We start from the raw sequence: 212467 nt of genomic DNA on the forward strand, positions 1-212467 counted from the left end.
AGTTTTGTCATCAGGACAATCCGTAACAACCCTCAAACAGGGACTGGAACAACTCAATGTTGTCCCCACTTGGGACTGTACCAATGCCTTTGTCAAGCAGAGTGCCATTTCTAGGGAATCCTTGATCAGTGCAAACCCTTACAGAGCATTCCTGTTGCAGTAGAGCCCCAGGACCTTCAGAGGAAGGAGGAGGGAGTGTGTGGGTATTCTGATAATTGGTGTTTCGAGCTGGCCACTGAGCACCCAGCATGTTGATGTGCAAATGGCCTGTGGCTGGAATCTGAAAGGTAGCTTCTGTGGGATCAGTCTGTATGTCTTTTCCTGTTTGAACCCTTCCACTGTTGACACTGCATTTAGGAGACAACTGGAATTGGCACAGCTCTCCAAATGGAGCAGTGAAAGAGCTTGCTTACAGCCATGGCTATAGCCCCTGCTTCCAGGCAAGGATGTAAATTAGATTTAAAACTGTTTCCCAGAGTTAAGGGGCTGAGCAAGTGAAAAGTGTTACATAAACACATTTATATGGGTCCATGTGGTTGTACAGTGTCTTAATGGAAGTCGGCAGCACAGGATTGGTGCAGATTAGCTCAGGCTATACAGTTACTGGATGTAAAAAGTGACACAAACCCCCCAGAACTTTATTGCTAATACAGCATAAAGTAAAAAAAAAGTGTTGCTTTGGCAGGCATACCTTGCTGCAGTCCCAAACCTACCTGGGACTCCCTTATGAGCCTCTCTCACTTCTTTTCATTTGTTCTGCTCTTTCTGTTTACACCTGGAGCTGTTTCTTTTGTTGTTGTTTTCAGGTTTTCTATTTGCTGCTAAAATATTTAACTGGAACTGAGAAATATTTTAAAGTAAGAAAAACCTGTTTTTAGTTAAATAGAAAACTAAACCTCCAATATTTACCAGTAAACAAGTCCAGATTAGTTTGGTAATATCTCATGTCTGAAAAGATTTATCTGCTTCCTTTAGGGCCAAGAATTGACTGCAAGGGACTTTGTACCAACACGTGATGGGGAAAGGTTGTGTTGTCTTCGGTGCTCTGATACCTCATGCTTTTTTGGTACATCCTCCAAATTGCCTGGGGGAGGTTAAAAAATGGTCATTTGTGCACAATTTGGTTGTCCTGCTTTTCAGGAGGTCCACGTTAATGGATCTGGGTATTTCTGGCTCCTCTATCCCCCTGGCTGGTAACTTCAGTTTGAAGTTACACAGTAGATGTTCCACAAACACGGACCAAAGGGGACAGCCAGCAATCCCTGAGGGGAAAAGTCCTTTGAGCCTGCACAGGTGAATGTCACATCCAACCCCCCCCCATTTCAGAAAATGCCTCCACTTGTCCCTCCTTGTTCACAATATCCTTGTTCCTCAGCAGCGTTCCCAACTCCCGCTCAGGCTTTGCAATTAAGGAAAACTCAGACCGAACTATGACATGGTCCCATTTTAGACACCATGAAGTAATTAGTTCAGTAGTCCCAGATAAAAAAATTTAATCTTTCTCTAGAAACAGTGCACTGTTTTACAAAGGTGTTCATTTGGTTTCCAGTACAGCAAGTGTTACACAGAGCCCCCCCCGCCCCGCCCTGGGCCTTTTGTCCGCAACGTAAGAACTGAAACACAAAAGGCACCAAGCAAGAACTTACTCTAACAGAACTTCAGTATGACAAGACAGATCAGAAATGATTACAATGTTAAATATCACCCTAACAATCTGAACCATTATTTAAAATAATTAATTTCTTAAAAAACAAATTTGGTGTTTGACTTCTCAGTAGTTATAAATCTGTAAAGGTTGAAATCAGCACTGCACCTTGAGTTCATTTACAAGGGTTTGAAAAAACCTGCAGCCTTTTGCACGTGGTTTGTATAGGTTTGTTTGTGTGTACATGTTCTTAAAAAAGTATCAAAACTGTAGAACTTTCAAATATATTTACATTCTTCTGTTAGTTACAGTGTTATCACATACAGCCTTTGCTCAGCTTTTTTCTGCATGCACACAGTGCATGGATTTGTAGAAAGAGAGCTTCATACCTTAAAACAGTAATGGATATCTCACTCATTTTTTCACTGCCTTAAAATCTAAAATTTTGAATAGAAGGATGCTTGATTACTTCTGTATTGTTGATGCAGGCCATGAAGCATTTAGAGAGTCTGTATTATGTTTGTAAGGGCTTTAGACACTTTCTTCCTGTTCTTAGTCAAGAACCAGCTTCCAGCTCAAATTACACTCTGAATTTATTCTAAAAAGGAAAAAAAACCCTCAAACCCATTCAGGATGAGTTTCTTCTACTCACTTGAATACAAAAGCTTGGACTGACCAAAAACCATGAGGAAGATTTCTCTAGGATTTGGTACAGTTCAGGGAGATACTAATCCATTATGCAACAATAGTAAGTGTATTCACTTCCCACAGAATTCCCTGGGAATCTTATGGAAGGAGATGAGAAAAAACAAGTGTTTTTTTTACAAGGTGCAGGATGACCCAGCCAAAGAGACTGGGAAGGCTGTGGGTTTTTACCCTGCGCTGGCCTCCTTGCCCAGTGCTCTGCAGTCTGGGATTCCTGCTGTGTCCACGGGCACTTGAAAGAATTCCACACCTGCCACAGCCCCTCCCAGAGCTGGACTCTCAGTCAGTACGAGCAGGGGACAAGGGCAAGCAGGGAAGGAAGGGACTTCAGTTACTGTGTTGTTTTCCTGATGATCCAAGGGGAGTGCTCACTTCAGCTGTGTGGAAGGATAAGGCTACATCTTTGTTTCTGCTAATTCTGAGCTGATTTGAGAGGTGCAAGATTCCCAGTGTGGAAAAGCATTCAGATATACACTTAGAAACAAACAAAAAACCTAAATCAGATTTGTACCCAGCTGTTTAAAAAGCAACAATACAACACAAACCCCCTGGGTGCTGTAGGAGTTTCTCCTGACTGGAATGCTGTAGGCAGTAGCTCTCCAGTTAAAAGCACTGCAGAGGATTCTTCATGGATAGCCTGGAAAATGCCAAAGCAACCCTTAAGAGCCAGGATGGAAATCCGGAGCTGTTTCTAATGGTGCTTCACTGGTCAGCTGTCTTACCCTGCAGCTCTTTCTTACTTAGTGTCTTTAGATTTCAAAGCAAACTTCTCAAACATCCTGTAAAAATTCAATTATCCCTAGTTTTCATAAATGTAGGCTAGTAGTTTTAAAATATATGTATATATTCTTATATATATGTATATATTTATATGCCTATATATCTATCTTGTCCAGATAGATATATACACAGATAATCTATGCACAGCAAGCCAAACATACAAAAAATAAATACTCTCACCCCTCTACTGTATTTACAGAACAGATCTTATAATCCAGATTTTGTTAATAAATATTTCTAAACTGCCTGTACAGAATTTATTTTACTTATGTTGATGGATAGCCACAAAGCATATTCAACATATTTACAAAATATCTATAAATATAGTCTTAAAATAAAGCAATAGCTACTGAGCCTTCAGCCTGGCTGGTTATGTACATTGAGTTAGTAGCTCAGCTGTCGCTTATTCACTATCACAAATGGGTAGTGCAACAAGTTAAAATGTGTATAAAAGATTATACATACAAAACTCTCACATCCTTTGGATGTTTGCAGTTCATTATAACTTTGTGGTTACCCTTCTGCAACATAAATAACGATCAAAAGGAAGGAGCAGGTTCTGTGATCCAAAGCAGGTTTGTTCGGTGTGTTTTTGGAGCAGCAACTTCATCCTCATGGCAACCCGTCATCTTCTAAGCTCAGTGCTACACGCTGGGGAGGAGAAGAGACACATTGAGAACCTCTGGGAATGGTGATACTGTTGCTAACTTGTATCAGTTGCTGGATCTCTCATTGTTGTCCCAAGGGCTTTGGTGACAAAGCTATTTTGGGGAGTGTTTTTTTTCCCCAAATGGGGTCACTTGCCCCAGTGTTACTGACGAGGCTTTGGAAAGGTTACTGCCCTGTGTACTGGATCAGGTTCCCTGTAAGGGATGACACCTTCTCTGGTGTGATCTGGTGCAGGACCTTTAGATGATAGGGGGCATTGCCTACACCCCTGCCTGCCTGTAGGAGCTGTGCTGCCTTCCCTCATTACTTAGGGATCCTTCTGCTCTCTGAACATACAGAGCAGTTACACCTGCCAGTGCGCATCTCCCAGGGCTGCCACTGGGACGGAGGCTCCTTTTCCTTCTTACAGAACTCACTCACTCCTCCTTGTGAGGAATGAGACTCTTTTACATTGTTATTGTAGAGAAAACAGTCTCCCTGGTTTGCAGAGAAACTCAGTTTATCCTTAAGATAGCTCAGACACTTGGTAGCAGTCTAAGCACAGATATACCAATCCAGTAGAGGGTAAGTAATCAACTGTCCCACACTGAGGTACCTTTACACTTATCAGCTTAGTTCCTTGATTAGCACAATTATTCTTCATGTGAGCAGAGTATCTTATACAGAGCACTGTATTCTAAGACAACTGCAGGAGCTGCCTGCAAGTTCGGGCTGCTGCCTGATCAATGATATTAAAGAAGTTCTGCTTTTGTTATTATATGGCAAACAACCTACAATAATTAAAATTCTGTATCCAAGCTCTCATCAAAATTCCCCTTGTCCCTCAGCCACTCACTGCTGGGTACACGTGTCCGATTTGGGCCGTCCGCCCAATGTGGATTTCATCTTCATCCTCCTCTTCTGTTGTCTTCCTGTAGACTGGATTATCAAAATTCATGCTTTTCGTGTTCTTCCGTTTCCAGTTCCTCCAGATGAGGTATCCCCCCATGCACAGCAGGCCGATGACCACTGAGGAGAGGGGAGAGACAGGGCCGTGAGCCAGGCACGGATCTGCTGGGATGTTCCCATGTTGGGAGCCATCCGTGGAGAATTTTCTCAAAGCTGAGCTCCTTATCCCCATTTCAGAAGTTCCTGTACTCTTTCCCACCCCAGTCCTGAAAATTGGCACTTGGGTGTGATCCTCAGAGGTTAAATCCAACCAGCTTACCCACAGGAATGACAATTCCAATCACAGCCGCTGTCACAGTTGAACCGAAGCCTTCGTCATCGTTTGCATCTGGAATTACAGAAGTTCTGATCATTTAACTTTAAACCATTAACACTAAACCATTTTCTGGTTCTAAAGAATGTTTTATGTTAGTGCCCATGTTGTTCCACCCATCAGAAAGCTTTTGTTGTCGAGAGTTTACCAAAAGCTTCACAATAAAATTGGTATGGCTTGTGTCTAATTTTCAAGCACAAAAAAGGAGGCCAGTTTTAAAAATGTCATGTAATGGAAATACCACGCACGGATCAGGGTATGGTGTGTAGTGCTCTTAAAAATCCACAGCAGAACACAAAATTAATGATTTATTGAGCTGTCAGAAAAAGAGTGTAGTTCAAAGCCATCTGCACAGCTTCTCTGTTTAATTTTTTCCTTCTTTTATTATTTACAGCTAAGGAGTCATTGCTGCAGCCTGCCCCGGCATGCAAGAATGGCCCCAAAACTCAATACTGTACTTACAGGAGAAAAAAACTATTACAGAAAAATACTTAAAAAAATAAATATACCGTTAGAGCTGTATACTTTGAAATGTTTGTTCTGAGCTCTTATATAGGCAATAGGCATAGAAAATTTACTTTTGCCAAAAATATCAGGAACTAAGAGAGGAGGAACTAACTGTAGCTTTTCCAATTCATGGAACTAAAAAGGTAATTTATCCTCTTCAATACTTCCCTGTGGCACACTGCTTCCAGCGTGGACAATAAAAGCACCTGGTTTCCATGGCTTATTAAAAAGGTAATTATTACATTTGAAAGAAACTTGCACAAAGAGAACTTAACAGAATGCATTTCAGACACTGGGCTGTGCTTCCCCCACGCTGCACGGCTGTTCTGCAGACAGGGATGGTTATTGCTGCTTCCCACATGCCATGGAATTTGGGGAAAAGGAGTATTTTACCGTTTGTAAAGCAATGTAGGTCTGTTCGGGGTCCTGCAGAGCAAAGTCTTCTCTCTGGACTAGAATTTTATGGGTTTTTTTGGGAAGCAGTTAGCCTTGGCAGCAGGATCTGGAGGGATTACCTGTTCTCTGAGATGCAGGCTGGTGTTCCATGGCTCGCTCATTATGGAGGGTGAGCTGGAGGAGCCTGTTAGTGCTCTCCACTGGGATGGCTTCCTGATAAATAATGCAAACCTTCAAACCTGTGTCAGGCCGAGGCCACATTAACATGCCAGGCACAGCCAGACAAACCACAGGCAGCTCGTCTTGGGCTTCAGGGCTTCCACATGTCCATCAGCACTAAAGCTGCACACGGGGCATTTTTAATAATTAAACAATTCAAACAGGTGAGGTGCCTCCAGAATCACCCATTCTACCGTCTGCAGCTGCAGACAGCACTGCTGCTGGGATGAAATAGTACTGTGCACAAGGCAAGGACCAGGGTGAACTCTTAGGGCTGTTTCATGGGATGAAAACCTGATGTAAGTTCCTAAACATCCTGAGAGACTGGAATCACAGCAGCCCTTGTGTCTGCAGAAAGAGCCCCTGGTGTCTCCTGCTGTGCACCAGGGTCTGTCTGCCTCTGATCTCACTGGAACTCACGTGTGAGGGGGGGTCTCCCACCAGTGCAGGGGGTGGTGTGACATGGTGCATATGGAAAAGGAGAAGAGGAATGTCATTCTCTTACAGTGCTGGGATAAGTTGCTGTTTCCAGTGGTCATCTCAGAGTCTATCAGGATGGATGTGGTGGAAGGTAAGTGAAGACTTGGGGTGGTAATTGTAGCCTCTGGTACAGCTTTGGGGATGCCCTCGGTGGTGTTCCTGGCACTGCCAGGCACAGCTGTGATGGGCGTGGTACCAGTAGAAGGGGCTGCTGTGGTTGTAGAAACCAGAACAGGAGCTGAAGTTGTTGGAAGGTCTGAAAACCCAGAGCAACAATGAAGTTTGGTTAAAGCAAGTACACAAAGCAAATCACAAACGGTGCTATAAATCTGAGGAGGACTGTTATGTTTAACGACCAGAAGCAGAAACCAAATTCCAATTCCATTTGTCAGGAATAGTGAAATGGAGACATGATTGTATTCACCTTTGTAGCATTTCTTCATGTCAGGACCCAGCCACATGTTGTCAGGACAGGCACAGGTGTACTTGGGAGAGTGGGCAGAGATCTGAGGTGCAGGCAGACACAAGTAGTCACAGCCTCCGTTTGGCTGGGGGCTGAGCTCGCAGGAGTCTGGAGCTGTTGGAGGATGGAAGAAAAGATAAGTTGTTTTTGTAATTATTATTTCTTGCTCTCTAAAAAGACCTTCTTCCACTCCCTACCTCAATTATTTGGGCTGCTTAAGCACCTTTACAGTTTGTACAGTGGAGTGGAACCTGACACAGTACTCTAAAAACTGTCCAAATACATAATGGATGGGAAGCATCACAGTGACAAGAGTAACTCGCTGTTATCAAAGATGCTAATTAAACAGCTATTAACAAATTGCAGACTTTCCAATAACTGCTGCTGCTGAATTAATTATGCAGGAACTTCAAACATTAAGCATTGATTTCCCATTATTACCTGTTCTTTCTCTCTCATCAAAAACCATCAGGAAGCATTTCATTTGCCAGCTCAAATAAACCTGATTCAGGGCCATGACACCCCGAGGACACATCTTACCTTTGGGCTGCTTTAATTCATGGAACACCACGATGTCATGAGGGTTGTTGAGGTTCTCTGCCAGAATGGAGATGTCCAAGCCATTGAGCCTGTTTGCACTGAAGATGGCTTCATTCTCCAGATCAGTCCAGAACACTCTGTCCTGCAGGGAATGCACAGGACTCCTCACCTGGCCTGCTCCAATCCAGCTCGAGCTGGACTGAACTCCAGCAGTCACAGAGTCAGTGCTCCGTGCTCCTGCCTTGGGGCACCTTTGGTTCATGCTACTTTTTATCCTTGGGCAATGCTCAAAGCCCAGCACTCCTGTGTGTTTATAAAGCGCTCAGTAATTTTGAGGAGGTCTGAAGCTGAGAGGAGGGAACAGAAATTTGGTTGGGTATGGATAAGTTTGCATCTGTGCCGTTTCTGAAATGTTTTTTTTAGAGTTGGGGTGGATCATGAGCAAAGGGCCATACTCCATACTAGAAACATTTGTTATCTCTGCTGATTTTTTTCTCCTTTTTAAAGAAAAGACCTGCATTAAACAGCTATCCATGAAGAGGCCAGTGCCTGGAGCACAGCTGGAAGCTGAGCTGGAATACTGCGATTGACGATGCAAAATTACTGGTCCAGCAGGTAGCCAGAAACTGCAGTTTTCAAAATGTATTTAGTTGCTCAGTTGGCTGTGTGTGCTGCTGCCTACTAGAAACCATGAGTATTTCCGTAAGGAAAGGCACACTGCTGGAGAACAAAGAAAACTTTGCAAAAGCAAACGGGTTGTCTGTTACTCTACCCAGGAAGGGTGCAGAGAGGGGAAATCACCCAAGGGATCCTTCCAAACACTGCTGATGGGATAACACTAAGGAGCAGCAATGCCTTGGGGAAACCTGTGCCTAGAGTTAGGTGCCCAGATTTCACACAGTGGATGGGAAGAATAAGGGATTTAAGGAAGAGGGTTTTGCTGAGTCAAAAGCCATCCAGACACCTTTCTCACCTACAGGAGGGCCAAAGCTGAAGCCTTGGTTCCCCTGATCCTTTAAAGCACTGCTGCTGCATTAGGTAAAAGCATGACACAACACATAGCCCCTGATTAAGGGCTTTAAAACCCAGTTCTCCCTGCTGAACCCACACCAGATAAGCTGGTTTCTATAGCAGCGACCGCCCTCGTGAGCTTTCTGTGCTGTGCAAGAGGCAGAGCTTTAATCAAGAGCAGCTCTGAGACCTCTCCCAGTCTCCAGTCTGTTCTGCAGCCGTTGTCAGCTCTTACCTCAAACACTGCCAAGCCAAAAGGATGGCTCAGATCATCCACAGAGGAGATCAGAACTTTTCTGTTGCTGCCATTGAAATCAATGCAGGACAGAGAATGCAACTTGGAGTCTACCCAGTACAGACGCTGATTCAGCAAATCTGAAAAGTAAAACACAATGAAGTAAAATCACACACGGCTCTTGCAATTCTTTTTCTCTTGCCCAGCATGTTTTTCCTGCTGGCAGCATGACTAATCTCTTTATTATTGGGCCTCTTTTTTTTTTAACACTAGTTCTGAATTTGAACCAGTGCCCAGATATGCTGGGATAAGACTCTATAAATAAGATTAAAAAGGAGGAACATTCTGCTGAATGTGTGTGTGGGGAATGCCTGACTGACAGCCTTGTACAGTGAGGTTCTTTTATTACCAGGAGCAGCAGGGCAGCAGCACTTTGGGCTTCCCAGAGTCACTCCCTCAGTGCCTGAGACAGAAGCTCCATCCCTCCCAAGGCTGTTTGGGCCTTGGCCTCTTGCTGGAGAACAACTCTTGTGATTCCAGGGAAAAGTCTCCCTGAAGGAGCTGTGAGATTCACATTTTCAGTGAAGAACCACCCTGGCTCCAGAAACCCTTGTGCTGCAGGCTGGGGAATGCTGCTGGTGCTACCACAACAAGGCAGGATTTGGGGAGGGTGCAGGTAAGAGTGAGAGGGAAGGATCCAACGTTATTTGGAATGGTAAGCAATGCATTTCTCTTTCTGGAGCAAATTCACTCATTTTGGATGAGATTCACTGAACAGAATGCAAGTGGATGAGGGCCAACACAAAACAAGTTATGTAATTAAACAAGTCATTAATTAGTTTCTTAATTACTAAATGATAAAATTATTTGTTCACAGCAGTAGCACTTCAGCCCTATGCAATGGCAGCAGCATTTTCTCCTACATCTTTGTCATGGCTAGAATTTTCAAATATAAAACCAAGCAGAGAACCTCACACGTGCACGGGTGTTAAACACATGGCTCTAACTCCAGAGCAGGATGTTCCTGCTGCTCCATGAAACCTCCTTTCCACTCCTGCAGCAGTGACAGTATTTAAGGATTTGTGTGTGTGCAGGTGCCTTTGCACATTTACAGTTTTGTTTTCCTATTTAGCAATCAAAGGCAGTTTTCTCCAGGCAGTGTGGATGCTGCAGCTCCCACTGGGCACTCACCAAGGGTGATGCCGTTCGGCCACTCGATGTTGTCCATCACCAGCACCTGCCGCCCCACACCATTCAGACCAGCTTTCTCGATCTTGGCTTTGTCTCCCCAGTCAGACCAGTACATGAACCTGAAAGACAGATGTGAGAACACAGTTAATTGGACTCTAGTTAGGAAAGCTGCACTGCTGCTGGCAGTAGGAGGTGCCCTGTTCTCTCCTTATTATAGCAAAGCCTTCGGCCGCTTCAGTTAATTCTGCTGTGCACCTGCTGGAGCCACATGCTGTTCTCCCACTGGGTATCCTGCCACAAAACTTGCACCAGAATGCAAAATCTCACCTTAGTAACTAAGCCCTGCAAACTCTCTCCTGGTGTGCCTGTTAGATACGTGGTGTTCCCTCATCCAAGCAGTCCAAATACAGGTCAGACAGATTCATTTTTCAGCACAGCTGATGTGCCCAGACCAGCTCAGGCCCATCAAACACATGACCTGGCCATGGATTTCAGAACTTTCTTTTACAGCAGGGCCTTGCCAGGAGTGAGTTGAACCATCTGAGCAGTCCCACTGATGTATCTTAAAGGGCACCTGAAGTCTTAATGAGATGAGAACCACCCCCAAGTTTGTCAGAGAGCCAGAAAGACGACTGGACTGTGTCTGCTGGCAAAGGGAGGTTTGTGGGGATCACACCTACCTCTGTGTGGGATCAACAGCAATGGCCCTTGGCTCACTGAGGTCAGTGTTGAAAAGTGTCCTCCTCCTGCTTCCATCTGCGGTGGCCACTGAGATGGTCTTGTTTCCAGAATCGGTCCAGTAGATGTTTTTATGGACCCAGTCAATGGCCAGCCCCTCGGGGGAGTTCAGCTGGCTGTCGATCAGGATCACCTGCTCAGCTGTGTCGCTCGCTTTGTCTATGTAGGCACTGCAGGGACAGGACAGGTCACGGGGCTGGCACAGCCTGAGCTTGGGCCTCACATGGCAGCTCAGCTGACACAGGAACCCTTCTGGCTACAAACTTCCACTTTCTCCTACAGCTGCTGCTTATTTCCCTGTGCCTGTACGGCATCACTTCCACAGCAGGGACCTCTCATTTCATTCTTCTGCCTGTGTCCTGCTATAACTGCACCATTCAGGAAAACATTGACTTCAGGCACGTTAACTTCTGATTCATGGGATTTATGGACACTAGAAATATAACCCCCTGAGCTCTGCTGAATACAGGTGCACTTACCATGCAATAAATGCGCTTAAGTGTACTGCAGAATTAGGACCTGTGTAGCTAATTATGATTCATCAAAGGAATTCATGAAGCTGTATTAATTTGGCAAGTGATTTCATTAGATACAAAGAATATGTTCACCAAATATTAGTGGCAGCCTCAAAATCTTTCAAAACACTAATGAAAGGCAGCAGACTCCACATGGATGTTTCATGAATAACTCAGTGTTGCTCCTACAAACACACAGGCTGATTCTGCTCTCAGTATCAACTGTGCTGAGTGAACTGAAATCGAGTTGTTCTGAGTTTGCATCAGTGTTTGTAAAAGCTTAGTCTGGCTCTTAGAATAACTCTGTAATCTTAAAAACATTATAAAACAGTAGAAAGTTTAGAAATGCTTGATATTAGTGACAGCAGCAATATTTTAAACAGGATGTTAATTTTTAAGAAGTTATAATTGCACCGCTTGCTCTGCAAAAAAGATGGGACAGCAGTCAGACCCAGTGAGAGCAGACAGCTTTCGTCTGGAGGCCTCCCTGTTTTCAGAGCCACACAGGCCCCTCAGGGTACCTGCCCAGCTGCACAAGTGCTCCATACTCAGCACAGCCTGGAAAAATTTCCCTGCCAGTGGCATGGGAGCTGCCACCGCCTGCAGGAACCCCAGCCTGCCTCCCGCACGCTGACACCAATCAGCCTCTGCCTGATCATTAGCTAAAACCCAGAACAAATCACTGCAACAGGGTGCAATGGCTGTGCAAATCAGAACACACCTGGGGGATTTTCAGCACACCATCTGAGTGCATTTTTGACTTAGGCACTCTCACAGGCCCCGGAACAGAATACTGTGATGGATGCCACAAAAGCAGCTGAAGGAGGAGCGAGGATGAGAATTACAGAATGTGCACTGTGGTCAAATGCTGTGAATTTAAATCCAGGCTGCCAGAGGCTACAGCGGGCAGCAGCTTGTGTCCATGGGGCTGCCTCCTTGCTCCCACCATTTGCCCCCTTTGTGCTTCCAGATGCCAGGTCCTTTGTGGCTTCCCGTACAACAGGCTCCCAGCCTCGGCCCTGCTTTGCAGTGTCATGTTCAGGAAACAAGAGTCTGTGTTTAATTGCCCAAGTGCAGCAGGATTTTGCACTGACAAAAAGTCACCCTGTATTATCAAACCAGGTAACTGCACAAGACCCTGATTTCTTTATGGATTCCTTAAACATCTTACAAAGTCTGAGCCACAACAGGTAATCCTGTAAGGGCAGAAAAGCCCTCCCTGTTCCCTGCATTGTTCCCTGCAGATTTCAGGGGTACAGACTGAACTGCAGCTTTGGGAAGGGACCAACACACACATGCTCTCTTGCCCTTACCTGTAAATTTTCCGGTAGAACAAATCACACCAGTATATTCTGTTTGTTGACACTTCCACGTCCAGCGCCACAACGTTCTTCAGCATGGGAATGATGCGGGAATAGTCCCTTTTCACCAGGTCTATCTTACGGACCTCGTGGCGGTTGGTGAAGATCAGGTACGGGCTCTTGCCTACCACAGGAAATCAGCACATTGTCACTTCAGCAGCTGTCCCGAGGGCTGGGTTCAGCTTTCGTTTCACAAACAACAATGGAACTGTCAGTCAGTGATGGTTCTGCTCTGTCACGCGTGGGCACAGAGGGCAGTGGCACCTCTCTGGTCCCTGGACACACCCTGGCTCTTGCAAAGCTTAGGGGAGTGTCCTCACTTTCAATTGCACATTTTAGATACAAAATCAAGGGCCAGATTTTGGTGACTCACAGCTGGGAGGGTGGAGGGGTGGCTAAGCTACCCTGCTGTAACTGGGATGTTTTCTGTCTTTCCACTACCACTAAATGTTTTTGCTGCACTGTTTTCAATAACACCTGTCAAGAGACTTTCTTTTCTGGTTTCAACTTCAAACAGCCAAGCAGTGACTGCAATCTTGCTCTGTACACTGTTAAAATATTCTGATCTGCACGATCAGTAGTTCTTGCCTAGAGACGCATCTGCCATCGCTGCAGCAGCTCTGTGCTGCTCAGAACGAGATGGTTTTGCTTGCTTTGCTTGTTTTCTTTTGTTTCTGTTCCCCTCAGCCCTGCGAGCGTGTTTTCTTATCGGAGCTGTGTTGTTGAGCAAGCAGAGTTGAAGTGCCTGTGGCGTTGTCTTACCTACAGCTTTGCAGTTCTTGGACAGGGTGTCCATCTCGTATCCTTCGTAGCACTCGCATTTGTAGTCTCCCTTGTAATTAATGCAGATCTGGCTACAAGCGTCTGGATTCTCACATTCATCTATGTCTGAAAGGAGTGTTTGAAACCCATCAATAACTTGAAATCAAACCATCTGTGATGGAGCAGTGCTCAAGTGAATATAATCACGTCTCTCTATGGTGAAACACAAGGGACTGCTGTTTGCATGTCAATTACCTCCACACGTTTTCTTATCCAGGAGCTTGTATCCGGGCGGGCACTCGCACTCGTAGCCGATCTTCAAGTCCTTGCATATGTGTGAGCAGCCGCCGTTGTTCATGGAGCACTCGTTAGTACCTGCAAGGGATCACAGATCATCTGGGACAAACCAGGGCTTTGATTGAGAGAGTGAATGAAATTAAGAGATGTCCTCAGAAATTTTCCCACATCTATCAGTTCTGGTAGCCAGGAGCTGGCCCCACAGAGCACTCGAGTGACTTCACAGATAGGAAGCCTCCACTGCATCACTTTCTTGCTCTTTATTATTCCAAAGCAGAGCTGTGGGATCCTATGGACTCAAAGCTAGAGGCTGAATGAACAGGGAGCCCTGGGGATACGGCATATGTGAGTCTTTGCATCTCATCCCATCAGGGAGCTGCTGCTTTGAGCATGTTCTGCCACATGTGAGAAACTTCCAGGGGACCTAAGGGCTCTCTCCAGGATACTCCTCCTTTCCCATGTGCTGGTTCATGTTGACTTTTCTGAACAGTCTCTCTGAGCTTTAATAATTCATGCTGGGGGACTCTCACCTCCCAGGGGCCAGCTATTTTGAAATACTGTACTATTTCCCCTTCCAGCTCCAAGGACTGGTCTGTGTGAACAATCCCAGGAAACACTGAAGAACAGTCTGTCAGAGATACGCCATGAGCACCAGGATACCGTCCTCCCACAAACCCGTCCCACACAACAGGCTCTGCTGGCAGCCCAAGTGTGCAATTTATGAAACAACAGCCCCCATCCTCTCCTGGGGCCCTGTCTAATCCAAGACCACCTCTCTGCTCCTGCTTTCAAGTGCTCGAATGAAAAACAAGCTAAATGGAGCCTTGTAACTAGAACCGCATGAGAGGTTGGGGAAAGCTGGTTTCCTGTCAAATAACATCTCTTCTTGTTGTAATTGACCTACACAAGGTGAAGGAAAGTCCTGTCCCTACAGAACCCTGCTGAACAGCAGCTGTGGGATTTCAGGGATAGTGAGCTCACTAGAACAAGCCAAACTGATTTGCTCCCATCTATAATGCAATTTAAAAGCAAATTTTTCATTTATCTTTTACTTCTTGGTTCCTTGCACACTGCAGGTGAGCAGCACAGCAGAGCCATTAAACCACTGCTCTTGGAAGGAAAGGGAAACAACCACAAGCCAATTAAGTCAGCAAGATTTGGAAAATACCATGCCAGAAGGAAGCCCAGCTCAGCTCTGGGAAGCTTCCACCTTCCTATCAGGCACACACATACAGATAACAATACATCATTAACAGAGCAGTTCAGCAGGCTCCGAGAAGGCACCCACAGCCACACTGTGTGTTGTCACCGTTCAGTGACATGTATGGACAGAAACCACCTATCCCTACCCTGGCATGGGCCTTTAGCAAATTGGGTCATAAACATGCACAGCTGCTGTCTGCAAAATACTACAAAGGCTGTTTTAACTAACAAGCAAACCCTCCCTCAGATGATTCCTGTGGTTTCAGAGGTGCTTGGTGGAATGGATTTAGAGGTTCTAAATCAAGTGCTGCACTTCTCAAGAGGAGCTGAGGAGGAGCTGGGCAGAGCCTGTTCTCTTCCTGCTGGGCAGCTGCTCCCTCGACCCAAACTCCAGCAGTACATTCCCTAAGGTAAGTGCTGTCCTGTCTCCTGCAGTGCTTTTGGGGGAACCCTGGAGGGCACTGCAGAGTCCAGCACAGCCAGACAGACACACTGAGGTGGGGAGTGTGTCCTGACCTCCTGCCTTCTGTGTGGATTAGCTGTGTGTGGGTGTTACATTCTCAGCACCCCACACCACTGCTCTCTTCAAGGAACACGTTCCTTTGGGGGCTCTGTCCTTCCTGACTCCCCCCACAGCCAGTCTGGGACTGCACCAAGGCAGCCATGAGCACCAAGCCCAGCTGTGCCACTGCCCAGTCTCCTCAGACAAACCGGGCTGCCAGCGGTGCTGGGAGACCTGCACAGACAGACAAGTTGCAACACCCGCTCAGAGAGACAGGGAGATGTGGGTTAGTGTGGAAGAAAGCAAGGGCACACTGAAAGCAGGAGGTAAGAGCATCCTCACTAGGCATGCACACACACTTCCTTCTCTGGTACAAGGACAAGGGAGAGACTGACACTTCCTGAGTTATTTAGGCGGCAGGTGCTGAGCTCCAGGATGTCATGGAAGGGGATGCCTCTTGGAGATATCTCTGCACTGGGTAAAAACCAAATGCGTTTGAGTGCCAACAATGCCCAGTTAGAAAGGGAGAGAGGGGCTGGAGAGGGGCACAGCCCTCTGGCCTGGGCTCTGTTCCCTGGCTCCAACAGCCCCAGGGCAGCCCCAGTGCAGGGCTGGCAGGACACTGCAGAGAGCAACCAGCTCATTGCTGAGGGGAGCAGCAACAACATGTGCAACCCAGCAATGGCTGAAGGCACCTCTCAGTGATTGCTGCCACCCCGCGTGTTTTCACCTTCAAAGCGTGTTCCCAACGCTATATTTTTATTGTGTTTTCATCATCTTACAATTCAAAGACAATTTAGGTGATGGGTCTAAATAAACTGGTCTGTGCTGTGGGGGACACTAGTGTTTGGGAATTCCTGGTTCCTAGTCCTGTGCTCAGTTCATACATCCCTCCAAGAATAAAAACTGACTGGAGAAGGGCACAGTTCAAACTTACAGATAATCAGATTAGGCTACTAATTATATTCACATGAAGGGTGATGAGAGAATAAAGGCAAGGAAAGAGGAGAAGAGTGAGAAATAGCATTAGCAGCTACATGTGGTTACACTCAAAGCTGTGAGCACCAGATGGAGAAGAGGGGAAGCAGTTACAACAGGAGCAACACATAGAAGGCAAGTACTGTACCACATTCTTTCAGAGGCTCGTCAGACCAGTCCCTGCAGTCTCTATGTGAATCGCACACTTTGCCTCCGTCAATGCACTCTCCACTCTTACACTGAAACTTGCTGGGACTTTCACATGCTGACTCTGTCAGGTTGGGCAAGAGAGGAAAGCAACTAAGTTAGACGAGGCCCATGACAACAAACAGGCTGACACAAAGCTCAAGAGGGGGTCATTAGAAGAAATGGGATGGGATTAAGTAAATGAACATTGAGCCTGAGCATCATGCAAAGAACTTTTCAAGCCATGCAGTCTGCCTGGTCAGCACAGTCATCTCTACCAAGCAACCCCACTGCCAGCACTCTGTACAGGAAGCAGCCTGCCATGGCCCAGAGAGCAGCACAGGCCTCTTCCCTTTCCCTGGCCAGGCAGGCGTGGCAGGCCTGGATCATGGAGCACGAGGAGCGCAGAGCCGTGGGCACCCACCTTGGACACAGCCGGCCTCGTCACTGTTGTCGGGGCAGTCGTGCACCTTGTCACACTGCTTCGCTCCGTGGATACAGGTCCCGTCCCCACACTGGAATTCATCCGGCCGGCACGTCACCAGAGCTGTAAGACAACACAGCAGGTGTTACCCACACAGAACAGAATCGTTTGTGGGGTGCCTTTATGGCCTCGTATCTCTGACCCTGCTGGAGCTTTGCACCTGTCAGCAAATGCCAGAGCACTGGCTGCTTCCACCAAAGCAACAGAGGCAGCAGCTGCCTCAGTCACTGTTCTGTGCCCCCCTGCTGTCCCAGATCACCCTCTCCAGCCTTGCAAAAAGAGCCCCAGAGCCTGTATGAGCAGATCAAGTCAAGGCAGAACCCACACAGGCAGGGAAGCCTCTCAGGTGAGACAGAAGAAAGCAAGCAGGCAGCACAGCTCTCGGCACTGGAGCAGCTCTGGAGCCTGCAGTCTGTGGGAGAGGCCAGGCTGCCTTCCAGTGGCACTGGGTAGGGAAAGGCAACTGCTCCTCAGCTCTCCTTCCTTCAGAAAACATTATGTTTAAGGGATATTACAAAACATGTTCAGGCTGAGGGCCCAGGCAAGAGACACGTATTGACTGACTGCCAGAGCCGTGTGGTCACGCTGGGGATGAAGCCAGCAACGAGACACGGTCATCAGGTTACGGAATGCCCCTGAGCCAACAGACCACTGGAAGGCAGAAGAGCTCCACGTCACTGGGCATGGTGTTTCTTGGGGTTTCCAGCCCAAAACACCTCCACCTGTCAGGCCAGGCTTCAAGCCTCAAGTTCATTTGCCCAGATCAGACTATTACAGACTCAAAACAGATCTGATGAACAGCACAGTTGGGGAAAAATATAACCCAGACAGCTGCACTGCCCATACTAAAGCAGTGACATTTCTCTCCCAAAGTTACACTGAGAGACCTCCCTGGCTGGGCCCAGACCTGTGCTCACACAGGGCACAGTGCTCTCTAGTAAAGGGCTGCAGCCTGCAGCTCCCTGGCAGAACAGGCCCCTTGTTCCTGGGACATGTTATGCAGTCTCCTTCCCAGGGGCCCATCTTACAGATGTGTTCTTAAAATCCTACCAAGGCATTGCACCCTGGAGAGCTCCTGATTCCAGCCTTTCCATCCTGTGATTGTGTCCTGGTATCCTCTGACAGAAAATCGCTGCCTCTGAGCAGCAAGGGGAAGTCACAGTGGTGTCACCACACAGGAGGGGAGAGCTGTGGGGACTCCCCTGGACAATTTGACAAATTGGTTCTAATACAAAAATTACTACTTTCAGATAACCCAGGAAGAGGCAAAGACATGCAGTGCATCGATATCACAAAAGTATGAGTTGCACAAAGACTCCACATTATTGGGGATTGCATCCCACAGGATGCAGGATCCAGGTTCATGACTGCTTCACTGGACTTAGTTCTGGTGCACCTTCAGCCAGTAAAGGTCACCAGAGACAGCAAAAGCCACAGCTTCAAGGCTGGTGGGGGAAGGGAGAAATCCTGCCTTTAGAACTACACAGTATTCCCAAGAGGAAAGTTTGGAAATAGCACTGCTCCTTGGAGAGGAAAGCCATATGCACTAAATTCATAAAAAAGCTGCAACGTGAGAAAAATATCCCAAGCAATAAGCCCAGTTATGGGGCCAGCTGTGTCACCACATTTCAGCTGACAAACCCAGGCACGGAAATGGGAAACCTCAGTGGGACACCTGGGACAGCAACTCCAAACTAAATATGTGGGATCTGCTGCTCCAAATGGAGAAGAGTGAAGGAGACAAAGAAACAAAGCTGTGGGCTGGGAGAGTCGCTGACCAGAAGTTCCTGCAGGGAGACAGAGCCACTTCTGCTTGAACTGTTCCTCCATTGACAGCCACCTGCCTGGAGAAGCCCCAGTGATGGAGAGACCACCTTTCCTGACAGGAAACCCTGACTTCTGGCAAACTAAACCTTGCCCCCTGCAAGGCTTTTCCTGCTGTCTCACTGAAAATTCCATTACCACAATTCTTTCTTGTCTTCACCCCCAACAAACCAGTTTGAGTCACCTTTTCTGTAGCAACTTCTGTATGTGGAGGCGGGAAAGGATGGTCCTCCATTCCTGACTATAAATGTTAACTCCCCACAAAAGTGTAACGTGTAATTAAAGCCAATGGGAGTCTTGTCTTGTCTGGAACAGGAACAGGTCTCCAGTTTGTCAAGTAAATCTGCATGACAACAGCCACACATTTGGAAGGCAGCTGTTACAAAACCCATAATTGTCCTCAATTGTAATCTTCAAAACTCTTCTAAAAAGCAATTATAGCTAGATGGTAAGAACTGAAAGGCTTCTAATCCTAAAACAAATTAAAATGAAGGAGAATTTTGTAGGAATTGCAAAGACAATGTTGCACAAGCACCACGAGACTGAGCAAAATGACAGCACAGCTCTTAACTTGATTGCTTCAGGGACTGCAGAACATGGATTGGGGGGCTGTACAGCAACCACTGCACAAAGCTTTGCTCAAGGGACAGAAGGTTGGAGACAGCCCTGGTGTCCTGGCTCAACTTCTCACTCCCCCAGACCTGTGGAAGTTCAGACCTCTGAGGTTCAGCCCCAGAGCCTCTTAACAGACATCCCAAAAGAGCAGATACAGTAACAACTCTCGCTGATGACAACGATACTAAAATGCAGGGATAGCATTTTGGTGCCTTTCTGAGGAGAGAGAATGCCATGTTTACACCTGGCCTGGAAAGCACAGCTTTGAAGGGAGAGGGCCAGGAATTTTGTTACCCTGAAGCTGAGACACTGATCCATCTCAGCCCCACTGGCAGAGTTGCCTGCAGGTTCCCATCAGGGCCATTCCCAAAGCAAAGCAATATCCCAAGGAGAGGGAAGAGCCGTGCTGTTTATTTGCACAAGATCTTTAGAAAATTGCTGTGCTATTTTGGAGGGTTTAAATCAGTGAAATCTCAGTAGTTTTACAGCCATCTCCTCTGCAAATCAAATACAAAACAAACTGCCAAAGCTCTGCTAATTTAACAGACACCGTCGAAGAGACACAGTTACCATTTACAAATCCCGGGCAGAAAGCTGTATCACTCAAATTCAGCAGGTATATTCCAGATTCCAGATCTCAGCCTGAGTGTCTTCTGTTTTTCAGGTTTTTTCTTTTCTCCCCCCCAAAATAAAATCCCAGCATCTGCAAAATCAATTCCATTTTATGGATGGGGAGACAGAGACAGGAAAATGTGAGGTCCAGTCTCAAGAGATCTGTTTTCTCTCTGTCAGTTGTAAGCATTATTTAATTCTCCCTCCTGGATGCCCTTAATGCAAGTTGCAAAGGACATTTTAAAATGTAACTATTCCAGATTTGGAGACTAATAAATCTAACTTAATGTTCATTTTATAAATATACATACATATTTGAATATATATGCTATGGAAAGAAACCCAGCCACTCAATGTTCTCACACAGCCTTCCTGAAATGACTCATTCCCTCCTATTTATTTGCTGTCTCACTGCCAAAAGCTGTTCACCAATTGTCACCCTTCATTTCTGCTCTACTCATTTACCACCCCAAAATGTTTATAACAAATGACTGGTGGTGGCCTCATGACTTTTGTTTTTGTTTTTTTTTCAGAAAATGTAGTGGTGGATCTGCAGTTTGAGTCAAGTCCAGCCTAGGGGTACCTGTGCCATCCCTGTTGCTCAGGGGATGGAGCAGTGTCACACACCTCCAACTCCCTGTGTGCCACGGGATACCGATCTCAAACACAGAATTGCTGGACAGGAAAAGAATCATAAAGGTCTCTAAACTTTTCAGTCCAACAGAGGAGCAGCGACACTGAGTTTCCAGAGCTCTCACTGCAGGCAGGTGCACCCCAGCAACAGCTGCATTTGGGATGGGGCAGCAGCATCAGTTTTGGCTCTGACCCAGTCAGTCCATCACCTACATGAGCACTGAGTGCTGCAAGTCCTGTCCTGGCTGTTACCTCAGAGTCCCCTCAGTGCAGGGTGAACAGCTGCAGGCTCAGCACCTCTGTGGCACTGGGGTGTCAAGGGCAGAGCCAGGGACTCGGTGCAGCAGCTAAAACAAGGGCTCTGAATCCCACTGTTTGCTGGCCCACAGGAGCAGAATCCCTCACATGCTCATTTCTCCAGGGTAGATCAGCTGCACACTGTGCTGTACTGGGACTATCTGGAAAACCCCCTGTGTGCTAAAGGCTACTCAGAGATAGAATTGTCTCAAGTCACTTGTGCCACATTTCCCCCTTTCTCCACTGGTTGTCAGCACCGTGCTGTGCTGCAGTCGTGTCCAGCAGCATCCTCTGCCCCCGGGAGCTGCCTCTGGAGTATCTGGAAGTGCTGCCTGGTGAAGCTGCTCTGCAGCTGAGGGAGGGTGTCAGAGCTGTGCTCCTTTCAGCAGTCTGAGCTCAGCTGGACTTTGCTGGTGCCTGTCAGATCAGGGGAGGGAGCTGGGGAACAGAGAGCTCCCTCTGCCTCAGGGAGGTACCCGGGCACAGTCCCACTCTCACCCAGCAGAATGTCCAGGTAAATGGGGCCTGTAAAAGACTTCATTCAAGTGGAACAACAGAGATTGAAATTTAAGAGGCATCCCAATTCAAAGTGCCATCTGTAAGCTGCTCCACTCTTTATCCACTTGGAAATAGGAGGGAACTCACCTTTGCATCTCCTGAGTTGTCTAAACTCAGCCATCCTGTCAGGCTGCTGTCACTGCAGGGAATGCATCCTGTGGGACAGGGATCAGTTCTGCTGGGAGTCCCCAGCACCAGACACCAGTTCTTCCCTGTGTTTGTAACATGGGCCGTGCCACTGCCTCCTGATTCGGAGGGGATACAAGTACAGGACTGCCCACAGGAAGTCTCAGAATGAAAACTGGCACCAAACCCCCCAGGCTGTCCCAGCAGTGCCCATCTCCACCAGACCTGCTCCTGCATGGCTTTCTTACAGTCCTGTCACACTGACGTGGGTGCCAGGAACCAACTGTGTCTCCTGCCCCACCCCGTCCCTGTGACCCTGCAGACCTGGGCACCTGCTGCCCAAGAGCTCTCTCATCTCCTGTATCACCCTCTCAGAGGTGAAGGAAAAGACATCCTACTAATCCATCCCTACTTGGGAAGGGCTGACAGTGATGATATCCTTGTACCCAGCAGTCAAAGCTGCTCTCTTCCAAAAAAACCATATTTGGTTTCTCCTGTTCTGCTCTCCTTGGCTATTTTAAAGGCATAACAGCTCCATGGTTACCTGTGGCTTATCCTTTGCTCTCCTGAAGAGTCAATAGTTGTGCCCAGGATTTCCTGCATACTCCTCTTGTTAAAGAAGGCACTGAATTCACATCTGCTTCTCTCTGCTGGGGAGAGTCTGATCCCCAGCCCCTTGAAGGACTCTCCCACACAGCTGCTCTGAGCCCACCAGCCTCCACTTGGTGTTGTCTTGGGTATGAAAAGATGGTGATGGCAAAAGTGGTACCTTTGCAAAAATCCCTGGTTTCTCCAGCTGGTTCCTGCCTTCCTCCCCAGAGGTGGCCCAATGTCATAGCTGCTACATATATACGGCTATATAAATGTTTTATTTCAATCTTATCATAATAAATATTTTAGGAAAGCATTTTGCTCTTATTTTCTTCTCTCTCCCTTCTCAGGTAAGTGACCAGCTTGAACAGTTTAGTGGCTAAAAATGGATGAAACATTCAAAATACCACACATACCAACACCAGCATGTGAAATGCATAGAGCCAGCTGAAAAAAAAATCCATTATTTATTAGCTCTGTGCCTTTTTCAAGCCAAGCTCAAAGTACATTTCAAACTGGATTCTTCAGAGGTATTGCTCTTGACTGCCTTGTTCAGTGTACTCCAACTTCAGAGGCAGAAAATGAATTATTTTTTTCTGCTGATCATATATTCCCTTTAGCATAGCAGCTTCTCACCTCCAGGCTGTGACCCCACCATGCAGCCTGAGGGCTTTGAACATTTTTCACATTTTTCATTCCTCGTCTTTCCAGTAAAAAAGATCTCTTCTGAGGCACAGTACCATGCAACAGCTCCCACACCTCCACTCTGAACCCTCAAGGGAAAAGCAGAAAGGAGCCTGCAATACCCCTGACCCTGCTGGGCCAGGCACCCAGCCACGCCGCTGGGGACAGCAGCGCTCCTTGTCAGGCACAGCGACATCACAGCCCTGCCTCCACCCAGCCCAGGGCAGCCTCCCTTGCCAGGCACACCCAGCCCAGGGCAGCCTCTCGGCCCTCGTGCCCCAGGGGAGCCCCCGCCCCACCCGCAGACACTCACGGCAGTCCTGCTCGTCGGACTTGTCCTTGCAGTCCTCGTCCCCGTCGCACTTCCAGTTGAGGTGGATGCACTCCCCGTTGCCGCACTGGAACTCGTGGGCCGCGCACGTGTTGAGGGCCTTGGCGTCGTGGCCACACTTCTCCACAGACTCGTCCGACTGGTCCTCGCAGTCGGGCTGGTTGTCGCACACCCACAGCTCCGGGATGCACACGCTGTTGTTGCACTGGAACTCGTTGGGGTTGCACGTCAGGGGGGAGCATTTCCTTTCATCGCTGCCGTCCCCGCAGTCGTTGTCCCCGTCGCACACGAAGATGATGGAGATGCACGACTTGTTACTGCACTGGAACTCGTTGGGAGAACAGGCTTGGGAATAAAAACAAACGGGTGAGATGGGAGGTCTCCAAACCGCCCCCAGCACTGCACCAGCCATTGCACATCAGGAGTGTCTGAGAGAGGGAGGGTGAAGGGTTCCTGGGCTGTCCTAACCCAGAGCACGTTTCCCAGTGGTAACACACATGGCAAGGAGCAGGTGCAGAGCCAGCGCTCACGTCCCCAGCTGTGCCACAGGATGATCCTCTACGGGCCTTGGGCAGCCCTGAAGGAGAAGGGGCAGCAGAGCTGTGGGAACGGCAGGTGGGAGAAGTGGGGGCAGCGCCACCCTGGGGTTGGGGCAGGAGCAGCCAGGTGAGCCCCTTCCACAGGGTGACAGCACGGGAAGAGCGGGAGATGGCAGGGGAGAGGCTGGGCTGTGCTTTGCTCCGTGCTGACATTGCCAGCTTCCTGACTTTCATCATTCACAATCAGGTTTCAGGATTTCACAGTATGCCTGGTTTTGGACATATTAAGTGGGATGTGTAGGGTAAATATTTAGTGAGTCGAGCATCAATTTAGCTGCAATCTGCCAGTAAGGCCCTCTACAACACACTGAATGCCTTCCCTGGAAATCACAACTCAACATTAACATACAAATGAGGCGCTTGTCAGATAGGAGCTGAGTGGAGAACTCTCCTCTGCAAGCCTAATGGACAGCTGAACCAGAGAAACCTGTGCAAATCAAACTTGCGGGTACTCCAACAACCTGCATTACAGTCACTTTAATTCATCAAAGCATGGGGGAACCAAAACCCTGGAAGACATTCTCCATTAGTACTTTGAGGTAGTTACTTCCAAAAGAATTTTGCTTCTGCAGTTTCAGTCATCTACAGGAATTATGGCTTTGATAAATCAAAGCACAATAAATACATACATATAAATTACAATAAGCCTTTTTTTTTTTTTTTACATTGCACTGAGGAATTTTTTTTTGTTTTACATTGGGAATCTTTTTGTTTTCAGAAGCAAAACCATTTACTGTTGTACCTACAGAGCCCCTACAGTGAACCCCAGTTTAGATAATTCCAATCACTGCAATGGCAAGTGCACCTGGAAAACACCTGTGAAGTTGTCGTATCCAACGACAGGAACCCAGTGGTATTCTCCTGAAATGTTATCTTTGTTTTATACCTGGGAATGAAGCTCTGTTTATCTAATAATTAAGAACATGTTCACTTGCACAGATGCTTATTTACACTGTAGCTTGCAAACTTACTGGGCTCTGTTAAGCTAAGCAGCCTGTCATTTACACCAACCATGACAACACACACCCCCCTCTCCCCTCCTGCCCTGTGCTCTGCCCCTTTTACTCCCAGGTTTTCCAGATGTTACAGAACAACAATCTGCCTAATTAGAAGAGAAGGAGGATTGCCTTCCTTGGTGCAGTTAACTACCATGCACTGGCCAGGACCCAGGCTCTCTCCAACAGGGAAAAGTGTTTAAGAGACTCAGCTGCCCAACTTGACATCAGGAATGAAATGCAGCAGAGAGAGTGACCAAAGGAGCACTCTGTTACACTCCACAGCATCAGCTGGTCCAGGTGGGATGCTCAGGCTCCTTCTCTACTTGGTATTTTGGGTACAGAGATGCCCCCAGCAGGCACCTGTCCCTTGGAGAAGACAGCATTTCTCCTCTTTAAAGAGAAGGAACTGAGATCACACAACTAATATTAGGACCCAGAAATACAAGCAGTCTGGTGGAGAAGCATCTAAACCCCCTCTCTTTTGCGTGGCAGAATTGAGACCATTAAAATGCTCTGATTTTCACCCGAATTCTGCTCTTTTCCTTCTTTGAACAAACTTTTCTATCCTTATGCCATAACTAGAAATAATCCCTCAGCCCTACTGATCTGTGCACAGCTGTATAACCTAACACTGTCTTCAGGTAATGCAAAATGCATCTGGAACTTTACTCCATGAAGTGCAAATCTAAGGGAAAAGCTACAATCTTACCAATCTACTCTAAAAAGGCAGTGGGAAAACAGGAATATTTCTAAGGCTATGTACAGCTTCTGTAACAGATCAAGGCTGAGAAGAAGAAATTGCTTTTCTGGCATTACTTTGATGAATCTCAGAAACAGATCAGAGAGCAAAATCCTGCATAGTCCTTTGATCCCTAATGTTTGGGCAAGGTTGTAATGATTTGCACACTCCAAATGTGCATAAATTTCCTTTCCACCAACTGTAATGAGCCTCTCTTTTTCCTCTCGTTGTTTTCGTGGTCCCACCTCCACCCCTCCTCCTGTCTGTACACATTTCCCTTCAGGAATCTGCTGCACTGGCAAATTAGCAACTGATAAACATCTGAGTGGGACACAGACAATGGAAGTTTGCACAAAAACTCCTCCTCTGCACCTACAAATCCCAGTACAGAGATAAAATTACTGATAATCACAGCCAGAAAATAGAAGCAGTTCAGCTTTTGTAACCTCTCCTGAGGACTTTCTCAGTGGAGCTTGAGAATTACTAGCTAGGAAAATTGCATGGTCATGATTATTTTATTTCTTCTTAAAAATTAAATTTAGTGTGATGACAGCACTAGAGACTACAAGTTCTCTCTCCACTGAACAAGCACAGCACTTTGGCTGTTGATAACTCCCCTTTCCACCGCAGTCCTTAGGTGGGGATCAACCTCTGCCAGCTCAAACGGGACAGCTCCTTCTGGATCACAGCAGAGCCCTCCATGTCCGTGTGCAGCTGGCTTTGCTGCTGCCACGGGAAGGCAGATAACGTCCCAGTTCCTCTCACCCTTCCATTATCCTCTCTGACAGCTAAAATCCACAGGGCATGCCAGGATAAAGCCGAGGCTGCAGCTCCCAGCCACTGGGGCACTTCTCTGGCACACACAGGCAAGAGCAGAAAAGCTGCTTATGATCCCTCTGCACCTGGGCAGGAGCCACCACGTGCTCCCGGGTTGCTGCTGCACAGATGGGAGCTGGCTGGAACAGCCTAAGGAAAAGCAGCACTACAAATTATCTTGCCCAGCACCTGGAGAGATGAGGATGGGGAAGTCAAGTCCCAGGGACAGTTCACATCTCCGTTCATGAATCTGCCAGGGTACCTGCACAGTGCCACCACTACAGCATTTCACTGCCTCCAGAGCATTCCAACAGAAAATGTGCAAATAGTAATGAAATGGTCACTGGGGTATTTTTTCTTTCACTTGAGCAATTTGTTTGCATTCCCTGAATTTGCTCCCTGTCCTATTGGAGGCTTATTCCCGCAAAACAAAGGAAACAAGAATTAGTTTGCTTTCTTGAGTGCCAGAGAAATTAATAAATGTACTCTAAGATGTAAAACCTCCTTCAAATATGAGGGATCCCAGCGGAAATCCTGGAAATGTTTGCAAGAGGAAGTGTTTAACCAACAGGCTTCACAGCAGTAAACAAGTGGAACTACGAAACCAGTTTTGTAGAGCACTGGAATGTGTTAAAGTTCTTCACAGTTTTAGGAAGTGAAATATCACATGTAAATAATTGTGTAGATGTGATCTGACCTATAGTCAATGTAAACCAGAGGTATTCTGCATTAACTTCTCTCTTATGCCAACATATAGAGCACAACTGTTGCAGTTTTTGCCTCACAGCTGCAGTCTCGTCACACCTCTGGAGGAGAGTGGAGCAGAAGCAGGATTTGGAAGGGCAAAATAATAAAATTAGAGATGATAAGCGAGACTGCAGCTGTGAGGTTAATGATTCAGTACTGGCTGGTTCTCTTTTGCCCAGAGCCAGGAGTGAAGCGAGGCTTTAGCAAGTAGTCTGGTGCAGCAGGGACAACCTGAGCTCAGGTATGGCACCAGAAAATTAAGATAATTCTACCACTTATAGGAAAAAAGTAAAATGTTCTAAAGAGGTAGAATTCTCTAAAGATACAGGGTGTTCATTGAAAACTGCAAATTAAAAAAATACACATTTGTACGTAACATTTCTACAATGGACCAAGTATGGATCCTCAAATCTGGGTAAAACTGAAAAAAAACCAACATGGTATAACCATCATTAACAGGAGCTGAGAATTATGTACAATGGGCTATAGCTGCTTTCACTGCTAATCTTTAATTAAAGATTTTATAGCTTTTCAGTAAGAGTCAGGTATTTAATTCATCTCTCTCCTCCAAGAGTCATTTCCACTTGAAATTACATGAATGGCTTAAAGAAAGATAATTATTTGGTAAAATTTGTGGTAAAGTGGGTAACAGCAATTATCCACTGATGCTGAAGACAAGGAAATAAGATGAATTATTACACTGTATTTTTCTGACACTGCCCCTAAAGTAACTTTAAAAAATGTGTCTCAAAATGTGTTTGCTGAAATCTGATAACGCATCTTCTAAAGAAGGCAAAGGATGATTTCACACACCAACATTCGCAGTGGGGAGGGAGAGATGTGCTCTTGACTCACTGCTGCTGCAGCTCTGGCAGGAGAGGCTGGTGGCCTTCAGAAACTGCTGAGCTCTGAGGCTGAGGGCTCTGAGTGGCTGCAGGAGGGCACTGGCTGAGCCCCACCTGCCCAGGTGTTCTGCACCACATGCGACCCAAACACACAGCCCACATCAACTAACCCTGAGCTGGACACGGGTAAGGGGGTCACAGCTCCCAGGGCCAGCTGCCAACGCTGTCATCGTGTTAGCTTTACTGCACTAGTTATAATTTTCAGCCTCAATTGCATCTAAATTGTTTATTTTGCCTGCAGACAATTGCTCACCAGACACCTGAACATTTCTTACACATCTTCGGTCAGGTGCCAGTCCTTAAAGCATGGATTCGTGCCTAGAAGGACAAGTTTCCCATGGAAAGCTGCCCTCCAGGAAGGACAGCAGAAGAGATGGAGGTAAATGAAGATGACCTTGAAGCACATTGCTCTGAAAAAAATGACAGGCCTCCCATGGAGGGAATAATGCAGCTGAATTGCAGCCTCACTCGGAGCAGTGGTTGTTGCCATGGTGATTGATACCGAAAAGCCCACATAGACACGACTGCAGGAGGAATTGTAATTCCTGATATTGTTCAAATCACTAATGTGGCTCAGGAGCCATCTCACATGCTCTCACAAATTAGTATTTGCATGTGCTCTTCTGCCTTTGTCACACTGCTCCCCTCCAACACAAATCAGTTATTTTTCCATTCTCTGCAGTGCTATTTGCATAGTATTAGTTAATTATAATGCAGCAACCTGATGCCAAAGCCCCTGCTGATAAATAATGGTTGGTTCAAAAATGTATTTACTGATTCAGAATCATCATATATTCATTCCAAGTGGTTTAATTTTCTGAAAATAGAATTAATTATGACCCCACAATTTAAAGAGAGAAGCAGTTTATGTACAAAGGTATGCACACTCTGCACTTTCCTGCCTTTAATCTTACTGCAACTAGGCTGCTAACTCAGGGTCTCCTCAATTTTACTTCAAACCAGGAAAGGGTCAGGAAGTTTATCAGCAGTTCTTCTGGCTAAATGACTGAAAATGACCTCAAAATATGAACAAGTGATCCAATGTGGAAGGTTTCATGGTAAAATAAAGCAGCTTTGAAGACAAAAAGGTTGGTCAGAATACCTAAGGTTAATACTGTACTGGTTTTCACAAAAATCCGAGACACCCCATGGGGATCTCATGGGATAAAGACATTATTATTACTCATCTATATTCTGATTGGAATATAATCAGATGAATCAGATTGGAGATGTTTGGTACTAGCCAAAAATTAAATGGAAAAAACCTATGCTGCGATGTGTTTAGTGAGTTTCCTTTCTGACTTTGGAAATTGGAACCTGTACAGGACAAGCTCACTGCTATTCCCTTAGACATGACTTGCTTATTAAAATGGCAATTTTACAAATTGCACCAATTTGGCAAATCCCTCAGAAACACCTGATAATATCCATTAAACTAACAGCTGCTCTAATATTATCCACAAAATTCTCTATTTCTGAGGGATATATAAACGTTCAGCAAGCAGAGCAGGGCATTACTGACCAGGGCCTCCATCCTGGGACAGGCACACAAACCCCACACCATGGCCTTCACAGAGCCCTGGGATCCAGCAGACTCCCCATGGGTATGAATTTTCTGCCTGACCAGGAGCTAGTTTAGCCATTCCAGAGTTTAAATCACAGACACTTTGCCAGGAAAAGCCTAATCCCATCCACTGGGCAGGCTCCCACCCTGTGCTCATCTGCTGATACAGACACAAGACCTGCCTGTTTGCTCCATTGCTTTCTAGTTCCTTATGTCCAGCTCAGGAAAGACTTCATCAGAATCCTAAAAGCTACACCCCAGTCACGTTGGCAAATGACAGCAAAATTTGTTTTATTCTCAGAAAATGTGGGAAAGGCAAGGAACTCAAGCCCATGTCTGTTGGTTCACCTCACTGGGCTGCCACTTCCTTCTTACCCACACATTCCTAAGCACAGGGATGGTACCAGTTGAACCAGCTGGAAAGCTGAGCCATTCCACCAGAACCAAGTCTTTTACACTGCCATAGCTACGATGGGAATCCTGAAGGTTTGTACCAATCTGCAATACTTACATTTACTGAACCAGGGAGCAGTGACTGACACTACAAAGCTGCGAGCACTGCTACTGGTTGTGCAGCCACTCTCACGTGGTGACACCTGTGCACTGCTCAAAAGCAGGAGCAGAGAGAGAAAAGCCTGGCTTTACCAGATCCTGCTGGTCTGGGAGCTACAGCAGCCGAGCTCACAGGTCTGGCCTCGGCTGAGCACTGAGGGACAAAGCAGTGCTCCCACTGCAAGCAATGACGTCAGTGCCCCATGGAATTTCCACTTCCACTAATTTACTTTGCTTGATGGGAATTCTCCGTTAGAGGAGATACTTCTTTTTATTGCAGTTTATTTCACTTTTAGACTTAATTATTCATTGCACTTAGAACATGGCACTATTAACTCTTGTGGAGCACAGACAAACAAGGGAACATTTAGAGCAGTCACATCTCCTCCCCCAGTTTTACCCAACTGTGTCTCACATTTCTCTAGGAACAGTGATCCAAAGAGGGTTTGAATGGAGGCTCGATAACAATTAAAAAGATGCTTTAGAAGTAGAACCGTTTGCAAGGCAACTGATCTTAAAAAGAATCACTGAGGACACAGTGAGGCAATTGGCAGATTCAAAGTCATGAGTGTAAGCACACCCTGTAATGACCAAGTCTACAAACACAAGACCCCTGTGGTGACTGTGGGAGGGAGAGACCCTGACAGACTTCTCAGGAGACAACCAGCCTCTGAGTACTTTCAGCTCTGTGATATCAGGGGGCACAGCTACTTTGTGATGTAGTCAACACACCTGCCTACGTACTCACGATTTCAGAAAAGAACAGCAATCAGTTTTTGAAAAAAAGTATTAGATTTTCTACTCAAATGGAAAATTTAATCACTGAGTGACACTCACTGCAATTAAAGCTGTTAAGGGTCGTGTGCTGACTGTGCTCACATTAATAGCAGTGAGATCTCTATGGCATTAGGATTTACCTTTCAGTTTCTATGGCTTTGAAATAGAAGGCAGCACTTTCCTGGATTTGGGCTGAGATGAAGACTCAGTAGTACAATGTCAGCAATTAGTTTAAACTTGTTGGATAGAAGCGGTGTAATGAAGTGGTTTTGATTGGGAGCTAAACCTTTTCTGTCATATTTTATCAAATAAATAAATTTCCTTGCAAAATATAAGCAAAGTTAATCTAAAAATTTTATCTGCCTCTATAGGAAAATACTGTATTTCAGCCACTAAGATAACTTTCAGATGTTGTTTTATTCATTAATATGACTCATAAACCAACTTTTTTTCTTCCTTTTGCATCAAACATGCCGTGGTCCCCTCCTGCGTGGGACTGCACAAGTCCAAGCTCAGTGAGTTTGATTTAGTCTCCAGATCATATGCTCAGGAAGCAGAGCTGTCAAGCGCTCATTAATTAGTGTAACACATATGTCCTGGTGGCCACTGCAGGATGGGACTCCTTCCCACGGATCTGCCATCGGAACACCATCACTGGCACTGCCAATACAGGAGATTTCCCTTAATAAAGCTAAACAGATTCTTGCTTTTTGCATTAATAGGTTCAAAATCACAGCTCCATTCTTATGAAGGAAACACTTCAGGGACATGAAATACAATCATATTTGGCAGTAAGTGATGTAATTTCTGGACTATTTCAACCCAAACTTTTCTGTTTGACTGACTGCCCAAGAGATAAACATAATTACAGGCTAATTTCTGCTCCTCTGACACCATGATGTGAGATTGGAAAGAAGAATCAGAGATGATGTCTCCAGCTAAAGTGCAGAAAGAGCAGCAGGACAAAGCTACTGTGGGTGTGCACAAGTATCGCAGTCCAGCAGTATTAAGCTTTTGCTTTAATTATCTGCAAATCTTTGTATAAAACCAGCTGTTCCATACCACTTTTCCACAGCTCTGTGAAAAACTGCCCCAGGGTGTGAAGGACTTGGATGTGTGTGGGGGTGTGAGCATGCTTGAACTGTGCTCTTTGCACCCACTCTTTTTTTCCTACAGCTCCTTCAGAGAGACACTGCAACAGTCCCACCTTCTGAAGTGTCTTGTTTTCATTCTGAAGTGTCTTGTTTTCATGCTGTGTTCTCATCTACTGTGCTTTCAATAATCAATTATTCATGGAACACTCTGACACAGGCGATTTATCTGTACCGGAGGGACCAGCACAGAGGTCACTACCAGAGGTGAGGGAGGTCCCTCTCCGTGCTGGGAAACTCCATCTGAGAATGTTCCACACCTGCTTTTTTCAAAGCCAAGCTCAAGAGACACCAGCAGGGAAAACAAACACATTTTGTCCTCACCTTCTGCAGGTAGAGCCATGGCTTTAGGGTTTAATTCTTGGTTTACACAATTAGTATTTTACCTTTAACCTAAGTTCATGCATTATTTTACATTACAAGGAGCATCCAGCATATTAAAAATGCAGCTGCCTTCACTTTTCCTGTCAGCATGCAATTAAAAGTCACTACCAATCTCATTTTTCTTGCTGTTTTGTTCTGGAGGAACTCAGGACAAATATGATTATGGGCTGAGATTTTTCCTAAATAACAATGGGGATTTTTCTGCAAATTACTCCTGCTTTTGAAGGACCTCTAATACTTTAAGCAGTGATAAAGTGGCAGCTGTACATGTTTAATTTCTGAGAGCCAGGGCATAATGCACAAGCATTAATCCCTCCAGCTGTCCAGTAATTAAACATCATGTAAAGCCCAGAGGATATCATTGCTCTGCTACCTTATTTATGAAGGACTTTCATTTGTTAAATCTAGTAATTCTTTTTTCCTTCTTGGAAATAACTGTAGATTCCCCTACCATGGCAAGTGTACTCAAGTTACAGCTGCCTCCTATAAAATGGCAGGAGTTTCAGCCATCTTTCTTTTCATCACATACTAAAATAGTCATGAGCAGTGACAGTAGATGAGTATTTCCTTTACAGGGATGAATGCAATACTAGGGGCTTGAACCCCTTAGAGTTGGTGGGTTCCTCAGGGAGAAAATATGGCAAAATCTGATCCTTTGGGCTTGATTTCCCTCTGATCTGACTGAGGGACAGTGCACATGACTGTGCACCTGGTTAATGAAGGGAATGAACAGAATTCCTAACTTTGACCAAAACAGATATTCATCAAACTGCAGTGGAAGATAAAATTAGTGCTACATTATCAGCAAGTTAAAAGCTCTCAGTAGGATCAGTGGAGAAGTGCAATGAACAGAATCAGCATGGTCAGATCCCCACTGGTAGCACTGGAATTGTGACTCAGATGCAAAACACAGCTGCCTTTTACTGCACCAAGAAAATGATGCTGAGATGACGTGATGCTCCTTATTGTTACAGGACCATGACAGAAGATGATAAAACAACTTAAATGTCAACAGAAAAGTCACTTCACGGGAGTGTAGGTGCAGGGTGGAGGAAGGTGGCTTTAAATCAGCTTTGTAATTTCCCCACTCAGCATTTCATCCCCAGGTGCATCTTCTGGAGGGATCAGAACAGCTTTAGCTGCTCGAAACTCTGCCTTCTGCCAGTGGCTCTCAGGTGGCCTCAGGTGAGGGTATTGAGCAGGACATGCAAAGAGCTGGCGAAGTTTTCTGTACTGGGACCTTCCAAGAAAAGAACCCCTCACTTGGAGGTCCTGCTGCTTTATATGGAGAATAACACATGTGCCTGGAGCTTTATCAGGAAAAAGAGGAAAGCTGAGGATTTTGTAAGTGACATATAAATATATATATATATACACACACATAGACATGTGAAGGCTGTGAGCTGCCACAGCAAGGACACACAGCTTACAGCTGAGCATGACTGTGCTTACTGTTGTTTCCCTGATTAATTTATAAAAACTTGATCCAGTTTGTCCCCTTCTATTCTGGCATACCATCATATCAAAAGGCTAAAAATCTAGACCTAATTCTGAGACACGTGGTCAGCACTGAAAAGCCAGAAGACCAGAGCCCAAAAGAAGATGCTCTCAGTAATGAGCCTGTCACTGTCACGAGACTCCTGCAGGAATTCCTGGCTCTCATCCTTGGCCAGCTGTCCAAGGTCAGTGCAAGTATGGCCATTACCTGCACAAGTTCCCTGGGTCTCTGTCTCTGTACCATTGCTTAACAGAATAAACCATGGTGTGGGTTAATAACTCATTATGCCACCAATAGATCAATGGGTACATCATTTCCCTGTATCTGACTACTGAGGAAGGGGAAAATTGTGTACTTCCAACTCCTCATCTGCAAGACACAATTTCCATATTGGGTGCAAGAAGTGGCCCAGGTGAGAACCAGTAACACAATCAGCAGAGATGGGGCCAGAGCCTGTGCTCTGTTGAGCACCCTAGGGAGTGTGTGAGGAGGAACAAGCAATATGTACATTAAAGGGGTTCAGTGCCCACTGCAGCCGTTACAGGATGGCAGCTCTTCAGTTCTCAAGTCACACCCAAGTGCTCTCCCCATTCCTGAGCAGCTGACAAAACACTGGTTACTATCTCTCTTAGCAAAGTCCAGACTGTGTGATGTTTTCTGTTGTGATGCTTTAATTACAGTCTCTCGTATTTAATTTCTCTTTTTGGCTCCTAAGTTTGTCCAATCAATTGTGACAAAGGCAAGGGGCACTGGGAGCAGAAAATCTTAACCAGAGAAATAAGAAAGAGGATGTCAGCACCTCCAAGCCAGCACATTCAAGACTGCTCTTACATTATTAACTGCTGATGTCTATGCCAGAGGACTAAACCTGACCTGTGACTACAACACACTTAGTATTGTACAGACACAAATTACTTCTGCTCCAAAACCTGAAAACTAATTTTTTTTCTTCTTTTTTTTATACTCTTACTTTAAAAAAGGCAGGTATTTGCATTTTCAGAAGTTGTTTGTGCACTGGAAGTTAGCAGTGCTCTTAAAGCCTACCTGCTGGAAGGAAATTGTTTAGGCAGACAGGCACTTACCTACCTACGTGCAAGGATTAATACCTGCAATTAATCCCTAGTGCAATCACAGCCTGTGCAGACAAATCTGGATCCCTAATCACTGCTGCTTCATCCACTGCAGGTAAAAGAATTTGCAGCTTCCATTGCTTCCTTGGAAAGTTCTTCCTCAGGGTGAAAACCACAGCAGTTTTATTCCTTGTTCACGGGTGAACACCACCAGTAAAGTGCCTTACTGTCCACTGGTAGTGGTTTCCCAGCACTAGGAAGGCCCAGTGCCCAGACTACTTATGAAAATAGTTGCTTTCCTAGTCCTGCTACCAGACCAGGCCTAAGAGGCCATCCAAGGCTGTTTTACACAACTCTGTGGAAGTTTTCATTTTAATAGATTTCACCTATTGAACTGCTGTTCATGGCAAACAGGACTCCTATTTCAGATGAATTCAGTCTGCTTGGCTTCCTCCTCAGCCAGCTTTTGATAGGGGTGGATTGTACAGGGGGACATGAGCAACTCAAAAGAAATATTTGACTTATTTGTTGTTTGAGATGATGCATTTTTTCCCAGCATGCCTGAGCTCAAGGAGGGCCAAGGCTTCCTAACTGCAGCTGAACCCTTTGCCTAAAGGGGGCTACAGGACAGCACAAAGGCTGTAAAATCTCTCCTCCTTTGAACAACGATGTTCTGAGCACTGCTGTGACAAACCCTTTTCAGATCACAGGGTGCTAATGGAAACAGCAAGTCTTCAACAGCGACCAAAAGCAAAGGAGAGGGATGCAGAGCACCACATTGTTTTCATTTATGCAAGACAATGCACCAAAAACGTGGCTGATACAAAGCACAAAGGAGAACCCAACCCAAACAGAGCATTCTCTTATTCAGATCCTACACTTTTATCCCCAAATTTCTGAACAGCTGCTTTCTCCCTCCAGCTGGCTGTGCCAGTGTTTACACTGGATAAATTTTACACTGATTCAAAAAGCAATTACATCATTCTGAGAAGAAAAATCCACCCAAAATTATCAAATCCAGAACAATATCTGAAAAGCAAACTACTGGAGGAGGAAGAACCATAATACACCTGCACTATTCTCAGTTTTGGATGATTGTACTACCATAATAATTTCCCTCTCCTGAAGTAGATCCTCCCTTAACTTGGACTGTGAACATTCTGACACAGGGACAGGCACCTGCACATCCTCAACCAAGCCTTGCTCCTGTATCTGTATAATATTTTCAGTGGTACAAATTACCAGTGCAGAAATGCAGGCTCAAGTAATGTTCATAAACTCTGCACTGAGTCCTTTTAAAGACTTATAATTCTAAGAGTCAATTCCTATCAAGAAAAAAAGGAGTATCCATAGATAAAATATGTTTCAAATGTCACATGAGGTTAAAGTAATAGCTTTATTACCATGGATTTAGAAAGAGCTTAGGGGTTTTCTTCTGGGTGCCCTCACACAATATCTTCAAGTCATCATCCACTTGATTATTGCACATGCAGGCTCTGACCACTGAAATTATTCTGAGCACAAATAAATTCCCTTCCAAGCATTTATCCAGCAGGATGTGTTATTTATAGACAGGTTGGTCAGCTCTGTGAGAGGTGCAGCCTCAGCTATGACAGGGTGCTCTGCTCCAAGGGGCTGGGGGTGACAGGGCTGAGGCTTCTTTTAAAATGAGAACAAAAACATGAGTGCAGAGATTAGAACAACAAAACAAAGCAAAAGAAGAGGTCTAAACTGGTCAGGATACTGTGTGCTGCTGAGATAAGGGAAAACAGAAAGGAGGATTCTGAACAGAGAAGAAATGGGAATGTTAACAGAGTATCAGTGGGTAGGCTTAGTGAGGTTTATCAGCTTTGGATAAAAGAGAGGATAGCTATCAATCCTCCACAAGCTCTCGAGTTTAAACTGCTCACACATTTGTTCTCATCCACGAGGAAGAGACCTTAATTTGACAAGCAAGCAACCTCCCTGAAATGCTCCCACTACAGCCATCCAGCAGTGAGTTCAACGCCTCTGAGGGTGCGGAGCTGAGATCTTAGCACTGAAAGCTTTGATGTTTGCACCCACCCGGGATGCTCCTGTTTGCCTGTTGGTGCTTTTCTGCCTGGTCCTCCTGCCAGAGAACAGCCCATCCCACACTGGGACTCGGCACAGATTCCCAAGGTGGTGGCCTATGTGGGGACAACACTCAGTGATTAGGAATTAATGAAAGCTACTAATTCATCTCTCTTGAGTTACCCAACAACCATCAGAAGACGGTAATTTGTCCTCGGATTAAACTTCCATTTTAAGAACCTGCACATGCACTAAAACTGTGGAAGATAAGACCAGAGATGCTGAAACATCCAGAACAGAAACACTCATGGATTTCTAAATTAATGAATTTCCAAATCCATTAATAGCATCATTATGCTGCAATTATGTGATGCTCAGAACATATTTCCATTCATTTTGGGAGTTACCTAAAGCCTCGAAAAAAAGAAGTTCAAAGCAATTTCTAGTAGGTTTTTATTATAAATAAAAAACTCCCTAAGACAACTCCTACTGGTGTGAGCAGCAGCAGCACCAAATTAGGGGAGGCAGCCACCAGTGTAAAAATTGTTCTGATTTCACCAACTCATATTGGGGAAAAAATGATTTTTTCAATAGCAGTTACAATTATCTTCTGAACTTGCCTCTAATTCAAGCCTCCCATTCAAAGAAAAAAAATCATACGCTATAGAGAGAACACTAAAGAGTTTCACACAGAAAGCAAGTAAAAGGAAAAAGCAGAAACAAGGACAAAGAAAAATATTTTTACAGTGAGTGCTAAACTGGGGAACAGAAAGTAAAAGAGTAAAAAACTGAAAGCTATTTTGTTATACAACTTCAACAACAAGATATAATGTGGATTATGAACTGAGTAGGTATTAGAGTGGAGCCCCTGCTGGTCTAGTGGTAAAGGCGCCGCGCTATCACCGCGGAGACCCGGGTTCGATTCCCGGTCAGGGCCACTCCCGGGCAGGTGGGGCTCGTTAGCCCTTAAAGGCAACCCACCTACGTCCTAAGGACCTCACTGCCACTGTCCAAGCTCGCTTGGCCCCGGCAGATGAACCTTAGGATTAAAGGGTGGGCTCAGTTCCGCGCACACTGTGTCTCACCTAAAAAATCCAATGCGCAGGCTGGAAGGTGGAAAGACCTTCCCCGGATCTTCGCTCGCGAAGACTGGCCATTATTTATATTAGGTATTAGAGTCCAAAATTCAGTTGTCAAATGAAGAAACATCAATGTGTGTTTGCATGTAATCATTCAACACTTTCTCCAGTAATCTGGAGAACACCAGAAATATTGATGGATGGATAAATATACAGAAAATCAGAGAGCTTCTTAACAGCCTGGGATCATTTGCATACAAGGAATTTAGTAAGAACAGAATTAAGAACAGTATTAGAGAGGCAATTTTACTTCTGCACAGACTGGTAGGACTGATATTCCCTAAATTCTGGAGGTCTGTATTAAAAGAAAGTTTGAAAATCAACTGGAATACCAAAGGAAGCCACGGAAACAAGTCAAGCATTCATTCAAAAGAAAATATTTGACAACAAGAAACATAAAGAACTAAATATGTTTAGTCTATCCAAGACAGTTTGAGAAATGGCTTGGTTACACAGTGCAGGAGTTTTCACAGAGTGCAGGGACTGTTACAGAGCTCTTTCATGCAGCAGAGAAAGGCCTAATGAAAGGCAGTGGCCATTTAGGGCCTGAATTTCAAACAGTTACAGTGCACAGCATATCATCCTCTCTGTCCAGGAGAACAAACAAGCCATCAACAAAGGAATATCCAGGCCTGTCTATTGTATCCCAGCAGAGGCCTCAGCCTGTAGGGCCACACTGCAGGCACAGGACACGGTGTCAAGCTGCTGGGCTGCCCCAGAGGAAGGTTTGAACACTGTATTGAAGTCCTTTCCACACCTTCTGGGTATTAACCCGGATAATCATGTTCCAAACTGATTAAATACATTCTGCCACTGCAGTGAAAGAATACCTAATTCTCAGTACTCAATATACTGAATACTTTATTCTCCACAGAGTTCACTCATTCTCCAGCCAGCTCCAACACGAGAATCCTTCTTTCTGCTCTTTTTCTAAAATTCACTACTTAGCACTGCAAGCGCAGAGAGAAAAAAACCTGTTGGCAGGAAAAGTCATCCCTTTACATTCAATTTGTAACAGCCACTACAGAACTTTTATGGTCCTAAATGGAGAAGTTGTATATATATTAAAGAATTCCTCTAACTCACCAGGAGTGCAGCCAGCCTCATCAATACCACTTTCACAATCCTTCTGCCCATCACATCTCCAGGACGATGGGATACACTTGTTGCTTAGGTCTCCACAGCTAATTTTTTCAGATGGACATACTTGCTTGGCTGGAAGGATTAAAAAAAAAAAAATTAACCCCCATATTTAAACATAATTCTAAACATTGCTAACATTGTATGAACACACCAGCACCCCGCACACAGCAGCAGCAGTACTGGATAAATGACTCTGAAAATATCACCTCAAATTAAGCCAGGAAAAATGAATTGCCTAATTTTGGTGTTAGGGTGTACTTATACGTTTGGTAGCACAAGGTACTTTCTAAATTTAATGATCTGGGCAGATTATGGTCAGTAAACCTGAAGAAAGAGTGGAAAGCACAAGTGTGAACCCACATGGTGAACAAACTTAGCTGCAATTGCGTAAATTAAAGACAACTCTGATCTAAGACATGGGGACATGGGAAGACCTGCAGAAGCAAAAACCCCAGCACATGTAAGAACACAACTATGAAAAAAAAATCTGCCAGATTTATCTGGAACTAAGTAAGCTGTGAATCTCATTCTCTTATAACTACTTTGCATTGCTAAAATTCTTTTTTTTTTTCCTTCATGCTAGTGTAAAGAGCAGCAGATCTACATTTATTGTGACAAGGCTGCTGAAATGAAAAATGTTTCATAGTTTAAACAATTGTTTAGCATTCCAGAATCATCATCCAGATTGGTAGGATTTGCTTATTAAACAACAAATTTTCTCTTAAAAAAATTACATGAGTTCTTCCAATGGTATTAATGATGGTAATGTTGCAGGTCTACTGAAAGCGGACGAACCTAAATTCTAAATTAAAACTTTCACATTACCCTGTAATACCATAAAGGTATTTATGCAAAGTCAATCAGCTTCCCAAGTGCTGTGTGAGAGAGGAGGAAAATTATACCTCTCCCTTTCCACCTGCACAAGAAGGCTGTGAAAGGGCATCTTACAGCCCCAAAGCATCAATCAGCCACTTGGAGAGCAGTGCCATTTAATCCCAGGATTTCTCTGTCTTAGCACCTTCAAGTGCTATCAGAAGCTGTTTCGAGGAGCTGTGGGCAACCCATACTTCAAGAAAAATTAGGTCCTGCCACAGACAGACAGTTAATAAGACACGTAATGAAGTTTTACAACCCTGAGGCACGACAGCATTTCTGTTGAAATTTGCTCGGTGCATACCCAAATAACATTTATGAATGTTGCATGATTACAGGGGGGAGGAAAAAAGGAATCCTGCTTAGGTTATTTATTCTGGTTATTTTTCCAGCGGGTCAGGAATAAAAACCATCTCACCAGGATCAGTGTATCTGCCAGCTCAGATCACTGCCCTGCTACAGGCCAGGACCCACATCCCACATTTTCCCCTCAGCCCCAGTCCCTTTAAGCTGCAGGTTTACAGTGCACAACTGCAGGGACACCTGGTGACACTGAGCCCTGTGTCCTTCCACAGAAGTCAGACAACACCTCTGAAAACCAGGTCACCTGCCTGCTGTGCCAAATGGTGCAAAGTGGGGTGTTTGCCCTCACCATCGAGGAGAGGCCTCCCAGCAGCAGAGCTCTCCCCAGATCTGTATGCCAGGGTGAGCCATCCTTGAATATGACCAAATAATTCATGGATAAGAAGGAAAAAGTTCTGTGGCAGCTGACTGGCAACCAGCAGCCTTCTTAAATGTGAAAAAATGGAGCTGAAATGGTCCATTTGGCCTAGGCATCCCACAGCCCCTCAGCATGATGGGATCACCCCAAAAACACCACTTCGGCCAGCCTTACCTGGCCCTCACACAACAGCTGTGAGCCTGCAGAATGCTGTGCTTAAAAACATAAACCTGCAGCCAAATCACTGTAATTTTATTTTTGTTAAGCCTCCATCCAGAGACACACAACAGACTGCACTCCAGCAGGGTGAGACCAGGGAGGGAAGGGCCGGAGGACTCACCTTGCTGCCATCGGCCCCTCTGAGGAGAGGGGGCAACTGTGAGGGGAAAGGGGGCAACTGTGAGGGAAAGGGACCAGGGTATGTATGTGCTGCCGTGTGTATGAGGCAGTGCAGGAGGCCTGGGGGGGTGAGAGGCACACGCTGCCTTGCTGTGGGGAGGAGAACCCAACCCCGTTGGCAAGGACTGCCTCGCTTTTCTGAGGTAGCATCAGTGAAAAAAGGGCCTTTTGCCACAAATATCGTACAGAGGGATAACGTGTCTAAGGCCTCCAAAAAGTCTGTCCCCTGACCGCATTCAGGAACAAGGTCTGTATTGGGCTGGCATACCAGCAAAGCTGGGAGACCAAAAAAGTCACGGAGACACTTGTTAAATAGGTTATTGGTTCACATCTCAAAAAAATTGTTCTAGTTCTTCTTGCTCAGGCTGTGGTGATGAAAAGGAAAGTTTGTTTCGATGCCAAGTAGGATCAGTTTTTCCATCCTTGTAATAAATCTCCATTCAGAACTAAGTGGGTCAAGACAGGTAAGAACACGTTCTACACACTCGATTTTGATAAAGGTGAAATATAATTATAAAATGGTATTATCACACAGTGGGATCATTAACCAGCAAAAAGGTTATTTATTGGTCACATAAATATGGGCATTACTTTTGCTTGGCTGCTTTGGGCAGATGCTTAATAGCTTTGGGAAGCTCAAAGGTTTGGAAAGGTATAGGCAGAAGACTCCTTTTTATGGAAAACAATCTCTGTGTTAATCATCTCCCTGACAGAGTAATTACAGACATTTAAGATATGTAAATCAAAGCCTGAACTTTCAGGGATGCAGCAACAGAAGCTGCTGTTGGTCACAGTTCATCAAATCTCTGCGTTCCAGTGGTTTCTGTACTCAAGCAATTGTTGCATGGAAGCCAACGACTCGTAAGCACAGGCAGGTAACAGATAAAGTACGTTCATAAAACTCAAAACATAATTTTGGTGAAAATACATCTATTTTTCAGTAAGTTGGGTTTTTTCCTCCCCTCTCCCCCGAGATGCTGCAGCAATGCAAGTGGAGTCAGTGTTGCTGTCCACACTACGAAAACAGGCTTTTAGCAACTACAGTCCAGACTCAACATTCCCGTTTCTGTGCTCTGCTCACACAAACCCAGGCCTTTGGGGCTGACGTGACCAAAATGTTTACTTCCTGCTGCCCTCTTCATCCTCCCAGGAAGGAAAGGGTTAGTGCTATGTGTGATGGTGAGTGCTCTTCCCCTGGATATATTCTGGACCAATGTTATAGCGAGATCTGCCTTTTCAGAAAAGCACCATTAAACAACTTGGTTGAAATGTCAGACACATCAAGACCAATTTATCACAATGAACTGCAAATGCCAAGGATGGACAACAATGGTTTATTTATAAGGAGACAAGAGCAAAGAAGACAAGAAGGTTCCATTTACTCACTACCACCAATAGCACATTCTTCTTTTTCTTTATAGGAGGCTACAAAGTCTTTCAGAGAACCATAGAGCCTAACTGGCGCCCCACTGTTTGCTTCCTCTTGTGCCACTGCTGTGCTTTTCAGGCTCCGGACATCATGTATATTCAAGAAAGCCCAAGAAAACAAAATTGATTTACTTTCAGAAGACCATTTGTCAGGTTCTCACCAAACAGGTACTCTAAGAGCATACACAAAATGCAATTAAGCAGCTTCTACTGGTGGGAAACCCAGAAGACTTTTCATCAGCAGACTGAAAAGAATGCCCTTTGTGGAAATACATCATCTTACAGGTCTGAACAGCTTCTCTATCTCTGTGAAATAACTCCCCATCCTCTCCAGACTGCCCCTTGTGTTTTTCCCAGGTTCTTCAGAAGAAAAATTCCAACCCAAAACTTTTTTGTACAACAGAGAAAATGCCAAAATAAAATGGTTTAATGAATTCCTGCCATGCCAATAAATCTTTCCTACAAAATTTCCACCTCTACTGTCGAACTCAAAATTCCTACCTCCCTCTTTCCTGCAGCAGTCAGCCTTTTTTTAAAGGAATGTTTTTTAACAAGGACCTCCCCTTCTCAAATATTGCTCTATCATGATTGGCAGTCCTATCTCAGACATGTACTGAGGACAAAGTAAGTGTTCATACCTGTCCAAGTACAGGACTAGACCCTCTATGTTTCCTGACAAAACAAGCAAAACTGTTAAAAGGGAGGGAGCTGACAGGCAGAGATTGCTTAAGGGAATTCAGAACTCAGAATTCCTAATTACTGAAGATTTTTGATTCAGAAAAACATCTCAGTCACAAGTTTGAATATACAGTTCTCTCTATATGTGTATGTGTGTGTATGAATGTATATCCCAGTCTACACTCATTACTGACTTACATCTCAACCTCTCCCACTGAAGTATTTCAGGTGCATAAGAAAAACATTTTAAAGTCCATCCTGTGATGTGGATTGCTATCACAGCAGGAGGTGTGTCTGCACCGGTATTTTCCTTCCCTTGCCTCTTCTCCCACCTCAGGGTGGGTGCTGGGAACACTGGGTTCTATGCTGTTCACCCACCAGTTCACTCTGCAGCTCTGGACAGGTTGTTGTTGTAGATTACTGCCCCCAACCCTTCAAGATACAGCAGATTTAGCAACACACATAGAGACAAAACACCATGGGGAATGCTAATCAAAGAACTGTTCCCACAGAGGTTTGGAGCTGCAGGGAACTCTCCCTTCTCTCATGTGAACCAACACACCACAAGCACCAGCCTGCTGGGGTGGCAAGACTTAGGTGAACTTGCAGCTTCTACTAAAGCCAGTGCAACTGCATCCATTTGGTTTGCTCACCATGTCTGTGTTACACACACACCTGAGATCAGAGAGAAAATAAAGGCAACTTCACATTTCCAGCTGAAGCCAGCCCAGGCCAAAACAAATGTCATGACTAGAGGCTTAAGTGAATTAAGATTACAGCATTTGGACTTGGAATGAGACCAAACCCCCACAAACGGTGCCTTTGTTGACAAGGGCAGTGACCTTGTGCTGAGCACAGGATGGTCTGTGCTGGTCAGAACTGGGGCATGCTGGCAGCCCTGATTCCCAGGGCATGGGAGCTTGGATTGCTGCTACCTGACTCTACATTTTTGAGTGTGTAAGTACACTCTTGCCATAACCCCTTGTGGAAGCATGCACAGGCAGAGAAATCATGAAAATCTATTCTTTCTGCATAAAAAGATAATTAACTTATGGGCACCACCTTTAAACTTTCAGCAAAAATTACTATAAACAATGCAAAAGACAGACCAGAAAAGGCTACTAAGAATCTGTCTATACTGTAAAAAGTCAGGAACAGTATTAACAGTTGATACACCTGATAAATAGTTATCTTCTATGGTGTGATTTGTTTGATGGTGACTTATGTCCAGAAGTTCCCAGGGGAACAGAAAAGGATTTACACAGATTTCACTCCACAGCACTGCACAGTACAGCCCTTATTAACTCTGTTCTTGTGTGCTTCTAAGAAAGGCTTCTTTACAACAGCCTGGGTTGGGAGTCTTTGATGAGTCTCCAACTCCTCTACCTAGAAACTAGAGGGAGAAAATAAGCTTAGTGTACAAAGGGTTCAGCGTGTCTAAGAGAGATAGCATGTACCCTGCTTTTGTGCAGATTATCACGTTGGTGATTATCACCTCTGACATCAGAGTGAAATCATCAGGAACTCAAAATCCCAGGATTAATTGTAATTACTGAAATACAGGCTCACTGACAGAGTAACAGTGAGGTAGCTTTCACAGGAAAAGCTGTGTTTCAAACAGAGACACCACAAACAACCTGAATAAAGAAAATGATCCTTGGGTATAACGCCAATAGGTTTAACAGGCAGTATAAACTGTATTGGGTACAGGGCAAGACATAAGACATCTCTACAGTAGGCTGGAAAGACAAATGGCATCAGGTTTTACATTCATGACTTGAGTCATCTGCATGGGTCAGGAAGGGATTCTTTACCCAAGTTCAGAGCCATCCTGGCACACTTACAGTTTGTTTGTAAACCTTCCCCAGAATACTGAATATTGGCACAGCCCAAGATAGCACGCTGGACACAAAGGACTTGTACTCTTGGGCTTCCAGTGCATCATTTTTCCTTAGATTTCTGACTGCTATGTCTTACTCATCCACTTCAAAAATCAAAACTGCCACCAAACTTGGCTATGAAAAGCATTTCCTTCCCTCAGTCTGACTGGCAGGACTTCAGCTGATTTTGTCTTCCTGTAAACATAGCAAATGCTCACTTGCTGCAATCATCTGAGCACGTCTCACCTAATTCATCTTCGAGTTTTGCAAGATGCAGTTTTGACGGCTCTTCTGTTCTCTTCCTGGTATGCCCAACAGGCCCTGATGCTGAGAAATAAAGTCCTTAAACTCAAGTCACTTGACTCATTTTGGGTAAATCCAAGTCTATGTTAACAGTCCTTGGTAAACGGGAGGTCATTGCTAACATACCAACAACTGTGACCACCACCCTGCTTGTGGTGACCTGCTGCAGAGCTGAAGGGCAAGACATGGCAGAAAAGGCAAACAACAGAAACTCCTCGATGGAAGAGGAAAATCTATTCTTTACCCTTAATATGGAGATGTGTTCAAAACCCTAACATGGTCCCTCATGAAATCACCAAACCTTCTCACCTCTCTTTCTGCTCCACCTCTAAGCCAGGGCAGAACTTTGTCTTCAAGAGGAGTTGTGACACTAAGACATAATTCTGGCTACTGAACACCTGAGTCTCCATATTAGGGTTCTTCAGATCATTCTGTACTACTTACAATTTTATTTTATCTTCACCAATGAACTTCTCTGATCTCAGACCCTTAGCCCAGCACAGAGGAAAGGAGAGAAGATACTGGTAATGAACACAGGGAAAAACTTAGACATCAAAGTAAGAAATGGGAACAGCTGAAGAAGATCCTGTTCTTGGCTTAACTAAAGCAGCAATGTGCACTGCTGATCTCAAACAGTTTAATAATAAACTGACAGTTGACTTTGCTAGTTAGCAAATACACAGGCCTGCCAGCAAAACCCAGGATGCAAAATTTTCTTTAGAGATAGTTTTTTAATAGCAAAGCTATTAAATATTCCCTTTTGTAAGAGGCATTTTTCATTCTCAACCACAAGCAAAGCTTTAAAACAATTCCAGCAATGACATGGCTTTGTTTAAGAAGGTCAGATAAAATACACCCCTTTTTTCTACCCTGAACATATTAGAGCTAATTTGAAAGTGAGTGATGTACAACATTGTCCTGTCAAACCTCCCATCCCACCACTGTCTCCATCAGCAATTACCCTGTCAGTCTGTGTACACATTGCCAGTTGTAAGGCAGTTCAGTCTCCCCTCCCTTCTGCACTAACAGCAATGGGGGAGGTCAGGGGAAAAAAAAACGAAAAAAGAAAACAAAGCAAAACAAAAGGGTTTTGTCTTTCCTATAGCCCAGAAATCAAACAGAACTCAACCTCTGGCATGGTTGAGAGCAGAGCTCTATTCCTCAACAGAGATCCTCTACCTCTGCTTGATCCAGGGATGCCTACTGGGAAAAACTAACTCTGGCTACAGACAGCCTTTAAAAATCTACCCTGATCCACAGTGTTCCCCTGATTAGTGATGCGTGACGCTTTCAAGGCAATTCTGATTCAGGCAAGCCTTAGGAGAATAAAACACTGCAGGGTAACAGCTGACCCAGCACAGACTGGTACAGTTTAGCTGGGAATCAGCGAAGTTCAAACACAGACATGCTCTGGGAAGAAAGAAGAGTGTCAAGGAAGAAATGAGAGTCGGGAGGTTAAGGCGGCACAAGCTGGGCATGAATGGAAGTCAGCTAATTAACCCCGGGAAATGCAACTTCTGAAAGGAAAACTTGTTCCCTGCCCCAGATCACTGATTCCCCAGCCTAGTGGGCAAACGGATTTTTGAACAACTTTCCAACTTTCTCATGCAGCCCCACAGCTGACAAATTGAAGTTTTTAGCTCTGAATGAAGCCTCAGGGCCCACGCTGGCCTGGTGAGCCGAGGGGCACAGCTGGGAACAGCCCCAGCCCTCCTCCACCCACGTGTGAATTACTACAGGTCTCTTGTCACCCGTTCAGGTATCAGCCATGTGCCTAAGCACAGCCTGAATCCATTACCTGGGCATCCCATGGGCACACCAGAGCACACTCTCAAGCCTTGACTTACAAAGCCTATCCCTCATGGTCTGACTTAGAGGAGACTGTGGCAGGAGCTGATCTCTGCAGAAACACAGGTAAATAACATTATTCTCCTCATCTGTATTGATGCAGTGATGCTTCCTTCTTTATTCCCAGGCTCTTGGTCTAAATACGTTGGAGCTTTAACAACATCAACTTTCTGCACTAAAGATTCAGTGATAAAATACTCCAGATTGCAGCACACAATAAATCAATCATCCCTCCTTGTGTGGATTTGTAACTCAGCAGTTTGAAAGCATCTTGGAACGATTTCTGCAGAGATACTTTTAGATAAGGGACAAATTTACTTTTTATTGAATCAAACGTTATTTGACTGGGTTTGATTTACAGATAAAAATGATGGAGTTTTCTAGACTCTCTTCAAATCTGTGGCATTGTGACCCTGAACTGTTAAAAATTAGTTTCTAAAAATAATTCATTCTTTTCACTAGCAGTATTTCACTTAGTACAAGCCTAACAGACAGAATCACCTTGGTCGCTTGTCAAATTCTTATACAAGCAGCTGAGCACAGCACCAGGACAGATTTATCTATTTTTCTTCCCATATATTAATTTCTAGAATTCCCCAAAATAGGCATACCAGAGTGCTTCCATTTCTATTACAGCAAATCCAGAAACAAATTCCAGATGGCAGCTTATTTCATACATATTCTGGCATATTTATGCTCTTGACTTCTCTACTTCTTTGGAAGTAAATTAATGCTCAACTCAAAACTAGGTTTTTAAGCACAGTATAAAAAAAAAAATTCACCTGAATATATCACACCATTAACAAAACTCAATTACCAGATGTAAGTCTGATCTTGAAGACTGGAAAAAACACAGTATTTTGAAAGTACTGAAAGTCATTATGAAAATCACTGCAAAGGTGGCTCTGTTTTACAGGGCCAGTACACAGGCTGGGTTTGAGAGTGCCAGACAGGGCAAAGCAAACATCCAGAACGATACTGGGATGAATCCCCCGGAATGATCCTCACAGTGTCCACACACTGTGCTCATTTAGCAACTACATAAACCAAGAAATATGTGGGGGTAACTTCCAACTCCAGTTCTTCAGAGCAAGGCAACAAGAGAGTACTTAGCCTGTAAATTGAGATGTAAAATTTATATATATATATATACACACATATAAACTAGCAGATAATAGAAAGTAAACTGTATTACACAAATTTTCTTGTGACAGTTCCTGTCTCTCACTCTTATCACTTAGGCAATAACTAGGAAATCGCCAGATATTCCAGTCCTATCCTGAAGATAAGCATAGTTTGCTATCTGATGAACTCCTAATGAACATACTGCTAATTGCATAACCTTCCTTCAGTACAGGAACTTTTCTGTTCATCAAGGGCACAGATTAAACAGCCTCTTTGCTTTGGAGCATCCTTGTAATTAATAATATATTCTTCCCACTTCTAAATATAACCTGTAATGAGATGCTTTTAAGAATCCAAGCTGCACCTTTCACCAAGTGCTTTTGATCAGCAGCACACGAGGCAGAGCTTGCTCAGACAACAGAGCCTGGTTTAACAGTGGCTGTCGCTTCCCAGATCCTGAAAGGCTGCAAACCCACTTCAAACAGGTCACAGCAGCAAAACATGCCAAGAGCAGCCAACACCTTCCTCCAGCTGAAACACGGCACCTCGCTAGCTCTGGGGATGTTCTGTGCACACCACAGATGAAAAGAAGTACATATATAAGATAGAGATAAATATATGATAGTGTATATAGAGATATATTAGATAACTTCTGCTCAGGAAAGCATAATTAACCCCATGAAAACTCTGCCATCAATCACCCATCAGGTGGTGAGCTACTACACTGTGCAAAATTATGTTTTCCATCCATGTGACGTGTCACCTCTCAGAGATTTCTCCTGATTTGCATTTGTTAAGGAAAGACAGATCTCCAAGGATCACAGAACAGAAAAAAAAGGTTTTGCGATACCTAGGACTGTCTTTTGAGACATTCTGAAGAACTGCTTCACACTGAGGGTGGTTGAGCACTGGAACAGGCTGCCCAGGGAGGTCATGGAGTCTCCCTCCTCTGGAGATATTCCAAAGCCACCTCGACGTGTTCTGTGTCACCTGCTCCAGGTGACCCTGCCTGGGCAGGCTGGACTGGATGATCTCCAGAGGTCCCATCCAACCCTAATAATTCTGTGATTCTGTCATCCTCGATACTCATTCATGTTTGGGGAGGAGGAGGGAGAGTGGCTCTCCCTGATCCATGGAGTTTCCTTAACCAGAAAATGCTATTTGTGCACTGAAAATTCCTTCCCAGTGATCCGGCTGCCCAACAAATTCCCAGACACAGTACCTCCCACTGCCAGAGCTGACTGGGACTTGCAGCAGCTGAGCCAAATGACTTCACCTATAAACTGTGCAGCTTCTCTCAAGTCTGTTTGCACCAGCTGAGAGAACTCCCCACGTTTAAAGCTACAGGACCCTTAAAGCAAAGGGCTGTCCTTCTACATCAACACTGCAGTTAAACAACAGTATATCTTTAAGACAGGTATCTATTTTGATTTAAAGACTTTACTTGTTAAGGGTTTCTAGACAAGGAGTTCACCTGTTTATTTACCACTACTGCTAAGAGTTGTATCTTATCTCTAGTTCTCTTATCTAGTTTTGGCTTCTGTTCACTGGATCACACTGATTCAGCTAAAGAAACAACTGTGTGATGAAAACTATTCTCCAAGGAGACAGGTGTAAATTGATAAAGGCAACTCTCAACCCTCTCTTCAATAAATCAAATACCCTTCTAATAAGGTATATTTTTCAACTCTATAAACATGTGAGCCTTGTAAGATTGTTCACAACCCCTTGTCTGTGTTGATTGTTCACAACCTTTTCACTTTATAGCAGCTGCCCATCATGTCTTTTACCACCTCTCAGCCACCTGTTCCTCAACTTGTTTAACGTGGCCTGTAATTATGTTGTAAACTACATTTTTGTAACCTTTAAGTCAAACCACATATCACAAAATACACACAGTAGCTTATTAACGCACACAGTATCTTATTAACAGGGTCATGATTCAATCAAGAAACATTGAAAAGTGAGACAACTCTTGTTTTCCCTAACATATTAACACAGATTTATTTATTTTTTCATCTTGATGCATTATGTTCTATTATCAGCCTGTCTGTGATTTTGTCCATAACTAACAGCAGCACGATCAGCATGCACAGCTCTCTGAGCTGAACTGTGTGTTGTTGTAGCAGTCAGGAACTTCAGGCTTAGACTGTAGCTCTTCTACAGCAGGCTCTGTACTGTGCTCTGTTTAGCCTTTTAAACTACCATGAAAATGAAGACTTTCTTTCTGACTCAGCATCACTAAAGGAGGTAGAGTAGATCACTGAGAGAAGTTCTGTCACCTGCATAGTAGGTAAGATTGCAGTTGGTCTAGATAAAGTAAATTTTATGACATTCAAGTTGAAAGTACACCTCATTTCCTATGCAGGTCAGCTATAGTTTCCTATGCAGCCACCTAAGACTTGAGGGAGTCTGATGTCAGAACTTTAAATAACTGCACTGGCAGTGTAACCTTTCCAAAACCTTCTCTGACAACGAGACAGAGTTGTCTTTATGTGGGTTTTTTCCACCTGCCAACTGCAGGAGTGAAGGCAGGTGGAGCTCAAGGGGAAAGGGTCTGGCAGACTGTAAGAGCTTTGCCTTAGGACTCAAAGCACCTACCCAGCCCTGCTTCACACTGAAGACAAGAGCAGCGAGAAGCCAGCATCCCTGTCTGGTGACATCAGGGATGTGGGATGAATGGCAAGCACAGGCACACCTCCATTAATCATCCTGTGCCTCACAGAAAGGTCAGCTCTGCCACTGTGAGTCAGCTCCTCTGCTCCGTGGGCATCTGTGCCATCTGCCCCAAAGAAAACAGATGCCAGGCTGCTAATCTGCTTTGAGGAGAGGGAAGGGATAGCCTGGCAGAGATTTTGATCCGTGTCACAATTACAGTCCAGTCCTGCAGCAACACACATTTCTCATGATCCCAAGCTGGAGTTAATACAAAAGCTGAGCTGAGCCAATATAACCTTCATGTGTGGAATGTGAAGGAAATAATCTCTTACACTCTCCCTAAAAAACAATTGGAAGTATGAAAAATGTCTGGATACCTTCAGAGTGCTTCACTCCGTTAGGTTAAAAACCACAAACCAAATAAAAACCACAAACCAAAACAAGAGTAGTCATGTGAAATCATCAAAATAAAATACTCTTTTCTTAATGTTTGAAATAACCCCAACACCCTGATTGCCTGTGTGTGGAGAAGTGTGCTCATAACAACGTTCAAAGGTATTACTGCAGATTACATTGGACTCTTCAATAAAGGTAACACTGTGAGGCCACAGGAAAGACCAAGACCAGCCTGCAAGTTACCCCAGCATCCAGACTGCAGCACCTTTAGGAAATAGTGCCCATCTCAACAACCCAGGTTATACAGAAAATCAGATGGAAATTGGTGGGCCTGTTCAAGAAGAGCACATGACATGGTCTTGCTGACTTTCAATCATCAGAACAACATGAGTTGGTCTGTCCAATCTCTTTGCTGTCCGTGTCCAGTTCATACCATGGTTTCTGCTGACAACACCTACACACTCCACGACCTGCTGGGGCTCCAGGTGTAGTAACTGCCTTCCAAAAGGCAGATTTGTGCACCCGTGTGTTGTGGGTGCTGACATGTGTCACCCACGGCTGCCATCGCTGGGCACTGAATCGTCACACTCGAGGCCTGCACGCTGCTGTTCCTCCTTCCCCTTTCAAACCTCCCTATTCCCAGCCAGTTGGCATCTCTGAAGATCTCTAAAGTTTGGGAAAGTGGTTAAGCAATTACAGTACAGAGGAAGTAAGTCAGCACATATGTGGGTTTGAACTACAAAAATTTTTCATTTGGCTCAGGAGAGAAAATGTGTATTGAAAGCCAGAAACATCAGTTCTCAAAATATTTGATGAGCAGACAGGGACACAAGCACTCCTTCTGGAACATACGTTACACAACAGCTTCCAGCGGCAGCTGCTTTACACTCTTTGGAAAAAAAGCCACCACTTTTTCCAAACCAGCACCATAGGAGATGAATGAAAAGAATTCAAGTGAAGGAGAATCTGATGCAGAATTGTTGTTAGGCTATGAAAAGGTAAGAACTCATCCTACAGTTGGGAATTTGCTTCCTGATTTCATCACATTTTTCTTGGGAATCTGAATCCCAGGCATATTTTTCTTTTAATTCTTTTACACAGTTTTAGAGATCTCTTCTTCATTTATTATGTATAACAGGGATAACATTTTTATTTAGTTTAAATTGGCCTTTTCTAAACATCATTATATAGCTTCAAGCTACTTCCCTTTGAAATGTTTTCACAGTGGTCGTCTCCCTGGTATTTAGAACTCACCATGACTAACTCCTCATAGCTTCTTAAATATGTGCAAAAAGAAAAGGACTTTGATTTATGTTGCTAAATGCAGTCATATCACAGACTGTCTCCTGAAGTCAACCTTTAAAAACATTAATAAATATTTTATACCATATGCTGAGAATATCATGGGCTCCCATCTCATAGGGAAAACAGGAACACATGGAAAGTCCTTGCTCACTACTCTGTGGAAAGAATCCGTAATGCAGAACTCAGACAGGAGGGTGGATAGAAGTTGTTATGCACAAGCACAATGCAGTGGCTGCTATTAAATAAACAGAAAACCTTGCACATTAGGACTCAAACTGTGCTCAGAATTCAGACCACCAGCAATCTGAGGCCACCAGCAGTTTAGCTCTGTTACTTCTCCTGTTTTTCATTCCAAGTGCTGCTTCAAAGGATAATTCTGCATTTCAAATAAAACAAGGTATATGTTTACACCAGCACAGTATCACAATAAAAGGAAAGAAAAACAATAATGAAAATTCACCTTTTTTTTCCATAATCCTGACATACAATTCTGCTTCAATATTTCTCTTTAAACCTTCTCAACCAAGATTACCAGCTCATGAAAACTAACAAGGAATAGCTCAAAACACACTAAACAATGGAGCATGGCTGGTACTGAGACAACATCAAACTGTCGTTCTGCAGTGATGAGCTGACTTCTAGACAACCTAAAAATCCTGCTCCCAGTCCAACAGCAGCTGGAAGTAGCAACAGTGACCTTTAGGTTTCAGGACAATAATTCCAAATACAGCATGCAGCAGAACAGCAAGAGGCAAAATCTGAGAGCACATATGGGAGAGATGATCTGTGCCTGAAGGCTACACAGACTCAAAGCTCCCACTTTATTTTTTTTTTTAAACTTTCACAGGGATGGTTTTGAAGAAGTTGCTTAAGCTTGGTTTTTGTCAGAGCCCGTGCACCTCACTGCCCTCCCTAAACTACTGATGCATGTACACATGCTATTACAGCACAGGCATGGCCAGATGCCCCCCTTCCCACTAGCACTACAGAGGGAAAGTCTGCAAAAGGAATTGCTTCCTAGAAACCATTAATTTAGAGCATTCAGCTTTGGAGAAACTGCCTGCACTAAAGCAGCCAAAAAAGGTGCATTTATTGGCAATCTTTTACAGCAGTATCAGCCTGCAGCCTATGCATCATTCCTTGTGCAGTTGTGAATGTCTAGGTTTTACTCTTTATCTACACTTCCTAGAAAACAGCAGCTTAAGAAAATGTCTTACTAAAGAGGTGTGGTTAAAAAATTTAAATAAAGGACTGTGAAAGAGCAACATTCAGTTTAAAATGTCCCCATGTGATCGACTTTTATGTAGTTAATAAAAAAAACTGGCAAGAAATTAGATCAAGAAGAGGACCACAGTTTAAAGCTTTTAACCCAGTGGTAAAATCTGATCACAATTTATAGCCCTTTTATTACCTGGTGTCTATCAAAGACAAACATACTCAACAGACATACTCCAATCACCTATCTGCAACATAGCAGCATCTCTGTGAGCAGTTTTGACAAGATGACACCACTTTTTTTTGCAGATGGTGACACTTTTAACCACCTCACTCACCTACTGTCCCACCATGAGGCAGCAGCAGAGCCAAAACAAACCCAGGGTTCTTGACTGCCAGACCTGCATCTCACAACGCCAGTGTGATGTCATGCAAGTCCCCTGAGAAACACACACCCCAATATCTTCATTTCCTACCATTACCTCAGCATGGAAAGCAGAAGCAGTTGTGCTCCGCCCTAGCACCAGATTCCTGTTTCTCCCACTCCTTCCATTCAGCCTCCAACCTGACCTGCTGCTCACCCTGCCCTTTGCACAGAGCATTCTCCCACACTTCTTACCCATGCTCTTTGTCTTCCTCAAATTCTCCCTCACAGGCTATTTTTGCCAAATCTGTAATAAGTACATGAATACAGTCATCTATCACCGATCTGTGTACATGAAGGGTAACACTCAAGCCATGCCTGGACCCCTCTGATGTTACTACGATCTCTGTTCCCTCCTCCTGCTGTTACTCAGTTTCCTTGATCTTCCTGCTTCTCTCAGTCAGTTCTGCTGCGAAATCCCCCTGCAAGGCCCCTGTAACCCCACCAGGGCCATAACTCTGCCAGAAGGCACCTGCACAGGTCTGGGCAGAACCCCCTGGCTTCAGCAATGCTCTGCTGCAAACACAATTACTGAGTTACAGAGGGAACTGTCAATGCTGTTACAGGACCCTCGTTGGAACTACTTTTCTCAAACACCTCACGCACCTCTTGGTGCTGAAATTACAAGCCATAATTAAACCTGGTAGTTATTGGGTAGAAGCACAGTTTAGAAGGGGGTTGAGTAGTTAAATGCAAAAAGGATTTAAAAATGTGATTTTAAGGGTGACAATGTTTCTTTAAGCCCTTAAAAGCAGTTTAGTTCCCTGTCTTGAATATAGTGAATTAGGAACTGTTTTTCCAAGTTTCACATCAGATAACATAGGTAATTATAGAAAGAGAATAGAACCTCAATTATGAGAAAAAACATAGATTGTTCTATTGTGATCTTCCACAGCATTGCTGCTTCTTATAACCGAACACATTGTGCAAGCTGGAAGGAGACCATTGAATAAAATAATCAAAAGCCCTCCTAGAAACTTAGACATGTTTTTCCTTTGTAAAAACACAACACATTGTATCCCACTGGTTGAGAGATTCGAATTACCTCTTCCAAAGCCCATCTCAATTTTTCTTCACAGATTAATTTAATTAAATCTACTATTACATGGTGTGCTTTTTTATTTTACATAGACTACATAAAAGCTTGGTGCACTCTGGGAAATCTGGGAGATGAGAAAATTTTACCAACAGCTTTTTATCTTGATTTCCTCCCAGTCATTTTCATCTGAAGCAACCTGTTTGATTAAGACATTGTTTCCAAGCACGCCAGCAATCAGGTATTTTTAAAAGTAAAGCATCAGTAGATGCACCTGATATGCAGGTCTGAATAAGCTGAAAAGCCGGAATATCATTGGCACATGGTCAGAGAGATCAGAGTCACAGGGAAGAGTCCAGAACTGGAATTCCCCACCATGCCAGGTTGATAATTGGATAGTCAGCACCTTTTCCCCTGTGTTTTGGCATCTCTGCAGTTGATGCCCGGGACAGACACACATGTTTCAATAAATAAACACCTCAGGGAGGATCAAGTCCAGCAGTGGCAGCTCCACCTCTCCAGGCACTCAAGTCCAAATGAGACCGGGAGGGTTCCAGTCACTCCTTCCCTTTCTTTCCCCGGATCATCAAGCAGCAATGCTTGTTCCCTGGGCACTGGGAAGGGGCAATGCTCACAGAGCACACGCTGGGCTGCATCAGGAGCCGGCTGGTTCCAACAGCCATGAACATACAGCCTCTTCACAAGCCTCTCAACTGCGTGGAGAGTCCAGCACACCCCAGGGGGGTCTCCGAGTCTCTGTATCCGCAGCTGCTCTTTCACTTTCCTCCCTCCTGGGCTCACTTTCTTTCTCTTGTTCACAGAGATTATTTCAATTCTAATCAAAACAGGGAGGAAAAAGCCCCACAGAACGCTAGGGGGACAAAATTATACAAAGGATAAAGGAGTGGAGCAGCATTGAGACCAGATCCGTTTGTAAAAGAGATTATGGTTGCAAAAGTGCTCCTTGTCAAGAGGGAAAATAAAGGCACAAAAGGGCCCTAGATGAGCAAACATAATGAAACCTGCCAAGATGAGTGATAAAATCATAGAAAGAAAAATTATACAGGTCTGCAGGAAACTGCCAGAATTCATTGTAAAACACTTTTCCCTGCTTCCTGAAATCTGCATCTTTTTTTTATTAAAAGGAGAAGATTGCCCAGTACAGTGCAACGTTGGTATCTGACCTTGTATCTGCCAGGACGGTATCTCTTCCCTGTTCTGTCAAAGGACTGAATATATCAAACAGCACCCAGGACCTGTCGAAAGTTCATACTATAAAGGAAAAATTGAGCACAGTGGCACGGCCCATCTCCAGCAGCTGCAACGTGGCCATTGCAGCCTCCCTGGCAACATCTGCCTGGCCAGAGAGGCCACCGCTGCATCAGGATCCCAGCTCACCCCCAGGGAAGATGCTGCTTTTTCCATGCTCAAGTGACAGCTCTTCTGAGGTGTTCAAGGTACCAATAAATGAATTGCTGCTCAAAGGGAGCGACAGGACATGAAGAACTCAGGGCAAAAAAAAGGCATTCAGTAGACAAGCATAGACTTAATAATTTCTTGTACGTCCTCGCTCTTTTATGTGCAAAAGAAAGTAAGTCTGAAAAGGCTCTGCTGCTATTAAATAATTGTGTTTCTTATCTCAGAGTGAACATTTCATCTTTTATATACACACAAAGAAACCCCCACCTGTTTTCTTTTTCAGAGGATGGAACAGGCAGCTTAGATGGCAATTTTAATTGTCTGTGTTCGGGCTGTTGCACAAGGATACTGGTGTGTAGACCTGTGGCTGATAAGAAAAGACTTTCCCTTCCCACCTACACCTTGACTTCATTACAAATATCCCTGCTGGTTCTCACAACTCAGTTCCAAGTTTGACACTTGCAACATGTCTAGAGGCAGGTATTCAAGCAGAAACAGAAGTTCTAGCAAAATTCAGTACGTTAATTGCTGTTTCTCATTCCCATTCCACACGGGGCTGACATACCTGCTGAAATACTTGCATGACTTGTGCGTGTGTTTGTGCATTTCTCGACACACGTGTATCATTTTACCCACATAAACGCACACACAATGGCTAGAAATGAAAGTATTGATTATCAAACACGCCAGACATGTTAATCCCTGAAAAAAAACAGGAGAGAAGTGTGGTTATGTTTGCACTAAAACGACTGGTGTTTGCAACCTCTATGCCAAAACAGAGAATTCAGTGTTCCTACAATAACTTGAGTCTCACACAACTCAGAGAGCTCAAGTGACATGGTAGGATGACTACCTAGCAGCCTAAGCCAGAAAAACAGTGCAGTACCTGGCACGAGTGCATTCCCATGGGAATGTGTAAAAGGGGAGGTCTAACAAAGATACCGAGTCCTCCATATTTTAATGCCAAGGATTCTTCAGATGTTTAGTGTGTGAAAATACAAGACAAAAAGGGTGACCTGAAATGTGTCACTCCAAATACAGCCACTGAATACAGTGCCCCTAGAAAGGAGGCTGGAGCTACTGCTAAAGCAAAGCCCTGACTGAGGCTCCCACTGCATCCCCCAGAGGCCCAGGGGAAGATCCACACTCCCCTCCCACGTGCTCAGTGCAGGCAGTGACCCTCACCCCTCACCCCAGAGCACAGTCTCACTGAAAGCATTTCAGAGCATTAAAAATCTCCCATGCAAAGTTTAAATTACATAAATTATCTACCAAAGCATGCAGAGACTGCATATTAAACCAGTCTTAATCATGATCCTAATCCTCAAGGAAGTAGGATGGAGTATCATGAGACCCTTATTAAAACTGCAAAAGATTTCAGTGGGAGTTTGTCCTGAATGAAAACATGATCCTACAACTGTAGGAATGGAGAGAGAGAGGAAAAATACCCATCAAGGAAAAGGTGGTAGAACAAGGAATCACAGCTTCAACATATGATTCATTATGATACTAAAATGGAGAAGCTATTTTAATGGTAACAGTGTTAAAATAAAGTAATTTGATATTCACTTATTTCCCTCACACTGTAATTTACCCATTTAAGAAAGAAAAGGTTTGCTGTCTCATGCACTGCCTCATTCTGCCTCATTCAATTAAAACATTGCAAATTTCAAATTATGTTTTGCCTTTGATTCCCAGAAATTATTTCCCTTTCACATCAGCCATAATAATTAAACAAACCAACAAACAAAAATATAAATATAAAAATCAGGGAATCTGAATTTCAGAAAGCAAGCAGCAAGAGAATGGAAAAAACAAAAGCGCTAAGCAATGAAAAGCTACTTGAGATTTCTGAAAACCTTTTAAGTTTTAATACTTCAATATTTATAGCCTGTTAAATAATTACACATACAAGAGCTTCACACACTCAACTTTCATTTTCCTGCTATTCTCTCCTATTGAAATAACTGCAAGATTAATTATAGCCATAAAAGGGTAGTATCAAACTCTTTTATGACCATTGCTGTTTATGAACTGCATGAACACATTAGACCAATAGGAAAAATTGGTCTGCTACAAATCTTTGTAGCAGCCAAAGAGCAAAAGCTCCGAGCTGATCTGAGCTATGGGAGCGCTGCAGATGTCAGAGCTGGCAATGCTACACGAAAAAGTGACTCGCTCACAAGGTACCACTGCTTAAGAACAGAACAATACAAACATCAGGAAAGACCCAGTAGGTATTTTCTGTTGGTTTTCCTATGGAACTCGGTCAGCTCTCTGCAAAGGTCACTTCTGACATGAGCTCTGAACACCCTCCCTTCAAGGAAAAACACATTTTTTTTTTTTAATAGGTATTACTGAAAACTCTTCAGCACTGGTGGAATTGGAGCACGATCACTGCAAATCCTAAATTCATTTACATCTCTAGGTAAGTAAAATGCTGAGATCACCAAAGCCATGTAATCATCAAAAAGGAGATGTAATTCTCTGCCCATGAGCCACAGACAAAGTTATCCCACTATGAGGGATAAACTGGCAGGCTTTGAGTTCGCCGAATTTCCTTTGATGTAAAAAGAATAATTTCACGCTTCAAGAAAAGGAACAGGATGCAAGAAAAAACTGGATTTGATTCCTTACCCTGTCAAAGACTTCTTGTGCTATTCTCTATAGTTTTGTGTCCTTTGGGATACTGAGGTTGACTCGGGGTTGCTCAACCAGGACACAGCTGGAGGGACTGGAGGCAGCTGCAGTGGATAAGGAACCAGGGGTGCTTGGGAAGCAAGTGAACACTGGCTGGGATGGGATGAGTCAGCGAGGAGTGAAGGTACATTTGTGAGAATGTGAAGAGTTTTAATACACTTGGGATAAAAAGGACTTTTAAAAATCTGCCACCATCCCATCCCTAGGGAACTACTAGTCTGCCAACAGGCCTTGTCCACTAGTCTTGTCCATCCCTAGTGTATTGTTAAACACTTCCATGGAAAAGGAGTTTTCAAGAGTCTGGAACCTTCTGTGAAGCAGGCCTGGAAGCTGAGGAGCATACTAGAGACAGAGAGGTGAATTAATTTTTAAGTTATATTTTGGATGTGATAAAGCTTTGACAGAGGTGAGTGAACAATGCAAAAACTGCATCCTGATGGAAGAACTGTGTCATTGCCAATTATCTGACAAAATACTCTGAAATGAGGGACTACATGCAAGTAGAGGTTGAGGGAACAGCATTTGTTAGGACATCATAAGAGAAGGCTAAAAGAAGGTATTATTGCTGCCTTTAACTCCCAAATGGGAGGGACTAGAGAAGATGGAGCCAGACTGTTCTCAGATGTGCACAGTGACAGGATGGGAGGTGACAAACACGTTCTGCAACAAAGGAAAGCCTGTTGAGATAAAGGGATTTTTTTTTTCATTAATAAGGGTGGTCAAACATGAGGACAGGGGTCTACTTTGAGCAGGGAATTGGACTAGATGACTCCCAGGGGTCACTTCTGTCTTAAATTATTCCATGACTTCATGGAGAGAGGATCATGGCTCTTTTCCTTTTATTCTGTCTCAATAAATTTGATCACATTGACAACTCAAAGCTTTCATCATTAGCCCTACAAACCAGCCTGGGCACCTGGAAAATGAGACTGCCACTTTTGTGCCTTGTCGCTGGGAGGACTCTGTGGCTCTCGAAGCATTTTCACACCCTGTACCTTGTCCTGATGTGTTTTACAGCTGGGCCCTCAGCTGCTGTAGTTCAGCAGTGCTCCCACCAGCCCAGCGAGGACAGGGACAGGGGGACAGGGACAGGGGGACAGTGACAGGACCACTGAAGCTGCTGTATTTTATGTTGGCCACTTCAGTGTAGTGAGTGTTGTTAAAATGCACACCTGTACATCACCGCATTCAATTCCCAGAACGATCTCTAGCAAATTAATCCAACAGAATAGTCCTTCATTTACACGTTTCACTGCATTTGCAACCCCCCACCATCTTATCATATATATACAAACAGATCTGCTCTTAACCTTAGGGGAAAAAAAGGGAAAAAAATGCGCTCTCTGTGACTGCCCCAGGTCCTAAAACCTGATATCTGGCTGTGCCTGGCTGATTTGGCCTAGTTTTTGTTTTCTTTTGCTACTTGAATTCAATGGCCCAGTGTACGTGATGCCCTGAAAGAGACAGTCCACCCTTCCTCAGGAAAAATTCTCCAAGGGCAAGGAACAGTTTATTAAGTCCCTTTCCACAAAAGCACAGTAGTGTCACCAAGCTCACTCAGTCATGCAGGAGATCCACATCAAAGGAGAATAAAAGAGAGGTAATAGTAACACTCTTTGGGGTGGAGGGAGAGCTGGGAGAGGACTGTGCATTTGGGGGCAAATGGAACCATCAACACTACCCACAACTACAGGATTTTGCATTTGGGCAACTTAACAGAACATGAGGGCAGAACTGACCACCACTGTGAGAGATCAGCATACACAGCAGCAGCACACAGAGTGCCTGGGACCATGGAAAATACCCATTAAAAATATAACTGTCAGGTTTGGATACATCTCCCTGAACAGCTCGTGACATGTACTTCAAAATAAGAAAGGACTGCATGAATTGGTGCTGTATTTCAAACCAACATTCAGGGTTTGATTTTGTATTTCATTTCCATTTTAAGATCTATTTCCAGGACTGCTGCTTATTAAACCTGCCCTATTAAATCATTCCCCTATTAAATGCAATGTGAATTAAGGTTTTCCCTTCTCTTTCTTTTCCTTGTAACACCCTACAGTACCCTTCTGTACAATAATTTCTGCTCTTAACTAGGAGAATGTCACATATCTGAAAAAGAAATAAATGGTGAGTTTATGGCTGCCTGCATTCCTCGATCTCATTATATATACAATGTCCTAAGGCAAGAGTTTGCCAGCTTAGATTTTCACTTGCTCTATCCCTTTAATTGGTGTTCCCGTCAGTGCTGTTACTGTTTGTTAGCATTTGTTTTTATTTTTCTCTAGAGATTTTTTTGGGGGGGCTTAAGTCATTGATTAAATAATCAAAATACTTCAGAGGGAGATTTAAAATTTCCTTTTTGTATAAAGAGCAGAATGATTCAGTACCTGCACTGGAACAGCATTAGGTGGGTAATATTCCTTGTGCTGGAAGTCTCTGTTAGCTCAGCCAGAAGGATGACTTCCCTTCCCCCTTCCTCAGCTTCAAGAAACTGGATGAGGGGAAGGTGAGGAATCTTTCCATATGCATAAGCAAAGCCTCTGCAAATCAGCAGTGACTGCACCACAGCCCCAGGGTGATCACTGAGCCACACTGGGCTGCTTTCAGTGAGAGCAGTGAAAAATAGGTCCAGGGCTCTGGAGCAATGGAAGAGTACATGTAGGGTACCAAAAACCTCCTGCAGTTGCCAGAGGCAGGCTGCTGTTGAACCTTGCAGCAAACAGTTATAAGATCCTCATCATTCAAGCCTCCTCTGAGGTCAAAAATATTTTCCTTATCTCAAAACAGCTGCTGCTGAGGTGTGTGGGAGTTGAAGGTGCCAGGTTGACAGCAGCACTAGCTCTCCTCCCACCCCTTCCAGATACTTTGCTCCTCTGGTTAATGGTTTCTGGGGAGCTCTGTGCATACCAGCAGGCTGGCACGATGAACATGAAAGCCCTTTCCATTTCAGAGCACCTTCCAGCAGTGGCAGCTCTGCATCACCCCAGGCTCTCCCTGCCACAGGCAGGAAGCAGCAACAATGGCTGATGTCAGACAGGACACGCTGCTCCTCTCCTGCCCATTTCCTTGGGGTGCATCCTGGGCAAGGACAAAGTGGTTCACCTGCTTTACATCCAAACAGTCAACCTCTCCTGAGCAGAAGTAGTTCAGGCAAGTGCTGTCTCTAAAAAGGCATTGTTGAGGAAGAGGAGGCTTGAAGTTGGCATGTCCAAGAACTACCTCTTCCCCTTCCCCACCAGGAACACCATGGCATCAACAGCTAAGTGGTGCTTCTTTGTTCTCTCTCACCCACTGCCCCATTTGTTTTCATTTAATAAGCATGTTTCTCAGAGTAGCTTTCTTCTCCCTCAATATTAAATTCCTCCTCCTTCTCCCAGTCTCAATCAACACAACTTTTTAAATGTGAATTTGGCCTTTTCTTCCCCTTGTGGACAGCATTAATTTCTGAGCTCACATGGCTTAGCTTCTCTTGATTTTGGGGCTCACTCTGTTCCACACAGAAACAGAAAATGTAATAAAACACACCTCCTCCCAAACTGACGGTTATTTCCAATGAGGATTTCAGAAACAACAGATCCAGCCCACAAGATGCCTCTGAATATATCAGCTTGGAGAAAAGGGGGACACATTCCTCTGAAACCTTAATATAAATTAAAAGAGACAAAATACATTCAGCAGCCAGATAATAGCACTGAAAAACTGACAGATGGCAGAACACTGAGGTTTAGTGGTGGCACTCACACGTTACATGAATAATTCACTTGGACAAATGTATGGATGTGAGAGCATGTTTAGGTTAAGGATCTGGCTCAAAGGAAAATGAAGATAGATAAGCAGAGTTTCTTCTTCACAATGACCCATTTCAAACCAACAGCCTGGAGAACCATCCCCTCCAAAAATCAGTCCATGCTAGAAACTAATCAAGCCAAAGCCCATACCAGGGAGAAGAGCTCATCAGTTGAGAATTCAATGGGGTTCATGAGATACCCTTACAGCCACTGCTCCCAGACACGTTCAGGGGCTTGAAGAAAACACAGTTAAAAAAATAATTGCATGAATAGCACAAAAGACCCCAGACATCACAGGTCCAGCAGGAGTGAGGCCAGATGTGGTGCCATCTCACCTATCCCACAGAAGACAGGTCATGCTGTCCTGAGCAGCTGGGGATGGGTAACAAAGCTGAGCAACTCCAGCGATTTGGGAAACAGAGAAAGCAAAGGACTGTTTTGGTTTTGTTAAAAACAAACCAAAACCAAACCCCACAAAGTGTTACCTTTAACTGAGCATTAGAGCTGGGGACACAACATCCCTAACTGCCAGTAAGAGAGCACAAACTGCATTTAAATCCATATCACAAAAGCATTCAGAAAATAAAGAGCCATTTAGCAGGTGGCTAGGTGCTGAGAGAAACTGCCTTGTTTTCATCTCACTGTAAGCTGGAAGTACTCCTAAAATGCAACAGTCAGCACTATCAATGCTCTTAAACCCCCTGGCTCAAATGGGCTATGGACAATGTTCCAGTACTGCATTAATTGAGGAGCAGCCCCAGATCCTGGCAGAGGTGCTGGCAATTACGTGGCCTGTCTGAAAGCAATTGATTTTATAAAGCAGTTTGATCTTGCCAGAGGTGAGAAATCTCTATTTCCCAACCTACCCCTTTCCCTAGGGAAGCTCTGCAGTGCAGGCTCCTCCACAGGACTGTGCTGCATTTCTAAGCAGGAAAATCTGAACAGGGATCTGAAGTCATTCCCCAACCACAGAGAGAAAGATCAGTCTTGATTTCATCAGAGAGAAAGGAAATGGGACTAGAGGAGGGACTATGCAGGAATGTCCAACTATGCATTTTGCCTCTCACTGCATCGTCTGTCTGTCATTGCAGCCTCTTCTTTGCCCTTAAATAACATTTACACACACGAGGAGCCAGGTCTTTTCCATTAAGGCTTCAAACTGCAAGCAAAGCCCAACACTTGCTTGTTTAATGGCCTGCCAGGTTTATAACTCGCTGCTGTCTTGACCAGCAGTGGCAGGAAGTCCTGCAAACATGTTTGAAGTTACCCCACAACCAGCACTGGGATGAGATGTTACCAAGGTGACTCTGTGTCCTCATGCAGCAGATCAGCCTTTGAGATGACACATATTTTGACAAGGACACAAAACATCTGGAAAGAACGTCTCTACTGTGCAAATTAAAGCCTATTGCTACCAACAGCCATAAGATTAAAACTACTTGATCATCATCTGATTAAGTGTGAACTTCAGATTTGAATAATCCCAGAAAACAAGTAGAAGTTTCAAAATTCCAGCTGCAGACATTTTTAGGACTCAAAGGTGAGCTTTTAATGGGTACAGACAGAACCATTAGTTTCTCTTGTGAGCTGGCCACAGGTCAGACACAGGTCTGCATTCAAGTACCCTGTGAATGTTGAGACTCAGGTCCACGTATCCATCATAAAAAACTGATCTATTTTGGCTAAAACTCCTACAACCTAAATACCTTACTTTGAGGCAAAGCACAGTAAATCTGCCTGGTACAGTTAGACAGTAAGGCACAGCTACATGCCACAGTCTTTTAAGCTGGTCTCAAAGTCCTTGTAGTGAAAAAAACCCAAACAAATTAAGACTTGATCCCTACAGGTACTGCAGCTTTCACTAGGAATTCCTGAGTTATCTGAGTCATACATGTGCTACAGAATGGGAACAAATTTCCTGTGTCCAGGTGACACTGGCCTGCTCCCATTACCAGCACAGAGTTATTTCAAGGGCCATCTATTTTTCAGAACAAAAGAACCTCCACAGAAATGCAGACTTCAGTGGTCTTAGAAGCTTTCAAGCATGGAAAGAAAAAAAAATAAAATAAGATAACCCCCCACACACAAAACTCAGAACAAATTACTTTGCTCTGTGGATGGCAATCCTGTATGGTAATGATCAGAGGCTCAGGTCAAGTTTCTTTTGTGATAGCTGGGATTTGAGGCTGATTTCCCCACAGGATGAAATAAGTGGAGGAAAAAATGGAAAATGAAAAGGCTAGAAAAGGAATGGAAGATGATAACCAAGAACTGGCAGGGATCTTAGCACTGCATGGCTATCCACAGTTGTGCTATTTGCAGACAGAGACTGCAGTGAGTGGAGTTGCTTAGTTATTCAGCCCCCCTGCAGACAATCACATAGTGGAAGTGGGATTAATGAGACACCCTTTAACTAAGGAGGGTGTAGGGTGAAAGACCAACAAATACAGTACATAAATATGTTAATGTATTTATCCAAGTGATTTCTTTTTCCTGTAGCCTGTACACGGCTGCAAAAATGATTCAGTTCATTTTATGCAAGAAAAGTGCATTCATCTCCCTTAATTAGGGAGAAAGTAGGACTGGTACTAGGCTTAAAAATAAAAGTATGGTTAATTTTGAAGTGCCGTGTGCCCCATTCTGGTGAAATCTGATAAAATACTTCCTCCAACACTGCTTCTGACTCATGGGAATATTTGTGAAGTACATGACTGGAAATTCAATGGAACGGCTTGTACTAATTTCTTGGTCTGCCCAAGAACAATCTGCAGACATAAGTAAGCACACAAACAGAAGCCTATATATTAGTGCTCTTGTTAAAATATCCCTGGAATTCCCTTCAACTCAACATCAGACAACCCTTCAAAGTTCTAGAACAATGGAGCACAAATGGGCCCCTCAGAGAGTCAAAAGAATGAGATGAAACGTGCTATATGAAAATCAAGCATGTTCTTTTTACTTACTGGGTTTTTTAAAGGTTCTTACTTGCAGTTAACATCTGTCACGCTTATCTCAGCTTTAGTTATTTTACATTGCTCATCTTTCATCTGCTACCTTTTCCCTTCATTTGTTCTCCAAGGAGAAATAAGAAATGAAAAGATTGAGCAATGTTCTAACATTGCCAAGCTCCTCTGTAATGACAGAAGTGCTGTCTGCAGTGGTGATAAATCCCAACATGGTACCCATGCAAAACACTGCAAATCTGAGTTTCCCAAAAGCCTGATCCCAGGTGTGACTCTTCATGCATTGCTGCTAATCAGTGCTAAGATGTTTGTAATTCCCTTACAGACAGAAATCCACACCAGACAGTGCTGTCTGCATCATAGTCTGGGAAACTGGCACACTTGAAAGTTTGTAAACCATGTGATGTGAACGACCTGAATCTTTTGTGTCTGTAATTTTTGTTCTGACGAGCATAAGTTGACAGATCATCCTGAGAGTGCTGGGAATAACAGCTTCGGTTTGTTATCTGTGTTTTGATAAGACAAGATGTCTGAGAAACACCCCCCCTTTTCCGTGCTACTCACTGCATGCTGCTTCTGACTCGTCTGACCCGTCCGAACACTCTTCTTCCCCATCACACTTCCACCTGGCTGGGATGCAGTGGCCGTTGTCACAGGTGAAATCTGACTCAGCACAAGTTTTCTTCGCTGCAATAGAAGAAAAAAGTACTTGGCATGAATACAAGCAATGCAGAAGATCCACTAAGGATGACACTGCTGCCCAGCATTGAGAGGATTCACTTCACATTCAACATTGCTTCTTCATGACAGAGTCAAACATATCACAGATGGGTGTTTCTTCTCATTAGAACTCTTATCCCTCCATTAGTTAACAAGGAGTCACCCTTCTATGTCTTTTTCCAACCACTCAAAACCTGGCAATGTTCTTTTTCAAAATAATTTTTTAAGGCTTTTACTATAAAAAGCTGCTGCCTTCATGGAACTGAAAAAAATGCTCATGATTTATGGACAGGTAAGACAAACAAGTCTCACCTTTGGAGTGCTATAATCTAAATAATAATGTTTCTATTTATGCAATCTGTACTTGGCTTTTTAGTACCTCTGTCGCTGTAGTAGATGGTCATAAAGCACTCCCTCAAATACTAAAATTCATTTCATTAAATGCCAACCACTCCACGCTCTTTGCTTTGCTTGCATTAATCTCGGGCTTGAAAAAGAGACAAGACATGAACTCGAGCAATTAATTGGTCTGTTCCTCAGTGCCAGTGGCACAGCCCCACCAGTGCTCTGCAATACTAGTCAGCATCTTGCCACTGCAGCAGAAAGAGAGAATTCTATATATACTTGGCCGCTTCAGTCCACGGACTCAGTGTCCGTGTGACCACCAGTCACTCACAGCTTGGCTGGACTGGGTGACTTCAGTGGCTTCTCTGCCATGAACTGGAGTGAACAGCCGTGCCATGAGAGTCCTGAGCGAGGAGGGCGAGGGCTCAGTGTTACCACCCTGGAAGTGAAATAATCTCTGGATAACTGGTATCTACCTTCATCAGTATCAATTGACACAGGAAGTGGTGGCGGGGAGATTTGTTTCTGCCCCCTGCAAAGCTGCTCACAGCATAATAGGATCACAGGAAAATTCAGGTAGTGAAGGACCTCAGGAGGTCACCACGTCCAGCCTCCTGCTCAAGACAGGCTCAGCTCTGAGGTCAGACCAGGCTGCTCTGTTTTATCCAGTCTGGTCTGGAACACCCAAGATGGAGACAGCACAACCACCCTGGACAACCTGTTCCGTGCCTTCGCTGCCCTCACAGTGGGACTTGGGCTCGACAGCCATTCCCTCACCCAAGTCATGTGCACACACCATTGAAAAATCAATGTTCATTCCAGCAAACATTTTCAAAGCATTACACACAACAAATAAGCCCCTGGGGTTTGATCTTTTATTTTCCTTTCTTGTTTTCTTACATGAGCCTCTGTCAGGAAGGGAGCCACGTTAAATATCGCTCGTGTGCCCACACAGGAAACAAGGAGCATTGCTCTGTGAGCTACTGAGAGATCTTCAGGGCTGAAATCAAGTACTCATTTTCTAGCACATAAAACGTGTGGCTTCCCTGAGTAGGCATCCAGCAGGAAAACACTGCAAAGCATCACTAAGCAGCTGTACAACCTCTGAGGATCCAGTTTATAAAGAGAGCATACATTTACTCCCCTTCTGCTGCTAAATGAGCCAGATTCTAGCAAGGGATGGGGGGGGAAAGACAATTTTCAATTTTCTCTTCAGTCATTCAGAAACACATATTATGAACTAATAGAGGATAAAAACCAATCTCATACAAACCAAGAGTTTTAAAAGAAACCAGTCATACTAAGAATCCAAAGACATAGCACATCTGTTATCAGAGGCAAAAGACTTTCTCCTGAACATCTCCTCTTAAAAATCCCAAACTTGTGAAACTGGCTATTGCACATCACTTCTGGTGTAGTTAATGCAAGTGTTAATGAACCTGATGTATTAATGGTCAGAAAGGCTGACCAATTCTGACAGGATACATAAGCATAATGAAGGCAAAGCACTCTCCTGCTCGCTGTGAAGCTGACTGGGTAAAATGCTGGTATCTGCTCTTAGGGGAAGGTTGTGGCATCTACAAATGAAACAATCACAACCTCATCCACAAAGCAGAGCCCAGTGTAATACTGGAGACATTAGAAGCTTAATTTTTAGAATGTATTAATTTTACGCTAGTTCTCTCAATGTCTTAGTGTCTTGTTTTCCATAAGAAAACTGCACTTTCACTTGTTTTCTAGAGATCTGAACAGCAACAAAACTAATATTTCACCCCCAAATAAACCTCTCCTTTTGCCATCAGTCTCACACTCTATATATTTCCAGGACACAGGATCAGCCCCAGAGAGGGGTGTGAGAGGCCACTGCTGTGAGCGTGGCTCCCAGCAGATGGTGGCCCCGATTGCTTTGTTCCCTGACACTGCTCCCCCACCGCACCACCAGCAGATTGCCTGGACTCACAAAAGGGGAGCAAAGCATTACTGACAGTCCCAGGGGGTCCCTTGGAGGTGTTGCTGTGCTCCCACAGGGCAGCTCCCCTTTGGAGAATGAAGCCGGGCACAACCACTCACCAGCAGTGGCTGAGCCAAATGTGCCATTGTGTCCCCACACCCACCCAAAGGTCCAACAGTCCTGTGACCCATGAATCTGCAGGATACAGATGTGTTTGGTCCTTTGTTTGAATCTAAGCTCTCTGAATTTAATCTCTTAAAGGAGCAGAACTAAGTAAGAGGGAGCTAAAACCTTCCTACGATTATATTTATTTCTATGATACTTTTTAAAATTTTGTGCTTTTTATTATTTATTTTTCAATACTATCTTTGATGTGTTATTATTTTTTACTACTATAACTCTCCAACACTGGGTCACAGCTCTGGAAGACAGTCTCAACTCCAATAAGCTCCTCTTTCTGCTGCAAACAGCAACCCAGATTATTCGAACTATGAGAATACTGAAGCACCGTCTCATTTCTCACCTCTAATACAAGACTGGAATCACTTTATTTCCAACCAGATTCACCTTCTGGCACTCAATCGTCATGTCTCTGGGATCACAAGGCAGGCAGGGAGCAGTTAATTAAAATATCAGCTCTCTGTCTTTCCCTTCCTTCTTCTTTTTGAAGTCTGATAACCCTTTCTATTAATCTCCCATGTTATACACCTTTCTTCTATCAATAATTCATTGAGGCTCACACCGTGAATTGTCAGTGGTGCATTAAATTGTAAAATAAATAAATACATCCCTTTTAGACAACGGGAGGACACAAGTCCATTCCGTGGTTTCACCTGGCTCACAAATAATCAAGCAAAATTAACCGTCCCCCTGAGATCCATTTCCTTTGCCGTAAGCAGCCCAGGCAGCTCTGCTCACGTGGCTCTTCCAAATGAACATAAACAAACAAGAGTAAGCAGTCACAGCATCCCTGTGCCTCCGCTCCTCGGGGGGCAAACTGATACCTGGAACAAGAAAAGAGAAGGATACCGAGCGGAGGCAGAGCCTTTCATCTTCCCCCCTGCTCGGATGCACAGTGACACCACAGGACGGCCTTGCTTGTGACTCTTGCCTCATCTGCCTTTAGTCCCTGCTTTTCCTTTCTCAATCTGCAGCTGGACAGACCTGTCAGACACTCCTCCAGCACCTGTGTGACCACGGGACTCAGCTCCCACAGGGAAAGAGCCTTGGCTTGGGCAGCTCTCCAAAGCAAGCCTTAGTTACAGGCACTCATTCCTGCTTCTCTTCTCCCACAAAGGCAGGCAAGCAGGGAGGGACAGAAGGTTTCAACTTTATGCAGAAATGACAGAAAAATACCCTCAAACATGTTGAATTTTAAACAAAACTGCATCAAAACCAAATGGTCTCTTATTTTGCAAAGCGTTCTTTTTCGTTCCATTGTTCACATCTGTTACCCTGAACTGCAAGTCAGGATTCAGGGGTCATCCCTGCAGCAAATCAGAAGCAGAGAACCCAGGGAGAGTGGTTTAGAATATGAACATTTATAGAGGGAATTCATAAAAAAGCAATCACTGGGGACATGTATAATTAGATTGGAGGAAATAAATATACACTGAAAGGAGCAAGCCTTGTACTGGCTAGGAGCAGGGACAGGATGATATAAATGCGACTTCTGACTTCCAAAAATACCTCCTTCTGAAAGGCCAAATCCCTGACCCTAAGCCAAACAGGTATCTGAATCTAATGCAAAGGCCCAGGATTTATTCTTTCTTCCTCCCACTGCCCTCAGCCACCTCATTTAACCTCACTTAACTTCTGCCTCAGTTCTAGAAGCTTTACAGGGCAGGTACATCTTTGCAGTTACTCTGTATAAGACACCAGGCCCCCTGTGATCCAATTTCCAATTCATGCCTCGTTTATTCCTATTTTGCACATCTGTACCACTAAGCAATTTCCAACTGCACAATAGTTTCATTTCTTACTACTCCCGATTTCCCCAAGCCAACAGCTGAAAAGCACAAAGAACATATTTCCTCTGTCATCATTAACAGTTCTATGTAGTTGTTCAGCAGCAGCAATAACGTAAAAGCACATACAAAAGCACAATGTCTTATTACAATTTGCCTATAAAGGACACTTTAAAATATTTTTTTTTCCCATCAGGGAATTAACCCCTACATTGTAACAACAGACTCTAAACACAGGATTTTTAGATTAAGGGTTTTGTTCAAACTCTGGGTTGTGTATCCAGACAGAAAACCAGGCTAATGAGAGCATTTGAGTGTTAACTCAAAAAGACCCTGAAAACTGTGCTCTCTCCCCGTTATCTCCCTTCACTAACTGCTGGACAATTTCCACCACTTCTAAAAGAGGAGAAAGATGTGGAAAATAAGTCTACTCCTATGAGTTTCATAAAATTGGCAGCTCAGTAGAGAACAATCACAATCACAGCTCCACAGAGGGAGATGAGGGGAGGAAGCGGCCACAGTGCTGCCCGTCAGCCCAGATTCTGCACCTCATCCCAAGCTGGGTTTACTGCAGAGGGAAGGTGGCTATCAGGGATTTAAAAATCCCAGACACCAAACCCATTGAAAAAACTAGTTTGATTTGTTCCACTACCCTCATTCCTTTACACAGATCCTGCTCCTATTTTAACTTCTCAATCAGCACCAGACATCCCGTCAAACTGTGTATCTGCTCTCATTTGCAGCCAATATTCAGTCTTCTTGCAGAACACAGTCTCACCCAAGCTGCTGTAAAACCACAACAAAATAAAGTAAGAAACCATACAATGAAACTTTTGCTGCCATCCTTCTGGAGTTGGAAAAAGCACGACCCTGTAGGATGTGATAATGGGGAGATGATGGTAGGCCAGAAAAGAGGCATTGAAATTCATAAAACAGGGTTTCGTTTCATGCTGGGAAACTTCAATGGCAACTTTGATCAGCGATTTATCAGAGCCCTGACAAGAGGAGAAGAAAAGCAGCATCCCACGAGTTCAGGAGCTTAAACACAGACCATGGGCCCCACTCAGTCCCGAGAGGTGCCACCGGCAGCTCGGTGTGTACCAGGACAGGATCCAGCTCCTTCCAGAACAAAATGCATTGTTACTACGGGTCACTCTGCTCCTCTTAAGGACCTCCATTAATCCAGTCTCACAGAGAACAAAACATACCCCAGTGGAATTGCTCATTGGCCCAATGGGGTTTTCTGCTTACAAGAGAAAGGAAAGGACTGGCTCATGATTCAGCTCTTGAGAGAGTTTCTGGGCTATACACAACTTGACAACAAACAGCTGTTTCCAGTTTGTAACCTCAGTCAGCTCCTGGTCATTGCAAATGTCACCCCCAAATAGAAATTCTCAGCAACAGAAGAAAGCAATTTTTTTTTTTTTTTAAATTTAATTCAAAGTTATGTTCATCACAAATTTGATACATCCTACCAAATCCAGAAAACTCTTACAGCAGGAGACTGAGCCCTAACCACGCACTTTGTCGGCATCCCTGCCCTTCAGGAAAAGTCTGTGGTATTGAACCCAAACCCTTTGACTGGGTTATATACCCAAAGGATCTTAAGGAGACCTGGAAATCCTAACCTACACGTGCAGCCCGAGTACTCTCCATTCCTGCTGTTGATTTTGCAAAGGAGGAAGTGTCACAGGAAATGTGGGACAGCCAGCCCCGCTGTGGTTTCCTGCCCCCAGCAGGTGGGCACACCATGCTCCCTGCCCAGCCCTGCCCTCTGCCAGGGCAACCCATCGCTGCCAAATCCCTGGCGCAGGAAATCCCAGGACCGTGTTGTTTTGCAGCTACAAAACAGCAACAGGGAAGATCCGAGAGTCGAAATAGCAGGAAACCCTAATGCATGTGCACCATCAAGGCCTTTTTTATTTTCAGACAACTAAGGACACCTCGAAGCAATGAAAGGGAATATTTAACCACTCTCTCAATCTGGCCACTTTTTTTGACGCTGCCATCCCAGCAGGCAATTGCATTTATAAAGCAAGATTAATCAGATCCCCTCAAACAGCCAGTGCTCAGACACAGACCACAGTCCCTTTGATACTCCACATGAAACACATTCTAAAGAAACTTCTCCCCAAGACCCTCAAACCAGCCCCAGAAAACAACGCCCCATTGACAAAAGCCCAGTCAGAGGCTCTGGGGCTGCCCAAAACATGCAGCTGCTGAGCCTGAAGCCCCTCTGATCAATCAAAGCAAACCAATGACACTAAAAGAAGAAAAAGAGATGTCACCTGTGATTTTTCATTAGTATCAAAGGTGCATTTTAAATGGTAATATGGGTAAGCCTCCTCATTAGAATTATTTAAATACATTTTCACATTTAATGGTGAATTTAATGCAAGGAACATGGTAGCACCCAATTGAAAGTTATGAAAAGCAGAATACTGAAACAGCGTTCTGTTTTCATGTATGAAATTAACGGGACTTAAACTAACGAATACATACCTTCATTCCTAAATTCCCTCATGTAAATCAAGGTAAAATTGAACAATATTTTTCCCCAACCTGTCCTCATGTTGCTGTTGCCATTTCAGACTTTAGGAAGGGGCTGTACGCTCAAAGGTTGCTCTGTTTTTTGACAAATACACAAATTGGTGTAATGAATGCAGTAATTCCCTTTACAAACCACGCTTCACCAGTGGGAAAAGCAGGAAACCCAGAGGAGAATTCAAGGACAAAAATATCCCCTTGGACTGGTGTGCTCCTTCGAAGGCACTGGAGGTCTGTAAAACACACTACTTGGGCATTCAAAACAAGTTCTCCTTGGAAGTTTTGTCAGAGCTCAGGGGTTTGTCTTGGAGAGCTCCACAGCTGGGAACAGCCCAGGCTGAAAGCTCAAGTGCTGCCTCATTCACTTCAGAGGAATGTGCCCCACGCTCCTTCAGGCAAGGCTCCCTCCAACATCTGCTCCCTCCATTTTTCCTTCAGCTTTCTCCATTTTTTAAAAATCCACTCATAAAAGATCAGTGATCTTTTAAGCTGGATAAAACCAGGTTTTGTGACAATTTCCTCATTGCTATTCTCCAGGAACCCACATCACCTCAATGATCAAGTCTCTGGAATTTAAAAAAACAACAAACCCACAAGAAAACCAACCAACTTCCCCCCCATTCTACATGTAAATTGGAAATCATGTCCTTCTACAGAGGAAGACAAAACAGATTATCTTAAATACACCCCAGTTTTGCTCAGAAATAGGCTCACAATCCTGTCCAACCTGAGTCACCTCTGGATGCTAGTGATCAACCTCTCTGCAATGTGACACTGCATGGGAGGGGTGAGAAACTACCTGCCAGTGACTGTCAAAACATGCCACTGACAAAATCTCTCAGAGCTCTTTCTCATACAGCAGCAACAGTGTCAAGAAGGTTGGCACGACTGGGCTTCAGAAAATAGAATTTTTCTTACAGCAAAGATTACCCAAGGTAGCACTGTATGAAAGGGGTATCAGAAAACTTGCTCCCTACAGAGACCCGAGAACTGAAAATGCACAATCATTCTCAGCCTCACTTGCAGATACACAGACACAGACACATTGAATGACACGCCACAGCAAATCTGTGGCACAGCCAAGGACCTGACCCACATCTTTCAGCCACATCTGATGCTGGGGCTGCAGTCTCTTATGCTCAAGTCAAGATTTCCTCTGTATGGAAAAGAGCAGCCATCGCTCTGCCGGGGAAGCTGAACGTGTTTCCAGAACTCCATATTGCTGCAGTCACGACCTTTTCAAAGGATTTGGTATGTTCGAGTTTCCAGTTTGTTTCTAAATATTTCTTTGACTGAAGCTCATCCACGGTGACTTTTGCTGACAGAATTGCCAGCTCTGTCTGTCTCTCTGGGTTTTGTTTTGCTTTCTTTTAACAAGCAAGACATTGTTGCAAGACAGAAGCTCTTGGGGTGGCACCTCCATGTATGTCATTTCACAATGAAGGACGTCTGCAGATTCCTCAAGAGGCACTTGACATTACTCTGTCTATCTGTTTCTGGGAATTAAACACCAGGGGCCATATTCTACCCTGATGAAACATCACCAAACTCCATGAATGATAATCACTGGCCTCAGTGATCTCTGGGCAAAATTGGTCACAGATGTTTTTATGACACCCTGTGAGGTCTGTTTTCAATACAGGTTTTATAACCCTTAGACAAAGTCAAACCTCCTGATGACAAAAGCCAGGTTTCCTGAGGACAAAACAGACTGAAAGTTCTTTCTGATAGCAAATACATTAAGGCAGAAAAGTTGAAGTGGTTAATTTAAGTTGATGGAGCAATTTTGGTTTCCACCTACACACATGCCCATAGCTTGTCAGACAGGTACCAGGGAAACAGAACAGCCATACTTTATGGATAAAATTGCCTTCATTTGTTCAGGAAATGAGAGAAAAGAGACTAAGACATGCAAAGGCAGATCCTTTCACCAAGTGGGATATAAGGAGAGCCTCCCTATATAGCTGCTATTTCCTGCTCTGTTTGAAGTTTCTAAGTATTACCTTTTTCATAGGTGGTGGAAAGAAAACCTCCAAGACCAGTGGAAATAGCAAAAAACATCCCCAAAGCCTCAAGTGTCACTATTTCTCACCTGGGTTATGCTGTCACATCAAAACATTACAACCCTGGAGCTTACAGGTGCAGAAACTGCCTTTCACAGCCTGGACACAGCATTTAAGTTCTCATTGCCTGCATTTAGCGTACACACTGTGAGGTTAAAATGCACCAAACCAAAACATGGCACCATCAGCACAATTTCACGCCAAGTTTGTGCACAGGAGGTAAATCCAGAGGCCCTAAACTCTGTGCAGACCCAGGTAGGATGAGTTCCCTGTCACACTTCCACAGCAGCTGCTTGATCTACAGCCTTTGGGGTTAAAATCAGCATAAGGCATTCCTGGCAGCCCTCAAGCCTCGCTGCACGTTGTTTGGCTCACTCGGCCGGCACGGGCTGTGGGAGCACAAAGCACGTGCGGGGAAGCAGCAGCGATTCCACCGTCACCTCTGCCACGGAGAGCAGAGCAGCGCCACGGCACACCGCGGGTCCCCAGAATCACAGCTAAAGTCACTTCCCCTGCAAAGCAGCCTTGAGGCAGACAAAGAGAAACGTGCACCGTTTAGAGCCTGTTTTGCAGGACTTGGCGTGGGCCCAGGCCCCATACTGGTACCTGCAGCTGTGTGGAGAAACAGGAGCCTGGTATTTACACCTGCGAGCTCCGTGTTTAAAACACACGCTCACCACATTGCTGTGCATGAGTATTATACGTTTCCAAAACTGTGTTAATTGCTAACAGCACAGGTATCCCTGAGCTGTGATATAAATTACCCACATCTAATGACACGCTGGAAACCCAGCAGAACTCTATGCAAAATTCCCAATCCCTAACAAAACAAAGGGAAAAAAAGGAAGAAAGTAAAGTCTTGTCACGAGTTGGAATCAATGACCTAAATCACAGACTTGAAGACTCAACTCTCCCAGTGGCCAAAGGATGCCTTCTGTTGCTGGGAAGTGAGAGGGGACATGAGAAGCGTAACAGTCTGGGAGGTATTGCCAGTTCTGCGCACAGATCCATGGACGGGGGCCAGTAGGGAAAGGCAACAGGGATCTGTGCTCCCAATTAGGGAATTAACATGTGCAGGAACACACCTGAGCACTCCGTTTGGCAGCCAACAGTAGAGGAAATGAAGCTGTTACTTTGCTTGCTTCTGCTGCATTTATGTATTTCTTTATTAGAAGCAAGACTGCATTTTATGTCAATTTATACGTGGTCCAGTTGCTTCATGTTGGATCAGTGTTTGCTCTTTTTCTCCTGTTCCTACTTTAATCGATGAGTTGCAGAGTAAAAAATGCAAGAAATGCTCTGTACAGTTAAGGGAAAAAACCCACATGCCAAGGTTTACTTTCTGTAAAACTAAAATACTACAATTAAAATACCCATTGCTTTGTCTTGGAAGAATGAAGAGTCGATAACAATTGACAAAAGGAGCAGGGATTTTTCTAAAGACTTAAATATAGTGGTTTCAACTTTATCCTCTTTTTCCATTTGCCTGTTTTTAGTAAAATTATGGCACTTTTTCTGTAAAATTTTTTTCTAGGATTATTTTTAAAAGTTCCTCTTTCTGACCCCACATTCACAGTCCTGAATTATTTCACTGCTTCAGACACCACAAATAGAAATGGAAATGGAAATTAATAACTGGAATACCACACAAGAAAAAATACACACAGAGCCACCCTGTGCCATAACAAACATTACTGAAAGTATTCTTATGTCATACCAAGAGGTATAGTGTAGGAACCCAAAGTGAATTAACTGCAGCAACACATCAGGAATAAGATAATAAAAAAATATTTAGACCCTGGTTGTTAATGATCTTCAGCCAGAGCAGGGCCACAGATGTCCCTGTGCTCACACCTTTCCTACAGCCCTGTAAAGAAGACATTAATTGCATCCAATGACTAATTTGCCAGGAATCTTGCTTTTTAAGACCACTGAATCAGAGCCCTGGGAATTGTAAGGGATCGCACACAAAAGCATTTCCCAAACTGTCTCCAAAGCCAGCATCGTTTCAGACTGAACAGCAGGTTCATCCTCTGATCCAAGTCTGTTACGGCGGAACAGCGCCAAACAAATGTCTGTTAATATTCTGCCAGGAAGCACGAGCGGATGGGCTCCTGCATCCCATTAAGAGGAGTGGCCAGGTTAAGAGTTGGGCATCGGTCACACAGCTCCTCCATTCAGGCACAGACCCCTTCACCCATCAGAGCGTGTTGTCAAAGGCTTTTGTGCATCGCGACATTAAATACGAGTACCCTGGGGGTGGGAACTGAATAGGCACAACATGGAAATTATGATGCATGCAGCAATACCCTTTAACCTATTAACAAGTATGACCAGGCTTACTCATTCTGAGTGCTCTAATCATCAAGGCAAGAAGACATCAACAGTTACTGTGTCGCACTGACAGGGCCTTCAATGGCAAGTGTGGTTCAGAGGTCCACAGGAAACACAAAGAGGTTTTGTCTTTTGATGTAAAGAACAAAGCTACCATGTGGCACAGCATCACACATGCAATTAGTCAGGAAAGTTAATACAGTAGAAGCAGATGGTGGAACCATGTCAACATTTTTAGTGGGCACGTTTCCCCTTACTCTCCAGTTGCCGTGATCCGAGGTCGGGGGAGCAGCAGGCAGATTGTTGGTAAGCTGGACCACACTAGGGATTGACAAAACCCTTCTATCTATCCATCTGAGGTACCTCTGTGCTCCCACTTCTACTGGCACAGCTCCCAGGTTTCAGACACCTCCTCTCCATCACACCCCTCTGCCCCAGGGTAGCACCATGTGGAGAGAAACTGAGGCAGAGAGAGTCGGTCTCTAATCGTGGGTGTGCTGGGAGATGCTGACAGGAAAAGGCATTAAGAACAAATCTTTGGTGGCCCTTACACTGCTCATTCTGCTCATTTCTGCAGCCCAAGGAGTCACCAAATGCTACATGAATCACTCATACAGCACAGCTACAACACACGTCACTCTGTGGGACTTCACACGTTTGCAGAGAGCAACTGCTCCCCAGCCCCTTCTCCCTGCCAGTCCTAGAGCTCAACTGACACAGGACACGAAAGGCTTCTTGGTCACCACCCATCACACTGGATGTGCAGAAGGTGTAAAACCCGAACCACAAGGATGGGACAAAGACCCACAATGCAGGAAACGCTGCGATCTGCATGACTTTGAAGTTCACAGCCCTCAGACAGTCTCCTGTGCTGTTACTGACAATCAATTCCACCCAATTCCCCAGCTCTCTACCTCATGGATTTCAACACTACCCAGGTGAGGATGGCAGGAGCTTTCAGCTCTGCAAGTCATTTAATTAAAATAAAATGAATAACCAGCATTTAGTCAAACTACTGGTATGCTCCAGCCACTACAGTTGCTGAATTCTGCAGCCCTCGGTCCAATCTGATTTCCTCTAAAGCTCCTGGCAACCCATTAATTAAAACACATTATTTACAGCTTCCAGGGGCTTGAAACCATGGGATGCACTTGGTGGAATTTATGCAATTACGTACAGTCAGCCCTGGTGACAGGCTCCATTCTGGCTCTGCCCTGCTCCCACACTCGGCTGTTTCCTCCCCTCAGCTGTCCACGTGGTGACGTTTGGCCTGGCCTGCCATGGTGGGATCAGCTGCCATGGAAATGGGCAGGAGCAAACAAAGGGACTGGGAGTCTCTCGCTGGAGATGGAGGAGTTGCAAGGCAATAGCACAGGAAGGGCAAGACAAAGAGAAACCAATTTGCCTCCTGCCTCTAAACACAAACAACCCTCCCCGTTTGTGAAAGGAGGTGTTGATGAATAGAGGTTTCCCCTGATTTAAGAAACCAAGCTCCTTCCAGCCAAACCCAACCAGGCCGGTTTGGATGGAGCATCCTGCCTTTAGTTCTATGCAGCAGTCCATCCATTAGTGCTCTGTGGTGAAACAATCCCAAAGTAAACCCAGGCAATGTGTAGTTTAATAAGCAATCCCCATGTCACTTGTACTGCAGCAGCAGCTGCAGACAGATCTTCTCTGCTTTCAGAAGTTTCTCTTTTTACTCCATTATTAGCAGTCACCCTCATCAGCAATTCCTGTGACTTCATAAGAAAAAGGCATCTTAAAACATACATTAGAAAGTATGACTGACAAGCATAACAAGGTTTGTGTCTTTGAACTGATTTCCAAAGGTGTTTGAGAAGGATTGAGAGCAGCCTTGCTGAGGACTTGGGGGTGCTGGTGGTGAGAGGCTGGACATGAGCCATCAATGTGCCCTCTCTGTCCAGCAAGTCAGTCCTATCCTGGGCTGCATCCGGAGCAGGGTAGGTAGCAGGTGAAGGAAGGGATTCTGCCCCTCTGCAATCATGAGACCCCACTGGAGCACTGCATCCATCTCTGGAACCCTCGGCACAGGAAAGACAGGGACCTGTTGGAGAGTGTGCAGAGGAGGCCACCAAAATGACTGGAGGGCTGGAGCTCCTCTCCCACGAGGCCAGGCTGAGAGAGTTGGGGTTGTTCAGCCTGGAGAAGAGAAGGTTCCTGGGACACTTTATTGAGGCCTTTCAGTGCTTAAATGTGGCTCATGAGGAAGATGAGGACAGGACATCTTAGCAGGGCCTGTTGCGATAGGAGGGGCGATGGTTTTAAACTGAAAAAGGGTACACTTAGATAAGAAATTCTTATGATCTATTATAGATATAAGAAATATAGAAGGTTATAAGGAAGTTGTTTCTTACATCACTGTAAAACAGTGGCACTGGTTGCCCAGAGAAGTTGTGGATGTGGATGCCTCATCCCTGGAAACATTAAAGGTCAGGTTAGAGAAGGCTCTGAGCAAGCTGATCTAGTTGAAGAAGTCCCTGCCCATGGCAGGGGGGTTGGACCAGATGACCTTTAAAGGTCTCTTCCAACCCCAACTATTCTGTGACTATATGTGTTTTACGAGAATAAAGGGAACATAAATTTTTATGGAACCACGAACTTTTTACTGCTTAAGGAGTCCCACATGAACATTGCTGAAAGATCAAATACCATAAGCCCAAGACATCCATCCATATAATCCTCCCAATGATTATTACCTTTTCTCCCCTTTCTTACTTTTTTTTTCCATGAGGCCAGTGACCAAGCTATGTAAAACCTATAGAAACCATCTTTACTGAGACATAAAAAGGAGAAAACTGTGAAAACAAGCCACTATCAAAGCCTAATAACTCCTTTCAGCAATACAAAAGTAGATTTTGGCCTTATTCTCCTGTGCCTCATTCACAAAATGAAAGAAAGCAAAAAGAGGAGAAAACATTTCTTGCACGATGCAGAAACAGCTCTGCAGATTTTGGTCTGTAATTCCAAATACCCAACCTGTCTGCACCATGCCCTCAGCTGGTGTGAGAAATTGCTTGTCTGCTCTGAAGTTATTGTAGCTACTCCAATCCAGATCAGCTCTAAAAGCCTCTTTCTCTGAGATGTATTGCAGTGATGCATTGACATTATTTAAGTTCAGATTTAAATTTACTACAGAAGAGGTATTTTTTCCACAAGAAACTCAGAACACTGTATCAATATTTGGCTCCTGATTAAGCCTTTTGTCACTGTGATTTTCATAAGGACATCTATGAATGGATTTATAGGAGACAGTGACCGTGAAAAAGTCTCTCAGGTGACTGTTTTATTATGCTTTCTCTTTTCCATTCTGTCTGTTTGGACCCTTTCTGTTCTGGGTCCTTGTAGGTGATGAAGTACCAATGCTTTCTATCCAGGGCAGCCAGAATGAAATCCCAGACACCTTTTATAACAAGAAAGTCAGCAATGTGGTTTTAGACCATTCAAAAGAGGAGTTTGTAAAGGCCTGACCGTTCGAGTACGGAAACTAAACTTGCAATATTTCAGTAATTTCTGGGTCCCCAGCATTTACATGCACTAAAAACATTAATCTGTCTGCACAATTTTAACACAATGCGATTAGTTTTTTTTAAGGTATCTTTTTTTATCTTGAAGTCTGTTCCATATTGTCAATACTGCCTGGCTACCACAACAGTCCAGGGACTCGTAGCCCCCTGCTAATCAGTACCCACTAAATACTGACAAGAAGCATCAGAACCAAAAAGTGAGTTTCAAAGGTAAGAATTCTGCCTCCAGCAGGAGGAACAGCATCCTCAAGCTCAGCATGTCAGAAATGAAGGACCAAGGAGAGGAATGATTGTCATGTGTTCCTCCCAAGTCTCCTCTAAACAGCAGCATAGGTAAGACCCCATGCAGACTATGGCCACCAGGTAAAGCTGGAAGGTTTTGTGAGTACCAAAGAGTGTCCAGCCTGTCACCACCAGAGCTGGGACCGGTGAGCAATCTCAGAATTAAACTTCCCCTCTGCAAATGGTTTCCAGTCACCTAAGTGTTACCAAGACAACTCCAGCGACCAGAATACAAATTACCTTTGGGGTAGCACCGTGAGCTCTGAGCACTTCCCAACGCTGCATGCAAATTTAAATCACAACAATTTAAGTGACAACTGTGTAAACAGCAGAAACTATTAAACTATCACAGAAGTCAATGGTACTGTAGTCAGGAAAAATGTTACTGGAGGCAGCAACAAAACTGAGCAAAAGGAGGAGGAGAGACACGTTAAGAAGTTCAGCCTTGTAATTCATGAGTGCCAGACAAGGGCTTCTCATTCCCTAGGAAACATCACTTTTTCTTTGACTTCTTCTTGTCCTGGATATCAACTATAAATTAGACCTGATGTTGGGGCAAAACTTTACACATAGGAAAGTCAGGCAGCTTTAGATGCCAAGAGTTGCCCGGTTATAAACAACCCTGGAGCTGTGCATTGCAACTGCTTGGTTTCCAACAACTGCAAAAAAAAGGGGAAAAGAAGAAATTAAAAAAAAAAAGAAATACACCTTCTTTTGCCTTTGGCAACTGATGTGTGAGGCACTTTTAAAACTCTGAGTGCTGAAGAAATGCTCTTGATGCACAAGCTGTTTTGAAAAAAATGCTGATAAACTGAGCACAAGGGTAGTTATGTTACTGCCCTGAAAAATTATGTTAGTAAATACCTTCAGCAACTGTAACCATAAGGATTTAGGCAACATAACCAAGAATTTTAAGATGAATGACAAGCTCAGGAACTGGAACTTAAGAACAAGGGAGGGGTAGGGAGCACCAAAAGCTGAGTAACAGACAGTAATTTTTCTATCCTTTCAGAACACTTTAAGTCCCAAACCAGGACACTCAGAGCCAAGTTTTCACGAGGAAAACAGTGGTGCCCTCAATTTTATGCTTCCATCAGGAGGTAACTTCACCTGGGCAAGAGCCAGGAGCGTTCCAGTCGAACTCCCTCCTCTCCCTGCTGTCTCACCATCATGCAGACTGTAACAAAACACCACAACAAAAATCCCAAAGTCCCAAATTTTGCTGGGAGCATGCTGAACCAGATCCCTCAAAAGCAAGCAATGAGGCAACAAGAATGAGAAAGACAGAAAGATAAACCACTCAGCCACCAGAGCATTAACAGCCACTTAAGTTATTGCTTGTTATGTTAGATATAGGAATAAATAAAAATTTATTATTAGGCTCCATATTCCTCCAGCAAGACTCTTGAAATATTCCTGACAGGAAGTCTGGACCCTCTGGCAGCTTTGCAGATGTCCCCCACAAATGAAACCAGCAGGGCAGTCCTGCTGTCCACAGCTCACATGGCTGCCTGGCTGTTGCTGAAGTGTTCACACACCTTTATTTTTCCTCTTACAGCGACACTCGATAAAGTGCTTGGCTACAGGAGGATTTACTGATTAAAGTATCAAGTGCAATAGCTGAACGGCACAGCCAAGAGCATGACAATGTGAGCCTGACCACTTTGTTCTTCTTTTCCTTTTGCTAAGGTGAAGTCCTTCCTGCCAGATTCATAAGGAGCAGCTTTTAAGTAAATTCATTCTCTGGCCAGGTAAAATTACTGCTGTACAGGCTGTATGACCAGGCAGGAGCCTCTGGTAGAACATGCCAATTTGCCCAGCGGGACTCTCTGTGCACCTGCAGTCACTTCAGACATTGATCATTCCACAGAAGATGATGTGGGATACAACCTCCTGTCCTTAGGCCCTTCCTTGCCCAGCTGGGGGCAATTGTTTAAATCCCAGAAGAGTTTATTTCAAAAATCAAGAGAACCCTATTCATGCCTGTGCATTAAGAAAACCCTCCCTGCTCACCAGCCACTCCCTAAAGGCCACAGCCTCCTCTGATTGTTTTGAGAGGGGAGAGGGAAGGATTTTTGCAGGACATCCTGCTTCACACCATGGGATGCTGTTCTTGCACATGCACAAACCAAAGGCACTTCTAACCCCCTGGGAGTCAGACAGGGCTATGACATGGTGTGATACATTAACCTGGCCCTGCTCTTAAGCCAGAGGAAAGAATGTGACCAATTTTGGTACCAGCTGATGTACAAAAGCACCAACTTCAATCTCAGTGGGTGAATTCTCCTTTTTCAGTCTATGTGCACATTTTTCCATTAGTTGCCTCTGGGGAAGGAAAGGGAACTGCTAAAGGAACACAGAGCCAACAGTCCACCTGCACGGGGTGGGGGAATCACCACACACAGACTTTGGTGCTTTCACTTCTCACACATTTCTTTGGCTGTTACAGGCAGAAAAATAAGCAAAATAATGAGTATTAAGTTAAACACATTGCCAAGTCAATAGCAGCTCAATCCCAGGTCAGATAATCACTTAACAGGTAACCCTGGACATCCATGTGGCAATTTAGCATTAAATTAATTATTAAGTACAGATGTCTAAAAACAACCACCACCACCCCAAAACGCAAACAAAAAAACCTTCCAACAGGAAACATGGAGCAAATGCAGCTGTAAAATTTAGAAGGCAGAAGTTTCTCCAAATGGCCATATGTTTACAGTCCTATTCCTTGGGACAACAGCCACTGGCCAGCACTTCCCTTCTGATGGACAGAAGCAGTAACACAGACTGACCATCCACCCTCCTCTGCCTTCAGCTCTTCACTGGGAGAGAGGTGGAAAGGAGGAGTGGGCTGGCAGAATATTCATTAGAGATGGGAAGGAGCCTGTGCATGAACATACACCCACTTAAAAGCTTCCTTTCTCATGGAAGAACAAATGCTTCAAGGACATGAAGCTGCTAACAGATAACAGAGCAAACCCAGTTACAATATTTGAGTAAGAAAGCTAGAAATCTCTTATTCCCTGCCCTGTGAAAGAAAGTTTTGTTTCTTTTAGAGTTAGCTCTATTCCTTTTTTTTTTTTCTTCTGAGCTCCCAGTCCGTGGCAGTTCATTATAAGATATGAACATTTATTTCCCTTTGTTCCTGGGTCAACCAGGTCCTGTCATACAATTCAATTGGCAGGTGAATTTTAAATGGGTCAGAACTGACAGTAAGCTCTTAAAATGAGAATAAGCTGATTGTCCCTGGAAATAGAAAAGAACAGAGGGGACTTTCAGAGTATCTGTGTCTCCAGATAACCTTTGTTATGTAATGGAGCTGCCCTTACACTGACTTTTTTTTCTTCTCCCACCCACAGAACCAACTATGTCAAGGCCTGCTAACATTGTTGTCAAGGAGGAACTTGGCAAATGCACATGAAGTGGAAACACTGCAGGACTCTCAGACTGAGAGAATCACAGCCTCTGGGTCCTGCACCCAAGTCAGAGCCCTCAGGGCTTGTCCTCCTTGCACTTACAGCACAGGGGTTTCTCAGTCCCTCCCAGGCTGCTCACAATAAGCAAGGGCAAATCACAGGTCCAAGGCTACAACACGTACAAGTGCCCAAACCCAAACTAAGGACTGCTAACAGTGACCTGTCCTGCGTAGCAAAGGTGAACTGCTTTGCTGGCAGTCTCCTGAAGACTGAATTTGACTGTCCCCTAAGGCCAGGTGCACTATGTACAAGGCTACAAAGCTACTTTGGAGACAGATGAATTTATAAATAGTTGCTACGAAGCCTTCAGGCTTAAGCCAGTTTTGTGTGCAAACACCAAGTCCTCTGCTAACTCAGATCAATCACAGGCTCATGATTTAGATCAAACCCTCATCATCCTCTCCACAAGTCCTCCAAGGCCAAATGAAGACCAGTCACTAATGCTTAAAACATAACTCAGGATGGCTACTGGCTGCTTAGATGCCACTGTTCGAAATTACATCCTCTCAAGAAATCCCCACTGATCAAAATCCAAGTGAGAAGCCAAAAATCTCCTGCTTCCCTAAAATGCTTAAACACAGCCTGACAAGCTTTCCTCATGGGTTAATCTGACAAAATCTGGTCTCTTCTGTGTTTTAGCTGCAGTAAAACAAGAAGAAATTGTAAAACTTGCTGTGGTTCTTGTAGGCACAGTCTGTTTTTCTCTGGACCAGCATTCCTGCTTGGAGATCAGAACGGTTAACAAGTTTTTAAATAGCAGAGCAACAAAAAATCTGCAATTATTCCAGCTTCAAGCCTGTCCTTAGAGATTTGATATTATCTAAAAACTAATAAAACCATTCAGAACAAACGCATGCAACAAAATTACAATTTGAAATAGTTTTTCCACAGTCAGCAATAGGAGACTACTTAAACTTGATTTATGTGAACATAAAATTACAGAACATATACAGCCTGCCGTGATATTTCCATCCCCTTCCCCGTCACCACCTTGAAAATTACGTCTTTTCTGCTCTATTTGAATTCATTCTTAAAACTGGATTTTTATGTCAGTTTTTATTAGCTGTTTTCACTGCTACAGTGGGATTTTACTGTACAACTTGCCACATGAAGAATCTTTATTCATGCAGCCAATAGACTACCAGGAGGAAGCTTTAGTTCGTAGTTTAGTCCTTTTATTTTTAGCCTAAATTTTTGTGACCTTCTTTTATAAAAATCAATAAAATGTTTTATAACAATGAAAACAAAAAAAAAGGAAACAAAAAACCCAAAAATCACCCTATAACCTTGCAAGGGTACAGCAGAGCCTTAAATCAGCTGAGGTAAATCCCATTCATCCGAACCCCCATGCTGTGCCTGTATTGTCCCATGGTTTCCTTCCTTCTCTGGATCCCAAGTGTTCCCAAAAAGAAATCCCAGCACAAGGTAGAGCGAGTGTGTGAGCACACACAGGGCAGCCACAACCTCTGTTCTTCTGGAGCCACATGTTGTCACCCCAAAGCAAGCTGGGAGTGGTGAAAAAGAAAGGCATTTAAGCCAGTTTCCACATTCCCACCACCACCACCACTCCTTGCCAGGATGCACATGTAACCTGTGGGTTATAAAATCCGTTCTCTGCAGGGACAAACCTCAAACCTCTGGAACGGCTACATCCCAGATGTCTCCATGCTGTCTCCCTCTGACAAAAGCCACAGCCACTGTCAGCAGCCCTCAGGTCCCAACCAGAGGCTCTGTGGTGACAGACAGGGGCAGGGCCAGATGCCATTCCCACACCGTGGGGCTTTCCAATCCATGTTGTGACAAGGCAATAAGTCAAGAGCGTCGTAACATCCCACTCACCCAGTGACAGCGCTCTCTCCCTGCCCCCAGGGCACCTATATATCAAACCCCCTCTTCCAGAATGCATCTGTCTATAATTTCACAGATTCAGAAGGTCACAATTTTACCTGCACTTATATTTCGTTCATTATTAAAAGCTTTTAGGAATCTCCTGCTTGCCCCAGGCCCTCCCATGGAGCTGGGCAGCAAGGCCATGCCAGCTCGGGAATTATTCTATATTCCATGTCAAGGACAACAGCTCAAAGTCAAGCACGGACAAGAAAGATGCTAAATACAGTAAGGTCTTAATATTTCTAATTTAGCTCTAAAATAACCATTTTTATTTAAGTATGTGTGCATTACACAACTAACACTGGAATCTCATTTGAACACATACAGCCCTTCATCCAAAAATAGTAGGATGCCCTACAAACCTCTCCACACCAATTGTTCAGAGAAAGCAAAAAAAAAAAATCAATCTACCTGCACAAGAAATCAGCTGCTTCTAATCTACTTATGAGAGGCCAAAGAACCAAACAGCCTACGGATATGGAACAATATCACATTCACCTAAAACTCTGAGAAATGATCAATCCTGAATAGTCAATCCTCTTTCCTTCTCCATCTGTATGTACTGGAGAGCCAACACCTGCTGTAGCTTTACAGCCCCTTCCCAGTATGAAGGAACAATGATTTTCGTCCAGGGGAAAAGATGAGAAAATAGAGACACACAAAAATTGTTTAACTGCATTTCGTAAAGCAATTCTTTTTTATTTTTGAAGACTGCCTTTGAAGATTAGCAACTAATTAATTCCTGGTAAGTTTAAAAGATTTAATGCAAAACACAGCAGAAGGCAACATGGCAAATCAGATGTTGAGCTTAACAAAACCAAACCAAACAAACAAACATGATGACAACTTTTCAAGCAATGAATTACCAAAACGTGGTCACTGTCCATAACACTCAAGTACCTGTTACTGCTTATTGATTCAAACACTGAGCGGACAGAAGTGCAGCCTTACAACCAAAGGGTGCCCATGCACTCTGCAGGAGCCTCCCCGCCATCCCACAGCTCCCATGCCTTGGAATACCCTCCCAGCCACTTCTACAGTGTGATTCCCTGAAGGATGGAAGCCTGTGCTCCACCTGGGAGTTTCCAAAGCTCACTCAAGCAGCAGCACACACAAGTCAGGCCTGAGCCGTAGGAATATTCAGTTTTCATTACACCCCGTTAGAAGCTTTGCTGGGTCCCAAAGGCAGCAAACAGCCTGGTTTTACCAGTGCAAATGGACCCAAAAGGAACATGACATTTTAAAACCTTACTTTCCAGAGAGCTGCCATAAGCCTCAGATTACTGCTAACAGCAGCAGGTACTCGAGCACCAAAGACCTCAGCTGTCACTGGAAATGTGGGGAATGCAGGGAGACCTGAGGGCAGTGCTTCCTCCCCCCTCGCTCCTGTCGATGGGTGTACACTGGTGCAGCACCAAGGGCAACGATTGTCAAGACCACCGGGAGCTGTGGGCTGTGCTTTATGAAAACAAATAATATCTGAAGCCAGGTTCAGACCACGTGCTGCATTCTGAGCACCCTGTCATCCACTTGAAACTGCAGATGGGAATCCTGCTCCTTAGGAAGTGAAATTTTTCTGACAATAAAAGAGGATCTGGGAAGCATCTGGCTGCCTCCCCTACCCTGATCTCATGGGAACAGTAGCTACCACTCAATAAACTGACCTTTCAACTGGGTTGTGCTTGAATTACTCCGGTAGGCTCACCCTTTCAACCCATCTCCTGCTTTCAGTTCATCCTAATTTATTGCCAATTTCCATAATGTGCTCCTTTGGTGACCTGTGTATAAACAAGTTGCTTATATAAATCAACTTTTTTTTTTCATTTAGTTCAAATACTTTTTGGCATTTCCACAGTACTTTGGACTACAAATCTCTCACTTCAGATATCCCAGGTCTTATCCTAATTTTCTATTTCCTTCTTTTTTTCTTTGTAGCATTTGCAAGAATGAGTCAGGAAATAAATGAAAATGTTAAGTTCCAAAGCTGCTTGGAATAAACAGACCTTATCATCACAACATGCTGATGTGAACTCACCACATCCATTCCTAAGGGCACAGCGGAGGCTTCTCCAAAGCTTGAAAACCCAAATGCACCTTATTTCTTAACATCACCTGAGAGAGCTTCTTGTCAATACCAACAGCAAAGCCAGGCAGGTTTAATTCACTCCTAAGAACGTCCTCCACATTCATTAAAAACATTTTCTGGACTGCTCCCTGTAAGTCCCAGGACATTTGGAGCAATGGGATGATGGACGCTGCCAGCAATGGCTGCTGCCAGCTGAAATGAGGGATGTTTAGACTTCCATGTCCTAGAATAACAATTATGAGCTCTTGTACACTTAAACATATCATGTTCACTGGTCTGTGCTTATAAATCAGTGAATTGGTCATTAGTGTAGCACCAAGGCCACGTTCATATCTTTGCTGTAGAAAAGGACAGCACAGCACCGTGAATTAAACCAATAAAAATATTCCCAACTGAAATAAATAAAAAAATACCAAAACACAAGTAAATTCTAGGCCTGTCAGGGTGAGCAGGTTGTCCTGGGTTGCAGCATGAAGCACACAGGAATCTTTGTGTTTTACTTTCTTTCCAATAGGTAGAAAGTTTTTGCCTTAATCATTCAAGGGTAGGTAAAAATGAAGACTATTTGCTCACTGGTGCAGCACCTCAGCATTTGAGTAAGACTAAACCAAACCTGACAGAGCTCAACCAGCAACACATGGTGGGATCATTTGGGTGTCCTGTGTAGGGCCAGGAGTTGGACTCTATAATCCTTGTGGGCCCCTTCCAGCTCAGAATAATCCAAGATTCTGGATCTCAGACTGGCACAAGTGGGAACAAGCATGAATCTCGTATTCTATACGTCCAGTTAGCTTCAAGAGTCTCCACTCCACGCTGGCTCTGATCCCAACACTCCTAATGAGTCACTCAACCTCTCCTCTTGGTTCCCACCTTTCATCTGGAACACTACCACATACTTCACAGTCCTGAGTTAAAAAAAAAAAAAATTCCATTATTTAAAGTTTGCACTGTGCTTTGAAGATGAAAAGGGCTATGTTTTGTCACTAGCACAGCTTCAACAGAGATGTGATTTATTTTTGCTCAGGAAATTTCTGTCTTAAAGTTCTGTTTGAAGAATGTATTTATCTGGAGAAAAATCTACTTTATATGAATAAAAAGTATTGTATTTAATAACAAGTCTGAAAAAAAAAAGAAAAAAAGAAAGAGGAAACATGGCACAACAGGAAAAAACCTTGGACACCATATACTGGCAGGATCAGAAAGCTGCATTGTCTCTCCAAAGCACCCTGGAGATTCAGGAGATCCCTGGAGCGATCCTACGTGTCCATGACACAAAGCAGAAGGAGCAAGTATATTGCACAAAACTCTGAGGGTCCTGAGTTTTTTGCTGAGTTCCCCTCACTTCACAGCCCAGATCACAACACAGTGCAGGCCGTTCCCTGTGAAGGCAGCACCTCACCCACTGGAGTCAGTGGAGATTTTCTGTCTGCAGGAGCAGTTCTTGCTCCACTGCACCGAGGCCATGTCAGTACACATTGCCAGAACAAAGGGCACGTTACAGAACGTGACCAAAAGGAACATCTTCTGAGTTTCCCTGAGTTCTTGCTGGTCAGAGGTGTGCGACAGCTGGGGCCTGAAGCAGAGAGCCCACAGGAATCTTGACTTGCCTGTTGTTTCCCAATCCTGCTGCACAAACCGCCATGTTTATGTTACTTGCATGAAATACGAAATCATGTGATTTCCCCCTCCTTTCTTCCAAAGAAGTGGATTGTTTTGTTTAGTTAGTTGTAGCTGCTGGCATGTGCGAGGGGAGCAGCATCCCAGTTACAATAGTTTTGGAAGCTGGATTCATTGTGTTGTGACGGGTTGCTCAGGGCTCTCTCTACATTTTTCCATTTCCTTGGCAGAGCTGCAGGCAGTACAGTGTCAGAAGACAAATTACAGAGGCATTTACCCAGTTCTGGGGCTTGTCGTTTGCTATTCAGCCTTGACCAAACTGGCATCGTGTACTGAGTGCGCTCCACTGCTGTGGGACAATTTCCTTGGCACTGCAAAGAGACCTGTCATCGTATTTTTGGACAAATGCACTGTGCTGAACATACCCAAGTAATTCAGGCCACAACTCTCATTGATGCAAACCAGTGTAGTTTTACAGAAGTCAGCACAGCTGTTTACATCCACTGCTGCTGAGGATTCAGTCCTTTAACATCAGATCAGTATGAGAACAGGGACTTCAAAACACACAGCACTGAAGGATTTGTGCTTGTTTATTGCTGTACAAGCTTTAAAACAGTCATCATAAGAGCTTTCAATACAATCATCAACCAACACCATTCATGCAAAGGCTGCATGTGAACTTTGCCAGACTATAAACAATGAACACAAGTATTACACGTGTATTACACATGTATTACCAGGTGTATCTGTAAAACCAACACAGCTCAGTAATGGTAGAAGCCACAGCAGGGCAAGTTCACCAGAGAAGCCAATTCCATACCAGTACCCTGACCTGCTCTCACATCCCACAGGGTGTTAAGTCTCCTTTAGTTGCCTTCTTGCCCCTAACACTCCTTCCTTTTTCCCCTCTGTTTATTTTTCCTCTATCCCAACAGCCATTTCAGCCTCTGGTTTCACCTGGGCTACTCTGAGAGCTTCTTCTAATGCAGCAGCTCCTGGCCACCTGAGGTACAGGCAGGTGCCTGTGTATGCCACGGACAGCCAGCCTGGTCACCTCTCAGTTCTCAGGTCTCATATTTTGTCTCAAGTTTCACAGAGGTTCCCTAAAGCGTTATCACCAGTGCTTGAGTTTGTTCATGGACTCAGAGGTTTGTAGGAAGACCTTTAAAGCAAGAAGGAACCTGGTTTTCACATTTAAATCAAAATATGTGAGAAAGTAAAAACAAAGGCTTTGAATTCTTCCCCCTTCCACATCCGTCCGGTTTGACCTTCCCTGCATAATCAAGGTTGTGCTGCAGCTAAGGCAGAACAAGATATCAACCATCAGCACACGGACTGAACTCAAAGTTCCACAGAGCTACAGGACATCTCACAGCAGATACTGCTGTTTTAGGATCCACCTCTTTTACCCTTAAAACCATGCAGAAGCAAAGAGAAGATAAATCACAGCTCTTCTCTCAGGGAAGAGTGGCTTCCTACTCTTCTGCTGCTGTGGAGCCTCCCCTAATCCAGAAACTTCTGCTTGGACTGGCTGAAAAAGGAAATTCCAAGCAAAATTATTACCCTTCAGAATAGAAGAGAAGAACTAGACATGCTTCTAGGACAACAGTGAGGTACCTGGTGGAGCCCTGAATGCTACTTCTGAAAGGTGTGGGTGAAAAACAAAATGACAAGCACATCTGTGGAGGTGTAATGGATCAAATTCACCCTGGCAGGTGCACTTCTGCAAACCTCAGCTGAGCTCTGCTCCCCTGTAGCAGTCCTGTGTTCATACCCATCAAGAAATCCCATCAGGCACACAGCCCCGACCCAAGGAAAATACATTTTCTCCAATATGCAGCACTCTATCGCTCACTTCAGAGCCCTTCCTAATTGCTATAATGTGCTATTCTGGAGAATATTGCTTGAACAGGTTTATTCATTAAACCATTGAAATAGTTTATCCTGGGGTTTTGCTTTAATGATTATTGTATAAGGCATTAAGCTGACAAGCAATGCACAATTTAAAGGAAAAAAAATATTGACCTCATCTATGTGAAAGTAGATTTCTGCACCAAACATGGAAACATAACACAATTCTGCTTCCTTTCACCACCACTTTGATGGATGGTGATATCATAAAATAGAGAGATTATGGAGAAGCAAAAAGCTTGCATTAGCACAATAGAGCAGTGCATAAAGGCTTCCAGAAACAGCAGCATTGCTGAATCTGGGAGTGAAGAGGAAGAGCTGATCCTGGAAGGAACAGCCATGACAGACTACACGAAGGAACTGTATGTCTGGGAATTCAAAGTGAGGATAATGGCCACTGGGTGCACCAGCCCAGCTGCCTCCTTTACATAAAAATCAACAGTCTGCAGTATCTTTAAAGCCCTCAGTAACACCAACATGAAAATTCACAGTTACTAATCACTAACAAATCTATCAGGCTCCAAGATCCCAGTTTTATTGGCACACACAGGCACGTGTACATCAGAAAGAAGAACTTGAAAAAATCCAAACCAACAGTTCCTAATTTTGTTCTTTGCCAAGACTTTTATGTTTCTCTGGGCAGCACTAAGACAAAAGATCAGGTAATGCAAACATGCCAACTCTTCTTAGTTATAATCCTTTCCCCCATTCTTTCTTTTAATATATAGTGTCACTTTGCACCGAAGTGAGCCCTAGCAATGTCACAGAGTCCTTCTTGCAGAAAATGTTAAAATAAAATCTAAATCATGGAACATCAGAGGGTCACACACAAAACAGTGGACTGGAAAGGAATGGGGACAGGAACATCTCCTAACTGGGGTGGTGCTGCCTGCAGACTGAACCTCTGATCAGAGGGGTTCTTCTACTTGCTGTCTTTCAGCATAAAGAAATCAGCACTGTGGAAATACACAATGATAAAAGAGATCCTGAGATGCAAAGGGTTGTTAATGACTGGCTTTCACTGGGATCCCAATTAGGCCCTGCCTGCAGTGCTCAAGTTGTTTAGAATAATGTTGCATCCTTTCCCTCATAAAGAGGAGGAAGAGTGCTGATCTTCTAGATTCACCCAATCTCAGAAAACACAGATTGTTCTCTTCCAATCCAAAGAAGTGGTAGTGACAAATTTTCTAGGAGCTAATCAGGGACTTAAAAGAGCAGTTAAGCTTCCACACTTAAATACGTCCCTCTCCTTAAAAAGACTTTGTAGCCCTCATATCATTTTTGTATTTGCTTTCCATACTTTTGAACTAAAACATAAGGAGATTGATACACATAAAAGGGACCAGAAAATTTTCCTTTAGCAAGCACAGATTGAAAAGTTTTGAGGACTAATTCAGAAGCACTGAAGGCCAACGCTGTTGCTGTTCGTGTGGGGTTACGACACAGCTCTCTGCTCAGTCAGACATCCTTCAAGAGACTGAACTTCCCAGTTTCAAAACTTAGGATTGTTTTTCCTCCTGGTCGCTCAAAACCTCTTGTTTGAAATTAAGTTGGGTGAGGAAACACAACTTCAGTAAAGGTTGCTTGGCCTTTGGAAAACATTCAAAGATCCACATGAAAACAACACATCACACACGTTGCTCCAGCCGACAGACACCGCGGCTGTCGTGATGTACCAACACCCAGTGTGAGTGCTCAGGGCCCTTCACTGACACTGCAGCCCATGTTTTACTTCTCATTTGCTGCAGAGCAGGCATTCCCATGCTCAGAGTCATCCCACAGCATTGACTCATGGATTTGCAGCAGCATTTACACATGTGCACCCTTGAATCCTCAAAGTCTCCGAAGAGACACAAACGTGGCCACTCTCTGGTATTTGCATCCTTCTGAAGTAACAAGGAAACCTGTCCATCCCTCACTCCCTCGTGGGAATCCCCGGCATGGAAAAGCAGCAGCACTCCCAAGGAGAGGGACACGGAGGTGGCTGCCCAGGATGACTTTACCCCCCGTGCTGCCGGCTCTGGATAACGTGACCGGCTCTCTGAAAGAGTCTCCACAAGTTTAAGAGCGAGTCAGGCTGAGAGCAGCTGGAGAGAAGAATAGAAAAAGGTCTGTTTCTCAGGAAGATCAGCCTCCTGTACAGGAAGGACAGGGTGCCCAGCGTGCCAGAGACGTGTTCTTTGCCAAAACCCCAAAAAGAAGCAATAGAAAGCTGTAAGTCAGTCTGGCAGTTCCACAAGCACAAACTGAGTCAAAGTTAACACCAAACAATTACTTCTATATTTGGGTTAAAAACCCTCCCCAACAACACTAAAAAGCTCATCCTTCAAGCAGCAAGTGTTGAGACCACCTGACAATTATCAGCAGAGACAACAATATTTAAAATAAAATTTTAAAAAAATATAAATAACAAAAGACAAGCACTTTGGTTACAACTTCTGCATTTCTCCCCCAGAAACAGTATGTTTTCTGCACAGAGAAACAAGTGTTCTGGTGATGGCATGCAATGCATTAAACAACCAGGGAGGGGGGTGGGAATAAAAAAATAATCAGAGCATGGAAATCACAAAGCAAGTTAAACAAAAGCAAAGAATTTTCAACATCCTGACACAAGAGGAAATATTTATAAGTTTAATTAGCACTGACCACTCTACATTAGGTTTGCTATTTCCCAAGGGCCCTGACATTTTGAATGCTGCGAGAACACTGAGAAATATCAGTTCTTGCAGAAAGAGCTGTTGTTAAAATCTAAACCCCACTTTGAAATACAAAGACTATTTGCACAGCATTAAAATAATAGCTGGAACTGTCAGCCCAGACTCAGTGAGAGTAGAAGCACTCAGAGGAAGCACATGAACCTGCCAAGTGACACCCTGCAGAGATTTCTGCAGAAATTCCTCATGGCCTTGCACCTACAGCTGAGAGCCCTGACAGGAGCTGGACTGCACCTGCTCCAGGGCAGTCACTGCTAATTGACCAGTGTTTCTCCTCCTGCCTTCAGGAAGTCACCCTGCAATACAGCTGGCCACTCCTGACAGCTAAAACTCCTGCAAATCCCACGCACAACGATTCCTTCCAGTGTTCTTCCACCTCTGGGGGGTAAACAGAGCACCCCACAAGCCACAGTGAGTCACCCTGAGGACCACATAAAGCCTCCTGGTTCCTTGGGAAGGTTTTCTCTAGTGACACACAGGCTCCTTCTCCCTGCCCTCATCTCCGATCCACACAGAACACAGACTCCACTGCCTCCACCTGAGTCCTGCTGACCAAGTCATCCTTTCACTGAGGGTTTGCACCAAGAAAAAGTTTCCTCTCCTTCCTTTAATGCTTGACTGTTAGACTGGAGTCTCCCAATCTCTCATCTGCTCTGTTCTGCCCACAAGTCTAAGGATCCAGCTACTATTTTTCTGTGCTTCTCCATTCCTGGAAAGCCTGTCTTGAGTGGCTGCCTGACATGGTACTTCATTCAAATGTCTCCAAAAGCCCTGGTTCTATCATAGCACTGAAAAGAAACCTGGTAGAAGCCACTCAGAACAAGAGTTTTCATCATGAAGAGCCAAGTACTGACACCAAAGTCAAACTCAGCAACAGCAGAGACTTGCTTGTGACACTCAACACAATAAATCATATCACCTTTCAAAATAAATATGGCACAGTCATGACAAGTGATCTCAGTGACTGGTCTCTGTATTTCCATGCAAATAAAAAGGGGAGTTGATTTGCTTGAGGTCAATTCTTATCACATTAGTTTATATTTGTGTCATTTTTATTTTCTTATTTATTTATTTAATTTGCTTTGCATTCTTAGGAATACAGGGTCTTCACAACAAAGACCTCAATGTCTTTTCTGCTACAGAAATAAATAATAACCCCCAATTCTGCTGGTAGAAGCATGAAGCCACATGCACATCCACCCAGGGGAAATTTTCCATGCCATACAGCTCTCCATTGTCATGGGTGGTCCGGATTGGGTCATTACTCCATTTGGTCTTTAGGATCCAGAGATCAAGAACCAGCTTTATCATTCCACTCTTTGATGAGCTTAGGTATCGTGGGCCCTGGTAGTAAGGACAACCATCTGTGTCCAGAGCTCTCTGGAAAGGTTCACTGACTTCAGAGCCTGTGTCAACATCCACCAGGTGAGAATGTGACTCTGACTAACGGTAAAACAACCCACAGAGCTCCTCCTCCTGAGCCTGTCAGACAGATTTATGCACCTTGCCTCTCCTGACATTTCCAGCTGGCCCAATGAGCTGAATTCGTGCCTAAAAACAACCAACTCCCCCCTGAAAACCAACTGGTCACATTTATCACAGGGAAAAGGGACGAGCTATAAACACACAGCTCTGCCCAGGCAGCACCACTGAACCACATGCATTCAACACAGAAAGCGTCAGCCAAATTCTGTATACAATTCAGAGCTGGGCCAAACACAGACCCAGAATAGGTGAACAAAATCTGCATGGAATTGATACTGCTTTGCTACTTTAAATGTTTTCTGAAAGCAGTATGTGTCAGTGTAAGCCTACCCTGCACGGTGGCATTCGGTCAGAGAGACCTCCTGAGATGTTTGTGGTTTGTCCCCCTCAGGGACACTTCAGCTCTTAGGTGGTAACCACAGTAAGCTCTTTCCTGTGCCTTCTGACTTCAGAGTAAGTCTGGAACTGGAAATTTTATCACCAAATCCACACCAACAAGTTTAAGCTTTGCCATACCCACTGCTGCTGGTAGCATGTTCTGTTTCCTCATACTTACTAGGCTGAGATAATGAGTGATACCTACTTGCTGTTAAGTACTACAGAGTATATATACTACAGAATAAATTCCTGAATGTTTTCAATTATGTATTGAATTCAAGCAAAGAAATGCACAGTCCTTCTGGTCCTTCATTAAAACAGAATACCTTTTTCTCCCAAATACAGCAGCTGTATTGCAGTGGAAACTACACTTCTTAGAATAGAAAGCCTATTTATAGAACTCATTTAGGCAAATAATCATAATTTTTCACACAGAATTCACAAAGACACTGGGTTCAGAACTTTACCACAGCTAGAAAGGGGCAGTGTTTATTTATATTACAGCATCCCAGAGATTTACAGTTTTCTCACAGAGAACTAGAATCTCCCTCTTGATCATGTGTTACTTAGAAGGGAGGGAAGAAACAAGCTCATCATAAGCAACAGCAAGGAAGTAAAGATATACCCAACTGGATGTGCAAAAATACTTGTCATGGATGGTTAGAGAGATCAGTGGTTTTCAGCCCAATTTCTAGCAAGCCTTCATTCTGACATCCAAGAAAGTCCTTTTTGGTCCAAAAATCATTTTGCCCATGATTCCAAATGAACACTGCCCCCCATCCCTCTTCAAGATCAGATAAATTTATACCTGCTACAAAGAAGTCAAGCAAAATCAAATCTGCATTTCAGCTTTAAATTACTTGAGTTGGATACAAACTAAACTGTAGGGTCCATTTATCAAGGGGTTAAACACGTGCCTAACTCTTGTCTCTGTACATTTAGTGCTGTTTTGGCTATTTTTAGAGTGCATGCGTTTTGTCACAAAAATAACTAAAAAAGCTATAAACTGATCACTTTTGTTCTCTTACTCACACTGTAGTAAAAACACACAAGCATCTTTTTTTACCATCCCAGCACACTGAGCCTTACGATGGCCCAGTACACTGCAGTGAGACCGAGAGAATCAATTAAAAGGCGATAGCACACTTGTGTCCCGAGCCAGTGCACACATCTGTGTGTACCAACTGCTGTTACACCGAAGCTCTGCACAAGAAGAACCAAATCTTTACAACACAGTGCAAGCCTCGCGTACGCGCCGGCTCAGAGCAGCGTGAGTAACGTGACCAGGCGTGGTGACAGCAGCGCTCTGGAGCCTGCAGAGCGAGGTACCAGATAATGACTCTCTCAGGAGAAGGCTCCAGGCAGGCCCCAGAGCTGACCTTCTCAGATGTTCACGTACAATTGTGGCTTGGCATTTAATTAGTCTGAACTGACCTGAAAACATTCGCTACCACAACAGCTCCACGGGAAGCCAAAAAGTCACAGCTGAAAGTGGAAATGGCTCGAAACAAACCCAACCTACTACCACTTTAAAACATTCAGAATTAAAAGTAAAATACATAATCGGTGTTTTAATGACTTTTAAACTCACCAGGTGTTGTTAAATACTAATTTATGACAAGGATCAGCAGCACTGAGCAGAAGATGTTGAACTATCTCTGGGTCCTACCAACTGCGGAAGAGCTCATTAAAAATGCATCCAAGAAAAAATTCTCATGCTGCAAGTCAAGTTTTATTTAAACAAACTAAAAGACAGACAAAGAAAAAACTACAGGGAACCAGGCAGCACATGCATCTCGGAATCTCCCAGGCTTTGTGCCAGAGAGCAATCCCTCAAGCCTGAAAGCCCAGGCTGGACCCTGCACAGAATACAAAGAGCTTTCCACTTCCCGCCCCAAATCCTTAATTCCTCAATCTGGAAAATGCTGCTGGGATCTTAAATGATGAGTCTGTAGTGCCACATCTCACCCAGGTTGCATTAACTCCTGAAGTTTCCCAGGTCCTCAGATTTTCCTCCATCTGCTGACTGCACTCAGCTCCTAAGATGTGGCCCTAGAAACACTCATCCTAAAAGCTAAACAACCCCAATTTCAAATTCCCTGGTCTCATTCCTTCCCTCCCTGGGTTTGCTCTCACCACGGAGCTGTGCAGTTTATTTTGGAGGTAAATAGGCACCTGTGTCACAGTCCTCCTCACAGCAGCCTGAGAGCTGGACTGAAAGTTGAACAGTGAGTGAGTACAGTGGGAAATAGAGCAAAGGGAGGCATGTGTGGGGATGAGGAATCAAGAAGCTTACTATGGCAAAGGATCAGCCTGTTTCTTGGCTCCTCCTTGCAGATGGTCAGGTTTCTATCCCAGAGTCTAAAACAAAACTCGGATCTTCCCCCCCAGCTCCCCACAAGGTCTTTTCTCAATCAATCAGCCAGCTACTAAATACAGGTAAGCTTGTAAATGGGCTCTTTGTAGCAGTTATGACACTGGCTCAGCACAGCAGCATCTCCTTGTGCTCCCCCTGCATGGAGTGTGTAGCATCTGTGTCAGGAATGGTCTTTGTGCCTGTGGTAACGTAATGGCCAAAGCAACACAGTCCCAATCACACTGATAATAAAAGCCCAAATGACATTATGTTACTACAATCAGGCTAGTCCTTTTGTCTCCCACCCAACTTGCTGGTCTACCTATCTATTTCTATTAGTATTCCAAAAATTGTAAGCAGTATCTTTTTGACCAGCTAAAACAAGTATGCTCATCAGTCCTGCCATGTTTGTGATCACCCTAAGCTTGAAGAACTTCGAGAAGGAACAGATAAAGCCAGGACTGACTGAAGTCCTACACAGCAGGGCACAAAGGCCCAGGTAAGCTTCACTCTCCTTTTACTTTTGCCTCCTCACTTTGGTAGGACAAACCCCAGAGATGTCTATTCATATGCAACGTGAGGTCTCCTTTTCCTTTCCCATGCCAAAAATAATGCATTACCATCTGTTCACAACTCACAGACATGAACTGCTTCCACAATGATCCTGTGCAAGAGCTGAAAACCTCACGCCAGTCTCTGCCCAACACAAACACACGCAGACAAAACCCATGAAAGCACAACAATGCCATCCCCTTAGCCATTCATGTCCATCCCCGCCTCGTGTCACCAGCAGGAAGATGAGCATTAATAAGAATCCTGCTTCCCAAGAGCTCTGCTGAACTGAACAAGGGATGCATCTGCCTCGTCTTGTTTTATTATTTATAACCCCCCAATCTCGCTCGTAACCAGGCAGTGCAAAGGCAGCGACAAGAAGGGGATGTGAATGGAAAGCTCCGTAAACATACCAGGAATAATGTCAAAAAAAACCACAACAAATTTCTAAGAAATGAGAACTCAGAACTTCAAAGTCAAGTCAACCGAAAAGCAACCTGTCAGGGCAGGAACAAAGGAGCTGGTGCTGCGTGCTTGGCAATTACTCCATCTGCAGATCCTGCTGGAGAGCAGAACTGACTATAAAAAGAAACACATCCAGCAATGCAGGCCCTCCCTGCTCGTCAAACGAGGGAAATACATCCCTCCAAAGACAATATCAGCAAATGAGGGGAGAAAGCCAGGGGAACAGAACAAAAGGAACACACCAAAATACTCCTTACAGTCAAGCTCCTGATTTTATGTGTGTAATTGAACTACCAGAACTGCAGAGTCACTGTTGCTGCCTGGTCATCATTAGCTGAGGATGTTTCTTGAAGTTACTTGGCTCAAAGGAAGAAAGAGAAGATCAAGGACACACACAGTAGTGCTGCTGGCTTCAAAATACTGAAATAGAAGTAGTGTATAATGAGAATTTCTCTTGGTATACACAACACTGCCACAAATGGAAATGGAAATAAAACTAATTCTGCCTAGAGTTGAAATTACCTTTTCATTTTAAGGCCTATGCCAAATAATGACAATTGTTTTGAACTGACTTATGCAGAAATACATTCTCCAGCATAAGCCTAAGCCCATATTCATATGACAAAACCCAACTGGTTTTTCCTAGCATCTTAAAGTATACCACAATTCTCACACCCAATCACAGGATTCAGGCACTGAAATAGGCTGCCCAGGGAAGCAGTGGAATCAGCATCCCTGGAAGTGGCACTTGGGGATATGGTTTAACAGTGAACAATGCTGGGCTAATGGTCGGACTCAGTGACCTTAGAGGTCTTTCCCAATCTTATTGGTTCTATGACTCTCCAATAATATTTCTGTTTCAGAGCACTGATGATCTACATCTCCTCACCAACCCAAAAAAAAAACACAAACAAAAAAGGGAGCTAAAATGGTTTCTTACGATCCCAGAAACAGGAGGGTGCCTGTAACACTTGCAAGGCTGCCAGCTGGCCTCTGTAGGCTCCCACCACACAGCCTGCCAGTTTAACTCCAAGGACTTCTCTGACATTCTCTTGGGAAAAAAGTACAGAAAGCAACATAGCAGTTCCAGTTACCACCTTCCACACCCTTCTTCCTTCTCAGACAGTGGCTGACCAAGCAGGCACCCCAGTCTGTTTGTAGTGCTTAAGTCAGTGCCCTTCTTCCAGACAGAACTTCCAAATATATCCTAAAAATGGCAAAGAGCAGCATCACTTCTGCAGCTCCTGCAGGTACCTCTGGGTCACATGAAGAGTGGTTGGCAGAAGAGGCGGCCTCTTGAAGAGTAGCTGTGATTTACCACACCCCTGCTCATCACAGTTACTTCAGTGTTCACAACTCCTGGGATTTGAAGGTTTTCCTTATTGTTTCCTACCCTGGAGAGTCACTAACAAACACCAACCAGTTCCTGGACCAAAGGGATGCATGATTGCTCTGTTTCTAAAATACCTTGTGGGGAAATGTTATGAGATCAGCTGATTCACAGGGAGCTGTGTGTTTCTCAGCTGCCATTATGTCTAAATGCAGTGAGGCTCTTTTCCAGAATAAATTGATACATTCACATCCCTGATGAGGCAAGTCAAATCACTCCTGTCTACTTCAGCCCTCTCAGGTTTTCCCTTAATGTATTAACACCTCCATCACCATTTGAGCTTAGCAAGCATGACTTTGATGAGGAAACCCACATCTTTTTGGGAAGGCAATGGAGGGGAGATTTCCACCTAATCCTGCATATACTGTAGTAGAAATTAGTTCTTTTGCTCTATTAAAATGAAGCCTCAAATTACTAAAACTGTAGTTTTTTTCTTAATTATTCCTGCTGTTGCAGAACTACCAGCACATATGTCACTGGAATAGAAAGATCAGTCTTGTAGGTAATAAGTTTTATTGAGTTCTTGGAACCATATCATCCGTCCACCAGACTTTTTAATTTGCCACATGAATGGTTCACTGTAACATCAGCTCTTGGAGTACTTGGGTAGGAGGGAGTTCATGCTGAGTGCTTTCCTGAGCCAAACAAAAGTATTCTTCAAAGTGTATATAGATTAGGGAACACTTTTTTTTCTTCCACAGTAGTATTTAGATCACTTTTTATCACTTTAGAAGCAGATGACTAATTTATATATGGTTATTTTCATTCAAACCGTACCCACATCTTGTTTCACCACACTAAAAAATAAAAGCAAAACCTCCAGGGCTGACATTCCAAACGTGGGGCGTGTGGAGAGGGATCTTCTCTATCAGTGACACCAGTTACTGGGGAGTTCACATCCCAGTCCTGTAAAATCACATTCCACTTGCATGGAGAGTCCTCAGGGCCAAGGGTTGGACTCAGGGAAATCAAAACAAAAAGGTGACCCATCAAGGACCTCAACTCAGGCAAAATGAAACCATAATGAATTCCAGAACCCTGCAGAGTTTGACAGACGTAAGTCCTTGCAAAAGCCTTCAGCATTTTCCTTTTCCCCTGCTTGTAGGGATCAATACTGTCTAATCAGGACAAATTCCTGCCAAGTGCTCCATGTGCCTCCCAGGGCCAGGAGGGGTCCTGGAGTGAGACACTACAGCCAGCAGTGGCACAAGGGGACAATAATTAGTGGCAGTTCTGACAAGCTGTGACACCTTTGAAAGTGATAAATCCTGGGATTTGCATATACATCCTGTTATTAAGCAAAGCCAAACATCCTCAGAGTGACATCTGAAATCCTACCTGGTTTCAATGGCTGCTGCTTAGCTTTACTGCCCCATCACCCTATTCCTCCCAAAATATAACAAAAGTTTTGGGGAAAAAAAAGCACAGAGTCAACCTGTCCTTCCCACCATCAATAAAGTCAGTCCACTCAAAATATCCAGACTATTTGAACAGTACCTGGTATTCAAAACCAAGGTAGGAGCGGCTTTCTTTGCATGAGCAGAATCCTGATCCCTCCTCCCATCATGCTGAGTTTCACCAGAGGTTCTCACTCCTTCACTGTCTCAACACATTAAAAATGTTTAAATATATCTAGTATCAATATTGCAGTATAAAGCTCAGGGGGAAAAAACCCATTTCACTGGACATTCACAATCTTGACACTGCAATATTTTAATTATGTTCAGTGAGGAAATTATTTAAATTCCATCAATATAAGCCACATTTAACTCAAATTAAGGACATAAACACTAAATTCCATAATAATTGGCAAGAGGGATTTAATTGAAATTGATGTAACTTCTGCCTACACTTCTGCCTTAAGCCTATGGTCAGAATACCTGTGGTGTACTAAGTGGAATATTTATCTGGAAAAAGGGATACATTTAGTAGTATTAATTCTAAATAGATGACAGAATTGTAATTGGTTTTGTGGAGGAAAGAAAAAAGGCAATTAATTTCAACTTACATTGAACACAATAGACCAGGGTAAAATATTGACAAAGCAGATGATTCTGTTCCCCTCTGCAGAATGCCAATTGGCACCCACTTTCAAAGTGCCAGTTTAAAAAAACAAACCAAAACATGAATAAAGAAATCAACCATTTAAAAGACTACATTGCCAAAAACTGGATCACAAGCAAGTGACTTTCTGCAGGAATATGAGAGGAGAAAGACTCTACTGTAGTTAGGAGAAGCAACCACCTACTTTTTGAAAACACGTGTGTAAACGAGTAAGTATCCAGGTGGATGTACTTCCTCTTCATGGGCAAGATCTGTGAGACCTCAGGGACTGAAGCCAAAGGCAGAAATCTGGACAATTCACTAATCCCGTGTTCAAAAGACACAACAGCACAGTATGTGGAGGTGTGTATTTCTTGGTATTCTATTTTATTCTGTGATAACAGAACTCTGTGCCAAATTTACGGATTTGAAGGGTATCCCCCCTCACTGCCTTTCCAGGTAGGAAAGCCACAAAGGGAGGACAGGGTCACCTTTAAAGAACCCACAGAGCCACAGCTCTCTCAACACACCTGTCACTGCAGAGCCTGGAAACCAAGCCAGCCAGAGGCCTCGTTAGCAACCTGGAGATGCTCCTCTGGGGAGCTGGAGCCAAGCTGTGTGTTCAGATCCCTCTGGGCCCTGCCCAGCCACGTCTCACCAAAGCTGGGACACTGACAGTGCTTTAAAGTGCTGCCTTTGTGCGAGCAGGGACAATGCAGCCCTCCAGCTTTCACCCACACAAGGTTTTAAACTTCCCCAAGATGGAGCAGCAGTGGCTGGTCAACAATCATCACTTCACTGCTGCCACCACCAAAGGTCTACACAGCAAGTCCCTTCTCATCCACTCTCCACTCCCAGTAACACCCACAAAACACAGGCCTGTAGGAACCACAAACATCATAAATTCAGTGCTGAGGTTTCTCTGCTCAGCAGGAACCAGGTACATCAAGGAGCACATGGTGGGCCCTCCCCCAGCAGCCAGAGACCTACACTCAGTGCTGGCATCACAGACTGTGCATCCAGCACAACTCTGACACCTCTGTCAGCAAGATCAGCATCCCACGAGAGCAGTCCTGGTGTGAGCCAAACGTACCGCTCAGTTCCTCCTTGCAGGTTCCCCCTGAAGCAAGTACATTATACACTTCTTTAGAAAACACACAGTAGTTTAGAAACTACTGTTCCAAAAGAGCATTAAGTTTATAAAAATCACACATTCAAAGCAAACTGTCAAGCAAGATTTCCTGAACAACCTTAATTGAGCTCCCTTGTGTATTTACAGTATAATACAGACTTACATATTCCTGGGCTATTTTGTTGCCCTACCAGCTGAGCCTCATTTGCAGAGCAGGGAGTTACTGAATATTGTTCTTCATCTTAATACTATACCTGGTTATTAGATCTTCAGCAAACATTATCCAGTCTCTCCACTGAATGCAAAGCTGGCAATTCCCTTGTGGCATTTTACAGTGCTCTCCTGGCAGTGCCTAACTCATTTAATACATATACATTTTTGGGTAAAATAAGTAATAAAAAACCCCACATCAACTGCACGTAGAAAAGGTCAGATGAGAAGGTCACAGATTGGCAAACGTTAAAACACGGGAAGGCTTGTTGGATAAATCGGAAGTGTCAGACAAGTCCTTTCTATAAAGCTACCATCAACTGTGTGTAATTTTTAGAAATTATGGCCCCTGAGCACCCCTGGCCTGGCTGTGCCCGCCCGTCCCTTGGAGAGGTGAAGGGACTCTCGCTCTACCCTCTAACCCAGGGGCCTCTCAGTGTCACAACAGCCGGATCCCAAAATGCACCAAACGTTGTTTCCAGGCAATTCGGTGTCAGCAGTTCCCACAATCGCTTGGGATTTGTTCTTCTTCTGCTGCCTGAGTTGCAAATAAATTTCTTTCTGTGCTAATTTTTTCTGAAGTCAGCAGTATGGTAATCCTTGGAGAGTTCCCAAGCTGCTCCTTAGGGAAGTAGTTAAAAACACGAGTGTTTGGTAAACAATATTCTTACTATAGGTCTTAGAAAAAAAGAAAGCAAATTTCTGATATTAATTTAGAAGCAAAACTATACTGTTACAAAAATTTAATCACGTTACTGTGTATAAATTTGCAAGTATTTTCCTGCATTCTGCTTCAAGATGAGCTGGAAAAGGAAGAAAATTTATTACTGCACCCTTTTTCTCCCCCTTCTTGGTTTTATGAACCACAAAGGAAGTTTTCCCACACAAATCCCATCTTTTTTTCTGCCTTTCTTTTTAAAATTAAACATTCAGGTCTCATCTTCCTCAACATGTCAGAGTTAGCAAGCTTATGTTATCACGGGTAGCAAACAAAATCTGATTAACGGAAATGGAGGGGATTTCTTTTTAATAGTGTTTAAACCTATTAGATGGCAACAAGAAACTTCTGTTTCATTAAAAACACTTGAGAGGAAAAGCTTGTTGCTAAGTATTCAGCAACACTGCTCTGTCAGTAATGCACTGAAAGCTCTTAATCCATAACCATGGATCACACAAAGAAACTTTCCCACAAAGAGCAGATGAAGCAGCAACAGCCCTGCTGGTTCAGGTGACGTGAGGGGGGAAAGCAGCATTAAGTCAGACAATTTAAAAGGCCAAAAAAAGGAAAAATGCACAAAATATTGAAAATGTTCATGGGTGTTTTTTTTTTCTTCCACAAGCAGAACTAAACTAATTTCTGTTCTCTAATGTGCTTTCCTTTACCAAATGCATTCAAACTTTATCTGTTTTCAACAGAAGTGCCAACAGACTGTGTACAGAGTGGAAGTGCACACATAATTTAGATATAATTTAGCAGCTAAATTATCTTTGCGGTAAAGGTCCATTACTAAATCACTTCACTGGAAAATTAATAATAATGAAACAGTTACTTCCATTCTTGGATGTATATGCCCTCCTGAGCATGTTTTTGATAGCAAAGAGGGTCCTTCACCCCGTGCCAGCTAAGTCAGTAAATCCATATTAACTTGCTTCAGGATGCTCTGCCTGAAAACTCCTCACAAACCAAAGATGAAGTGAAATCTTAGCCTTGCACTTTGAGGCTGGAACGCTCCATCTGATGTTCACTGCACAGCCAATAAAAATGCAGACTAATTTGTTTAAAGAAAACTCCCCAGCTGTACAGAAGAGAGGAAAAATCAAAAAGCAAATTGATAGCAATAAATACAGGGCAGGAACTGTTGAAAGTAGCATTCCAGCAAGGTGATGAATAAATTCTCCAAGCAGCAAAATTAAAGTCTAAAGATGTTTTAAAAACCACTAAAAGTGACAGTAATAATGTTAAAAGTGCTCAGAAATAACTTCCATTCCACAACAGGAGATAACAAAATACTTCAATTTTAACAAGTAACACAAGGTTGTTATATAGCAGTTATTAAATTCAGACATTTTAAGGCAAGTAACCTGCACTCAAAAGTTTAAAAGAGCTGGCTGAGGGGTGGCAATAAAAAATACTGGTTATTTTCATTAAAGCTCAGAATATTTATGTCATTCCAAGAGCCTCAAAGAAAGCTAATGTTACGTCAGAATTTAAATACAATGAATGAGTGCTTATCGACCTGTCAACCCAATACCAGTTCTAGCTAATCCAAGGGAGTGAATTACACTCATCTTTAATTTTAAGACAACCAACATCAGTTTATAGAATGAGATCCTGTCAGACTCACCAGTTGTTTTCCTTACTGGGCTATGAGCCTTACAGAAATAACAGGGTTTGTAGCAGATGGGAAGAGGGATTTCATTACTGACTGGGAGCACCCACCTGGCAAACAAAAATGGGGCATTAGAAGGTTCATTTAGTCCAGCAGGAGAGTCTACTGTGCTCCAGTGACTTTAGGTTGAAGGTAAGTTCAAGACTGGAAGTGTAACATCATTTCTAGGAGCCAGTAAATCTCAGGGCAGTGTTGCAGAGTCCACTGCTGGTTCTGCAGCAATAAGCTCTTAAATGAAAGCTGGATTTCTGAAGGGATGAAAGGAAGAAGAAAAAGGGACTTACCTGTCTGGGAAGCCAAGAGCAAAGCTTGGGTAATGGCACAGATGACAACTCTGCTCTCATCTGTGCCCAAGCTCACTTCAAACATGAGAAGAAATCTTCAAGAAAGATTTATACTTCCACATGCGCCTCCTCCATGGGCTGCTCACACACTGACTCAGGAAAGACCAGGCCCCCACAGACAGAAGGGCAGAGAAACAGAAGCTAATGCACCACCAGTGCTGCCAAACTACTGGCATTAACCTTCTAGAACAATCATTAGAGCAATAAAATGAAAACGAATAGTTATCTACATAGTGCAAATTGATATTATGAAAATGAGTCCTGGAGTTATTACAGAATTTCACGTGCTTCATAAACCATTAAATACTGAGACGCAATGAGGTGGCTATTAAAGCAGTCAGGAAATGATCACTGGAAAATAAACTAACCAACAGCTCAGCCCAGGCCCTGGTTATACAGAGCAGTGACTGGCTGGTTTTGTCAAGCAAAAGTCACTGTCTATCACATCAAAATGCCCAGGAAATATGAGCTGGAAAATAAATAGGTATCTCCATGGGCACTGCACGCAACAGTCATAACCTCAGCCCTTTCCATCACAGGTTCTCCAGCAGAGCAGCACTGATACACCCTGATACACCCTGGGATGTTTGGGAAGGCAGAAGTGCCAGACCTGGAGTCATGCAAGGTTGGGCAGGAGACAGAGAGCCCCCGCAGCAGAGCATAAACCATAAAACCAACTGCGCGCGTCGGGTTCAACAGGCACAGCATCCCGAGCGCAACGAAATCTCCAAGGATATTTTCTGGCCAAACAGCACAGCAGGAGCGACACACTGAGGGACAAGGGGCAGAGACCATTTGGGAAAACAAATGGAAGGTGCTGATAATATAAAGGAAACAGTAAATTGTTAACACTGACAGTAATTCGAGAGATGATGCAATGAGCTCAGTTAGGCTGTTGGCATTACCCTCAAACAACACAAGTTTCCAGAGGACAGGCCCATCTTTGCTTCCACCGAGGCCACCAGAGTATTTGCTACTGATTTCCTGGGGAAAGGCTCACAGTCCCCATCGGTATTCCATGACTTCTGCCTACACACAATCATGAGAGCGAGCATGTCTTTGGGTTGGACAGAAGCAAAGGTATCATCTTTATTCTGCCTCTCAGCTGCTCCACTGCCCCTTGAAGCTTTCAGCTTCAAACTACTCAAATCCCTCCCAAATGCACTTGCCTATGCACCAGATCTGCTTCAAAACGTCCTCAAACACTAATCCTAGCAGAATTCAGGGTTTTTTTGGCAGAGAAAGGCCATGTGGCTCCAGAACAGAGACCAGACAGCCTTTGTAAACCACAGCCAGGTAACACTGAAGAATTTCCGGAGAAAGATGAAATAAAAGTACCTATAGGTATCACTAGTGCCCAAATACACAGTAATAGAGCCAAGGGCACGTTTGAAGCTTTGCTTGCTTTGAGTTACATTTCGCCTCATTTTTCAGTGTGTTTGGAACACTAAGGCAGTTTCTCTGTAACATATATAAAAACTTGTGAACACAAGTGGGTATCTTACAGTATGGAGTTATTTTTACTTGAACTTGTTTGAAATGGCCTACATAACTTATGGCTAATGTATTAACTATTGCAGCTTTCCCAAAGGCATGTTGATCCATCCTTGATGTTTCATCAGATGCTGAGCACATGTCATGGTTCGGGCTTTCCATCATTTACAACTTTGCCAAACAAATAATTTCAACTGCAGTGTCCTACATATGGTCTATAGCACGGGTTGTACATCTTATTCCATCACCTTGAAGTCAGACAACAAATTTGAGCTATACCAGTCAGAAGAAGTGTGGCTCTCCCAATTAAAAAAGATATTTTCAATTTGAACATTTAACATTCAATTTTAACAGCTGTTTTCTGTTGTTTTACAACTACTTATGAACAAACAAATGAAGAAAACCATATTTTCTTGCTTCTGCTCCTCTCCTTGCAATAACAAGGAGCTGATTCAGGAGGTGTTACACTATACACAATTAGGGTCACAAATATATGCATAATCTGAAAGGGCAGAGTTCAGTGTGCAATAGTCACTCGTTCCATTATTCATAAATGCTCTGATAGGTTTTCCACAAACGCCCAGTGCTTAATGAATCCTGAAAGCTTTTAGTTCAAACAATTATTCCTCATGAAAATGTGTACCAAAGCATATTATTTGTTACTCTATTTGCTTCTCCCCATTTAAATTTCAATTGCTGAGCAGGAAGCAGAAACAAAACCTTCACTGTTGGGCGACAGCCACAGTAAAACAAATTATGAAGGTGGAGCAGCTGATGAGCATACACAAAATAAAAATCCTTCAAAGTACATCACTGTGAACACCACACACTCGTATAAAATAAGGGTCAACACATGAATTAATTACAAGCCAAAAGAGGGACATGACTGATGAATATTACTTGCTATTTTCAGTTCAAAACAGCTGCAATTAACTCTGCCTTTGTTGTTACCTCAACAGTCAAACTACACAGAGCTGACACGAGGGGACAACGCAGCCATGCCCAGTTCCAACTGATAAGCAGGAGAATTGCATTACAACAGCTCCTGCAGCAAAGGGCTGTCTTTTGGGAACGCTGCAGCTCAGGGCTCAGCACAGCCATGAACCTCACAGCCTCCACAAAAGGAGAGATGCTCGGGAACACTGAAGGCAGATGTGCTACATCATCCCAACTGTTCATAGGTGAAGAAAGTCTTGGCTTGATTAGAAATAGTTTTGTGCACAGAACTTGGGTGGAGAGATGACTGGAGAGGGATGAATCAGTCCAACTGGCTTTGAAGTCCAACCTGCCCGATAATGCAGCCCCTGCTACACCCAACCCCAGCCTGGGCTCCCCCAGGAGATGGGACCAACTTCATCAGAGGGCAGAAAAAACTCCTCGTGGTGCTTGCAGTGCTCCCCTCCCCACGGGTGAAAGGTGCACCCGGAGATGTTACAATCTGTTTCCATCTGAGTTACTGGAGCTGATAAGGATTTTCAAGTGCTTGAGTTTCGCCTCCCAGGGAGGCTGGATCTGGGAGCTGCCCCATTATATCTGCATGCTCTCTCACACACATACATCCCTCTCTCTATGAAGGAAACATTTGTTGTAAACATATGGAGAAGGCCCTGCTGGAGGCCAGCATTTAATGCTCTACTTAATAACATTTTTGAAGAGAGAGAAAAAAAAAAAAAGATGGGGGGAAAAAGAAGAAAAAAACCCTGAATTCAGTAGGATGTGAACACAAATAAGGCTCTCAGGTGTAACAACATTTACCAGGGTTTGAGCAAGCAAGCTTAAAAACATCCTAGGGCTCTAAAAAATGAGGGATATACAACACATGAGGTAATTGGTTGCCTACATATATATATATATATATACGCACACACACAGAAAGGAAAGGAAAGGAGGGTTTAGCCTGTTTGTGGTCATTTTGAGATGTGCTGGTGGCAATTTTCATTGGGCTGGGGCTTCTTACTTACATTCTCAAACACAACAGAACAGTTGTTTTTAAGTGTCAGACAACATTTAGCCGACTTGTCCTGCCCAGCCCTCCTCTTCTGTGTAGGGAGTAGCAGCCGCCTGGCTGATGCTCCGGGTTGTTTTCCTCCTGGCTGGATTTCTCCATTTAGCTGCCAGCATTTTTGTTCTTTGATGACTGGGTTTTTGAGCTGGTACCCACTGCTAATGATAATGGCTAGTGAGGTCTATTACAGCACAGTGTAATACCCACAGTTTACATCCCAGAATGGGGAAAAAACCACGAGGGTTGGATCTCGGAGAGGCAGAATGTGTGGGTATGGATTTCGCTCCAGGATCAGCTGTGCCTTCCTTGACTAATTAATCTGTGAGATTTGAACAGTCGGTAGAATGAAAAAATGGGTCAAGTTGGCAGCATGGGACTTAAATAAACAAAAATGAGGCAATAGCTTAGACTACGTCTGTGCTTTGTCCAGGTTTGAAGCAAACACAATGTAAAATACAGTCTTACAGAATGAGGTGAACTGATGACAGATTAGATGAGGGTGAACCCTGTGAGGCAGCTTGTTGTGATGGTGTCAGTACCTTTACAGAAGGCCAGACCATGATGCCATTAGGATGCAGAGATGGACAACACAATGTATGAAAATTAAACAGGCTTCTCACAGGGAGACTAACACAAAAAGATAAAGGTAGATCTAACCTACAGAGCCATAGTTTGACTTAAATTTAAAATTTAGATTATATGTGTGGGGGTTTTTTAGAAGCTCAGGTAATCTCAAAGAAGGAAGCCCAGCATCCCATCCTGTGTGTCAGTACCTGTTTTTCTCATTTAGTTTTGGAGGCGGAGCTGAAGGACTGACCACCACAGTGAATCCTGTCCTTCCTTAGTGCAAAGTGAGCTGGAGCCTGACTGGGGTAAAACTGACTGCTCACCACTGGGACACGGATCAGTGCTCAGTCATGGAAAGCAAATTAATTCTGTGCACTTCTAAAGCTCAGACTTCAATGGATTTGGTGTAAAATATGTTCAAGAGATGAATTAAGAGGTTTTGAGACCAGAACACAACTCCTCTGTGAAGATTCTGCGATGTCTTATACACCTACAAAAAGACCAATTTCTCCAATTGCGTAAAAAGGAAGAAATTCAAGAGATGGAGGCAGGAGACCTCCTTCCTTATAGCTTTGAGACCCCCATTCCTCATTCAAATGCCATTAAAATCAGTGCACAAATAAAAGAAGCCAGACACCTATATGCTGAGAGCAAGTGCCTGCAGTTCTTGTTTTTACAGGAACATGAGGGTGGGCAGCTGAACACACCTTGTGACAAGCTGGACCTAATTCCAACCAGACTCAGAGTAGGCAGGCCGGTGCTCCCACAGGGGGAAGCTGCAGTGTGTACTGAATCAGGCAGAGGATGCCAGTCATGCCTCCCCCTCTATAAGCACCAAGTTCTTCTACCTCTCTCAAACGCAGCACCGATTTAATCTAAGAAGGTCTACAGAAAATAACTTGTTCTCTCCTTTCTTCACAGAGTGCCTCTTTCCCACTTGCCTCTGCCCACTCCCATCCTACCCTTGGATCACGAGCACACTTAACTCGCTCCATCACCAGCCCTCACTTGGGAGAGATCTTGCCTTGCACAAGGTACCAAAGGGTGGGAATATTTTAGAAGGGTGACTGAGCAGGACAACACTGCAATACAAATTCTGGCCCCTAGTCATGCACACAAACAACTGAGCCAGCAGCCAACATTTAAAGCAAATGCGTAGAACAAATATCTTTGTTAATTCACTGACCAATTTCCCTCCTCCTCCACAAAGGGAACACTGTGCTCTATCCCTGCCCTCTTTGGGCAGCTCCCTCCCATCCTCTGCCCAGGATTTTATTTTGGTCTTGTAATTGTTGTCTGCTACATCAGCTGCTTAGAGCCACAGAAGACAAATGGCAGGCAAAAGCAGCTAAGAACCACTGAATTTGTCCAAAAGCATTACATGGTATATATTTCATTCTGTAACTTAACCAGGCAGACACAATAAAAGCCCCAGACATCTCTCCTTGTCCAGAAGCAATTCAGGCCCTGGGGAATGATCATGAATAGTGGTTAATGTGGGTGATGCCATTTCTAACGCAACAAGGTCAAAATATGTAATTAGTATTTTTCTCCCAGGGTTTCTTTCTCCTGCTGCAGTGTTCACTCCACTTGCTTTCCTGGGCTGCAGGCTGTCCTCACTTGCTGCAGGGTAAATCAGGAAGAAACTCCGGAGAGGACAGTAGAACAGCCCAGCAGCAATCAGTTTCTAAGGGTACTCAGCAGTCACTGATGCCAACTCAAACCTCACTATGAAAGCTCAACTCAGTCACCCAGGAGGTTGGTCCTCCCTTTACACTGGATATTATCAGATCAAAATTTACAGAATCAGAAGCTGAGAGCGGAGCATGTGAACTGGGTAAAGGGGACCTCATGAGAGCAGTCAGCGTTCCAGGAACCAGCAGTGAACTTTCCCTTACCAGGAATGCGGCAGTGACCTTTCACTGGGATCTTGGCACTTTTAGTGGAGTCTCAAAGATATTAAAAAGGTAAAGAGTTGCCATGACAATGAAAGAGAGCAATATATCTGTAAGACAGGACTTCATCAGCTTGGGTGGAGGGCACTCACTGCTGGTTCTGTGGGACAAAGCCTGTACAAACCCACTGCCCTCCTCTCTACACACAGCCTTGGTGACTGTCAGACGTTTAAGTATTTCACGGGCATCACCAAAGGACAGATTCCCAATGGAGGGTGCTGGGGAGACAATAAAACTTTATGCCATGGTCTAGATTTTTCTTTATATGGAGGTCTGCTATTATCCTGAGTAGGCTCACATCCTCCTTCCAGAGTGTGTGTTACAGAGCTGCCCTTCCATCTCACTGCCCACAGACCAGCTCCATCCCTCCCTGTGGGATCTGCCTGCTGGGTGCATTTTGCTGTCCCTTCCCAGGCAGGACGGGGGCAGTTGGGAGGAGGAAGAGGTCACTGCCTTTGGCACAAGAGCCATTAATACATCAACACAAATATCCCACTTTGTCACCCGAAGCAAAGAGCACATCTTTAATTCTGTCTCACAGTAAACACCACAACCTGTCATGTCTCCTTGGTTCATAGATGTCTCCCCCATTTCCCTCCCTGGCAGCTTTCTTCTCTTTTTCTCTACCTGAATCTCACAGCACGTTTGAAATCTGTCAAATGGTTTCCATTTGTATCCAGGAATCTCAGTATTAATAATACATTTTTACCCTATTATTTCTACTTTCAGTGAAACTTCACAGCAAGCTGACAATTCCTGCCTTAAAAACACTTTCATGACACAATTTCATGAAGTCTGGATGGCACCTAAAGCAGCAACAGGAACTGCAATTCAGCCAGTCTCTCTGCTTTGAGGAGGGATGAACATATCCTTCAGGTGGTACCAGGGGTTTGCTGTCAGAGAGTCCTTTAAAGCAGCCTGAAGGGTCCCAGCAACTGCAAGTCCAGCTGTCCTCTGCTCCAGGAGGGGAGGAAAGGAAAGCAGAAATCACCCACTTTATTCTCCCAAGGCAACAAACCAGGGTAATACCATCTGAAGAGCTGTGCAAGAAATTCATTCTCCCTCCCTTTCCAGCCCTCTAAATGGGAGTGCAAAGCAGCAAGAACCAGCAGATAAACCTGCAGGACAGAGTAAGGGAGACATACCCTGACAGGAGCCCCTCCACAGTACAGGCTAATGAGGTGACTGATTGGGTATTACAGCCCAAATAATGCTGGGACATTGCAGAGGGCACAGGGAACACTTTCCAGGGCACACCACCAAATCTGGGTTCTCTGAGGAATTTATACTCAGTCTAAAACCAATGGATCACAAAGTGAGCCTCAGTCTGGAAGGTTGGTTTCAGATTAAATTCAATGTTCATAAGATTACAGTTTGTTTTCAATTTTTTTCTTTCCCCCTGCTCTTTCACAAAGCCCCTCATTCTCCACAACCTGCCCCGCTGCCTTCCTGCAAATCACAGTGATCCCCAACTTCACCCCAAGTCTACCTCTTTATTGCTCCCCTCCAACTCTCTAGGCCCTCTACAGTCCTGCTCAATGGGGAGGCAAAAATCTCAACCCCTTCTCCCCTCCTCACCTTCCAGAGTGTTATCTTTGATAATATCAAACTTGGGTTATGTGATCTGTATTCACTCTGTCACTGGCAACATTTCCTTGGCTGCTCCTGCTGACAATTGGTCACTTCCACTTGCACACAGTGTGTTCTCCTCTCCCACAGTCCACCCCAGTCCTTCCTGTACCACGCACTACCAGCAGCTCAAACACGACCAGCCCTGTGGCCATGTGATCCATGACTCACAACTCCAGCCAGCACTTAAGCTGCTTTCTCAAACCCAAATCCCAATCATCTGACCAAGAATGATGCAGAGTACAAACACAATCCACCTTAAAATCGAGTTCTGTGACCAGGCACCATTCGCTGAAGGAAATGTCTCACTTGTGACTCCAGGACGCAGCAGAATTTCTAAACAACCACAGTGCTACAAAAATGCCCCCATGGTCCCAGTCAGTCCCAGTGCCTCGGCTCTCCTGCCATGGAAATGCTCCTCTTAGTAAGACTTATGACTTCCAGTATCCCATGTGAAAATTAAATATAGTGTGGAACAAATTAATAATAGTAGATAAGATACACAAATTAACCTAGTGCTGACATAAGAACCAAAAGAGACAAAGCTTGTAGTTGTTTAAGCAGGCATCAGGCACAGCTGGAGTCACTCATTTAGTAAGAGTTTAATATGAGGTGAGAAATGCTCATCGTGTGACAGACCCAAGTGGCCGCTCCCGGTGCAGATGCAACTGGAAGTGGATGTTGGTGCCATCCAGTCCCAGAGCACAGCAACAACAGGGGATGCACAGAAACACATCCCAGAGCAATGGGGATTCCTAAACAACAGAGGGGCATATGGAGAACTGTGGGGATACCAGCTGAGCTAGAAAGCTGTATTCTGGAACCATTATTTCATCAGTAAACACAGGGGGCCTAATTTTGTTCTCAACTACTGTGATATAAAAAGTTACAGTGGAATCAGAGTAATCACACTGCAAGAAAAAAAGTGCTAATAACAAAATCAGATTTGTACTACCTGTGAATCAATGGGAACAGCATCTGCTGCGCTGCTCTGCCTTATTTTGCTTCAAGGTTTGTGGCAGCCCCTACGCTTTCAATGGGAGGTACAGCAAACAATCACTTCCTTCGGTAGTAAATGATACCCTCGAGCAGGTGCTGCAGCAAATCTTATGAATAGCTGTCTCAGGGCTGCTCAAACAGCAAACAGATATTGTACTTTGAAAAGAAGAAAAACAAACCAGCCACACAACAGCCTTGTTTAGACGTTGACAATTACCAGGCAAAATTACATGAAGCTGGTGCTCATTGCGTTCTCTTTTTGAGGTTTTAAGTAACATGATCTATTTTTAAAAAAGCAAAGTTCTTTACTGAATTGCTAAAGTTTCTTCACAACTTGGACCCACTGACAAGGTTTTGGACTCGTGTCATTAGCAGGCCAGAAGCACGAGGTCCTTTGCTTTTTCCCATCGTGTGCTTACCACAAGCTAGAGATGTTCTCCCTTTTGCAGTGCAGTCTTTTAAGTAAATGTCACCAAAAATTTCTAACTGCCTGTCTATTTTTTCTCCCCTAAATCATCTGTCATAGTTTCTCTACTCTATTAAAGTACAATTCCTTTTAAGGAGCCAGAAACTGTGGAACTCTGTCTCCAGGTTCAAATCATGTTTATGATATTTCACGTGTAGATAAAGAGTTAGATTAAAATAGTATTGGAGGTTGCAAAAACCAGCGCCTATTGTCAGTTTTGACAATATCAAATTTTTAAGTGCTTGACTATGCCTTCAGTGTTCTTTTAATAGAAATCCTTGAAGATTATTCTCAGGTTTTGGAAAGAAAAGAAAAAATTGGAGAGAAAAATTACAGTGGCAGGATGGAAGCTAAACATGCAGCTACAGAGATTTGCACAAAGCTTCATGCCCAGCCGAATTTTAATGGGGCTTTTAAAAGCACATCCCCAACACAAAGGCAAAGCCCTGACAGATTTCAAGCTTTTAATGACTCAAGTTCTTCAGTGAAGACCAAACACACACACGTAAGTGAGACTACTTTCCTTAAGTCTCTCTGATAAATAGCTCATCTTTTGCTTTATCAACAAAACCTGTCTGAAGCAAATGCAGAGTATATTTGGGTCTAGATAGCTAAAGTAGGACAACTGAAAGCAGGGTTTTAAAAATGGAAGCTTTGAACAGTGTTCATCACAACCAGTGCTTCTGCTACATCCATTTTACTCCCATACAGTTCAGAGGCAGCGATACATGGTCTCCAATCCCACAGAAGGGAAGGAGAATATGTCTTTGTTAAACAATCTATGAGAAAAGAGATAATAAACTGAAAGGTAAACTGTTCTTCTACCTTTAGTGAATTACAGCTGCAAAATGCTGTGAATAAGAATAGTATCCAGCTACGCTCATTACACACTGATTCCCATCATTCCCTTCCACGAGGGTGGGCAGGAGGGCTGGATGCAGACTGCAGATAAACCTCAAATTTCAACAGGCAGCTGTTTCACGAGCTTCCATGAATATCCAGCAGGACAACTGCACAGACAATATCTGTACCCTGGAGGGAAGGTCACTATTCCTGGGAAGACAGACAGGTATCAGTATAGCAAATGCTTGCACTGCTTTTTTCTCAGACTGCAAAGCATCACTCCTAACACCTCCTCTCACCTGAACCTACTCAATCAGCATGTTCTGTGCAGCACTGGGGGATTGCTTCATCTACACAACCTACAGTCCACCAAACACCGTTAGCAGAGATCCCACATAATCACATGCAGTGAAGGGCACTTACACTGTTATATTTTCTCTAGTGCTGTTTCTTTAAAGAAAGAAACCATCCACAAATCCCCAAAGCACACAAGCATTGTGGTGACCCAGCTGTAACGCTGTCCCACAGCAACTGCAGCAGCCCCAGGGAGGTGCTGGGGACCAAGGTGTGGGGTCACCACCACGGGTGGAAACCCGGGGGGATGGGAACTTCTGAAGGTAATTTTTCCACCTGTGGAAATGTAACATTTAATTTGCCCATAAATCCATTTGCCTCCAGTGTATTTCACACACAGAGAATATCTGCTATCTCAAGTCCTAAACACCTTCCAAATTAGGGGAAATGAACCCCCACAACCACATCTAAAGCAATCAAAACTAAAAACCATTAGAGCCGTGTCTTTGCACCCTCCCCCTTCCAATTTCGTTAGTGTCAAAAGAGTAACGAGTAATCAGGAAAATTCCTGTTAGGCTTATCTCTCAGTCCTGTGGGATCTCTAAATCCTTTATCAGCATGCAGAATGAAAAATAAGATAACACCCACACTTGTTCAGCCCAGACCAGACATACTCTCATATCACTGAGTGACTGGAATTATATCTGGTAGGAACTCAGTTTCCCGGGAATCTTCCTGCATCCTCACTGTGCTCAAATCTGGGTGGAAGCATCTAAAGAAGTGACAGCATCTCACAGTTTCCTTCAGGGACCCTTTTTATAAACTGCATTTCAGCCACTGGTGTGTGATCCCCTCTGTTCAAGACAGACGTGTTATTGGTCTATAACTTGTGAAACACAGACTGCCAGGGCCATGGGGGCTCCATGATAATATTCAGGTTCTGGAAAAGTCCCTGTGCCACTTAATCTCAAATTAGACTGTAGCCTCTGCAGGAGTCACTGATCTCTCCACTGCAGCAGATACTCCACTGCTGACAGAGCTGCATCTGCACCAAAGGCTGAGTCATCCCAGCTCTGCAAAGCCTTGGTCTGAGGCTCCCAGGTGGCCATGGATCAAAGTTTGTTCTGCACACTGGAATTCACAGGCTCCGTGAATGAAATGCTGAGACCTCGACTCTCAGTGAGTGAGGTCACCATTACTGCCAACACCAACAGAGCTGAGGGACCAAAGCCCTCCACAGGGCAGGAGACAGGCTTGGAGAAAACCAAAATCCATTGGGCTGGGACCCTCCAACATCACGTGGCAATAGCTGCTTCACATCTTTTTCTTTTCTTCTACAACAGGAAGGTAGAACAGTCACAAGGCTAAAGGATCAGCAACTGTCCCCATCCACATGGTGGGGCATCCCCTGCATGGATATTGCCACCAGGAGGAATGCTTTGCTCTTCATCCTTTTCATACTCAACTGCTCAGAGAGACCACACAGGAAATCCCATGTGAAGCAAAATAAAACTTCAGTTTACTATTTTATGCATCTCTAGATCAGAACTGTACAATTAGCTGCCAGCAGTCAATGCCTAATTAAATAGAAAGTGAAAATAATAAAGAAAAAAACTAACAACCTAAACCAACCTAAAATTATTAACAAAAATGACAAGATTGATTTGCATGAGAAATATGCACAAGAAGAGGTGAAAAAGAAAGAATACCAGGAGCATAAATACTCTGGAAGCTCATAACTTGGTCACCTAATGAACAAGTTTCCACCAAGCACAAGAAAGCACTGGAAACTCTGGAGAAGCCACAAACCTCAGGAAATTCTGCAGAGATTAAATCTCCTGCTAAAGCCAAGGAAAAAATAAAAGAGCTCATTCATCTTTGCCCATAAAACATAAATCCCTGGGTTAACCTGAGCCACAGCAGAATGAAAGGGTTCACAGGGAGGAATTTCTCTTCTGGACACAAACTGGCTTCAATAAAGCAAGATGGAAAATTTTTTCTGTAACAGCCTGTGCATATTACTCCAAGGGCAAAAAGAAATATGTTATGCACTAATATATCCAGCACTGGCTACTGCTGGAGGCACAATGTCAACCACAAAGGGCCAACAGACTGATCCCATATGACAATCCTATATTTCGGTGTATTTAACCATATAATTAAAACCTGCTGCTGCTACACATACTAATTAGATGGACAGCATTTATTTCAGGAGTCAGCAGCCCCTTGACTGACAGTGTGGCAGCACCAGGTGCCAGGGAAAGGCCTCGGTGTTTGGAGATGTCAGTGCTGGCTCATCCAAGGACACCCTGGGAGGGCTGGGTGGGGGGTTAACAGGCATCTCCACTCGACTGCATAAGTACCATTAGAATCACCACAGACTGGATTGCTCCAGCCATAAGAGACACTGTCTGTAACCTCCTGGCAAAGCACCAGTGGCAGAGATGAAACATCCACAGGGGCCTCAGCAGAGGATGCTCAACAGTAAGTCTGAGAAGCTGTAACGCAGGATTTTAGCTAATTAAAGTTCACATCCCTGTTTCCAGGGTCAGTACAGTGTCCAGTTCTGATCATTTCTACAGCTGGTGCCATTTGCAGTTTGGCAGTACATTCTAAAGCAGATTAATCAGCGTACAGGAAAATCCACACTGAGGAAAGAACACAACTCTAATTTATCTACCCCTCCACCAGCACCCTCCAACATCACAAATGCATGTCTGCAATCAGAGAAAAAAAAATTCTATGTTGCCTGAAGGTGCATCTCACCAAGCACATCCCACACCCACACCCCCAGAGCACAGCCTCAGCACCCAGTGAAAGACCCTTGCAGACCTTCAGTCTTCAGAGACTTCTCATGGGCACTCATGTTCATCATTAGCCCTCCCAGTTCCTAAGAAAAGACAAAAGACTCTTCCACATAAGAAACAGCAGCCACAAACCATACAAAAGCAGCATCCTCTGAATTGCAGACCAACACAAGCATCAAAGGCTCAGGGAAATGTCACCAGTCTTGAATGTGTGGAATTCACAAGGTAGTAGTCGGCCTTGGTGAAGTTACACTGACCACACATGTTCATGCACACATCAGCCCATGCTTTAACCTAATTGCTTCCTGCTCACATAAACTCAGAGCAAACACAGCTCATCTCAGACCTCAACCGATCACAGCAGCTCACCGGCCACTGCAAACCCTGTGGGCCAGAGCTGGCCCAGCTGCTCCGCAGGGAGGTGGCTCCACACGGCAGGGCAACCTTGGGACATTCCATGTAGGTTCAGTTCCCTGGATCCCGTTAATCCCTGCCACTCAACTGCCTTCAGGAAACGAAGAGCTGTAATCACCGCGCTGCCTTTTAACTGAAAAGACAGCATTAGATTTCATCAGCCATTTCACTGTCACACTGCATTGTCCACAAAGGATAATGAGCCCAACGGCTCCACCGCTCCCACCGCTTTAGTTTGACAGGGAACATATTATTCCATGGCACACAATGACAGGAGCCTGTCCTGGAGCACAGGGAGAGCCCGCAGACACTTCCAGAGACAAGGCACACCTGTGTCTGCGCTCGTGTGTTACTGCTTGGAGATTTGTATCGAGGCTTGGGCTTGAGTTCTTATAGCAGAAGCTTGCAATCCTCATGGAAACAAAGACAGAACCCTTCTTTAAGGGGTTTTGGTCTCTCTGGCTAAATAAAAAAAAAAATATAGATAATCATAAAAGTATTCCTTGAGGGGAAAAAAATTGTTGTATTTAGTAGGAACTGCTGGGTGTCCGTAAGGGAAGTGATTTTAGGTTGTAACTTGCCTGACCACATCTTATGGTTTTTTTGCTTCATTTTCGTTCATCCTGGATATTACAAAATGGTGTTGTTTATACTCAGCACTCATTTTCACATTTCTAAGACATACTAATAGCTGAGCTATAGCACTGCAGTGAAGTGTTAACTGAATTTTTCCAGCATCTCTCTTCACCTTTCCACTCTCCACTGATGAAAAAAATCTTTTCCAGCTGAGTTCAGCAAACCTGAATTTCTGAGTGAAGGCAGCAAGACCTCACGCTGAGTCACAGCCAGCTTAGGTACAAACAGTTCCAAAGCAAATTAAAAACAAACAAACAAAGCGAACAACAAAAGCTGGGATGCTTATTTAAAGCTACAAACTGTTGATGTAGAATGCTGGGTGCTGACTAGGGAGAAAACAGAGTCAAAACATTTTTAATTTGTGAAATGTTAGCAAAATTTACCAATAGGGGATATTAAGCTATGTGCAATCACAAGGCACTGATATACAGCAGCAGAACAAGCCAGGTCAGTGACACTGGGATAAATCCGGTCTCAGTTTACAGTGGCATCACTAGGAAAGCTCTGTCCTTCCAGATCTATCCAACAGTCAGCAAGAAGAACTTTAGTTGCAGTGAACACAAATCAAGGAGGACCCATCCATCTGCACCCTGTAACCACTTCTGCCTGGATGCACTGAACTGGCCAGCATCATTCCCACGCTGCATCACCCCCCTTTCTGCACTGCAACACAACATTGCAATTATTTAATCCTACATTATGTTATCCTGAGCTCCCTCCCACACATGGCTTCCAGAAAGCAACTCACATGTAAACCATACAGCAACTATTAGTCCACCCATTATGTAAGCAATAATCTGGATAGCAAGGGGTGGGGGGAAGAACAAATCCATAGCATTAGTAGGCTGGCTAAGTGCCCCATTTCCAAGGAATGTCAATTTGCTGGTTACCTGAACAGCACAGGGATTACAGATTTCACCCGTGCTGACAGATGGTATTTTGCAGTTTCGATCCGTGACATGTTTAAAGGAATGCGTTCATGGAGCAAGACACATGAGAAAGAGGAAAGGACCTGAGACAGGCAAACATGGACTGCAGTAAGCATGCAAGATTCAAGCATGCAAGGTTTCGCTCTGCTGTCACACCAGGATTGATCCCATTAACTTCCATGGGGACAAGCCTGATTTACTCAATTGTAAACAGTCAAAATGAGGCCTGTGGATCGAGTCCAACAGAGCAATTCATTTCTAGCACGGCAGGCTCCCAGGGCTCCATCAGGGCCATACCCCCACTTAGGGCCAGGCACACTGCAGGGATTTGCCAGAGTGAGCCCTGGTGTTCCCAGAGAGGCCGCTGGCACCACAGCACAGCTCCCGCATCACCAGGATAATCCCACTTTCACTTTATCCAGGTCCTCATCCCAAGCATTGTAGGATGAATAAGGTAAGTTTTCTTACGATGTGGGACCAGTTAAGCAGCCCTGGGTCCAAGCTGTCCCCAAATTGGTTAAACAAATAAAAACCACGAGGAGCAGCATAAATGTGACACGGGTTCTTACTGTTCCCTAGGCCGGCAAGTATCACCCTGAGAGTTGTTCAGAGGTGAGTGTGCAAGGGCAGACAGAAAACACAGCACCACTATGGATAAAGTTAAATACATGAATTAAAGTGTGCTACTGAACATCACATCCTTACACGACAAGGAAAATTTCCAAGGTTCTTGTTTGAAATCTAAACAAAACACACTTAATTTCATCTGTCTCTCCTTCCTCTGTATTGTCAATGGCTGCATAAGAGCTGCTGGCTGGAAAGTCTCATGCCCACATTTCACTTGCTGGCTTTCATCATAGTTTAGAATTTTGCCCATTTCTGAGCTTCATATAAGCCACAGTGATCAGTCATGAAGTAAAGGACATGAAGTAAAAATGCAATAAACGTTATTGCTTGACAGCTGCTTGGTGACCCATGTGGGACCAGCTGATGGCATTACTCCAGGACTTAATAGAGAAGCTTATACCTTCAGCTTAACATTAATTGGCATCCTCAGGGCAGCACAAGCAAAGAGGCCAAGGACCAAATGGGCCACGAAAATTCAGCAAACCATTTCTCCCTCAGCCAAGTGGGAGGCAGAAACTTCTTTGTTATTCCCAGGCAGGGGCAGGTACACAGACAGTGCCCTGACAGGTCTCTGCAGAGGGTGACAGATGATTTCATACACAATGAAATTTTAAGCAAAACAAATCACAGTACTATAAAAGACAGAGAGAGCAGACTGCCTCTGATGTGACCAGAGACATCCTTTGAGGATGCTAACGGAGTAGAGAATTGATTATAAAGCTTGCCTTTTTTGCAGCACACACAGTAAGAATAAGTGCTTGAATCAAACATGAGCATGCATAAAGATACCCTTCCCTGGAAGACAGCTTTATACTCAGAATTTTTGGCAACGAGATGTGCAAAACACTAAAATATTTATCAAACAGTTTGGGGCCAAAGACCCAGGCACAGGCTCTGCACTATTTTGACATAGGTCTCTTGTGGCAAACCAGGGAGCTCTTGGTACATCTGAAAATATCACCTCCTTAAGATTGGACTCTGTTAAAACGAGAGATTTTAGTTCTCGCTGACAGGATTCCTTTTAAACACAGCTGTTAGGAAGTTAACACCACTGCCTTCTCCTCTTTTTATTTGGAGTTAGGAGGAGGTTTTCGTTTGGTTTCTTCTCAGATAATTCTGGCAACTTCCTCCTCTGGACAGGAGGCAGCACAGTAACACATGGTCTTGTGCCTTGACACCTGGGCATCACAAGGGATTCTCAAACAGTCAGGCCCCATGTGAAAACCTGCCACTCTCCCACATGCACACACAAAAATATATCAGCTTGTTTAAAAAAGAAAGTTTCAGACTTCCTTAAGCTCTCGGGATCCAGGTCACAGGAAAACTGTCATGCATTTCCCAGCTCCTGACAGGGCAGCATTTAAATGCTCCCAGCAGGAGCCTGCTTGCACCTGCTGCTCTCCCCTCTCCTCCTCACCCCCCTTGCCATCCCAGAGGCAGTGACAGGTTTGGCACCGTGACACAGAAGCAAAAGGCACCTTTTCCTTGGAGCCAGTGCCATGACAATGGAAAAGCAGTGCTCGATACCCAAGGAGCTGGGCTATGCAAGTCAATTCAATGTTTAAAAAAAAAAAAATGCTGACCAAGAATCATTCTCCCAAAACTACTTTGTATGCAACTATGTATCAGTATCCAATTAATTTAGGAGATGGAGTATACTTTGCAGAGAAACCAGTCCCATGGGTAATGATGCTTGTACCAAGAGAACAGCAGGGGATGTGGGGGAAGGAAAAGGGTTAGAGAGAGTTGCCAGGCTGCTGTTGAAGGAAGAAGCTTTGATCTAAGACAGAAGGGAAAAAAATAAAAATTAAGCATCCTTTAGACTATACCAGCATGGTTTATTTATCGAGCTAGAACACATTACAACTATACTGATTGCTTTGAAGTTCCCTGGTCTATGTCAACTGTTTATTTATGATTCCATAATTGAGTTATGTCAGAAATGCCAGCCTGGGAATTAGACTGCTTCCTAAGGGACAAGGAACACAAGTACGTTTTAACTCCACGGTGCTTCAGTGTGTGCTGTCAGGATGCACCGGTTTCTGTTCCAAACTGGGCTGTTCTTCCCTCAGGGCTGAAAGATGTTGAGTGCTTCATGACAATGACACTAATAACTTGATCAAGAGAGGAAAAAACTGCCACTGTACAAACCAGCATCTGCCAGCTGCGCTCCATCAGCAATGCCCATTTCACCCGGGGTAGCAGGAGCATATGGAGGCTGATGCTGCTGGTCAAGGGTGGGAACGGAGCTCACCACAGTCATGATACTGAGCAGTGCCAGTCAGAAGTGAAATATGATAAATTTAAAAAAAAAAAAAAAAAAAGGTGCCAGGATTTTCCCCTCCTACCATACTCCAGCCATAGGGAAAACAAACAAGCAAAAAAAAGCCCCAAGCCACAGAACAAAAACCAACCCCCTCACACTCCACGCACAGCAAAACCCATCTAAACTGAGCCCACAAAGGGTTTGTTTCTATGGGTGATCTGTTCCCATCAGTGCCAGGCAGCTCCTTACAACACATCCTAGGGCTTTTTGCATTCCAGCTTCTGGTTGAATATTTTTAAAGTATGCTGTTTTCATAGATGCTGTTTCCCAATTTCTGTTAGCTTTCTTCTTGCAATGTATTATCAAATATAACCCAGTCATTAACAATCTAATGCTCTTTCCCACTTAAGGAGTAGTCTTTCACAGCACTACACCCACTCCTCCCTCCTCACAACATAGGTGAACACAGGCATTTCTATTCCTCTTGATCTTCTTCCTTCCCCCAGCGTTCATGCTGCAATCTGCCTCCACTGCTTCCCTTTCTTCCACTCTGTACTTGGACAAAAATTCCAAGTATAGAAAAAAAACATTCCACTGTGCAAAGCCATCATTACCCCTTTCTCTCATCATCATACTCTAGAGATACTGAATATTACCAAGAGGCCTGAGGTGATTTGTTTGTTTTTTTTTTTAACTATTTGCTTACTTTTTTCTTCCCAGTAAATTCTGCAGTTCTCAAAGTATAGTATCCCAGGAGTTTGATAAGCCTACTACTTACATCTGTTAGAGGTCATTATCAACAAGGCACAAGGGATTCACAAGCACCAGTGACTGTGCCCCAAAGCCCTTCTGTGATGTGGAGGAAGTGCATTTAATTTCTGAAAGAGGAACTGGGGCTCAGGGAACCAGGTACATGATCGTTGTCTCAGACAGAAAGGAACCCACATTTGTAGTCTGAAAATAACTTTTAAAACAAACAACCAGCCAAAAACTGACAGCAAAAAAACCCAGTGCAAACAAAAAACCAAACAAATGAAAAAACCCACACAATAATTTTCTCTCATGCACTTTGTGTTTACTAAGGAGACATCAGTTAAAATACCTGAACTGTAACTTAACCCACAACATCTAGTAATAACCAGTGTCCTCTTCAAATGAAATGATGTTTTCTGCTCCACCCCAGTGCTGTTTCCAAGGTACAACACGAGCAGGGCATTCAGAGTCACTGGGTGTCCCCAGTGAGGGCAGTTGAACATGTTATATGCAGCTCTTTTAATTGTGTCTCATTCAGTCTTCAAAGTCCACATCAACTGCCAAATCCAATTGCTTCTGGGCTTTGAAGTACTTATATCCTAACTTCAAAAATCTCTGCCATGGTCCCTCATTGTCAAATCATGGCTCACCAGCAACAAATGCCATCAACCTGGCCCTCCTTTCTCTTCTCCTGCAGGTGGCATGGACTGACACCATGGTTTTAACTATGCCCACTAAAATCTCATATTGTGAATTTTAAAGTATTTCAAACTGTTGTAATTCATGGATTTTTTCCCCTTCCATAACCATACAACATTTTGGTACATTTACACTTTTCTGATTCATCCTTCCTTAAAAAATAACTCCATCTTCAGTCTGTCTTTCTGTACAGGAGGAAGCTGCCAGAATTTGAAAGCCCTCTCTCCTCTCCGCTAATTCAAGAGTATATTTGATAAGCACTGGCAAATCCAAACCCAACAAAATGCTTTGAGCTTGAGATATTCTAATATTCTAGAGTGTAACCCTGAGTCCCACAGCCCTGGGCATCCTAAGCCTCATGGGTTTTGTGCTCCAGAACTCATCACCTCCTTTCTCCATTTATCTTTGGCACAAGAAACTGCCTTTTTCTTAACCACCTGGATGACGTTCCATTGTATATTTCCAGAAGTAATTGAGGGAAGTCTCACTGAACCACCTCTCTTTTTCAGACACACAGGTATCTCTGGATGCATCTGAACGCTGAGAGAGCAAATGGCTCTTCTGTTTGTGATCCAGAGCACTCAGAAATAGCTCTGCTCTCTGAGGCAGCCTTGCAGAGCAGAAATGGTGATGAACCAGAATTCAATTATGTAATGAGAAATTGCTTTAATTAGCCAGTTAATTGACTCCTCAATTGCAATAAGGAAAATACTTGTTTTTACAAGGCACAGTATTTTTTTCCTAAGGGCTCCCAGCAATCAGCTCCACATCTCACTTCCCCTCCACATCAACCAAAGCCAAAAAAGGATCCAAGAGCACTGGCATGTACTGGAGATTCTCACCTGTGATTACTGTTCCAAAGTAGCCCCAAAAGAAATACGTAAGAGCTGGGCAGAGGTACAGAGTACCACTGGGTAATGAACCACTTCCTCTGGTGGAAAGATGCCTGAACTTGAGGCAGGCCTGAAATGCAAATGAACCGAGCTGCCTTAACCCTGCCTTCTTTTTACTTTTGTCCGACTCAGAAGGACATGGGTTTTTCTACACACATGAGATCCAGGATCCACACAATCAAGAGAGATGCTCAAATGTCAGAGAAGGAGCCTTGGCAGATGTCCCAAAGACACAGTTCAGGGCCAGTTACGCAATGATGTGTTTCCAGGTGCCTCAAAGATGAGCAGGAGAGGTCATCTAGGTCACTTCTGCAGCACAGTGAAACCAGTGCCTGGTCTGGGGTTAGAATACTGCACATCAAGACCCAAGACAGAAGTTAGCCAGAAAGTCAGCTTCTGTTCACTGCAAGTTTGGATTTGGCAACTCATTCACAGGATAAGCCTCTGTCCTTGGGGTCAGTCTGCCCTGAGGGGCAGCCTTGCCCTTCACTGGGACAGCTGCAGACAGGCCTTCACTCTATGGGTTGTCCCACAGCTCCCACCAGTAAGACCCTCTCAGTGCTTTGCTGTGCCAGTGACCCCCCGGGAGATGACCTTAGGTCTCATGCAATTCACTGGCCTTCTCTCCTCTGCAGCCTTGCAGCAGGTCATCACCAGCAGGCAAATAAATAATCAGAAAGGAGCAGTGCAAAAGGCAGGTTGGCGAGCTCTGTGACATTTTAAACATCTGTTTAATAGCAAGGGATAGAAACCAGGAGGAATGCAAAGCAGCAGGGCACATTGCCTGGAGAGAGGGCTGGGTCTGATAGCACCTTTTAAACACCAGAGAAAACATCTTACCTTGGTGAAAGGGAAGGGAAAGATAATCAGTGGTGGTGTATCTTCACTGGAGATCACAGGGGACTTGAGCAGAAATTGCAATTATTTATAAACAAACTCCACCTTAGGAAACCTTAGACATAATCAACAGGGAACATCTGTATGTTTGATTAGGGTTGACATTTTAAACGAAAGCCAAACACTCTGTAATAACACTAAAATCAACTGCAGCGTAGCGAGTAGGACCCTGGTTTTGATGCAAACATGCCAAGAATTATTTTGGCCCAGCATTCTGCACCTAAAGCAAGGAATCACCAAAAGAATGTCCTTCAGGATTTGAGCAGCAGCAGCTCCTGCTGGGACCTGCAGAAAGCAATACATTGAGTGTCTCGGCAAGTGGCTCCCACACAGGGGCAAGAATCCCAGGTGGGATCACAAGTCAGATGAAATTCAGCTGCAGTAGAACAGTTTGCATCAGACTCTTGATATAGAAGTGTCCAGAACCTGCCCAATTCCCTCTCTCAGACACTGTCTGAGGGTCCCTAACATATCTGGCACCAAAGAACACAAACCACCTTCTTCATGGGAGACTCTGTGATCAAATGCCCAAAATACATTATACAGCACTAAACTGAGTAAACAAGCATTAATTACAAATTACTATTAAAATATGTGTCAGACCTTGGATGTTTGTCCTTTTCGCCCAGTGACATTCCTTTGTTTAACAAGAACCCAGAATTTCCATGACAAAACTTCTGTCATTACAGTTCTCCTTCAATTTAGAATACACTGTCAGGATCGATTCTGCACTGAGTCACTCCCTAAACCTTTCTAACACCAGATACTCAAGGATGGAACATGGCAGCCTTTTAAAAAAGTACAGACATTGCCACAGATGAGTTAAAGACTGGAAGAAATGTCATGTCTGAGGTGCTTACATGGAAATTTAAAAAAGGCAAAATTAAATTACCCATGAGAAATACAGCCTGAAACTCTGACCTGAATTTGGTCAGAAAGTTTGCTTTGTCCAACTTACTCAAATCAAGAGTGCAAGATGGAAAGGCAGGAAGGTGGGGATGATACAAATGACAAAGCAGGCAGGGTAATACACAGAAAGCTCTGTGCCAAAATGCAGAAGGTGCTACACTGCATATGCTAAGATCAAGCACAAGATCTCTCTGCAAGAAAAGGGTATTTCTAAGAACCCCTGCAAATAGCCTAGGAGACCAAAGCATCCAAAAAAATAAAGATCCACTGGGTGACCAGCAAAGGATTAACACAACCATTGCAATTTTACAGAAGTAATAAAGAATGGAAAAATAATCTGCAAATCTCAAAAATCAGTCACATTTCTTCAGTTATAAGTGCAGGACTGTATCAAACCAAGCCAGAACTTAGAACAGCAGAGGTACTTTGGGGCAGAAAACCTATTAGATAACAAGAGCCTGAGTCCCAAACAGCCCTGTGGTATGGCCAGCATGGGGAGCAGGCCAGCCCTCACCACCCTACTTACAAAGCAGAGGCCCATCAGTTGTGGGACAAGCCAAGGTTTGAATATCCCCGACCAAAGGGCTCCATCCTCCCTCGGCATAACCCACGTGCCGTTCGGTACAGGGCACACAAGCTGTCCCCTCAAAGACACTTCCCTGTGCTTGTTTGGGGGCAGCCCCCACGCTCCAAGGTGACTCCTCCTGGCAGACCCTGTGGCTCAGTCCATCCCACTCATCCCAGTCATCCGCCCCTGGGGCACAAAGAGGCAGCAGCAGAGGAACCAACACTGAGGAAGAGGAAGGAGCGTGTGTCCAGCTCCCAGTAAGCACTTCTAAAGGAGCAAAGGCTCTGGGTGCACAGACCACGTTTTACACTTCCCAGCAAAGCCTCATCCAGGAAAGGAGAGCTGACAGACAGCACTGTGTGTGCTGCACGGGGCCACATTCATGGAAACAAGGAAAGAGAGGCAAGCGACCCCTCCAGAGCCAGCAGAGCCGTCTGTTCATTTCCCTGTTTGTTTGCTCTTTCAGCCTGAAACGCTTGAGCAGATTTACACAAGTAAGTGCACTCAAGAAGTGGGCAAACTGAATATGAGCACCAGGCCAAGTGGCTGCAGTGTCCAAGAAACAGAAAATGGTATCAACCCCCTGAACTGGAGACCAAAGCGCCACCTGTGCCCCACGGAGCTTCCCCGTGGGGTCCCCTCCCATCCTTCTGTGGAGCTGCATGGTGTGGGGGCTGGCTGAGATACCAACCAAGGCTGCCCCCCTGCCCACAACTGCCCTTCCATATGCAAGAGATGAGCAGTTGTTGGCAGGAGCCTAAGGCAATTAGTGGAGAAGGAAAATAAGGTTCTGGGAAGCAATCTGCACTTGAAAATTTACCAAAATACTTCTCCCCAAATACTTATTCCAGAAAAATACTGCAATAGATTTGTTAAAATACAACCTGCCCCTTCCATAGGCAAACTCTGGGTTACCTCAAAAAGGTGCCTCTTCCATAGCCAGCAGTCAACATCCATCCCTCTGGGAACGCTGCTGCTTAGGGCACCCCTACACTACAGCAAGCCCAATGTTTGAAATGCAAAGAGCACCATCTTAGACTTCTAAACCATCAAAGTCAGGAACTAGTTTGCAGTGAGAACACTGCCTTCATGGGTATTTGTGCATGTGCACACAAAAGAAGATGGAGAGTCCAGGAATGAAAATGAGATTTCAAAAATGCTGAAATCCTGCAGCTTGCATGTCCTCCCCTGTCTGTCAAACCCAGTTTCTCAGGAATATATTTACAATTCCTAGACAACTGTTCATCAAACCCAGTGCATGTTTTTATGATTTTTGACAGTTAGAAGAGCATATATTTGTTCAAGTTTATTTTTATAGCGTTCAACACTATATACCAAAGACTCTGCAGTATGGAAACCAACAGCATTTTCTTCTACCCAGCTGTAGCTTTTACCGTGCACAGGAGAATGGAGAAAGAGATACCTGTTCACATCTTCACATCCTCTGCTTTCTACATGCAGTTTTCATGTCAGTGAGAACAGAACTTCTGTCTGCCAGAGAATACCAGTGAAAGATGAGTTGTTCTCCAAAACTGAACCATCTACTGCTGTCTCTTAGACCACTGAAGTTACATGATAGATCCTCATCACTGACAGAAGCAGTTGCTTGGTAATTATTAATTCATGTAAAACTGAATTGAACTGGAAGATAAAGCACCTGTACCTGTTACTCACATCTCACCACAGGCTCCCTCATAACCTACCAGGATCTTCCAGATCTGTCAGTGGCCATGTAGACTTTGCCCTTTTTGTTGTTCCAGTGACCTCTCCCTTTTGCACAGGATGCTGCCCAGTGCCAGTTTCAAAGGATAGCAGGGTCCATCCCGATTTTGTCCTTATTATTTTCAGCTCTCTGTGCCAGCAATGGGCCTTTCCCCCAGTGTGATAGATAAGACTACATGTTCTACCTTCCCATATTACAATCTACAAATTCTTATAATCCTCCCTGCTGTCATTGCTCCAGGCATAATCTTGAAATATTTGTGTTGCCATAAATAGCACACACGGCATTATCTATCATATATGTTTCAAAAAGTTATGCTGCACACGAAAGAGTTGTACAACCTCAGTTCTGCCCTCGTAGGTGTCCAACACATTCATTAATGAACACAAGAATTTTATGGAGGAGATCAAGACACATCATATAATTGACGAGCATAATCCCAGAATAGAAGAACATGTAATTTCAAGCAGTATTCACAAGCACACAGACATTCTTGCATATGTTTTTTTTTCCCTTTGGCAGTAACATGGGCCAGCATTTTAGAAACATCCTGCTAGTCTTATAAAACAATCAGACAAAAGGAAAATACAATTTTTATCTCAACAAAACCTGAAAAGAACTTCATAGTCAGACTTTCTTGGTCTGCAGGCTTTCTTCCTGTTGGATTTCAAATGCCTGCCACAAACAGAGGAAGAGGGAAAGGTCATTAGCACCCTTCTCACAAACCATGGGAATCCTTTAAATTGAGTTGAAAAGCATTAGGCATTCAGGGCAGCAGCTACTGCTGGGTTTGCCCACAGCACACTTGCCATGTTCTGCAGGTTTTTTTCCCAGCTGCCAATGTAGATTCTCCTCCTCTGCTCTCCAGTTCAGTTCAGACAGCTCTCTGTGTGCCACTGCTTGAGACATGTGACACCAGGCAATCCAAAATCATCAGGTGTTTCATGCTGTCACTGCTACTGCCTTCACCTCTCTGAACTGGCCCAGAATAAACTCCTTCCAGAATATCCTAAGGCCAGGCCGTGATCTGACAGCAAATAACTCAGTCCCAGAAATGCACAGCAAGCAGGTTCCCTTAGGCCTTTAGAGGTCAGCAATATTTCCAAGGGTTCTTTCAAACTTTGGTCAAGAGTTGTCCCAAATGCACAGTACCACAAACGCAATTTTTTTAATTCTCAAGGGACTCCATAAGAAGGTGGAAGCTGCCTAACTAAAGCTGCAGACACCCTGCCCCTCCTCTCCAACAGGGACCCCCCTCTGCCCTCTCCCCAGCTCCTGTCTTGCTGTGTCTACCTCCTCAGATTTCTTTCCAGTTGCCAAACAGTCTCCTGACAGAGACAACTCCCATTCACTCCACCTGTGACCAGTGTGATGTGACAGACCCCATGAACTGAAACCAGGGGTGTCCTCTTAACTTTTCCCTGAGCTGCACTTGGTGTCCTCTCATGCTCTTCTAAAAGCCATCATTATCCCATTCCAGTAACTCAGCTCAGCCAAAACAGTCAAACCCCAGGCTGCATCCTAGGGATGCCCAGAAAGCCGCTGCCATCTCCAGAGGCAGGAGCTGGTGAACAAGGACATGAAATTCCCTCAGCATTTCTCATGACAGATGTATGTTTACCCTCCCTGAAGGGTCAACAGAGTAAAACAGCCAAAGGAAAGGGTACTAAATGGAGACCAGTAGTTCTGCAAACAGGCCATAAATATACTCTGCAACATCCTGTGAGACTCAAAGCAACATCCCAGCTGAGTTCTGCCAACATATCCCAGTGCTGGCTAAAGATACAGGACTGTCCTGTAGTCTGAGGGTTCATACCTTGCACACCCACGTTTCTGTGCAAACAACCATGGCTGCTCACACAGCAGCAAGGCTTTCATGCCCTCCAGCCAAGCACATTTGAACCAGCAGGGTTTGAAACTCCATGGCTTGTTTTCCTCAGCAAACAAAAACCTCTTGGCTTGACAAAACTCTTGGCAATACACATTAAAAAAGACTCAACTGAATTAAGCATATTTCAGAGGAGCACGGGATATACAATGTAGGGATGAAGATCTGGCCAGAAAAAGTAAGATAAAAAAATGAAAGAAAATAATAATTAAAGGAATCAGGCACCTCTCAGTAATTCTTTTGGATTCAAATTCAGCAGTTACTGACATGTTTTGAAGCCCTTATAAAAGGCAACGAGATCCCAAAGAGGGCACTGCTTCCAAGACCTCCACAGCCTCCAAACTCACCCAGTAAAATGAGTAGGAACATGTCTGAGACTGGGGGGTAGTGGGAAGCCTGAGATTGAAAAGTCGTTCTGCTGAATATGCAAAACTATTTGAGAAGCTGTATAAAATCTAGCAGCACTCCAGAGCCTCACTGCAAGCTATTCATTTTTTCTAGTAGTTTACCATACTAAAAGCTTTTCAGAGCAGGAGTGTGTTTTGCAGTGTCCACAGAGAGCAATGCATCATGCAGGACGTTCCTGGAACTTCAGCAAAAAAGTCCTTCTGCCTAATGGACTGCCAGGAAACCATCTAGTTGCTAAAAATCATCCTTCTGGTTAAAAGAAAGGAGCAGCACACAGAAAGACAGGCCACAGGATACCACTGTGCATTGGGATTCAAGAAGGCACTCTCACTAACTGGAGATTTCATACAAGTTATTTTTCCATCTCTGCTAATTGCTTGGCAGGTGCAGTCTGGGAGGCACCTTTACCCTCTCATGATTCAGCGTGGTTTCTCCTAAAAACATTCATAATTTACTGCACAGAAAAGAAAAAATAAAACCTGCTTTGGTATCTCAAGATCTGCTGGGGATCCCAAAGTGCCCCACTCACAAGGCATTCCTCAGGTAAGCCAAAATTTCAGGCTGCTGTGTCAAGGAGCAACATCTTTATATGTTGGCGTTGTAGGATTCAAGTGCTTTTACAGAAAAGAGAAATCAAAAACACCCCCAACCCAACAACAACAAAACAACCAACTTTAAACACAGTGAGCCTACTGAGAGCAGTAAGGACTCCTAGTAAAAGAGCCCTACCTAGTTAGAGTGTTTGACCTCAAAAAGATGCTGGAAAGAATCCTCCAAACTACCCTGCTCTTATGTTTACTGAAAAGAAGGGGGAACTGGGGGGGGTAAGAAAAAGCACAACAGACTAAGACCATCCAAGGTGAACAGACTGGTGTCTTTTAAACATGCCTTTTAAACAGAAAAGGCTCCTGACTGTTCACATCCCACTCTCTTGTTACAAAGATGTACAAGCAGAAGCCTTCTCCTTTTCAGGAATTACCAGAATTCTGGGTTTCTTTTTTAAGGGTCTGATTTTCTATATATCTACTGTAAAAGCCCCAGTTCCACCTTCACATAAGAAGTTGATCACAGTTTGATCCCAGAAAGGCAGGACCATCAGGGGGCTATACAATTTAGAGCCATCTGTTCCCACTCCCTTGTCCTTTTGCTCATAAGCAGGGAGAAGCCACCCCCCTCCTCTTAGCTCCATGTGGCTTTTCCATCCCTCTCCAGCTTACCTGGCTTCATGGCTTCTCAGGCTGCACTGTGAGCCTCCTGTGCCTGTGGGCTTTTCTGCCTCCCTCTCCCCCACTGCTCAGTGTTATTAAACACACCTGTCTGCCCCTTCATCCAACTGTTATTCCATTTGTATTCACGCACTGTCCAGGCATACATGCTGCTAGTTAATGCTAACTATATGAAATCACTACTGGTAGGTGCACTGATGAGCAGGGAAAGCAAATAACATTGTCCAGCTGGGGTAAGACATGCTGACCCAGGGCTTAGAAAGCAGTGCATCCACACAGTGTTCCCAGGCACTCCCGGGAATCTGGGTCACCCTGTCACCACGTGCTGGAAGCGGAGCCTCAAACGAGACAGGAGCAGCAAAATGGGATTGAGCTCCTCACCACCACCAGAGCTGAAGCTTGAAGTGAGGCAAGGAAGAGGCATAAATTATAAAGGCAACTGTGTAGTGATGCATCCACAGAAGTTTTCTTTCCTTGTGCTTCCAAAGAGAACACGTTCTCTCTGCATGATGCCTTGGCAGCTCGTGTCCCAAGGTACAGAAACCTGAGTGTGACACAGAGTGGGTGAGACACTTGTTCAGAGCCTGTGCAGACCCCCCAATCTCCTTGCTGCAAAGTGTGTAAGAAAATCCTGTCTAAAGAGCTGACTTCTCTCCAACACATATTATTCCTATTATTTTAAGCACACTCCCCTTCATGGTCTTATCTAAAACTGGGAAAACTGTGCAATGTTCTCTTTGCTGTCAACAACTGTTCAAAATTCCACATTAGCAACGTTGAGAGCCTCAGTGTAACAGCTCCCTCTTAATATTTTAAGCACAGAATGAGATTAAGTAGTATAATACAAACAGTGTGTATCCAATTCCCAGTTCTGCTGGAGAAACTGATGGAGCTGACTTCAAAACTGGAAAAATCTGCAAAACATACTTAATGACAAAATGCTCATTTGTTTGCCTTTCTTTTCACAGTTCTTTTAAAAAAGATAATTCAACGATCAATGTGCTGCTGCCATTTTCTTTATAACCACTCCGAAGAACATCAAAATAGTGACAACAAAGATGCATATCCAGAAGAAAACACAAACTAAATGAAAATAGAGCACATCTTCAGAATCACTCTTAAAACAGACTGAATGCATAATTAGTATAAGTGTTTATGTGCATATATATGGATAGTCTTCTCCCTTATAAAGGGATGAAAGAGTTTAGTCATTGGTATTTAAAGTGATACAACCTTTTAATTTTAGTAAACCTGTAGAACACAAAGTTAAGCTTAAATGGGAATTTAATCCACACCATAAATACAATAAAAAATCTGAAGTAAGGGTGAGATGGTTGAAATATTTTTTCCTTGCAAGGCAAGATGGTTAAGAAGCGCCACATTTCATTGTAAAACTGGGAAGGGTTTGGTTTTCTCCTGAGCTAGGTTCATCCAGTGTAGCCATAAATCTTGCCTTGTTGCACTGACAAAAACCCCAAACCCATCTGTGATGCAGCTCTGGAGTAAAAGGCAGGACAAAGCTGTGCTCTGCCTCAGAGGAAGCTCAGGGAGGCTGCTTGGACAGGCTGCTCAAAGGAAATGAGCTCACAGCACACCTCAGTTCATCCAACAAGGCAGCAGCTGCTGCTAACAGGGAATGCTAAAAGTATAAAACTCTGGCTGTGCTACATCCATTAACTGAGTGTGAAGACTGGAAATTAAATTCTACCTCAGGTCTTGGAATGACATTGTTGAGCTTTCTCAAATTTGCATTTTGCTATATTCAAAGTTTGAGATTTATTTTGTTAATTACAATCTTTTTTAGAACTTCCTTAGTTTTGAATTAATTCTTTACTTTAAAATATTTTCCTGAAACTACTGCAGTACATTTACAACACAAACATCGACTTTATACAATTTTTCCAAAGACATTTCTGGACTATTTTAGTATTTATTTGATGCTTAGTGATTCAAATACATCTTGGTGGTTCAGAAGATGAAGAGTGTTTATTCCCATTACATCATTACGTTTTTAAAGGTATAATCCACTGCAGAATCCATGAAGGATTTCAAAGGTATGAGGCCTGAAATACATGTAGGGTTCCTGGCTGCCCCTTCCTTTGAGCCCCAGTCCTTTCTGGTACCTTCCATGGTGACAGACCACCTGCACACCCAGGTGGGAATGACCTACCTGTAAAGGATGAACTACACAACCTCACAGGTGTGGAAGTACAGTTCAAAGTGGACATCTACAGTGTGTCACGTTAGCTGGATGTGGCACTACAGGTAACCAGCCCAACTCTACTTTGCCCATATTTCAAGTTACTTACCTTTCATTTAGTATTGAATCCCCTCGTTAGACTTATGTAACAAAACAGGTTTTCAAAACTTTCAACTTACTGTCAGCAGGCTATAAATTTGATGTATTGCCTTTGTTAAAAATGCTGTCATACCTGGAATTTATTCTGTATCTTTTGGCCTATTTTGTTCAGTTCTTTCTATTACCAGCAGTGAAGGCATTTGCACATTTTTGAATGTACAAGATATCTTGTATGTATGCATCTCATTTGTCCACAAACTCCCATGTGATGTTGCATGTGTGAGTACAGCTGAGGGACACTTGCCAGTCAAAACAGATGCTCAATTCCTGTACCAGGGAATGGAGCACAAATACAGGATTTGCTTTAATGTATTCACAGCGCATCCGGCCCCAGCTACTTCCAAGACTTCTCAGTAAAAATTGCAGCAGAAACTGGCTTAGAAATCAAGTTCCCATTTGGAACTAGCATAAAGCAAGGTACTTTGGAGGCAAAAATCTGTCCACTTAAACACAAACTATGTTGTGCACTGAAAGAAATATCAGAGTAGGTATCACAGCTTTTCACAGTGACAGTTTTCTCTGCCAAACTTCACAGATTAAACTAGAACAAGCCACAGAAAACAAGTGTTACATCTCAAAACTGGCCATGTCCAAGCACAGCTCAAAAATTTTGGGGCTGATATGTGTGCACTACAGCAATGGCTGTGGAGTGCCCTCAGGAGCAGGGATCAGCTGGGGAAGGAGGGAGAGGAGAAGAGGGAGTACAGCCCAGATGTAGGAGGACAACACTTGACAGCAGCGTGGTGTGTTCTGGCAGCACTCTGACATTCCTGGATGGCACAGAGCAGGGCAGCCCTCGCCTGAAGGGATGCCAGGAGCCAGCCAGGCTCTGGAGCCACTTGAGGATCAGTGTAACCCACAGGCCAAGCCCTCCCCTCGCAGAGCCTGAACCAAGCACTGTAAGTCAAATCACACCCTGTGCTGAGGGCGCCCAGTGGAACACCCTGCGGGGTGAGAATTCAAAAACAAATCCCATGATAATTTCTAATAAATATCTTTTGCTCATCCATGAGCTATTATCACCCCAAGCACAACTATTTCAAAATTGTCATTTCTAGAATAAAGAATTTTTATCCCTTCCAGACAAGGACATTGTTTCCATCAGAAATTATGGTGCATTCCTTAGATTTAACAATTATGTTTATCATTCCCTGCTTTGTCCTCAAATAGATGAGTATGATCCAAAATCATCTACTAAACTAATACTACTATTCTCAGGGGAGGGAAGTGGATGGGTTGTTCTTTAGGACAGTACTAATACCAGCCAGGATTAACCCTTTTCCAGCCATGCTGGCAGCTCTGGAACAAGAACCTTTGCTTTGTCTCCAAGCTCGGCTTTACAACGAGCTTTATCTTGCAAAGCACAGCAGCCAGTGCTGAGCTGATGCTTTATGTAAAACCGGTGTCATTACCATTTGAGAGCCCTGCTGACAATGGAGGCTGAGGCATAAGAAAAAAAGAGAAAATCCTTTGATTCTATCAAAAAACCTGCAATGAAAAACAAACACTTGATTCACAAGTGCTATAGCTGGAGAGGGAGAGAGTCAGGAGCTAATGTACCATAGTAATTGGATTGAAAGATTGTGAGTTGGTGGAATTCAGTAGCTGTATTAAAAAGCCATCCCCTCTTCAAGGCAAGGAGCCAACATAATGAAGAAAAGACAGGAAACAAGTTAGGGAGTGCCATGCAAGGTTAAAAGAAGATCCTCTTATCTTTGAAATGGAAGGACAGCCTATTTCCACAAAACTGGGTTTCTCTCTCTCTTTTGCAATCTAAGGCTGTTTTTTATTACTGAAGTCAGCAACTGGAAAATACATTTACCAGAGCATTATTCCCATCATTATAATAATAAAGGGTCAATTAAAACTCAGTTAAGTGATAAATCTGTTGTGTAGTGGACTGAGTTTAAAAGAGAATTTCAGTTACTTCAATAAAAACTGAGCAATACTGGGTGCAGCCTGGTTACCCTTCAAATTCTGAGTCTCTACTGCGTAACAAAGTCAAATCTTTTCTCGTATCCTTGTTCCTCCCCAGCAGAACAACCAAGTAATTTCGAACCATTTCTCAGTCAAGCAGTGGTATAAGTTCCCAGAAAGAACTGATTTTCCAGAAAAAAATAAATAAAACTTAAAAATGCAATTTCATGTTTACAGCAGGAAATAACCAAACTTCTCTGTGATTATCCAGAAAAAAAAAAGAAAAAGGCATATTTAAAGAATTGGCATTCATATCACATCTATTAAATGGGAATCAACAGTTCTAAGAATCTATTGCATGGCAAAAATAGTAGTGGGGGCCTCATTTTTGCACGAGCAATCTGCATTAGAAGATGCTGGTTGTTCCTGCAGTGTGTAAAGAAGTCCTGAAATCTCACTACATCTGAACTGAATTTGGAGCTCAGCTCTGTACACTCAGCTGGGAACACCAACAAGCTCTGGACACCCAACTGTCTAAATCAAACCAAAGGGAAATGTTGTGCATTACTTACAAGGACTCGTCCCTTCAGCTGCTGCAACACAACATGACTTTCATAGCCAGGGTCTATGTACACACTTTTCAGTATATTTTTTTCATCTCTTTTCTACTGAAAAAGGACAAGAGAATAAGCTTTGCAGGGTTAGAGAAGGGTAGGTAACATTTTAGCTCCTTAGAAGACAGGATAATGACCCAGCAAGTATTAAGAATAGTGACAGAAATAACTTCTCTTTATCACTTAGACCAAAAGGTTAATAATCATGTATTTCCCATCTTACCACCAAACAGATCCCCTAAAATTCTTACCAGGAAGAATCTGCAACTCCATTTACACTCAAGACTTCCCATGTAGGAATTAAAATTTCCTTTAAGTTTTATTTCACCACTTGTCTTTCTTCTCTCTCTCAACACTAGAGTTGCTTGTTGGTCAAAACCTAAGAGCTCAATACTGCTGGTTTCAGGAGGACTTAAAATACACACAAAAAACACCCTCTCATCCCAGGCCTGCATTCCGCAAAGTGGGTCCACTTTTAATTAACAGCAGATGCTCAGATGATCCCACCCAACCACTAAGGAGTGTAACCAGTTTTCTCAGTGCCACTTTAATAGCCTGCTTTTTTAAGAAGCTTCTAATTCTACAGTCAGCTTCAAGACACCAAATGCTGCCAGCACTGTCTGATCTCAGCATGATAGGGAAAAGTACCACCAGGTCTCTGCTCCAGTATTTCTAACAAACATGGCTGAAGGAAATTATTTGCCTGGATTATGAGGCTAACAAGTATTCCCTGAATTAATGATGAACCGTGTGAGTTTTATTTTCACTCCTGCTCTTGCTGGTAAGAAACCACCAAAGCTTTCTTTTAAAAACTCTGCTTCAGCCACAGCAGGGATGACTAATTATAAGCACCCTGTCTGGGGCAGAAAGGAAAAGAAAGAAATAGTTTGTGTAAGCTTATGGAAATGTGGCTCCGTGCTTCACTTTCTGCCTTCTCTCCCTGTCAGGAAAACAAAGCAGGGTGGGAGGGAACGGCAGCACAATGGAACAGCCTCGCAGAGCCACAGCTGAAAAGATGTTCCACATGATGAAAGGCAACCAGAGAAGGTTGCTCAGTTCTTACTCCACTGCACTAGATAAGAGAGCTTGGGACAGGCAAAATCTGTTCCCTAAGCATGGCTCATCAGGGCATATCAAGGCTTCAGAAACATTATTGCGTTTTTAATAATTCACAGGAATCTGCCCGTGTCCCTTTTGATTAACGTCTCTGTAGCAATTGTCCAAGCTTCACTGAGGTTGTCATTTTGCTGTCTGGAAATATCTGTAATTGCTTATACCAGCTGGAATGGTTATTTCAGCTTTTCAGTGTCTTTTAAAGTTGCCATCTTAATGAAGGGGCAAATTTTTTGACAGCAGATGCCAAAAATGGGCCTAAAAAAAAATCAGGCGAGGAGAAAGAACAAGGAGAAAACAGAAGAATTCATCTGCATGTAAGGAAATGGACACTGTACAGAAGCCATTGAGAGTATGCACTGTAATCACCTGCTTGAAATAGCACATCCTAGAGCAAGAATTTGCTCAACTGTCCTGCCAAGTTCAGCAGCAACCAGCATATGCATGTGCAGCTTCCACTACAACCAAAGGGGAGGGAATAAATGCCCTAGAACCAGGACTTGTTCCAGATTTTTTAATGGCTGCAAGCAAGTGGTAAAGATTATTATATCCCAGAATTAGCAGGGGAAAGGATCCCATTGATTTTTATAATAAAATCTTCTTGTCTAAGCTACCTATGTTAGACTTCTGATCTGTTTCAGAACTTTGTGTGTCCCAATATTCCAGGACACTTTTTGCTACATCATAGTTCACTGCTGAACTACTTAGCTTTGAACCAAATTATTTTGATAACTGAACAGTGGTCCACATCCAGAACAATTAACTTGAGCCCATTTCTGACACTCTCTGGAGGAAGAACCTTTTATATAATGATCCTAGAGATCCTATAGGATCTCCCCTTAATAGATCTTATATTCAGAGTAGGTGATGATGTTCTTCTGCTCACTGCATCAAAAGGTTTAGTTCAGGGTTAACTGAGACTATAGAGCAACTCTGTTACTCTGGATAATATATTTTCCTAGGACTGACAAGGAATCAGTGATTTTTTTCCACAGCAGCCCAAACAAAGCCAAGACTTAGAACCATGAAAACATCAGACACACAGTCAGTAAGACAACCTCCGGACCAGGAAGGAGGACAGACAACATCTATGTCCACCAGTCCGGAAAATATATATATTCTTTTGTGCTGGCTATAGCAGTCTGATCTGCCCTGCACCACGAGGGATGTGACAGGGTCCCTGCATTCTTACCAAGAGGCCCAGGGGGTCCTGGTGTCTCCCAGGGAAAGAGGATTCATGTTCAGTTGAAAACTGCACAAAGAGCACAATAGGAGCAAGACTTGTGGTGAGCAAGTTCCCCGTGATACTGGTCCTTTGCATTCTCCCGAATCCTTGTGATTACCAAGGGGGAGACCATGACAACAGCAGAAAAGCCATTCACTGCTGACACTGGAGACACAATGGCCAACTAGTACTTTGGGTGAAATAAATCACCCACTGGCTGTTTTATTAATGACCCAGCCAGAAAGCACATACTTCACTGCAGAAGATGAAAGAGGCAAGTAAACCAAGCTGCCAGTCGACAGGAAAGCATTAATATTCATTTAGCTTCTTATATACTGCCAGTCAGACCAGGAGGAGAGCTGGGCACTGCTCCTATGTCAGTGCTTAGCAGGTTTTAGGCCTGGATTATATAGTGAATTCCCACTGAAATTCAAGAGCAGTGAGTGAAGCCGGAAAGGCTGACACTGAAAACCATCCCCACACCAGACTGACAGCTACTAATTAACACAAGGGTCAGCACTGAGTCATCATGGAACTACTGTCTGCTCTTGGATGTAAGCAGGAATGGGAAGCTGATACTTCCGAAGGAAGCCCCACTATCAGTGTGTGTACACGAGCTTTTCTCTAGGAAGCAAACTTTCACATCCTCACGTGCATTTGTACACACACAACACTTTGCCTCCTTGGGAATTTACTGCTGCAGCTGTTCACCCTACAACTCAATTCTCATTTCACTTCTCTGCAGTGTGACTGCAAAACAGGGGACAGGGAAGAAAAATGGAGCAAAAATATCACCTAGACATTATGGCTTCATCATGTTCTCCCTTTCATGCTTTCACAGTCATTCTACAGTCTTCAGACCATGTACATCACTTTTCTCTCTCAAAGTATAAATCAAAAAAGTCAGCATCAGAAACTCACCAAAGGTAAAATTAAACCACTATCAAGATGACTTAGGATAGTATCAAACCTATCATGTTCCCCACTTACAACTGCAGGACTCAAAATGTCAATGGCTCAGACATCACCAAGTCAGTCAGTGATGAAAAAAAAATCGATATTGCAGTAACACATAACATTAATTATGTGTCACACAAAGGCACACCCCCCCTGGTTCTGTTCTTTACTTCTGAGTGTGTGTACATGCTTAAAGAAAAAGTACCACCTTTCACGTCCAGCTCTTCAGGCCAGAAGTTTCCTAGAAAGTCAGCCCTGGACAAGGTTGCACATGCAGATTCACAAGTCATGTTTGCAACACAACACTACAGGTTTATTCCATTAAAGCTACACTATAGGTTAATTCCATTTCTATTAGGAAGCTATTTCTGTTTATTAAAAACAAACAAAACTCCCGTGTTCAGGCCATGTTCTACATGCTCAAAACTGCCTCCCTTGGCTCATGCTCAGTATGTTCCAAAATTTGCGTGTAGAGGGGAAACCTTTTTCCTGCACATCTACCCACCCTTATTTAAGTGAATCACTCATGAGATGAACCAACACAAAGGCTTTGAAAACTTCACAGGCTGAGTACACCACAGACAACAGCAATTCCTATATTTTCCTATTTCCTCCAGAAGTGTTTAACATACAGAGGAGGTGAAGAGAAAGCATGGGAAAGTATTTAGATGAAGTAAATAGCACAGGTGAAAAAAAAAATTAGGAACTCTGCAGGTTCTTAAAATAGATGGATCGTGGCAGACTAGGAAGCTGAAGAGTCACAACTAAATCAGTGAAAGGTTTTAACCATCAAATGGATTTCCAGTAGAAAACATCACCACATATCTCTGAGATTTGTGGTGAGAACAAGGAGGAGGTTTCTGCAGAAAGGGAGAAAAGAAACTACACAACTGCTTTGACCATAAGAACATTCACAGGTTTTTTTTTAAATGAGAATTCTAGTTTTAATGGGATATGTCTTGAGTTTCAGAGCCCAAGATAATCACTGAAGGAGATTAGGTAGCACCTTTCACTGATAGTTTTTTAACTACCTTCTGGCACCAGCCCCTTAAGCCCACCATACTGGGTTCTTCACAGTGTTGTGAAATGTGAAATATGTACAATTTTCTTAAGAAAATACGTTCTTTAATGTTTGATCTTTCTGTGCTTTCAAGCCTAATCAACAAGAAAGGAGATTTAATCCATGAAATAGAAAGCAGCCAACAGGCTCTAAGTGATGTCCAGGTGTTAGAAAAACAAATTACTTCTTGGTAGAATTGCCTCATTGAGGTGTAAGGCTGGACATGCTTCAATGATCTCAGACCTAGGGGGAGGTTAACAAAGCCTGGGGAGAAGGATGTGCTGCTGATAGTGGACACAGAACTGCAGAATTTACAGGCCACAAAGACATTTGGCAGAACTCCCAAGATAAGGAAGAAACTAATAAAGACAACCCAGCAACTGTGCTGAATCATCTCTGGCTGCGTAACAGGGAATTCTGTCAGGGGCAGATCCCAGACCATGGACCCAAGAAACCCACCCACCCAGAACAAAAGGAGGACTGAGCCCGCAGACTGATCAGCATGAGAAGCAAGAGGATCATTAACCAACAGAGGACTGAATACTAATTAATAATAAAACTATGTAACTTGTAGCCAACGAACATTGATTCCTTTGTTTGCTGAAGTGTATAAATAGTAAAAAGTTTTGATGGTTTGTGGGCTTCATTTGTGGAACACCACCCAGCAGCCAGGTCTGCAATACTCTGAAACAGATAATCAGTGTCTTTCTCGAGTGTATCATCATTGGCTTGTTGCACACCCAGTAACAAATCTGATTTTTGTGGGCATCAACAGGACAGAATGATGAGGATGGGCCCCTGTGGCAAACTCTCTGTGACAGGTCCTGCATGTCCTGTGCCACTCTTAGAATGACCCACTGACGACTAATTTCAGTGAGCTTTTCCAATGATTAGAAAACAAGATTAGCAGGAATTCATTAAATTTTAAATACTGGTATGTTTTGGCTTGAGTTTAAAAATCATTTCTAGGCATTTCAAAGCAAAAAAAGAAAAAAAGACTGCTGTGAAAGAGGCCTGTTTGATTTGCTCCACGAAGTTCTCACCACTCTATTTAAAACCATTCATGCAGACACAAGGTATTCTCAGAGGCACTATTGATAAAAGACTGCACAGAAGCCAAGCGCCGCGAGCAGCTATTTTTAATTATCCAAACTGTGCACAGAAAACATGCACAGCTTTAGAAGTGAACTTAAGGTTGGAGAGGGAAGCAGGGGTTAAAAAATTAAAAACGAAAATATCACATCAACAAGTTACATGCTAAGAAAAATCTCCCTGTCTGGCCTAGGACTGTGTATCAGTCCAGGTGAGACATTCTGGGCTATTGTAAATGAAGATAAAACATATTGGCATCTGTGTGACAGACATGGCCACAAATAAATCAAGCAATAAACAGCACAGCATGCTATTTCTGGCTTTGTGCCTCCTTTTTGTCACATTAGGGTAAAAAGTTGCATTCAAAGACCACAAGTGGCTCTGAAACAAGAAGCCTCCCAACACCCCCCACCATCCAGGCAGAAATGCAGACGAGTTCAAGTGTCTGAAGGGATTATGGGATAACAGGGCAGCCTGCTAACAAAGGCAGACAGCCGCTGGGGCTTCTCAGGAATCAACATGAACACCCCAACATCTTCCTCCCAACCCAGTGCCAGGGCTTTGTGATCACAGTGCTTGGCCTCAGACAACACTGATGGCAACTGATTCATTCCTGCCCAAACCCTTCCCTGTTGTTCTTCTCCAAGCCCTAAGCAAACCTCAACAAGCTTTTGAGGGACAACCTCAGACAGTCCTTGCCAATCACAGCTTGACTCACACCACATCTGCCACACAAAGTTTTTCCAGCAGTGAGAAAGAAAACATGATTCTACCAACACATCCAAGAGGTCTGAAGAAGAAGTAGCAAAGGGTCACACAGACAAGGAGATGGACAGATACTCACAGACGTTTATTGAACATTTATTGAACCCTATTCCTACAAGAGACCAGGCCTTTGTGCTTCTTCCCAGCTGTCAGCATCCAGCAGAGAATTAAAAACCTCAGCCAAGTCTTTGCCAAATGTTTGTAGAGGGCCAAACACCGAGGTGCCCTGGTCCAGCACAGAACCACCAAGTGGTACCACATGAGCCACACTGTTCATGTGTTGTCCCAGCTCGTGCTCGCTGCTCTCCCCCACTGGCTCCTTATTTCCATGGGCTGTTTTGTCTGGGAATGGCTTTGTTTCTCCAGTGTAGTTGTCCCCAAGGACAATACTACAGGATTTCCAAGTCACTCTGGGACAGTGACTGTCTGATACAGGAGGATGTGTCTGAACAGCACAGCAAGCAACCCTTTCAGTACAAAATCCAGAGACGTGAAACAACCTCGCAGCAAACTTGCCACTTCCATGATTATCCAAGGGCTGAGCGTTGGAAGCAGCACAGCTGTAAACAGGAGCATCGGGCAGTGATTCCGCAACAGCAAAGCAAGAGTTACATGCCAGGGAAACGGGGTATGGGGCACCCTCAGAAATGAGCCAGTCTAAGGGACAAGGTTCACTGTGGACTGCTAATGCTAAGCATATATGTGCATAAAGATGTCACCTTAAACTTCACCTTTCTTCCCTCTGCCTCATTCTCAAAATCTTAATTGAAACATTGTCTTAAATTTGCACAGAATCACAGAATGGTTTAGGTTGGAAAGGACCTTAAAGGCCATCTCGTTCCATCCCCCTGCCATAGGCAGGGACATCTGCCACTATCCCAGATTGTTCAGAGCCCCATCCAACCTGGCTGTGTTGGAGGTGGGGGGAAGAAACAGCTCACCACAGCACCTCACCTGATCTTCAGTCCCTGTCCATGTATATACCGCTCCTGCTATGTAGAGGAAACTGAATTACCTTCCCTTTAAAATGCTCTTTCTTTCTTTGTGATAATTTGCTACTTTTCATACTAAGGCTATTTTTCTCAATAAAAGCAGTTAAAAAACAATTAACATATTATACTTACTCTCATTTTAAATATTGTAACTATAATGACAATGCACAGGAAGTTTGCTCAAAAAATAGGAGGCTAAAAACAAAGATCCAAGGAATTAAATAAAGCAGATGATGTGTTATTTGGAAGCACCACCATGTATTTTCTCTTCCTCTGCCTACCCAGGTTTGCTCATGGAGGCCATGGTTGTCAGTGTCTATACTGTCATCTTCCTAACCAATTTTTGAAAGCATGGAGCTTGGAGAGTCCATTAGAGAAAGTGAAGTTCTGCACTAAAGACACTAAATAAACCCTACTTAAAATATGTTTCTAAACCCATACGAAGAATCTGTAGGTAATCTTAGTTTTGTGAGTCTTGGCTCAGGCAAACATGATAGGCTCCCTTGGTTCCCTTGCACACTTTTGGCAGTTGTGACACTTCAAGGTAGCCCAAGTACTTTCCAAGTAAACAAGATAAAATACATCATACATGGTGCTTACCCTTTATACAGCAATTTTTATCCATTAATCCAGCGATAGCTCACAACAGTTGGCAAGAATATTGACATTTCCATTTTAAGCAACAATGCCCAGAGAGGTTAAGCCATTTGTCCAATGTCACATAAAAATGCAGCTGAAGCCAAGGACAGACCAATTTCGGAGAAGCAGTGGGTGGAGTCACATTTCTCCCAAAAGCCGGTAGATACAGACACAGCAAACAATTCACACCTCTGTGTCTCACTGTACACACTGACACCACCTTTGCCTGGTCTGCAGACCTGTGCCAGGACAGTGAGTTAAACACCCATCCATCCTCTCCACTTGTGTACACACGCCGAGCCCTGTTGATTTTACTCATTGATTACATGGACACATCACAATTTTGTGAACACAGCCCAGCCCAGCAGAGCTTCAACTTGATAGCTCAGACCAAGCCATGGACTAGTGTAGGTTACATATCTTAAATCCCAATCTGGCTCTGGACCTGGAGCAGCCACATCCAGCACAAGGGTACAGTGCCACACTGACCTTTTCCAAAATCTTACCTAAATTTATCAGAAAGGTTGCACTTGGGGGGGGATTTTTTTAACAAGTTGAGGCTTAGGGCTAAGAGAACATGTAAAAGACTGGACAGAGTCACATATTGGATTTGCTCACCAGAAGCTCATGAACAGATTTGTTTCCTGTAAGGCCACAGACTGACTGCAAACTCCTCAGAAGCCAGTTGTCTTCAGCTATTTTTAGGGCAGGGTGTCCAGATTTTCCTCAGGAAATGCATGCCAATCTTCAGCAAAAAGTCAATAAAAGAACTAATCTTTACAGAATAACCAGACTGTGACAACCCTGCATGTGGACGTCTGACACCAGCACCATCTCCTTTAATGAACACTTTTCAGCACTGACAGACACCAGAAAATCCCCCTTTGATGGAGCCTGGCACAGGTAGGCACAGCCCAGACCTGAGCTACCCAACAATGCCACCAATCTGGCCTTTCCGCAGAACCAAATTAGGGCCCACTGCCTTTAACTGCCAGGGCCTCCCTCACAGATTCAAACACAACTAGATTTTCTGGATTTTCAGACTGGTCTTGTATGTTCTCACTGCTTTTTGTCCTGCAGCAGTGACATCAGTCCCATGCAAGCCTGTTTTCTGAGCTTGCTGGAGTTCTGCCCTCCTTGCATTTTCTCCCCTTTGCCTTGCTGAGTAGGTATTCCTAACTCATCCATATCACAGAATCCAAGTATCCCAACACCACACACCTGAACTGCTTTTACTGCTGGAAACACAGACTCATCCTTCAGATTCCCAGAGATGAAAAGGCTCCTGCAGTCTGAGCCTCAAGGCAAATATTCCAGGATTGAGGAACATTTATTTGACTAACTTAAAGTCAAATTTGGATCAGCTCACAGCAGTCTGACAAATGTCCCTTGAGCCAACATGGGACAACTGCACTTCAGGAATAAGCAAAATTTCATCCAAATGTGCATCAAAAATATCTATTATGAAGATAACACGTGAAACCAAATTAGAGGAAGAAAAATGTCTGTGGTTTACAGAAAGATGAAGGGATAGGTGCAGCACCATGTAAACCAATTAATATTCCATGCCAAAACCTGATCACCTTCCCCTAATTATAAACTGCATTTCTTACAGTGACCTTAAGCCCAGCACTTACCCATCTACTGTTCCATAATAAAGCAATAAATCTGCTCCCACTGGCAATGTACCAGCTTCACAGGTATTCCTGGGGATTTCTGCATTGCTTCCCGCTCTGCAGAGTGCAACCAGCTGCAACTATGAAGCAGGTCCAACTTGTCATTATTCTGGAGCCATGAGCACTGTTAGGTCTTGTATTTTGGAAGTATCTTTCCTGTGTGGCATTCACAGGATCAGCCAATGGCCCCTCTGTTCCCTGTGTGGAACTCAGCACTAGATGTCTGTCATGTATCTGTAACTTACCCAGGACAGAGCTGGAACTCCTTTGGAACCCCAGTTAAGTCAACTCTGTTTGTAGACTGGTATGTTAAAGACACAATGATTCTGTCATCATACCTCCTGTTAATATCTACTAATCAAACCAGCTGATTAATTTCAATCAAGTCTGAAAACAAAGTGTCGGTCTCAAAGTTTTATCATGTTTATAGGAACTTTATTTAAAGATTCAGAAGATGGCAGCTTGTGTGAAAGAGCTCTGAATTAGCATCCTCACTGAAGGAAAGCAAATTCTGTGCACAGGTCCTGTTTGGTGGTGGTCAGGATGCACTGACATATCTATAGCTTCAGGCAGTAACCTGAAGCACTGTTAGGCTGGGTTTGGATTTGTTGTGAGAATGCTTCAAAACATACTCATTAGTCACAATTAGTAACATGGATTGGTTGTGCTTTTCAAGCACTCATCTCAGAGAAGTACTGAACATGAGGTAATCAGATGAGGCACCAGACCAAAGGTCTGTATAACTGATTGCAAAATACTAAAGTCAAATGGAAAAGACATTAGAAATCCTAAAACCTTGCTGTGGTGACTTGGACTAAAAAGATGGGGATCCAACTGAAGACTTCATAAAGCACCCAAAAGGGAGAGCTGGATAGCTCTAGTTTGGTAACTCCCAGGAAATATTTCACACATAAAACTGCTTTATCTCCAGTCAGTGTAAGCAGTGACCAAAAACTATCACTCCTACTTAGCACGGAAGTGGTCAGACTAAACTTAACCAACAGCTCTTTATTTCCCAAGTTCTGCCTCCCTGCCTGCACCCTTTCTGCAGGAAGATCTTAGAGGCAAGAAAACAAACCACATTTTCCCTCTGGTTTTGATGTTGCCAAAACAAGCCCATAGAGAAGATTTTGTCACCACTCTGTTTGCAAATGGAAAGGCAAAGATGGCCAGACAACCCTAAATACAAGAACTGAGCAGGGAACAGGAGCACAGATGTCCTTCTTCAGGCCACACATTATTTTCTGGTCTAAGCCTGGGACTATCAGCCCACTCAGCCTGGGCTGCTTGGCCTGGGTTCCAGGAAGGTGTGTGAGCTGCTGGGCTGCTGAGTCACCACTAGACCAGAGGGTAAGAGGCGAGCCCTCCTTATGACATTCCTACAAAATATGAAAAGCATTTAAAAAAAATTTGTATCAGATATTCAACAAAACCACCAAGTAGTATCGACCATGCTGATAACTGAATTTAAAATGTCCCATGAGTTTAGGGAAGTCATGAGCCTAAGAGCAATGACTTGACAGGAATGCAGTACCATGCCAAAAACGTTGGCTGGGAGAAGAGCACCAGCATTTGTCACATGTTAATGGAAAAACTACTTGTCCTCACAGCTCCTGCATAAACCCACAGCAGATGATCCCTGAGGAGCAGCAGAGCGAACTTCAAAATGGAAAAGCCACACAAGCTAAAATCCTGACTGAGGATTACATTGGACTTCTTATACTGACCAGTAACACAGACTCTGTAGAGGGCCCAGAGGTTAAATCAAGGTCTTGCCTTCTCTGAAGATTAACGACCTGGAGACACCCCAATGCAGAATCAGCGTGTTAGCCTTGGACACCTTTAGCTGCAGCAGATTTCAGAGTTCAGCTCTCGGTGCTGATGATCAGCAGCTGGGTTTCCCAATTTTAACTGCCTTACAGCTCTGAGACTTTTCTACCTCAGAGATAAAAAGAAAATAAACTGTCCCAGCAGGCACTAAAATATTACAGTGCCCCTTACAAGATGTTCCTGCTGTTGCTTGCAGGAGGAACAGAGAGCTGTTCCCACTCCTCCTTGCAGCAGCTGCTGCTGCATACAGGAGGGTCTGGAGCACTTTGGGTTTTGACAGTTCATCCAGTATCCTTGGAGCCCTGACAAGACACTAGAACATTTTGGAGGGATTCTTTGGAAAGAATCAAGTGGAAATTGAAGCAGACTTTGAACTTTGCCAGCAACAGGAGTTGTATATTCATAGCAGCCCTCTGCCATATTTATTTGCTTCCCCTCTCTCTCATAGCTGAGAGATAACTCAGAAACTACTGGAAGTAATTGAGAGGAAGGAATTGAACCTTCCTGTGCATCAGGCACAAGGAGGATTCATCCTGTACCGAAGATGAGAAAAGTCACTCACGTGACTCAGTTGTCAGGATGTCTCCCTAATTATCGGGATATTTAAAGAGGAGAAACATTTAGCTCTCAAACGTGATTCTGCCAAAATGATATGAAAAATAAAATCCTCAGAGCAGAAGAGTGCCATGACAATGTGACCTCTGGAGAAAGGAAAAAGTTCTGACCAGAACTTTGCAGCGACTTAGATTCCAGGTGACTCTTAAAATCGTGACTGTTGTTGCAACATCAGCATTAATTGTGAAAATTAACCAGCTCTTCTGTGATTTTATTCTGTACGTGCCAGGAAAGGAACAAAATATTGATTGAATGAGCTTCGGGTTTTATTTACATAAGGATCTGATTGCCAGGTTCATTCTTATGCAAAGCAGAGAGAGAAAGCTCTTTCAGCAAGCATTTTAAAAAATAAGATCTAAAAATAACATTATGCTTTGACTTTACTTGTAAAATCCCTAGGAATGTATGCCCAGGCTTCTTCCTTCAGAAGTCACTCAGAAACACAAGAATTAGATTGAGGAAATCCCTGGCATTGACTTCAAACTGGAGATGAGTTTGCTCCGAACTGGAACATCACTGACCTAACTCAGCATCAGTAAGAGAAATATAAAACCAGTGCCCACTTCTGATCCTCAGCAGAATACCCCAAAAAACCCTCCCACTGTATCACTCTGAGTGTGCAGTATTTTTCCACATACATGCACTCCTGGGAAGCTTTGAAAGCTTTTATTTTCTAGCACTGTCTCCAGGTCCTTCCTTGAAGCTGTTGTTGTTTCTCACACCAGAGCTTTTTGAAGCTGTAAAAACAAACCTGTGTGCTGTACAGGAGTAATGGTAGGTGGAACGACCCAGCAAAATCCTCTTGGGAAGAGCCCTGAGTCCTCTGGAATGAAGGCCAATGGACAGCCTTTGAAAGGCAGAAGATCAGCTCCCTAAGCTCTTGTCTGGGAAGAACAGGCACACCTGACAAAATGATGAGAGAGAGCACACCTGCATGTGATATTGTCTGTTCATTGAAAGATCAGATGTAACTTCTGGATAAAAAAGGTGACCTCCATTTTATAGCTTTTTACATGTGATGCTTTTCAAAAGCATTTTCATAACAGCTACACTGGGAGAAGCAGACAACCTTGTGTGATGTGATAAAACTGAGCAAAAACACATCTCCAAAAAGTGCCACAAAGAACATTCTGTATTTCATGAAGCCAGTCCTAGGTCACTCTTAGCCTACATCCATATTCCCAGCTCATAGCCTTGTTCCTATCTGGCTATTTACAAAATCCCTTTTCTCCCCCCAGTAAGAAGCACAGCACGAGGTGGTTCACAACAAAATGCAATTCTGGGATAACGGTATCATTCGGTTTTCCATGTTTTTTTTGTTTTTTTTTGTTTTTTTTTTTCCCAAAATTGTTATGCCTCAGGAGAACAGAGTGGAAGATCTCACATCATTACTTCTTTGCAAACACTTCTGCTCACTTTGCAAAAGCCACAACATGTTTCGGTGCAGAGTAAAAACTCGCTACTAAGCAGCTGAAATAAATTCTTGAAAGCAAAACTGTTCATTTCTAAAGCTCTTAGTGAAGCATTTACTGCTTAAATCTGGTATGAGATCTTGGAAGTCCTTACTGGATACAGAAGACTGTTTGGGAATTTGCCATTCTCCTACATAAAAAGAAAACAAGTGCACCCAGGAGTCAATCTCTGTAGCCAGAAACAGCCAGGTATGCTGCAGTGCAGCTTCCAGAACATCTGCTCTACAAACCTAATTATCCCTCATTGCACAGATGCAAAAGCCATCTGAAATGTTAGCACCTGAGACATGGAGATGATTTAAAGTCTCTTTAAAAGGAACTTTTTTAAGAAAAGAAAAGCCATGCAGAAATAGTTCTGTTAGCTGATGCACAAACTGTCAGTAAAAACTGATCCCAGTTCATTCTAAAACCAGAGAAGTCACATCCTCACATCTGTTCCACATGGGTGTTTATTCTTACCACACTTTAGACTCAGTTCTCAGTGGGATGATCTCAAACTGTGGTACTACAATCTACTACAATCCCCGTTTTCCAGGGATTTGGCAGCAGCTTTTGAGTCCAGAGCGCAACAACTTCATTTAGTCTTAATCTGCAGCAGAAACACACAAGTCCTAAAATCTAGGTAAGAATGTTATTTCCAGAAGGAAATGTTAAATTAAGCTCACCTTCCAACAGCTACAAGGGCACTGGTGGGCACTGGTCCAGCTATTGGTGGCCCTTTATTTGCAGATTCCTTCCTGAGAATGAATTACATGTGAAATTTGAGAGGAGTTTTAAATGGGTTCAAATATACAAATGTGACAAAGAAATGTATATAAATTAGGCTGAGCTATGTGGCTGTACAAAAGCAGACAGCTTAAATCATTTAAGAAACACAAACATCTTTTCTCAAGTGAAGACATCTTTCTCTTTGTCTCTCAGGAACTCTATTTCATCTCATTGCTCTTGAATTTTCACTAGCAGTCAAGTGGCAAGCTGCCAGATAACTCACAGTTGGCTGGAAGCATGATCACCTACAAGCTAATTGATGCCACAAAACTTCCCTCCAGGAAGCCATCTGGGTTGCATTCAATATTCTTACTGGATTCAGAAGTCCGTCCCTCTAAACTTGAAAGCTGCTTCACTTGACCAAATGCCAACTTGCTGATTTTGTTTGCAAGCACATCCATTTAACTAAGCAGCAATACCAAGCTCCTGCTCCCCTCTTTTGACCATGTATCTACTGCACTAGTCTGTAAAAATAAAGACAAGCTGTGTCACAAGTGGGTACATCAGGAAAATGAGAGCTGAAGGAGCCTGTCAGCGCAAACGTTGAAAGGCATCAATATAAAATAAAACAGGCATTTTACACCAAGTCTCTGCCCTTGCCTGAATAAAGAGCCCACATTTTAATAGAGTACCCTGCTCTCATTGCATACCCCCTTGATGGCTACAATAAGACTTCTTGTTATCATTTTTAAAAAATGGGACATTTAGTGAATAACCCTAACATTACCTTTGGGGCCTATCTGCCCCACTAAGAGGGGCCTGGTCAGGGCCTATCACCCCACTACAGATAAGGTAGATTTTTTATTTTCCTATTGCTACTTACTGCAGCAGAAAAGCACCTACTGACATGCAGCTGCACCCTTCCACTTCTCTGCACTGACAGTGGTAGTTTTCTGTATGCAAAGCCAGTTCCACAGGAAATAGCAACAATAAATCACTGCAAAGGTCTCCTGCTTTCCTGTTGTGCATCTGCTGCTTGGCAAGTTCCAGTAACTGTGCCACTGCCCCACCAGACTCAGCCCTGAGATGGGGAAAGCCACTCGCTCACCTTTCCAGCTGGGATCAAACTGCCATCATGTGATGCTGGAAGGGAGTTCCCTGCTCCCCAAGAAGCTGTGAGGTCTGTGTGACGCAGAGCACCCCCTCACCATTACTGCCAGCAATTTGAGGCTCTGGAACCAGCAGGCCTGAGCACGAGCAGCCCTTCATGCCCAGATAAGCACTTCCTCTGACGACACCTGAGGTTCAGTTTACACAGATTCTTTGGGTGAGGAGGGCAGAGGCTGCCACAGAGCCTGACGCAACAGGGACATGTTTTGTCAAGCTCTCAGCCTGCCCTTCCCATCACATCCTCTTTCTGCTCTTTGTGGGTTCTCCACACTGGGCGTATTTTCTCACCAAGTTTCATTTATTAAAACCACCGAATTTAGGGACAGCTGAGTTTCCAGCTGTCTCACCAGACCTTACACAGGAGTTTGATTGTCAGCCCTGGTGACATTTTATTTCTCTTTTGGTCCCCTTGACTTCCAATCAAGTGAGCTCACACTATGAGCTCTCTGCACAGAGAGGCAACTTCCCAGTGCAGAGCTGCAGACACCGCAGTCCAAAGCACCCAAATCACCCTTCAGCAGGCCTGACCTTTATCTGCCCACTCCCCCAGAATGCAGCCCCTCAACACTGTCCCCAGAGGGGCTGGGTGAAGCCTTCATGAGTAAGGATCCTGGCAGAGCAGTACAGATTTACTCTGTAGCCACTTGCCTAGAAATACTTTGTAACAGAATAGATTTGGCAGAACTGAAGCACAATTACCTGCTTTTCATGTGAAGGAGAGACAGCATGCTGGAATACTCAAAGGTAGTTTATGTGACTCATTTACTCAGACATAATGCTGCTGGAACAATAGGCCAACCTGGTAAAAGCTCATCAAAACAAAGATCCATCAAGTTCATACACTTAAAAACAAGTGCCCATCAGAGATAGAGATGGAGAGTGCCTACTCACATTTGGTAATTCTTGTGCCCATTTTCTGCAGTCAAACTAAAAATCTGATACTCTGGAAGTGTTTTACTACCTTTATTTTACAGGAAAATCCTATTATTATTAGCTGAGGAAAGGTATTGAAAAAGCAGGATGTAAGTTGCAATACTGACGTAACAGAATTAAAGGGGTTTACCCTGACTCACTAAATACCCACACAGCAACAGTAAACTCACTTTGAACTCACCAAGAGTTCTGCTGTGCAATCTAATAGCCTGCAGCTTAGCTGGAAAAACCAGCCTCTCCAAATGGCTCAGGGCTGGGGTTTTCTTGTTTTGCCTTTTTTTTTTTTTTTTGACAGTTGAATATATTGCACAATATCTAAAACTGAACACGAACTTCGAGTTTTTTCATAAGCAAGGGGATTAAAGCAATAATAATTAGGGCTTTCCAAGCCACATTCAGGCTGGGATACAACAGTCAGGCAGAACAAGGAGTTTCAACTGGAGATGCTCAGCCCAGGCCATAGGAGGAGCATTTTGAGGGACTGAGGAACAGACTGCTCGTTTCCCTTGGGTCTGTTCCTGCTGTGACAGATAACACTGCAAACTGCGGGCCAAGCCTGGAGAAGCCTTAGCTGCTGTGATGTTCAGTGCAGGGTGAACACCAGAGGCACTGGCAAGTCAAAGGGACACTGAGGATTTTGCTGCCACAAGCAGGCTCTCAATAAAAATAGAATATTACATCAACCTCCTGCTTTTCCAGCCCTCCTGTGTTAAGGTTCAGACTTGCACACTGTATCTGTAGCGCACTTTTTGCTCCAAAAAGCAGAGACACCTGAAGTTTAGCACATCAGAACCTGCTTTAGCTGTAGAATAACACACCATCTGTTGGAGGGAGCTTGGCCCTTCCACAAAAGAGCAGAGCTGTAGACGCAGACAAAGCAGCCTAAGGGGGCAATTTTACAATATCCAAATTGAAAGCAAGATCATTATAAAACCAGGGATATCACAGACTAAAATATGCCTGTGATTGATCTTCCCTCCAGCAGGACACTGGAAAACACAGGCAAAAGAAGTACTGGATACAGCCTGAACGAATAGTCAATGAAATATGGATGGTTTCTATTTTCATGGCTTGCCAATGGCAAGTCCTCACACAACAATGCAGCTGGGGGATGCATGAGATCAGGAATGGAATGACACTGTACTTTCATCTCCAAAACAGAATTACAGAGTTAATCCTCACTTGGAACAAAACCGTGGTCTGAGCCCAGAACTTGTTTTGTAGGTCCACAATAACACTCCATGCACTTCTGGAGGCTGAAAGAAAAGCAGTGAAAACTGCTGCAGAAAACATTTTTGTGAACAACACAGGACTGAAACCACTGATTTTTGAGTTTTGAAAGGTTTCTTATTGTCAGCTGTGACTGTTTTTAACTGTGGAGGACAAAAGATCCCTTGAAATATCACTTAAAACTGATGTTTTATCCATCATATTCCCCTGCCAACACTGCTCCCTTCTCCATTATTTCACAGGGTTTTATCTCCCAAGGTGAAGCTCTGCCTGGAGGGGGGATGGTGGCCTTGTATCCTCTGCAGGAGCCCAGCCAGGGCTCTTCTCTCAGTAGGACCTCTTGGACCACACCAACCCATCTCCTTTCAGCCTTTCTGGGCCCACAGCAGCAGAAGGTCAGGCCTGTGCTACAGAGCTCCAGGGCCGAGTTTCAGTCAGCAATCTGAAATAACAGATCAGCGTTTCCTCAGAGACTTCTGCAGCAGCACCATCAAGCTGAGCCATCACCAGACAAGACGTTTTCTTTCTTCAACTTTCAACATCAGGGAACGGTGCTGTCCATGGATTAAAGTAATAACAAAACTCCAACAAATGCTGCAATTAATTAGAACAGAACACACAGCAAATATCTCCCCCAAATCCTGAGACACTCATTGTTTAATATTTTGATTTCTAACAGTTCAGAATGAAATGAGATCTCGATCTTTCAATTCATATCCAATAAGAAATATAACTCTTTCTCTCTCACACACACAGAGCCCTCATAGATATGAGTCATCTCTTTCCCATCTACTAAGAATTTACCCAATGTAAGAGTGAAGCCTCCATCATTCTTTCATGTCAAAGTGCTGTAAAAATCTCTGCTATTATAAAAGCAGAGAAAAAAACCCTCAACACAGCAGCAGATAATCCAAACTGATCACTGTAGAAAAATGACATTTACACATGCCCTTTTTCTATGTTAAAGGTCAAGTTGATGCACCAAAAATCTACATCTACAGGAAATTCACCCCCAATCATCTCCAGGGAAAAGGGATATCAGCTTTCAGGTGTACCACAGTCACAAAAATGGCCATAAATTTAAAAAAAAAAAAAAAATCTTTAGGGAATTCCAGTTCGTTGTTCAGAGCCTCATAAGGTTTGTTTTTTCCCCCTCAAAAAACCTAATCCCACATGACTTCAGTAAAAACAAGTAGCAGGGAAAAAACTCTATTCAAAAACAACACAGCAAGATTCTGCCCTAAACCCCTCACTGAATATGTTTCTAATGCCACATTCAAACTCACACTCCTCCACAGAAAGAAATAAAAAAATATTGTGGGAAGGGGGCAAATTAGGTCTTGTACTTGTCTGCCTTCCTCCCCCTCTGTGGTTCTCACTGCCAGAGAAGCATCTTCTTTGCATTCTAAAATTAACCCTGCAATATGATAACGAAGCCTGAGCAACATAGCATAGAAAAGGAACCTGTAAGTAACAAAGATCACTGCTCAACCCTTACTATTGTGGACAACCCACTGACAGCCACCCAGCTTGCCTGGAGAAGGAAGGAAGGAAAACAGTCTCCTGAAAGAATACTCTGGTTTAAGGTTTTCTTGGAACACTCCAATAGTGTGCTGAGGGGGCAGGGATGAAGCTGCCAGGGAAGCAGCCCCTGTAACCCCAGCACAAACCTGCTCTTGCTGCAGGAATGCAGCATTTCCCATGGTGCTGACTATCTCAGTCCTGCCCTTGAAAGCTGAAGGATCAGAACTGCTCAGTGACAGGTGATGGCTTTTGTTCTGTGAACACACTTCCCCTGGCGTATTCTTTGTCAACACAGTTCACAGGATGCCCAACAATTTGGTGCCCACCTGGCCTGAACTGGAATCCACAGCTGGCAGGTGTGAAGCTCCATGTCAGCTCTGGTCTCTCCAGCACTTGCCACCCTGGCAGCCTCAACCTGGATTTCAGTGTCAAAATTTAAAAATACTGTACATTAAGCAAATAGATCTGGGCAGGGCGAACTTAGCATCTTCTTGCCAGCTGAAGTACAGCATTTGTGCAGGAGCTATTACTCCTTTCTACAAGCATTAGCACAAAATAAGGCTTGCAGCATCCACATGACTGCATGCATAATCAAATGTGAAGAAATGCCTCCTGCTCCCAGTCAAGCCTTGCAAGGGAAGGTGTTCACAAAGGCTTTGTGCAGTGCTGTGGAGGACAGGCACTCTGTGAAACAGGGCCATGAGAATTAATGGCCAAACTCAGGAGGAAAGACCTGAAGGAATAGCAAGGCAATGAGATGCTGTGTGCAAGCGTGGGAAAGGCTCCACGTTGCTCAGGCACATGCTCATCCACAACCAGGAAGAAGAATTAAGTACATTATTTATCATTTCCCTCTAGAAAGGGGTGCCTGGATTTATACTGCAGGCCCCAGGATGTCTCTCTTGCTCTGCACTCACAGCCTTTGAAGCGCCCTGCCACAAGCAGAAACCCTCCAGTCAAGAACTGGACAGATACAATTCTTTTCAGCACCTGTCAACACAGTTCCTTAATCCTTATTTAACTTCAGGGATCAACATGCACTGGCTCCTTGGGCAAACATACATAACACATTATTTTACAAAAAATAGGGCAAATTTCTGTGTTAAAAGAACTCATGAAAAGGGAGAACAGAAATCACCCAGCAAAGAGCAATTCCTTGAAGTAAAGCGTGAAATTTCAACACAGCAGTGTGACCCTGGCAGAGACTGCTCCAGAGCTTCCCTTTGAAACTCCCTATTTATCATCTGCTAAAGAACAGTGCCCGTTTAGTTACCCCTTCTAAACTGTATAACGAGCCCAACTTACACAACCTTCAGAGTTGTGCAATCTAAACAGTATCTTTATTGCTTTACAGGAAAGGAAGAAGGAAAAGACTGGCAGCAATAAAACACATAATAGCAAATTAAACTTCCTCAGTTCCCTTGGCTCTTTCCCGACCAGCACACATCACAAATAATTTATGGAGGAATAGGTGCACTGGTGATAAGTTACTCTAACAGAGCTCAGATAACAGCAAGGTGTGGGCACGGAGGTAAAGGAGGGTCTGGAGAGGCCCACACGGAATGGAAAGAGCCTCTTTAGCAATGAAAAAATCTGTCAGGTGGGTCTCAAAACAGGAACTTTTGGCCAGTTGAAGAGGTGGCTGCAGTGATGTCTGTTATTCTTCAGGATATGCTGGAATGCTCAAAAAAAGTAAACCATTACACCTGTGTGTCGTGTGTCTCTGATACTAAATACAACAAGGGATGGATTTGACGTGTTTCTTGCACTTGACCCAACACTAACATTTTGAAACAGTGAGTTATGTCAACACTGGGATTTTCCTGAGTACTTTACAAACTGTATATGACAAAGGCAAAGGCTAAGCCCTTGAGCAGTCACTTAATCCAAGGAACACGATTATCTGTGTAAAACAATGTGATAATGGACCAGAAAACAAACTGGGGACGTTCTTCATGAGTCACTGATGTTCACAGTGAGTTGCTGAATCACTCTATAGCCTTGGGCAAAGGATAACTTCCCTCAGCATCAGTTTTCACATCCCTGAGATAACATTCAGTCCACTTGTATGGTGAAGTTTCATAGAAAGCTAAACTGCTAAGCAGGCACGGGATGACAAATGTGTAACACAACTGCAGGAACAAGAACAGAAGCATTCAGTTCCAGAGGCAGAAGGTGTATTTCTTGGCCTACATCAGTCAGCACTAACATTTGTTATCAAAGGAACTGGGCCATTTTCTCTGTTTGTGAGTAGCTGTACAGAGGCAAACAGGATTCAGGATGAGAGGTGAGCAGGAACAGTTGTAAGTTTACTCTGAAATTCTTGTTCTCAGTGCAAGTATATTTACTACTCCTGCTATTGCTGATTTTTATGCTCTTAACTTCTCCCTGGATCACAGGAAGGAGCATCATATCTGGATGGAATAAGTCCAGCAAATCCAGCAGAGTTTACTGACATACTATCACTGCCAGGACAGCAAACCAAGCAGATGGTATTGTAGGAGACCCATGCCACACATCTGGAAAGATGCCTACAACCTTACTCATCTCGATCAACAAAAATAAAAAAAGCCTGAAAAGCCACCAAAGAAATTAATCACCTTAAGTTTATACATGGAAAGCAACGATGGACAGAAAAGATCTACTGGGTAACCCAGGGCAGACAGAGACTTGGGACCAAAAGAAAGTTTCATTCACCCTTTGAAATGAAGCCAAATGTCATCTCAATGTACATCATGCTACACATCTCTAGGAAGGAAGTATGAAAAAAGTATGACACAAGGCCAGTTAAAATAAAATATGAAGTTAAAACCTGGAATCAGAGCAGTTCTCTAAATGAGGGAAATAGTGCAGTTAAGAGTTTACTGTCAGTTGTACAAAGTAGTTTCTTCAACAATTATTTTAATTGATGAATCTGTGCTATAGGCTACCTGGAAAGAGAGAGAAGTCTACAACAACGTAACATTTCAAACTTAACCAAAATCAAGAGAAAATTTCCATCTATTACAATGGATTTTAAATACACTCTTTTACCTCTTTCAGTGTTTTGCAAGCAAACGAAATCATAACCACAGAAGCTATAGAAAACAAGCTAGAACTCAAAAAGAAGATAAAGAAACTTACAGGAGGCAAAATCCACACTCAGGATGGACAAGATTCTGCAGCGCTAATGAATTAGATTTTAAATTATAGATCTATCTTTAAAAAGAAAAGTAATCACAGCATAGAGAGAAGTTGCCAAAAAGAGCCCTTCTGGTTCTGCAAGTACAGGACTGTGCTCCTGCTGCCATGGAAACTGAGTCCCTCACTGCTCTGGTCCTGGTACAGTGCCACACATGCTCCAAAGCATTTAATAAATATTAATAATGCATTTAATAATAGTGATGTATCAGGAAGAGAACATCTAAGAAAAAAAATTGGCAATAAGGCTCACTTTACATGGCTGCAGCCCAAAGGCTACTATTGCTCTAAGCCAGCTATAAATCCTGTTCCCTCCTACTTTCTAACACTTGCTCTTGGCATTAAATGCGAGGTTAGACTGACTGCCAGGCTTAGCTCAGACTGAAAAAAATGGGAAATCTGGAGGAAAAACTGAAACACTTGCACTTGTCCACCAGGTACCTCTGCAGTAACTCGTACAGCTGTGTGTACAGAGCACTGGACTGGCAGGCAGGAGACCTCATTTCTCTCCTTGGCTCTGCTGCTGCTTGTACAGCCATGAGTCACTCAGGTACAGAAGAGCTGTAACACCATTTATTCACCCCTTCATGAGGAGAAAGGCACAGGGCTGCCAGATCTGCCTCAGCTTGGGAAGAAAAGCCATGGTCCTTGCCAGGAACAGAAGCACTGTCTACCACAGCATCATTATTATGGCAAGAAACACGATCGCTCACCCTGAGAGACCATCAGGGACAGAGCTCACACCCTCGCTTTAAAAATCTTCTGGCTTCTCTTGGGTTAAATCTGCCTTTTGAAAATACTTCAGTCTGGATGGGTTTGGTTTTATTTTTCACCTAGCTTACAGCATCATTATAACTTTTCAAGTCTAATCAGTTTTTTATCACTTGTATTTCAGATAGAATTTTTCACAGAGCAGAAAATCTGCATTAATTTTATCACAGGGCCTTTTACCCTTTTCCCCTCCCTCGTGGCTATCTAAATATTAATAATTTTAACAGGAAATAGAGAGTTAGAAAAACTACACCAAGCTTTTTCAACACTTCCCGCACATGCAGCACTAAATGGTGAGGATTTCCCTTCGGCTGGCACCAGCTGTCTGCACTGGGAGCAGAGCACCCCAGAGCAGGCACACTCATTTTCCACCAGAAACACGCTACTGCATAAGAAAACAAGCAGCAACACAAATCTCCATCCCCATCACTCAAACTCAGCTTACTGATTTGTTTTCCCGGGCAAAGCAAAGGAAGGAAAATTGACATCTCACAGTATCTCAAAAGGCGTGTAACGACACAGAAAAGCAGAGCCGAGCAGGAACACGCTTTGGGAACACCTTGGAAATGACCAGGGAAAAGCTGCAGGTAAATGGGGAAGTTGTAGGGAGGAAAAGGTCATCAGCAGAAGGACCAGGAGAACTTCACACCAAATCAAGTCCACCACAAAGGCATCCCTAACACAGCATCACAGTCTCTGAGGCACACCAAGGACACAGTAGATTTGCCAGTGAATTTAAAAAGCTGGTGACATTGAAAAAGCCAGCAGAAACAAAAGCTGGGTGTCTGCTGTATCAGAAACAGCTGAAGGAATCAATAATAGTCAGACATTTTCAGGCATTACAGAGTGTTTAATGGTCCTTTAGGTGAACAATGGAGTCAAGAAAACTCATTATTTCTAGCACTGGCAATCTCCTAGTCTAGGTGTGTCAGATAAATGTGTTCACCAACACAAGACACTTGGTTTCTCTGGTCTTGTAATTTGTTCATTTGAATTAATTTTTAAATATTTTCTGATTAATATTAAATTAAATTAAGTATCTTCCATTCTAACATCAACCAGTAAGAAATCAGATCTCAAATGTTGCTAATCTTGGATCTGTAACACTGCAGGCAAAAGAGAACTGGTCTGCCTTGACTTTTCACAGAATCACAGAACAGTTTGGGTTGGAAGGGACCTTAAAGCTCATCTCGTTCCAACTCCCTGCCATGGGCAGGGACACCTGCCACTAGACTAGATTGCTCGATGTCCCATCCAACACTTCCAGGGATGGGGCAGCCACAGCTTCTGTTTCATCTTTATACATTAAAATGTTCTGGATGAAGCTTGCCTACCTCGGCTCAAAATATAGAATATTAATTGTATCCTCTGAAATGACAGTTCTGATAAAAAAAACCAAGTCACTGTCAGTTTTGACTGCACTTTCATAATTTCCTTTCCTTCAGTCTTTCCATTCTCCTTGACCTCAGGAAAGCTTTTCAGATCCCAGCTTGTTGCTGTAGCTGTTTCTAGAGTAACTCATGTGCTTGCCTTCTGTAGCAGAGCAGCACTCCATAAAACCAAGTTCTCTTCCTTCTGTGGCCATAACGCTCCCAGTGGCTCTCCCACATACTCCAGCCCTCTCTTCTATCTTTTCAGTGGTCCTGTTCCAGATTCTTCTCTCTTTCTTTCCCAGACCATGAGCAGGAGTGACAGAAAATCATCCCTTTCTGGAAAGCAATCTGCATATAGACTGCTTAATAAATAAAACTGCATAACTTAAACTCCTCAAGAAAATGCACCAGGAAATGGGGAAATGGAAAAGGGCATGTTTCTCACATGTACTTAAAGCTTGATTTTCCACGTAAAGGTTGCAGCAGGTTGCAATTACAGGGATGATAATCCAGACCCCAAAAACATGCAAGTTAGTTTTCTCAGAGCAGATAATCGGAATATAATGAAAAAAGGAAGACAACTGAATAAAACCATTCACCGTGGAACACAAGAGATCAGTAAACTGGTTTCAAGCCTAGGCTGGACATGGACACAGCACAGACCAGGACAGGCAGGCAACAGGTACACAGGCAAGCAAACAAGCCCTGCCCCTCAGCACCACTCTTCCCAGTGCCTTCAGTTCTGGGATAAACATGCAAGCTGGCCACAGAACGCAGTTACGCTACCACTGACAAAATCAAGAGCATATGACCATGCATATGTCAAGGAAACCAAGAATTCTCCACATGGTGACGTGCAAGGCATCTCCAGAGTGGCAAGCAGCTATCACTGAGCATGCAGGATACTGTTCATGAAGAAGAATTGAAGCAGCAGATAACAGAAGACAAAAAGTTACAGAATTCTGCTGCAGTTGTGACTGCCTGTTGTCTCACTGTGTCACGGCCCAAAACCTGCAGTCATTTCAAAGCCACCCAGGCCACAGTTAACTCTTCACAGGATCCAGAATTCAGTTCTCAATTAGGCTTTTTGATGTAATTTTGCTCCCAAATTCCAGCTCTAATGAAGTGTGTGCTGAAAAGCAAAGGGACCGAGGCTGCTTCCTGGGCTTTCACACAGGCAGCAGAGTCAAACTCTCTACAGACTCTCAGCTCAAACCCAGCAGGAGCACAGGAATCCCTCCTCTGGACGGCAAGGGAAGTGTCCTCAGCTCCACAGTCACCTACTGTGGCCACGAGGCAGGGAAGGGCTGAGCTAGGGGGAAGTTTGCCGATGTCACGTTTACCCTGAACTCTGTACACACAGAAGCAGTTTTGGAAACAGGAACTCCCTTCAGACTGCATCTCACACCTGAGGCAACCTCAGTCCTGTCCAGCATAAAATATTCCTATGAACAGTACTCACCAGAAAGCACCACTGCAGAGAGGATCCCAACACAAAGATGGGAAACGGAGCTTTAAAGGAGAAGTAGTAATTCTGCATCTGGCTGTGTCCCCCTGCAGGCAGGTATTACAAAGCTGAAGTGGGCCTGAAGCTTGTGTTTCATTTTAGGAAACTGGTAAATCTACTGATTGTTTTGCAACTATACTCCTTGCCACATTTAAGGTTTAATCACCAGTGAAATATTTAAGTAGGGATCTTCCAGTCTCTTTCACCCACACTCTGGTCTGGGTTAAGATAATGTGAACCCTACTTGCATCAGAAAAATAAAATCCTATCAAACACAACTATCAAAGAGCTCCTATTTTGCGTCAAATATTTTGTGCCTGGCTGCAGTTTGAACGTTCTTCCTTGTTTTCCGCTGGCTGCAGTGGCAAGCAAGAAGAAACTTGCAAAATGGGGCAAAAAGTCTCCCAGAGCCACTCCCCCACGGAAGCAGCTCTCTAGGATATTCCATTCTGGGTGATGTGTCACACAGCACCCTGGGCACTCAGCATGGGGACCACGAGGCTCTGCAGCCTCCACCTCTCCTGAGGGAGACACAGAACAAGAGTCAGCATCCCACATCCCCAGTATCTCATCCCGAGCACTGTGCCTCAGAAAACGGACATTTTTCTCACTATAAAAATAGCTTTGATGTTTTATCAAGATGCTGCTATACCATAATGGAAAAGTCTCAATGACTGTGTATCTGCAAATGTTCTCTGAAATAGGTTATAAAATTCAGTCTTCCCTTTCCAGAGTTTCCTGAGAGGAAAAAGCATCACAGGGAAAGAGTAAAATGCATCTAAAAAAATCATGTTCAGAGCTGCCCTAGAGCCCTGTCCTCATTGTGTGGATCACACAGAGTGCACACTGTGGCAGTAAGTTGTGACCGGGTTTTTGTCTTCCCAGGCCTACACTGGATTGAGTTCAAACAAATCATTTTGCAAAGAGCAGAGTAAATAGTCTTAAAACAGGTTTAAACTCTGTAATAGCTACCCAAGCTTTCTGATTCCAGAGTTTAAGACTTGATTTCCCCAGCCATCCAAACAATGCAACTTTCACTATTTTCCTCTTGGGAGTTTAGTTTCCTTTCATCAGATGCACAGGAACATTTTAAGGAGTATCTCTACTCGCTTATTTTCTTTCCCTCAAAGTGCTGCAACTTTCTGAAAACATGACAGCAAAAAGGCATCTTCCTAAACAATTTACTCTGTTTCCTTCACCTGGGTCGGGACAACTGCTGGGCTCAGTCCAGGCTGGGGATGGAGGGATGAAGAGCAGCCCTGCCAAGAGGGACTCGGGGTGCTGGTGGATGAGAGGCTGGGCGTGAGTCAGCCACAGGCACTGGCAGCCCACAAAGCCAACCCTGTCCTGGAAAAACTTAACACACCTTACAAACCAGTACTGACCGTGTCTAAGAGTGGAAATCATTAATTTTCATGTTTCAGTTCCAATGTTTGCCACATTAACTCACACATTAGTCCTATGGTAGATAACTTGAACTACCAGCCACATCAGAAAAGGATTACTGAATGGAAAGCAAATTCCAGGAGAAGATACAGTTTGATTACCAGGATGTTCTCCCTGGAGTCCAAAACTCCCTTAAAAAAGCCAGCATTATACCAGCAAATCTCAGGGATGGGAGGAAAACCAGGGACAGCCATGGGACACCCAACACAACAGGGGACACAAATAAAAGCAAACAAACAAAAATTCAGTCTTGTACAAAGATGGTTTCTAGCAGGAAGCACACAGAGACTTGCCAACAAAAAATCTCCTTCCAGAGAACTATTTAAGATACCCTTGGTTACAAAATTTTCCAGTGTATATACACTGCCTACCACAAGGAATTGGTTCCATAAACCAATTGTTCACACAGACAGACCATCGTGTCTCTTCAGTAAGGGAGGATACAGACAAGCAGACACGAGCTATTACAAATACGTTTTCAACTCTGGGGAAAAGAATCAGCAAGTAATTACAGAGGTTATCAGGGTCCTTATCAGTACTCATTATCAGCAGGCTACCTGCATATTCATTTCCCCCTCCATTACCACTCCAGGATGCCAAGTTTTCCAGAACAGTTTCTTCCATCACATATGTTCATAAAATAGTTTTGAAATAAATATGTTTATTACAGCACTGATAACAGAGGTGATATCTAGAAGCAAAAACACATGGAACATACTCTTTCACCCAGTGAATAGAACTCTAAGCATTCCATATGCTGAAAAGCAGTATGCATTTTCAAAACAAAACAGTGTTCAGAACAATATAAGTGAGAAAAATGTGTGTGAGAAATGCAATTTTTGTCTTTCAGACTGCTCGAAGAAGCAACTGCAAAGTCTATAAATATATATGAACTAAACTAACAGCTCGTTAGTAAATTTTGTAGTATGATCCCCAATCAATAATAAATGTCAAATTCAGATTAAAGTGAAGAACTCTTCCTGATATATCCACATCCAAATTCTTTTTCCTAGCATCTCTAAAGTCACCATTCTACCACAATCTAGCCATCGTATTTTTCCCAACCCGAACTACTGTAAAACCCCTCTGAAATAAAACTAAATCAGATGCAATTATCTAACCATTGTAACCCAGCACAATTCATACAGAGCTGATGTTCAACGGGGCATTGTTCCACACTCTCTCTTCTGACACAATGGTTAAAGGGCTGATGAGAAGGAAAAGATAAAGCAGCCCAGGTACTGACCCACTCGTGCAGGGCCAGGAGCTGAGGCCACAAACCTGCTCTTCAATGAGGAGTGTGAGGTGCAGAATCTGTTCAAGAAGCTCCTCCAGTCCCAATCCCAACCTCTGAGAAGCAGTTCCCAAAGCACAGCCCACAGGCCACCTGCAGCTCACCAAGCCTTTGTACAACAGGACGCAGAGGTTTTAAATTGAAGACTTCAAGGATACCACTATCGACCTGCTCAGAAATTCCCAGTGCTTCCACAGAGCAGTGTCTCCCTCTGGAAACACGTACACTTGTGAGAAAGCATGCCCAGTTATGACTACACGAGTCCCAGCTGGTTCTTAGTCAGCCTTGGCTTTCCTGGGTCTTTGTAACTTGAAACATTCCAAATCTAAGTTGCCTCAAAATACTGTCATTATAATTCCTGTAAAAACCTTTCTATATCTCAATTAACTAATGCTGCTAACTCCCCAGGTCATAAACTTAAGCATATATAAAGCCTATCAAGTTCTCTAAATACAAAGGCACCAGAAATAAATGTTATGTTTTACACTGTAACAAGATGTTCTCTGCAAACAAGAGTTTGAGAATCCCTGCTCTCCTTAATCTACTTAGACTTCACCTCTGAATATCCCCTGACACAGATTTACAGGTGAAGCTGTTAGCAGTACAGTCACATACAGAAAAATACATTCACTGGGTCTATGAACTTGGAAGAGTTTGTTTAACCTGATGCACATTCAGCATCTATTATCCTACAGAGATAATTCATGAGATGTGGTACTTGCTACAATATTTGCTTAAACTTAAAACTCCAAATTAAAGATACTTCTCTTCAAGACTTAGGCTCCGTAATTTCTTTTACAGATGCTTCTTACACTCCACGGTTGAGCCAAATTCTCCTAGGCTGTCAGAAGCTGTAAGCAAACTAAGTCAGGTAATAACAGCACAACCCTACTAACTACCCAAAGTTTACAGGCTTCCACTCACACACACCTGAGCCACACCACAGGAGAAGGCAAGAGTGCCACCTTATCAGGATTGAAAGTATAGATTTTGCTCTCTCTTCCCTTACACTGTCAGGGAATCAGTGTTACGTGGCTGACACTGCCAAGCCAAGTAGCGTTACTTGTTCATCTCCCTTCTCACCACGACTGCGAACATATTTAAACACAAACACACCAACTCCATATCTTGTAGGATGCCTATGAGTAAGCAGCGTTTCACATGAGCACCCAGCCCTAGCCCTGAGCGCGGTCTCCCAGGGGGTTAAACATCTCTCCCAGCTCCCCGAGGACACAAACTTCGCTGTAGACGCTCTGAGCAGGGACGTTGCTGGAGGCGAGGGGTCCAGCAGGGCGAGGGCAGGGAGCTGCCAGGTGATCGTAGCCGCTGCCGCTCGCACTGGGGTGTCCCGGCCGGGCCGGGCCGGCAGCGAAGGAGCCGCTGCCCCGCGGCGCGTCACGGATCTGCTGCTCCCGGCAGCCAATCGGCGCCGGAGCCGGGCACGGCGCGACTTCATTCATTCATTCATAAAAAGAGGCGCAGCGCAGCTGGGAAGCGCTGGGAATCGCGCCCTTCCCGGCCTCCCGCCCCGCCGCGCAGGGCACGGACACTCACGGCAATCCGCCTCGTCGCTGTTGTCCGAGCAGTCGTCGTCCTCGTCGCATTTCCAGATGGCGGGGATGCACCGCTCGTTCCGGCACTGGAACTGGTCCTCCTCGCACTCCTTGACGGCGCCTACGAGACAAGGGGCCGCGCCTGGGTCAGCGGGGCGCGCTCCCACGGCCGGGCGGCGGGGGCATCCCGGGTGTATCCCGGGAGCATCCCGGACCCGCCGGCCCCGGCCGCGCTCAGCCTGGGCAGGGAGGCGGGAGCCGCCGCCGGCCCAGGGCGGGGGCCGGGGCTGGGCTCGGGGGGCAGAGCGGCTCGGGCAGGGGCTGAGGGAGACGCGCCTCCGAGGGAGCACGGCGGCGATCCCGAAGCTGCTTTGTGCGGGGATGAAAAGGGCCATTCCCGTGCTTCTCCGCATTGTTTTAAAGGCGGAGGGAAAAGCAGCTTGGGAACAGAAGATGGTTAAACGCGAAATACAACAGACAAAGAAAAATTATAAAGCGCAGCGATGCTGGGACTTCCTGCGCATCCCTTACCGGGACAAGATGCACCGATACCTGGGGACGCGGGGGTAAAACAAGCACCGGCGCCGTTCCGGGAAAAGGGACCTGACCCAACTCAAGTTGAGGGCGGGGGGGAACGCAGCAAATCTGCTTTGCGGACTCGCTGCCGCGCTGCTCTGATGAGGCACAAATCCCCTCTGAAAGGGATTAAAGGTGGCAGCTTCTGTCACCAGCGGTCGGGCTGCACATTCGCCCGCTGACAAGCGCGCCCGGCCCCCGCGGGTCGCAACCCCCGAGCGCGCCCGGCCCCGCAGGTCCCAAACCCCGCGCAGGGCACCGCGGCGAGCGGGTGCCGGCGGCCGCACACCCGCGGTGCCCGCGCCCGCAGGACGCTCGCCCCTCTCCCCGGCGAAGCCGGGCACCCCGGCGCTGAGGGAGAGCGGCCGGGCCGCGCCGGACCCACCTTTGGCGAGGTGCAGCTTGACGAGCAGCAGCTGGAGGAGCAGCAGCCGGGCGAGCGCGGGCCGGCACATGGTGCTCGCTCCCTCCCTCGCTCGGTGGCAGCGCGCCGTGTGCGGGTTGCGCGCAGCCGGCGCGCCGCTCGCTGCCCGCCCCGTGCCGACTGCGGCCGGCGCCGCCCCCGCCCCGCCGCGCCGCCGCGCCGTGACGCGCCCCGCTGGGCGGGCCCGCTCCGCCCGGCCCGGCCCCCGCCGGCACCCCCGGCACAGCATCCGCCCCCCGAGGGACCGCGCCCGCGGGGCCACCTGCGGGACACTTGGCTCGCTCAGCTCGCGTTCCCAGCGCGCGTCACCCCGGAGCTCCCGCGGGAACGGACAGGCACGGCTGGACCACGCTGGGTCCGGCCCGCGGGTCGTGAGCATCCCTCCGTGGGCCCTGTTACAGTGGCAGCCTCATTCATGACTGTGATTTTATTAAGCCAGTTAAACACACGGACTCTTTTAAATGGCCTCGAGTCACAAATTGCGCGCTCTCCTCATTACTTCAGATCTCCCACTGAGGGATTTCATTATGGCCACACTGATGTGGTCATCTCCGCTTAATTGTATTAAAATGAGTGAAACAAGAATGAAGTGTGCTAAAGGTGGGCACCTCCCTTCGCAGGAACCGCTCACCTTTTATACTGCCTAAGCACCTGCGGCTGATCAGTAACTACCAATGTTTTACAAGCTGTCAGGGGCCGTGTTTATCACTCCACTTGCACAGTGCTGTTGAGAAAGCAGTTCACCGTCTTTAATTAACACTGCAGCCTTGTTCACACAGTCAGGATTAATAGTATTTCAGTAATCGTGTTATGAAAAGTTTTTTTGCAGGAGTAACTTGAATCTAAAATCATAGCATAATTAACATGATTATATGTGGAGTGTTATTTAAAAAAAAAATTAAAAATCAAGCAGTAATTTTACATAAACCAATGTAATAAAGATTTTCGGTTTCAAAGCCTGAAATGCCATTGACTTCAGAACTGCGCTGTCATTTAAAAATGCACCTGTGCCTTTAACAAAAATTTTGCAAGTCATTAGTCAGCAGTGTCACTAATGCGTTTGAATCATGTGAAGAGCTAATCATTGAGCTATTTCTCCAGCAGCTTATAGAGTATTAACAATTTATTCAAGCCTTTTCGAACAATTTTTTAGCATGAGAAATGTAGTGCATGTTTGTGTTGGCTGCATCAATGTGATAGATTACAATAATTGCTTAAAGCAAATGAGGTATTTATAATACATTAGGTCAAATTTCTCTTTCTTAAATGTGCCAAAACACAGATTCATAAAGCTACTACAATTCCTGGCCTCATTCTTCTCTTTCCTAAATTACTTTATTAGTTTAAATTGGAAGTGGCTCCAAAGACAGTAATGAAGGTATTTAGTATGAAACAGGTGTGAGTGTGCAGAGCATCAGTCACAGCAATGATCTGTGATGATTCCTATCAGAATTTTGTTTCACTAAAAAACCCCAAACAAACAAATATTTTGGCCTGAATGCCTCTCACAGGAAACAAAACTAGTGAGCTCCTCTGGTGATACCTGACCAGCAGCAATTTCAGCTTCACTGCCTTCACTGACCACCCGTTGTAGGGGCTACTTGTAGCCTAGTACCATCTTGTGGACATATGTGTCTCCAAGGAATTGCAGAGGCAAGAAGGAAACCAGAGATGCTAATGGGCCGGTAAATTAGGCAAGGTAAAACATTTGGTATGAAAGAGAAGTGAAATCTAATTTTATCCATTATGTTCCAATAGTTAAGGCAATTAATTTACCTCCCAAGGTACGTCTCTTCCAGGAGCTCAGCTCTTGAGTCAGAAACTGGAACAGGAACTCAGGCTTCTTTTATCCAGACTGGAAATCTGCAAAGCAACAGCACAGACAGGTTTTGGCCAAACTGTAATTCTCCAACAGCTAAAATACTACAATTAGTAACCATCCTAACAAAATACATTTTAATGTACTGCGTTTGCTAATTGGCAACTGAGTTTGCTCACAGATTTGTCACACATAAACCAGTCTGTCTCCTGATATCCAGACTGGTTATGGTAGGTGAGACCAGGGATATCCAGCTCATTCTGACCCACTCTGCAGCTGAGAGCAGGTTTCTCCTCTGACTGTTACAGATAGTTTTTAATAGGAATTAGGCTCAGGCTGCTGTGTCAACTGTTTTTACTCCTCATCTGAGTGACTGGTATGTTCTACCTCTATCTATGAACTAAACATTCAAAGTCACCCTAAAAGTTCAGGCAAACCAAGCATCCCTGGGGCAGCCTCAGCCCCAGGGCACAAAGAAGAGGAGAGCAGGAGGCTCTCAGACCACATCAACGTGCTTTGAAGGAAGGGACAGTTCAATAACTGCTGTATGTGTAACCTGCTCATTTGCTTCTACTTGGTCACAGCCTGCTGCACATTAAACAGCACAAACCAACACAGATCAGCCACCCACTAATAGAGCAGGGAGTACATCTAAACAGTGACGTGCTATTTCTACAGAGCTCTGTCAGCTAGCTCTGTGTTGTTTGTCATCCATACCATTTCTCTGATCTATGTCACAAATGATTTTTAAAGGTGGATTTTTTTTCCTAACACAGAACCCAGATCTTATTTCCATACTTATGTTTTTCATCAATTGGTCACTTAGATCCATATATATCTCATATATCAGAGAAGTCTCCTCAGTGTCATGATGAATAACTGACACCCTGCACACAGGATTTTCTGCAGGCTTGTGTTAGTACACCAGGTTCTTCTGTTGTTCAGTCACCCAGGTGTGCATATACACACCCTCCTAATCACAGATTGGGAGCTGAATTGAAAAAATCATTCAGAAGCATGTCAAAAGCAAGGCACCAAACTTATTTTAGTTGAAGTTCCTTTGGTGTTTCCAGCTTTTACCCACTATGTGTACACTTGCCCTTGTTTTGCAGAACACTCCTACACAGGTTCATCGAGAATTCCATCTCGAGCAACATGCTCCAAGCATTTCTACCTGGTGTGCAATGCCCAGGAACATTTCAGTATTCACCTCATCACAGCTGAAGAGGCCACAGACCAACTGTGCAATGAGGTGACCCAACTCCATCCACACAGAGACAGGCAACAGATTTCCCCTTGTTTAACAGTGAGAACCCAGCTGTGATGGAGTTAGAGCACTGTCAGACTTACCCTGGCTTTTTTACTCCCACTCAGGAATGTCAAGAAGCTGAACATCTCCCCTGCCCTGTGACCACTGCTGCAGAGCAGACCCAGCCAGAGAGAGCTCTCAGGAATGGAAGAATGGTGGGTGCTTCACATATTTGTCCATAAAATCTTTGCTAAATGTAAAAAATAGGATAAGGCTTCCTGTGGGAAGTCTCCTCTCTGTGTGATGAAACTCTTCCAGCCATGGAGACCAAGTTTCCTGAGCTATTTGTACTAATGCTGCCCCCATCACCATTCCCCCCCCAAACAATTTAATGTCCTTCTACAATATATTTCTTTCTTTCAAATGGACATTTAAAAAACTGTTCTCCTCTGTTTGTATAATAAACTTTGAAAATATCCCCTGTCCATTAGGCTGACTTTTTCAGTCTTGTCTTTCAACTAGACAAATCTAATTCCTTCAGTCCCGTCACGGCTTTTAGATATGCTAATGTAATATGTTTTGCAAAGGGATATTTAAATTAAACCTTTTAATTAAAGTTGGTTGAACCAATGCACTAGCAGCCACAGCCCTTAAACTACCGAATGATATGTCAGTGCCCACAATATTATTTAAGTTTTAAAATAAAATTCTCTTGCCAAAACTACTGAGGGTTTTCAGCTATACATAGTATTGTATATTGCACTGGAAAATAAAATTAATTTTCTGCTGCTTCTACTAAGTGAGGCACAAAACAGCCACAAACCCAGCAGAGCATAAATACAGGTTCATTTCTGAACAGGACTCATCCTTCAAATTCTTACATAGCTCCTGGAGTTTACCTGCTGAGTTCAAAATTACTAACTTTTCACAACCTTTCTTCCTCCTTTTGGGATTATCAAACCTACTTTGTTTAATTGCCTGTTTTAAAATGTTTTCCTTACCGTTTTGATCTGTTAAGGTTCTTTAATCTTACACTTTTGAAACATTTCTTCAAAGTCTGCCCATTCTGAACTGCACAGAAAGTTTCTTCCACTTCCCCTCTTTTCCTAGTTTCCCTAGACTCATTTCCAATTTTCCCACGCTAATTTCCTTAAATACTTTGTCTCCTGCCCATGTGGCTGTGGAGTTTCCCTTCATTCGTGCATTTGGCTGCTGCTACTGTAGCATCAATGTTCATTAACCTTTTACCCTCCAGGCTGGTGTCCTTCCTCCTCTGTCTCTTTGTAAGGGCACTTTAATGACAGGTGATATTACTTTTCATTTGCACAAATCCTCTTTTGCTTCTGTGAAAGCAAGTTAGGGCTCCAATTCTTTAGGGTTTTTTTTCCCAATTCATATTTTTATTTGTTTCTGACTAAATGCTGTCTCTTTGATCTCCTTTTTCTATGCTTTTATTTTTGGAACTTTTATTGTTTAAAAATGCTTTGTTCAATGTCTTCTATAATCTCTTTTGTTTCTTAGCTTAATTTTATTCTCTTTTAACTTCAACTTCTTTACAGAGAACTCCAATCCACTAAGTCAGCTGTTTGCTGGTTTGCTTTTCATATTTCTAATTACAATCCGTGCTCTGTACTACTTTGCCTGTTGGATACACCTTTCCTTTTTACATTTTAGGGACCTTTCACGGCCATCAGGACTTTCTTTTTGCTTGTTTCATGTCTGAAAGGCCAATTTAACCCCCTTAGCATGCTCCAAGTCTTCTAATGATGTCCTTGTTTTTAGTTAGTTCATGGCCCAGTAAGGAAAGGAGGACATCACACAGTCAGATTTAAATCAAACTGGTTTAAATCCAGGAGAAAGGTAAGAGATGCTTTTAAGTCCAGTGGCAAGGTTTTTATTCAGCAGGGAGGAGTTAACACAGAAGGCTTTCCCATCCCAAGGCTGAACACCCTGCCATAGCAGCACCCCTAGACAATGGATCTCGGAGTGCAACCAAACCTACCATCACCACAGGGACCTTCCCCATTAATTTTAATGAGTATAAGAATGAAGGGACTGAGAAGGAAAAAAAGTGAGGATTAGGTGTCTGGCAAGATCTCTTGCATGCCAGAGGAGCAGGGCTATAGCCTGATCTACTCTTTGCTGCTGTACAGTGACTAATCACTGTGAAAGCCAACAAAAGTGCAGACTTGAGACCACAGTTAGTAACAAGTACAGTGGGATTTTTTCAAGATGTTTCACTTCAAACTATTCATCCTATTACTCCTAACAAAGGGATCATGAATTGGAGCAAAACTGAAGTTGACAGTGTCTCGTGTAGCTCTACAGTGACCATACAGCAGTGCTGTAAAGCAGCAGATTAGTACCCCAGGCTGGTGTTTGCTCCATGGCTCCCAAAGGGCTTAGACACAAACAGGGAAGCCTAGGAACGGCACCAAGCCTGCATTAGATTTTTTTTCTGTTCTAAAAATCCTATTAGCTCGATGCCTGCTCTGTTTTTTCTCCCACACCTTATTTGTTTAGGCTCCAATTCTGCAAAGTGGTCTGTTGTGTGTGGATGGCAGAAGCAAAGACAAGGTCTGGTTCTATGAGGTGCAGAATTCCCTCAGCTCCCAGCAGCCCTCTGGAAAGCTCTAAGCATCTTGAAGGCTCACAGACAAATTATTTTAGCATTAATTACAACATCAATGAGAAAATAATACCCAAATGGGAATTTAGGATGATGCCTGCATGGAATGTTTCTCATTATTTTGCTATGGATTTCTTATGACAGCAGAACACTTTAAAACCCATCTTGCTTTCAAGCTCATGCTGGATCTATTGCCTTCATGCTAAAGTGGCAGGCACAGCTAAAGTCATGCAATTTGTAAATTCTTACAGCTGCTTGACAAGGACGTCTTTCGTTATGAAGGAAGATGAACCCAACATTTGTTTTCCTTTTTAAAGTTAAAACTCATTAAAAACAAATTCTTCGAGGTCAGATTCAGAATGGTTTTCCCTTGCTTTCTCTTCCAATTTACTAGCCTGTCTTTAGTAATTTTTTTAAGCTATCCCATCAGATATTGTCATCTCATTACTTTCAGTTCTTGAATGACAAGAGAATAAATGGAGTTTTGAGCATAACCAAAAGATTTGAGCTTGGTCAGAGTGGAATTACTTGTTTTTCAAAGTGGATAGAAAGGAAATTAATTTTTAAAGCCCCCCAAAAAGAGGAAGGGGGAGGGGAAGCAAAGGGAAACACTGGGAGATCTTTTTTCCAGGAGTGAAAACTAACCCAGTTATCATCTTGCAAATGTAGGCCCAGTGTTCAAATACCTCCTCACTTTGCCCAGTGTTTTGTTTGGTCAATGATAAAATCCTTCTGGGTGTGTTGAAGTACAGCTTCTCTAGAGATACCTTAGAGTCACACAAATGAGGCCTTATTCATTATTTATGTTTGAGAAGAGTCTTCAGTGTAACTGAACTGTGAAAAATGAGTTTTGTTGAAGCTGAGAAACCTTTTCTCACAAATTTTAGGGCAGAGCTCACATCGTGTGTAGAATCCATTCGTGTGTGAGTTACAGACATGCCCACTCCAGAGCTACAGTTCTTTCAAACAAAGTTTCAGAAAACATGTCCTTTCAGATTTCCTGCCTGTTATACCATGTTGAAACAACAGTAGTTGATGGATCAATCCCTGTGGCACTTTGTCATATCACATAAAGCATCTGGTGATGGATGCACTTCAGAATTACATGTCCTGGGGGTACAGTTTCTAGAAGCACAAAACAGCTCTCCCCCACCCTTTCCAGTACACCCTTCAAAATATTGCCCCATCCCCAATCCTTTCTTCAAAAGCAAGGGTTTCTCTCAGGTCCACAGATGTGAAGTTCTAACCAGGATGGATCAAGCCAGAGATGATACAAGTATATAAAAACTTGCAGTCTAAACTAACCTAAACCAGCTCCTACTAATTCAGCTAGTTCCTGACTGCTGCACTTCTTGTGCTTCAGTCCTGCCTTCTCCTATAGCTCTGATAAAGCACAGCATTGATACATTTGTGTGGCTGCTCAGCTTCTGCCAACTTGTTCAGTTTCAACTTCCACGAACACTTTAATGTTTCCTTATGAGGCTCCTGCTATTGTCTCAGGAAGACCTGGTCCACCTTTCATTCCTGCTTTAGAAAGCTTAAACATGTCCAAACTAATTTCAGAGCTCCTATTTCTTTTTTATTAACTTTTCTATTGCAATACAACCTGTGCCAGTTGTAGGATTGCTGGATACTTGTTGCCCAGTGGTCATGAAAGGCTGGAACTGGTACTTGTGAGCGAGCCCACAATGCCCAGGAGGACAGAAGGGCAACACCAGGCCAACACAGAGTGCTGGAGGAGAGCACTGAAGGGCTGCAGGCAACAGGTCACAGCCCTGCACAGCTGGAAATTCCTTTCCCCTGGAAAACAACACAACTCATGGGCAGAGCAGGTTAAGGCAGCTGGTTTAGAGGGCTGGGACCCGAACCATGGGTACACTCACCTGCTGAGGGCACAGCCATCAAGGACTAACATGGGCTCCCAAAGATCATGACAAGTTTGTGTAGTTCACCTGAAACTTGATTTGGGAAGTGGATCGTTTCTCTTACCACTGCAAAGCAGGCATTGCAGAAATTCAGATATTCCCACCCAAATGGTTGGGATCTTTTTTGATTTAATACAAGCCAACTCTGTGTGTCCCAAAAATGTGGCACAGTGTTTGTATCTCATAGTTCAGTGTAGAGTAACACCTGCTTTCAGTCTGAAAGTGAAACTTCAATTCAGCAAATTACCCAGGCATCACAAAGGCACAGGGGGGAGGAAAGGCCACCTCCCTTTGTACAGGTTCACAGTCTTATCTTTGCCTTGCCAAAACAAAATCAATAGAACAAAGCACCAAGGTTTGGGCCTTTTGTTAATCATTTGACACCCAAAGTCTATAAATTCATTTCCCCATTTCATTCCTTTATTTATCCTGCTGCTCTGAGAGTCCTGAAAGGACAATGAAAAGTGGCCTGACTCCGGCTGTCTCAGTCAAATGGAGCTGGCATGGCCATGGAGTTACACTTCAGCCACCCACCCACACAATCTGAGCTTCCCAGCCATCAAAGCACAATCAAAACTGCATTTTCCTGACTGTCAGTTTCTCTGGGCATTTTCAGAGCGCAGATGTAATAGGTTTTACAGGGAGTCCCTTTGATTCGTGCCAGCCTTGCACATTCTCATTCTGCCCCTAATCTCTCCTTTGTGGCACGCGGGCTCGGAGCGGTGGGCATGGATCCCAGCGGACACTGATTACCATCCAAATTCCCTTTTGGAAACAGGCCCATCTGGCAACTGCAGAACCCAAGGCTTCGACCCTCGGCCATTGTTCTTCTCCAAAATGAGCAGATTCAACTTTATTACAGATTAAACATTTGCTGTATTTTATGTTCAAAGCTAATTCCAAGTTCTATGTCAAAACACAGGAGCTTTCTCTGCTGACCCACCTGTAGGGGTTTTATTTTAAGGTTGAATAAAAATTAAGCAGCCCAAGTAATTATTTTTTTTTTTCAGAATACGTACAAAGAATTGTTCCCCAAGCTTAAATTTTACACGTCAAGTTTCATCTGGGAGCAGATTCGTTTTTACAGCTCAGTTATCAGCTGTGCAAACAGGCTATTATTCATGTTCATCTAGGGTCTGACAGCATTATTGGCCTCTCAAAAATTTGCCAGGCCAGGAAAATTTATGCAGGAGAGAGGGAAGAAAAATGAGGCAGAGCTGAACAGGCCCACAAAGACAACCAACAGCCTTGTACCTCTTACCCACAGAGCCGAGAGCACTGCAGGTGTCTCCCATTGCACACTCCCACAGTGAGGGGCTGTGGGATCCACGGGCAGCTCTGCACTGTGACCTCTCTCTCCATCCATGCTCACATGGGCAGGATGCAGATGGTTACACAGCTCTGTCATCAGCTGTGGAGGAGACACAGTTGGAATGTAGGCCATGGCACTGCCTTGCAGATAAGGAGTGTACAAGCAGTAGGGCCCCACATGCCCAAAACTCCACCAAAAGTCCTATTCCCCATCAGCTGAGCTGCTCTTCTTACCTTTCAACCCTTCCAGCAGATCTGATGCATGGCTGATGATAGGCCTCAGTTCACAACTCAACTCCCCCCCCAAAATAGCCAAAGTGCACAAACCAACCTTGAGAGAGTGTCCATCATGCTTCTTGCAGTAGTGCTCAAAGTATAAGCAAGGGTAATCTGTAAAGCTAGACTGTACAAATTAAAAAATTCAAATATTACTGTACCTTGTCTGCCAGTGTTATGATCCATTGATCCTATTGACCCTGTATTTCTACTGATGGTAACACATATCATACAGATGCAAATGAAATTTGAACCAATGGTAGCAGTAATCTTTCCATGTACATTATATTCTTAAGAGTGTAGTAACCAGAGGTTTCTTATCTTTCTGAAACACATAAAAAATGTCTGGTAATATGAAATAAAATTCTTCCCTTAACAAACAGATACCCAGTAAAGTTCTTTTTCTTTCTGGTTTTGCCTGCAGTGAGGGGTGGTATTTTCATGGATTTTATTACATCAGATTTCCAAAATATGAAAATTATATCCAAACCAATTTTAAGAACCTGAAAGCATTGTATAATGAGTCTGCAAATCAAAAGTAATCTTTTGACTTCTATGAAGAAACACTAAAGAGTATTTCATGATGGTCTTTTAAGACCAGCTGTCCTGGTGTCTTTACCATTAACATCTGAATTGGCTGCAGTCCTGCTGTGGGAGTTTATCTTTCTAGGTAGCTTAAGTGAACTCTTTTGTCAGTTGTTTTATTAAAAATGCAGAAATGTAGTATCATCCCTTATCAAAAATTAAACCAGCGTGGTTGCCACCCTTATAAAATTTTTAAATTGTCATTGTTCTCATGTTAAGTTAAATCTCCCTCATTTGCTTTAGACATCTCTGGGAATTCATCCATCTCCAAAGGAAGCTCAAAGGGCAGGACAGTGTTCCTGTGATTAAATGCAAGAGTAAACAATTAACATAGCACAACATGGTGGTTTGAGGGGTTTTTTAGCCAAGTGCACATAGATTCAGATGTAAAAGAAGAGAATTTATCTTTAGGTGAGTGTCTGAGTCCTGCATGCCAGAATGGGAATTTGTCAGTGGATAAAAACTGATGATTACCCCTAAAAAAAGAATGAAAAGCAAAATTTAAGCTGAATTGTAGTCTTTTGTCAGCTACTGCTGTGGGCAGAGGAGCTTATTACTGAATGATCCAGAGGGTGTTCATGGCTTTCATCAAATCCCAAATTCTCTGTCTCCTGCCACGTGGGAAGTCAGACTCCTCACCATCTTCTGCCACCTTCCTGTGTGTCATCAATGGATGTCTTAGCTCCTGACCAGTACTTTCCATGATGGAATTCTGTTCCAACTTAAGTATTAATAAAATTCATCATGTGAAATACCTGCACCAGGCTGACTCCTTATTCACTTTCTTAGTTTCAGACAAAATAGTTACATTTCAGAGAACTAAAGCAGGGAGAATGAATTGTTCCCCCACATGAAAGAACAGAATAACCCTAGAACTCTTTAACTGAAAAGCCTTCAGAGCCTTCACATCTTGAAATAGGGACTTCAAATGAGTTAAAAACCATGTAGCTTATTTATTGCACACAAAAACTATGCAATGCTTATGTTCTAAAGGCTGCTAATCAAGCACATAAAATGGTGTGGCTGCCTGTGAAACAGTAATTCATGTGCTCCATGCACAGGCACCACCACAGCACTGTAAATGACACTGTCACATGTGCTGGTTTCCATAAGGCCCCTGCCTCATTCAGTGTGCAGAATGAACAATGTTCAACTAATGTGTAGCTTTCAATAGTTTATTTTCCCTTCATTATTCACCCTCACCAGGCATTATTTATTGCCCACCATTCAGATTCTGCTTTGAAAACAGAATTATTCATTTCTTCATAGGCTTTTCTGTGGTGCTTATCAGAACACTATGAATGCTCAGACATCAATGCTTTCATTTTTATAAACTTTCTGGGACGTCAAGGTTACAGTTCTTGCCATTTTTACAGAACATGAACTGAGTAAGAAGTACCAGCTAAACTTGGGCATCTAACACAAGCTGCTTAAAACCTGAGTTTCAGACTATTATCCAGTACTTCATAAACCAAAGATTAAGATCCCAGTGGCCTCATCTGGAACTGTGATTGCTCGACAATTACACGGTTTACAACCCTGGAATCTTAGCTGTGTGCCACAAAACCAGACAAACTCACAGGTGGAAAACAGCCTTGAAAAATTCCGTTTGATACAAGTAGGGTGCTCCAAATCAAGAGATGTGTGGCACATATGGAGATAAAATCCATTTCTCTGCTATTCACCTGCCACAAGAAAAAGCCATCACAAAACCATCATTTTCCCTTCTGCAGATCCTTGCATCACTGGCTGTGTGCTTTTCACTTCCTGCAACAGGAAAGGCTTTGGTGCTCATTCCCTACAGGCTGTTAATTCATCTCCAGAACACACTTCATTGCACCAGCTTTTCAATGAAGCAAAGGACCCAAAGTAAAAAATATAGAGTGAAACCCATAATCAGAGATTAACAACATTCAAGTGTTTAAAATAGCAAAATCAACGCTGCCCAGGAAACACATGAAAGCTCAACTTTTGTGATCTTAACTTTGTTGTTTTAACACTCCTTTGTCATAGGCTTTCCAAACATGCATGTAAAGTCTGTGCTCTTTACCAGCACAAACCACAGACCAGCTGTTGCCTCCTCAGACTCTCAGTCAGGCACCTTTCCTTTGCAGCTGCTGGGCTGTGAGAAGAGGGGATGAGTGTCCAGCCTGCCTTAAAGTATTGCATGATTGCCATGAAACCCTGCTCAGCCAGAGCAGCCCCTGCTCACTGCACACTCGTGGGAGGTTTCACCAGTGATGCTCTGGCACACCTTTCTGGACCCAATCCATAGGGACGTTGGACTATCAGCCTGCAGATGGAAAAGTCAAACAATAAAAGTAACATTCCAGGCAGACTTTAAATGATGATAGCAATGTGCTGGTCCCTCAATGCCTTACAGCCCACAGCTATCTCCCATCCTCTCTGTTCCCGGGCTGAAAGCAGAAACAGAGTAGGTGAGTAACAACAGGGTTTGAGAGACTGATGTGTTTTCTTATGTTGAGTTCTAAGATTGATTTTTGTGTGTGTGTTTGTAAATCAAATCATTCTTCAGCATAACTGAGTTTTCTTATCCTACAGTCCCTCTTAATATCCAGCCACAGGGAAGTTTGGACCATATAAATGGCAGAGGTGGCTTGGTTATTTTGGCTGAGAGCTCATTTTAATGAGGAGGAGATGAGACTGAGGCAACAAACAGCAAGATAAATCCTCATTGTGGGAGATTATCTGAGGAGCTGGATAACTGTTACAGAAAAGGTTCAGCTGGGTGCACAGAGAACTTGGATCTGCTCTTGTAAGCATTCGCAACTGTCTAACTCTGTCACAAACACGTACCCTACCCTACACTTCTGGAGAGAAAAGTTTCCAATTAAGCTTGTATTATACACCCACCACCATCTCCTCAAACATGTTCATTGTAAAGTAGCACATGGGCAACCAAAAGAACAACTCAGAAAAGCCAGATAATTCCTCTTTGCACATATATTGGAAGGCTCCTGTTGTGAAACACAACAGTAGCTTTGAGCTTGCTCCAAATAACCCTTGTTGAGCGATATCAAATTTCAAAACACAAGAAGAGGGTGAACAGACCCAAACCCATCAATACCACTTCCCTGTATGGCAAATGAGTCATTTAAACTAATCACACCAGCAAAGCTCAGGCTTCAAAGCCCGGAGGATTCTCATCACTTCACTAGTTACTCTTTCTGAAATACCTTTCATGTTACATGAGCAAGAAAATGAATTCTGGATGCATCCTTGTGCACAGCACAGATACAGGCAGTTCTGCTCATGAGCACAAGATAAAGGGATATGGAGCACCGGGAAATCGCACTTCCATTAATGGAAGCATTTCTGTGCAGTGTTGTGATATTCCTGCCTGGTAGCTGGCACGAAGCACAAACAGGGAACACTCAGCAGGGCACCTTATTAGACGGGTTGGTGTTGTTGCTTAAGAGCAGAGGAGTGGGTGTTCAGAGAACAAGGAGAGAGGCAGCAAACCTGCTCACCGTGCTCTGCCTGCAGAGTGAAGGCAAACAGGACCCATGTCCCAGCAGCACAGAGCCCCTCGTGGCCAAAAGGAACTTGGTCACATTTTTGGACAAGGGCAGCCAGAGGAAAGGGGCTTTGAAGTACCACAGCACGAGAAGCAACATCCAGGTCTGGGCATCCTTAAGCTGCTGCTCCTGCTCCTCCCAGTGATTTTTGTCCTGCCTGAGCTTACTGCAAAACTGCAATGGTTTCAGGGGAGGCTGTGAACAATCAGACCCTGTACCCAAGACTCTGTGGAGTTCAACATACCTGCCGAGTGGTATTACAGTATGTGCTGCCCTGGAACAATATGTGGTTGTGCAGATGTTGACCTGCTTGTTCAAATAAGAACTCATTTAGATCCAATGATTTTTTTTTTTTTCACAAAAGGATTAGTTTCTCTGGGTGTAGAATTAGTTAAATTACATAGTGTGAAAGAAGTACTCCGTGATGCTTACTCCTTCTAACTGAATGGATTCAGTCATCTCTCTATTTCCTCACTTTTCACATATTGTATTTCTTGTTATTGGCTCTGAAAAATCACCTGTTTTTCCTATAATACTAGGGGTTTCTTGCTGTTAAATACTGATCTTTTCCACACACCCTTCACTCTCCACGGGTATTTCCTTTTGCTACCCTTTTTACTGTTTTGGCCGAACTGAATATAGTCCTCATTAACACAACCACAGAACTATGTGTTACAGTCATGGAACATGGAGCATTTAAAAATTAAATGGCTGGCTTAAATTAATTTAGATCACTTGAAACAGCAAGTTGCCCTCAGCAAGCAGCTGATTTGAGGACATCTCTTCTGCGCTGGGCCAGGCAAGAATCCACACAGCACAGAATCCTCCTTCCATCAGTGGTGAGCAGCAGATGTTTGGGGAAAGAGTATATTCCATGCAATCCACAGGCTTCAGAGAAACAGCACTTCAGGGAATTCATGGTATATAGATTTTCTCTAGACTGTTACAATTACTGCACCAGTGGATTTACTTTTAAGTAGAACTGTTAATTTACATAGTGTTGGATAATAACAAGGCCTTGTATGGCAGGACTGAATGTCTCACTGATAGTAGAAAAGCACCCAAACTAGAGAAACTCTTTGGCCTCCAGTTGGCATAAACATCATTTTTGAAAGACTCTGGACTACGGTGCACAAGGTTGTGAAGAACATCCATCATCACTGTCCACATCTTTGTTTAATAAGGAAAGGATGTACAGCTTTCAGAACTACCCAGTACCATTCACAAGCAGAACACATGCTTACAGAGAGATTTATCAAATCTAAGAAGATTTACTTATTTTGTTGTCATAAAAGTCCCCAGAAGTCCCAGCAAAGGATGAAGCTGGGTGAATGCAGCAGGCTCAGAGCAAGAAATGAAACAGGTGCTGCTGCTGTGAGCTACACGACACATTTGATATGCTGTGCAGAAAGAATTGTGGCTGCTGTGCAAAGCTGAGAGCTCGAGTGCAGGAAAACAAGGGCACAACTGAAGTAGGATGGATTATTTAGATACCAACAGAAAAGGGAACCATAACACCTTGGGTATTATTTTGGAGCCATTTCCTTTCAGACTGCAGTGTTGACATCCCAGAAATTCAGTGTAAATCCATGCCACTGAAGCACATCTGACCTCCACATAGCTTGCTGTTACAGACCTGCTAAGAAACAGCAGTGCAGAGTTTACTGGAGTTATTTCGGTTCAAGCCCACAGAGCTCTGTGTTGCACACATCAAGATTTAGCTGAGTTTGAATCATTCAACAGGTAGCAGGTACTTTCCCAAAATCACAGCAGGGAAAACACCTTTCTCTACTTCCAAGTACCTTATCTCCAGATGTCCATGTAACACAACATTGTTTGGCTTCAGATCCTGCAGACACCAGTAGGGTTGGGCACCCTCCTCGCTGGGTGCAGCAATCCAGCCTTGCTGCAGCTCTGACAGAGATGCTCCTACTCTGCCAGCTACACCATCTTACCAATCCAGTGGCTTCAGGGTAAAAAATGGTGGTAGATTCGTTTATTTGTTTGAACCAAAGTGGAGCACTGACTTTAACCAGATATCTGAATGACAAATTAACACTTTAAAAACAATGATTTGTGAAACTGAAAGTATGGTTGTTCAGAAACACTATCTATGTGCTCCCTATCAGTACATCTCTGATAACACTGCAGCAAGCTGTTTCAGATTAGCCCTTCTTTCCCTGCTTTATCATTCTTTCTATTTAATAGTGGCCTAGATCTCATTTATATGGGGTGGGCATGCCTAGAGACTTTACTGCATTAAATTAGAATCTGTATTTCCATATTATCTGTGACATTCACATGCACCTCTATTGATATTTTTTTCTTAGTTAATTAAGCACTGACTTGAGTATTAGCTCACATCCTGGCCTTCCTCTCAGAGGTGATAGTATGCTCTATATTCTCTCTGGAGCTAATATACATCAGCTCTGATAATAAGTGTGCAAATTCTCTTTGTTATATCTTTTGCAGAGTCTGTCTTCTGTCCTGTGTTTGCATATCTACATTTAATATTTCCACATTACATAATCTGCACCAAAGATTTGTTCTCTGAGGAACCACGGAATAGCTGAGTTGGGAAGGAACCTCTGGACGTATCTGTTCATCCATAACAGGTTGCCCTGGGCTGTGTCCACTCAGGTTCTGAGAACCTCAAAGGATGGAGACACCGTAGCCTCCCTGGGTAGCTTGTTCCAGAGTTAAGCCAACTCATAATATAAAAGGTTTGACATTCATATGGAATTTCCTGCCTTTAAATTTGTGATCATTGTCTCTTTCCATGTCACTGGGGACCAGTGAGAAGAGTCTACTTCTGTCCTCCTTACACAGCATTTTCATTCAGCCATAAAAAAGTATCTTTGATGATGTGACTCACTCCTGGGTACCCGGGCATCTAACTTTGAACCTGCATTTGTGTGCTTTGAAACACAAAGGCTGGCTGGGTATCAGGAGGTCAGGTAAAGTTTAGTATGTCAGTACCCACAGTTCTGACATTTTCTAGTGTTACACTACAGAGGAGAGCTGGAAATGCCTTTGTTTCATTAGTAAAATGACATGAATCTCCAGAAAGTACCTTCCACAGAATTAGCAATATGTTCTAGTGCCTTTTAAGGGGGAATCAACCCAGGAACACTGAGAGAAGAGCCACTGTTTTCCTGAAGAGCTGAAGAAACAGATAGCTCTCCCCATTTCCCCAGGTGCCAGCTGGCATCAGATGTAACTAAAGCCACAGGCAGCAATACCAGCCATTACATCTCCTGAGGCAGTGCAAGTACACAGCTGCCCCTCACACTTGCTAAGACACCTGGCATTAGACTCATCTACCTGTCACAGTGTTTTAGAGGGTATTAAAACAATTATGGAAATGGAGGGCAGCTTTATCTGCAAAACCTTGGCTGAGTCACCTTTCCTGCAGCACCATTTAGCTGTGCCTGAATCTCAGGACAGTGCTGTTCAGACATGGGTGTCTTTCACACTTATATTTATAGGACTAAAGCTGAAGTTCTTAGCAGTGATTTGGACAGATGGGAATGCTCAATATGTGTATGAGGAGGCCTGTGAGGGCAGGCAGTGTGCTCGGGCTCAGGTCCCCAGTCTTTGCTGCTCAGGCCAGGAACAGGAAAGTGGAATTTGGGAATCCTTGTCTTTTCATCCAAAAACACTAGAGTATGACCGACCCCCCTGCCATTTAGTATCTCAGCTTGCTCTTAAGAATCCCTATAAACAGGCATAAAGTGTTATTAATAATTTTTTCCTGACATCATAATGAGCAAACCCTGCATGCACGACAGCATTAATGATTTCTGATTTCCCTGGCACTCAGGGGGGCCATCACTGTCCTGATAAGTGATCTCTGCTGGACCCTGAAGGGTTTGTGTCGAGATGGCAGCAGTGAAATGACCATGCAAGTGGCCTGGCTGGACAAGTTTTGTTTTTTCCTCACGAGTCAGTGAAGCACAGAGTGACTGTCATCACCCTTTGTTGGCAAACAGCAGCAGAGGAGCAGACTACACTTGCAGCTTCACAAGGCAATAAATAGTTGCTGGCACCATTTAATTGCTATCTGTTATTTAATGGTTTTGATAAAGTATTCAATGGAATTAAAGCCTGAGCATCACTTTCAGCCATTGTTATCCAATTTGGCTTTAGCAAAATTGCATAAACAAGTACACAATCTCAACATATTTCAGCACAATTTATGGCTACAGGGATGTAAGTTCCAGGAACAATGTAATAGAAAATGAACATGATTATTAATAGAAGTGATAAAGGAGTGGGATGATAAAGCAATGTGACTATTGCACAAAATACCTCATGGAGTAATAAACTACCCATTCTTTTCACCCAGCTACTTAGTTTTAAAATCTCTTTTTGTCTTCTGTATGAATCACCAGTTTACCTGTATCCTCCTGAAGAGGAGAGAATGGGACTTCAAAAAATATTGCTCATGTTTTTCCCTTTTACAAAAGGTTATAGAGGTTACATGGGAGGCTGTAGAACATAAATTTACAGTGATGACAGAAGCAAAGGAAAGGAGGAGACAGAAAGAAAGGAGGTAGGAGCTGCCATATAACATATTAAGGAGCAATAATGTAAAAGCAAACAGTCCAGAATAGAGCACCCATCGCTTCTACTGTCAAACCTACTGATAAACTGAAAAATTAAATTGTTCTGAAGGAGGAAAAGCATTAGATTGTATGACTGGTAAGCTCTTAACAGGGATTATAAATATGCTGCTTTCCCTGATGAGATATTCAGCAATGAATGTGCTTGAAATTATGACTTTAATGGGACTGAACTGGAAAAAAATAATAATGCTAATAAAACACACAAAGGAGAGTTGAAGATAATGTTCATCTGTCCTATGAAAAGTGATATAGAAAAACTGCTCAGTACATGAGGTTGTAGAGTTTCAAACTGCATGAAGTATGCACCATCATCAATCATGCACAAAATCGCTGCCGTCTATTTTTTATGGCTTTATAGAAAGACATCTCAGAAAAGCTGCCAAACTACAAAGAAATGACTACAGCTGTCAGTCCAGTAAATTGGAAATTTATCCCTCCTCCTCTCTCTCCTCCCCATCACTTTCCCAAGTGAAGGGGGAAACTCATTTTTCTATTCAGAACCACCTTCCTTGCCCTGCTCATCTGCCAGTGGGGCTGCAGGAGCCAAGAGCAGCCTGAAGTTTGCAAGTGGCACAAACAGGAAAGTAGCTGGAGAATTGTTCCGTGCCATGGCCTGGTCAATAAAACCTGAGGGAGTCTGATGAAGAGATGGCTTCATCATGGGAGGCACAGCACAGAAAACTGCACAGATTTAAGGTTGCCCTTCAAAATTATTGGAAGAGTCTTTATCATTTGAGCATGAAATGCATTGGCATTAGAACTGAGCACTCCTAGCAGTTTGTTGCATTTATCCACCTACAGTTTTACCAAAATGGTATCTTTACCTCTCAGTACCCCCTTCTGTGTGTATAACCTGTGGCCCAAGTGCAGGAGCCCCTGCCAGGGTGCAGAAACCCAGCACTGCAAAGCAGTTCATCAACATTTCCATGTCCTGCTCCTCACACAGCCCTAACTGGTAACCTCCCACTGGGATGTCACTCTCCCCTCTGCTGTCTGACTTTAAAAAATACAAATGCTGAGGTTTTCTGGGATTTCTTGGGGCTTTAGGTGTTAGTCCCACATTAGTACTGGTCAGTGCCCACCATCATCTGCCACAGCTGCAATTGCTCATTGCCAGCACAGGCTGGGTGAGGGTTGGTTATGGCCTGGATATCACACAATTTCCTTCACATTTGTCTTCAGAACCATGACTAAACCTTTCTTCTCTTTCTTCTTTCTTCTTCCTTCTTCTTTCTTTTTAATTCTTCCTTGTCTTTCTTCTTCCCATTTCTTCCCCTCCTTTTTTTTCTTCTTAATGTGGAATGTACATTCTCTAGTTTTATTTGAATTATTTATTTATTTTTCTCTAGTTTTATTTGAATGTGGTTTCAGCTGGTCCAGCTCTTCAGGTGGACACACCAGCTGTGGGTTTCAGCACAGCTCCTGTGTGCCAGGCATCTGCCCCTGCATGCCCTTGGAAGCTTTTCAGCCTTCAAACAGAAGCACTTGTTAGCCAGGCCCACTCTGAAATGGCATATGAATTGATGCTCCAAGAGGGCATCAGGCCAGGGAATTCAAGATGCTTTTCTTTTTATACCAGTCTAGAAAATTAAGATTTTCTTAGTTCAAGCCACCAGACAGCCCTAACAGAAGGTAGGAGACAATACCAGGATCCTTTATGTCAATCTTCCATTTGGAATACGTTCAGAGGCAGGATTTTTCTTTTCCCTTTTCTCTCTTCCTTTAAAGGCCATTATCTTCCATCCTTTCATCTGTCCCATTTTTCTTTGGTTCTCAGTACTCTGGGCTAATACAGCAGGATATTAGTCTCCCACAGAAAATGCTGCTAATTAGTTTATTTATGTATTCATTGCCAGATTATTCTTGTAGGGTGCAACCCAGCTATCAGGCTATTTGGAAGCAATTCTGCTCACCTCCATTTCTGCAACATGTTGGTACCAATCTGTCTTGCATTTTCTTAAGGATTTGTAAAAATAAAGTCTGAAGGCAGACTTTTCTCCTCCTGTGATTTATCTAAAAAGATCAGATTTTGCCATCCTTCCTCTTACTGAATGGTCACTTATGACATATATTCTTTAATTGATTTCAGTGGGACTTCTTACGTAGTGTGCATGGTAAAATCTGGCTTCATAAGCATAAATAAATGCCCTTCTCCCCCAAGCAAGGAAGGGCTTCAAAAGAAAGATTCTTTATGCTCAGAAAAAGACCCTTATTAATTCCAGAAGATTAATACAGCAGCACTAGCAGGGCTGCAGCTTCTGACACAGAGAACCAAGAGGTCAGTTCTATTTTCCAGTGTAAGAACTAGAAGGATTTAATGCCACTATTCCATCTAGCTCAGTGCCTGCCATCCTCGCCTGGCTCAATTCAACTCTATGTTATGATCCAGTTTGTTTAAGTGGTTCTGCCACTCCCTTCTATTGTCATTAAAAGTTTAAATCCCTCTTCAACCCCATGGACATCTGAGCCTTTTGAAAGCAAAAGATTGCTTTAAAGTGTTATTGATGCTTAACCTGGCCACCAAGTATCAGGAAATATGGTAGGACCTACATTATAGCCTCACTGTCAATTGATAGCTTTTGTGATCCAGTAATAATACACATTTGCTACATAGATTCCAAAAGAATAGATATCTTGAAGCACAATCCAGGCCCAAAGAACCACAGGAAACCATTATCTGAACCTCAAAGGACAAAAAACCACCAATTCCTGATGGTTTTTGGCTTCTGTCCCTTTACCAGAAGCAGCCTGGAGTTATGAGAGCAGCTGGCCCCATGGCCACCTTTTGCAGCAGATTTGGCATTCTGGCCCCCTTTAGACTGAAGCTCAGACTGGAATTTATTGCCACCATGGCTTTGCCCAAATAAAAGCTCTTCAGGCAAGCAGGAGCTGCAGATTGTACACCTCCAGTAACAAAGGGAAAGGCTTTTCTGCTATGAAACCCCATTTACTTTCACCAATTTCCAGTTCTGTTTATCAGTTACACAAAAGATGTAAATCAGGCTGAGATGGGGCTGGAGGGACAAGGGAAAATGTTGATGGCTGAAGCAGCAGGGTGACATTCTTATCTCCCTGCTTTTGCATGCTCCAGAATCCACACCTCAGAGCAACAGGAACACAGCCACAGGACACAGCATTACCTAGAGGTCAAACTGCTGCTGCTGTTTCCTTGGAGAGTGCTTGGGCCAGCTAATCTACAGAGACAGGCACTGCTGCAGGCTGGGGCCTCTCCAGCCCAAGGCCACAGATAAGCACCTTTGTAGTGACTGCAAACCAGGGCATCCCAAGATTTCAGTTCTCAAAGAGTTTTCTTCCAAGGAAAACTGAAATACAAGCAAGCCATTCAGTCCAAATGAGGGAGGAGGGAGCTGCCAGTGACACTGAGTTGCACACAGGGTGGTTAGACCATGCCCACAGCACCTGCAGCAGTGTGCACGTTCAGGTGAGGTTTGGTTTGCCACAACAAACCCTGAGCTGTCCTGCCCAAGCCCACCCCAGAGGCAGCTGCACCAAGGCCTGGCAGCCAGGTAGGGAAGGCCACTCTGGCTCCTGAGCAGCTGGGCAGCCCAGGGGCCTATGGATGCTGGAACCTCCCCGGGATGAAGGCAGTCAGGGGGTTGGATGCACCAAGGTAAGTCTCTGGAAAAGCAGCTGCAGGTGCACTGGCACATCTGTGCTCTGCCCTCCTAAGGAAAGAGCTGCCCGGAGGCAACATCAGCCTAATGCCAGTCTGGATTATCCTCTGCTCTTGGACTCACAAGACAGGATAAAGAGAAAAGCGCTGAGCTTGCTGTGGAATATCTGGATCCAGGTTCCTGCCAAATCACAAACATCTTGCAGAAACACACGTAAGAGCTGGGGAAAGGACAATTCACTGTCAGGTTTCTGTCTCTCCACAGGAAGATGCCACGGGAGAAGGTACAAAGCAGCAACGGAAACAAAAAGGTAAATCCTATTCCCTACAGCTCATGTGTGCACCACCACTTGAACAGGCAGCCAGAGAGCACGTGCTGGCACAGGCACTTCAGAGACAATTTACAGCATATTGAGGCTCCCCAACAATGCAAAAATACTCTGTAAATTGTTTTCAATCATTCTGCCTTGCCATTCTCAACTGAAATAGAGGATTTGACTCCAAAAATGTCAGTTACATAGAAGGGTTGAGGCAAATACCAGGGTAACAAGCTCGGTTTTGTTAAAACCTGTGAAGTAGAGGAAGAATAGTCCTGTAAACACTGTAACAGATTTAAAGGATTAGAAATTAATTAGGTCAAAGTAATGTCAGTCCAGATTTTGAATAAAATAGTAATAATTTTTAGAATAGTTATGGTCATCATGTTAGAACAAAACTTTAAAAAAAATAAAAATAGAAGACTAATTCATGACACCTCAAAAATTTTTTAAAGGGTGATTTCTGCAGACTTGCATTTCATGCACCCAGATTAATCTCACAAGGCATTTGGAAGACTTTTGGAGGGATCTTTGGAACCATTCTGAATGAGCAGAGAGTTGACAAATTTAACCAAAATGGAAAAAAATTAGTATAGACACATTTCAAGAAGCTTGATCAAGTGTAGCTCCTTTCTTCTTCTCAGCAGTGTTTTGTGTCTCCCCCATCATACTACACCAGAAAGAGATGGGCCGATATGCAGCAAGTAGAGAAATCTCAGGGAAAAAAATCAGGAAAAATATTAAAATTTTCCCAAGAAACTTCCTGAAACACTCTTGCACAAATTCTTCAAGACCTCGATGTTGTGCTAATTTTGCCTGGGATAGAGTTAATTTTCTCCATGGGAGCTGGCACAGGACTATAGTTTGGATTTGTGCTGAAGACAGTCGATAACACAGGGATGTTTTAGCCATTACTGAGCAGGGCTCACACAGAGCAAAGGCCTTTTCTGCTCCTCAGTCCACCCCACCAGCAGGCTGGAGTGCACAAGGAGCTGGGAGGGGACACAGCTGGGACAGCTGACCCCAAGTGACCCAGGGATATCCCAGGCCATATGTTGTCATGCTCAGCATATAAAGCTGGGGAGAAAGAAGGAAGAGGGGATGTTTGGGGTGATGGTGTTTGACTTCCCAAGTCACTGTTACGCTTTCCTGGCATGGCTGAACACCTGCCTGCCCGTGGGAAGAGGTGAGTTAATTCCTTGTTTTGTTTGTGTGCTTTTGCTGTGCCCATTAAACCATCTTTATCTCATCCCAGGAGTGTTCTCACTTTCCCTCCTGGATTCTCTCCCCATCCCACAGGCAGGGAGGGAGTGAGTGGCTGCGTGGGGCTGAGTTGCCGGCTGAGGTTAAACCCTGACAGATGGTTATCTCCAAACTCAGAGAGGCTTCCACAAACCTGCAGCTATGTCTTTTTACAAATATGTATCACGAAAATACTTTCAACTGATTATTATTTTCTGTTATTTATTTCTTCACCACCAACAGCACATACATTATTCATCTGATGCAGAGAACAGTGCACAAGGTAACACAGACTCTTGCTACTTGCTGGTGATAATAAGAGATTTTTGTCTCTCTAGACTAATTTTTATTTCATGCTTCTGAGTTTTGAGCCTTACCATGAGGTTTGAGCTTCAAAGCAGCGCAGCACGGAACAGGACACGTTTGCCACACCAGAGGCAGCTGCTTCTGTTGTCTACTGGCTAGACCCCATTATACAACACATGGTACAAAGAGCAAAATAGATTAAAACATTTCATATGGGAGACAGCATATAGTGATGGATGACAAAATATTAATTAGATATGGCAAGCTATCCAGGGGAATAAAAGACAAAGAACAGGCAAAACCTGTTCGTCCTTACTGGCTTTGAACTAATGACACATCAAGCAGGAGCTTATTGCATTCAGAGCCAAAGTCACGAATAATTTGACACTTCTCAGAGGTCTGTTGATTTTACCAGATGTTGAAGGGCAGTAAAAAGTTTTCCCCAGTGACAGAAGTGGCAAAACTGCCACTGATACTATAATTCAGGTTTGAAGTCCTGGAATCAAGTTATTTGAAAGTCTTTTCATTTATAGCTTTTTTCTCCTGCCTAAGCAATTATTGAACACCCCCCGCCACTATATTTCTTTTATATTTTATAAATATTTTATATTTATATTTCTTTTATGTTTTTCTTCCCTGCCTACTCCTCCTTTGCAGAAAGTGGCAAAAGATGAGCCTTTCATGAAAAAAGCCTGCAAGTTACTAAGATTAATATCATTATTTGTTGATCTTTTTTCTCAGGAAATCTGCAAACTGCACAGTAAATATAACAAACTCAAGCAAGAAAGAGAGGTGCATTAAAGAACTAAATAATTTTAATCAGACTAGATTAAACAGCTCCTTAAATATTTCAATGTGGCAATCCTTTAGGAAGTGTTTATGACAAGCTTGTAACAGCGCCAGGCAAAAGACAAAGTGGAATCTATCCAGGCTCATCCATATTTAAGTGTGTGTGCTCAGTGCAAACACGGCTTGGGGAACAGCGATGACATCTCCAAACTTACGATAGGTGGCAGCAGGAATGTTGGCAGAGCAACCAGGAGAGAAACACAGGAGAAAAATAGGGAAGCTGGCAGCAAGAAATGATGTGAAGGTGTAAATGACCTCAGGAGAGAGAAATAAGAAGAGAATGCAAGTCCTGCGGGCCAGGATGGGCTACAGGTTGCCAGGCCATACCAAACTTTTTACTTTGAAATCTTGTGAGAAGCTGAGCGAAGAAAAGACACCAGTTATAGAACAATTTGCTTGTCAAAATTGTGAACGAACTATTCAAGAAATAAGAAGGAGGGGGAGGATCTTAGATGCAAGAAGATGGTCAAATATTTCAGAGACATGAAGAGCTTTAAGCTGCCAGGAATGAGAAGAAAACAAAGAGTGGGCATGGATCAAGCCCTCAAGGATAGCCTAAGTGAAAAGGGAATGGGGAAAGAAAACATTTCCAGCATTTTTTCTTTCTGAACTGTTCCAAGTGCCACGACTACAGCCTGCCTTTTGGAGGTGGAAACCTCTCCATCTGCAGTTCAGCATGCCCTGCCTGCATGACACAGAGGACTTCAGCAGTTATTGCAGGGAAGGAGGTGTCCCCAAATCGCTGGAGGCTCGGGGATACACATGCCAGCCCTCCTGCCTTTCATTTCAGCCCATGGAAACAAAGTACAGCTCATTTTTTCTGCCAACTCAATTTATTCTCTCCATCTGGAACACAGTCCAGCACTACAATAGAAGATTAGCCTTTTCCAAGACACCCATCTGCAGAACATAAGCTATCAAAAGGTGAAGTTCCATTCCATCTCCAGCTCCTTCCAATTCTAAATACTGACAAAACCTCACATTTTCCACTGTATCACCCTGGAACTAGACAGGAAGACAACACATACTTTTCCTCTTCCTTCCCAATAAGACCACTGCTTATTTGAATCTCAGAGGGTCCCTCTGGGATATCAGGAGATATCAAATGTCTGGAAGCAGATAGAGCAGTGTCACAGAGTATGTCTGAATGTGGAATTAGCAGAGTTTCTCTGGGGGAGAGAGTCACTGACAGTCCAAGATGAGGAAACAGTTGCCATCACAAGATCTACTCCAAGAGCCACATGTGAAACCACAGTGATATTCTACTGATACATGGAATTTGCTTAAAGTGGCCATTTAGCAGGATATTTAAAATGCAGTCAAATGATGGGACAAAGGGATGAACCTCTCAGCAAAGCACTGTAACAGTGTGAGCACTAAGGAGGAGAATCACCACAAAAACACTGACCACACATGCCAGCAGCTGACCTAAACACATGAGATCACACACACTATCATGGTCCATCACGTGTTTTGATCAGTGCCAAAGAAATAAAACTGCCCAGGTAATGAAAAGGCCTCTCTGAAAATCCAAGTTACTGTGTCCACTCTGTAAGTGCCACCTGTGTGCCTGATGTGCAGCACAGAGTTTGTAACACAAGGAACAGCACGTAAGATGAGGATCTGCCTCAAGGAACAAGGCAAGAGGCCAAGCAAACAGAGCAGGAAAGGAGACCAAAAAAAGAAGAAGATTACCAAATCTACCTGTATTTCTACTCCTTCATATTTCCTTACTGGTAGTATTTTGCACAGACGTTCTGCAATTATAACATAGAGCCAGAGGCCTCACAATCCAGAGAGAAAACTATAAATATAAAACTATAAATATGTCAACAGTGGCATCTTACATAAACTTTTAGAAAGAAAAAAAAAAACAAAACAACTTTCTGAATTTCCCTGACCTCTAGTTTTTGTGTTTCTTTTATTAATTTTTTTTTGTAATAAATACCAATCTCAAAATGCTCAGTATTTAATTAGCATTAGGCACAGGATCAGACACTGTTGTATCTAACTTGTGGTCTGGGACTTAGAATTGTAGGTTTTCCACTGACAGCACACGGGGACAGTCACCCTCAGGAATTACATTTTCATTGGTACGAAAACCCTCTCTGTAAATTGTTGTGTAATCCCAATTCTGTTTTTAAATGCTGTTCCTCACAGCACTGCTACCTTAAAAACAGATTAGTTTTAATACATGTAGACACTGGTGCTTTCTTTTGTAACACCTTGTGCACAAAAAACTTTTCCAGTTCCTGCCAATATTCCAATTTGCATGCTTTCTGTCACATCAAATGAATCTGCTCATGGGAAATTGGGACATAAGCTACCACGTGCACTCATGAATATGTGCCTCCTGCTTTCATTTAGCACTTGACATTCTAATGTGCTCTTGAGCAGTTCTGCAGGTGAAAAGGCCAGGCATTATCAGCAGCCAAGGGAGATAAGAAATATATGGGAAAAGCTTATCTGAATCCGAAGGATTTCAGCTTTAGCAAGTTTCTCACACTATTCGGTCCTTAAAAATAAACATGGACGAAGCTTTTCTCCCTCTCTGCTGCTGGAGATGGATCTCTGCATGTGCACAGCAACCTGCACAAAGCATTTCTGTGCTGCACCTCCACTGTTCCCTGCAGTGCACTTCCCAGGGTAACAAGTGAGACAGGGTGGCTTTCCCACAGCAACCAAAGGGGCTGCAACCTGTTCAAAGGTGCCTCAGTGCAACGAGACTCAGAAGAGCGTGTGGGTGTCTCTTCACAACAGCTCCACAACAGCATTAGACACTCTGAACTGTCAGTGTAACAATAAAAATAAAACCACTCAAGTGACCCATTGAAATGATTTGTGCAGTTTGTCCTGGCTGAAATGAATCTCCTCTCACAACTGCAGGTCTCAAGGAAACAGCCTCGTTCCAAGTCTGTGGAAACAGAGAAGGTTCTCCAGAAGATGGATCACGTTGGCTCTGCTCACACGGTGAACACAGGTCTGGGTTAGAGCCTTGGGCTCTGTCCCCCACACTGCCTGTCACGTGTCTGACCAACTGAGAGCTCTGCAGGGTCATATTGTATTTAGCTTAATCAATTGACTCAACAACTGAAAGGACTCTGTACACACTGAGAAGGTACCTGGCAAGATATGTGTACCCATTTTCACATGAGAGGCTGCTCCCATGGAAGACAGGCAAACCTCCCACTGACTTCAGAGAATTCAAAGTGAACCTACCAGCAATTTAGCCTAAGGGAATTTAATCTTATTTTTAAATCCAGGAGATTCAATTTTACACCCAGTTTTTAAGTTTTACCTTTCTACTCCTCAGCACTTTATTCTTTTGTCATTTTTCCTGCCTGGCATTGGTTTTCCAAGGAAACCCATTCATCTCAGTATTTGTGAGACTGACAGAGCTCATCACCAGCTCACAGAAATGATGGAGATAAACATGCAGTTTATTTAGATTAATGGGTGTGATGACACTGAGCTCATGGAGGAGCAAACAAAAGGCCTTTACAAGGTAATGATGGCAATTGCTCTGGTGAGGTGTGAGCAATTTTTACACGGTGGAAATTGGCAAGAGAAAATTCAGTACCTGCTAAAGGCATCTGTTATTAATAAATCTTCCTGAAGAAAACGGGATTTTGAAGGCAAATTGTCAGCCACAACTCCTTTATCTGGGGTGCTCAAGGAAGTGGTTCTGCCAACAGAGTAACTCAGTCTGCAGCAGAGGACAGCTTTCAAACAAAGGAATGGTGCTTGAGGAGTAAGACTTAGCCTGCAGCTTGCCCAAAAACCTCACCGTGTTAGTGCACTTGCTAATCAGCATTCATTACAACAAAACCAAGCAATGTAAGTTATTGCAATGATGACTGTCTGGTAAGGTAAAAGTTAGATGGCATGCTATCCCCAAAATGTCACCAATAACTAACATGGTGCTAGAAACTCAGGTATCCTCAGAAAAGCCAAGCACAAGATAATCCTGGAAGTGACACTCATGCTCCAAGTCCTGCATAGCTGCAAAACCCCCAATGTACAAGGCAATGACAGAGTTACCAGCTCTGGTAAACACTCATTGAGACACACTTGAAAGCAGCTTCTGAAGAGTGAGGAAGAAACATGCTCTGCACTGAGACACAGAAGTTCTGTCATTTCATGGATTAAATTCAGTGGAGTTGCCCATGGATCACTAAATCAGTGGATGAGTGGATCCAAACTTACATCTGTTTATACCTGTCCAAACTGGTGTCAGCAAATGAACCCACAGCAAGATGGCTCATCATGTTGAATGCATTTTCTTCTTTGAGACACACTTCAGCAAGCCATGGAATGTAAGTGATGGCAATTCTTTAATAAAATATTCTTAGTCATTTTCATCATTAATCACATATTTATCTCCTCCCACCAACCCAACAGTCCAAAGCATTTATATATGAGTGTCCTCACAGGTGCTTCTGGAGTTCTCCAGCCCAGGCAAACAAGCACAGCACACAGAATTTGTCAGAGTAATCCAGGAATGCAGAACCAAACTCTGCTGTTTTAAGATGTGACACTCATTTCACCTGTTCATAAAAGTGCAAGAATAGGTAAAAATATCGAGTCTGAGGTATTTGAAAGCTGAGTATTTCAGGATTTCATATTCTGAAGGAGAGAATCTTAATTCAAATGTGATGGTGTTTTAAATAAGGTTTGCTGGAATAAATATAAAGGTTTCCTGGGAATAAATATAAACACATATGAAATGAACAACTGAGAAGTGATTTTATGCGGCCATTGCTCTGTAAGATGTTTAGGGTGGCTACTGTAAGGGCTGAGTTCAAGTAGATTGCTTTGGATTTGCATCACTGTATTCTGTTCTGATTTGAACTGGCATAATTCTGGAGTACTTTGATTAACAATAGTGGGATTACTCCAGATTTGCATTGAAGGCAGGTTGGTTTTGAACTGCATCATATGAGCAGTATGAATTAGGACACTGGCTACTTAAACACATGGCACTCAGATAGAAGCCTTTCTACAGCGTTCAGGTAAGGCAACAACAAGGACAAAGAAACCTACACAAATAACCAGCACAAATAAAGACAAGATGAGGTTATTTACAGGAACTTTCCAGATTCACAAGAATTATAAATATGCCTATGAAAACTATACTTTTTCTTATTGTTTCTGAAATCGTTAATCATGGTGCTGAGTATGAAAACAATCATTTAGATGCAGCTGGAAAAATAACTTATCCACAGCTGAACTGGAATTGACTCCTTAGAAATCAGTAAATGAGCAAATTTTTAATCATTACTAAGTGCAGAATTATGCAGAAGTGCTCAGGGTGCCCAGGCTGCACTCTCTCCAGCTGTCTTTAGCAAACAGGCTGGGAAAAGAAGGAAAGTGTTTTCACTGCAGCTATTGCTATCTGTGCATCTCTCTCTTATCCTGTGCATCATGATCCTTTCCTTTGTCCAGAATATGGAAGGATACTCCAATACATCCTTTCCAACCATACAGGTGTGGAAGCACACTGTGTGCCCATGAGGAGATGTTCTTCCCTGCTGTGATGGGTTTGCATGGAAAGGTTTTGGGGGGAGGGGATACAGGGTTGACCTCTGTGAGGAGCTTTCCCTGTGTCCAGTAGAGCCAATGCCAGCTGGCTCCAAGATGGACACACTGCTGGCCAAGGCTGAACCCATCAGCAAGGGTGGTAGTGGCTTTGGGATAATGGATTTGGGAAAGATGGGGGTAAAAAAAGTAAAAAAAGAATAGCAGCAGAGAGAGGAGTGAGATGGTGAGGCAGCTGTGCCCCTGCAGCCCAGGGAGATCCATGGGGGAGCAGAGACCCACCTGCAGCCCATGGAGGAGCCCACACTGGAGCAGGGGGATGCCTGAAGGAGTCTGTGATCCTGTGGGAAGCCCACACTGGAGCAGGTTTGCTGGCAGGACTTGTGACCCTGTAGGGGACCCACACTGGAGCAGTTCACAAGGAACTGAAGCCTGTGGCAAGGACCCACATTGGAGAAGTTTGTGCAGCACTGTCTCCCATGGGAGGGACTCTGTGCTGGAGCAGGGAAAGAGTGTGAGGAGTCTTCCCCCTGAGGAGGAAGGAGCAGCAGAGACAATGTGTGATGAACTGACTGCAGCCCCCACACCCCATCCTCTGAGCCACTGGTGGGAACAAGGGAGAGAGAATTGGGAGTGAACTTGGGCCTAGAAAGAAGGAAGGGGTAGGGGGAAGGTGTCTTAAGATTTGGGTTTATTTCTTATTAGCCTATTCTGATTGTGATTGGTAGTAAATTAATTTAATTTTCCCAAGTTGAGTCAGTTTTGCCCATGCCAGTAACTGGTGAGTGATCTCTCCCTGTCCTTATCCCGACCCACAGGCCTTTTTTCACATTTCCTCTTACCCCTCCAGCTGAGTGGAGTGACAGAGCAGCACCCATCCTCTAGTCAGGGTCAACCTACCTCACTTAGGATTCTCAAAAAACCTTCTAACACTTCTGTGCTTGAAAGCAGACAGCAAATTTGGAATGCCCAGTGGAATTCTCAGGCACTGGCTCAAACAAGCACACAGGTTTGACAAAAGCTGCAGCTGAGACACTTTGTCCCCATTACAGAGGAGGGAGAAGATGTGATCAGTCCAACCTGTTATTACAGCAGGCAGCTCTTGCCCTGTGGCTGGTTGATCTTACTACACAAGCATCTAAGGGTCCTTCCTGTGAATAAGACAGCAAGATTATATTTCATGATCAACCCAAATATAGGGTGAGAGAAACGTTGCTTTTCTTCTTAAATTGCAGCCATGAGTCAACGGTATACTAACATAACTCCTGAAAATGAAGATAATTTTCCTTTAGAATAACAAACCAATCTGAAGTATGATTCTATGATTCTAAATTTTCTTTGAAATGTAACTTAATTGTACCATGCCAAAGTATGCATTAGATATTAAGAAAATACACTACTAAAGTATTAACTTGAACTCTACAGTATCCCCCTGAAGGAGAGCTCCATACTCTTCAGGACACATATCCATAAGACACAGCTAGCAGCAGATTTGTTTTGGATCTTTCACAAACACTGTTTGTTTGCTAAGGCACAACAAATTGATATGTTGCTCCGTGTGCTGTATACTCAGGATTTCACAAAGTGAATAACAAATCAGACCGTGTTTAATGTTGGAGGAGCACTGTTACAATACCTTGCAAATGTCCATGTCACAGGTGTTTGGCTGCAGATTCTACCCCGATGAACACACAGCTGGTTATCATTGTACAGGGTATAGTTCAGATAAAAGGAAGATGAGACACGTTGGTTAATCAGGGAGAAGAAAAAAAGAAAAAAAAAATTATGCTTCTGTCTCTAACTGTGTTTTCTGCATCACTGAGCACTCAGACACAATGTCATTTATTTCAGCCATATAAACCATGACCGCGTATTTGCAGATGCAATTACTTCAACTTTATACTCACTAGCTTGGAAACGAGCCCCGTTTGTCTCATTCCTCGAGGAAAATAGGAGCCATAATGCAAAAGTGGAGAATAGAGATGTCACATCCATTCAATTCACCCTCACAGATTCCTTCCTACACCAATCCCTGTTCCTGAGTTACTGGGGACAGGTTTGAACACACCTTACAGGAACTGAGCTGCAGTAGGATTAGCTTTGTGGGATAGAGATACGAGGAAATACGGAAAGATGAGAAGGTGTCAGAGTGGACAAGCACCCACAATGCAAATTCAGAGCTTCCTAAGGAGCATCTCTTGGAGATGTGTAACACTATTCCTATGGCTGTCGGATGGCTAAAAGCCTGTTGAAGGACATTTTACTTACTCAAACTTACCCATAATAGAAAGCAGCAATTAACTACTTCGGAGTAAAATAATTCAAAACAGGGCTTTGTGCATCTTTTCAGTCCTTAGCAACAACACTATAAACCTCTCTTTAGACAAATAGCAAATTTATGCAGCACTGAGGTCTCTAAAAATACCAGAGTGTGTTCTTGAGGAAGAACAGAAGAATTAGTAATAGCTCATGTCCAGTTTCCAACCCTCACTGAGCTACAGGGAGGCAAAGTCCGATGTCAAGATCTAGATTCATTTTGTGCTTGAGGATTATTAAGTTAGTGAGCAAAATGAAAGACTAACAAAGGGGAAAGGTCAACCCAAAACATAAGAACAGAATAATTTTTCTAAGGAGAATAGTGGGAAAAAGAATCATTGTGTAAATGCAGCATGAAAGGTACCAAGGCAGAGCAGTACAATGAACTGGATACCTTCAATCCACACTAGTCCACACTAGATTTTAGTATCTTTGCTGCACAGATACATTCTTAAGACATTCATACTTCAAAGGCTGAAAAATTAATAAAAACACACACACAGGGCATCAGCATTGTATGTGTATGTTGAAATGCATTTTCACATGGTCATGCTGATAAAAGCAGGTTATCCAATTAATGAGGTAAATAATTACAGATGCACTTCATGGAAGAGCTTGTTATTCTAGGAAAATTGCTGTAATTACTGGAGGTGCCCTGCAAAGTATTATCCATTCCTAGCTGGCTGAATCTTAAAACTTTGACTCAACTCTAAATAAAATACCCTAACAAGAAATGTTAGCTATGCCCCTAATAAATAACCTTGAAAATAAATGACTAGTTTATCAATGAAGGGCACTGTCTATCTTTGTGTTAATTCAACTCTATATACCCTGGACATAAATCCAGTGCCCATCAGATAAAGAGAAGGCACCCAAATTAATTGCAGGAGAAGTACCTGTAACATCAGTGACAAAACAAGAAAAAGGAAAATCACTAATGCCCTAGTGGGTGTGGATCCCAGAATGATCTAAGCAGTACCATAAAACAAATGGTACAAATAAATGTGAAATGCTAAGAGGTCACATACTAACAACATTAATCATTTTCCTGTTCCTCCTGAGCTAGATACTTGAAAGTAAGTATGGCAAACCTGTTTTATTAGAGGTAGATAAATACAAAGGCTAATCCCAACTTTGCTATTTCCACCACAAAGTCAGTCATTTTTACTGAATTTAAACTTTAAAGCCATACTGGGTAACAATAAACAGCAATATTTGAATTATTACTGTCAAATTGGCCTAGAAAAATGGGACCTATTTGACATCTCCTATCTATTTAGCTGAGAAAACTGATATAAATATTTTTATACTGTAGATAAGCAAAAAAAGCTAAATGCTGCTGTCTAGAGATATTTCCTTAGAAGTCCAATGATAACAGAACACTACTGACAGAATACAGATATAAGAAAGAAGATTCTTTTCACTACATGGCAATTTGTTTTCTCTCTCCCCTACCCCCATCAGCCCTGACATCCTTGGACTATCCCAATTTCTTCAGTCTTTCCTCAAAGCCATGATTTTTTAGCCCTGTGTTCCTTCTGGCTACCAGTGTTGAGGATTGGTTGGTCCAAATCTCTCGAAAGTGCAATGTGCCAAATGGATCAAATCATTCCAGCAGAGGAGAGGGAAGCCTGGAGCATTTATGCCCCTTGCCTGCTGGGCTTCAGTCTGGACAGCTGAGGTGGTGTTTGTTATTTGCTCAATAGTCAGCACTGTTGACTGAAGTCCAGTTCATGACCTGCTGAAATTCTCCAGACTCTTCCTGCACAACTCTCCCTGGCCACTCCGCTGTGCTACTGCAGAGATCGTTCCTACTTGTGTTGTCCTTGTCCTTATCAAGTTGTCTTCGCATTTTTTCTGTTCCTTTCCCTAATTACAAATGTTGCTTTGAATACTAATCCTCTCCTCCAGAATGCTTGCAGCCCTTCAATCCTGGTGTTAATCTGCAAATTTAATCATCACGTTCTCTAATACCTCATTGAACCATTAATGGAGTTATTAAACATTTGTGTCTTGAGTAGCCCTGTCTGACATAGGGACGTGGCTCCACATATGGCAAATTTAAGCTTCCTGATAATAGGGTTTTAAACTACCTTTTCTGATCTCCCAAGTTGAAGCATATTTCACAAGAAATAGAGCTGAATTCCTAATTCAGAGCACTGTTATCAACCCATGTGTGCATCCTTTTTTTTCTGATGGAGAGATAGGTAATGTCTTCTTTTCAGTCTCGAGAGTCTTCCTATAGTGGAACCACCAGTGCAATTCTGTGAATTTATGATCAACAGGTAGGGAATAGACAATGAAAGACTCAAAATATTTTTATGCCAGTTAGATAATGGATAAGAACACAAGCATTTCTCTCCCCTCCTGTCTGGAAAGTCCTATGTTGAACTGATGTGTCAGTTCATTATGTTTTAATTGTTGTTTGTAAATTGTACACACCTCGAGACTACAGGAAACATATTCTATTGAATAGAAAATGAAATATCCAGAAATCACCAAGTTTTATACATCACATTAGGGAAAGAAGATAAAAGCAAAGGACCTCCTCTGCAGCAAAATGATAAATTGCATTGCTGGTTATTTCTGCTAATTACAGGACCTGTGAGAGCCAAAAAGCAAGATGCTGAAAAGGTACAGTACACCCTCCACCTCTGTGCCTTTCTGCCCATGAATCCCTGCATTTTTATGGGTCCTCTAGAAGGTTGTGCAAATTCTTTCAGCATTTCAAAAGACCTTTCCATTTTTTTGTCCAGTTGCCACTTCACATAAACTGAGCTATAAATGCCCTAATATGTGCATCTGCACTCCCTGAATAAAGGGCCTTGCAAATGTTATTTGCAAATTTTGGAGTTGCTCCATATCAATCCTTAAGTCCATGTCCACTCCCACTTGTCTCTTCAGAGACTGCTCATGTGAAGGTCTCTGTAAGGCTGGCATTGACAAGCACTGCCAACGGTGGGCAGATGACACGCTTCTCTCCAGGGAAGAATGGCTACAGTCTCAATTGATACATTTATTTTCTCCTTCCAATATGCCACCTCTCAAGGACTAGCCATGACAAACCCTATTTTCTAAGACTTTTACATTGGTATGCCTCTGGTGCAGCAGCATTTAGAGCATGTCCACAGCGTGCTGCATGCAAATGGCTCTCCCAGGAGATTTTCAAAGAAACCCTTATGCCAGCGGCACATGAAGACGAGTTCCAGTAGTTCTGTGACAGGTGAAAACCACTTCTGCTCTGGGGTGATAAAAGGCTGAATAAATGCATACTATGGCAGGAAGTAAGACTCTGTCTTTGGGTCTGTGTCAGCAGTGAAAAGGTTTCAGTGTAAGAACTGTGTTGTTTTGCCTGCATCTGCACCAGCAGAAGCTGGTCCTTTATTTACAAGTATGAATTACCTGCTGTTGCAGCTCAGTGCTACTATTAAGAATCACTTTGGCCAGCGTGATGAGGGGAGAAAGTCTGTGAATGGAAAACTGTCTTGACTCCAAGCAGGTGTGAAGTCTGAAAGATGCAGATGACAGTTTGATCAGGCATCTTCCTTCAGGCTGGGTGCTTCAGTGTGATGGAACAGACTTGCTCCATGGACAACTTCTAATGCTGCTAAATGGTTATTTACAGCCATGTAAATAGCTGGGGCTCTTGAAAATAACGAACATAAACATGAGAGTTCTTTTTATAGGACCCCCTATTCTATTCCTCTTACATGGGCTACAAGTAAAACTTTGTAATCACTGTATCTTATCCCTGAAAAAGTAGAGAAAAAAAGGAAATCAGTCAGTGACACCAGTTAGCTGTAGCAAGAATTCACTTTGACTTACAGAATGCGTCTGATGTTTTGGGATGCTTCTCTTTTTGAACATTCAGCTTGAAAGACAGGAGGGGGACTTAGCCCTCTGAAAGTGCTGAGCATGCAGTGTCTGTAAATCATATCCTCTTTGAGTTCCTGCTTGTCAGACAGAAGACAGCTGTATTGGAAAATTTGAGATCAAAGTTTCACTGACCCGCTTTAAAATATCACTTTGTGATAAGTTACTGCTGCAATAGAAAAGTAAAACCTGTAACTAAATTTTCCTAGAGCTTCCAAATACGTGAATGTACAGATTCAAACAGAAATCTAGGAACAAGGATGGTTAATTATCTTTTTCAAAGTCCCTCTCAGATCACATTAATATATTGAATCTTGACTTGCCAGTTCACCTGGGTGCTTTTTTTGCAAATGACTTAGTCCCTGTACCTTAAAGAATTACACTTTAAGGCCAACATACAACTCTAACCACGCTGAAATAGGTATTTTGTGGATAGAAATTTTGAGATGTATGAATTAGAGAAGGGAATATTCTTTGTGAATAAGACTATTTAAGAAAAACAAACAGAGAAATTACAGAATAACTTTTGTCATTAACTGTGTTTGTTTCAATTTTTCTGTCTCTGTGAAGGGGAAAATAAGATTCCAATACTTGTAAAGCAGGGTGAAAACTCTGGAGAAAGGAGCTATACTACTGAGAAAAAAACCCAAAAAACTATTTAAGAGATCCAGGTATTTTTGAGAATATAATTTAAAGAAAGGACTGATGGTTATTTGTTCATTCTCTTCCCTATCTGCTCTCTTCCTACACATTCTCACACATACTTGTATGAAGCCAACACTGGAGAAAAAAAGCCCTAAGCAGGCAAGACCTCAGTAACTGTACTCTTAAAACAATGAATACAAACACCAGATCCACTTCTCAGATACGGAATTGGAGTCCACACGTGACTAAAGGCAGAATTTGCAGTGGAAGCAGATCTAGTGAGAATATGTAAGCCTTTTGAAGGTGCTGGCTGATGGAAAAACAGTTGTGATCTGGAACAGGCACAGAATGTTTCTTTGTTGTCCTTCCCTGGCTGGGTGTGATCCATCCCCACACTCCTGAGCCATTCCACTCTGCCAGGAGGCACCTTTCCAGTTTGCTTTGAGGGATGCCATATTTTGTAGCAGCAGACTTTAGTGACATGGAAAACTCAATTTGTAAGCATTTCTTACAATGCTGTGTTTAAGGGGCATCCTCAGGGCAGTGTTCATGTTTGTACATTGCAGTGATCGTTGGTTTGTTCTGCTGAACTGTTTCTGCTTTTGATTTAATGCATCACAAAGTTCATTCTTGTTTTGACATTCTCAGAAATAGGTGTGAGATATGATATGGTATTAAAGCACACAACATTAGTAACTAACTGTATCACTTACATGAATTAAAGAAAAACCAAAATATGCTTCTGTACATTTACCACTGTCAGTTCTGATTTAGAGAGAGGGGGATACAAATACAAAAATCCACTGAGCAGTTTCAATAAGTTATCCATCACTGTCAGAAGTCTAGGTCTCCATTCCTCATTTCCCATTTTGTACCTCAAGTCAAACTTCTCTTTATACCCAAATCAAAAGTACAAGTTATTTTCTACAAATATTGCAAAAAGGATTCAATTAACAGGAGTGTCACATGAGTAAGGAGTAGTTCTGATGCCCAGACAGAGACAGAAGATGGCTGTGATCAGTGAGTTGAGTGGGTGAATTATAAATTAGAATCAAAGGCAGTGAAGAACTCATTTACTCCCACTGGCAAGGCCAATACTGTACCCAGGGAATATGGAAATAGTGCACAGGCCTTTGCAGAGAAGGGAAGTTTGCTCTAAGTGAAGAGATGCTGCTGATTCACCAGAGACGGTTAACCCACTATCTCACTGGTTTTCAGATTTCCATCCAAGCACCTTTGGAAAGAAGGTGCCTTTGCTTTGTACATGAACATTTCTGTCACTTGTGTCACTGTTCAGTCTGCACCTTCCCTCTTGCACTGCGGGGAAGAGAAGGGAAACCTCCAACACTTTGTGCCCACTGAGAGGACTTGAACAACAGGATCAGGCATTTAGCCATCAACTCAATAATATGAGAGATGATATTATTACAGTCTTATATACTGAGAATGCTGCCTTAGACAGATGTAAGCCAAGAGAAAAATGTGAGCAATGGATTTCTTGCTGTCTGCAAAGGAAATGAAGCAAAGGATATGTGTAGTAGTCAGCAAGACCTGCATCTTATCAATAAAACATTAACTATGACAGCTGCAGGTGGAAATGCCATTCCACTGAAGTGCTGTTAGTTTTCTCCAAGCCTTCTCTTCTTAAAGATGCTTACTGATTGTATAAATATTATCATTATTAAAGAAAAAAGCCCACAGAAATACATCTCAGATCCCCTGCTAGGGCTAGAACAAAGTGTCTGCAGTGCTTCCTAATTTTCAGTGGGATTTGTGCTTTTAAGTACTTGTCTCTTAGAGGGATGATTTTCATCCACTCAAAATAATTTACCTATTGAAAGGCTCCTGATTTCACTTATAACCACATACTCCAACTAGAAATAGGAAACATATTGTCATAAAATATTGGGAAATTAAATATCACAAAGACCAAATACTCAGCATCACAACTCAGCCCCGCTGGTTTGTAGAACTCCTATAGAGAAAAAAATGTGTTTAATTGCTTTTGTTAAATCATCAGGTTTTTAAGATCGATATTGGAAACTGTCTCTCTGATCTGATATCATCTACATTTTATCCCCACCACAGCAAGTGACAGACTGTGATCCTGAGCGACCTTCTGCCCTGACTCCCAGTGCAAACTTGGCACCTGAGTCTCCTTCTTATTTCGTCAGTGTGGGTGGAGCAACTCCATTGAAACCAATGAAATTGGGTGATTGCAAAAGTTGTGGAGGATTAGAAGTGGTTTGAGAGCACTGCAAGAAACAAAAAGCAGGTCTTCCATAACCTGATACACCTGCCTCATGTCCTGCTGTATATTAATGTGCCTTTCAATCAAGATTGTTGTGTGTAGGTCATTTCCAAGTCCTCTTTAAATCACCTGTAAATGAACTTTCAAAGGTATTCATTCTGTTTCATGACACACCCTCACTACTGGTATGAACTGGACTTCAAATAAGACTTTACCTGAGACTCTGAGGATTTAACCAGCTGCAGTATTCCCTCAGGCTCCAAAAAATATTGGCAGAGGATGATCTGTGAAATAGAGCCACTATCTTTGACTTCCTCCAGACTCACTGGGGCCCCAGTGTATTGTTTGGTGTTCCCATGTCATGCCACATGTGCTGCCACAGGCTGGCCCTGCACACTGAGCCGTGGGGGGTTTGTATTCTGATACCTCCAGTGTGCCCCTGGTTTAGCATTTAACTGTGAAATTACAGCAACAGAAAAGCTTCTTTTGGTTGGCTCAGAAATTTACTTGTATAGATATGATCAATAAAAACAATCAATCAATGCCTGACAACTGTCTATCCACAATTTTGACGAGACAAAAATTTTTGAACTGTGTGGAGAAGAGTGAAATTAGTGTTCTTTTATGTATCTTTGACTGCCCTCCCAAATCATCTTTATCAGCTTTCTGAATAGCTGTCCTTTCACAGACAGTGGCTCAATTTCACAGATGCATCTTGTACCATTGTTATCTTG

At 43.7% G+C, this 212467-nt stretch overlaps 1 protein-coding gene across 2 annotated transcripts; it reads right to left on the bottom strand.

Annotated features, from left to right (window-relative positions):
- Positions 1-1476: 1476 nt before the first annotated feature.
- LRP8 (LDL receptor related protein 8) lies at positions 1477-172908 on the bottom strand. Of its 2 annotated transcripts, XM_050306836.1 has the most exons (19): positions 172763-172908; positions 171803-171922; positions 67263-67385; positions 39477-39605; positions 23382-23744; positions 17069-17191; positions 16607-16729; positions 13734-13853; positions 13479-13604; positions 12669-12840; positions 10783-11010; positions 10103-10221; positions 8912-9051; positions 7666-7807; positions 7087-7239; positions 6688-6918; positions 5007-5075; positions 4635-4807; positions 1477-3781 (listed from the first exon to the last, which is right to left on the bottom strand). In XM_050306836.1, the coding sequence occupies exons 1-19, from the start codon at positions 172830-172832 to the stop codon at positions 3743-3745; spliced, it is 2763 nt and encodes a 920-aa protein (XP_050162793.1). In that variant the 5' UTR covers positions 172833-172908; the 3' UTR covers positions 1477-3742. The 2 variants fall into 2 exon arrangements, with proteins under 2 accessions (XP_050162793.1, XP_050162795.1); XM_050306838.1 differs by lacking the exon at positions 16607-16729.
- Positions 172909-212467: the final 39559 nt, after the last annotated feature.

This window comes from Myiozetetes cayanensis, unplaced genomic scaffold (assembly GCF_022539395.1).
Source record: "Myiozetetes cayanensis isolate MyiCay16 unplaced genomic scaffold, myiCay2020 scf12, whole genome shotgun sequence".
Taxonomy (NCBI): domain Eukaryota; kingdom Metazoa; phylum Chordata; class Aves; order Passeriformes; family Tyrannidae; genus Myiozetetes; species Myiozetetes cayanensis.

Excerpts from the sequence above, each read along its gene's own strand:
- LRP8 (XM_050306836.1), bottom strand. The coding sequence starts at position 172,832 with ATGTGCCGGCCCGCGCTCGCCCGGCTGCTGCTCCTCCAGCTGCTGCTC. Across the intron at positions 13,605-13,733 it reads GGATAAGAAAACGTGTGGAG|ACATAGATGAATGTGAGAAT; the intron begins GTAATTGACATG and ends CACTCCTTTCAG. Across the intron at positions 9,052-10,102 it reads GCCGAACGGCATCACCCTTG|ATTTGCTGAATCAGCGTCTG; the intron begins GTGAGTGCCCAG and ends TTTACTTTTCAG.